This window comes from Eurosta solidaginis, chromosome 4 (assembly GCF_040869045.1).
Source record: "Eurosta solidaginis isolate ZX-2024a chromosome 4, ASM4086904v1, whole genome shotgun sequence".
NCBI classification, from domain to species: Eukaryota; Metazoa; Arthropoda; class Insecta; order Diptera; family Tephritidae; genus Eurosta; species Eurosta solidaginis.
In genome coordinates this window covers 70,928,584-71,216,941 of record NC_090322.1, presented here as the reverse complement: position 1 = coordinate 71,216,941, position 288,358 = coordinate 70,928,584, and the positions used below count along the sequence as shown (strand labels likewise).

General features: G+C 39.6%; 1 protein-coding gene, 1 long non-coding RNA gene and 1 pseudogene across 3 annotated transcripts; 2 read left to right on the top strand and 1 right to left on the bottom strand.

Annotated features, from left to right (window-relative positions):
- Positions 1–15,255: 15,255 nt before the first annotated feature.
- Positions 15,256–16,185, bottom strand: LOC137248553 (uncharacterized; annotated as a pseudogene).
- Positions 16,186–57,405: 41,220 nt separating this feature from the next.
- On the top strand, positions 57,406–258,080 carry LOC137249949 (sn-1-specific diacylglycerol lipase ABHD11). Of its 2 annotated transcripts, none has more exons than XM_067782050.1 (5): positions 57,406–57,807; positions 239,911–240,084; positions 240,148–240,377; positions 257,262–257,399; positions 257,467–258,080. In XM_067782050.1, the coding sequence occupies exons 1-5, from the start codon at positions 57,565–57,567 to the stop codon at positions 257,597–257,599; spliced, it is 918 nt and encodes a 305-aa protein (XP_067638151.1). In that variant the 5' UTR covers positions 57,406–57,564; the 3' UTR covers positions 257,600–258,080. The 2 variants fall into 2 exon arrangements, with proteins under 2 accessions (XP_067638151.1, XP_067638150.1); XM_067782049.1 differs by lacking the exon at positions 57,406–57,807 and adding an exon at positions 103,925–110,069.
- Positions 258,081–282,276: 24,196 nt separating this feature from the next.
- LOC137247991 (uncharacterized) lies at positions 282,277–285,575 on the top strand. Its single transcript, XR_010951982.1, has 3 exons — positions 282,277–282,683; positions 282,752–284,896; positions 284,960–285,575. It is a non-coding gene; the product is annotated as an uncharacterized lncRNA (long non-coding RNA).
- The last annotated feature ends 2,783 nt before the right edge of the window (positions 285,576–288,358 follow it).

Here is a 288,358-nt window from a genome sequence, read left to right as displayed (position 1 = left end):
ATCCCACGCTTATGTAGATATTCCTTGAAGCCACCGTACCCGCTCAATATCTGTGTGAGATGGTAATTTAGTTCACCGTGTTTTCGCTCGTACCATTCCGCTATATTCCGGACTAGCATGAAGGTCCAGCGCTCTTTTCTCGAATCTTCAAACCGTTCTTGCCACCTAACTTTTGTTCGTGACCTTGCGCTTTTCTTAGCATCTTCAGATGGTCGGCTAAATCCAATGCCATACAGATTGGCCACTTCACCTGTGAGTAGATCTACTGGGATTTTCCTGGATAAAACATGGATCGCGTCGTGGGAACAGCACATGCTATACGTATAGCAGTAATGCGGTAGGCTGCTAGTATATATTTTTGGTGGACCATTTTAGATCTGTGCCATACTGTTGCTGCATTTAATATTATAGAGCTGGTTACGTTGGATAATAGCTGACGGGTAGCTTCGCTTGGGCCGCCGATGTTGGGCATTATTCGTGTTAGGGTTCCACTAACTCTAGAAACTTTCTCCCCCACCGCCCTGAAGTGCTCCTTAAAAGTTAGTTTGAGTCAATGATTACTCCTAGATATTTCAAGGAGGGCTTGGAATTTATTTGATAATTTCCTATGGTTAGGACCAACTCATCCACAGTCCGCTTTGAGCTCTTCAGAACCACTTCTGTCTTATTGCTAGCCATCTCCAGCCCCATGTTCGTCAACCATTCCTTTATTCTTCCCACGGCGTCATTACATAATGCTTGGAGCAGATCAAGTTTCTTGGCCACTGCTACTACTACAATATCATCTGCATAGACGACAATTTCCGTGTCTCCGGGAAGGTCGATTTGTAGCACCCCGTCATACATCGCATTCCAAAGAGTTGGACCTAGAACACATCCCTGAGGGACACCGTCCGTGGTGTTGTGCTTTCTTAGTCCCTCATCTGTATCAAAAGGTCGCTTAGATAGCTACAAATTATTCGGAGAAGGTACGGAACTTGTCTTGAGACACCCAAAGTGCACTCACGCTTCTCATGGCTCCAGCGGGTTAGCGGCTTCTTAGAACTTAAGCCACTTGCTGCTTCTAGATCTGACAGCTGTCAGCTGGAGTCTTAGCCTGGCAAGCGCAGGGATGAGCACAGAACGTAATCGATCGTTTCCTCCTCCAACCCGCACTTCCTACATCTGCTATCACTGACCAAGCCTAATTTAAAGGCATGTGACGCCAGAAGGCAATGTCCAGTAAGGATACCCGTCATGAGTCTAGTCTACAGTTTAATGATAATGAAAATATAAGAATCAGTGTTTATGAATAACATATTTTAATTAATCTCTTACAACAACCTGATCGGTGGCTACATCGCCATGTAGGTAGTGTGGTGTTCCACCTTGTATAAACGTAGGTACTGTATGTGCTCAACCGTGCAAATTGACATTAGCAGTAACATTAATTACATAAACATAGCTTGGTATTTGTGCAGGCCTCAGTATAGCATACATTGGTCCAGTTCGGTGTGCACCAGCCACTGGTACAAACACTTTTGAATGCATAGCTTTCATATAGGATGGATGTCCAGCAGTGCTCCGGTTGTGCCAATATGTAATGGGCTGCTCCGTCTCTTGGTACGGCTGTGTAGGTATATGCGGGTGCAATGTATTACTAGTCTGCTCAAGATCGTATGGTACATAGATGGCTCGAAGACTCCAGAGGGGATTGGAGCCAGAGTTTTCGGACCCAGAGCCAAATTATCAGTACCTCTAAAGGCACATCCGAGCATTTTCCAAGCGGAAGTATTCGCCATAAGTAGTGCGCTAAGCTGAACCTTCAGCGCTGATACCCCAAAGAAACAATTGCTATACTCAGTCAGACAGTCAGTCCCCACTTAAGGCATTTACGGCGTTCGAAATAAAGTCAGCACTGGCCCTTCAGTGCGTAGAAAAGCTGAATCAATTAGGAGCACACAACGTATTACTGTTGCCCTGGGTCCTAGGCCACAGGGAAGTGGAGGGTAATGAGCAGGCGGACTCAGTGTTTAATTTGTTGCGTCTCTCCCACAAATTGTCATCCTCCCAGCAGATCCTTGCAGCGGGTCTGCGCCATACTCTCCTCTTCCGGGAAGGTATCGACCCCAATCTGGGTCCTTCTCCTGATCCCGGTCCTGAGAAATGGGTTTGCTGCGTTTACCGGAAAAGAATCTTTTTAGGACGGTCATATATATAAAGGCCTGAAATATTTCAATGAACTTCCTAATCACATAAAAAGTAGTAATAACTTCAATACTTTTAAAAAAAGTTTATTGGAGCATTGTAAAACCCTTCCAATAAGATAAAGTTTTTCTCTTATTTTTTACATGATATATCCGATACTGGAGCGCGAGAAGGGAATGGTAATATTGGTAGCAGCAAAATACAATGCATCCGGCCCTATGGAAAAGAAAATAGATCTTCACCTGTAACTCCAAACAGTTCCAAAAACTAATTTTGCTAGAACTCGGTATTTTCAGCCGATATTTACTGTTGCTGATCGGAATCACTCGCATTACATTATGAGGAAATACGGCACCTGAAAACACAGCCATATGAAGCTAAAAAACACAAGCATGTCTTCAGTGAACTCCACAAAAAGGCGTCGGACCTGTATGCCGGTGATTCCTGTATTCAAAGAACAAAACTAGCAGAGGAGGAACGCACTCTCCCTAGGGAAACGCGAGTAGTCACTTTCAACTTCGATCTGGATACCGTAACAGGTTAAACTCTTACCTATGCAGAATGAACCCCGACATACAAAACATTGTCCTGCTTGTAATGTGTCCACACATGACACCAAACATCTCTTTAACTGTATTGTGGAACAAACATCTCTAACACTCCTCTCATTATGGTCCACCCCTGTTGAAACAGAAAGTTCTTTTGGACTCCCGTTAGAGGACATTGATGACAATTTGTGATCGATCGCACCTATTGGATGGGGCGAAGCACTGCTACAACAACAACAGCAGGCGGACAACACGGAAGGAGAGGCAGCAACTGCATGACCCATCGATCCCGAGCCGATCCTGCCAGTTAGCTCACAGGGGCATTTATTAGCAGAAGGGAGGGAAAAGAGAGAACACTGGCGCAATATGCCAGGCCTGAGTCAATCTAAGTTACTGTTAGGGGGTTACAGCACAACTCGATATAGGGCATTAATAGGCCTCTCTCAGTTAGACGAGTTGAGTTTGTAGCGAACGCATGTGGGTTTTTTGCTCTCCATTTAGAGGCAAATATTTATTAAACTTTGTTATCTATAAATTTCAAAATAATGTCAATTTGCTCTAATTGTGCTGCCCAGTGTTTAGGTTTTTCATTAAGTAAAGAGTCAATTACGGAAACTTTATCAAACTTAAATAATTTATGTGATTGTTTTAAATCATTGTCTGTGAGTGTGGGCGAGAGATGTTTGTCTAATGTAAATGCAAATAACAACAAAGAAACTATTGTTACTCGCTCGATGGTTAAAGGCAGTGAAAATTCTGCTAGTGTCTCAACGGGAAATTCTAATTTCTCACCTCAGCCAGCTACTGCTGCTGTTGATGGTGGTACTGCTGATGTTGGTGCTAATTTGAAAACATCAAAATCCAGTGTTGGTTCAAAAAAACCAAACAATGTTGATCGACAAAAGCATATTAGTGTGGATAGTGACATTTCTGTTGGTACAAATACGCAAAGTTTGCCTTCGCCGTCTGCAGCTGCTGTTAATACCGCTGTCGGCGTCGCTGCTCTAAACAATAATATGCAAACATTTGCTACTGTGGCCGGCTCTCTTGGTAATGCGCATTCGCTTTTGGCCCCTGCTTCGTCACAAGTGAAACTGACGTCGAAGCCGACTACCTCTGCTGCTGCCTCAGTTATGCCTGTCTCTCTTGATCCATCTGCTCAACTGAATACGGTGGAGAATGCTAACGTAGTGAATTCGGCTACATCTTCTGTTTCAAAAGTACCCAATAGGAAATCTGTGCATAGTTCACAAATAACCTTAAGTAAGCCAATTGTGATTGGATCTAGTGAAAATCAGGAATTACTTGTTGCCCCCAGATTGGCATGGCTGCACCTATCATCATTCTCTCCAAATGTGACCAGTGCAGAAATTGTAACATATATTTCAAATCACGCTGAAATTTACAAAAAATTTGTCGTGTGTTATGCACTTGTCAAAAAAGATACCAGCTTAAAAGAACTAATTAAAGTTAACTTTAAACTTGGCGTACCGCACTGCTACTATAATAAAGTAGTTAATGCTAGTATCTGGCCTACAAATGTCCAAATTCGGGGACACCTCGTCAACTGCCGTAGTTAGTGATGAGACGCATATTATTCCTCCTAAGGATCTTAAAATTTATTATTAAAATGTATCAGGCCTCAGGACGAAGACTTACGATCTTCATACTATGAGTTCCCACATGGATTACGACATCTTTATTCTTGTAGAGTCGTGGTTAAATGACAATTTCCTGGAAAGTGAGTTTTTTGATGAGAAATTATACTGCGTTTTTCGTAAAGATCGTGACTTTTCTAAAACTGGTCTCTCAAGAGGAGAGGGCGTCTTAATTGCTGTTCAGCGAAAATATCGTTCAACATTGATGCCACTACCCAATGACGATACTCTCTTGGATCAGCTGTGCATTACAGTACATGGATCTTCCAAACTATTAATTTGTGCTTCTTATATACCGCCAACTAGTGGGGATTTGCTTTACAAATATCATGTTTATAATATTGTAGCCTTAGCATCTGATCACGAAAACGTTTGCGTAATCGGAGATTTCAACCTTAGCAAATTAGAATGGTCTAATATAAAGGGTGGCCTTGGGCTCTATCCAAAATCTATTAATACTTTTGCTGAAACATACTTGATTGATAATTTTTCGAAATGTGACCTCAGTCAAGTCAACAGTTTTTATAATACTTTTCATAGAATTTTGGACCTTATCTTTTTAAGCGATATAAATTTTTCTATCCAGGAGTGCCTCGACCCTTTGTCTATTCCTGGTTTGCATCATGTACCGCTTGTTCTTCATTTGGAATTTTATGAATTTAATACTTATTGTGAGGACTCTTTTTCAAAATTTTGCTTTAAAAATTACGATGTCGATGTTGTCAATACGGCAATTGATTCTATTGACTGGGATATGCTGTTTACTGGGGTTGAAGTCTCAGGTTGTTTTGATATATTTAAGAATAATTTAAGCACTATCTGTAGTGACAACATCCCGAAAGCCAAAAAAAGGGCTTATAAAATTCCCTGGTTTACTAAGGAGTTGAAAAAACTTAAGAATTTAAGGAACAAGTTTTATAAAAAATTTAAAATCAAACTTGCCTTCTCATAAAGAAAAGTATTGGCAGTACTTAAAAGAGTTTAAGTCATTGAGCAAGGATTTGAAGAAGAAATATGTGCGTAACTTTGAGACAGATATAAAATTGAATCCCAAAGCTTTCTGGCGTTATGTTAAGTCTATAAAATCCTGTTCAAGTATTCCCTCCGTTGTGTTCTGATAAGCAAGCAGACTCTTCATCTGATGCTGCGAATCTTTTCGCTGATTTTTTTAGTTCAAATTTTGACCCAGACTCGGCCATGAGTAATAACTGGCTTCCTCCTGCTGATTCTATGTTAAATTTTGGTGGTCTCGAGCTCACTTTAGACGATGTTGAAAGGGGGATTCAACAAATAAAATTGTCATCACAGACTGATGTCGATGGATTGTCGTGTCTCCTTTTCAAAAACAGTTCTGCTATCGCCTACCCTCTATGGCTGCTTTTTAATAAATCCCTCGCGCAAGGGGAGTTCAGTGATGCATGGAAAATTACGTTTATCACTCCCATTTTCAAAACTGGCAATAAAAACAATATTGTTAATAACAAACCGATCTCTAAATTATCTACTGTCTCAAAAATTTTCGAATGTATTGTAAAAGAAAAAAATATTTTCTCAATAAGTCGTCTAATCTCTGTAGATCAGCATGGTTTCATGTCGGGAAGATCAACCACGTCTAACTTGGCAGTGTTTTCGGAATACTGCATCGACGCTTTTACTAATCGAGCCCAAGTAGATACCGTGTATACCGACTTTTCAAAAGCCTTCGATAAAGTTAATCATAGTATTCTACTATCGAAATTACATTGTTTTGGTTTTCATTCTGTTTTTTTTGGAAATGGATTAAATCATATCTCTCCAACCGTAGTTGTACCGTTGTAGTTGATGGTATGACCTCATATCCCTTCATAGCTTCTTCAGGCGTTCCTCAAGGAAGCATACTGGGCCCTATTCTTTTTGTGATTTTCATTAATGATATTGCCAGCTGTTTTGAATCTTCGCAATTCCTGCTATACGTAGATGATATGAAGATTTTCAACAAGATTACTTGCCCTCTTCCTTACTTCAATTAAACTTCAGAAGGACCTAGATAATGTAGTTACTTGGTGCAAAAATAATAAACTTGCGTTAAATATTAAAAAATTCTATCATGTCCCTTATTATAAATCCCGTTTACTCATTCCTACTTCCTACCACATTGGGGGCGCGCAACTAAGCACTGTGTCCTAGGTCACTGATCTTGGGGTGGTCTTTGATTCTAAGTTTTCTTTTCATAGTCATTTAAACTTTACAATAGATAAGGCTTACTCTATGTTGGCTTTTGTTCGACGATTCAGTTCTGATTTCACTGACCCATATACTTTAAAATCACTATATACTACTTTCGTACGTTCGAAATTGGAATATGCCGTATTTATTTGGCGGCCGTTTTATGCTTGTCATATTTATCGTCTAGAAAAAATTCAAAAAGTATTTATTAAGTACGCTCTACGTCCCCTTCATTTTGATCCTCCTTTTCCTTCCTATGAATACAGATGTTTGCTTATCAATCTTAAGACTTTGAACTGCAGGAGAACTTTTCTCTCTTTAATATTTGTTTTTAATTTAATCCGTGGGGCTGTTGATTGTCCGTACCTGTAAGAACGCATTTTCCTTGCTATTCCACATATATGCCCAAGAAATAATGCGTATTTTTTTGTGGGATTGGCAAGAACTAATTATGCTGCAAATGCTCCTCTTTCCAGAGCTCTTAAAGAGTTTAACTTGCTCTCAAATTCGTCAAGTTTGGACTTTTCCTACTCTGAAAATACTTTTAAATTGTTACTTAACCAAATACTAAATTAGTGGTTAAGACTTTATATATGTCATTAGTCTGTAAGAAATGTAACAATTTCAAGATGAGTAAATAAATAAATAAATAAAAAGATAACCTAAGAACCCTAACGGCTATTCTTACAAGATACTGTAGACTGAACAGTCACATGCAAAATCTGGGTATAATATCGAACAACCGATTTTGTGATGGATCAGCAGGCGGCGGACCATATCCTTCTAGATTACGGCGCAATTTCAAGACGTAGGGCTAAGTATATGGGCTCACCATGGCCAGAGCATTCCCACATTTAATCCCTCAAGCAAAGAACACTGCTGGGGTTCATCAAGGAAGTCGGCTGGGATGAAGTGCTGTGAAGGAGATGTGCAAGTCACTGTGCAATCCCCAATAAATTATCTATCTACGTTCCGGTAGCAAGCACCATTGTGGTACTAGCCCCACCATCTCGGGAACTATTGATATGAGTACATTAAACCTTCTAGGGATTGAATATTACTAATGACCGCAATGCGAAAATCTGCTAAAATGTACCATTCTCCATGGAATGCTCGATATATAACTTTCCACGTTTGTAAACAGTGATGAAAAGAGCAAAATTTACTAAAATTTTAACTGGCTGTGGGTAGTAAGGTGTTGATGTCCTCTCTTAACGCAATGTAATGACAACTGGGATGCAGGGAAAATTAAAAAAATCTTGTAAATCTACTGATAATAATTTATTAATTCCTCCCCTTCTATGCAGTGCTATGCATACATACATATGTATTTTTCTCTCCAAACGCTAATTAAAAAAATTAATTGGTTTTCACATGAACTTCGAACTCTGTCGTATTTGCATTCTTCAGTTGATTATCAACAAAAGCATGACAAATTATCACTAAAAAATTCATACATGTTGCTTATATATTTAATATGCCAATTTACTTACCCTTTCTGGTGCGATGATTCCTGCACAATCGGGCGTGACCAGACGCGTTTTTTTTGCCTTAAGAGAGCGTGCTTAACTCGAATCCTCCTTGAAATTTTTTTTGTCTGCGATTTCTAAAATATTTTAAGGGGTGACTTTTATAGGTCCAGTGGTCACTTAGGTACCATCCATATTTTAAGGCATCATTCCTAAGCCGACTTATGAGGTGTGACCATATGGTCACACTGGGCATGATATGATGTATTTTTTCCTATATGTTTTTTTAAGTAAAACAAAGATTTATGCTACATATTTCAACTAAACAAGTGTGAATTAGAAAAAAATTATTTTAAAAAGTTATTTAAATATATATTCAAAACTATTTTTTATTAAAAAAATATATATATTCAAAACTATTTTTATATAAAAACATTTTATACCGTACCGTATTTAATAACTAAGATGGCATGTGATATTTCTCAGAACATTTTACGCAAATTCCAACGTTACATTTCGAGCACTCGGTTCTACCAACCGAAACGCACAAATCGGCAACACAGCGTCTTCTTTTTTCGCATGGACGAACGAAATGATTGAGCCCATCATATCTCAATATCTCCTCTGCCGTTCCCTCTAAAGACCTTTTTCGAGGTCCTTTTGATTTGGGGTGGTCACCGAAGTGTTTGCAATAATAAATGGCTATTTGTCGCCGAAACTCGAGCTGAGGTATTTCAGGGTAGACTGATCTGTGTAGCTGCCAGCTATTTTGTACCGAAACGTCAACTAGCCACGTAAAGGTGCTATTCCACCATTTCTTTCCTCTTATACCTATTCGATACAAGCCCAAATTCTGATCCATACGATCTACGCCGCGCATATATTTATTGTACTCCCGGATAACTAATGGCCGTGGAACATCTATACACTTTTTTTGTTTCTGTGAGTATCGAACTGCATTTGTTACCGGGTTTGCCCCATACGTAGTCGTTTTGTGAGAAAAATATTAGCTTCCTTCAATTTTGTAGACTCAATATGACCACGCTCCTTATTTTTCAGTATTTTTTTATGTTCAATCGGGCAACTTTTTGGAAGCCGAATTTCCCCGATCGTACCTGTTGCGGAGCTTCCAAGTAAACTAACAAAGGGACACTGGTGAAAAGATTATCAAAATAGAAGGAAAACGGTAGATTCTGAACCGCTAGTGTAAAATCGTCTATCATGTTCAGCAGTGGAGCCGCGCATTTTCCAAATGTTTGTTCATAAGTGCTATTGGCGCGAGGATTATTTCCTTGGTAAATTTCAGAATTAACTAAATATCCCGATGGCGTACACAAGGACCAAACTTTATAACCGAACCGCAATGGGTTTTCTTTGTTGAACTGCTTGCATCCGTGACGTCCAAAATATGATATCATGCTCTCGTCAAATGAAAGGTGTTCGGTTGCTCGGTTAGGGGCCGCAGTTTCCACATCTTGTATCCGTCTGTTATTTTTTTACAATTATCCTCAAAGTGCAAGAATCTTAAAATGTCTTCGAATCGATTTCTTGGCATGGCTATGTATACCATCTCGTAGCGCATGTCATTGTCAACGCTCCAAAATGACCTGAACGTACTTCGACCATTAACTGACCAACAAGATTGCTATGAAAACCTTAAGCTCAGCACTGGTAATTTGAGGATTTGGTTTACCAGGAAAAATTGCATATCTGCGCGATTCGTTTATAATGTGCTCTATAAGTTCATCGTCAAAAAACTTTTAAAATTGTTCATGAGGCTTCATCTTACAGTCTTCAAAATTTGATGATGGGAAAATAGGGATCAATCCGTCCGAGTTATCTTCTACCCACGTAAAATGTGATTCCTTACGTGAGAGTGACGGTAGCACTGAAGGCGGTGTAGGTTTCACTTTTCGTAAGCCACTCACATACGTTTCAGGTTGTGATGGCGGCGGGTCTATTAAAATTTCACCCTGTTCCTCTAACAAATTCGTTTGCAAGTTCTTCGTAGAATTTTCTAATATGTCGATCAAGACAGAATCAGCAACTTCCAAGTCATCCTCCTCATCATCATGATCAATCGTTAAAACCCTTTTACCACTGCTCATCACTAACTCACAAGGTGCTTTCAATTGACGAACACATATATCCTCTGGCTTAAGTACGTCGTCTTCATCACCATCATCTTCTTGCACCATTTTCGTTGTCCGGGGGGAATATATATACAGCTACAGGCAAATATTCTTCATCGCTATCACAAAAGTCATTTAGACAGTCAATAACCTCTTGTGTGTTTAAACGTCTGAAAGTTTGGAAAGAACTCACCACGAATTACAAAGTTTTCAATTCACTTGAACGAAAATTATGTTACATAAAATGATACTTTAATCTAGCCCAGCGTGACCATATGGTCACACCAGGAAAAAATACCGTTAATCGTCAACAACAACATTTTATTTTTTTACCAAATATAACTGTCACTGTTAAGCTTCAATTATTATTCAAATTGAAGCTTAACTTCTTTTAAAAGCAACACACTTCAAAAAATATTAGCGTACTTACCTTTTGTTGCTATTAAAATTCGAATTTTTTGCTATCTTTTTTCTTACAACTTTTTCACACCTGCTCACTTCGAAACAAAGACACTTTATGAAAAATTTGAAACGCAGTTCCCTTCGCGCATGTGTAATTAAATGGAGAAAGCTAGTTCAAAAGGAATTATTTGAGTGAGCTCTGATTTTTTTTGAAATTCAACTACTACTTCTTGCGTGACCATATGGTCACGCTGGGGTTATCTGAGTTAACGCGAACCATATCATGTTATGGCATACCTTTGGTGATGTAAGCAATCAAAGACATTTCTGCTTCTAATGCTTCTAGGATAGCAGCAGCAGCTCCCGGTGGCACCACATAAATAACAGTTGCATGCCGATCAGTTGCCTTTTTTGCTCCGGCTACCTATTCATTTTTAATTCACATTACATTATCTACTATTACAATTTTTAATCAATACAAATATAAATTACCAAAGCAAATACTGGCAAACCAAGATGCGTAGTTCCACCCTTTTTTAGGGAAATACATCCAACCAGTTTGGTACCGTATTCCAAAGCATGTTGGTTGTAAAGTACCTTGTATCCTTGGCAAATGACACGTGAATATGCATTTAATTGTAGATTTCCTCTGATTTTGGCATATTCTGAGCTGAATCGCAACCCGGAGGAGATGCTATCTATTAGAATAATATAACATTTTTTTATTATTTAAAAATGCACATACGTATGAATGAAAATCAGAAAGTAAATAATGTTGTTGTTGTTGTAGCGATAAGGACACTTTCCGTTATGGACTTTGTTGGTCCTTTGCCGGATGCAGATCCGGTACGTTCCGGGAACCATTAAGGTACTAGCCCGACCATATCGGGAGCGATTTAGTATGACATGAAACCTTGTAGGCCATCCCGTCCATTCTATACAACTTAATATGGTAACGATTTAAAAGACGGTGCACCACCTAATTTTTATCAAAAATTATCAAACGTGGAATCAAAAGACGCGCCTCGAGCTCCGTTTTTATTATTATTTGATATTTTTAAATTAGGTGGTGCACCGTCTTGTAAAACGTTACCCTTAATATTCAAATCAATTCTAAATATTCTCTCGGAATTTTGTTCTCGCGGATTTTTTATTCCCGCGGAAAAATTCCTCCAATTCTTTTCTCCTAGGGAGAATAATAATTGGGGAATAGGAATTTCGAATTTTCGAAGTCAGCTGTTTTGTCAATTGAAAATTCGTTGTGCATTTCTTATTTTGTTTAAAAAATTTAAAAGTTTAATTATTGTTGCCAATTGGTTTGAAATTAAGAAATAAGGTATAAACAATGAACATTATTGCATTTCATGTGGTATTCACTGAAATGAGTAATGCATTGGTGTCACAGCAACATCAAAAGAGGAGCATAAGAAGAAGACCGGCGGGATAACACAAATCCGCCGGAGTTACCTGCATTCATTCCGCAAAGCAATTTTCTGGCGGCCAAGTCGAGTTGAGTTCGCCTTTCGCCATATGCCAAAATCTATTTAAGCCTTCTTAAAAAATCCTTGCGCAATTTATGGATGGCTGAATTAAATATGCGAAGAGCTCTTCCGTTGGTTATGATATACTTTTCGACTTAAAATAAAGAATATTGTGGTTGTTGTTGTTGTTGTTGTAGTTGTATTAACAGTGAGAATATTGTGGTAGAATGTAAATACATATTTTAGCACATATTTGTACAAATAAGTGTTCTTTCTTAAAATATCCAATTTCCTTTAACTATTTTGATGCATTCCATTTAATTTAACTAGTGAAAAAACTCCTATGAAATGGCAGAGAAATCTCCCTCTCCCTCACATTCATAATACTTACTTTTCTCCCATAACCGGTTTCCCCTTTTTCGAACATTGTTCAGAATAGGAGGAGAGGGAGAAGTGAAAAAACTCACAAGGAATTTTTATTTAGAATACGAGGAATGGGAGAAGGGAAAAAACTCGCACGGAATTTTCGTTTAGAATTGGGCTGATTATTTTGGGCGAAGGCCGCCAACGTAAAAAGATGGTCTCTGCAACAAAATTTTTAATTTCCGTCACATGTAACAACTAAAATTAACTTAATATTATTTTGGGCGAAGGTCGCCAACGAAAAAAGGTGTTCTCTGCAACAAAATTTTTAATTTTCGTCACATGTCACAACTAAAAGCACAAGATATTTTGCGTTGTAGACAATGATATTTTTTCTCCGTTTCAAAGTTTCCCGGAAAAATTAATGAACTGTCATTTCGATGACAGCATGAAACGTTGATGTGTTAGCGGAGAGCGAAAAAAGCTTTGAATATGTGGGTGAACTAGTTACCTCCGTCATAGATGAATGGATTTGCAACTCTTTGTTTCGAGAGAACGCTGTCAAAATGCACATTTTTTATAACATTGGTGATTGGAGCCACATCCAAGTAAAGTAAAATTGGGGATTATTTGATACATTTTGGGGATTTTGTAGTTCCTCATAGAATTCAACGGATATCGTAATAATGAAATTTTGTATGCCTTAGTTTTGAATAATGTAAGTAGAAAAGTAAATAAATAGATAAATATAAGAAAAATATAAAGATTTATTAGAATTATAGTAACAAACCAAACAGAAAATTTAATATATCAAAAAAGATAACGCCAATATATTTAAAAGGTAATAGTTTAGTTGAGGTGTCGACTGCAAATACGCTACCTATGGATCCCACCCCCGGTATCGGAGGTACCCGCGGGTCTTTTTTCGGTTTTTCGTTAATATCTTTTGAACGAGTTAAAATTTTTCTTTTCCGCCTTCGGATTATTGTTCTCGAGATAAATACGCGTCTTTTGACAGCTCTCTCGATATTTTTGGTAGCGTATTAGCAGTAGACCCCTCAACTAGACTATTACCATTTAAAATGATGTTTTAAAAGCAAAAATCATTCAAATCAACTCAAAAAAATTAAATAAAGCTTTACTTTGCACTTTCCACACCACCCCGGAGGTATGCATATGGCGCGTTACCGAAGTTAGTTTTGGGTGCTCTGTTCCCAAGTAGGCCTATATCACCCATATACGTAAATTTGTACAAAAATCATAAAAAAGCGAACATAAAATTATACAAAATAATGCACATAAAAAAAAACCAATTTATAAAATAAAAACAATTCAATGAATTATAATAAATAAAATAAAATTTAAATAAACAACATAAAATATCACAGAATTCATTCACATGAAATAACTTAAAATTATAAGTTTTATTTACATATTTACAAAGATTTTTGCCAAATCTGTCCCCAGTGCTTAAACAAAAACTGTAAACTACTGAAAGCTTAAAGGATAATAGTTCTCGGAAATTTTAAATCTAATCTTGGAAAAACAATTTTGATACTATTTGCCGAAAAAAAATTTAAAAGTACGAAACATACAATATTTTGTTTTTAAAATCTGGGTTGCTTAGATCTCTATTAAAAAATTTTAGATGGAAGAAAATTCTAATCCGAACAAATCAACCTAAAACTATGTCGCTTTTACAATTTACACAGCAGAGATAGGGTCGAACATGTTTCATTTTATCAAATAAAAGTTGGCCTACACTAATTCTGTGGCAAACCGAATCAAGTTCCCTAAGAAACATACTTTCTTGCTCTTTAATGTAGTACATGCATTCTTGCGGTGGCTTAACTAAATTACATCTATCGATTTGCCTTTGCTGAATGAAAAATAAATCATATGAAGCGTCATTTTCATCTAAAAACTGTAAGGATTGGGAGCACGTATGCGTTTTGAAAATTTTCAAATAGAGATAGCCGCAGAAGTAGGCAAGGGCATTTGATTTAAGGAACTCTACTTCCAAATCTCCTATATCAGAGTGCTCTTGAACTCTTAACCTGTGAAATTCATGCTCTGGTCGGGGAAGACCTTGAAACTCCTTCCATGACAAATCCTGAACTATATTGTCATTGCACACACTTTGCATTATATTATTGAGCTGTTCATTGAGAAACGGGCTCACAGTTACCACGAATGACTACATTTGTGTATCGCAAACCCCAAGACTTTTTAAATAAAATGCAAAACATGTAAGGTGTTATCCGAACACTTCTGCCACCTCCTCTTCTTATTTGGCCAAAATAGTTTTCCAAGCTGTCTTTACAAAGACGTCTAGTCTGTAGATAAGTGAAACCTGATTGTGATAAAAATCGCCACAGTCGGAGCAAGCTACTAATATTTATTATCCAACCCTTGATATACCTAAACTTATTGGTTATGTCCGTCCCATTTTCATCTAAAACTTTAATGGTTTTTAAGAGACCCACAGCTTTACGCAAAAATTCAATTTGTTCGGGGCTGGCCGAGAAAACTTTTTTCCAAGGCAAAATAGCATCACATTTTCTACTGTTGAAAAAATCAAATAATTTATTTATAAATAAAAGATATTCCGCGGTGTTGAAATAGCTTTTAGAGTGGAAAGCCAAACTACCGGAGCTAAACCTGGCCAGCTAACTTAACGCTCATCTTTTGAAAATTGTTGGGATTAATGTGTGCATCCGTCAGTTTTGGGGCACAGCGAATAGGGTTCTGGGAGTCTTTACCATAAAAGTGAACAATATCGGACCAATTTATAGGGCGAGACTTAAAACTTATCCGATTTTTGGAATTTTGTGGGGACAGTCGATGGAGAAATGTATATCCTTGCCATTTACTTGAAAATAGGGACGTTCTTCAGAGACACCTAAGGCATAAGCTAAATGTTTAAAATGTGATCCCTGATCACTAACAAAATGGCAAAGCATTAAACCGATATTTTGCAGTTGGGTAATGGCCTCAAAAATGTATTTCTTGGCAACATCCCCGTCGCAAGAGTTATGAGCAATAAAATAAGCTAAAGGATGAGACCAAGACTCTCCGCCAATACCTTGGACCATAAGAGCAAATACGCTATTTCCTATTCGACTGGTGCGATTCTCATCGCCATAGTCCTCTAAACCTACAATTTTATCAAATTTGGGAAGATATTGCATGTGGCTCTTTAGTGCCATTTCATCGGACAAAATTGACACGAACTTTTGGTTCTGAGTAAAGCCACGGGCTCTTAATTCTAAACATTTAAGGGTACTATTACTACAGCCTGGATCCCGTGGCCATTCCGAAATGAACTCTTCTAAAGTTCTTTCTGTTGGAAACCTGAGGGGAGGCTAAAGGTGCCTATAAGCTAATGGGGAAATAAAGAATACACCTAAAGCCAATGCTTTGAAATAACTGTCGTATCTACGACCTTTTGGGTTGCGACTGTCATTTTTAAAGGAATTTTGTACCACTGAACTTATAGCCGGAGGAAGATTGCTACACAAGTTACGGACGGAATCGAACCCTCCTCCAAATCCGATAACTCTTTTTTCAAATTGTTTACTTTGGTGGCCATCTCTGCTAATTGGTACTTTAAATATATGATATTCCTATCCTTTTCTTCAAGGGCGGCCTTTAATTTTAAATTCTGTTCCTCGAGTCTCTTCTCTGTCTGCTCCAGAGGTTAAGCTTAAATTTGTTTGACTTCCCCTCTGTACAACCATTGGCTCTATTGCTAAATAATCATTATCAAGCTATATTTCGATGTCCAATAAATCTATTTCCTCCTGGCTTTCTTCTGCCACGGCAGCAAGTAAATATAAGTTGCTTGCTTCATTAAATAATTTGAACTATCGAAAATTGGATCAAGATCCTCAGTTCCTAACTCGACAACAGAATTAGGATCTATATTTTCAGACAAAGCACTGGGATCAGGCACATTTGTTGGCAGATTTTGGTCCGGAACAGCTTCTGGAAATAGTTTTCGGTCCATTTTCATTTTTTTGGAGAAGTGATGATCACATACAAAGAGATTCTTTGTTTTGGTATGTCCCACACCCAAGCGATTCATCCAAAGCAAACATCTACAGGGATTATTAAAGCGAAAACGAAACCGTAAAAAATTTCCTGTACTAATTATAAGGGCAATAATCTCACTCTATGGTTTTTAGAGAGAGAATACCCTAATAGGTTTTTATTGTTAGCAAACCTAACGGCATTATTATTATTATTTTTGAATAAATTTTATTGTCGCATTGTTAAAAGGAATTATTTATTTTTATTATGTCGAATCTTATTTTTCGATTTGCTACTACACTGACTTTCAACCAATGGCATGAAATAGACATGCAGTAACACTGAATACTACTTATTTAACCTTATCTTCATGCAAAATACAATATGAAACCTCTCATGTACCGGGTTTCAAAACACCAAATTTAGATTCATCTTTTTGAAATTTCTAATATTTCCTACACTCAATTGAGAAAAAGAAGATGAGGACTAAAAATACAAAATTTCTACTTAGTAGGTACGAGATATTTCATAAAAATACTTATGCACCGAATATCTTCATATAATATATACATTAATTGCAATTTTAGTATATTCAATTGCCTAATATACTCGACGCAAAGAACGCACATATTATTTAATTTACTAATTTGAAATTAGTTTCTATACAAAATGCAATAAAAATGTACTCGGTACTCTGGCTATTTTAGATCTAGCAACACCATGCATGCAACAAAGTAATATTAAATGTTATATATTATTAAAACTGCTTTAATTGATTATTTTGACGGTCACAACTTCTGCTTTTAAAATTAATTTTCACTTCAACTTATCTCTCTTGATCCTTCTCCCAATTGGGAAACTTAAAGAAATGCTGCCCGTCCCAACATCCAATGACGCATTTTTGCTCTGGTTCCCGCTTTTTTGCATTTCAGCTCTTCAGAGGGATTTATCTGTGATTGTTGCCAGTAACAACTAGAAGATAAATCCCTCGTGAGAGCGAAAATATGAGAGCGTAAACAAAAGATTCGTATCAATCTAATCTATGCCTCCGTCTTGTAGGGCAGGAGGGTTGCATTTTCACTTCTGCTTCTACCTGGGCTCGAATCGTAACATCTGTGATCGTATAACTCGTCACGTAAAAACATGCAGACCAATTCTAAATATTCTCGCGGAAGTTTGTTCTCGCGGATTTTTTTATTCCCGCGGAAAAATTCCTCCAATTCTTTTCTCCTAGGGAGAACAATAATTGGGGAATAGGAATTTCGAATTTTCGAAGTCAGCAGTTTTGTCAATTGAAATTTCGTTGCGCATTTTGTAAGATACTGTGTCACAGGATTTTATAAAATACTGTATCACAGGCTATGAAGTAGACTACGAAATATGAATTCAGGTTTTGTCATAATTTTTCAGTTTAATTGATTTCAATTTTTATGTTCAAGCGAATTTACTGATTTCAATAAATAATTTTTATAAAACGATCGACGTTCATCCTTGACAGAATCAGAAGTGGTTCGAACGCTCGTGAAAAAGTATTATTAAAGGAAAACGGTTAATGGTTAACGTGTAACGTATAAAACGGCTACGATTGTACAACGAAGGTACATTCAGGCAAAAACGACCAACGGTGTTGCAAAACCAACAGCAATCATCGGGGAATTCGTTGGACGAAGCTCAGCGTGACAGAGAACATTCAGAGTATTCAAAAGAATAATTCGTGAGTTTCAAACATTGTGCACGTAACGCACATTAAACATTTATACAACGTAAACGGTATAGTATGATGGTGAAATTATCCAGCTTAAATGTAGCTCAATTAAACGTCAATTAAACGTACTATTGCGTCAAAACGATATCGCGATTAGTGGTACTAAAACACATAAAGTTGCGGCTTTTTTGGAAGTGTTGGGTTCAGATGAGGTAGAGATTGAGGAGATTTCTTCAGCGGAGCCATGGGAGCAGCCATAAAATCAGCTACAAGAGTTAGTATGCAGTTTGGCAAATTCGGTGAAGGCTATTGAAGCTGCAATTAAGCCAGCATCGCTAAGCAACGATGGAGTCGATTCGGTAGAAATGGCAAGTGCACAGGAAAGTGGACGAATTTCTGATCCTTTATCGCAGGGTAGTTTATCAACGCATGTAGTGCATACTCAGAATGTTCAGGAAGTGGTAGTTCTTCCTGAATTTGATCCAGTTCGGAAGACAATTTCAGCGCATCAGTTTGTGGTAAAAGCTGAGCAGTTACAAAATGTGTACATGTGGAAAAATGAAACTGTGCTCCTCGCTGTGCAGCAGAAGCTTAAAGGTGTCGCAAAAATGTGGTTGGATGCTCAACCAGTTTTCAAGTCTCGGACAGAGTTTGTCCAAATGTTGTTACGTGATTTTCCATATGCATTGACCTCAGCTGAAGTTCATCGCGAGTTAGCAGCACGGCGACGTAAGCCAAGTGAGTCCCTTACTGAGTATTATTATATAATGCTGACTATTGGAAGGCGCTTCCTAGAACGCCATTAGCGATGAGTTTACGAACCAGCAATGAGTTGAGATAATGTCTTGAAAGTTTACGGTCAACGGCAGAAAGAAGCGGACATCGAAACATACTATGTGGGAGTTCATCGGAGTACAGCCCGGTAACAGTCGACACCAAAGAGAAACAGGTGAAATGTTATAATTGTAATGTATATGGTCATGTGGCAGCGAAATGCCGGCAACATCAAAAGAAGCAGCGATGTACTAAGTGTTCAAAAGTTGGGCACGACGCAAAAAAGTGTTCAGCAGAATCTAAACATACTGTTGCAAAGATAGATGGAAATGAAAATATACGACAAATGTTTCCGCCAATTGTCGAAGAGGTCGAGTGTGAAGGACGGAAGTACCAAGCCCTTATAGATACTGGTAGTGATCATTCACTTATAAGGAAGTCAGCGGTGTGGTTTAGCGCAAATCGAATGCCAATATATCAACGATTGAAAGGTTTTGGTGGCTCTATAGTTGAGGTCACTTACGTTGTAAATACTAAGATTAAATTTGCAGACAAGGTTATCAGTGCCAAATTGTATGAGGTACCGGATAACATGCTCAATTATGACTTTCTGCTAGGAAGGGATGTGCTATGCGGTCAAGATCGTCGTTTGTGAATTGATTCTGGATCAATAGTATTGGAAATTAAAAGCGGAACACAGTTCAATGTAAACAAGAAATTAGTTCAGAAGCAACAGCAGGAAGTACTCAAATTATTAAATGATTATGACGAATGTTTTGCAGAAGGCATATCTACTCTGGGAAGATCCAAAACTACATTAATGGACATACGTGTTACTACTGAGAGCCCTATTGTGGGTAAACCGTACCAGGTACCATTTGCAAAACTATGTCAACTTTCAAGAATATTAAAAGAACTCTTAGACAATAACATTATTCGACGCAGTTCTTCTCCATATGCCGCGTCTGTAGTGATGGTAGCACATGCCAATGGGGAGAGCAGGATGTGCGTAGACTACCGTGCATTAAATACAGTTACTGTAAGGAAACATTTTCCCATGCCAGTGGTTGAGGAGCAATTGGCTAAGTTAAGTGGCGGACAATTTTTTACAACTTTGGATATGACTAGCGGATATTATCAAGTCCCGATTCAAGAAGATTGTAAGAAACTTACAGCGTTTCTGACGCATGAGGGATTGTATGAACACAATGTGATGCCTTTTGGGTTAGTCAATACACCGATGGTATTTCAAGAAATGGTAGTACGAGTAATGTCGTCATTGAAGCACAGAGACAATGTAATCAGTTATGTGGATGAAGTGATCATAGCTACCCCGTCATTCGAGGAAGGAATAATAGTTTTAAGAGAGGTGTTGGAAGCGATTAAGCAAGATGGTCTTACTTACGACCTTCAAAGTGCCAATTCTTGGCGAACGATGTTATTTTCCTGGGTCACGAGGTGTCTAAAGCAGGTATAGCTCCGGGGAAAAAGAAGACGATATGTGTTGAAGGGTTTCCTCAGCCGACAACTGTTACCCAGGTAAGGCAATTTCTTGGATTAACAAGTTTCTTTCGCAAATTTTTTGAAGGCTACAGTCATATCGCTATTCCGCTCACTATGTTGTTAAAGAAGGATGCCGGTTTTGAGTGGGGTTCTTCACAGCAACAAGCTTTTGATGAGTTGAAGGGTGCTATATCAAGCAAACCAGTGTTGGCGTTATACGATTCTCATAAGCAGCACGAGGTACACACTGATGCTAGTCATGTCGGCCTTTCTTGAAGTTTATTCCAATATGGAGATGAAGGTATAAAACCAGTTTTCTTTTATAGTAGGCAATGTAGTGAGCCTGAGTCGAGATTTCCGAGTCACGAGTTGGAAGTATGTATCTTTTGGGAAAAACATTCACAGTAGTAACTGATTGCAATGCTATTGTTACAGCGAAAGCTACAACACGACTTCTTTCTTTACTGCGAGATGGTGGTTGAGATTACAAGAATTTGACTTCAAAACGATTCATCGACAGGGTCATAAAATGCAGCATGTAGACTGTATGAGCAGATCACCTAGTTTACCACCAAGCGAATGCTAGACGGTTGCAGAGAATATTTTAGCTATCACAACAGAAGGAAGCCATGATTGGGTGTATACAATGCAAATGCAAGATAAGAAACTTCAGGATATCGTGGAAGCATTGAAATCTAGTTCAGTATCAGCAAAGCAAATTCAACAAGATTATGAATTACACAAGGGTAGGTTATACCGCAAAGTTGAAGGTGGACGACGTTTGGTAATTCCTCAGGCCGTAAGATGGCGTATCACGAAGACTTGTCATGATGATTCCGGGCATTTTGGTGTTGAGAAGACATTACAACGACTTCAACGAGATTTCTGGTTTCATCGTATGAGGCGTTATGTTAAAGGATACATAGCGGCATGTCCAGAATGTTGCATGTATAAGGTACGAGGATGCAAACTCGAGGGGCAAATGCATCTCACAGAGATAACACCAATACAGTTTCGGTCAATACATATAGACCATTTGGGGCCGTTTCCCAAGAGCAGGAAAGGGAATCAGCATTTAATTGTTTTGGTATGTGCGTTTTCAAAATATACAATTTTGAAGGCGGTGCGAAATTCAAAATCAGCTCCAGTTATTGGCATGCTACAAGAAGTGATGTCGACGTTTGGTCAACCAGCTCAGATAACTACGGATCGTGGTACAGCATTCACTTCAAAAGATTTGGAGACGTTCTTACAAACATATGGTATTCGACATATTAAGATTGCAGTACGGACTCCGCGAGGAAATGGTCAAGCCGAACGTGTAAACAAGACCATTTTGCCAGCCATACGCACTATGATGAAAACTACAAAAGAATGGGGCTCTATATTACCCTCTGTACAATGGAGTCTAAATTCACAGCTAAATGCAACGACAAAAGTGAGTCCAAATGATGTCATATTTAACTACGACATGCGGGACTATAGTTTGAATAGGCTTATACAGTCAATTCACGACGAAGAAAACCAGGAAACAAATACCATCGAGGTGACTTATATTTACAAACGAAAGAGCAAATTGAAAAAGAGAGAATAAAGTGGCAGAAGCGATTTAATCAACGCCATCAGCAGCCGACACGATATAACAAAGGCGACTTAGTTATGATTACCAATGTATCAGGAGAGTCACACAAGTTAGATGCAAAATACAAAGACCCATATATGGTTATAGAGGTGTTGGATTATGGCCGATATATTGTAGAAGATATTGCCGATGTACCTGTAACTCAAAGACGTTATTGCGGAATTATTTCAAGTGATCAAATGAAACGTTGGTGCCAGCTTAGTCCAGAACTTGAGATAGAGAACAGCGATGATAGTTCAACCGACGATTAATCGAGGCCGCTTAATTGAAGTCTAGAGAGGCCGAACTGTAAGATACTGTGTCACAGGATTTGATAAAATACTGTATCACAGGCTATGAAGTAGACTACGAAATATGAATTTAGGTTTTGTCATAATTTTTCAGTTTAATTGATTTCAATTGTTATGTTCAAGCGAATTTACTGATTTCAATAAATAATTTTTATAAAACGATCGACGTTCATCCTTGACAATTTCTTATTTTGTTTAAAAAATTGTAAAGTTTAGTTATTGTTGCCAATTTGTTTGAAATTAAGAAATAAGGTATAAACAATGGACATTATTGCATTTTATGTGGTATTCACTGAAATGAGTAATGAATTGGTGCCACAGCAACATCAACAGAGAAGCATAAGAAGACCGGCGGGATAACACAAATCCGCCGGAGTTGCCAGCATTCATTCTGCAAAGTAATTTTCTGGCGGCCAAGTCGAGTTGAGTTCGCCATATGCCAAAATCTATTTAAGCTTTCTTAAACAATCCTTGCGCAATTTCTGGATGCCTGCATCAAATATGCGAAGAGCTCTTCCGTTGCTTATGATATATTTTTCGATTTAAAGAATATTGTGGTTGTTGTTGTTGTATTAACAGTGAGAATATAGTGGTAGAATGTAAATATGTACATATTTTAGCACAAATTTGTACAAATAAGTGTTCTTTCTTAAAATAACCAATTTCCTTTATCTATTTTGATGCATTCCCTTTAATTTAACTAGTGAAAAAACTCCTATGAAATGGCAGAGAAATCTCCCTCTCCCTCACATTCATAATATCTACTATTCACCCATAACCGGTTCCCGCTTTTTCGAACATTGTTCAGAATAAGAGGAAAGAGGGAAGTGAAAAAACTCACAAGGAATTTTTATTTAGAATACGAGGAATGGGAGAAGGGTAAAACTCGCACGGAATTTTCGTTTAGAATGGGATGATGATTTTCGGATTATGACATACGTGAACGAACGACTTCGATCGTAATTTTGGATCGCAACATACGTGACGAGTGACTGAACGTACACGTTACGTTCCAATTTCATTCGATCACAAACCGGCATTCGTATACATACAAATTTCATAAAAAATGTAAGTAAATTGTTGAAATATATGAATAAATAAAATATAATAACACATTTCAAACTCGTATTATTAACAAAGGTCGAATTCAAACAAACTAAATCCAATCCGAAAGGAAATAATGGCGGATTTCATGGCGGGACACCCAGGGCTGGCGAAGAATAATCTTCCAAACTCTGGAAACGGCAGAATTACCTCCAATAGACTTTGGGAGGAACTTTATAATATCTACATATGTATTGATAGTTGATTGCCAATATTTGTAGGTGTGATCACATATCTGAGAATTTTTATAATCGTTTTAAAAATGTTTAATACAAATTTTTAATAGCAACTTACAATCATAGCGTTGATGCTGTGGTACCCTTTACGGTTGAAATACATGTGTTCGTTCGCTATAGGTTTTTGTGAACCAATATGTGTACCGTCCACACATCCAATCACTAAAAAATTAATAACTATATTCTGTAATTTCATAACAATTATTATTAAATTTTGTTATGATATCCATCGACTGAGTGTGCGATAGGCACACAGTAGCACAGAGCAGCAGTGCTTGTGGCAAAGTGCAATGACCACGGCGTGTGCACTGGCGTGTAGGCCCGGAGCTTCAGCTTCGTGGATTCTTTAAACGTGATCACGGCACAGCACTACTCTCCCCAGTCAATGGTCAAACAGAATAAATTGTTTTGCACACTGGGATACTCTACCATAAGAAGAATAAGAAAACGACAAACGCACTTGCATGCCACACTTCAGCCATATGACCCACCGTATACTCACCTTTATGCATGGCAGCTCATTGTTGCAATGGTGGGTGGCTGCCCCTGTACCCGCCCTGCCATTGGCCTCATGGATGTTATTGAGGCCCCGTTATTTTACCACTAACCTCCCATGTCACAAACCAAAGGAAAACAAACTTATGTACAGATTATTAGTTATTATTCACAAAATCAATGCATTATACAAGTTGGTTTAGTTTTAGCCTAGCTGACCTGAATTTAATTCACAAAATAGGTTTTGATTTTAAACAGTAGAAAGTAATATGAAAGAAAGTATAAAAAAAATTAAATGGTAGAACAATAATCATTACTGCGTGTACACTGAATTGTATCTTGCCATCGAAAATGAATATACATATGTATGTAAAAATGTATGCGCGCATATCATTACGCATATGCAAAAAAAAAAAAATAAAAAAAAAGGAAACTTCACTTGATATATTAATATCTATTCATGTACAAATGTACATGCATATGTATGTACAGGCGTGTGCGTAAATGTATATATGCATATATAATCAAAAATACAATATTAATAAATTGGTAAATTTACATTAGGTATATGGGACATTAGGTAATTACAAATAATTTCATCTTCATATATATATATATAGCATTTCTACCTAGCGTCGAAGATCTTCTTGCTTGGAGAGATGTGTTTCCATTCCTTAAATAAGAATTAAAACATTTCCTAAGCCAATTACAAAATATAATTGTTTAAATGGTTAAAAGAAAATGACTTAATAATATTAGCCAACCGCAAATGTTGGCAATCATGTTAAATATTAAAGTATTATGAAGAGAGCTCAGTTAGGAAAAATATCTATAATAAATGGTTGCTTCGAATGATGTCATATAACCTTTGTTAATGTTGCATCATGCAGCTCTCTCAAACATGTCCACTTCACTAACATGTGTTTGATCGTAAAATGCTGGAGAGTCTGCTGTGCAACAAAAACAACAAAAATATTATATTTTGCGTTTACCTAACTACACTTTGGTAAGTAATGCATTTTGACCAACTTTTCGAAGTTGGCTAACTTAAGCTATAGTGGATCGTAAAAATAAAGGGCCTAAATCTTCTTAAGGCTTTCTTTAAGTCTATCTGCTGGTATAACAATACTAGGTATTTCCTTAAATTTTATAAAATTAATTCCATTTCTCTGCAACATTCTATGTATCCAAATTTTATGTTTCTAAACCTAAACTAACGAAGAAGAAGAACTCGTTTCTTCGAGTTTGAGTTGGAACTCTTAAACAAATTTACATTATATATAAGTTATGTGTATGTACATTAAAAATCTAATTTTTAAATTTTCGTTGGATAATTTACATTTCCTTATTGATTTGGGGTTTTGAAGACTCCAACGATGATGAAACGTATGTTAAAACAAGATTTTATGTACGGCCTATGTGATGGTCAGGGGCATGTAGATTTTCAGGAACTGGTGATGACTTGATGCTTATCACCGTGTAAGCGGAATGCGGTGAAGTAAAGATGTATGATGAAAGTATGATGCAAAAATATGCTGGCAAGTAGATTTTCGGAAAAATGGGGTGTTTGTTTTCGTGTAGAAAGAATCTGCGGAAGAAACCGATACCGCTCTATTAGAAATTTTTCTTTCACTTTCAACACCACACAATTTAATATCAAACAAGGTATAAAGGGTTTAATTCTTTAAAGAAAAAGCATAAAGATTTACCACAGATATGTATGTACTCCTGCTCAAGGTGGCTTTGATATGCTGACGACAGGAACGTTAGTATAATTAAAAAATGTGTATTAAGTCGTACGGGCTTGCCGAATTTATCGATTCAATCGAACACAAAAATTTCAGCTTTTATATCTAATAAAACTTAGTGGATATTTATATATATCACACAACTTCACTTTTATTAGATATTTAGACTTTTATAAGTCTATTCATAAATTCACTCCGATTTGCTAATTGAACTTTAGCACGACCACGATGTTGATTCGATCAGATATCCACAGGAAAAGGAACGATGGTTGCTTCAGGAAGTTATATTAGACCCTCGAGTTTACCATATGTGTCGATAACTCAGTTTAAAAACATACCTAGAGAGTTGGTACGGTGTGATCTAAGTGCTATGTTGGATGTCTTTTCTGTGGTAAACTTCTTTTTTTGCCTGTATCCACGTCTTCCAACTCGTACATGCAGTTGCCTTTTATGGAAACCACCCTACATTTAACGAACTTTGGCGCTAGTTTTGCGGCAAATTTCTTTGAGGCATCGCTTAAGACAAAGTTACGACGAAAAACAAAATCACCAATTTCAAAGCGTTTATCAGTGCTACGAAGATTGTTACGCTTTGACGAGTTTTCAAAAGCTTTGGTGATGTTTTCGGTAATATTTCGTCTTATTAGTTTCAAAGTGTCGCTTCTGTCGAGTACGCTATCATCCAATGTTTTGAGCTTCCTTAGGAGTTCATAGTCACCAGCATGAGAAATCATTTGCTGTCCAAATAATGCAAAGTACGGAGATGCTCCGATCGTTTGATGATACGAACTCCTTAGGGCTTCAGCGATTCCGGAGATATTCCTGCCCAGTGTAACTGATCCTTCTTCAGGTAAACTCTGATACCAGCGGTTATTGAACGGTTGACACGTGCGCTTGCATTGGCCTGCGGACTGTACAAAGCGGTATAAACATGTCTAATTCCGCGGGCCGAAAACAACGTGTTAAATTGCGAGGATCTGAACTGTTTTCCATTGTCACTCATTATAATTTCGGGAGTTCCGAAAATACTGAAAACATTGTCACGCAAATAGTCGCAAATAGAGGAAGTATTGAACTTTTTAACAGTTTTTAAAATTATTTCGCAATCGCTCCAATGTTTTTGCGATACCACCATTGCATTTATTTGGCGGACAGTGGGCGTTTTCTATGACCCCCGGAACTAGAGATTTGGGGATCCAAAGCTTCCAATAAAACGATTCCCTTTCCGGATTGCCATCAGCATGTTCGGTCCTTTTATAAAGGAGGTTGTCGATTACCTGTAGGTCAGGCAATCTGCTTTCATTCTCACGGACATGACTTATCAATTTTTGATAATCTTAGGACAAAAACTCGGACGACTGTAAATCAACTAACGGACGGATCTCAATTTCACGGACTTCACCTACTTCCTCGAAATTTTGTCGCGACAGACAATCAGGTACTACATTGAGTGAACTTTTTCTATGCTCAATATTAAATTTAAAACCTTGCAGTTTGAGAGACCAACGCGCTAGTCGGCTGGATAAGTCAGTTTGTCGCATAAGCCACTGCAAGCTAGCGTGGTCAGTAACTATTGTGAACTCCTGCCCCTCGACATAAGCTCTAAATTTCTTTAAACTTAACTCGAGCTCTGTCACGCTATAGTTACTTTGCGCTTTGTTCAGCTTTTGCGGAAAATAGGCTATAGGAACTTCAACATCGTCGGCATTCATTTGGACCAACACCGCACCAACTCCTAACTTGCTCGCATCACATTGTACGACGAAAGGTTTTGTGTAGTCTGGACTAGCCAGTACTGGTGCTGTACAGAGTTTTTCTTTCATTGTTTCGAAAGCTAGTAGGGCGTCGTCGTTCCATTCAAAATTTTGGACTTCTTTAGTAAGTTAGTAAGAGGACTTGTCAATGCAGCGAAATTGTCAACGAATCGGCGATACCAGCCCGCCATTCCCAAAAACCGTCTAACTTGCTTGACGTTTGTTGGAACTGGATATTGCGTAACAGCCGAAATCTTTTCGGGGTCGGTACGAATAGTTCCGTTGCCCACAATATACCCCAGATATTTCACTTCCTTTATGCAAAATTTACTTTTGTTGACGTTTATGGTCAACCCCGCTTTCCTTAAATGTAGAGCAACTCCAACAAGGACGGACATGTGTGTGTCAAAATCTTCTGACAAAATTAATAAATCGTCTAAATAGACAAAAACTTGATCTCTTAAGTAGGGTGGAATTACGCGATCCATCAAGCGACAAAGTGCTTGTGTGGGCGTTGCAAAGACCGAAAGGCATGACACGGTATCGGTAAAGCGGACGATTAGGGACGGTAAAACAGGTGTAATCTCGGGATTGTTCGGCTAGGGGAATTTGCCAAAAGGCACGCCTTAAGTCTAGTGAACTTATAAATTTTGCCTTGGGTATTCTGCTAAGAATCCCACTAATATGAGGAAGGGGGTAAGCGTCCTTCACGGTAACGCTATTTACTTTTCTTGAATCAAGACACAGACGGACTTTACCTGGCTTTTTCACTAACACAACCGGACTGGACCATGGACTATTTGGAGCTTCCTCGATTACACCTAACTTTATCTTTTCATCAATTTCACATGTACGAGTTTCTCGACAGCTGGTGAAATTGGGAAATAACGCTGCTTTATCGGACGGACATTGGGCTCGAGCTGGATCTCGTACTCCAATAAAGAAGTCTTTCCTAAGCCTTCTTTTTCGAAGCTTGGAAATCGGTTTTTAACTAAACTTAATTGATGCTGTTGCTCAACATTCAACGAAAGCGAGTTTTCGTCTTTATAATTTTCATCAAGTGAAATTGCGCCGAATATTATTTCGGATATTCGGCGCAATTCGGAACTTATGCCAAAAGTCAATTCCTAAAATTATATCCTGGAACATGCTGGGAACAACAAAGAACGTTATCGTTTCGGTTTTGCCTTTATATTGGACACTAATATCTATTGTACCGAAAACTACTTGGCTTATGCCATCAGCTGTACAAATTGGAACCTGGTGTTTTCGCAATTGTTTTTTTAGAGATATCTTTTGCTAACAAACCTCCTAAGCAAGAGACTTGCGCTCCGCTGTCTAACAGTCCTAGGTGGTCGCTTTCCAACAACCTAACTTTCGCATATGGTCTTAAATCATTCGCCTTCAGCTGCAGTGAACAAATTACTCTCTTTAAATTTCTTTTATTGGTTTTGACTTTGCTCCAAAATTCTTTCATGCGCAGAGTGGAACGCTTTGGACTTTCATATTTGTTATAATCGCTACTAAATATCCTATTCCAGACCTCATTGTATCTTTTCAAGCGTTCATCGTACGGTATTATTTGCTTTCTTAAGGGTGTTGTCAAAAACTGGGCGTTATTATTGCTGTCTAGCGTTTGGTGTCGTTGCGAGTGATCTGTCGAGATTCCTCGCTCGCTTTGCAGTTTCCCGGACTACACTTTGGGCATTTTGGACGATACGTGTTTGGTGCGCCACAGCCGTAGCTCCTCAAGGCAATCGTAGTATCTATGCCCCTCTTTGTTGCAGTTCCAGCAACCAGGTTTTAATTTGGTAGCTGGCGGAGAAACAGCTTCTACTTGCGCAAATTCGCTTTGCGCTATTGCTTCCTCATCTAGGTCTAAGTCAAGGTAGGCTTCATTCACCTGCTTTCTTGGTAATGGTCGAGAGCTGTTCGTTTGAGAAAAGGGGGTGGTCTTAGCAATTTCGTTAGCAAGACTCTCACCTTTCAAACAGAGTCGGCGCAACTCTGCTACAGAATTAGTTGGTACAAAAAGAAGTTGGTGCCGAAGACGTGGCCGTAAATTATGTTTGAGAATTTCGAGTAACTCTACCTCTGAAAGTGGGGTTTCAAGAGGTTCCACGATTTTCAATATGGCGTTACGGAATTCATCAAAACATTCATTTTGACCTTGCTTACGCGCGCGAATTAACTCCTTAATCTCGAAGTCACTCCTATGCTTATGAAAATTAGTTCTCAAAGCTTGGCACAGGGCTGGCCAGGTAATTCGTTCTACCGACCTACCGTAACGCCAGTACCAATCTTTGGCCTCATTTACAAGGAGACATTGTACGTATTCGCACAAAATATTAAAATTACCATTAAGTGTGTCTATCACAAGTAACTCTATTCGGGACAAGAAATTATCGACTGAAAGGCGAGACGTGCCGTCAAATTTTGTATGTATGTATGTATGTATTTATTTGAAAATTTGTTCCTAGCACAACAATTTTGACAAATTATTTAACAGTGCTAGTCATGAATAGCATGAGCTATAAAAATTGAACATTTATAATAATAAATTAGATTAATCAAATTAAATTAAATATAACGAACAATAGTGAAATATTTATGTATGTAAATGTAAATCTTAAAACTAAAGAAAAGTAGTTAATAAATATTAAAAGAAAGCAGTAGTGATGACAACCTTTGGCTGGTTATAGATTGAATAGTATTTAACAAATAAAGAAAGAAGACACAGAGAAAGGAAAAGGACTTAGAAATGAACATTTTAACAACAACAATTTGAGATCCAGTTTAAGAGTCGTTAAAAAATGATGTTAGCTCTTTTCTGAAGTGCAGAGCACTACTTAAGAGTCGAAGACTAGTAGGTAGCGAGTTCCAAAGACGTATTGCAGTAACAAAGAATTGGCGCTCAGAGGTTAGCGAGCGGTATCTGATGTGCTTAAGAAGAAGCACCGATCTTGATGATTGCAGAAAAATAAGCTTACGATATAGATAGTCGGGTTCCTTCGTGTGTATCAATTTATGGAGGAAGGACAGTGTTTTGACTTTTAAAAGATTTTCGAAAGAAATGTTTAGCAACCTTTCAGCATGTTGAGATACGTGGTCAAATCTTTTCAACCCATAAACATATCTAGCAATGTTGTTGTAAACAACATTTAGTTTGTTCTTGCACAGATAGTCACAGTTTGAGTAAATCACACAACCATGGAGTAGCGTAGGTATTAAGTACGCTTTAGCCAGAAGTAGTCTTATGTGCAAAGGCGTGAAATACTGTGTTAACCATAGTGTACGAAGCATTCCATACACTTTCCCAACCGTTCTAAAAATATGGTCTTTCCATGTCAATGTTTTGTTAAAAATTACACCTAAGTTTTTCGCCGTATCTACGTATTCTATAACGGAATTGTCGAACACTACATTCTCTAAATCATTAGGGGGAAAAGACCTTCTATGAATAACAATACATTTTGACTTATTCGGGTTTATACATAAGCCATTCATAGCAGCCCATGAGAATATTTGATTCAAATCGTGGTTTAAGTTACTTATGCACAAGCTAGTTTGATCACGAGGACAACACGTAAATAACTGCACATCATCAGCGTAGATATGAACATTACAATACTTAAGGACATCGGGTAAGTCATTGGTGTACAGAACAAATAACAGAGAACCCAGGATAGAGCCTTGAGGGACGCCTCTTAAGACATGAAGGAAGTCAGACTTTTCACCATATATACATACTGCTTGAGTCCTATTGCCAAGATATGATCTTATAAGGGCAACTGCATGACCAGAGAAGTTAAATAGGTTTTCCAGCTTCCTACAGAGCAGAGCGTGGTCTACAGAATCGAAAGCTTTGGAGTGGTCAAGAAGTGTTAAGAAGGCAATGTAACTTTCATCCACTCGCTCACGAATTTCTTCTGTCACAGATAATAGTGCCGTTGTACAGCTCCGCTTTGACCTGAAACCGGACTGACTATCTGACAGGAGCTTGTATTCATGTACATATGATACGATTTGCCCATGTAGAATACGTTCAAATACCTTAGAGAGGAAAGGGAGTATGGCTATTGGTCGATACTCATTATTTTGTTTACGGATTGGAATAACTTTTGCAGCTTTCCAGTATATTGGGAAGAAACCGGTCGTCAAAATTGAGTTGACCAAGTAAGTAATGTGGGGAAGGATTTTGGGAAGAATGACTTTTAAAAACTTTGAACATATACCATCAAGCCCCATTGCGTTAGACTTCACAGAAAGTATGGCTTGGACAACATCACAATTATCGACACAAACAAACTCGAAAGGGCTAGTGTCAACATTAACACGCACGGAGTAGTTATCAATACACACATTGTCGGCTGAGTTTGGTAGTCTTACAAAAGTATTATTTATTTCTTTGATGTCGACATCAGGGGGATGAGACAGGTCACTTTTGGGCTTACCAATTCCTATTTGTTTGATTTTGTTCCACTTTTCTTTTGTATTCAAAGCAGAACTAAACTTATACTTAAAATAATTTGCCTTGGCCAGCCTTATGGCTTTGTTTGCAATAAGCCGAGCTGTTTTAAAGCAGCTATGCGCTTCGACTGTTTTGTACCTTTTCCACCGTGAGTAGGCTTGGTTACGAAGGTGGATAAGGTGTTTTAATGTAGCATTGAACCAAGGGCTATTCTTGTATTTAGGTGTTTTTATTTTTAGTGGAACGTGATCATGGAATAACTAATTTATATTATCCTGCAGAAACTTTGTCTGGTCATCAACCGATGTTAGCGTACGAATCAAGCTCCATTCAACCGACTCAACGGACACAGCAAGGGAATAATAATCTATACTTCTGTAATCGCGATACGCGAACGAACTTGGCCTACATGATGTTTGGAAGTTGTAGTTTAGGAATATCAGGTCGTGTTTTGAGAAGCAGGAAGCGGATAGTTGCGTGTAGTGAATCATTTTATGAAGATCATTGACAAAAAATAAATCTAATAGAGAAGAGTTAGTATTTGTGAAATGCGTTGGTATAGCACAGTTTGTGGGAAAAAGTCCCAGAGATTCCATGCTTTGTTTTAAAGGGGCATCCACCAGTAGGTTACTATTAAAATCTCCAGCGATGATAATATTGTCATAGTCTAATAGTAACGATTGAAGAAATTCAATAAACGCGGAAAAATCTACTAGTCGATTCGGTCTATATGCACAGCCGATAAGAAGCCTACTATTATTATCAGAAAACATATGAACAAACACATATTCCACAGGATCACCTGGACTAGAACAACAACACAATTTACAGGACATACTACTTTTTACATATATCGCAACACCACCACCATGACCACTTCTATCAACTCTGAAAAGTTGGTAGCCATTTATCTTCACCATATCATTTCTATGAAACGAAGAAAACCATGTTTCTGAAACACATATGACATCAATATCGGAGCCTTCTGACAGAAACCTCAACTCGTCAAGCTTTTTATAAAGGCTTTGCGCATTGATATGAATAACTTTCAGCCCGTTGGCTTTTTTGCTGACTATGCGCAACAAAGTAGATAGACAGTCTTTGGAACTCGGGGACTCATTATCGGAGACCAACATTATAAAAATAATTAAGTGAATGATTTACACTGAATTTGGCTAACAACATAATTAATGATTTTGTGATGTTGTAGGTGGAGAAAAAGACGGAGAAGGAATAGATTAGAAGAGGGCAAAGAGAAATATTTATTAGCAGGGGGCTGTTAGTTAAGCCTTTGGCGGCCCTCCAGGGCGTTGTTCGCAACCGGCGTGACGTCTTCACGAAAGGAAGTATTGTTTTCCGGGTCGAGACTCTCGAGAAAACTCAGGCTGGGGACTGCTTCGGGTCGGTCGCCGAATTTTCGCTTTATATGCACCACACCCCGCATTGGGAACACCGATGAAACCTTTTTCCTCTTCTTTAGACGGATCGCAGCCTTGAAGATCTCATAGTTGTTTTTGGTCAGCGATGCATTAACAAAGATAGGCTCATTGGAATTTATTCCCACATGCACGAGTCGCAGCCCTTTGGTGTTGTTGTGGCGCCTGAAGCTCGCAATCGTTTTCAACAGCGTATTTCGGTCCGTGGGTGTTTAAAATTTAATGATAACGACGGGATCAACCGTACCGTGGGGTAGTTTGCGTTTCGGCCGAAAAAAACTTTTTAGGGGGGGTGGCTGTAAGTTTAGCGTGAAGCAGAGGTGGTGGAAAATCTTTTGTAAGTTGTCCCCTTCCTCGAAGGGAATCCTATGAACTCGGACGTCGCATGCAGCAATTTGGAGTTCTTGCTTAGATATAAAGTTTTCCTGCTTACATAATCTCTGTTTTAGTGTGGCTATTTCATTTTCGAGGTGCCCAATCCTCTCAAACATACCCTCCATGCGATTAATTCTACCACTTAACTCGTTTAACTCCTTCTTCAGGCCTTCAAATTTATCTTCCAGTTTTCTGCATGTAAACTCCATCATACGCTTTTCTGCTTCCATTATTTTATTGGACAACGAGTCATTGTACTTTATGAGTCGTTGGTCGATTGTACGGATGAGGTTAGGAGATGTATCGCTTAGACGAGGAGCCTTTTTAATTGTTTCAGCTTCATTGCCCAAGGTCTCGCCACGAAGTTTTCCAGAATTTTGAGACATAGTGTTCCAAAAAAATACTCCAAAAAATAGATGAGTTGGAACCAGGTGGCAGCACAGGCTTAGATGGTATAATTTATTTTAGGCTATCAACCGATAGATGGCGCGAATGCGATTGTTGAATTACTGAAAGCTTTCTGCACAGGAATTGGCGGGAGATTTTCAGTTGTTGGTAGCTATGTATATTATCAAACTTTCTTTGTTGTACCACTGTTGTTATTGTATTATGACAATTGTGATTCTCATTAAATTCACTACAAATGATGAGTTTCAGCTGCACTCCGTGCTCCACACTTTGGGAGTTGCTAGAGATTTTGATACTTTTGAAAGTTTATCTTAAATTCTCGACAGAAATGATAAAATTTTTTAATTATTTGCGCGCTCACTTTAAAACAATACTTCACACGAACAGAGTTGCCAATAGTTTACATCCCAACTAGAAATTAGGTGCGCTATTCTACTCGTATACGGAACAGTGGACAATTCGCTCAATCGAATTTGGTCAATTTGGTTATGAAAATTAGTACTACTTTGATTTGGCAATGGAGGTGCATCTCTAGGCCACACTAGTGTAGACCTATTTGGTAGGTGTTGAGCAGCAGATAAGTTAGCTGGCTGACTTATATCATTGCTTACAGGGACTTGTGGAGCAGAGTTAATATTTAACCGCTCTAAGAAACTGGATAAGGTGTTTTCTATCCTCGCCTCTACTATTTGGGCTACGCGATTTTCCAAACCCTCAAAAACCGTTGCTGACCTCGCAGACACAATTGCTGAGACCATGTTTCTGATGCGCGCTTCATCGTCATTTACTGGTGGTATGTCCCCGCCATGCGCTCCTTCAGCTGACAAACTACTACCATTTGCTGCTCTTTGTTGCAGCACTTGTTGCTCTTCCCTATGGGACTTATGCAGATTCCCACTGCCACTGGTATTACCTGCGGTGCCCTGTGACAATGTCTTCAACAATCTAGTGTTATATATATTCTGATTAAATTCCCTACTGCGGCAAGGAGCTCTACAGAGTGGACAAGAAGAATTGTTCTTAAGTCACGGCAATAGGCAGTTTCGGTGGAAGCGGTGGTCACAGGCGGTAGTTAGTATGTTATCCCTATTCGTAAAAGCTTTCCTACATAGGAAACATACAGCCTGCAAAGGAGCGTGTTCGTCGCTGTGACGTAATGGCATGTTCCCAAAAAAAATTTAACAAAAGTATATGTATATTTGCACTCGCAAAAAAAGATATGACCCTTTAACGCAGTGTTAAAAAAAAAAAAGCTCAAACAGATTTTTTTTTTAAGAAAACCAATAAAAAAAATCACCAAAAATATTAGAAACTTATCCGCTTGTTATGTCCTTAAACGCAAAAAAAAACTTTCGTTTAAAGAAAACCCAACAAAAATCAAAATAATTATATCTTTTCCGCTTGTAATTAAACGCGAAAAAGTTATTTATCAAAGGACAAAAATCATGAAAAGAAACTTGGTTTGAGATCATGGTAGTCTCTGTAGTGGTAATGTGACACAAAGGTGTAAGCAAGGGCATAATATCATAGTGTGTTGTGGCATGCAACGTTTTGAGAAAGAAATATCGGTTGTAATTTATTTGATATAAAATCACAATTTCCGAAATATTCAATATGAATATATATATTCTTTCTCAAATGCTAAACAAAAATTTAAAAAAATGTATTAAATTGAGGTGGCATCTCGACAATGAGTTTGAGATGTACTTACTATTTTAAAACTTGCATATATTTTCTTCTGCATTGTAGCAAATGTGAATACCTGGTAAGTCAATTGGAATTTAGCCTTAATGACGAAAATTCCAGAAAGTGCATCGCGTATTTTTGCACAAAACCAAAAGAAGTGTCATGCTTAAACAGTTCCCTAAATACGAAGTCTTAACGCGGTACGCATCTCAAGGCATCTACCCTATAAGATGGTAAATTCCAGAAAAAATTCTTCGCATCCATACAAAACCGTTTGAACACAGCAATAATCGAAAAAAAATTCAAAAATTTATAAAATGTTAATCTAATAAAAAAAAATATTCCAAAAGCAGGCAGACTATTTGATTCAGGGAGTGAATCATGTATGTGGAGCCAATATTTAACAAAAGCACACAAAAGTTGCTTTCCTCTATCGGGCTACACGTTAAGCGCCATGTTATCTGTTATGATATCCATCGACTGAGTGTGCGATAGGCACATTTAGGGACAAAAGAGCAGCAGTGCTTGTGGCAAAGTGCAATGACCACGGCGTGTGCACTGGCGTGTAGGCCCGGAGCTTCAGCTTCGTGGATTCTTTAAACGTGATCACGGCACAGCACTACTCTCCCCAGTCAATGGTCAAACAGAATAAATTGTTTTGCACACTGGGATACTCTACCATAAGAAGAATAAGAAAACGACAAACGAACTTGCATGCCACACTTCAGCCATATGACACACCGTATACTCACCTTTATGCATGGCAGCTCATTGTTGCAACGATGGGTGGCTGCCCCTGTACCCGCCCTACCATTGGCCTCATGGATGTTATTGAGGCCCCGTTATTTTACCACTAACCTCCCATGTCACAAACCAAAGGAAAACAAACTTATGTTCAGATTATTAGTTGTTATTCACAAAATCAATGCATTATACAAGTTGGTTTAGTTTTAGCCTAGCTGACCTGAGTTTAATTCACAAAATATGTTTTGATTTTAAACAGTAGAAAGTGATATGAAAGAAAGTATAAAAAAAAATTAAATGATAGAACAATAATCATTACTGAGTGTACACTGAATTGTATCTTGCCATCGAAAATGAATATACATATGTATGTAAAAATGTATGCGCGCATATCATTACGCATATGCAAAAAAAAAAAAATAAAAAAAATATATTTCACACTAAGATTGTATGTTTGAAGAAAAGGAAACTTCACTTGATATATTAATATCTATTCATGTACAAATGTACATGCATATGTATGTACAGGCGTGTGCGTAAATGTATATATGTATATATAATCAAAAATACAATATTAATAAATTGGTAAATTTATATTAGGTATATGGGGCAATAGGTAATCACAAATAATTTCATCTTCATATATATATATATAGCATTTCTACCTAGCGTCGAAGATCTTCTTGCTTGGAGAGATGTGTTTCCATTCCTTAAATAAGAATTAAAACATTTCCTAAGCCAATTACAAAATATAATTGTTTAAATGGTTAAAAGAAAATGACTTAATAATATTAGCCAACCGCAAATGTTGGCAATCATGTTAAATATTAAAGTATTATGAAGAGAGCTCAGTTAGGAAAAATATCTATAATAAATGGTTGCTTCGAATGATGTCATATAACCTTTGTTAATATTGCATCATGCAGCTCTCTCAAACGTGTCCACTTCACTAACATGTGTTTGATCGTAAAATGCTGGAGAGTCTGTTGTGCAACAAAAACAACAAAAATATTATATTTTGCGTTTAGCTAACTACACTTTGGTAAGTAATGCATTTTGACCAACTTTTCGAAGTTGGCTAACTTAAGCTATAGTGGATCGTAAAGGGCCTAAATCTTCTTAAGCCTTTCTTTAAGTCTAGCTGCTAGTATAACAATACTAGTTATTTCCTTAAATTTTATAAAATTAATTCCATTTCTCTGCAACATTCTATGTATCCAAATTTTATGTTTCTAAACCTAAACTAACGAAGAAGAAGAACTCGTTTCTTCGAGTTTGAGTTGGAACTCTTAAACAAATTTACATTATATATATGTTATGTTTATGTATATTAAAAATCTAATATTTACATTTTAGTTGGATAATTTACATTTCCTTATTGATTTGGGGTTTTGAATACTCCAACGATGATGAAACGTATGTTAAAACAAGATTTTATGTACGGCCTAGGTGAAGGTCAGGGCCATGTAGATTTTCAGGAACTGGTGATGACTTGATGCTTATCACCGTGGAAGCGGAATGCGGGTGAAGTAAAGGGGAGGGTTGCTTGCGATTCGCACAAGCAACCCACATGCATATGATGCAAAAATATGCTTGCAAGTAGATTTTCGGAAAAATGTGGTGTTTGTTTTCGTGTAGAAAGAATCTGCGGAAGAAACCGATATCGCTCTATTAGAAATTTTTCTTTCACTTTCAACACAACACAATTTAATATCAAACAAGGGATAAAGGGTTTAATTCTTTAAAGAAAAAGCATAAAGACTTACACAGATATGTATGTACTCCTGCTCAAGGTGGCTTTGATATGCTGACGACAGGAACGTTAGTATAATTAGAAAAATATGTATTAATTCGTACGGGCTTGCCGAATTTATCGATTCAATCGAACACAAAAATTTCAGCTTTTATATCTAATAAAACTTAGTGGATATTTATATATATCACACAACTTCACTTTTATTAGATATTTAGACTTTTATAAGTCTATTCATAAATTCACTCCGATTTGCTAATTAAACTTTACCACGACCACGATGTTGATTCGATCAGATATCCACAGGAAAAGGAACGATGGTTGCTTCAGGAAGTTATATTAGACCCTCGAGTTTACCATATGTGTCGACAACTCAGTTTAAAAACATGTTTTTTTTTTGTTTGTTTTTTTTTGTCATTAACAGAGGTAGAATATTGAAGTTGAAACAGTGGTGGCCAAGCAAAAAAAATGGGAGACAATATCAATGAAAACTAAAAGCAGCTATAAATTAAGGTGAAGAAAAACAATGAAATTATATTTGCGGCTTAGTACTACGGTACAATTTACCTCCAGGTATTTTATATTTTTCCACGAACCATTCTTTACAGCTTTGGGAGTCATCTGGTTCAAAGCATATAAATTCCGCGCACAGCTTCCTCTCCATCTCGGCAACAACATGTGATGTCAACTTCCAGACAGTGCTCTGGCACATTCCTACTAAATAGTCACTACCGACATTGTGATGGTAGCCACCGCTAGCAAGAAGTGAAAGCGTAATTGCCAATTGCAAAATTTGAGGAACCGCTTTGGCATCGGCTTGCTTCAAATTTAATTTCTCCAGAAGGTGACTAAAAGCTTCTTTAGTTAAGCGAAATCTCTTCGAGAATCTGAAATAATTTTTTGTTACAAAGAAATAATACATAAATAATATGCTTACGCTTTGTTCGATAAGTCCAACGGGTTACTGCGTTGTCTTAGCCGCCTCCGGACAATTTTTTCATCGCCTTCGCTCTCACTTGTTACATTGCCTTCTTAACACTTCTTGACCACTCTAAAGTTTTTGATTCTGTAGACCACACTCTGCTCTGTAGGAAGCTGGTAAACTTATTTAACTTCTCTGGTCATGCAGTTGCCCTTATAAGATCATATCTTGGCGATAGGACTCAAGCAGTATGTATAGATGGTGAAAAGTCTGACTTCCTACATGTCTTAAGAGGCGTCCCTCAAGGCTCTATTCTGGGTCCTCTGTTATTTGTTCTGTATATCAATGACTTACCCGATGTCCTTAAGTATTGTAATGTTCATATCTACGCTGATGATGTGCAGTTGTTTACGTGTTGTCCTCGTGATCAAACTAGCTTGTGCATAAGTAACTTAAACCACGATTTGAATCAAATATTTTCATGGGCTAATATGAATGGCTTATGTATAAACCCGAAAAAGTCAAAATGTATTGTTATTCATAGAAGGTCTTTTCCCACTAATGATTTAGAGAATGTAGTGTTCGACAATTCCGTTATAGAATACGTAGATACGGCGAAAAACGTAGGTGTAATTTTTAACAAAACATTGACATGGAAAGACCATATTTTTAGAAAGGTTGGAAAAGTGTATGTTTGTGTATGTGTATTGTTTCTCATTATTATTTGAGAAAATGGGAAAAACTAAAAGAACACACTACTTTATCAAATAAACACTTTCAAACTTGCCTCGAATTCTGCTTGAGGGACAACAATTATTTTACATACCATGGCAAATTCTACCAACAAGTATACGGAATGCCTATGGGAAACCCCCTATCACCTACAGTAGCAGATATAGTGCTAGACAAAATACTTGACGACAGCATCACCGAGCTCAAATCCAGGGACATATATATCAAATACATAAATAAGTATGTAGACGATATATTTGCAATAATTAAAACAAAGGACATGGAAGAAATTTTAAAAACTTTTAACGCACAACACCCAAAAATCCAATTCACGGTAGAAAAAGAGAAAGAAAATAAATTGGCCTTCCTAGATATGGAAATAATAAAATCGAATAAAAAGTTGAAAACGAATTGGTATGCAAAAGCTGTAGCATCGTCGCGAATAATCAACTATCATTCTAATCAAGAAACACGGCAATCAACTTTATAAAGAAAGTACGCGACTTAAGTGATCAGGAGTTCATAACTGAAAATAACCGAAAAATTAAAAATATTTTATACAAAAATGCGTACCCTAATAAATTAATAGACACATGGCTGGCAACAACAAAAACAATCAGCACTAACAATGTAACCAACAGTGCAAATTTGAATAATGAAAATAATAAGAGACTATATACAGGTGTAACATAAGGGCCGTTCCATTGGTTTATCGAGCTCTGGCTCTGGCTCAAATCTCACTGGAACGATCTAGATCAACTTTATGAGAGCTGGCAGCACTAATATAAAACATCTGTTTTGTAGAAAAAAAGAAGAAGCGTACACAAAATTTTAAGATACTGATAGAATTATTACCATTTAAATAGTTTCGCACGTAAGCAAACTGTTTATTTTCCTTACATCATCTTCAAGTTGTTTACTCTTTCAGTGTTCTTGCTTTTAAATATGGCGAGATCTTTTATGTATACACAAATGTACACGTATTTAGTTCAGTGCTACAATGGCTCAACTATGTGGTTGGCTCATCTCACCAGCTGATTTTATTTTTTTCATTTCACTGGAGTAGGGATTGTCAGAAGGAGATGGCAAACTTAAAAAGAAACCAACGTATTTACAACATTTTCTTACTACTTGCAAATGCTGCTAAGTTTTATATTTTCATTCCATTCCATTCGTCTAACACCATCACGCTAATTTTGGCAATGTGAACAAAGGTATGTTATTGCTGTAGAGATGAGCCAACCATATAGTTGAGCCATGAGTGCTACCAACTCAAAAGTGGTTAGCTGTCAAAAAATCTACTACAGAAAACGAAACGAACAGAACTGCTATACGGATCAGAAATTGAACCAGATAAATATCAGGAACACAACGTTGTTGTTGCATTTGCATGATAAATTTCTATCCGTATCTCGCTGAAGTCTCAATGGAACGTAACTATACATACCAGGACTAACGGATAACAAATCAATGGAAAATTTTATGCGAAACAACAACATAACATTAGCACATAAACCAAACCAAACAATAAATAAAATATTTACACAAACAGAAGACAAAATTAACAAGGAACAACAACACTATGTAGTCTACGAAATAAAATGCAACGGAAAGGAAGGAGAAGTGTGCGAAAAAGTTTATATTGGTACAACGAAGAGATCATTGGGCATCCGAATTAGTGAGCACAAATCAGATGCGAAAAATATGAAAACGACTACTGCTATTGCTGAGCACCTAACCAGCAAATGCCATACAGCGAACTTCGATAATGTTAAGATTTTAGATATAGAGAGGAGAGAGAGGACGCGACTAACACTCGAAGGGTTACGCATACAACAAAAAATAGAGAAGACGGTGAACTTCAAAGAAGACGTAAATAATATAAACGGCGCATACACAACTGCCATCAAATGCAATGGACGAGGCAATGAACGCAGTCGAAAATTTTAATTGTGCTAGTTAGTATATGTATGTATGTTGTTGAATGAACGTTTTTGTTAATAAATGTTACATGTAAAAAGGAAACATTTTATGTTAAAGGTAAACGTTTTATGTTAAATGTTACGTCTAAAGACAAGATTGCAGTTCAAATGTTATTGTATTATGTTAAATTTAAGTGAACTGTTGGAAAATGTGTTATTGCTTGATGTTAGTTATTAATAACTTTTTAATGTTTGTTTTTTCGTTTTATGTTTTATTAGAATAAACCAGACTGCCTGATGAAAATGTTATAAAAAATATCGAAACGCGTAGGAGAATAAGAAAAAACAAAAGTTTTTGTATTTTTATTTATCGGCCGAAAAGCTACTTTTGGAAAAATTAATACAAACTAAATGTTGTTTACAACAACATTGCTAGATATGTTTATGGGTTGAAAAGGTTTGACTACGTATCACAACATGCTGAAAGGTTGCTAAACATTTCTTTCGAAAATCTTTTAAAAGTCAAAACACTGTCCTTCCTCGATAAATTGATACACACGAAGGAACCTGACTATCTATATCGTAAGCTTATTTTTCTGCAATCATCAAGATCTGTGCTTCTTCTTAAGCACATTAGATACCGCACGCTAACCTCTGAGCGCCAATTCTTTGTTACTGCAATACGTCTTTGGAACTCCCTACCTACAAGTCTTCGACTCTTAAGTAATGCTCTGCACTTCAAAAAAGAGCTAACATCATTTTTTTAACGACTCTTAAACTGGATCTCAAATTGTTGTTGTTAAAATGTTCATTTCTAAATCTTTTTTCCTTTCTCTGTGTCTTCTTCCTTTATTTGTTAAATACTATTCGATCTATAACCAGCCAAAAGTTATCATCACTACTGCTGTCTTTTAATATTTATCAATTACTTTTCTTCAGTTCTAAGATTTACATTTGCATACATAAATATTTCACTATTATCCGTTATGTTTAATTTAATTTGATTAATCTAAATTATTATTATTATAAATGTTCAATTTTTATAGCTCATGCTATTCATGACTAGCGCTGTTAAATAATTTGTCAAAATTGTTGTGCTAGGAACAAATTTTCAAATAAATACATACATACAAGTTATCACACCCATATTCCCAATACCCCCAATGGCGCGCCCTTTACTCACGTTGCCGTGCATGTGAATTTGTTGGCCAATATAGAACTTTCGCTGACGTAGTCCACGCGCAAGCGAATGGTAACACAACACGATCAACAACGCCTGAGAAATGCAGCATAGGCAATATTGACGTGCACACATAACTCATCGATTGCGAAATATTTGATGGTGGTGGGATCTGCAACGTTAACATAAGTGCCGTAGAGTTAAAGGTTTCATGGGAAGAAGTAATTATGTTTAGAGTTAGTTATGATAGTGAGTGCCACCAGTACACAATAAATTTGTCTTGCGAATTTCAATTGAATTCTTGTGTTTGATTTAACCATTGGCGAACTGCTGGTTCGCCACAACTTTAATTTTTTAAAGGTTCCTATCCTGGGAACCGTAAGTGGCGCCCGAGCAATCGGTGCGAAGTGATTGTTCTAAGTGAAAGAGGAAGTGAGCTAAAGCCCAGATAAAGAAAAAACTGGGTAAAAAACAATAAACAAATCTTCAACACGTTGAAAAAGTTCTAAGTGAAAAAGAGTGAACTAGCAAAGGGAAAATACAGATAAATACATTTTTTCCTTACGAAAATCTCAATAAGTTTCAACCAGAAAGTTCCAATGAGATATTGGATCTTGTGAGTATAAACTAATCCCTGCTGTATATTTCTTTTCTTATTTTTTCACAGAGATAAAACCATGGACGCAGACGAGGTGAAGAAATCGCTTACGGAACAGAATGGCGCCATTAACGCCATACTAGCCCAACTCAAAAAAATTGACCAACGACTCAAAGGTGTAGAATCAAAGAACAGCGATGAATCCTTGTCTGGATTGAGTGATAATTTGGAAAGGCTAGAGGCCCAAGTGCGGGAAGTGCGAAGGCAGTCTTCGGACACCATGGAAGAACTAATAGTAGAGCCATTAGTGAGTCCTCGGACAGAGAGTGAACTGGCGGAGGTCGCTAAGTTACCCGACTGTGTAAAAGAATTACAGGTATTCGATGGATTACGGGAGCACTACGGCTCCTGGGTCCATAGCGTCGAACAAGTTATACGTGATTATGAAATAGTGCGGCATAAGCCAATATACACTGCTATCTTAAGGCACATTAGAGGGAAGATTAGGGGCGCGGCAGATTCTGCGCTGCTGGCGCACAATATCCTAGATTCGGACTGGAGGAGGATAAAGGAAATCCTCTCTCTGCATTACACAGACATTAGGGACATAGAAACGTTAGAGCAACAACTGACACTAATGTCGCAAGGACGGCAAAAGATGTCCGATTTTTATGCTCAAGTGCAGAAACAGCTTTCTTTAATGATAAATACAATAAAGGTAGACAAATACGTACACGGAGAAACCATAGAGGCATTGGCCGAGGCTCACCACCGAAGGGCGTTAGACGTCTTCATAAGAGGGCTAAACGGAGATCTTCCTGCCCTGCTTCTTGTCCAAAACCTGAAAACCCTACCTGAGGCATACTCTGCATGCCTAAAAATTTTGAATGTTGATCGTAGGAATGCAATCTACCGCCCACCCGTCCACAGGGATAATAGAAATGACAATTATCAACCTTCAGCTCCAAAATTTTTTTCCCCCAATGGAAGAAATTATCCTAATTTAGACAATTCGGGCCGCAGCTGGAGAGATAACAGCCAAACAGGGCAACGGCCCTCTTACCCAAGCTCAGGTCAAACGAAATTGAGCAATCAGTCCACCCCAAGTTGGAGAAACAACACGGTAGTAAGAATGGATGCCGAACCATCTTCACAGAGCCGACAAAGAGGCAACAGCACATTCTCTAGATACGAAAATACAAAAAGTGGGGCAAGTTCTACAAGCTACCAAGGATATGCAAACAAAACCCCGAGTAAGCAACAGAAATTATTCCATCTGATTCCAGTAGACGAAGAAGAGAGCCCGAGCACCTCAACCAACAACAACAGCGAACAAACAACAGGCGATCAGGTAAATTTTACCATGGGAGCCTCGTGTCCGGCGTACCGTATTTAGAATACGCTACACAAGATTTGGGTATTCTAGAATTTTTAGTGGATACGGGGGCGAATAAAAATTATATAAGTTAACGAATAGCACAAAATGCTTCACCGGTAGAAAAGCCGTTTCATGTAATCTCCGCTGGTGGAAATATAAAGGGCGAAAGGAAAATATGTGGACACTTCTTTAAATTTGTAGGCAAAGACCTACTCACCATCTTTTTTGTTCTCCCAGGCCTCAAATCGTTCGACGGAATAAAAGGCGACAATACGTTGTCAGAAATCAAAGCAGTCTTAGACCGGGAACTGAATGTTCTCATTTTAAAACCAGACATTCTGCTGCCTCTTAAACGAAAAAAAGCGCAGCAGGTGAATGGTATCAGTACAAATATCCCCCTTGATAATAATATTACCCACTTTACAAGAAATAAGCTATACCAGATACTAGAAAAATATGAAATTTTGTTCGGACCGGTCGACCAAAGCATGGAAATCCACACCAATGTCCAGGCTACCCCTACCCCGTTAATATGCGCGAGGAGGTGGAAAAGCAAATCCGAGACTTACTATCAGAAGGCATCATTCGTCCTTCCAAGAGTCCCTACAATTCACCCATATGGATCGTACCAAAGAAATCTCAATCCGATGGAGAAAAGAAATATCGAATGGTCATTGACTTTAAGCGGCTAAACGCCGTAACAATCCCCGATACGTACCCTATCCCTGATATCAATGGCACTATCGCGAGTCTTGGTAATGCGAAATTTTTCACGACACTCGACCTTACTTCGGGATTCCACCAAATCCCAATGAAGGAGAGCGACATCGCAAAAACCGTATTTTCCACAATGAATGGAAAATATGAATTTTTGCGGCTTCCTTTCGGTCTGAAAAATGCACCCTCTATCTTCCAGCGCATGATAGACGACGTGCTAAAAAGATACGTATATTTACTGACCACCAACCGTTAACTTTCTCTCTAAGCAATCGTAATTACAATGCCAAGCTAAAACGTTGGAAGGCTAGGATTGAGGAATACAATTACGAGATAATCTACAAACCAGGGAAATCTAACGTCGCGGCTGACGCTCTGTCTAGACTCAAAACTCAAGCAAACCTACTCACAACATCAACATCCGAAGCCGCCAGTCGGAACGCAACCACAGGATCAACAGCGAACTCTGAAAGCGAGGACGATGATACGATCCACAGTGCAGAACAGGACAATTCTGACCTCATACCGTTCGTTGAAGTGCCCCTTAACGTATTTAGGAACCAGCTTGTATTTAGGGGCAGACTAGAAATATTTGAAGAACCTCATCCAGGTTACTCGAGACACTACCTAAAGATAGAAGGTATCACTGAAGAGGAGCTTATTAGGGTACTCAAAGAGAAGCTTAGGCCGAATGTTTTCAACGGCATTAAAATGCCAGAAGGTAATCTAGGGCTGCTCCAAAAAGTATACCTAGAGAATTTTATGCAATATAAAATCCGTGTAACTCAGTCTATTGTAGAGGATTTGAGAGATCCTGATAGGATTTGCGAGATAGTGTGGGCAGAGCACAAAAGAGCTCATCGCAACGCCACCGAAAATAAAAAGCAAATCTTAGAGAAATACTACTTCCCAAAAATGAACAGCATCATCAAGAAATACGTCTCGTCCTGCGAGACGTGTAAAATTAACAAATACGATAGACATCCAAATAAACCAGAATTACAAAACACACCTATCCCATCACGTCCTTGTGAAATTATTCACGTGGACATATTTGAAATACAAGGAGAGAAATTTCTCAGTTGTATTAACAAATTTTCAAAATTTGCGAAACTCTTTCACTTGAGAAACAAGTCTACTTTGCACCTTAAGGACAAAATAGTGAAACTCCTACACTATTTTACGACCCCAGATATCCTAGTGACAGACAACGAGCGCGGTCTGATTAGTCCAATTATACAGAACCTCTTGGAATCATTAGGGGTTAGGTTGTATCGCACACCGACCAAGAGAAGCGAAGTAAATGGTCAAGTGGAAAGACTACATTCCACTTTAATCGAAATCATCAGGTGCCTAAAGGCAGATAACGCAAACCTAAAAACAAAGCAGTTAGTAACCATAGCAGTAGATCGATATAACAATTCTATCCATTCTGTTACAAACCGGAAGCCCAGCGAAATATTTTTCAACCGCGCAAGAGCTTCCAACTACCAAGAACTTCTAGAAAAATATGAATATTTGAAAACTTTGTTGACAGAAAAGCAGCAAGCCCAGATTGAACGACATAATAGGAAAAGGTCTTTACCTGAGCGTTATGACGAAAATGATGTCATATACGTGAAGGACAACCAGATCAAGGGTAAACAAAAACCCTTATATAGAAAGGAAATTGTCGCAAAGGATAACAGGGTATCAGTAACCACAGTAAGTGGTAAAAAAATTCACAAAACCCACATTAAAAATGTCAAACGCAGGAACACACATCCTAGCACATAACTGAGAAAAAAAGCAAACATCGTTGCAAAAATAAAAAATATAGAGAAAAAATCACAGAAAAAGAAATGAAAAAATTATAATAACTCAAAAACAAAAACGAAAAGAAATCGAAACAAAAGGAAATGATCATTACTACAAGAGCGGGCTTGTTAGTGGGACAAATCGTGCCTTAGTAGGTTGTGACGCCATCGAATTTGACAAATGGCTACGCCACTCCCAAACTGGACTCCACGATCCCCCATAGCTGGTTCGAGAACAGTATGATCCTCTAGCCTATAAAAACATTGAAACTTAATCCTAGCGCCTAATCCGCAGGAAGAAAAATATGAGACTTTATACTCTTCGCCTAATCCGTTGAGTGAAAAAAAGAAAAAATTATCCTCTTCGCCTAATCCGTTGAGTGAAAAAAAAAAGAAAAAATTATCCTCTTCGCCTAATCCGTTGAGTGAAAAAAAAGAAAAAATTATCCTCTTCGCCTAATCCGTTGAGTGAAAAAAAGAAAAAATTATCCTCTTCGCCTAATCCGTTGAGTGAAAAAAAAGAAAAAATTATCCTCTTCGCCTAATCCGTTGAGTGAAAAAAAAGAAAAAATTATCCTCTTCGCCTAATCCGTTGAGTGAAAAAAAGAAAAAATTATCCTCTTCGCCTAATCCGTTGAGTGAAAAAAAGAAAAAATTATCCTCTTCGCCTAATCCGTTGAGTGAAAAAAAAGAAAAAATTATCCTCTTCGCCTAATCCGTTGAGTGAAAACTTTTTTAAATTTGCCTTTTCCTTTTTTCTTTAATTTTATTGCCAAAGGAAAAAAGGGAAATGAAAAATTATAGAACAAAGACGTATAAATAAAAACAATAAACCATTCTTTTTTATCCTTTCATATTTTTAAATTTTGTTTCCCTTTCCCCCACTAATCAAAATTACAACTTACAAATCTTTTAACCGCAATCTAGAGTCACATTTTTTGCTCACCGCACAAGAAATGGGGAATACACTTAAACAAGAAAACAAATTATTTTTTCCCATTTTAAAGACGTAATAAGGGAAAAAATAATAATTGAAGAAAAACTGCCACCCTTTTTTTTTATTCTTTTTTTTTTTCTCAACTAATCACATGACAATGAAAACTATTCCTATAGATATTGTACTAAACATGTATCAAAATTTTTACTAAACATTTATCGAAATTTTTAATTCTAAAAACATAAATAAATAAATAAAAGCTACTAACACACTAAAAAATATTTTATCTAAGCAAGAAGACCAAAGCTATGCATAATAATAAAATGTCAAAATAAAATCCCTTTCTGTAAACCTAGCACTAATAACTACATTTACAGCCCTAAAGGCAAAATTAAATTTTTCTTTTCTCACACTAGTTAGTAAAAACTACAAATCCCAACAAAATTTTTAAGTAACTTAGGAATTACTTTACTAACACACTAACAAGAATAACATCCTTGCAGATTCCCACTGCTGGCACCAGCCATCAGCGCCCTTCATATTTTCCACTATAAAGAACCCATCATAACCATCCAGGACGGAAATGGGTGGATCATTGGCGGATCATTCAAGCTGATTCACGCTATCAACCTCCAACAATATGCTAAAATTACCATGCAGATGGAAGAATTGACAAGCCGGCTAATGAAGCGAACCGACGACAAGATTTTGGCTCAACTCTACATTAACCAAACACTAGAGCGACTCCAGGAATTAACGGGCAACACAAGCAAAGTTAGGAAAACCCGCTCAATCGATTGGTTAGGCTCAGCATGGAAATGGTTGGCAGGGTCACCCGACGCAACCGACTGGAATAATATTCTCCGCAGCCAAAACGAAGTAATTGAGAGCAATAACCACCAATATAAAGTTAACAAGAAGCTTTTTACGGCCACCCAAGACATCGTGAAGAAAATTGAAGAGGTGATGGACCGCACAAACTATGTTACAAAGGAGAACGAGGCAACAGATCAAAATGCACTGCACAATATCCTGCTCATTCGCGAAGAGGTCAACGAAATAGTGCGGGCATGCCAGCTGGCAAAAAGTGGTATTGTCAACACAAACTTACTTGACAATGACGAGATCAATCAGGTGCTGTCGGAAATGGAGACCCTTCCGTACGAAAATATAATCGAAGCAATTGAGTACGGTCAACCGTCAGTATATACAAATGGGACACTGCTTCTCTATGTGCTCTCAATGCCGAAGGTAACAGCCAAAAAATATAATATGCTGATCACTCGCGCCGGCATATACGGACACAAACTGCTGGACCTACCGTTTGACAGGATGCTCGTAAACCAAGAGGAAACTTACGAGTTGACGGGTAATTGTATACTAATCAGTTCATCTACAGTATGCAGATCAGACTCCCTATCAAAATTGGATGAAGATAGCTGCATACCACGATTACTAAAAGGGGAAGACGCTAGCTGCCAATTCACCAGGAGAAATGGATCGACTATAGAATTGGTAAACGACAATACGATATTCCTCTCGAATTACCAAGGCGTGATCAGGAGCAATATATCCACAAACACCATCAACGGCACCTACGTCATCCAACTAAACAACGAAACTATCAAGATCGGTGACCAAGTTTTCTCCAGCAACCAAGCCATAACAGTGCAGGCTCTGCCTGTCATCCTTTCCAAAGTTAAAAATCATACAATGAAGATAAACCTGGAATATGTCCACGATATCACAATGGACAACGTAAGGTATCTGGGATACGTTAATGAAAAAATCAATTTGTCTATCATTACAGAAGCCCTAACAGTATGCGGAATAGTCGCGGCCGCTGCTATCCTATGGAGATGGTACACTAGAAAGCTAAACCTTCCAAAAATATTCGAACACGGGGCATATCGCACAAAGGCCAATACGATCACGAAGGACACATCTACATTTGAGCTTGATTACTCAGGAACTAGCCAACCAACAGGGAGCCTTGACCACTCCATACCTACCATAAACCTTTCACGTTTTTCGTTGGATCTGAGGGACGCAGATCTTTAAAGGGGGAGGAGTTATCACACCCATATTCCCAATACCCCCAATGGCGCACCCTTTACTCACGTTGCCGTGCATGTGAGTTTGTTGGCCAATATAGAACTTTCGCTGACGTAGTCCACGCGCAAGCGAATGGTAACACAACACGATCAACAACGCGTGAGAAATGCAGCATAGGCAATATTGACGTGCACACATAACTCATCGATTGCGAAATATTTGATGGTGGTGGGATCTGCAACGTTAACATAAGTAGCGTAGAGTTAAAGGTTTCATGGGAAGAAGTAATTATGTTTAGAGTTAGTTATGATAGTGAGTGCCACCAGTGCACAATAAATTTGTCTTGCGAATTTCAATTGAATTCTTGTGTTTGATTTAACTATTGGCGAACTGCTGGTTGGCCACAACTTTAATTTTTTAAAGGTTCCTATCCGGGGAACCGTAAGTTACATATAACTTGAGCTCAAACAAAACAATTGGATCCATCGTAATTATTTCCCTTCAAAAATTGTTATTTTACGTGTTCCATTTTCTTCATGTTGGAGTACTCTAACAATACTCCTTTGCAATGCGTTTGCGGACCACCATCAGCCGATCATTGCTCGCTTTTTAACGACAGTGATCACGACACAATGACGACCGAACAGAGTTGCCAAAAGTAAAATATTGCATGCAAATAACTAATAATACAATTTTACTTTGGCAACTCTGATAAAATGCAACAGCGCACTGGTTTTATGTATACATATTATATTAGTTTCTTTATTCACGTATGCGTATTATATTAGTTTCTTTATTCACGCAAATGCTAAATAACATAAGAATATTCGTAGTATAAAATATAAAAGTTGTATTGCCCATCTTCATTTAGTTTCATTTTAAATTAAATTCACTTCGATAATTCTTTCCGACACAAATCCTTTTTAGTACTTTGGCATATGATCCTCTGTGGGTGCTACATGGAGTACTACAGTGAAAGTACTTTGGAAAGTACTCTCACGTATGTACTCTATGGAATACTCACAAACAAAGCGAGAGTGGGATCACCTACTCCTCTCCTAGGACATCGCAATGTTAATTGGAGCACATTTTTTGTATGAATAGAGATTAGATTTGGAGCAGTCCTATACTCCCAAAGGGTATTCCTTACATTATTTATAGAGTACTCGCGTTTTTTGAAGGGTTACTTTATTTTTTATATTTTTTGCAACCAATTTGACAGTTCAAAATCTATTGTGAGCTAAAAATACAATCCAATCTAATGTGGATCGTAAAAATAATTGTGAATTGAAAATAAATTAAGTTCCGTTCGCTATCGTATCAAAGAGGATAAATACAATAAGAGCCGTCACTCGTTATTTTTTTGGCATTTACTCGATGTATACTGAGGGGTAGTCGCTACTTTTTTTTTTTGGCGAAATATATATATGTGTTTATTTTTCGACTGTATTTAATTAATTTATTTAATTCTCTTTCCAAAAATCACAGTTGCACAAGGGGCCTACACGGCATGGATAAATGCGAGACTATTAAAAATGTCCCTCTCATGTATTTATCCTCTTTGATCGTATGTTATAATCCCATTTTGTTTATACGTCTGACGTATCACGTAATTTTCTTTCGTATGGTTACCGATTCGTGATCGTATGTTACGATTCGAGCCCTGGTAATTGTTCCATGGTCTATCCACATGAACTTGATAACGTGGATTCCAAATTATCGATCTATATTCTAATATCGGCCTCACCAATTATGAAAAAGGGTTTTTGTAACGTAAGGATCACTAAACTCTTTTGCCCATATTTTCACAAATGCTAAAACTCCTCTCGCTTTATTGACTGTGGCATTAATATGAGGGTTGAAACTAAGTTTGCAATTCATTGTAACTCGCAAGTCGACAAAAACATCAACGCTTTCCAGAGTTTGACCATTAATTGTGTAGGAAGGTGGCTGTATGTTCCCACGTGAAAAACACATGGATTTACATTTTTCTATGTTGAGCGGAATAAAATTCGCATTACACCAAGTAACTAAACAATTTAAATCCGCCTGGAGTACAGAACTTTCTTCAACTGACGCGTATGACTTAAAAAGTTTTACGTCGTCGGCATACATTAAAATATTAGAATATTTTATAGTTGTGGAAACATCTTTTATAAAGAGCAAAAACAGAATAGGACCGAGATGGCTGCACTGAGGCACACCGGAGGGAACATCGATGACATTCGAACAACTATTTTTAAAAATGACTCTTTGAGTCCAACCGCAAAGATAGGAGGAGATCCAGCGAGTTAGGCCAGGCTGAAAACCAAGCAATATAACGTCGGTATGATGATTGTTTCTAAACCCATTAAAGACGTGAGTTGTAAATTCAAGCAAATTGGTTGTGGTTTATTTGGCTCTACAAAAGCCATGCTGAGAACTATCTATCAATGTAGAAATCGAAAATGTAAGGTGATTAGTAACGATTGCTTCGAAAAGCTTAGGGATTGTAACGTAACTGCTTGGTCCGGGCCAGAAGGGTGGCGGTTAGGTGGTAGCCCGGCTGAGGCTCGTCGGCATTGAGGCGCGGTTCTTGCCACCTTACTCGACCCACAGTAACAAAAACAAAATTTTAGATGTCATGCCTAGATGAGAAGAATATAGGGACCTGTGAAAGATAAAGAGAAAGAAAAGAAAGAGTAAGCGGGAGAAGACCGTCCGTGTCAGGTGGAGTAATCCCACTCCTCTTGTTCATGAGGCATGAACAACTTTGAACTCTACTTTGACTCCGATAACCGAGTGGAGTTCCTTTTTCCTGACGTTCGTCCGTCTGTAATGGTCTAGTCTAAATCATCGTCCGTCAGTAGGTTGCAAAACCTAACTCATTCCTAGTGTGCCACAAGGGCAACACCCACACTAACACAAAAGGTAACTTAGAGGGCCTGCATTTTTCCTAATATTGTTTCAACTAATAAAATCAACATAACTCATTTCCTCTTCATACAAGTTTATTTTCACAAATTCCAAGTTTACTTATATACTAGTGGTTTGCGTTGGTAATTCTAAATTCATTTATTTCTTATCCTGATCAAAATAATTATCAATTTATCAATCAGCATAACCAAAAAGAGTACTGCATATAATTTTCAAAGTTTAAAAGAAATTAAATAGATAACAAAAAAAAAAATAAATAAAATACCCTAGACGGGACCACCCTTTACTTACGATCTCTATTTCTTGCTTATGTTAAGAAATAGTTAAAGCGCTCACTTAAATATGTGCATACAATAACATGTTAGGCAAAGAATCAATAAAAAAAAGAGATTACAACGATGATGTAAAAACGTTACCATTCATCATATGTATATACTCATTCACTTACTCATCTCCTGACGCTCGTCTGCAGTCCAGGTACCGAGGCTGTAGCAGCGGGAGCTGAAAGAAAAGAGACATAAAGAGCAGAAAAAACCCTATTCCATGTACTTTTGTACTTTATATACTATTACCTCATGGAACTTTCAGTTCCGGTTTGTAATAGTAAAAATACGTACACGTTTTTCGCGATCGAGGTATTTAATAAAAGAAAACGTTAAAAAAAAATAAGATAAGAAGGTGAAATGACGCTTTTATGAAAACGTTTTAGTTTGTGAAAAAAAGTGATTAACAATAAAAATGATTTGCCGGAAAAAAATGCGTTACAAAAAGAAGAAAAAAAAGAAAAAGGAAAGTGCCACATGTGTATGGTGTGTGTTCAGGCAGATCCTCCTTTTTCTTTCTTGCAGAACAACAGAATCCTTATCCAAAAAAAGTAAAAGAGAATTCCCTATATCATCAAGAAAATTAAACATGAATAAGAAATTCTCTACATATCATATTACAAAACAAATCTTGTGTAAGAATCAGGGTGTGACAAGAAAATTTCATATAAAAAAAAAGGAAATGCAGCTCGCAAAAACAAATCAGGAAAGAAAATAGCTAAGCTAATCCTGAAATACTAAGTTAATTGTGCAAAAAGAAATATATATCCTTAGAGGTGATAAAAAAAATGTTTGTGAAATACGTGTATGTGTTTTTGGGTAAGTGTGTATAAAAAAAAAATGTATGTATAAAAATTAGGAAATCGAAAAAAATATTTTAAATTCAATTAAGAAAAATATTTCATACATCGGGATTAAAGGGAAATTCAAACAAAATTAAAAGGAAACTTATAATCTAAAAAAGTTATTTTAAACCAAAATGAAAACTAAGGCATATTCTCGGTCCCCTTCGTGGTGGTGTGATGTTGTCGTTGTTGCGGCGAATTGGACGAGGTGCCGAGAGTACTCTCTACCTTTGATATGTCTTCTCACCACAGCCCTGCTGATGTAGCAATCCATACCAGCGACCAGCTATATATAACTCACCGCTAATTGTAGTTTGTGATATGATGTGATACAACGTGAAGTGATCTGATGTGATGTGATATATTGCGTGCTCTTGTTCGGTGTGGTGTGATGTGATGTGCAGCCCTCTCTTTGCGTGTGTTTAAGTTGTGTTTTGGGAAAATAGCCTTTCACCTGCTAATAGCTTTGGTTGTGTTTGTGCTTACCGTGTATTTTGATGGATAGTTGGAATTGCTTGATGTTGGTTTTAGTATTTCCGTGTTTGAATGTTTTGTATCAGAAAGTATGTAAAAATGTGGTCGTGGTGTTTTTGAGTGTTGCGTGGTTATTGTTGGTGTGGTTGTGTGGTGGTTGCTGGTGTGTTTGTGATCGGCAGGTGTGGTTGCTGGTTGAATGTTTCGTGGTTAAGGTTATGCGTGTATTTCTGAGGTTGTGGTTTTGAATGTGGATCTGCGGTGTAGTAGCTTATCTATATATCGGTGGTTGGTTGCAAATGCGTGTGGTTGTGAATATGGATGTATGCAATCTTTTGGTGTGGATGCGATTTTTCTTACTTTTTTTTTTTTTGTGGTTTGAACGAATGAGAGTGTTTTATGTAGTACTGGTGGCTTACGTGTTCGGTGTGGTTTGTTGTAGCTTTTGGTGTTTGTTACTCGGTGTGGTGTCTGTTGGTGGCTGTTACGCGGTGTGGTTTGTAGTTGGTGGTTCGGGTGCCTCGCGCCGTTGCTTTAAGCGAGTCTTCTTGTGGTGATGGGGATTCTAAGAAAAGGAAGACCAAACAATAAAAATATGAAGCTGGGCATCACAATGTCGTGTATAGCATTTATAGGCCATTTCTCCGGCGAACTTTAATGTTTATCTGCCCAAAAATAAATCAATTTTCTCTCAAAATCATTTTCCTTTACGGAGCAGACAAACTATGAAGTTCACTTGAGAAAATGGCACTAAATTCAATATCACTTTTGGGCTAGTCACTAAGGTAGATGTGTTTACTTACCGTTGGTGGATTTTGGTGCCTAGCACCGACGGTGGTGATTGGTTTCCTTTGGGGATTCCTTCAACGTAAACTATGGATGACAAGATGGGAATGAGATAAATTATGCGGGCGTTAATGGAGGGTTATAGGCATGGGACTACTGTATGGGATTTAGATAAACGGGAATGGCGGTGGTACTTACCGTTGCTGGTGGTGCTGGATCTGGTGGTGGCAGGAATAATATTTCTCTTTTGGATGCGGCACTTTTCACCGAACCGGTAGCTTACGGTTTCGCACTTTGAAACTTTATCACTTTATACACTTTTTTATTATTTTTTTTTATAAAATTTTTTTTATTTCACTTTCACTGCACTCGCGTTGTGGCACCATATTCAAAACTTTGTGATAGAGAAGAACGGGATGGTGGCCCTTTTATAGACAACTTTTCCTGTTGCCACTACCGTTTTCGGTTTACTGTCAACCCACTTTAGCCCAAAGTCACTCAAAGTTCCTGGAAGGCTTCCAGCATGTTAGCTACAACGATTGGTTCTATATTCACACACATACACACCTAATACGCCGTTGCTTTGCAGACAATTGGCATTGTTATTTGCAGAGACAGTGGTGCGCGTGCGTGTAGGTCCACAGGGGCGTAGGTTTTTAAAAGGTTGTCGTTATAGGATAGCGGAGAGAGTTGCTATTTCACGATAGTTTTCAATAGACGACTTGCTTCCTTTTTTATGGAGTGGTATAAGAAAAGATTCCTTCCAAGCCGTCGGAAATATGCCATTTTTTAAGGAGAGGTTAAACAGATCACTAAGGGGCTGGTAAATATATTCCGCAAATTGTTTAAGAAAACATGTTGGATCAAATCGGGACCGTATTTGAAGGATTCTTTTATGGTCTTTAGATGGAGTAGAACATCCTCAGGCAACAAAAGTGGGGCATATATTCAGTTACTAGAATGGAGCTCATATGGATAATTTGTAGGTGATGAATCCACCACAGTAGAGTAATTAGAGTGAAAGAATTGAGCGAAGAAGTTTGCAATCTCTTGATTGTCGCTGGAAATGCTATATTTTTATTTACGACAAGGAATCTTCTTGAGCAGTTCTTGAGCATTTTTTATATGGAAGTTTTACTTTCTTGTGATCTGCGTACCGATCTTACATCATAAAAACAGCTGAACTAATATTTACATGCGCTTTGTCAAATCTTCTATTGTGATTTGTGCCTATTTTCCGACTAGTTTTTTGGACAAGTGATTTCGATATTTTAGTTTGGCATGCGATACAATACCACAAATATACAATACATCGATATGTTGATGTGGCTCACATCCCTACAAGACTTTGCACTGTTTACATTTTTCTTCATTACATAAATATGCAATACAAAAGTTACCAAAATATACTTGGACATCTTGCAAAGAGATGGAAAGTACAATATCCTGAAATAATGAACAACATTCGCGTGCTCTCAACAATTGGGCCTGTAAAAATGGCGTACACAATTTATGGAGAAAATAACAATAAAACATTGCCGCTTATTATAATGCATGGTCTTTTTGGATCACAGAGAAATTGGAGAACTGTTGCCCGAGTTTTGGAAAAGAAAGTCGATAAAATGGTAACTATAGAATGGTGAATGACAATAGCCCGGAACAGGGGTCGACTGCTAAAACGCGTCGGGAGAAGTTTCGGAGCAAGTGCAGAATACATTTGTCAAACAAAAAAAAAAAATTAAAAATTGGGATTTATAGAGGTTTTTATGTTGATTCCAACGGTATATCTCTTGGTAATAGTCTAGTTGAGGGGTCGACTGCTAATACGCTACCAAAAATATCGAGAGAGGTGCAAACGACGCGTCTTGACATCAATATTAATAATCCGATGGCGGAAAATAAAAATTTTAACGCGTTCAAAAGATATTAACGAAAAACCGAAAAAAGACCCACGGGTACCTCCGAAACCGGGGGTCGGATCCCTAGTATTTTTGCGCAGAACACCTTTCTGCGTTGGCGGCCTTCGGCCGCGCTTATAAAAATCACCCTGGGTGGGTCCAACACCGTTTTGGAGACCAAAGCTATAAACACTTACGTTCACAATTTTTTTTGTGGGTACCCAACACAACAACAACCACACGAAAATCTCCAACTTCATCTGCAAATATCTCCGGACGGAGATACAATTTTTTTTCCGCCTTATTATTATTCTCGAGATTAATATGCGCCTTTTGACACCTCACTCGATATTTTTTGACTCGTATTAGCAGTGTCATGCTGTCGTAAAGAATTACCAAATTTCCAATTTCCGCTTTCGGATTCGTGATCCTGGGATCAAAGCGCGTCTTTTGACACCTCTCCCGATATTTTTGGACGAGTTTTAGCAGTTGTACCCTAAAGTAAACAATTACCGGCCGCGCTTATAAAAAATTTACCTGGGTGAGTCCAACACCGGTTTGGAGACCACGCAAAACTCTTATATTCACAATTTTTTGCGCGTACATCAACATTACAACAACCACATGAAAATCACCAACTTCAACTGCAAATATCTCCGGACAGAGATAAAATTTTTCTTTTCCGCCTTCAGATTATTGTTGCCGGGGTCAATACGCGTCTTTTGACATCTCACTGGAAATTGGTAGCGTATTAGCAGTCGACCCCTCAACTAGACTTTTACCATAATCCGAAGGCGGAAAATAAAAATTGTATCTCTGTACGGAGATATTTGCAGTTGAAGTTGGCGATTTTCATGTGGTTGTTGTAATGTTGTACCCACAAAAAAATTGTGAATGTAAATATGACAACTATTAAACCACTAGCAGACCCGGCAGACGTTGTTCTGCCCTAAATTTGTTATATGTGCATACATTTTAATAAGCTTTTTCCGTCCCAGTCCCACTTCGAGTCTCAGTCCCAGTCCTATTCCTAATCCCAGTCCCAGTCCCAGTCCGTCTCTGGTCTACTTCTCGGAAAAAAGGATCGCAAATACTAATATAGGCAAATTTTTATACCAAATTTCAGGCAAATCGAATAGGACGTATGTAAATAGGTATGTGGGTATTATTAATTCATATATTTATTTCGGCTTCGCATGCACATTTATCAGTTTTGCCAGGTTGATGCAACAGCTTTCATTTGATATCCATATTACACACACACATTCTAGGGGTATCCGGGCCCACGTTTTGGCCTATATCTCGAGACCCTAGTCACCCAGCGGAATAAAACTCTGTACTAAAGCACATATCAACAGCTTCAACTTGATACCCATAATGTAAAAACACATCCTAGTGTTACCCTGATCCACGTTTTGGCCTATATATCGAGACCCTAGTTACCAATAGGTATGAAAACTACCCTGTACTAAAGCACTCATCAACAGCTTTCATTATTATTATTATTATTTATTATTACGGCGTTTTAAGCCTAAAACTTAGATTATTACAAATTATAAATACATTTTAATTATAATAGTATTTCTAGCGTTTGGGGTGTCGGAATGCATGAGATTCCGAACAGCACGGGAACTGGTGGTCCCAACGGGCGAGTCTTGGAGTCATCTCATTGGGAGGTTGGAAGGACGTCTTCACAATCCTGCCCTACTCCAAGACGTATTATTACATTTTTATTATGTATGCTGTCGGAATGCATTTGATTCCGGTCAACCCAAAAGCTAGCAGCTCAGCAGAATGAGCCACTTTTATCGGACGGTTGGAAAGGACGTGTTTCCAATCCTCCCTGTACCAGCTTTTTAATTAATTATAATATATCATTGTTGTAGGAGTATACGTGATTCACATGAACTGTTTGTCTGTGACGATATTTTCAGGAATTCTTTCCCAATTTGATTGCGAGCGATATATGTATTTTCCCTGATGCATAAGGTTCTTCTGTGTCTAATTGGATTGCCATGTACGCTCAAGGATCAGTAAGATGAAATACAGATACAAAATATTTTATCTTTTTGGAATGGTTTTGCAATATTCTAAAAAACTTTTTTTTGAACGTGTTTAAGTTTTCACAATTTTTAACATGATTAGGTAGTTCATTAAAACATTTCAGGCCTTTGTAAAATATATTTTGCTTGTCCATCTCTGTTTTGAGAAGAGTTAATCTAAAATTATTATTTTCCCTGATTATGTGAGAATGGGTTTCATTCACATAAACAAGTTTTTCACTTAGGTAGGCTGGTAATTTACCATGCTTGATATAAAATACAAATTTCATACTATGGTAAAATATCAACTGTTTCACACTCAACCAGCTTCTGCAGTTATTTGATGCAAAAACATTGTAAACTACTTTTATAATAAATTTTGTATATGTGTAAAGAAGAATGGAGAAAAAATGTGACAAATGCAAAAGTAATATACGAGGAGAAGTGTCAAAAATTCGGTGTGAAGGGGTGTGTGGTAAATATTACCACCTAACAACAAAATGCTCAGGCTTGGATCAATACAGCGTCACCAAACTTGAAGAATGTGAGATGCTTAGGTTTATGTGTACTGACTGTGTGCAGTATGTACATAACGTTGATGACATCCTTAAAGATATGCAAATGGTGGTAAAGCAGAATGGACAACAATTAGCAGAGTATAGAAGTGAGTTTGATAATTCACTAAAGAAAACTGAGCGAGAGATTAAACAAGTACTTAAAGCAGTGGAAGTTGCATTTAGTGAAAGAATCAAAGCAATGCAAAAAGCTCAAGAGTCTTGCGAAAGAAGTGTGAAAGAAGTAAACAAAATCCGTGAAATAGCAGAAGGGTTCAAGCGAAGCAGTGAGCAAGTATGCGAAGAGTTAAAAAGCAATAAAAATGACAATAAGAAAATGATTGAAACAATTAGTAATGAAAATAAAAAAATATGCACAGAAATAAAGAGAAACGGCAATGTTGAAGCCAAGGCATCGTATGCAGCTGTAACAAAAGCGTTGCCAGAGATTAGAAAAGTTGTTCCCTTAATAGTTAAGCCAAACACAAAGCAAGGTGCTGAAAAAACCAAAAATGATCTAAACTTGAATGTCGATCCAAAGCAGCTACAAATTACAAATATAGTAGCAAGACAAAGCGGTGTAGTGATTGTAGAGAGTGCAAATGACCATGATCGTGAGAAAATAAAAAATGCTATTGAGAACAGCCTCGGAAATAACTACAATGTGAAGATTCCTATGAAAGTGAAACCAACCGTTATTGTAACTGGTATAAATTTCAAGTATGATAATGATGAGCTTACCCAGAGAATTAAACGTCAGAATAATTGTCTATCCGAAACAGATATAAAAATTGTCAAGCAGTATGAAGTTAAAAAAAATGAGAAAATTTACTATAATGCCGTAATTGAAGTGGAGGTTGAAGCTTTTATGAATATACTAGACGGAGAAAGGCTCAATGTAGGCTGGGAGCGGTGCAGAGTATATGATGCAGTGCAAGTACTATGTTGTTTCAAATGCAAAGGCTTCAATCACAAAGCCAGTGACTGCAAAGAAAAAGAAGTATGCACAAAATGCTTGGGTGAGCATAAATATGTGGTATGCAATAAAGAAGCAATAAATAAATGCATCAACTGCATCAGGGCAAATAAAGAATTAAATTTGGGACTGGACGAAAATCACGATTCCATGGACAGAATGTGTCCTGTGTATCAACAAAAGCTCATAGCAAGGAAGAGGAAGATTGGCTATTAGCAACCAACGAGGGAATCTGTAACCACAAAGCACAAGTCAAAAACTAAAACAAACCTGCGTAACAAAGTGCTCAACTTGGACTGTATATATCTTAATATTAATAGTATTACAGCAAATAAGCTAGAGCTGGAACATCTTATAGAAATAAAAAAACCCAGCATTGTTTTATGCGCGGAAACATGTACAACAGATAAAATCATGGATTCTGAGCTATGCATTTCCACATATAAATTCATCCGCTGCGATTCCCACAGTAGACATACAGGTGGTGTTCTAATGTATGTATATGAAAATTTACAATATAGCATAGTGTGTAATAAAGCTATTGACAGGAATGTGTGGTGCATTGTCATAAAACTTAAAAAATATGCGTTAAAATGGCAAATTGGTGTACTCTATCACTCACCAAATAGCAGTGATGCTGACTTCATGACATACTTAAACAATGTCATCAATGAACACCTCAGGGAATCTGACAACATTATAATAGTTGGAGATTTTAACATTAATATGAATATATCATCAACATACTCAAACCAGCTTATAAGTTTATTTGCACAAATGGCTATGGTACAAAGAATAAATTTCAACACAAGAATAACTGAGCACTCCTCTACGAAAATAGACTTACTCTTCAGCAATAATGAGCAAGTTAAAACTGAACATGTAAGTGGATATAAAATTTCCGATATGAAACAATTCATTTCAAAGTACCAACAGCTAAATATTGCAAAATGAGAAAAGTTGCTACTGTCACCAACTGGGAGTACTATAGCGCAGAAAATCTTTTAAATCTGCTGCGAACGTGCGACTTTAGCTCTGTGTCTCATGTAGGAATAGAACGTAGAACTGAGATCCTGAACAATATTTTAACTGAAGCTATGCAAGCATTGACGTATGAGAAGAGGATCCAAATACAACTGAGGAATAAGTGGTATGACCGTGAGCTAAGGGAACTGCACAAAAGAAAATTTGAATTCTATAATACTGCTAGAAATACTGGCAACTGGGTGGATTATAATGGCATAAAAAAAAAAAATATAAAAAAACTGTTATGTATAAAAAGAAGAAATATATGGAAGATAAAGTGCTCGATAGTGCAGGAGACATGAAGCGGATGTGGAAGTCTTTAAAACATCTTGCTGAGCTCACCGATGACAGAAAGGTCGTTAGCAAAATAGTAATTAACGGTGAATGCCTCGAGAAGGAATAAGATATAGCCAATGCCCTAAATACATTTTTTGTACAGAGCATAGCTGAAATTAATGATAGCATTGAAATAATTCCAATTGCGGCAGAAACAAGTGTAAATAATGCAATTGAAACTTTTCAATTCACCGACGTAGAGTTAGATGATATAATGAACATTACTAAATCTTTTAGAAACAAATATGGGGTAAAAAAGCTTTTGCCGGAGGGGGTATTTAAAGATGCCATCTCAAGCAGCAGAATGAGCCACTTTTATCGGACGGTTGGAAAGGACGTGTTTCCAATCCTCCCTGTACCAGCTTTTTAATTAATTATAATATATCATTGTTGTAGGAGTATACGTGATTCACATGAACTGTCTGGGACGATATTTTCAGGAATTCTTTCCCAATTTGATTGCGAGCGATATATGTATTTTCCCTGATGCATAAGGTTCTTCTGTGTCTAATTGGATTGCCATGTACGCTCAAGGATCAGTAAGATGAAATACAGATACAAAATATTTTATCTTTTTGGAATGGTTTTGCAATATTCTAAAAAACTTTTTTTTGAACGTGTTTAAGTTTTCACAATTTTTAACATGATTAGGTAGTTCATTAAAACATTTCAGGCCTTTGTAAAATATATTTTGCTTGTCCATCTCTGTTTTGAGAAGAGTTAATCTAAAATTATTATTTTCCCTGATTATGTGAGAATGGGTTTCATTCACATAAACAAGTTTTTCACTTAGGTAGGCTGGTAATTTACCATGCTTGATATAAAATACAGATTTCATACTATGGTAAAATATCAACTGTTTCACACTCAACCAGCTTCTGCAGTTATTTGATGCAAAAACATTGTAAACTACTTTTATAATAAATTTTGTATATGTGTAAAGAAGAATGGAGAAAAAATGTGACAAATGCAAAAGTAATATACGAGGAGAAGTGTCAAAAATTCGGTGTGAAGGGGTGTGTGGTAAATATTACCACCTAACAACAAAATGCTCAGGCTTGGATCAATACAGCGTCACCAAACTTGAAGAATGTGAGATGCTTAGGTTTATGTGTACTGACTGTGTGCAGTATGTGCATAACGTTGATGACATCCTTAAAGATATGCAAATGGTGGTAAAGCAGAATGGACAACAATTAGCAGAGTATAGAAGTGAGTTTGATAATTCACTAAAGAAAAATGAGCGAGAGATTAAACAAGTACTTAAAGCAGTGGAAGTTGCATTTAGTGAAAGAATCAAAGCAATGCAAAAAGCTCAAGAGTCTTGCGAAAGAAGTGTGAAAGAAGTAAACAAAATCCGTGAAATAGCGGAAGGGTTCAAGCGAAGCAGTGAGCAAGTATGCGAAGAGTTAAAAAGCAATAAAAATGAAAATAAGAAAATGATTGCAACAATTAGTAATGAAAATAAAAAAATATGCACAGAAATAAAGAGAAACGGCAATGTTGAAGCCAAGGCATCGTATGCAGCTGTAACAAAAGCGTTGCCAGAGATTAGAAAAGTTGTTCCCTTAATAGTTAAGCCAAATACAAAGCAAGGTGCTGAAAAAACCAAAAATGATCTAAACTTGAATGTCGATCCAAAGGAGCTACAAATTACAAATATAGTAGCAAGACAAAGCGGTGTAGTGATTGTAGAGAGTGCAAATGACCATGATCGTGAGAAAATAAAAAATGCTATTGAGAACAGCCTCGGAAATAACTACAATGTGAAGATTCCTATGAAAGTGAAACCAACCGTTATTGTAACTGGTATAAATTTCAAGTATGATAATGATGAGCTTACCCAGAGAATTAAACGTCAGAATAATTGTCTATCCGAAACAGATATAAAAATTGTCAAGCAGTATGAAGTTAAAAAAAATGAGAAAATTTACTATAATGCCGTAATTGAAGTGGAGGTTGAAGCTTTTATGAATATACTAGCCGGAGAAAGGCTCAATGTAGGCTGGGAGCGGTGCAGAGTATATGATGCAGTGCAAGTACTATGTTGTTTCAAATGCAAAGGCTTCAATCACAAAGCCAGTGACTGCAAAGAAAAAGAAGTATGCACAAAATGCTTGGGTGAGCATAAATATGTGGTATGCAATAAAGAAGCAATAAATAAATGCATCAACTGCATCAGGGCAAATAAAGAATTAAATTTGGGACTGGACGAAAATCACGATTCCATGGACAGAATGTGTCCTGTGTATCAACAAAAGCTCATAGCAAGGAAGAGGAAGATTGGCTATTAGCAACCAACGAGGGAATCTGTAACCACAAAGCACAAGTCAAAAACTAAAACAAACCTGCGTAACAAAGTGCTCAACTTGGACTGTATATATCTTAATATTAATAGTATTACAGCAAATAAGCTAGAGCTGGAACATCTTATAGAAATAAAAAAACCCAGCATTGTTTTATGCGCGGAAACATGTACAACAGATAAAATCATGGATTCTGAGCTATGCATTTCCACATATAAATTCATCCGCTGCGATTCCCACAGTAGACATACAGGTGGTGTTCTAATGTATGTATATGAAAATTTACAATATAGCATAGTGTGTAATAAAGCTATTGACAGGAATGTGTGGTGCATTGTCATAAAACTTAAAAAATATGCGTTAAAATGGCAAATTGGTGTACTCTATCACTCACCAAATAGCAGTGATGCTGACTTCATGACATACTTAAACAATGTCATCAATGAACACCTCAGGGAATCTGACAACATTATAATAGTTGGAGATTTTAACATTAATATGAATATATCATCAACATACTCAAACCAGCTTATAAGTTTATTTGCACAAATGGCTATGGTACAAAGAATAAATTTCAACACAAGAATAACTGAGCACTCCTCTACGAAAATAGACTTACTCTTCAGCAATAATGAGCAAGTTAAAACTGAACATGTAAGTGGATATAAAATTTCCGATATGAAACAATTCATTTCAAAGTACCAACAGCTAAATATTGCAAAATGAGAAAAGTTGCTACTGTCACCAACTGGGAGTACTATAGCGCAGAAAATCTTTTAAATCTGCTGCGAACGTGCGACTTTAGCTCTGTGTCTCATGTAGGAATAGAACGTAGAACTGAGATCCTGAACAATATTTTAACTGAAGCTATGCAAGCATTGACGTATGAGAAGAGGATCCAAATACAACTGAGGAATAAGTGGTATGACCGTGAGCTAAGGGAACTGCACAAAAGAAAATTTGAATTCTATAATACTGCTAGAAATACTGGCAACTGGGTGGATTATAATGGCATAAAAAAAAAAATATAAAAAAACTGTTATGTATAAAAAGAAGAAATATATGGAAGATAAAGTGCTCGATAGTGCAGGAGACATGAAGCGGATGTGGAAGTCTTTAAAACATCTTGCTGAGCTCACCGATGACAGAAAGGTCGTTAGCAAAATAGTAATTAACGGTGAATGCCTCGAGAAGGAATAAGATATAGCCAATGCCCTAAATACATTTTTTGTACAGAGCATAGCTGAAATTAATGATAGCATTGAAATAATTCCAATTGCGGCAGAAACAAGTGTAAATAATGCAATTGAAACTTTTCAATTCACCGACGTAGAGTTAGATGATATAATGAACATTACTAAATCTTTTAGAAACAAATATGGGGTAAAAAAGCTTTTGCCGGAGGGGGTATTTAAAGATGCCATCTCAAGCAGCAGAATGAGCCACTTTTATCGGACGGTTGGAAAGGACGTGTTTCCAATCCTCCCTGTACCAGCTTTTTAATTAATTATAATATATCATTGTTGTAGGAGTATACGTGATTCACATGAACTGTCTGGGACGATATTTTCAGGAATTCTTTCCCAATTTGATTGCGAGCGATATATGTATTTTCCCTGATGCATAAGGTTCTTCTGTGTCTAATTGGATTGCCATGTACGCTCAAGGATCAGTAAGATGAAATACAGATACAAAATATTTTATCTTTTTGGAATGGTTTTGCAATATTCTAAAAAACTTTTTTTTGAACGTGTTTAAGTTTTCACAATTTTTAACATGATTAGGTAGTTCATTAAAACATTTCAGGCCTTTGTAAAATATATTTTGCTTGTCCATCTCTGTTTTGAGAAGAGTTAATCTAAAATTATTATTTTCCCTGATTATGTGAGAATGGGTTTCATTCACATAAACAAGTTTTTCACTTAGGTAGGCTGGTAATTTACCATGCTTGATATAAAATACAGATTTCATACTATGGTAAAATATCAACTGTTTCACACTCAACCAGCTTCTGCAGTTATTTGATGCAAAAACATTGTAAACTACTTTTATAATAAATTTTGTATATGTGTAAAGAAGAATGGAGAAAAAATGTGACAAATGCAAAAGTAATATACGAGGAGAAGTGTCAAAAATTCGGTGTGAAGGGGTGTGTGGTAAATATTACCACCTAACAACAAAATGCTCAGGCTTGGATCAATACAGCGTCACCAAACTTGAAGAATGTGAGATGCTTAGGTTTATGTGTACTGACTGTGTGCAGTATGTGCATAACGTTGATGACATCCTTAAAGATATGCAAATGGTGGTAAAGCAGAATGGACAACAATTAGCAGAGTATAGAAGTGAGTTTGATAATTCACTAAAGAAAAATGAGCGAGAGATTAAACAAGTACTTAAAGCAGTGGAAGTTGCATTTAGTGAAAGAATCAAAGCAATGCAAAAAGCTCAAGAGTCTTGCGAAAGAAGTGTGAAAGAAGTAAACAAAATCCGTGAAATAGCGGAAGGGTTCAAGCGAAGCAGTGAGCAAGTATGCGAAGAGTTAAAAAGCAATAAAAATGAAAATAAGAAAATGATTGCAACAATTAGTAATGAAAATAAAAAAATATGCACAGAAATAAAGAGAAACGGCAATGTTGAAGCCAAGGCATCGTATGCAGCTGTAACAAAAGCGTTGCCAGAGATTAGAAAAGTTGTTCCCTTAATAGTTAAGCCAAATACAAAGCAAGGTGCTGAAAAAACCAAAAATGATCTAAACTTGAATGTCGATCCAAAGGAGCTACAAATTACAAATATAGTAGCAAGACAAAGCGGTGTAGTGATTGTAGAGAGTGCAAATGACCATGATCGTGAGAAAATAAAAAATGCTATTGAGAACAGCCTCGGAAATAACTACAATGTGAAGATTCCTATGAAAGTGAAACCAACCGTTATTGTAACTGGTATAAATTTCAAGTATGATAATGATGAGCTTACCCAGAGAATTAAACGTCAGAATAATTGTCTATCCGAAACAGATATAAAAATTGTCAAGCAGTATGAAGTTAAAAAAAATGAGAAAATTTACTATAATGCCGTAATTGAAGTGGAGGTTGAAGCTTTTATGAATATACTAGCCGGAGAAAGGCTCAATGTAGGCTGGGAGCGGTGCAGAGTATATGATGCAGTGCAAGTACTATGTTGTTTCAAATGCAAAGGCTTCAATCACAAAGCCAGTGACTGCAAAGAAAAAGAAGTATGCACAAAATGCTTGGGTGAGCATAAATATGTGGTATGCAATAAAGAAGCAATAAATAAATGCATCAACTGCATCAGGGCAAATAAAGAATTAAATTTGGGACTGGACGAAAATCACGATTCCATGGACAGAATGTGTCCTGTGTATCAACAAAAGCTCATAGCAAGGAAGAGGAAGATTGGCTATTAGCAACCAACGAGGGAATCTGTAACCACAAAGCACAAGTCAAAAACTAAAACAAACCTGCGTAACAAAGTGCTCAACTTGGACTGTATATATCTTAATATTAATAGTATTACAGCAAATAAGCTAGAGCTGGAACATCTTATAGAAATAAAAAAACCCAGCATTGTTTTATGCGCGGAAACATGTACAACAGATAAAATCATGGATTCTGAGCTATGCATTTCCACATATAAATTCATCCGCTGCGATTCCCACAGTAGACATACAGGTGGTGTTCTAATGTATGTATATGAAAATTTACAATATAGCATAGTGTGTAATAAAGCTATTGACAGGAATGTGTGGTGCATTGTCATAAAACTTAAAAAATATGCGTTAAAATGGCAAATTGGTGTACTCTATCACTCACCAAATAGCAGTGATGCTGACTTCATGACATACTTAAACAATGTCATCAATGAACACCTCAGGGAATCTGACAACATTATAATAGTTGGAGATTTTAACATTAATATGAATATATCATCAACATACTCAAACCAGCTTATAAGTTTATTTGCACAAATGGCTATGGTACAAAGAATAAATTTCAACACAAGAATAACTGAGCACTCCTCTACGAAAATAGACTTACTCTTCAGCAATAATGAGCAAGTTAAAACTGAACATGTAAGTGGATATAAAATTTCCGATATGAAACAATTCATTTCAAAGTACCAACAGCTAAATATTGCAAAATGAGAAAAGTTGCTACTGTCACCAACTGGGAGTACTATAGCGCAGAAAATCTTTTAAATCTGCTGCGAACGTGCGACTTTAGCTCTGTGTCTCATGTAGGAATAGAACGTAGAACTGAGATCCTGAACAATATTTTAACTGAAGCTATGCAAGCATTGACGTATGAGAAGAGGATCCAAATACAACTGAGGAATAAGTGGTATGACCGTGAGCTAAGGGAACTGCACAAAAGAAAATTTGAATTCTATAATACTGCTAGAAATACTGGCAACTGGGTGGATTATAATGACATAAAAAAAAAATATAAAAAAACTGTTATGTATAAAAAGAAGAAATATATGGAAGATAAAGTGCTCGATAGTGCAGGAGACATGAAGCGGATGTGGAAGTCTTTAAAACATCTTGCTGAGCTCACCGATGACAGAAAGGTCGTTAGCAAAATAGTAATTAACGGTGAATGCCTCGAGAAGGAATAAGATATAGCCAATGCCCTAAATACATTTTTTGTACAGAGCATAGCTGAAATTAATGATAGCATTGAAATAATTCCAATTGCGGCAGAAACAAGTGTAAATAATGCAATTGAAACTTTTCAATTCACCGACGTAGAGTTAGATGATATAATGAACATTACTAAATCTTTTAGAAACAAATATGGGGGAAAAAAGCTTTTGTCGGAGGGGGTATTTAAAGATGCCATCTCAAGCAGCAGAATGAGCCACTTTTATCGGACGGTTGGAAAGGACGTGTTTCCAATCCTCCCTGTACCAGCTTTTTAATTAATTATAATATATCATTGTTGTAGGAGTATACGTGATTCACATGAACTGTCTGGGACGATATTTTCAGGAATTCTTTCCCAATTTGATTGCGAGCGATATATGTATTTTCCCTGATGCATAAGGTTCTTCTGTGTCTAATTGGATTGCCATGTACGCTCAAGGATCAGTAAGATGAAATACAGATACAAAATATTTTATCTTTTTGGAATGGTTTTGCAATATTCTAAAAAACTTTTTTTCGAACGTGTTTAAGTTTTCACAATTTTTAACATGATTAGGTAGTTCATTAAAACATTTCAGGCCTTTGTAAAATATATTTTGCTTGTCCATCTCTGTTTTGAGAAGAGTTAATCTAAAATTATTATTTTCCCTGATTATGTGAGAATGGGTTTCATTCACATAAACAAGTTTTTCACTTAGGTAGGCTGGTAATTTACCATGCTTGATATAAAATACAGATTTCATACTATGGTAAAATATCAACTGTTTCACACTCAACCAGCTTCTGCAGTTATTTGATGCAAAAACATTGTAAACTACTTTTATAATAAATTTTGTATATGTGTAAAGAAGAATGGAGAAAAAATGTGACAAATGCAAAAGTAATATACGAGGAGAAGTGTCAAAAATTCGGTGTGAAGGGGTGTGTGGTAAATATTACCACCTAACAACAAAATGCTCAGGCTTGGATCAATACAGCGTCACCAAACTTGAAGAATGTGAGATGCTTAGGTTTATGTGTACTGACTGTGTGCAGTATGTGCATAACGTTGATGACATCCTTAAAGATATGCAAATGGTGGTAAAGCAGAATGGACAACAATTAGCAGAGTATAGAAGTGAGTTTGATAATTCACTAAAGAAAAATGAGCGAGAGATTAAACAAGTACTTAAAGCAGTGGAAGTTGCATTTAGTGAAAGAATCAAAGCAATGCAAAAAGCTCAAGAGTCTTGCGAAAGAAGTGTGAAAGAAGTAAACAAAATCCGTGAAATAGCGAAAGGGTTCAAGCGAAGCAGTGAGCAAGTATGCGAAGAGTTAAAAAGCAATAAAAATGAAAATAAGAAAATGATTGCAACAATTAGTAATGAAAATAAAAAAATATGCACAGAAATAAAGAGAAACGGCAATGTTGAAGCCAAGGCATCGTATGCAGCTGTAACAAAAGCGTTGCCAGAGATTAGAAAAGTTGTTCCCTTAATAGTTAAGCCAAATACAAAGCAAGGTGCTGAAAAAACCAAAAATGATCTAAACTTGAATGTCGATCCAAAGGAGCTACAAATTACAAATATAGTAGCAAGACAAAGCGGTGTAGTGATTGTAGAGAGTGCAAATGACCATGATCGTGAGAAAATAAAAAATGCTATTGAGAACAGCCTCGGAAATAACTACAATGTGAAGATTCCTATGAAAGTGAAACCAACCGTTATTGTAACTGGTATAAATTTCAAGTATGATAATGATGAGCTTACCCAGAGAATTAAACGTCAGAATAATTGTCTATCCGAAACAGATATAAAAATTGTCAAGCAGTATGAAGTTAAAAAAAATGAGAAAATTTACTATAATGCCGTAATTGAAGTGGAGGTTGAAGCTTTTATGAATATACTAGCCGGAGAAAGGCTCAATGTAGGCTGGGAGCGGTGCAGAGTATATGATGCAGTGCAAGTACTATGTTGTTTCAAATGCAAAGGCTTCAATCACAAAGCCAGTGACTGCAAAGAAAAAGAAGTATGCACAAAATGCTTGGGTGAGCATAAATATGTGGTATGCAATAAAGAAGCAATAAATAAATGCATCAACTGCATCAGGGCAAATAAAGAATTAAATTTGGGACTGGACGAAAATCACGATTCCATGGACAGAATGTGTCCTGTGTATCAACAAAAGCTCATAGCAAGGAAGAGGAAGATTGGCTATTAGCAACCAACGAGGGAATCTGTAACCACAAAGCACAAGTCAAAAACTAAAACAAACCTGCGTAACAAAGTGCTCAACTTGGACTGTATATATCTTAATATTAATAGTATTACAGCAAATAAGCTAGAGCTGGAACATCTTATAGAAATAAAAAAACCCAGCATTGTTTTATGCGCGGAAACATGTACAACAGATAAAATCATGGATTCTGAGCTATGCATTTCCACATATAAATTCATCCGCTGCGATTCCCACAGTAGACATACAGGTGGTGTTCTAATGTATGTACATGAAAATTTACAATATAGCATAGTGTGTAATAAAGCTATTGACAGGAATGTGTGGTGCATTGTCATAAAACTTAAAAAATATGCGTTAAAATGGCAAATTGGTGTACTCTATCACTCACCAAATAGCAGTGATGCTGACTTCATGACATACTTAAACAATGTCATCAATGAACACCTCAGGGAATCTGACAACATTATAATAGTTGGAGATTTTAACATTAATATGAATATATCATCAACATACTCAAACCAGCTTATAAGTTTATTTGCACAAATGGCTATGGTACAAAGAATAAATTTCAACACAAGAATAACTGAGCACTCCTCTACGAAAATAGACTTACTCTTCAGCAATAATGAGCAAGTTAAAACTGAACATGTAAGTGGATATAAAATTTCCGATCATGAAACAATTCATTTCAAAGTACCAACAGCTAAATATTGCAAAATGAGAAAAGTTGCTACTGTCACCAACTGGGGGTACTATAGCGCAGAAAATCTTTTAAATCTGCTGCGAACGTGCGACTTTAGCTCTGTGTCTCATGTAGGAATAGAACGTAGAACTGAGATCCTGAACAATATTTTAACTGAAGCTATGCAAGCATTGACGTATGAGAAGAGGATCCAAATACAACTGATGAATAAGTGGTATGACCGTGAGCTAAGGGAACTGCACAAAAGAAAATTTGAATTCTATAATACTGCTAGAAATACTGGCAACTGGGTGGATTATAATGGCATAAAAAAAAAATATAAAAAAACTGTTATGTATAAAAAGAAGAAATATATGGAAGATAAAGTGCTCGATAGTGCAGGAGACATGAAGCGGATGTGGAAGTCTTTAAAACATCTTGCTGAGCTCACCGATGACAGAAAGGTCGTTAGCAAAATAGTAATTAACGGTGAATGCCTCGAGAAGGAATAAGATATAGCCAATGCCCTAAATACATTTTTTGTACAGAGCATAGCTGAAATTAATGATAGCATTGAAATAATTCCAATTGCGGCAGAAACAAGTGTAAATAATGCAATTGAAACTTTTCAATTCACCGACGTAGAGTTAGATGATATAATGAACATTACTAAATCTTTTAGAAACAAATATGGGGGAAAAAAGCTTTTGTCGGAGGGGGTATTTAAAGATGCCATGATTTACATTGCTCACTTCTACAAAGATATAATAAATGAATCAATAAACAGTAGCATTGTTCCAAATTGCTGGAAAGTATCAACTATAGTACCTGCGGAAAAAGTCAAAAATACAGTAAGGCCAGAGGAACTGCGCCCAATTAATACGCTACCCGCAGATGAAAAAATTATGGAAACGGTGGTTAAAAATCAATTAGTGGCATATCTAGATAAATACCAAATTATTATACCTGAACAATCTGGGTTTAGGAAAAGCCATTCTTGCGAAACCGCACTGAATATGGTTATTGCGGAATGGAAAGAGGATATAACTGATAAGAAAGTTGTGATCTCAGTCTTTTTAGACTTAAAACGTGCTTTTGAAACTGTGGATAGAGAGGAACTGCTGAATGTTATGTTTAATAATGGGATAAGAGGAAAATCCTTGGAATGGTTCAGAAGCTATTTGAGTAATAGAAAACAGAAGACGATAATTGGAAGTGCAGTTTCACCGGTTGCTGATGTACATATTGGGCTACCACAAGGTTCAGTATTGGCACCGCTATTGTTTACAATATATATTAACGATATTAAAGAATGCTTGAAATATTGCAATATTCGACTATTTGCGGATGATGCATTGATAACCATTAGTGAAAGAAGTGCGGGCTTTGCGGTATCGAAAATGCAAGAAGACTTAGACTCCCTTTACAAATGGCTATGCCATAGAAAGTTGAAAGTGAACGTGGATAAAACCAAAAGTATGATATTTTGCAAAAATCAAAGCATTATGGGTGCCAATAACCTTAGCAATATTACTCTGAAGATAAGAAATGTTGAAATTCAGCAAGTAGACAAGATCAAATACCTAGGAGTCTGGATCGACAAAAACCTTAGATTTGGAGAACACATAAGTTATTTAGAAAACAAAATTGCAAAAAAAATTGGTTTTATGTACAGAACTTGTAAATATATTAGTCAACGACACAAATTATTAGTGTATCGATCAATTATTGAACCGCACTTTATCTATTGTCCAACAATCCTGCTATTAGCAAATGACACACAAATAAAAAAACTGCAGATACAATAAAACAAGGCAATGCGATTAATTTTAAAATGTTCGCTTAGAACACCAAAAACTACAATGCTAAATATGTTAAACTGGCTCAGTGTAAAACAGTCGATATATTATTTCACATTGAAATTTATACATCATATGAAATTAGGAATAACACCGAATTATCTGAACGGGAGAATACATTTTAATCATGAAATACATAACTATGGAACTAGAAGCAGCGGAAATATAAGACTGCCTAGAGTAAGAACGGAGTTCGCGAAGAAGACTTTAGAATATATAGGTTATAAAATGTACAATGAATTACCAAATGCGATAAAAGACTGTGAAAATATTAATAAGTTTAAAGCAAAATTATTTTTATACTGTAAGTCATTAAGCATGTAATGTATACAATTTATTTATATATATATATATATTTTTTTTTTTTTTACCTTGAGCTAGGTCTTAAAGACCGTAAATAAATAAATTATTATTATTATTATTAGTGCATCAAGCATACTCTTTACATACTTTCAATATAAATCTCATAGCTTTGTTTTGCATAATTTGTAACCTGTCTACTTGTGTTTCATTGGCAATAAAGAATATTGTAGGGCAATATAAGAAGTGTGGTTCTATGATATAAACTTTCAACTTATATTTCTTACTAATAAGTTTACACGATCTCTTCCAAAATCCAATTTTTTTGCCCATTTTTGCAACAATATAATCAATATGATCCGTAAACCTCAGTTTATTGTCAATCAGGATCCCTAAGTACTTAAATATTTTGACATCCTCAATGCTCGTATTCATTATTTTTAGATCTAAATTAAGTGATTCTTTATTGGTCGTCCTAGATAAAACCATGAAGTTAGTTTTGTTAACGTTAAGCTTGAGTTTATTAATGCAAAGCCATCTACACAATGAGTCTAAATCTTCTTGCATTATGCTCCTTGCTATTGAAATGCCCGTTTCGTTTACTTCAAGTAGCGCATCATCTGCAAACAACCTGATTTTAGTAAATTTCAGTGCTGATGTAATATCGTTTATGTAAATGTTGAACAGGATTGGTGCTAATACCGACCCTTGTGGTAAGCCTATGACCACTTGTGCCTCGGATGAGACTACTGACTCGATGGCTGTTCTTTGTTTCCGGTCTGATAAGAAGCTTCTAAACCACTGCAATTCATTTTCCCTAATACCAATTTTTTGTAGTTTATCGAGCATTATATTCCTATCAATTGTTTCGAACGCTCTTTTCAGGTCAATGAAAACTGCTACTATATGTTTTTTTAGGCTCAGCTCTTCCTTCCAGCTAGATATGACGTAATTTAACGCCGTCTCGCAAGAGTGCCTTTCTCGCGCTTCCCAAGGCAGTCGGTTCTATGTACCGGAGCGACTCGGGATTTTTCCCGACCAAGGACTGTCATTTCAGTGTGACCCCATCTAATTTGTTTCGTCCCTCCCACAAATTGTCATCCTCCCAGCAGCTCCTTGCAGCAGGACTGCTCCATATTCTCTTACTCCGGGAAGGCATCGAATCCAATCCGGGTCCGTCTCCTGACCCCGGTCCTGAGAAATGTTTTTGCTGCATCTGCCGGAAAAGAATCTTTTTAGGACGGTCATACTCTGTTCAGTGTGTCTCGTGCAAGGGATGGTTGCATCGGACAGGTTGTTCTGGGCTTGATCCCAAAACCCGACGTCCACGTAACTTTTATAAATCTTTTGTGGCTCCTTGCTGTTCATGCCCAAGGGCGTCCCGTAGTATATGCCTTAGCGCCCCCCCCCCCCCCCCCCCCCCCTACTACCTTCCAGCAGCCCCGCTGCTCGGCAAGCCACAACAAGTACCCGCTGCTGCTCGCGACCCACGGCGCCAACAACTCAAACAGCTGATACCACTCATAACTACTACATTCGTAGTAGAGTTGGTAGCAATGCTGAGCATCAGCCCCTGCCCCCGTCTTCTCCCCCCTCTTTTCCGGCAGCAATAGTGCAGGTCAGGGAAACAGACTCTTAGTGTGCCAGCACAGAATATATAGGTTTGCGACATCCGCCCAATGCAGCTCCTGCCTTGGGTGGTGCCACTTTCCTAGATGTTCTGGTCTCCGCGACGACAACCCCCCGACGGGTTTCATCGCGCCATGTTGCCAGGTCGCAAACCCAAATCATCCGGGTACCCCAATGCTTGCCCAAGGACACCCAGTCCCAGGGCCACAACAGCAATTGCGTCCTGGCCTTCCACAACCCAGGCGTAGTCACCCGTCACTTACCCCCAGAGTGGCGACGTCTCTTATGCACTTCAGAATCCTGCAGTTAAACTGTAATGGACTAACTGGGAAGATTACGGAGATAGTCGATTTCATGAAGCGGCACAACATACGCATTGCTGCGATTCAAGAGACTAAACTCACAGCAAGATCTGCATTGCAGACCTGCTCTGGGTATAACGTCCACAGGAAAGACCGCGAGAGCGGAAATGGAGGCGGTCTCGCGTTTATCATACACCACTCTGTGCAATATTATATATTTGATCCTGGCATCGACCGCAGGGACAATGTCTTAGAACGTCAAGGCCTATCTGTCCGGTCAGGCGATGCAAACCTAGAAATCATCAACATCTACATCCCTCCTGCCACCTGTTGCCCCAGTGGATACCGCCCTAATATTAGGGCCTTACTCACTGGCAACAATCGCATTATCTTAAGTGATTTCAATGCCCATCATGATCTATGGCATTCAAACTTGCAGGCGGACAGTAGGGGTGAGATGTTGGCGGATCAAATAGAAGAAACGACGTTCTGCACAATAAACGGAGACGCCCAACACGTATGGTAGGAAGCTGTCACAGCTCGCCAGATATCTCAATCGTGAGCGCAGAACTCGTAAACTGCGTCAACTGGCAGCCGATGGTAACATTGGCATCCGACAACCGGCCCATACATATTTCGCTTGAGCGTACCGCCGACTTCATCGTCACTGAAAAACGCATTTTCATAAACTTCAAAAAAGGAAAGTGGGAAGAATATAAATCCTTTACAGACAGCCGCTTTGCTGCCCTCCCTATCCCGACTGATGCCCGCCAAAGGGAGCGTGCCTTCCGTAAGGTCATTAAATCCTCGGCACATTTCATTCCCGCCGGGAGAATTACCGAAATCCGGCCCCACTTACCGGCGGAGACCGCAAACTTAGCGAGAGAACGTGACCTTATAAGACAGCTTGATCCAGGCGACCCCCAAATAAGGGATATAAACCAACGCATCAGATTGCTTGTGGATGAACACAAGCGGGCGAAATGGGAGGAGCACCTAAGAGGTTGTAACCTCTCTACCGGTGTGGGTAAACTTTGGTCCACCGTAAAGTCCCTATCAAATCCGACTAAGCACAAAGGCAAAGTTTCCATCGCCTTTGGCGACAAAGTGCTGTCGGACGCGAAAAAATGCGCGAGCGCTTTCTGCCGACAATATATAATGCATCCTACGGTCGACAAAGATAGACGGAGAGCCAATAGACACGCACATAAACACAAATTCAGCGCGTCACCAATCACCATCACCGCTAAAGAGGTTGAGTACGCCATTGGTCGTGCTAAACCATCCAAAGCAGTGGGCCCAGACGGCATAGCCATGCCGATGCTTAAAAGCCTAGGTAAAGAGGGTTTCAAATATTTAGCGCATGTCTTCAATCTGTCTCTTTCCACCTTTGTCATACCTGAGAAATGGAAAATGGCCAAGGTGGTCCCGCTACTAAAGCCTGGGAAACCAGCTAACATAGGTGAGTCGTATCGTCCGATATCTCTCCTATCGCCAATGGCAAAGACGCTTGAAGCCATTTTGCTCCCTTATTCCCAAGCAAATTTGCAGCTAGCCCCTCATCAGCATGGCTTCAGAAAACTCTATAGCACTACCACCGCGCTAAATGCCATTAGCACCCAGATAAATTGCGGTTTAAATCAATACCCCCACCATAGAACAGTACTCGTAGCGCTAGACCTATCAAAATCTTTCGATACGGTCAACCATGGCTCGTTACTGCAGGACCTGGAAGGGTCTACCCTTCCCCCATGTCTTAAAAGGTGGACCGCAAATTATCTGGCAGGCATCGGTGCAATTTAGAAATGAAACATCAAAACCAAGGAGAATTAAACAAGGGGTGCCACAGGGTGGTGTCCTATCCCCACTTTTGTTTAATTTCTACATATCTAAGCTACCTTCACCACCGGAAGGAGTCACAATCGTTTCCTACGCCGATGACTGCACAGTAATGGCCACAGGCCCAGGCCCACAGATCGATGAGCTATGCAACAAAATAAACGGCTACCTCCCTGATCTCTCCAGTTTTTTCGCCTCGCGAAACCTGGCATTATCACCGACTAAATCTTCCGCGACCTTATTTACAACATGGACGTCCCAAATGTCGACCATTTTGAACATCCACGTCGATGGCTCTACGCTACCGACTGTCCTACACCCCAAAATCTTGGGTGTGACGTTTGATCAGGATCTACATTTTGGTGAGCTCGCAGCCGCAATTGTTCCGAGAATTCAGAGCCGTAACAAAATCCTCAAATCCCTTGCTGGCAGTACCTGGGGAAAAGATAAAGAAACGCTCATGACTACATACAAATCAATTAGCCAGCCGATTACGTGCTACGCGTCACCCATATGGTCGCCAAGCCTAAAAATCACCCACTGGAAGAAACTACAGGCCTGCCAAAATACTGCTCTCAGAATCGCCACGGGCTGTCTCTTCTTATGTCCCCAGAACACCATCTGCATAATGAGGCGAGAATACTCCCCATCAGGGAGAGAAATGAGATGCTGACCAAACAGTTCCTGTTGAATGCCCAGAAACCTGGGCATCCCAACAGACATCTGATTGATGAACCAGCACCGCCTAGGGGCTTAAGGAGTCATCTCCGTAAGCATTTTGAGGAAATACGGCACCTGAGACCCAGCCGTATGAAGTGAAAAAACACAAGCAGGTCCTTGGTGAACTACATAAACAGGCGTCGGACCTTTATGCCGGGAATTGCCCGGTGAATCCAGTTCTTAACGAAAATTATCCAAAACTTACGGAAGAGGAACGCATGCTCCCCAGGGAAACGCGTGTCACTCTTGCTCAACTTCGTTCAACAATTTCCAGAATTTTTTCTATGTTCGGCAATTTGATCATTTGATACCCATAATGTAAAAACACTGTCCAGGCGTTCACGGGCCCACGTTTTGGCCTATATCTCGAGACCCTAGTCACCCAGGGGTATGAAAATTGCCCTCTACTAAAGCACTCATCAGCAGCTTTAATTCGTTATCCATATTCTATAAACACATTCTAGGAGTATACGGGTCCATGTTTTGGCCTATATCTCGAGCCCTAGTCACCTAGCGGCATAAAACTTACTCTGTACTAAAACACGCATCAACAGCTTCAATTCGATCCCCATAATGTAAAAACACATCCTAGGGTTACCCTGATCTAAGTTTTGGCCTATATCTCGAGACCCTAGTCACCAATAGGTATGAAAACTACCCTGTACTAAAGCACACACCAACAGCTTCAATTTGATACCCATAATGTAAAAACACATTCTAGGCGTATCCGGGTCCATGTTTTGGCCTATATCTCGAGACCCTAGTCACCCAGAGGTGTAAAACTTACTCTACTAAAGCATACATCAACAGCTTTAATCTGATACCCATAATGTAAAAACACATTCTAGGTGTATCCGGGTCCACATTTTAGCTTATATCTCGAGACCCTAGTCACCCAGCGGCATAAAACTTACTCTGTACTAAAGCACACATCAAAAGCTTCAATTTGATACCCATAATGTAAAAACACATCCCAGTGTTACCCTTATCCACGTTTTGGCCTCTATTTCGAGACCCTAGTTACTAATAGGTATGAAAACTAGCCTGTACTAAAGCACTCATCAACAGCTTCAATTTGATACCCGTAATGTAAAAACACTGTCTAGGCGTTCACGAGTCCACGTTTTGGCCTATATCTCGAGACCCCAGTCACCCAGGGGTATGAAAATTATCCTCTACTAAAGCACTCATCAACAGCTTTCATTTGTTATCCATATTCTATAAACATATTCTAGGGGTACCCGGGTCCACGTTTTGAGCTATATCTCGAGACCCTAGTCACCCAGGGGTATGAAAATTACCCTCTACTAAGGCACTCATCAACAGCTTTCATTTGTTATCCATATTCTATAAACACATTCTCGGGGTACCCGGGTCCACGTTTTGACCTATATCTCGAGACCCTGTGCGTCGATCGCAACCAAACCTATGGGCAAACCACCGCGTGAGGTATACGCAACTTATGTGAAAGTTTGAACAAAATCGACCCTATAGTTTTTGATTCTATAAGCCTCACACAAACGGATATTCATTTTAAAAGCTTTTATTTACTTTAACTTGGCTGTTGTATGTAATGAAATCTTGCAAGTTAAATTTGATACACTTCCCGCTGTCCGATTGTGCTGAAATTTTGCACACATGTATAACTCCAATGACAATGCAATATTACGTTGCGAGAATTCGATAAATTAATCGATAACAGCGTTATCGGTAAAGATTTGTATTCACATGGGGAATAACAGCCTAAGTCGTCAAGGACGCAGGTAACTTCACTTTGTTTGTGTATGCAACAAACGTAGAAGTTAGGCTGTTATTCCTCAATGTTGCATACTTTTTGTTGCAAACTTTTCTGCGCACTTGATTTTGGTTTACAGATTTTTGGCTATCACGGTTGCCACTTTGGGTCCATTTGGACCAAAAATGGTCCTTCCAACCCCATTTGGTCCACTGGTCCACTGGTCCACTGGTCCACTTTCTTCAATTTTGGCCCTTTTTAAGCAGTTGCGTTGTGTTTTGGTACTTTTCTTTCTTTTTCACTCAGGTAAAAATTCACAATATGGCCCAAAAAATTTGCAGCACATTCGTTAATCCACATATAATTTTGAATTTACTTGAATGGATTTCTCACCACAAAAAATTGCTCAGTCAATAAAAATGTACGAGAACAGAGACATTTCACCTAGGAAATAATTTAGGCGAGGCATTAAAAAAAAAGTGTTGGCAAACACACTGTCGTTAATTGTTGATGAAATAGCCGACTTATGAAAACAACTCTTGTTCAATATTTATAATAATAATGACTAGATATTTCCATCGGTTATTAAACATTTAGTGAAAGATTTCTGTCACTAGAAGAGCTAAAAGTATGTATTTCCAATGCACTTGCGCCTCTAAGAAATTTGACAAGGCTTGCAACTGATGAAGCGTGGAGTTTAATGAATTGAAAACTAAGTAAAAGAATGAAACTAATTTATTTTGTATTAAGCGTACTTGCCACTTACTTAATTCAAGCCTACCGAGAGATATTGAGAGTTTGTGAAGGCACGTCGATATTTAAATCTTTTTCCCTCAGCACAAGAAATATTTTAACTGGAAGGCAGAAATACTTCTTGAAAGCGATAACTTTATATATGTACAACGAATGTGATTAAAAATTTTTATTTTTATATTCAGCTTTTGAAGCAAATGCAAAAGTGATTTGATTTTGGAAGAAATATAGAGCAGAGATCTGCAATGAGTAGTTGTAAACTGAACGCGACATAGGCAAAGTCACAATAAAATTGGATTTTAAGTTAGTTAACACTCGAATAGAAGAACTTGACTGTTCAAAGTTGACTTCGAAGACACATTGTAATGTTGATGCATTAAAAGAAATGGATAGGATGAGAAACGTTACAAATAACTAAGTAAAGATTACATAACTAATTTAAACAATATTTTACCCTAATAAAAATTAAAAAAAATCATATTTAAATTAAATTTAACAAAAAAGTTTTCTAAGAACAAGCTTCTATTACTTGTTAATAAAACGAACTAAAAAGTAAAAATTAAATTAAAGAATAAAAACTTTTTTAAAAATAAGCTTTTATTATTGGTTAATAAAATTAACTAAAAAGTAAAAATTAAATTGACTGTAAGAAAATATAACACTTTATAAGTTCATTGTTTTGTTTGCAAGTTTCACATCGGCTGACGAAGTTCTTGACATTAACCGTCATATTTGGCCAATACAAATTATTTCGCAATCGCTCCAATGTTTTTGCGATACCACCATTGCATTTATTTGGCGGACAGTGGGCGTTTTCTATGACCCCCGGAACTAATCCAATTAAACGATTCCCTTTCCGGATTGCCATCAGCATGTTCGGTCCTTTTATAAAGGAGGTTGTCGATTACCTGTAGGTCAGGCAATCTGCTTTCATTCTCACGGACATGACTTATCAATTTTTGATAATCTTAGGACAAAAACTCGGACGACTGTAAATCAACTAACGGGCGGATCTCAATTTCACGGACTTCACCTACTTCCTCGAAATTTTGTCGCGACAGACAATCAGGTACTACATTGAGTGAACCTTTTCTATGCTCAATATTAAATTTAAAACCTTGCAGTTTGAGAGACCAACGCGCTAGTCGGCTGGATAAGTCAGTTTGTCGCATAAGCCACTGCAAGCTAGCGTGGTCAGTAACTATTGTGAACTCCTGCCCCTCGACATAAGCTCTAAATTTCTTTAAACTTAACAGAGCTGCTAAACACTCGAGCTCTGTCACGCTATAGTTACTTTGCGCTTTGTTCAGCTTTTGCGAAAAATAGGCTATAGGAACTTCAACATCGTCGGCATTCTTTTGGACCAACACCGCACCAACTCCTAACTTGCTCGCATCACATTGTACGACGAAAGGTTTTGTGTAGTCTGGACTAGCCAGTACTGGTGCTGTACAGAGTTTTTCTTTCAGTGTTTCGAAAGCTAGTAGGGCGTCGTCGTTCCATTCAAAATTTTGGACTTCTTTAGTAAGTTAGTAAGAGGACTTGTCAATGCAGCGAAATCGTCAACGAATCGGCGATACCAGCCCGCCTTTCCCAAAAACCGTCTAACTTGCTTGACGTTTGTTGGAACTGGATATTGCGTAACAGCCGAAATCTTTTCGGGGTCGGTACGAATAGTTCCGTTGCCCACGATATACCCCAGATATTTCACTTTCTTTATGCAAAATTTACTTTTGTTGACGTTTATGGCCAACCCCGCTTTCCTTAAATGTAGAGCAACTTCAACAAGGACGGACATGTGTGTGTCAAAATCTTCTGACAAAATTAATAAATCGTCTAAATAGACAAAAGCTTGATCTCTTAAGTAGGGTGGAATTACGCGATCCATCAAGCGACAAAGTGCTTGTGTGGGCGTTGCAAAGACCGAAAGGCATGACACGGTATCGGTAAAGCGGACGATTAGGGACGGTAAAATAGGTGTAATCTCGGGATTGTTCGGCTAGGGGAATTTGCCAAAAGGCACGCCTTAAGTCTAGTGGACTTATAAATTTTGCCTTGGGTATTCTGCTAAGAATCCCATTAATATGAGGAAGGGGGTAAGCGTCCTTCACGGTAACGCTATTTACTTTTCTTGAATCAAGACACAGACGGACTTTACCTGGCTTTTTCACTAACACAACCGGACTGGACCATGGACTATTTGGAGCTTCCTCGATTACACCTAACTTTATCTTTTCATCAATTTCGGCATGTACGAGTTTCTCGACAGCTGGTGAAATTGGGAAATAACGCTGCTTTATCGGACGGACATTGGGCTCGAGCTGGATCTCGTACTCCAATAAAGAAGTCTTTCCTAAGCTTCTTTTTCGAAGCTTGGAAATCGGTTTTTAACTAAACTTAACTGATGCTGTTGCTCAACATTCAACGAAAGCGAGTTTTCGTCTTTATAATTTTCATCAAGTGAAATTGCGCCGAATATTATTTCGGATATTCGGCGCAATTCGGAACTTATGCCAAAAGTCAATTCCTAAAATTATATCCTGGAACATGCTGGGAACAACAAAGAACGTTATCGTTTCGGTTTTGCCTTTATATTGGACACTAAGATCTATTGTACCGAAAACTACTTGGCTTATGCCATCAGCTGTACAAATTGGAACCTGGTGTTTTCGCAATTGTTTTTTTAGAGATATCTTTTGCTAACAAACCTCCTAAGCAAGAGACTTGCGCTCCGCTGTCTAACAGGCCTAGGTGGTCGCTTTCCAACAACCTAACTTTCGCATATGCTCTTAAATCATTCGCCTTCAGCTGCAGTGAACAAATTACTCTCTTTAAATTTCTTTTATTGGTTTTGACTTTGCTCCAAAATTCTTTCATGCGCAGATTGGAACGCTTTGGACTTTCATATTTATTATAATCGCTACTAAATATCCTATTCCAGACCTCATTGTATCTTTTCAAGCGTTCATCGTACGGTATTATTTGCTTTCTTAAGGGTGTTGTCAAAAACTGGGCGTTATTATTGCTGTCTAGCGTTTGGTGTCGTTGCGAGTGATCTGTCGAGATTCCTCGCTTGCTTTGCAGTTTCCCGGACTACACTTTGGGCATTTTGGACGATACGTGTTTAGTGCGCCACAGCCGTAGCTCCTCAAGGCAATCGTAGTATCTATGCCCCTCTTTGTTGCAGTTCCAGCAACCAGGTTTTAATTTGGTAGCTGGCTGAGAAACAGCTTCTACTTGCGCAAATTCGCTTTGCGCTATTGCTTCCTCATCTAGGTCTAAGTCAAGGTAGGCTTCATTCACCTGCTTTCTTGGTAATGGTCGAGAGCTGTTCGTTTGAGAAAAGGGGGTGGTCTTAGCAATTTCGTTAGCAAGACTCTCACCTTTCAAACAGAGTCGGCGCAACTCTGCTACAGAATTAGTTGGTACAAAAAGAAGTTGGTGCCGAAGACGTGGCCGTAAATTATGTTTGAGAATTTCGAGTAACTCTACCTCTGAAAGTGGGGTTTCAAGAGGTTCCACGATTTTCAATATGGCGTTACGGAATTCATCAAAACATTCATTTTGACCTTGCTTACGCGCGCGAATTAACTCCTTAATCTCGAAATCACTCCTATGCTTCTGAAAATTAGTCCTCAAAGCTTGGCACAGGGCTGGCCAGGTAATTCGTTCTACCGACCTACCGTAACGCCAGTACCAATCTTTGGCCTCATTTACAAGGAGACATTGTACGTATTCGCACAAAATATTAAAATTACCATTAAGTGTGTCTATCACAAGTACCTCTATTCGGGACAAGAAACTATCGACTGAAAGGCGAGACGTGCCGTCAAACTTTGTATGTATGTATGTATGTATTTATTTGAAAATTTGTTCCTAGCACAACAATTTTGACAAATTTTTTAACAGTGCTAGTCATGAATAGCATGAGCTATAAAAATTGAACATTTATAATAATAAATTAGATTAATCAAATTAAATTAAATATAACGGACAATAGTGAAATATTTATGTATGTAAATGTAAATCTTAAAACTAAAGAAAAGTAGTTAATAAATATTAAAAGAAAGCAGTAGTGATGACAACCTTTGGCTGGTTATAGATTGAATAGTATTTAACAAATAAAGAAAGAAGACACAGAGAAAGGAAAAGGACTTAGAAATGAACCTTTTAACAACAACAATTTGAGATCCGGTTTAAGAGTCGTTAAAAAATGATGTTAGCTCTTTTCTGAAGTGCAGAGCACTACTTAAGAGTCGAAGACTAGTAGGTAGCGAGTTCCAAAGACGTATTGCAGTAACAAAGAATTGGCGCTCAGAGGTTAGCGAGCGGTATCTGATGTGCTTAAGAAGAAGCACCGATCTTGATGATTGCAGAAAAATAAGCTTACGATATAGATAGTCGGGTTCCTTCGTGTGTATCAATTTATGGAGGAAGGACAGTGTTTTGACTTTTAAAAGATTTTCGAAAGAGATGTTTAGCAACCTTTCAGCATGTTGAGATACGTGGTCAAATCTTTTCAACCCATAAACATATCTAGCAATGTTGTTGTAAACAACATTTAGTTTGTTCTTGCACAGATAGTCACAGTTTGAGTAAATCACACAACCATGGAGTAGCGTAGGTATTAAGTACGCTTTAGCCAGAAGTAGTCTTATGTGCAAAGGCGTGAAATACTGTGTTAACCATAGTGTACGAAGCATTCCATACACTTTCCCAACCGTTCTAAAAATATGGTCTTTCCATGTCAATGTTTTGTTAAAAATTACACCTAAGTTTTTCGCCGTATCTACGTATTCTATAACGGAATTGTCGAACACTACATTCTCTAAATCATTAGTGGGAAAAGACCTTCTATGAATAACAATACATTTTGACTTATTCGAGTTTATACATAAGCCATTCATAGCAGCCCATGAAAATATTTGATTCAAATCGTGGTTTAAGTTACTTATGCACAAGCTAGTTTGATCACGAGGACAACACGTAAATAACTGCACATCATCAGCGTAGATATGAACATTACAATACTTAAGGACATCGGGTAAGTCATTGATGTACAGAACAAATAACAGAGGACCCAGGATAGAGCCTTGAGGGACGCCTCTTAAGACATGAAGGAAGTCAGACTTTTCACCATATATACATACTGCTTGAGTCCTATCGCCAAGATATGATCTTATAAGGGCAACTGCATGACCAGAGAAGTTAAATAGGTTTTCCAGCTTCCTACAGAGCAGAGTGTGATCTACAGAATCGAAAGCTTTGGAGTGGTCAAGAAGTGTTAAGAAGGCAATGTAACTTTCATCCACTCGCTCACGAATTTCTTCTGTCACAGATAATAGTGCCGTTGTACAGCTCCGCTTTGACCTGAAACCGGACTGACTATCTGACAGGAGCTTGTATTCATGTACATATGATACGATTTGCCCATGTAGAATACGTTCAACGACCTTAGAGAGGAAAGGGAGTATGGCTATTGGTCGATACTCATTATTTTGTTTACGGATTGGAATAACTTTTGCAGCTTTCCAGTATATTGGGAAGACACCGGTCGTCAAAATTGAGTTGACCAAGTAAGTAATGTGGGGAAGGATTTTGGGAAGAATGACTTTTAAAAACTTTGAACATATACCATCAAGCCCCATTGCGTTAGACTTCACAGAAAGTATGGCTTGGACAACATCACAATTATCGACGCAAACAAACTCGAAAGGGCTAGTGTCAACATTAACACGCACGGAGTAGTTATCAATACACACATTGTCGGCTGAGTTTGGTAGTCTTACAAAAGTATTATTTATTTCGTTGATGTCGACATCAGGGGGATGAGACAGGTCACTTTTGGGCTTACCAATTCCTATTTGTTTGATTTTGTTCCACTTTTCTTTTGTATTCAAAGCAGAACTAAACTTATACTTAAAATAATTTACCTTGGCCAGCATTATGGCTTTGTTTGCAATAAGCCGAGCTGTTTTAAAGCAGCTATGCGCTTCGACTGTTTTGTACCTTTGCCACCGTGAGTAGGCTTGGTTACGAAGGTGGATAAGGTGTTTTAATGTAGCATTGAACCAAGGGCTATTCTTGTATTTAGGTGTTTTTATTTTTAGTGGAACGTGATCATGGAATAACTAATTTATATTATCCTGCAGAAACTTTGTCTGGTCATCAACCGATGTTAACGTACGAATCAAGCTCCATTCAACCGACTCAACGGACACAGCAAGGGAATAATAATCTATACTTCTGTAATCGCGATACGCGAACGAACTTGGCCTACATGATGTTTGGAAGTTGTAGTTTAGGAATATCAGGTCGTGTTTTGAGAAGCAGGAGGCGGATAGTTGCGTGTAGTGAATCATTTTATGAAGATCATTGACAAAAAATAAATCTAATAGAGAAGAGTTAGTATTTGTGAAATGCGTTGGTATAGCACAGTTTGTGGGAAAAAGTCCCAGAGATTCCATGCTTTGTTTTAAAGGGGCATTCACCAGTAGGTTACTATTAAAATCTCCAGCGATGATAATATTGTCATAGTCTAATAGTAACGATTGAAGAAATTCAATAAACGCGGAAAAATCTACTAGTCGATTCGGTCTATATGCACAGCCGATAAGAAGCCTACTATTATTATCAGAAAACATATGAACAAACACATATTCCACAGGATCACCTGGACTAGAACAACAACACAATTTACAGGACATACTACTTTTTACATATATCGCAACGCCACCACCATGACCACTTCTATCAACTCTGAAAAGTTGGTAGCCATTTATCTTCACCATATCATTTCTATGAAACGAAGAAAACCATGTTTCTGAAACACATATGACATCAATATCGGAGCCTTCTGACAGAAACCTCAACTCGTCAAGCTTTTTATAAAGGCTTTGCGCATTGATATGAATAACTTTCAGCCCGTTGGCTTTTTTGCTGACTATGCGCAACAAAGTAGATAGACAGTCTTTGGAACTCGGGGACTCATTATCGGAGACCAACATTATAAAAATAATTAAGGGAATGATTTACACTGAATTTGGCTAACAACATAATTAATGATTTTGTGATGTTGTAGGTGGAGAAAAAGACGGAGAAGGAATAGATTAGAAGAGGGCAAAGAGAAATATTTATTAGCAGGGGCTGTTAGTTAAGCCTTTGGTGGCCCAAAGCGTTGTTCGCAACCGGCGTGACGTCTTCACGAAAGGAAGTATTGTTTTCCGGGTCGAGACTCTCGAGAAAACTCAGGCTGGGGACTGCTTCGGGTCGGTCGCCGAATTTTCGCTTTATATGCACCACACCCCGCATTGTGAACACCGATGAAACCTTTTTCCTCTTCTTTAGATGGATCGCAGCCTTGAAGATCTCATAGTTGTTTTTGGTCAGCGATGCATTAACAAAGATAGGCTCATTGGAATTTATTCCCACATGCACGAGTCGCAGCCCTTTGGTGTTGTTGTGGCGCCTGAAGCTCGCAATCGTTTTCAACAGCGTATTTCGGTCCTTGGGTGTGTAAAATTTAATGATAACGGCGGGATCAACCGTACCGTGGGGTAGTTTGCGTTTCGGCCGAAAAACACTTTTAAGGGGGGGGGGGGGGTGGCTGTAAGTTTAGCGTGAAGCAGAGGTGGTGGAAAATCTTTTGTAAGTTGTCCCCTTCCTCGAAGGGAATCCTATGAACTCGGACGTCGCATGCAGCAATTTGGAGTTCTTGCTTAGATTAGATATAAAGTTTTCCTGCTTACATAATCTCTATTTTAGTGTGGCTATTTCATTTTCGAGGTGCCCAATCCTCTCAAACATACCCTCCATGCGATTAATTCTACCACTTAACTCGTTTAACTCCTTCTTCAGGCCTTCAAATTTATCTTCCAGTTTTCTGCATGTAACCTCCATCATACGCTTTTCTGCTTCCATTATTTTATTGGACAACGAGTCATTGTACTTTATGAGTCGTTGGTCGATTGTACGGATGAGGTTAGGAGATGTATCGCTTAGACGAGGAGCCTTTTTAATTGTTTCAGCTTCATTGCCCAAGGTCTCGCCACGACGTTTTCCAGAATTTTGAGACATAGTGTTCCAAAAAAATACTCCAAAAAAATAGATGAGTTGGAACCAGGTGGCAGCACAGGCTTAGATGGTATAATTTATTTTAGGCTATCAACCGATAGATGGCGCGAATGCGATTGTTGAATTACTGAAAGCTTTCTGCACAGGAATTGGCGGGAGATTTTCAGTTGTTGGTAGCTATGTATATTATCAAACTTTCTTTGTTGTACCACTGTTGTTATTGTATTATGACAATTGTGATTCTCATTAAATTCACTACAAATGATGAGTTTCAGCTGCACTCCGTGCTCCACACTTTGGGAGTTGCTAGAGATTTTGATACTTTTGAAAGTTTATCTTAAATTCTCGACAGAAATGATAAAATTTTTTAATTATTTGCGCGCTCACTTTAAAACAATACTTCACACGAACAGAGTTGCCAATAGTTTACATCCCAACTAGAAATTAGGTGCGCTATTCTACTCGTATACGGAACAGTGGACAATTCGCTCAATCGAATTTGGTCAATTTGGTTATGAAAATTAGTACTACTTTGATTGGGCAATGGAGGTGCATCTCTAGGCCACACTAGTGTAGACCTATTTGGTAGGTGTTGAGCAGCAGATAAGTTAGCTGGCTGACTTATATCATTGCCTACAGGGACTTGTGGAGCAGGGTTAATATTTAACCGCTCTAAGAAACTGGATAAGGTGTTTTCTATCCTCGCCTCTACTATTTGGGCTACGCGATTTTCCAAACCCTCAAAAACCGTTGCTGACCTCGCAGACACAATTGCTGAGACCATGTTTCTGATGCGCGCTTCATCGTCATTTACTGGTGGTATGTCCCCGCCATGCGCTCCTTCAGCTGACAAACTACTACCATTTGCTGCTCCTTGTTGCAGCTCTTGTTGCTCTTCCCTATGGGACTTATGCAGATTCCCACTGCCACTGGTATTACTTGCGGTGCCCTGAGACAATGTCTTCAACAATCTAGTGTTATATATATTCTGATTAAATTCCCTACTGCGGCAAGGAGCTCTACAGAGTGGACAAGAAGAATTGTTCTTAAGCCACGGCAATAGGCAGTTTCGGTGGAAGCGGTGGTCACACGCGGTAGTTAGTATGTTATCCCTATTCGTAAAAGCTTTCCTACATAGGAAACATACAGCCTGCAAAGGAGCGTGTTCGTCGCTGTGACGTAATGGCATGTTCCCAAAAAAAATTAAACAAAAGTATATGTATATTTGCACTCGCAAAAAAAGATATGACCCTTTAACGCAGTGTTAAAAAAAAAAAAAAAAGCTCAAACAGATTTTTTTTTTAAGAAAACCAATAAAAAAAATCACCAAAAATATTAGAAACTTATCCGCTTGTTATGTCCTTAAACGCAAAAAAAAACTTTCGTTTAAAGAAAACCCAACAAAAATCAAAATAATTATATCTTTTCCGCTTGTAATTAAACGCGAAAAAGTTATTTATCAAAGGACAAAAATCATGAAAAGAAACTTGGTTTGAGATCATGGTAGTCTCTGTAGTGGTAATGTGACACAAAGGTGTAAGCAAGGGCATAATATCATAGTGTGTTGTGGCATGCAACGTTTTGAGAAAGAAATATCGGTTGTGATTTATTTGATATAAAATCACAATTTCCGAAATATTCAATATGAATATATATATTCTTTCTCAAATGCTAAACAAAAATTTAAAAAATGTATTAAATTGAGGTGGCATCTCGACAATGAGTTTGAGATGTACTTACTATTTTAAAACTTGCATATATTTTCTTCTGCATTGTAGCAAATGTGAACACCTGGTAAGTCAATTGGCATTTAGCCTTAATGACGAAAATTCCAGAAAGTGCATCGCGTATTTTTGCACAAAACCAAAAGAAGTGTCATGCTTAAATAGTTCCCTAAATACGAAGTCTTAACGCGGTACGCATCTCAAGGCATCTAGCCTATAAGATGGTAAATTCCAGAAAAAATTCTTCGCATCCATACAAAACCGTTTGAACACAGCAATAATCGAAAAAAAATTCAAAAATTTATAAAATGTTAATCTAATAAAAAAAAATATTCCAAAAGCAGACAGACTATTTGATTCAGGGAGTGAATCATGTATGTGGAGCCAATATTTAACAAAAGCACACAAAAGTTGCTTTCCTCTATCGGGCTACACGTTGGGCGCCATGTTATCTGTTATGATATCCATCGACTGAGTGTGCGATAGGCACATTTAGGGACAAAAGAGCAGCAGTGCTTGTGGCAAAGTGCAATGACCACGGCGTGTGCACTGGCGTGTAGGCCCGGAGCTTCAGCTTCGTGGATTCTTTAAACGTGATCACGGCACAGCACTACTCTCCCCAGTCAATGGTCAAACAGAATAAATTGTTTTGCACACTGGGATACTCTACCATAAGAAGAATAAGAAAACGACAAACGAACTTGCATGCCACACTTCAGCCATATGACACACCGTATACTCACCTTTATGCATGGCAGCTCATTGTTGCAACGATGGGTGGTTGCCCCTGTACCCGCCCTACCATTGGCCTCATGGATGTTATTGAGGCCCCGTTATTTTACCACTAACCTCCCATGTCACAAACCAAAGGAAAACAAACTTATGTTCAGATTATTAGTTGTTATTCACAAAATCAATGCATTATACAAGTTGGTTTAGTTTTAGCCTAGCTGACCTGAATTTAATTCACAAAATATGTTTTGATTTTAAACAGTAGAAAGTGATATGAAAGAAAGTATAAAAAAAATTAAATGATAGAACAATAATCATTACTGAGTGTACACTGAATTGTATCTTGCCATCGAAAATGAATATACATATGTATGTAAAAATGTATGCGCGCATATCATTACGCATATGCAGAAAAAAAATAAAAAAAATGTATTTCACACTAAGATTGTATGTTTGAAGAAAAGGAAACTTCACTTGATATATTAATATCTATTCATGTACAAATGTACATGCATATGTATGTACAGGCGTGTGCGTAAATGTATATATGCATATATAATCAAAAATACAATATTAATAAATTGGTAAATTTACATTAGGTATATGGGGCAATAGGTAATCACAAATAATTTAATCTTCATATATATATATAGCATTTCTACCTAGCATCGAAGATCTTCTTGCTTGGAGAGATGTGTTTCCATTCCTTAAAAAAGAATTAAAACATTTCCTAAGCCAATTACAAAATATAATTGTTTAAATGGTTAAAAGAAAATGACTTAATAATATTAGCCAACCGCAAATGTTGGCAATCATGTTAAATATTAAAGTATTATGAAGAGAGCTCAGGCTCAGTTAGGAAAAATATCTATAATAAATGGTTGCTTCGAATGATGTCATATAACCTTTGTTAATATTGCATCATGCAGCTCTCTCAAACGTGTCCACTTCACTAACATGTGTTTGATCGTAAAATGCTGGAGAGCCTGCTGTGCAACAAAAACAACAAAAATATTATATTTTGCGTTTAGCTAACTACACTTTGGTAAGTAATGCATTTTGACCAACTTTTCGAAGTTGGCTAACTTAAGCTATAGTGGATCGTAAAGGGCCTAAATCTTCTTAAGCCTTTCTTTAAGTCTAGCTGCTAGTATAACAATACTAGTTATTTCCTTAAATTTTATAAAATTAATTCCAATTTCTCTGCAACATTCTATGTATCCAAATTTTATGTTTCTAAACCTAAACTAACGAAGAAGAAGAACTCGTTTCTTCGAGTTTGAGTTGGAACTCTTAAACAAATTTACATTATATATATGTTATGTGTATGTATATTAAAAATCTAATATTTACATTTTCGTTGGATAATTTACATTTCCTTATTGATTTGGGGTTTTGAATACTCCAACGATGATGAAACGTATGTTAAAACAAGATTTTATGTACGGCCTAGGTGAAGGTCAGGGGCATGTAGATTTTCAGGAACTGGTGATGACTTGATGCTTATCACCGTGGAAGCGGAATGCGGGTGAAGTAAAGGGGAGGGTTGCTTGCGATTCGCACAAGCAACCCACATGCATATGATGCAAAAATATGCTTGCAAGTAGATTTTCGGAAAATGTGGTGTTTTTTTTCGTGTAGAAAGAATCTGCGGAAGAAACCGATATCGCTCTATTAGAAATTTTTCTTTCACTTTCAACACAACAATTTAATATCAAACAAGGTAAGCATAAAGACTTACAGATATGTATGTACTCCTGCTCAAGGTGGCTTTGATATGCTGACGACAGGAACGTTAGTATAATTAAAAAAATATGTATTAAGTCGTACGGGCTTGCCGAATTTATCGATTCAATCGAACACAAAAATTTCAGCTTTTATATCTAATGTTATCATGTTATCATGTTAATCATGTTAGAACTTGAACTGTCGTCAAGAGTAGACGTGTTTGCAGTGTGTGTGGGGTGCGCGCAATTGAAATCGCTTTTTACACTATTATTATAATCAAGTTTTATTAAAATTTACGCTAAGTTTTCACTTCAAATAATGAATTGTAAAATCTGCAATCAAAAAGTGGACCGCGCAGACGGTGGTAAAGTCACCTGTGCCGACTGCAAATATATTTTTCATTGTGTGTGCGTCAATTTAAATAAATCCGATATCGATTTTATGAGAAGCAACAACACCAAATTTAGATGTGATGGATGTGGTGTCGCTCGTCGTAAATCGTTGCACATCCAGCCTCTGCCACCACCAGCGACTGCATCTGGGCTTGCAAATGCCTCCAAAGCTGCTCCGACGCTGGAAAAAAATTTGGCATCTACAAGTTTGGATCAAGCCAAAAAACAACAACAACTGTCCGCGAAAGCAACTTCAGGTAATGCAAATGGGCAAGGCAATGCTAAAGAAAACATTGCGTCTAATACCAACACAAACAATCAAAAACAGCAGATAGACAAATACACGGTTCAACAACCTAACGAAAACTCCGACAGCAGTAACAAAGCAATCACTCTTCAGTTGCTATATGAAGAGATAATTGCGCTAAGAGAAGTCAACACCAATGTTCTTAATGCACTCGGCGTGCTGAAAGAGGAGAATGAAGCACTTAAGAAAAAGGTGACAGTATTGGAGAGCAAACTCATTTGGAGAGAGCAGGGAGATTATGGGAATGCAATTGAAATTACTGGCATCCTACAACAGTACAGCAGCAGTGCGGAAGATTGTGTACAAAAAATTATTATGGACACATTAGGAGTCACAATCGCGCCTACAGATATCGACAAATGCGTGGTAAAAAGCATTAAACGTAATAATGACTCTCCGTGTGCCCGTGACGTAGTCTGCATGCATTTCTCATCTAATTCAATCAAGAAGAGAGTGATGACCGCAAAAAAAGCAAAAGCGCGCTCGCTGTCAGCAAAGCTATTTGATGACTCCAACAATAATAAAATATATATAAACGATGCTCTCTCACGATCAACTCGAGCTTTGTTTACTGCGGCATATAAATTAAAACAAGAGAAACGATATAAATATTTATGGTTAGGGAAATCTAGCTTCCTAATGAAAAAAGGCAACAATGAGAAGGTTATCAGTATCAGAACATTTGATGATTTGCATTTAATAGTTAACTAGCTAATTTTAGCTCTTCTCTTAATTTTTATATTTACTTTTAAAGATGTTCTCAGATGTTCTGCCTAATGATAACCCAATCGTTGCTAGCAATAATGTTTTGAATAACTCGCCCTCAACTGATTCTAACAAATTATTAGTTATCCATCAAAATATACGTAGTCTTACACAAAATTTCGATGTATTCGTTGGTAATATAGAAGCGTTAGGTATAAAGCCAGATATTATATTTTTGTCTGAAATATGGATTTTTTCGTATGAAGTAGGAGATTATAAAATCCCCAATTATAACTTTTATACAAATACCAATGACAGCTACAGTGCAGGAGGTGTTGCAGCTTTTGTACGCGATACTTTTGACTGCTCGTCAGTTAGTAATAGCTTACAAAGTGCAGATACGTTACAGCTTTCCATCAATATCAAAGGCGAACTATTTGTTTTCTTGGGGGTATACAGACTTCAGTCTGTACCTATCTCGTTATTCCTTGAAGAATATTCCTCTTTAGTGGTAAATGCGAAATCGGTTAATTTTTTTATTCTTGGTGACATCAATTTGGATATTTTGCATCGTTCCAGTATTACCGACGAATATTTGGCTTTAATGTCGGTAAATGGTTTGGAATCTTACATAAATGAACCAACGCGAACAAGTTCAGGCACTTGCATTGACCACGCGTTTTGTCGTTTCAACTCGCTCCCTAATAGAAATTGTACAAGTCTTAATATGGACTTGCAAGTAACCGATCACACGATGACTGGTATACAGCTTACTGGTATTACGTCAGGCAAACCAAGTATCAACCGCGCTCGTAAATCGATTTGTAAGGTAAACTTTACGATGCAGAATAACAAGCTTCTTCTCGAAAATTGGTCAGACGTGTACGCGGAAAGTAACGTATCGGCGGCTTATGGTGTATTTTTAAACACATTAAAAGTGCATGTCAATAACTGCACTCTTAATGTGAGTCAGCGTAAACAAGCTCTGCGGCTTAAACCTTGGATTACCCGAGATCTATTAAGGAAAATAAAGTTCAAAAATAAGTTAGGCAAAAAATGTGCTAAGCATCCCAATTGTAGGAAGCTTCGCTCTCGCTACAATAAAATTAGCAAGCAGTCCAATAAAGCAATACGCACTACGCGCGATACATTTTTTAAAAACAAGTTTAACTCAGCTTTGGGCAATACCAGAAAAGAATGGGGCGTCATCCACAGTTTCCTAAACCGGGACAGTGTAGGGAGCCACGAGCCAGTTACCCTACGTGCTGACAGCCAGCTGACTACAGACCCAGAAGAAGTTGCTAACAAATTTAATACATACTTTACCTCGATTGGTAATTCAAGTGCAACCCTTTGTGATTGTCAGTTTGCAGCCAATCTACCCTTATGCCAAGTTGCAACTAATAGTTTCTTTTTTAACCCCATATCCAGCTTCGAAATCGCTAAAATTATAAAAACATTGACCAACTCTAGCTCTTGCGGCGATGACGGTATTTCAAATAGTTTATTAAAAAAAATATCGCTCAATATAGTAGATATACTGAAACATTTATTCAATAAAAGTATAACTCAGGGTGTTTTTCCTGATGATCTTAAATGTGCCATTGTAATCCTGATCTTCAAAAAAGGGGATAAGAGGGACGCACGTAACTACAGGCCCATATCTCTACTCCCATCGATTTCCAAAGTATTTGAAAAGGCGGTTAAAAATAGAGTTGTGAACTTTCTAGATAAATCGAACTTTTTCAGCCCCATGCAATTCGGATTTCGATCCAGACTCTCAACAGAGGACGCTCTACTAGATTTCTGTTCAAAGGTGTACAAAGCTCTAGATAGTAAAAGTAACTGTGCTGGTTTATTTGTCGACATAACAAAAGCTTTTGATATGGTAGACAGGAATATACTTCTGGAAAAAATACATAGTGCAGGTTTTCGTGGCTTTATGTACAAATGGTTTACATCTTATCTGTCTAATAGAATACAAAAAGTTAAAGTGGGTAGTTACTACAGTAGCCTGCAGGAAGTTAATCTGGGCGTACCCCAAGGCTCTGTCCTTGGCCCGGTACTGTTCCTCATTTATATTAATTCAATTTTTTCAATTCCATTGAAGGGCAAAACGACTGCCTTTGCAGATGATCTTGCCATTGCGTATAGTACAACGAGTTACTTCGAACTAATATGTGATATTAGCCACGATGTACATATGCTGAGGACTTGGTTTGCTTTACACAAGCTACTGGTTAGTAACAAAACGAAGTTGATGTATTTTATCATTGCTCCCAAAGAATTTGAGGTTTGTGATCTTTTTTTTTCATTCAGCAGAATGCGCACGTTTTAACATGCATCATATGGCGTGCACTTTGAATGGCACGAAAAGTTCATTTGCAACCAACGTTAAATGCAGTGATAACTGCTTCAGGATTGATGTTGTTGAAAATTTCAAATACCTAGGCATTATAATCGATAATCATTTAAATTGGTCTGCACACATTCAGAAACTAAAACATTACTTTCTGTACACTACCCGTCACTTCTATCGTCTCAAAAAGTGTTGCACTATGTCCACTCTAAAAGCTGTTTACTATGGTCTAGTCCAACCGAAACTTCAATATGGGATTACCTGCTGGGGTGGCGCCTCGGCTAGTAAGTTGTCACCCATTGTAACACTCCAAAAGGGAATTATAAGACGCATATGTGGCGCAAACTACAGGTCTCACGCTATGATATCCTTTAGGAGACTAGATATACTACCATGTCGTCATCTATATTTATTTAAAGTCCTAAAAACGTTCTTTATTAGATCGGGGTACTTAGAAAGTTATCCGTCTGAAGTCTACAACCTTAGGAGCAATCTGCTTCCATCGGTACAAATCCCGCATGCTAGGACATCTCACTTCAGAAGTTTTTATACATACACGTCGTGCAAAATGTTCAACACTCTCCCTACTTCTGTACAAGTTATAAGAAATCTTAACCTATTTCAAAATAAAATAAAAATATATCTGATTAGTTTTAGCCACTACGATCTAGAAGCCTTGCTGAGGACGTTGTTGTAAGTCATATGTAACTTTTTTAACTATATCAACTGTTTCTCTATCGGAACCTTAACTAATTAACGAATTATCAATTGTTTCTCTATCGTAATCTTAACTAATTATCTGAATTATTATGAGTTTATTCTATAATATTATTAAAAACTATACACCCACACTGAAAAAGAATTTTAATATGTGAACTGGCATTTAATACTATTTTAAAAATTTAATATAAAAAATGCCATGTACCTTTCTTATGCTATAGAGTAATGGAATGTGCTCTTTCAATATTGTAATTTATTTAAAATATGCATTAAGAAATGTTTAATAAATAAATAAAAAAAAAATAAAAAACTTAGTGGATATTTATATATATCACACAACTTCACTTTTATTAGATATTTAGACTTTTATAAGTCTATTCATAAATTCACTCCGATTTGCTAATTAAACTTTACCACGACCACGATGTTGATTCGATCAGATATCCACAGGAAAAGGAACGATGGTTGCTTCAGGAAGTTATATTAGACCCTCGAGTTTACCATATGTGTCGACAACTCAGTTTATTTTTTTTTTTTGTTTTTTTTTTGTTTTTTTTTGTCATTAACAGAGGTAGAATATTGAAGTTGAAACAGTGGTGGCCAAGCAAAAAAAATGGGAGACAATATCAATGAAAACTAAAAGCAGCAATAAATTAAGGTGAAGAAAAACAATGAAATTATATTTGCGGCTTAGTACTACGGTACAATTTACCTCCAGGTATTTTATATTTTTCCACGAACCATTCTTTACAGCTTTGGGAGTCATCTGGTTCAAAGCATATAAATTCCGCGCACAGCTTCCTCTCCATCTCGGCAACAAAATGTGATGTCAACTTCCAGACAGTGCTCTGGCACATTCCTACTAAATAGTCACTACCGACATTGTGCTGGTAGCCACCGCTAGCAAGAAGTGAAAGCGTAACTGCCAATTGCAAAATTTGAGGAACCGCTTTGGCATCGGCTTGCTTCAAATTTAATTTCTCCAGAAGGTGACTAAAAGCTTCTTTAGTTAAGCGAAATCTCTTCGAGAATCTGAAATAATTTTTTGTTACAAAGAAATAATACATAAATAATATGCTTACGCTTTGTTCGATAAGTCCAACGGGTTACTGCGTTGTCTTAGCCGCCTCCGAACAATTTTTTCATCGCCTTCGCTCTCACTTGTTACATTGCCTTCTTAACACTTCTTGACCACTCTAAAGTTTTTGATTCTGTAGACCACACTCTGCTCTGTAGGAAGCTGGTAAACTTATTTAACTTCTCTGGTCATGCAGTTGCCCTTATAAGATCATATCTTGGGCGATAGGACTCAAGCAGTATGTATAGATGGTGAAAAGTCTGACTTCCTACATGTCTTAAGAGGCGTCCCTCAAGGCTCTATTCTGGGTCCTCTGTTATTTATTCTGTATATCAATGACTTACCCGATGTCCTTAAGTATTGTAATGTTCATATCTACGCTGATGATGTGCAGTTGTTTACGTGTTGTCCTCGTGATCAAACTAGCTTGTGCATAAGTAACTTAAACCACGATTTGAATCAAATATTTTCATGGGCTAATATGAATGGCTTATGTATAAACCCGAAATAGTCAAAATGTATTGTTATTCATAGAAGGTCTTTTCCCACTAATGATTTAGAGAATGTAGTGTTCGACAATTCCGTTATAGAATACGTAGATACGGCGAAAAACGTAGGTGTAATTTTTAACAAAACATTGACATGGAAAGACCATATTTTTAGAACGGTTGGAAAAATGTATGTTTGTGTATGTGTATTGTTTCTCATTATTATTTGAGAAAATGGGAAAAACTAAAAGAACACACTACTTTATCAAATAAACACTTTCAAACTTGCCTCGAATTCTGCTTGAGGGACAACAATTATTTTACATACCATGGCAAATTCTACCAACAAGTATACGGAATGCCTATGGGAAACCCCCTATCACCTACAGTAGCAGATATAGTGCTAGACAAAATACTTGACGACAGCATCACCGAGCTCAAATCCAGGGACATATATATCAAATACATAAATAAGTATGTAGACGATATATTTGCAATAATTAAAACAAAGGACATGGAAGAAATTTTAAAAACTTTTAACGCACAACACCCAAAAATCCAATTCACGGTAGAAAAAGAGAAAGAAAATAAATTGGCCTTCCTAGATATGGAAATAATAAAATCGAATAAAAAGTTGAAAACGAATTGGTATGCAAAAGCTGTAGCATCGTCGCGAATAATCAACTATCATTCTAATCAAGAAACACGGCAATCAACTTTATAAAGAAAGTACGCGACTTAAGTGATCAGGAGTTCATAACTGAAAATAACCGAAAAATTAAAAATATTTTATACAAAAATGCGTACCCTAATAAATTAATAGACACATGGCTGGCAACAACAAAAACAATCAGCACTAACAATGTAACCAACAGTGCAAATTTGAATAATGAAAATAATAAGAGACTATATACAGGTGTAACATAAGGGCCGTTCCATTGGTTTATCGAGCTCTGGCTCTGGCTCTGGCTCAAATCTCATTGGAACGATCTAGATCAATTTTATGAGAGCTGGCAGCACTAATATAAAACATCTGTTTTGTAGAAAATAAGAAGAAGCGTACACAAAATTTTAAGATACTGATAGAATTATTACCATTTAAATAGTTTCGCACGTAAGCAAACTGTTTATTTTCCTTACATCATCTTCAAGTTGTTTACTCTTTCAGTGTTCTTGCTTTTAAATATGGCGAGATCTTTTATGTATACACAAATGTACACGTATTTAGTTCAGTGCTACAATGGCTCAACTATATGGTTGGCTCATCTCACCAGCTGATTTTATTTTTTTCATTTCACTGGAGTAGGGATTGTCAGAAGGAGATGGCAAACTTAAAAAGAAACCAACGAATTTACAACATTTTCTTACTACTTGCAAATGCTGCTAAGTTTTATATTTTCATTCCATTCCATTCGTCTAACACCATCACGCTAATTTTGGCAATGTGAACAAAGGTATGTTATTGCTGTAGAGATTAGCCAACCATATAGTTGAGCCATGAGTGCTACCAACTCAAAAGTGGTTAGCTGTCAAAAAATCTACTACAGAAAACGAAACGAACAGAACTGCTATACGGATCAGAAATTGAACCAGATAAATATCAGGAACACAACGTTGTTGTTGCATTTGCATGATAAATTTCTATCCGTATCTCGCTGAAGTCTCAATGGTACGTAACTATACATACCAGGACTAACGGACAACAAATCAATGGAAAATTTTATGCGAAACAACATAACATTAGCACATAAACCAAACCAAACAATAAATAAAATATTTACACAAACAAAAGACAAAATTAACAAGGAACAACAACACGATGTAGTCTACGAAATAAAATGCAACGGAAAGGAAGGAGAAGTGTGCGAAAAAGTTTATATTGGTACAACGAAGAGATCATTGGGCATCCGAATTAGTGAGCACAAATCAGATGCGAAAAATATGAAAACGACTACTGCTATTGCTGAGCACCTAACCAGCAAATGCCATACAGCGAACTTCGATAATGTTAAGATTTTAGATATAGAGAGGAGAGAGAGGACACGACTAACACTCGAAGGGTTACGCATACAACAAAAAATAGAGAAGACGGTGAACTTCAAAGAAGACGTAAATAATATAAACGGCGCATACACAACTGCCATCAAATGCAATGGACGAGGCAATGGACGCCGTCGAAAATTTTAATTGTGCTAGTTAGTATATGTATGTATGTTGTTGAATGAACGTTTTTGTTAATAAATGTTACATGTAAAAAGGAAACATTTTATGTTAAAGGTAAACGTTTTATGTTAAATGTTACGTCTAAAGACAAGATTGCAGTTCAAATGTTATTGTATTATGTTAAATTTAAGTGAACTGTTGGAAAATGTGTTATTGCTTGATGTTAGTTATTAATAACTTTTTAATGTTTGTTTTTTCGTTTTATGTTTTATTAGAATAAACCAGACTCCCTGATGAAAATGTTATAAAAAACATCGAAACGCGTAGGAGAATAAGAAAAAACAAAAGTTTTTGTATTTTTATTTATCGGCCGAAAAGCTACTTTTGGAAAAATTAATACAAACTAAATGTTGTTTACAACAACATTGCTAGATATGTTTATGGGTTGAAAAGGTTTGACTACGTATCACAACATGCTGAAAGGTTGCTAAACATTTCTTTCGAAAATCTTTTAAAAGTCAAAACACTGTCCTTCCTCCATAAATTGATACACACGAAGAAACCTGACTATCTATATCGTAAGCTTATTTTTCTGCAATCATCAAGATCTGTGCTTCTTCTTAAGCACATTAGATACCGCACGCTAACCTCTGAGCGCCAATTCTTTGTTACTGCAATACGTCTTTGGAACTCCCTACCTACAAGTCTTCGACTCTTAAGTAATGCTCTGCACTTCAAAAAAGAGCTAACATCATTTTTTTAACGACTCTTAAACTGGATCTCAAATTGTTGTTAAAATGTTCATTTCTAAATCTTTTTTCCTTTCTCTGTGTCTTCTTCCTTTATTTGTTAAATACTATTCGATCTATAACCAGCCAAAGGTTATCATCACTACTGCTGTCTTTTAATATTTATCAATTACTTTTCTTCAGTTTTAAGATTTACATTTGCATACATAAATATTTCACTATTATCCGTTATGTTTAATTTAATTTGATTAATCTAAATTATTATTATTATAAATGTTCAATTTTTATAGCTCATGCTATTCATGACTAGCGCTGTTAAATAATTTGTCAAAATTGTTGTGCTAGGAACAAATTTTCAAATAAATACATACATACATATAACTTGAGCTCAAACAAAACAATTGGATCCATCGTAATTATTTCCCTTCAAAAATTGTTGGATTACGTGTTCCATTTTCTTCATGTTGGAGTACTCTAACAATACTCCTTTGCAATGTGTTTGCGGACCACCATCAGCCGATCATTGCTCGCTTTTTAACGACAGTGATCACGACACAATGACGACCGAACAGAGTTGCCAAAAGTAAAATATTAGTTTCTTTATTCACGTATGCGTATTATATTAGTTTCTTTATTCACGCAAATGCTAAATAACATAAGAATATTCGTAGTATAAAATATAAAAGTTTTATTGCCCATCTTCATTTAGTTTCATTTTAAATTATATTCACTTCGATAATTCTTTCCGACACAATTCCTTTTTAGTACTTTGGCATATGATCCTCTGTGGGTGCTCCATGGAGTACTACAGTGAAAGTACTTTGGAAAGTACTCTCACGTATGTACTCTATGGAATACTCACAAACAAAGCGAGAGTGGGATCACCTACTCCTCTCCTAGGACATCGCAATGTTAATTGGAGCACATTTTTTGTATGAATAGAGATTAGATTTGGAGCAGTCCTATACTCCCAAAGGAGTATTCCTTACATTATTTATAGAGTACTCGCGTTTTTTGAAGGGTTACTTTATTTTTTATATTTTTTGCAACCAATTTGACAGTTCAAAATCTATTGTGAGCTAAAAATACAATCCAATTTAATGTGGACCGTAAAAATAATTGTGAATTGAAAATAAATTAAGTTCCGTTCGCTATCGTATCAAAGAGGATAAATACAATAAGAGCCGTCACTCGTTATTTTTTTGGCATTTACTCGATGTATACTGAGAGGTAGTCGCTACTTTTTTTTTTTGGCGAAATATATATATGTGTTTATTTTTCGACTGCATTTAATTAATTTATTTAATTCTCTTTCCAAAAATCACAGTTGCACAAGGGGCCTACACGGCATGGATAAATGCGAGACTATTAAAAATGTCCCTCTCATGTATTTATCCTCTTTGATCGTATGTTATAATCCCATTTTGTTTATACGTCTGACGTATCACGTAATTTTCTTTCGCATGGTTACCGATTCGTGATCGTATGTTACGATTCGAGCCCTGGTAATTGTTCCATGGTCTATCCACATGAACTTGATAACGTGGATTCCAAATTATCGATCCATATTCTAATATCGGCCTCACCAATTATGAAAAAGGGTTTTTGTAACGTAAGGATCACTAAACTCTTTTGCCCATATTTTCACAAATGCTAAAACTCCTCTCGCTTTATTGACTGTGGCATTAATATGAGGGTTGAAACTAAGTTTGCAATTCATTGTAACTCGCAAGTCGACAAAAACATCAACGCTTTCCAGAGTTTGACCATTAATTGTGTAGGAAGGTGGCTGTATGTTCCCACGTGAAAAACACATGGATTTACATTTTTCTATGTTGAGTGGCATAAAATTCGCATTACACCAAGTAACTAAACAATTTAAATCCGCCTGGAGTACAGAACTTTCTTCAACTGACGCGTATGACTTAAAAAGTTTTACGTCGTCGGCATACATTAAAATATTAGAATATTTTATAGTTGTGGAAACATCGTTTATAAAGAGCAAAAACAGAATAGGACCGAGATGGCTGCCCTGAGGCACACCGGAGGGAACATCGATGACATTCGAACAAATATTTTTAAAAATGACTCTTTGAGTCCAACCGCAAAGATAGGAGGAGATCCAGCGAGTTAGGCCAGGCTGAAAACCAAGCAATATAACGTCGGTATGATGATTGTTTCTAAACCCATTAAAGACGTGAGTTGTAAATTCAAGCAAATTGGTTGTGGTTTATTTGGCTCTACAAAAGCCATGCTGAGAACTATCTATCAATGTAGAAATCGAAAATGTAAGGTGATTAGTAACGATTGCTTCGAAAAGCTTAGGGATTGTAACGTAACTGCTTGGTCCGGGCCAGAAGGGTGGCGGTTAGGTGGTAGCCCGGCTGAGGCTCGTCGGCGTTGAGGCGCGGTTCTTGCCACCTTACTCGACCCACAGTCACAAAAACAAAATTTTAGATGTCATGCCTAGATGAGAAGAATATAGGGACCTGTGAAAGATAAAGAGAAAGAAAAGAAAGAGTAAGCGGGAGAAGACCGTCCGTGTCAGGTGGAGTCATCCCACTCCTCTTGTTCATGAGGCATGAACAACTTTGAACTCTACTTTGACTCCGATAACCGAGTGGAGTTCCTTTTTCCTGACGTTCGTCCGTCTGTAATGGTCTACTCTAAATCATCGTCCGTCAGTAGGTTGCAACACCTAACTCATTCCTAGTGTGCCACAAGGGCAACACCCACACTAACACAAAAGGTAACTTAGAGGGCCTGCATTTTTCCTAATATTGTTTCAACTAATAAAATCAACATAACTCATTTCCTCTTCATACAAGTTTATTTTCACAAATTCCAAGTTTACTTATATACTAGTGGTTTGCGTTGGTAATTCTAAATTCATTTATTTCTTATCCTGATCAAAATAATTATCAATTTATCAATCAGCATAACCAAAAAGAGTACTGCATATAATTTTCAAAGTTTAAAAGAAATTAAATAGATAACAAAAAAAAAAAAAATAAAATACCCTAGACGGGAACACCCTTTACTTACGATCTCTATTTCTTGCTTATGTTAAGAAATAGTTAAAGCGCTCACTTAAATATGTGCATACAATAACATGTTAGGCAAAGAATCAATAAAAAAAAGAGATTACAACGATGATGTAAAAACATTACCATTCATCATATGTATATACTCATTCACTTACTCATCTCCTGACGCTCGTCTGCAGTCCAGGTACCTAGGCTGTAGCAGCGGGAGCTGAAAGAAAAGAGACATAAAGAGCAGAAAAAACCCTATTCCATGTACTTTTGTACTTTATATACTATTACCTCATGGAACTTTCAGTTCCGGTTTGTAATAGTAAAAATACGTACACGTTTTTCGCGATCGAGGTATTTAATAAAAGAAAACGTTAAAAAAAATAAGATAAGAAGGTGAAATGAATCGCGAGCTAAGTGAGAAGTACGCTTTTATGAAAACGTTTTAGTTTGTGAAAAAAAGTGATTAACAATAAAAATGATTTGCCGGAAAAAAATGCGTTACAAAAAGAAGAAAAAAAGAAAAAGGAAAGTGCCACATGTGTATGGTGTGTGTTCAGGCATATCCTCCTTTTTCTTTCTTGCAGAACAACAGAATCCTTATCCGAGAAAAGTAAAAGAGAATTCCCTATATCATCAAGAAAATTAAACATGAATAAGAAATTCTTTACATATCATATTACAAAACAAATCTTGTGTAAGAATCAGGGTGTGACAAGAAAATTTCATATAAAAAAAAAAGGAAATGCAGCTCGCAAAAACAAATCAGGAAAGAAAATAGCTAAGCTAATCCTGAAATACTAAGTTAATTGTGCAAAAAGAAATATATATCCTTAGAGGTGATAAAAAAATGTTTGTGAAATACGTGTATGTGTTTTTGGGTAAGTGTGTATAAAAAAAATGTATGTATAAAAATTAGGAAATCGAAAAAAATATTTTAAATTCAATTAAGAAAAATATTTCATACATCGGGATTAAAGGGAAATTCAAAAAAAAAAAATTAAAAGGAAACTTATAATCTAAAAAAGTTATTTTAAACCAAAATGAAAACTAAGGCATATTCTCGGTCCCCTTCGTGGTGGTGTGATGTTGTCGTTGTTGCGGCGAATTGGACGAGGTGCCGAGTGTACTCTCTACCTTTGATATGTCTTCTCACCACAGCCCTGCTGATGTAGCAATCCACACCAGCGACCAGCTATATATAACTCACCGCTAATTGTAGTTTGTGATATGATGTGATACAACGTGAAGTGATCTGATGTGATGTGATATATTGCGTGCTCTTGTTCGGTGTGGTGTGATGTGATGTGCAACCCTCTCTTTGCGTGTGTTTAAGTTGTGTTTTGGGAAAATAGCCTTTCACCTGCTAATAGCTTTGGTTGTGTTTGTGCTTACCGTGTATTTTGATGGATAGTTGGAATTGCTTGATGTTGGTTTTAGTATTTCCGTGTTTGAATGTTTTGTATCAGAAAGTATGTAAAAATGTGGTCGTGGTGTTTTTGAGTGTTGCGTGGTTATTGTTGGTGTGGTTGGGTGGTGGTCGCTGGTGTGTTTGTGATCGGCAGGTGTGGTTGCTGGTTGAATGTTTCGTGGTTAAGGTTATGCGTGTATTTCTGAGGTTGTGGTTTTGAATGTGGATCTGCGGTGTAGTAGCTTATCTATGTATCGGTGGTTGGTTGCAAATGCGTGTGGTTGTGAATATGGATGTATGCAATCTTTTGGTGTGGATGCGATTTTTCTTACTTTTTTTTTTTTGTGGTTTGAACGAATGAGAGTGTTTTATGTAGTACTGGTGGCTTACGTGTTCGGTGTGGTTTGTTGTAGCTTTTGGTGTTTGTTACTCGGTGTGGTGTCTGTTGGTGGCTGTTACGCGGTGTGGTTTGTAGTTGGTGGTTCGGGTGCCTCGCGCCGTTGCTTTAAGCGAGTTCTCTTGTGGTGATGGGGATTCTAAGAAAAGGAAGACCAAACAATAAAAATATGAAGCTGGGTATCACAATGTCGTGTTTAGCATTTATAGGCCATTTCTCCGGCGAACTTTAATGTTTATCTGCCCAAAAATAAATCAGTTTTCTCTCAAAATCATTTGCCTTTACGGAGCAGACAAACTATGAAGTTCACTTGAGAAAATGGCACTAAATTCAATATCACTTTTGGGCTAGTCACTAAGGTAGATGTGTTTACTTACCGTTGGTGGATTTTGGTGCCTAGCACCGACGGTGGTGATTGGTTTCCTTTGGGGATTCCTTCAACGTAAACTATGGATGACAAGATGGGAATGAGATAAATTATGCGGGCGTTAATGGAGGGTTATAGGCATGGGACTACTGTAGGGGATTTAGATAAACGGGAATGGCGGTGGTACTTACCGTTGCTGGTGGTGCTGGATCTGGTGGTGGCAGGAATAATATTTCTCTTTTGGATGCGGCACTTTTCACCGAACCGGTAGCTTACGGTTTCGTACTTTGAAACTTTATCACTTTATACACTTTTTTATTATTTTTTTTTATAAAATTTTTTTTTATTTCACTTTCACTGCACTCGCGTTGTGGCACCATATTCAAAACTTTGTGATAGAGAAGAACGGGATGGTGGCCCTTTTATAGACAACTTTTCCTGTTGCCACTACCGTTTTCGGTTTACTGTCAACCCACTTTAGCCCAAAGTCACTCAAAGTTCCTGGAAGGCTTCCAGCATGTTAGCTACAACGATTGATTCTATACTCACACACATACACACCTAATACGCCGTTGCTTTGCAGACAATTGGCATTGTTATTTGCAGAGACAGTGGTGCGCGTGCGTGTAGGCCCACAGGGGCGTAGGTTGTTAAAAGGTTGTCGTTACAGGATAGCGGAGAGAGTTGCTATATCACGATAGTTTTCAATAGACGACTTGCTTCCTTTTTTATGGAGTGGTATAAGAAAAGATTCCTTCCAAGCCGTCGGAAATATGCCATTTTTTAAGGAGAGGTTAAACAGATCACTAAGGGGCTGGTAAATATATTCCGCAAATTGTTTAAGAAAACATGTTGGATCAAATGGGGACCGTATTTGAAGGATTCTTTTATGGTCTTTAGATGGAGTAGAACATCCTTAGGCAACAAAAGTGGGGCATATATTCAGTTACTAGAATGGAGCTCATATGGATAATTTGTAGGTGATGAATCCACCACAGTAGAGTAATTAGAGTGAAAGAATTGAGCGAAGAAGTTTGCAATCTCTTGATTGTCGCTGGAAATGCTATATTTTTATTTACGACAAGGAATCTTCTTGAGCAGTTCTTGAGCATTTTTTATATGGAATTTTTACTTTCTTGTGATCTGCGTACCGATCTTACGTCATAAAAACAGCTGAACTAATATTTACATGCGCTTTGTCAAATCTTCTATTGTGATTTGTGCCTATTTTCCGACTAGTTTTTTGGACAAGTGATTTCGATATTTTAGTTTGGCATGCGATACAATACCACAAATATACAATACATCGATATGTTGATGTGGCTCACATCCCTACAAGAGTTTGCACTGTTTACATTTTTCTTCATTACATAAATATGCAATACAAAAGTTACCAAAATATACTTGGACATCTTGCAAAGAGATGGAAAGTACAATACCCTGAAATAATGAACAACATTCGCGTGCTCTCAAATATTGGGCCTGTAAAAATGGCGTACACAATTTATGGAGAAAATAACAATAAAACATTGCCGCTTATTATAATGCATGGTCTTTTTGGATCACAGAGAAATTGGAGAACTGTTGCCCGAGTTTTGGAAAAGAAAGTCTATAAAATGGTAACTATAGAATGGTGAATGACAATAGCCCGGAACAGTGGTCGACTGCTAAAACGCGTCGGGAGAAGTTTCGGAGCAAGTGCAGAATTTATACATTTGTCAAACAAAAAAAAAATTTAAAATTGGAATTTATAGAGGTTTTTATGTTGATTCCAACGGTATATCTCTTGGTAATAGTCTAGTTGAGGGGTCGACTGCTAATACGCTACCAACAATATCGAGAGAGGTGTCAAACGACGCGTCTTGACATCAGTATTAATAATCCGATGGCGGAAAATAAAAATTTTAACGCGTTCAAAAGATATTAACGAAAAACCGAAAAAAGACCCACGGGTACCTCCGAAACCGGGGGTCGGATCCCTAGTATTTTTGCGCAGAACACCTTTCTGCGTTGGCGGCCTTCGGCCGCGCTTATAAAAATCACCCTGGGTGGGTCCAACACCGTTTTGGAGACCAAAGCTATAAACACTTACGTTCACAATTTTTTTTGTGGGTACGCAACACAACAACAACCACACGAAAATCTCCAACTTCATCTGCAAATATCTCCGGACGGAGATACAATTTTTTTTCCGTTTAGCAGTTGTACCCTAAAGTAAACAATTACCGGCCGCGCTTATAAAAAATTTACCTGGGTGAGTCCAACACCGGTTTGGAGACCACGCAAAACTCTTATATTCACAATTTTTTGTGCGTACATCAACATTACAACAACCACATGAAAATCACCAACTTCAACTGCAAATATCTCCGGACAGAGATAAAATTTTTCTTTTCCGCCTTCGGATTATTGTTGCCGGGTCAATACGCGTCTTTTGACACCTCACTGGATATTTTTGGTAGCGTATTAGCAGTCGACCCCTCAACTAGACTTTTACCATAATCCGAAGGCGGAAAATAAAAATTGTATCTTTGTACGGAGATATTTGCAGTTGAAGTTGGCGATTTTCATGTGGTTGTTGTAATGTTGTACCCACAAAAAAATTGTGAATGTAAATATGACAACTATTAAACCACTAGCAGACCCGGCAGACGTTGTTCTGCCCTAAATTTGTTATATGTGCATACATTTTAATAAGCTTTTTCCGTCCCAGTCCCACTTCGAGTCTCAGTCCCAGTCCTATTCCTAATCCCAGTCCCAGTCCGTCTCTGGTCTACTTCTCGGAAAAAAGGATCGTAAATACTAATATAGGCAAATTTTTATACCAAATTTCAGGCAAATCGAATAGGACGTATGTAAATAGGTATGTGGGTATTATTAATTCATATATTTATTTCGGCTTCGCATGCACATTTATCAGTTTTGCCAGGTTGATGCAACAGCTTTCATTTGATATCCATATTACACACACATTCTAGGGGTATCCGGGCCCACGTTTTGGCCTATATCTCGAGACCCTAGTCACCCAGCGGAATAAAACTCTGTACTAAAGCACATATCAACAGCTTCAACTTGATACCCATAATGTAAAAACACATCCTAGTGTTACCCTGATCCACGTTTTGGCCTATATATCGAGACCCTAGTTACCAATAGGTATGAAAACTACCCTGTACTAAAGCACTCATCAACAGCTTTCATTATTATTATTATTATTATTTATTATTACGGCGTTTTAAGCCTAAAACTTAGATTATTACAAATTACAAATACATTTTAATTATAATAGTATTTCTAGCGTTTGGGGTGTCGGAATGCATGAGATTCCGAACAGCACGGGAACTGGTGGTCCCAACGGGCGAGTCTTGGAGTCATCTCATTGGGAGGTTGGAAGGACGTCTTCACAATCCTGCCCTACTCCAAGACGTATGATTACAGTTTTATTATGTATGCTGTCGGAATGCATTTGATTCCGGTCAACCCAAAAGCTAGCAGCTCAGCAGAATGAGCCACTTTTATCGGACGGTTGTAAAGGACGTGTTTCCAATCCTCCCTGTACCAGCTTTTTAATTAATTATAATATATCATTGTTGTAGGAGTATACGTGATTCACATGAACTGTTTGTCTGGGACGATATTTTCAGGAATTCTTTCCCAATTTGATTGCGAGCGATATATGTATTTTCCCTGATGCATAAGGTTCTTCTGTGTCTAATTGGATTGCCATGTACGCTCAAGGATCAGTAAGATGAAATACAGATACAAAATATTTTATCTTTTTGGAATGGTTTTGCAATATTCTAAAAAACTTTTTTTTGAACGTGTTTAAGTTTTCACAATTTTTAACATGATTAGGTAGTTCATTAAAACATTTCAGGCCTTTGTAAAATATATTTTGCTTGTCCATCTCTGTTTTGAGAAGAGTTAATCTAAAATTATTATTTTCCCTGATTATGTGAGAATGGGTTTCATTCACATAAACAAGTTTTTCACTTAGGTAGGCTGGTAATTTACCATGCTTGATATAAAATACAAATTTCATACTATGGTAAAATATCAACTGTTTCACACTCAACCAGCTTAGTGCATCAAGCATACTCTTTATGGAAGTGTCGTACCTCACTTTCAATATAAATCTCATAGCTTTGTTTTGCATAATTTGTAACCTGTCTACTTGTGTTTCATTGGCAATAAAGAATATTGTAGGGCAATATAAGAAGTGTGGTTCTATGATGGATCTATAAACTTTCAACTTATATTTCTTACTAATAAGTTTACACGATCTCTTCCAAAATCCAATTTTTTGCCCATTTTTGCAACAATATAATCAATATGATCCGTAAACCTCAGTTTATTGTCAATCAGGATCCCTAAGTACTTAAATATTTTGACATCCTCAATGCTCGTATTCATTATTTTTAGATCTAAATTAAGTGATTCTTTATTGGTCGTCCTAGATAAAACCATGAAGTTAGTTTTGTTAACGTTAAGCTTGAGTTTATTAATGCAAAGCCATCTACACAATGAGTCTAAATCTTCTTGCATTTTGCTCCTTGCTATTGAAATGCCTGTTTCGTTTACTTCAAGTAGCGCATCATCTGCAAACAACCTGATTTTACTATATTTCAGTGCTGATGTAATATCGTTTATGTAAATGTTGAACAGGATTGGTGCTAATACCGACCCTTGTGGTAAGCCTATGACCACTTGTGCCTCGGATGAGACTACTGACTCGATGGCTGTTCTTTGTTTCCGGTCTGATAAGAAGCTTCTAAACCACTGCAATTCATTTTCCCTAATACCAATTTTTTGTAGTTTATCGAGCATTATATTCCTATCAATTGTTTCGAACGCTCTTTTCAGGTCAATGAAAACTGCTACTATATGTTTTTTTAGGCTCAGCTCTTCCTTCCAGCTAGATATGACGTAATTTAACGCCGTCTCGCAAGAGTGCCTTTCTCGCGCTTCCCAAGGCAGTCGGTTCTATGTACCGGAGCGACTCGGGATTTTTCCCGACCAAGGACTGTCATTTCAGTGTGACCCCATCTAATTTGTTTCGTCCCTCCCACAAATTGTCATCCTCCCAGCAGCTCCTTGCAGCAGGACCGCTCCATATTCTCTTACTCCGGGAAGGAATCGAATCCAATCCGGGTCCGTCTCCTGACCCCGGTCCTGAGAAATGGTTTTGCTGCATCTGCCGGAAAAGAATCTTTTTAGGACGGTCATACTCTGTTCAGTGTGTCTCGTGCAAGGGATGGTTGCATCGGACAGGTTGTTCTGGGCTTGATCCCAAAACCCGACGTCCACGTAACTTTTATAAATCTTTTGTGGCTCCTTGCTGTTCACGCCCAAGGGCGTCCCGTAGTCTATGCCTTAGCGCCCCTGCCCCCGTCTTCTCCCCCCTCTTTTCCGGCAGCAATAGTGCAAGTCAGGGAAACAGACTCTTAGTGTGCCAGCACAGAATATATAGGTTTGCGACATCCGCCCAATGCAGCTCCTGCCTTGGGTGGTGCCACTTTCCTAGATGTTCTGGTCTCCGCGACGACAACCCCTCGACGGGTTTCATCGCGCCATGTTGCCAGGTCGCAAACCCAAATCATCCGGGTACCCCAATGCTTGCCCAAGGACACCCAGTCCCAGGGCCACAACAGCAATTGCATCCTGGCCTTCCACAACCCAGGCGTAGTCACCCGTCACTTACCCCCAGAGTGGCGACGTCTCTTATGCACTTCAGCATCCTGCAGTTAAACTGTAATGGACTAACTGGGAAGATTACGGAGATAGTCGATTTCATGAAGCGGCAGAACATCCGCATTGCTGCGATTCAAGAGACTAAACTCACAGCAAGATCTGCATTGCAGACCTGCTCTGGGTATAACGTCCACAGGAAAGACCGCGAGAGCGGAAATGGAGGCGGTCTCGCGTTTATCATACACCACTCTGTGCAATATTATATATTTGATCCTGGCATCGACCGCAGGGACAATGTCTTAGAACGTCAAGGCCTATCTGTCCGGTCAGGCGATGCAAACCTAGAAATCATCAACATCTACATCCCTCCTGCCACCTGTTGCCCCAGTGGATACCGCCCTAATATTAGGGCCTTACTCACTGGCAACAATCGCATTATCTTAGGTGATTTCAATGCCCATCATGATCTATGGCATTCAAACTTGCGGGCGGACAGTAGGGGTGAGATGTTGGCGGATCAAATAGAAGAAACGACGTTCTGCACAATAAACGGAGACGCCTCCACACGTATGGTAGGAAGCTGTCACAGCTCGCCAGATATCTCAATCGTGAGCGCAGAACTCGTAAACTGCGTCAACTGGCAGCCGATGGTAACATTGGCATCCGACCACCGGCCCATACTTATTTCGCTTGAGCGTACCGCCGACTTCATCGTCACTGAAAAACGCACTTTCATAAACTTCAAAAAAGGAAAGTGGGAAGAATATAAATCCTTTACAGACAGCCGCTTTGCTGCCCTCCCTATCCCGACTGATGGCCGCCAAGGGGAGCGTGCCTTCCGTAAGGTCATTAAATCCTCGGCACATTTCATTCCCGCCGGGAGAATTCCCGAAATCCGGCCCCACTTACCGGCGGAGACCGCAAACTTAGCGAGAGAACGTGACCTTATAAGACAGCTTGATCCAGGCGACCCCAAAATAAGGGATATAAACCAACGCATCAGATTGCTTGTGGATGAACACAAGCGGGCGAAATGGGAGGAGCACCTAAGAGGTTGTAACCTCTCTACCGGTGTGGGTAAACTTTGGTCCACCGTAAAGTCCCTATCGAATCCGACCAAGCACAAAGACAAAGTTTCCATCGCCTTTGGCGACAAAGTGCTGTCGGATGCGAAAAAATGCGCGAGCGCTTTCTGCCGACAATATATAATGCATCCTACGGTCGACAAAGATAGACGGAGAGCCAATACACACGCACATAAACACAAATTCAGCGCGTCACCAATCACCATCACCGCTAAAGAGGTTGAGGACGCCATTGGTCGTGCTAAACCATCCAAAGCAGTGGGCCCAGACGGCATAGCCATGCCTATGCTTAAAAGCCTAGGTAAAGAGGTTTTCAAATATTTAGCGCATGTCTTCAATCTGTCTCTTTCCACCTTTGTCATACCTGAGAAATGGAAAATGGCCAAGGTGGTCCCGCTACTAAAGCCTGGGAAACCAGCTAACATAGGTGAGTCGTATCGCCCGATATCTCTCCTATCGCCAATGGCAAATACGCTTGAAGCCATTTTGCTCCCTTATTTCCAAGCAAATTTGCAGCTAGCCCCTCATCAGCATGGCTTCAGAAAACTCCATAGCACTACCACCGCGCTAAATGCCATTAGCACCCAGATAAATTGCGGTTTAAATCAATACCCCCACCATAGAACAGTACTCGTAGCGCTAGACCTATCAAAATCTTTCGATACGGTCAACCATGGCTCGTTACTGCAGGACCTGGAAGGGTCTACCCTTCCCCCATGTCTTAAAAGGTGGACCGCAAATTATCTGGCAGGCATCGGTGCAATTTAGAAATGAAACATCAAAATCAAGGAGAATTAAACAAGGGGTGCCACAGGGTGGTGTCCTATCCCCACTTTTGTTTAATTTCTACATATCTAAGCTACCTTCACCACTGGAAGGAGTCACAATCGTTTCCTACGCCGATGACTGCACAATAATGGCCACAGGCCCAGGCCCAAAGATCGATGCGCTATGCAATAAAATAAACGGCTACCTCCCTGATCTCTCCAGTTTTTTCGCCTCGCGAAACCTGGCATTATCACCGAATAAATCTTCCGCGACCTTATTTACAACATGGACGCCCCAAATGTCGACCATTTTGAACATCCACGTCGATGGCACTACGCTACCGACTGTCCTACACCCCAAAATCTTGGGTGTGACGTTTGATCAGGATCTACATTTTGGTGAGCACGCAGCCGCAATTGTTCCGAGAATTCAGAGCCGTAACAAAATCCTCAAATCCCTCGCTTGCAGTACTTGGGGAAAGGATAAGGAAACGCTCATGACTACATACAAAGCAATTAGCCAGCCGATTACGTGCTACGCGTCACCCATATGGTCGCCAAGCCTAAAAATCACCCACTGGAAGAAACTACAGGCCTGCCAAAATACTGCTCTCAGAATCGCCACGGGCTGTCTTCTTATGTCCCCAGAACACCATCTGCATAATGAGGCGAGAATACTCCCCATCAGGGAGAGAAATGAGATGCTGACCAAACAGTTCCTGTTGAATGCTCAGAAACCTGGGCATCCCAACAGACATCTGATTGATGAACCAGCACCGCCTAGGGGCTTAAGGAGTCATCTCCGTAAGCATTTTGAGGAAATACGGCACCTGAGAACCCAGCCGTATGAAGTGAAAAAACACAAGCAGGTCCTTGGTGAACTCCATAAACAGGCGTCGGACCTTTATGCCGGGAATTGCCCGGTGAATCCAGTGCTTAACGAAAATTATCCAAAACTTGAGGAAGAGGAACGCATGCTCCCCAGGGAAACGCGTGTCACTCTTGCTCAACTTCGTTCTGGATACTGTAACAGGTTAAACTCTTACCTATCCAGAATCAACCCCGACATACAAAATGTATGCCCCGCTTGCAACGTGTCCCCACATGACACCAACCATCTCTTCAATTGTAATGTGGAACCAACGCCTCTAACACCCCTTTCCTTATGGTCCACCCCTGTTGAAACGGCAAGTTTCCTTGGACTCCCGTTAGAGGATATTGATGACAATTTGTGATCGGTCGCGGCTATTAGGTGGGGCGAGCATTGCTACAACAACAACAGTGCCTTTCTCGGAAACCGGATTGTTCCTTTATAAGGATTTTATTATTTTCTAAGTAATTAAGCAGTTGATTTTTTATTACAATTTCCAGAATTTTTTCTATGTTCGGGAATTTGATCATTTGATACCCATAATGTAAAAACACTGTCAAGGCGTTCACGGGCCCACGTTTTGGCCTATATCTCGAGACCCTAGTCACCCAGGGGTATGAAAATTGCCCTCTACTAAAGCACTCATCAGCAGCTTTCATTCGTTATCCATATTCTATAAACACATTCTAGGACTATACGGGTCCATGTTTTGCCTATATCTCGAGCCCTAGTCACCTAGCGGCATAAAACTTACTCTGTACTAAAACACACATCAACAGCTTCAATTCGATTCCCATAATGTAAAAACACATCCTAGGGTTACCCTGATCCAAGTTTTGGCCTATATCTCGAGACCCTAGTCACCAATAGGTATGAAAACTACCCTGTACTAAAGCACACACCAACAGCTTCAATTTGATACCCATAATGTAAAAACACATTCTAGGCGTACCCGGGTCCATGTTTTGGCCTATATCTCGAGACCCTAGTCACCCAGAGGTGTAAAACTTACTCTACTAAAGCATACATCAACAGCTTTAATCTGATACCCATAATGTAAAAACACATTCTAGGTGTATCCGGGTCCACATTTTAGCTTATATCTCGAGACCCTAGTCACCCAGCGGCATAAAACTTACTCTGTACTAAAGCACACATCAAAAGCTTCAATTTGATACCCATACCCAGTGTTACCCTTATCCACGTTTTGGCCTCTATTTCGAGACCCTAGTTACTAATAGGTACGAAAACTACCCTGTACTAAAGAACTCATCAACAGCTTCAATTTGATACCCGTAATGTAAAAACACTGTCTAGGCGTTCACGAGTCCACGTTTTGGCCTATATCTCGAGACCCCAGTCACCCAGGGGTATGAAAATTATCCTCTACTAAAGCACTCATCAACAGCTTTCATTTGTTATCCATATTCTATAAACATATTCTAGGGGTACCCGGGTCCAGGTTTTGAGCTATATCTCGAGACCCTAGTCACCCAGGGGTATGAAAATTACCCTCTACTAAGGCACTCATCAACAGGTTTCATTTGTTATCCATATTCTATAAACACATTCTAGGGGTACCCGGGTCCACGTTTTGACCTATATCTCGAGACCCTGTGCGTCGATCGCAACCAAACCTATGGGCAAACCACCGCGTGAGGTATACGCAACTTATGTGAAAGTTTGAACAAAATCGACCCTATAGTTTTTGATTCTATAAGCCTCACACAAACGGATATTCATTTTATAAGCTTTTATTTACTTTCACTTGGCTGTTGTATGTAATGAAATCTTGCAAGTTAAATTTGATACACTTCCCGGTGTCCGATTGTGCTGAAATTTTGCACACATGCATAACTCCAATGACAATGCAATATTACGTTGCGAGAATTCGATAAATTAATCGATAACAGCGTTATCGGTAAAGATTTGTATTCACATGGGGAATAACAGCCTAAGTCGTCAAGGACGCAGGTTGTTGTTGTTGTTGTTGTAGCAGTGCTTCGCCACCTAACAGACGCGACCGATCACAAACTGTCATCAATATCCTCTAACGGGAGTCCAAGGAAACTTGCTGTTTCAACAGGGGTGGACCATAGGGAAAGGGGTGTTAGAGGCGTTGGTTCCACATTACAATTAAAGAGATGGTTGGTGTCATGTGGGGACACATTGCAAGCGGGGCATACATTTTGTATGTCGGGGTTGATTCTGGATAGGTAAGAGTTTAACCTGTTACAGTATCCAGAACGAAGTTGAGCCAGAGTGACACGCGTTTCCCTGGGGAGTATGCGTTCCTCTTCCGCAAGTTTTGGATACTTTACTTTGAGTACTGGGTTCACCGGGCAATTCCCGGCATAAAGGTCCGACGCCTGTTTGTGGAGTTCACCAAGGACCTGCTTGTGTTTTTTCGCTTCATACGGCTGTGTTCTCAGATGCCGTATTTCCTCAAAATGCTTACGGAGATGACTCCTTAAGCCCCTAGGCGGTGCTGGCTCGTCAATCAGATGTCTGTTGGGATGCCCAGGTTTCTGGGTATTCAACAGGAACTGTTTGGTCAGCATCTCGTTTCTTTCCCTGATGGGGAGTATTCTCGCCTCATTATGTAGATGGTGTTCTGGGGACATAAGAAGACAGCCCGTGGCAATTCTGAGAGCAGTATTTTGGCAGGCCTGTAGCTTCTTCCAGTGGGTAATTTTTAGGCTTGGCGACCATATGGGTGACGCGTAGCACGTAATCGGCTGGCTAATTGCTTTGTATGTAGTCATGAGCGTTTCTTTATCTTTTCCCCAGGTACTGCCAGCAAGGGATTTGAGGATTTTGTTACGGCTCTGAATTCTCGGAACAATTGCGGCTGCGAGCTCACCAAAATGTAGATCCTGATCAAACGTCACACCCAAGATTTTGGGGTGTAGGACAGTCGGTAGCGTAGAGCCATCGACGTGGATGTTCAAAATGGTCGACATTTGGGACGTCCATGTTGTAAATAAGGTCGCGGAAGATTTAGTCGGTGATAATGCCAGGTTTCGCGAGGCGAAAAAACTGGAGAGATCAGGGAGGTAGCCGTTTATTTTGTTGCATAGCTCATCGATCTGTGGGCCTGGGCCTGTGGCCATTACTGTGCAGTCATCGGCGTAGGAAACGATTGTGACTCCTTCCGGTGGTGAAGGTAGCTTAGATATGTAGAAATTAAACAAAAGTGGGGATAGGACACCACCCTGTGGCACCCCTTGTTTAATTCTCCTTGGCTTTGATGTTTCGTTTCTAAATAGCACCGATGCCTGCCGACCACCCAGATAATTTGCGGTCCACCTTTTAAGACATGGGGGAAGGGTAGACCCTTCCAGGTCTTGCAGTAACGAGCCATGGTTGACCGTATCAAAAGCTTTTGATAGGTCTAGCGCTACGAGTACTGTTCTATGGTGGGGGTTTTGATTTAAACCGCAATTTATCTGGGTGCTAATGGCATTTAGCGCGGAGGTAGTGCTATGGAGTTTTCTGAAGCCATGCTGATGGGAGGCTAGTTGCAAATTTGCTTGGAAATAAGGGAGCAAAATGGCTTCGAGCGTCTTTGCTACTGGCGATAGGAGAGATATCGGACGATACGACTCTCCTATGTTAGCTGGTTTACCAGGCTTTAGTAGCGGGACCACCTTGGCCATTCTCCATTTCTCGGGTATGACAAAGGTGGAAAGAGACAGGTTGAAGACCTGCGCTAAATATTTGAAACCCTCTTTCCCTAGGCTTTTAAGCATCGGCATGGCTATGCCGTCTGGGCCCACTGCTTTGGATGGTTTAGCGCGACCAATGGCGTCCTCAACCTCTTTAGCGGTGATGGTGATTGGTGACGCGCTGAATTTGTGTTTATGTGCGTGTCTGTTGGCCCTCCGTCTAACTTTGTCGACCGTGGAATGCATTATATATTGTCGGCAGAAAGCGCTCGCGCATTTTTTCGCATCCGACAGCACTTTGTCGCCAAAGGCGATGGAAACTTTGTCTTTGTGCTTGGTCGGATTCGATAGGGACTTTACGGTGGACCAAAGTTTACCCACACCGGTAGAGAGGTTACAACCTCTTAGGTGCTCCTCCCATTTCGCCCGCTTGTGTTCATCCACAAGCAATCTGATGCGTTGGTTTATATCCCTTATTTGGGGGTCGCCTGGATCAAGCTGCCTTATAAGGTCACGTTCTCTCGCTAAGTTTGCGGCCTCCGCCGGGAAGTGGGCCGGATTTCGGGAATTCTCCCGGCGGGAATGAAACGTGCCGAGGCGGATTCAATGACCTTGCGGAAGGCACGCTCCCCTTGGCGGGCATCAGTCGGGATAGGGAGGGCAGCAAAGAGGTTGTCTGTAAAGGATTTGTATTCTTCCCACTTTCCTTTTTTAAAGTTTATGAAAGTGCGTTTTTCAGTGACGATGAAGTCGGCGGTACGCTCGAGCGAAACAAGTATAGGCAGGTGGTCGGATGCCAATGATACCATCGGCTGCCAGTTGACGCAGTTTACGAGTTCTGCGCTCACGATTGAGATATCTGGCGAACTGTGACAGCTTCCTACCATACGTGTGGGGGCGTCTCCGTTTATTGTGCAGAACGTCGTTTCTTCTATTTGATCCGCCAACATCCCGCCCCTACTGTCCGCCCGCAAATTTGAGTGCCATAGATCATGATGGGCATTGAAGTCGCCTAAAATAATGCGATTGTTTCCAGTGAGTAAGGCTCTGATATTAGGGCGGTATCCACCGGGACAACAGGTGGCAGGGGGGATGTAGATGTTGATGATTTCTAGGTTTGCATCGCCTGACCGGACAGATAGACCTTGACGTTCTAAGACGTTGTCCCTGCGGTCGATGCCAGGATCAAATATGTGATATTGCACAGAGTGGTGTATTATAAACGCGAGGCCGCCTCCATTTCCGCTCTCGCGATCTTTTCTGTGGACATTATACCCAGAGCAGGTCTGCAATGCAGATCGTGCTGTGAGTTTAGTCTCTTGAATCGCAGCAATGCGGATGTTGTGCCGCTTCATGAAATTGACTATCTCCGTAATCTTCCCAGTTAGTCCATTACAGTTTAACTGCAGAATTCTGAAGTGCATGAGGGGAGACGTCGCCACTCTGGGGGTAAGTGACGGGTGACTACGCCTGGGTTGAGGAAGGCCAGGACGCAATTGCTGTTGTGGCCCTGGGACTGGGTGTCCTTGGGCATTGGGGTACCCGGATGATTTGGGTTTGCGACCTGGCAACATGGCGCGATGAAACCCGTCGAGGGGTTGCCGTCGCGGAGACCAGAACATCTAGGAAAGTGGCACCACCCAAGGCAGGAGCTGCATTGGGCGGATGTCGCAAACATATATATTCTGTGCTGGCAAACGGTGCAAACGGAGGTAGGGACTAAGAGTCTGGTTCCCTGACCTACACGATTGCTGCCGGAAAAGAGGGGGGGAGAAGACGGGGGCAGGGGCTGTTGCTCAGCATTGCTTCCGACTCTACTACGAAGATTGTAGTTATGAGTGGTAGCAGCTGTTTGAGTTGTTGGCGCCGTAAGGCGCGAGCAACAGCGGGTACTTGTTGTGGCTTGCTGAGCAGCGGGGCTGCTGGAAGGTAATGGGGGGGCGCTTAGACGTAGACTACGGGGCGCCCTTGGGCGTGAACAGCAAGGAGCCACAAAAGATTTATAAAAGTTACGTGGACGTCGGGTTTTGGGATCAAGCCCAGAACAACCTGTCCGATGCAACCATCCCTTACACGAGACACACTGAACAGAGTATGACCGTCCTAAAAAGATTCTTTTCCGGCAGAAGCAGCAAAACCATTTCTCAGGACCGGGGTCAGGAGACGGACCCGGATTGGATTCGATACCTTTCCGGAGCAAGAGAATATGGAGCAGTCCTGCTGCAAGGAGCTGCTGGGAGGATGACAATTTGTGGGAGGGACGAAACAAATTAAATGGGGTTACACTGAAATGACAGTCCTTGGTCGGGAAAAATCCCGAGTCGCTCCGGTACATAGAACCGACTGCCTTGGGAAGCGAAGGACGCAGGTAACTTCGCTTTGTTTGTGTATGCAACAAACGTAGAAGTTAGGCTGTTATTCCTCAATGTTGCATACTTTTTGTTGCAAACTTTTTTGCGCACTTGATTTTGTTTTACAGATTTTTGGCGATCACGGTTGCCACTTTGGGTCCATTTGGACCAAAAATGGTCCCTTCCAACCCCATTTGGTCCACTGGTCCACTGGTCCACTTTCTTCAATTTTGGCCCTTTTTAAGCAGTTGCGTTGTGTTTTGGTACTTTTCTTTCTTTTTCACTCAGGTAAAAATTCACAATATGGCCCAAAAAATTTGCAGCACATTCGTTAATCCACATATAATTTTGAATTTACTTTAATGGATTTCTCACCACAAAAAGTGCTCAGTCAATAAAAATGTACGAGAACAGAGACATTTCACCTAGGAAATAATTTAGGCGAGGCATTAAAAAAAAAGTGTTGGCAAACACACTGTCGTTAATTGTTGATGAAATAGCCGACTTATGAAAACAACTCTTGTTCAATATTTATAATAATAATGACTAGATATTTCCATCGGTTATTAAACATTTAGTGAAAGATTTCTGTCACTAGAAGAGCTAAAAGTATGTATTTCAAATGCACTTGCGCCTCTAAGAAATTTGACAAGGCTTGCAACTGATGAAGCGTGGAGTTTAATGAATTGAAAACTAAGTAAAAGAATGAAACTAATTTATTTTGTATTAAGCGTACTTGCCACTTACTTAATTCAAGCCTACCGAGAGATATTGAGAGTTTGTGAAGGCACGTCGATATTTAAATCTTTTTCCCTCAGCACAAGAAATATTTTAACTGGAAGGCAGAAATACTTCTTGAAAGCGATAACTTTATATATGTACAACGAATGCGATTAAAAATTTTTATTTTTATATTCAGCTTTTGAAGCAAATGCAAAAGTGATTTGATTTTGGAAGAAATATAGAGCAGAGATCTGCAATGAGTAGTTGTAAACTGAACGCGACATAGGCAAAGTCACAATAAAATTGGATTTTAAGTTAGTTAACACTCGAATAGAAGAACTTGACTGTTCAAAGTTGACTTCGAAGAAACATTGTAATGTTGATGCATTAAAAGAAATGGATAGGATGAGAAACGTTACAAATAACTAAGTAAAGATTACATAACTAATTTAAACAATATTTTACCCTAATAAAAATTAAAAAAAATCATATTTAAATTAAATTTAACAAAAAAGTTTTCTAAGAACAAGCTTCTATTACTTGTTGATAAAACGAACTAAAAAGTAAGAATTAAATTAAACAATAAAAACTTTTTTAAAAATAAGCTTTTATTATTGGTTAATAAAATTAACTAAAAAGTAAAAATTAAATTGACTGTAAGAAAATATAACACTTTATAAGTTCATTGTAACCTTTAACGATAATTAGGCTTTTTCGTCTGCGACAAAAAAATCCCATTGTACATAATTATATATTTTTAACATTAAAACTTTACACCTAAATTATTAAATCTTACAGTTTATATCGCAGTCCTAATTGTTCTAATAAAAGCGTGTTCGGGCCCCGTATTTCGGACCCTCTCGGGGTAATTTTACGATTTTTTGTGAATAACTTTCGACAGAAAAAATTTTTTCTACACTTTTTGACGATTGCCAATTTTTGGCAAAGACACTTGAAGCCATTTTGCTCCCTTATTTCCAAGCAAATTTGCAGCTAGCCCCTCATCAGCATGGCTTCAGAAAACTCCATAGCACTACCACCGCGCTAAATGCCATTAGCACCCAGATAAATTGCGGTTTAAATCAATACCCCCACCATAGAACAGTACTCGTAGCGCTAGACCTATCAAAAGCTTTCGATACGGTCAACCATGGCTCGTTACTGCAGGACCTGGAAGGGTCTACCCTTCCCCCATGTCTTAAAAGGTGGACCGCAAATTATCTGGCAGGCATCGGTGCAATTTAGAAATGAAACATCAAAACCAAGGAGAATTAAACAAGGGGTGCCACAGGGTGGTGTCCTATCCCCACTTTTATTTAATTTCTACATATCTAAGCTACCTTCACCACCGGAAGGAGTCACAATCGTTTCCTACGCCGATGACTGCACAATAATGGCCACAGGCCCAGGCCCAAAGATCGATGCGCTATGCAATAAAATAAACGGCTACCTCCCTGATCTCTCCAGTTTTTTCGCCTCGCGAAACCTGGCATTATCACCGACTAAATCTTCCGCGACCTTATTTACAACATGGACGCCCCAAATGTCGACCATTTTGAACATCCACGTCGATGGCACTACGCTACCGACTGTCCTACACCCCAAAATCTTGGGTGTGACGTTTGATCAGGATCTACATTTTGGTGAGCACGCAGCCGCAATTGTTCCGAGAATTCAGATCCGTAACAAAATCCTCAAATCCCTCGCTGGCAGTACTTGGGGAAAGGATAAAGAAACGCTCATGACTACATACAAAGCAATTAGCCAGCCGATTACGTGCTACGCGTCACCCATATGGTCGCCAAGCCTAAAAATCACCCACTGGAAGAAACTACAGGCCTGCCAAAATACTGCTCTCAGAATCGCCACGGGCTGTCTTCTTATGTCCCCAGAACACCATCTGCATAATGAGGCGAGAATACTCCCCATCAGGGAGAGAAATGAGATGCTGACCAAACAGTTCCTGTTGAATGCCCAGAAACCTGGGCATCCCAACAGACATCTGATTGATGAACCAGCACCGCCTAGGGGCTTAAGGAGTCATCTCCGTAAGCATTTTGAGGAAATACGGCACCTGAGAACCCAACCGTATGAAGTGAAAAAACACAAGCATGTCCTTGGTGAACTCCATAAACAGGCGTCGGACCTTTATGCCGGGAATTGCCCGGTGAATCCAGTGCTTAACGAAAATTATCCAAAACTTGCGGAAGAGGAACGCATGCTCCCCAGGGAAACGCGTGTCACTCTTGCTCAACTTCGTTCTGGATACTGTAACAGGTTAAACTCTTACCTATCCAGAATCAACCCCGACATACAAAATGTATGCCCCGCTTGCAACGTGTCCCCACATGACACCAACCATCTCTTCAATTGTAATGTGGAACCAACGCCTCTAACACCCCTTTCCTTATGGTCCACCCCTGTTGAAACGGCAAGTTTCCTTGGACTCTCGTTAGAGGATATTGATGACAATTTGTAATCGGTCGCGGCTATTAGGTGGGGCGAGCATTGCTACAACAACAACAGTGCCTTTCTCGGAAACCGGATTGTTCCTTTATAAGGATTTTATTATTTTCTAAGTAATTAAGCAGTTGATTTTTTATTACAATTTCCAGAATTTTTTCTATGTTCGGCAATTTGATCATTTGATACCCATAATGTAAAAACACTGTCCAGGCGTTCACGGGCCCACGTTTTGGCCTATATCTCGAGACCCTAGTCACCCAGGGGTATGAAAATTGCCCTCTACTAAAGCACTCATCAGCAGCTTTCATTCGTTATCCATATTCTATAAACACATTCTAGGAGTATCCGGGTTCATGTTTTGGCCTATATCTCGAGCGCTAGTCACCTAGCGGCATAAAACTTACTCTGTACTAAAACACACATCAACAGCTTCAATTCGATTCCCATAATGTAAAAACACATCCTAGGGTTACCCTGATCCAAGTTTTGGCCTATATCTCGAGACCCTAGTTACCAATAGGTATGAAAACTACCCTGTACTAAAGCACACACCAACAGCTTCAATTTAATACCCATAATGTAAAAACACATTCTAGGCGTATCCGGGTCCATGTTTTGGCCTATATCTCGAGACCCTAGTCACCCAGAGGTGTAAAACTTACTCTACTAAAGCATACATCAACAGCTTTAATCTGATACCCATAATGTAAAAACACATTCTAGGTGTATCCGGGTCCACATTTTAGCTTATATCTCGAGACCCTAGTTACCCAGCGGCATAAAACTTACTCTGTACTAAAGCACACATCAAAAGCTTCAATTTGATGTCCATAATGTAAAAACACATCCCAGTGTTACCCTTATCCACGTTTTGGCCTCTATTTCGAGACCCTAGTTACTAATAGGTATGAAAACTACCCTGTACTAAAGCACTCATCAACAGCTTCAATTTGATACCCGTAATGTAAAAACACTGTCTAGGCGTTCACGAGTCCACGTTTTGGCCTATATCTCGAGACCCCAGTCACCCAGGGGTATGAAAATTATCTTCTACTAAAGCACTCATCAACAGCTTTCATTTGTTATCCATATTCTATAAACATATTCTAGGGGTACCCGGGTCCACGTTTTGAGCTATATCTCGAGACCCTAGTATATCAACATTCAAATTGATATTTTAAAAGAATCTTTTATTTTGATTTTAAGTATAAAAATTTATTTTTGTTGATTTTTGAGTTTAGATATTTTCAAACTAATTAGAACTTTCTTTTTTTGAAGTTATTCAAAATTTTAAGTTAACACGAAAACTCAATTAAAATTATTTTAAAAATTAAAGTAAAGAGTACAAAGTAGTTAACACTATATTTACTCCCCCCATTTATATTTGGTGGTTAACCAAATATTTAAATATTTATTTTTTAATTTTGAATTTAGAAAATATTTAACTTTATTTTTTTAAAAGATGTTTTTTTGATACTTCCAATATTTTCATTTTGAAATATTATACAAAATAAAATGATTTAAAAATAATTTATAAAAACAAAGTATATATAACTAAAGTAGATAACCTTATATTTACTCCCCCTCCAGTGAAACGAAAATTTTATTTTTTAAATATTAATTTACAATGTATATTACTTACTGTAACAATTTTGTGTTGTAATTTGAGAAACATTTGAATTGTGTGTTAATTGCGTTAAAAGTTTATGTTAGTATTGATGTAAGTACCCAATCTTTTGATTATTTGATGTACTTGATAACTGATTTTTAGTTGTTGTTATTGTTTACTTGTTGTATTAATATTTTATGATATTAATATTTGGTTGTGTTATTTCTATGTTGTTTGAGAAATATTGTTTTTTATGGTGATGTGATTGAAGAACCTAGGATGAGGTTGAATAATAGTAGATTGTAACTGTGTGTGCACAATTACTCAAAAATTAAAACTTGTATTATGCAGAATATATGTTCAATATATAATTGTACTCTGCATAATGTATGTCCAAGTTGTTGATAAGGAATGAAAAGTTGATTCCTTTAATTGTTTGAGGGTGAAATTGTCATTGATTTATATTATGTTAGTGAGCATAAATTGAGTTTTTTATATGATTTTAATTTCAATATGAAAGAATTGATATGTCAATAAAAATTATTTTAAGAAATCTTTTGAGATTTTTTAAAATTGATTACAGTAATTAATTTGATTTAAAAAGTTTAAAGTTGTTTGTTATTTTTAATTGGAAATGAGATTGGTAAAATATGAATTTGAGTTTATATGTCTGTTCTGTAAATTTACTTACATGTGTAAATGATATATATTTTTGAACTGGAGGAAAAGTATATATAATTAAAATATATTTAATGTAATTATAAAGTAGAACAATCTAATAAGCTCGATTCGAACCCGCGATCTTGTAATATTTTTAAATAAAATTTTTTATCTAAAGTTATAGAATCAATTAGAAATATATATATTTTTGTAGATGATAAATTCATAAAAAGCAAATGGTTGACTAGTAGTGAAAATATTGATCTTTCATTGGTTTTATTTTAAAAATTAAAGTAAAGAGTACAAAGTAGTTAACACTATACCTAGTCACCCAGGGGTATGAAAATTACCCTCTACTAAGGCACTCATCAACAGCTTTCATTTGTTATCCATATTCTATAAACACATTCTAGGGGTACCCGGGTCCACGTTTTGACCTATATCTCGAGACCCTGTGCGTCGATCGCAACCAAACCTATGGGCAAACCACCGCGTGAGGTATACGCAACTTATGTGAAAGTTTGAACAAAATCGACCCTATAGTTTTTGATTCTATAAGCCTCACACAAACGGATATTCATTTTATAAGCTTTTATTTACTTTCACTTGGCTGTTGTATGTAATGAAATCTTGCAAGTTAAATTTGATACACTTCCCGGTGTCCGATTGTGCTGAAATTTTGCACACATGTATAACTCCGATGACAATGCAATATTACTTTGCGAGAATTCGATAAATTAATCGATAACAGCGTTATCGGTAAAGATTTGTATTCACATGGGGAATAACAGCCTAAGTCGTCAAGGACGCAGGTAACTTCGCTTTGTTTGTGTATGCAACAAACGTAGAAGTTAGGCTGTTATTCCTCAATGTTGCATACTTTTTGTTGCAAACTTTTCTGCGCACTTGATTTTGTTTTACAGATTTTTGGCGATCACGGTTGCCACTTTGGGTCCATTTGGACCAAAAATGGTCCCTTCCAACCCCATTTGGTCCACTGGTCCACTGGTCCACTTTCTTCAATTTTGGCCCTTTTTAAGCAGTTGCGTTGTGTTTTGGTACTTTTCTTTCTTTTTCACTCAGGTAAAAATTCACAATATGGCCCAAAAAATTTGCAGCACATTCGTTAATCCACATATAATTTTGAATTTACTTGAATGGATTTCTCACCACAAAAATTGCTCAGTCAATAAAAATGTACGAGAACAGAGACATTTCACCTAGGAAATAATTTAGGCGAGGCATTAAAAAAAAGTGTTGGCAAACACACTGTCGTTAATTGTTGATGAAATAGCCGACTTATGAAAACAACTCTTGTTCAATATTTATAATAATAATGACTAGATATTTCCATCGGTTATTAAACATTTAGTGAAAGATTTCTGTCACTAGAAGAGCTAAAAGTATGTATTTCAAATGCACTTGCGCCTCTAAGAAATTTGACAAGGCTTGCAACTGACGAAGCGTGGAGTTTAATGAATTGAAAACTAAGTAAAAGAATGAAACTAATTTATTTTGTATTAAGCGTACTTGCCACTTACTTAATTCAAGCCTACCGAGAGATATTGAGAGTTTGTGAAGGCACGTCGATATTTAAATCTTTTTCCCTCAGCACAAGAAATATTTTAACTGGAAGGCAGAAATACTTCTTGAAAGCGATAACTTTATATATGTACAACGAATGCAATTAAAAATTTTTATTTTTATATTCAGCTTTTGAAGCAAATGCAAAAGTGATTTGATTTTGGAAGAAATATAGAGCAGAGATCTGCAATGAGTAGTTGTAAACTGAACGCGACATAGGCAAAGTCACAATAAAATTGGATTTTAAATTAGTTAACACTCGAATAGAAGAACTTGACTGTTCAAAGTCGACTTCGAAGAAACATTGTAATGTTGATGCATTAAAAGAAATGGATAGGATGAGAAACGTTACAAATAACTAAGTAAAGATTTAAACAATATTTTACCCTAATAAAAATTAAAAAAAATCATATTTAAATTAAATTTAACAAAAAAGGTTTCTAAGAACAAGCTTCTATTACTTGTTAATAAAACGAACTAAAAAGTAAAAATTAAATTAAAGAATAAAAACTTTTTTAAAAATAAGCTTTTATTATTGGTTAATAAAATTAACTAAAAAGTAAAAATTAAATTGACTGTAAGAAAATATAACACTTTATAAGTTCATTGTAACCTTTAACGATAATTAGGCTTTTTCGTCTGCGACAAAAAAATCCCATTGTACATAATTATATATTTTTAACATTAAAACTTTACACCTAAATTATTAAATCTTACAGTTTATATCACAGTCCTAATTCTTCTAATAAAAGCGTGTTCGGGCCCCATATTTCGGACCCTCTCGGGGTAATTTTACGATTTTTTGTGAATAACTTTCGACAGAAAAAATTTTTTCTACACTTTTTGACGATTGCCAATTTTTGGCAAAGACGCTTGAAGCCATTTTGCTCCCTTATTTCCAAGCAAATTTGCAGCTAGCCCCTCATCAGCATGGCTTCAGAAAACTCCATAGCACTACCACCGCGCTAAATGCCATTAGCACCCAGATAAATTGCGGTTTAAATCAATACCCCCACCATAGAACAGTACTCGTAGCGCTAGACCTATCAAAAGCTTTCGATACGGTCAACCATGGCTCGTTACTGCAGGACCTGGAAGGGTCTACCCTTCCCCCATGTCTTAAAAGGTGGACCGCAAATTATCTCGCAGGCATCGGTGCAATTTAGAAATGAAACATCAAAACCAAGGAGAATTAAACAAGGGGTGCCACAGGGTGGTGTCCTATCCCCACTTTTGTTTAATTTCTACATATCTAAGCTACCTTCACCACCGGAAGGAGTCACAATCGTTTCCTACGCCGATGACTGCACAATAATGGCCACAGGCCCAGGCCCAAAGATCGATGCGCTATGCAATAAAATAAACGGCTACCTCCCTGATCTCTCCAGTTTTTTCGCCTCGCGAAACCTGGCATTATCACCGACTAAATCTTCCGCGACCTTATTTACAACATGGACGCCCCAAATGTCGACCATTTTGAACATCCACGTCGATGGCACTACGCTACCGACTGTCCTACACCCCAAAATCTTGGGTGTGACGTTTGATCAGGATCTACATTTTGGTGAGCACGCAGCCGCAATTGTTCCGAGAATTCAGAGCCGTAACAAAATCCTCAAATCCCTCGCTGGCAGTACTTGGGGAAAGGATAAAGAAACGCTCATGACTACATACAAAGCAATTAGCCAGCCGATTACGTGCTACGCGTCACCCATATGGTCGCCAAGCCTAAAAATCACCCACTGGAAGAAACTACAGGCCTGCCAAAATACTGCTCTCAGAATCGCCACGGGCTGTCTTCTTATGTCCCCAGAACACCATCTGCATAATGAGGCGAGAATACTCCCCATCAGGGAGAGAAATGAGATGCTGACCAAACAGTTCCTGTTGAATGCCCAGAAACCTGGGCATCCCAACAGACATCTGATTGATGAACCAGCACCGCCTAGGGGCTTAAGGAGTCATCTCCGTAAGCATTTTGAGGAAATACGGCACCTGAGAACCCAGCCGTATGAAGTGAAAAAACACAAGCAGGTCCTTGGTGAACTCCATAAACAGGCGTCGGACCTTTATGCCGGGAATTGCCCGGTGAATCCAGTGCTTAACGAAAATTATCCAAAACTTGCGGAAGAGGAACGCATGCTCCCCAGGGAAACGCGTGTCACTCTTGCTCAACTTCGTTCTGGATACTGTAACAGGTTAAACTCTTACCTATCCAGAATCAACCCCGACATACAAAATGTATGCCCCGCTTGCAACGTGTCCCCACATGACACCAACCATCTCTTCAATTGCAATGTGGAACCAACGCCTCTAACACCCCTTTCCTTATGGTCCACCCCTGTTGAAACGGCAAGTTTCCTTGGACTCTCGTTAGAGGATATTGATGACAATTTGTGATCGGTCGCGGCTATTAGGTGGGGCGAGCATTGCTACAACAACAACAGTGCCTTTCTCGGAAACCGGATTGTTCCTTTATAAGGATTTTATTATTTTCTAAGTAATTAAGCAGTTGATTTTTTATTACAATTTCCAGAATTTTTTCTATGTTCGGCAATTTGATCATTTGATACCCATAATTTAAAAACACTGTCCAGGCGTTCACGGGCCCACGTTTTGGCCTATATCTCGAGACCCTAGTCACCCAGGGGTATGAAAATTGCCCTCTACTAAAGCACTCATCAGCAGCTTTCATTCGTTATCCATATTCTATAAACACATTCTAGGAGTATCCGGGTCCATGTTTTGGCCTATATCTCGAGCCCTAGTCACCTAGCGGCATAAAACTTACTCTGTACTAAAACACACATCAACAGCTTCAATTCGATTCCCATAATGTAAAAACACATCCTAGGGTTACCCTGATCCAAGGTGTGGCCTATATCTCGAGACCCTAGTCACCAATAGGTATGAAAACTACCCTGTACTAAAGCACACACCAACAGCTTCAATTTGATACCCATAATGTAAAAACACATTCTAGGCGTATCCGGGTCCATATTTTGGCCTATATCTCGAGACCCTAGTCACCCAGAGGTGTAAAACTTACTCTACTAAAGCATACATCAACAGCTTTAATCTGATACCCATAATGTAAAAACACATTCTAGGTGTATCCGGGTCCACATTTTAGCTTATATCTCGAGACCCTAGTCACCCAGCGGCATAAAACTTACTCTGTACTAAAGCACACATCAAAAGCTTCAATTTGATACCCATAATGTAAAAACACATCCCAGTGTTACCCTTATCCACGTTTTGGCCTCTATTTCGAGACCCTAGTTACTAATAGGTATGAAAACTACCCTGTACTAAAGCACTCATCAACAGCTTCAATTTGATACCCGTAATGTAAAAACACTGTCTAGGCGTTCACGAGTCCACGTTTTGGCCTATATCTCGAGACCCCAGTCACCCAGGGGTATGAAAATTATCCTCTACTAAAGCACTCATCAACAGCTTTCATTTGTTATCCATATTCTATAAACATATTCTAGGGGTACCCGGGTCCACGTTTTGAGCTATATCTCGAGACCCTAGTATATCAACATTCAAATTGATATTTTAAAAGAATCTTTTATTTTGATTTTAAGTATAAAAATTTATTTTTGTTGATTTTTGAGTTTAGATATTTTCAAACTAATTAGAATTTTCTTTTTTTGAAGTTATTCAAAATTTTAAGTTAACACGAAAACTCAATTAAAATTATTTTAAAAATTAAAGTAAAGAGTACAAAGTAGTTAACACTATATTTACTCCCCCCATTTATATTTGGTAGGTAGGTAGGTTGAACTGGCCGGTCCATGAGGACCTCACATAGACTGATTGCGTCCGTAGTGTTTCCAGAAGTTTGTTTTAACGACCAAACTGAAAAACCCTATCAAAAACCAGGACCTATGTTATAAAATAACTCCGTCCTCTTGGCAAATACTAGAAGCTTCCTAGGACTTAAGCCACTTGCTGCTTCTAGATCTGACAGCTGTATCACTCCTAATAGCTGGAGTCTTAGCCTGGCAAGTGCAGGGCACGAGCACAGAACGTGCTCGATCGTTTCCTCCTCCAACCCGCACTTCCTACACCTGCTATCACTGACCAAGCCTAATTGAAAGGCATGTGACGCCAGAAGGCAGTGTCCAGTCAGAATACCCGTCATGAGTCTACAGTCCTCTCTTTTTAATGATAGAAGCAACTGTGTTAGTCTAAGGTTGTAAGACCTACACATAATCTTCGCCACTTTACAGCCCCGCGCTTGAACCCACGCCTTTTCTGCTTGGTCGATCATGTGCACCTCTCGCATTCGCTTAATCTCGCCCAATCTAATTGGGACGTCTACGGAGCAAGCTTCAAGGGATGCGCCCTTTTTAGCTAATTCGTCCGCTTTTTCATTCCCATCTATTCCCATATGCCCTGGGACCCAATATAGATGTATGCTTCTCCCTGTCCCGATTCTCTCCAGAGACTGCTTACACTCTAACACGCATTTAGATGCTGTGCTATGCGAGATTATTGCCTTAATTGCTGCTTGACTGTCAATATAAAAGTTAACACGGTTGCAGCTTATGCTATTCTCTTCCAGGGTTTCTACTGCTTTGGTTACGGCTAATATTTCCGCTTGGAAAACGCTACAGTAATCCGGCAGCCTGTAGGATCTGCTTAATTCCGGATCAGCGCAGTATACCGCAGACCCTACTCCTTCCACTATTTTGGAACCATCGGTGTACACATGTATCGCCTCGTCCGCCATTTGCGCACCCTTGCGCCAACCGTCCACCTCTATTGTGGCCTTAAGATCTCCCTCAAAGTGCAGGTAGGGAATCATGTAGTCTGTTTGTCTTGTGACTGAGGACGCTATACTACTATGGCCATATGGTCGGCGCTCAAGCTGCCCCGAAGCATCGAGCCTGGTTGCGGTCGTTAACGCTTTGTTCTTTGCTACCAGGTCTACAGGTGGAATGTGCAGAATGGCATACAGTGCAGCCGTCGGGGTTGTTTTCAGGGCTCCCGTAATGCAAAGCATCGATAGTCTGCATACCCCCTCTAATTTTTTGAGGTATGTTGTTTTTTGTGTGGCTTTCCACCAAACAAGAACTCCATAGTATAGAATAGGGCTTACAATCGCTGTAAAAACCCAATGAGAAAGAGAGGGCGATAGGCCCCACGTACACCCCAGCATTCTTTTACATGCATAGAGTGCCGTTGAGGCCTTCTTGACCCTCTCCTCCAAGTTGAGCTTCCATGACAGCTTACTGTCTAGGATGATTCCTAGGTTTCTCCTGTAAGGTCACCGCTCCTAACTTAGGCCTGGTCCAATTTGGGACCTTGTACCTCTTTGTAAACAAGACCATATCCGTCTTCTCCGCATTGACTTTCAGCCCGACATTAGATGCCCAGGTATGAATATCCCGAAGCGCCCGATCCATCAAAGAACTAATCGTTGGAAGGCATTTTCCACTTATGACAATTGCAACGTCATCTGCGTAAGCCGTAAGTTTTACGGGTCCCTCATCGAATTGCCTGAGCAGTTGGTTGATGACCAGTGTCCACAGCAGAGGTGATAGCACCCCTCCCTGCGGCGTGCCCCTGTCCACTGATTTCGTGGCCTCGTACAATCCCCATTGTGATGTAATCTTTCTGCAATTTAACATGCAGCCGATCCATCTGATTAAGGCAGGATGTACTTTAATGTAATTAAGACCATCCATAATCGCCCATTTTGCAACATTATTGAAAGCCCCGGCAATGTCCAAGAAGACTCCTAGAGCATACTCCTTATATTCCAGGGATTTCTCTATGCTTATTACCACCCTATGCAATGCGGTGTCTACCGACTTGCCTTTGGTGTACGCATGCTGTGTTGTGGAGAGCAGCTTTTCATCCACGTTGGACTTTATGTACACATCTATCAGCCTCTCAAAGGTTTTGAGCAGAAATGATGTTAAGCTAATGGGTCTATAGTCTTTGGGATACACGTGACCGATCTTCCCCGCCTTTGGTAGAAAAGCTACACGAGCAGTTCTCCAAGAGTGCGGTACATGATTCAGTCTTATGCACCCATCGAATATTATTTTAAGCCATTCCACGACCGCCCTACTTGAGACTTGTAGCATGGCCGGGAATATACCATCTGGGCCCGGCGATTTAAACTTAGAAAACGTCTTCACTGCCCACTCGATCTTGGTATCGGTCACCAAGCCCGGCACCACTAGCTCCGTGATCGAAGTGTGAGTGATGTCTGCTGGTTCTTCTAAACCGTCTCCCGATGGGAAATGTGTATCGAGAAGCACCTCAAGGGATTCCTCACTATCACGTGACCATTCCCCGTTCTCTTTCTTTATTAGTCCCTGGACTATGTTTCCCTTTGCTAGGACTTTTTTCAACCGTGCTGTTTCACTGGAGCACTCTATGTCCGTACAGAAACTTCTCCATGAGTTTCTCTTCGCCCTGGTAATTTCACGCTTGTAGATCCTCAGTAGATCCCTGTACTCGTCCCGACACGCTTCGCTTTCCGCGGTCTTTGCGAGTTTAAACATTTCTTTTACCTGTCTTCTTAGAAGACTCAGCTCATTGCTCCACCATGGCGGCTTTGCTTTTCCTCTGAATCTTCTTAGAGGGCAAGCTTTGTTATACGCAGTCATAAGCGTCCTTGTTAGGAATTCATTCGACTCCTCCAGTTCCTCTACATTAGCAACCTCTTTGGGTTGTCCCAGTTTCGTTTCTACATGTTTCTGGAATTTAGTCCAATTCGTTGCCCTAGGGTTTCTAAAGGTTCCTCCCTTCTCTACCCTCTTTAGTGGGATGCTGAAGCTTATATACGCATGGTCGGAGAAGGATGGTCTATCGAGAACCATCCAATCATACCTTGATATATCACGCTCGGAGCTCAATGTAATATCCAGAACATTGCTGGATGTTGGACCAATGTATGTAGGAACATTTCCCCTGTTGGCTATCTGCAAATTGGTTTGCAGGATGTAACAAAATAGAGATTCGCCTCTCTCGTTCGTATCTGCTCCTCCCCACGCATTGTGGTGCGCATTTGCATCCGCGCCTATGACCAACCGCCCTTTGCGCCCTTCCTCCTGTACTAGCCTTTTGCACTCCATCGGTGGAACCTCCGCAGCATGGGCCATGTAGCAGGACGCCAGGATAAATGCCTGCTTATTCTTTTGCTCAACGGCCACCGCTACGAGATCCTCGGTGGTGTAATTAGGCAGCATATATGAATGCAGCTGTTTCCTTACCATTACTACAGCTCGCACCCGTCCTTCCGTTTGTGCGTAGTAAACGCCAAACCCGCGCGCGCTAAGTCCAGAAACCTTTCCTCCCGATGAGAGCCACGGCTCCTGGATCAGCGCCACGTCAAACGAACCCTCCTCAAGGGTTAGGAGGAGTTCGCTCGACGCCACTTTACTGTGTTGGAGGTTTATCTGTAGGACTCGCAGCACCATTGGGCTGTTTGTCCCCCTCCAGCACCTTCGTCATGACGTCGTCGTCCTCCTCTTGCCCTTTTGGTTTAGAGTATTCGAGGCCCCCTTCAGCCCCTCGTGAATGTTGTGCCGTGTGTTCCTCTGTGCGAGTCACAGCACCATTTAGCGGTTGGTCCTCTTCTAGCACGTTCGTGGTGACGTCGGGGACCTCCACCTGTCTTTTTTCCCTTAGGCTTCTGAGGTCCTTTTCGACTTCGCCCACTTCCAGCGTGTTAGGATTTTTATCCTCGGGACTTCTTTTCCTGAGTCGCATGTAAATTTTGCCAGTGCCAAAGGACATTTTGCCAAGCTGCGTGTACAAAATATCCTCCGCCTGCTTGTTTATTTGGAAGATGTAGAACTGACCATCCTCGGTAGGCCGAGATACAGTAAGTACCTTCCAATCCTGTGTCGGTATGTTCGGATTCTGATTCTGCAGAAGTCGCAGTGTATCCTCCGACTTCATCACGCATGGTATCCATACCTTAACTTTTGGTACCGTGGGGATTTGCGCTTTATCCACCACCTCAAACCGCGCGTTCGTGCCTTGCCTTTGGAGGTTTGGAACGACTTCCTCCAGCCACCGCAAGCTCGCGATGTTGTCGCACGCTATCATCTTCACACCATTATACCATCCCCCCGAATCAAAGGTTGGAAGGGGCTTACTTGGTTGTTCCCGCATCATCTTAAGCATTAAGCTAATAAGCTCCCTTTCCACAGATCAGATTCAGATTGGTGGTTAACCAAATATTTAAATATTTATTTTTTAATTTTGAATTTAGAAAATATTTAACTTTATTTTTTTAAAAGATGTTTTTTTGATACTTCCAATATTTTCATTTTGAAATATTATACAAAATAAAATGATTTAAAAATAATAAATTTATAAAAACAAAGTATATATAACTAAAGTAGATAACCTTATATTTACTCCCCCTCCAGTGAAACGAAAATTTTATTTTTTAAATATTAATTTACAGTGTATATTACTTACTGTAACAATTTTGTGTTGTAATTTGAGAAACATTTGAATTGTGTGTTAATTGCGTTAAAAGTTTATGTTAGTATTGATGTAAGTACCCAATCTTTTGATTATTTGATGTACTTGATAACTGATTTTTAGTTGTTGTTATTGTTTACTTGTTGTATTAATATTTTATGATATTAATATTTGGTTGTGTTATTTCTATGTTGTTTGAGAAATATTGTTTTTTATGGTGATGTGATTGAAGAACCTAGGATGAGGTTGAATAATAGTAGATTGTAACTGTGTGTGCACAATTACTCAAAAATTAAAACTTGTATTATGCAGAATATATGTTCAATATATAATTGTACTCTGCATAATGTATGTCCAAGTTGTTGATAAGGAATGAAAAGTTGATTCCTTTAATTGTTTGAGGGTGAAATTGTCATTGATTTATATTATGTTAGTGCGCATAAATTGAGTTTTTATATTATTTTAATTTCAATATGAAAGAATTGATATGTCAATAAAAATTATTTTAAGAAATCTTTTGAGATTTTTTAAAATTGATTACAGTAATTAATTTGATTTAAAAAGTTTAAAGTTGTTTGTTATTTTTAATTGGAAATGAGATTGGTAAAATATGAATTTGAGTTTATATGGCTGTTGCTGTAAATTTACTTACATGTGTAAATGATATATATTTTTGAACTGGAGGAAAAGTATATATAATTAAAATATATTTAATGTAATTATAAAGTAGAACAATCTAATAATTAAACTATTTTATTATTTCACGATTTTGTGAAATGTAATATTTTTAAATAAAATTTTTTATCTAAAGTTATAGAATCAATTACAAATATATATATTTTTGTAGATGATAAATTCATAAAAAGCAAATGGTTGACTAGTAGTGAAAATATTGATCTTTCGTTGGTTTTATTTTAAAAATTAAAGTAAAGAGTACAAAGTAGTTAACACTATACCTAGTCACCCAGGGGTATGAAAATTACCCTCTACTAAGGCACTCATCAACAGCTTTCATTTGTTATCCATATTCTATAAACACATTCTAGGGGTACCCGGGTCCACGTTTTGACCTATATCTCGAGACCCTGTGCGTCGATCGCAACCAAACCTATGGGCAAACCACCTCGTGAGGTATACGCAACTTATGTGAAAGTTTGAACAAAATCGACCCTATAGTTTTTGATTCTATAAGCCTCACACAAACGGATATTCATTTTATAAGCTTTTATTTACTTTCACTTGGCTGTTGTATGTAATGAAATCTTGCAAGTTAAATTTGATACACTTCCCGGTGTCCGATTGTGCTGAAATTTTGCACACATGTATAACTCCGATGACAATGCAATATTACTTTACGAGAATTCGATAAATTAATCGATAACAGCGTTATCGGTAAAGATTTGTATTCACATGGGGAATAACAGCCTAAGTCGTCAAGGACGCAGGTAACTTCGCTTTGTTTGTGTATGCAACAAACGTAGAAGTTAGGCTGTTATTCCTCAATGTTCCATACTTTTTGTTGCAAACTTTTCTGCGCACTTGATTTTGTTTTACAGATTTTTGGCGATCACGGTTGCCACTTTGGGTCCATTTGGACCAAAAATGGTCCCTTCCAACCCCATTTGGTCCACTGGTCCACTGGTCCACTTTCTTCAATTTTGGCCCTTTTTAAGCAGTTGCGTTGTGTTTTGGTACATTCGTTAATCCACATATAATTTTGAATTTACTTGAATGGATTTCTCACCACAAAAAATTGCTCAGTCAATAAAAATGTACGAGAACAGAGACATTTCACCTAGGAAATAATTTAGGCGAGGCATTAAAAAAAAAGTGTTGGCAAACACACTGTCGTTAATTGTTGATGAAATAGCCGACTTATGAAAACAACTCTTGTTCAATATTTATAATAATAATGACTAGATATTTCCATCGGTTATTAAACATTTAGTGAAAGATTTCTGTCACTAGAAGAGCTAAAAGTATGTATTTCAAATGCACTTGCGCCTCTAAGAAATTTGACAAGGCTTGCAACTGATGAAGCGTGGAGTTTAATGAATTGAAAACTAAGTAAAAGAATGAAACTAATTTATTTTGTATTAAGCGTACTTGCCACTTACTTAATTCAAGCCTACCGAGAGATATTGAGAGTTTGTGAAGGCACGTCGATATTTAAATCTTTTTCCCTCAGCACAAGAAATATTTTAACTGGAAGGCAGAAATACTTCTTGAAAGCGATAACTTTATATATGTACAACGAATGCGATTAAAAATTTTTATTTTTATATTCAGCTTTTGAAGCAAATGCAAAAGTGATTTGATTTTGGAAGAAATATAGAGCAGAGATCTGCAATGAGTAGTTGTAAACTGAACGCGACATAGGCAAAGTCACAATAAAATTGGATTTTAAGTTAGTTAACACTCGAATAGAAGAACTTGACTGTTCAAAGTTGACTTCGAAGAAACATTGTAATGTTGATGCATTAAAAGAAATGGATAGGATGAGAAACGTTACAAATAACTAAGTAAAGATTACATAACTAATTTAAACAATATTTTACCCTAATAAAAATTAAAAAAAATCATATTTAAATTAAATTTAACAAAAAAGTTTTCTAAGAACAAGCTTCTATTACTTGTTAATAAAACGAACTAAAAAGTAAAAATTAAATTAAAGAATAAAAACTTTTTTAAAAATAAGCTTTTATTATTGGTTAATAAAATTAACTAAAAAGTAAAAATTAAATTGACTGTAAGAAAATATAACACTTTATAAGTTCATTGTAACCTTTAACGATAATTAGGCTTTTTCGTCTGCGACAAAAAATCCCATATTGTACATAATTATATATTTTTAACATTAAAACTTTACACCTAAATTATTAAATCTTACAGTTTATATCACAGTCCTAATTGTTCTAATAAAAGCGTGTTCGGGCCCCATATTTCGGACCCTCTCGGGGTAATTTTACGATTTTTTGTGAATAACTTTCGACAGAAAAAATTTTGTCTACACTTTTTGACGATTGCCAATTTTTGTCGGAAATTTCGTATATTTGCGCCATGTACAAACATCAATAACTTTCTTTGCGTGAATATTCCAAGATGAAGCGATTGATGGTATACCACTGTGGTGTAGAGAAAAAATTAACAAACGGGTATGAAGTGATAAAAGTAAAATTGTAGCTGCAAAAAAACATGCTCCTGAATAAAATTTACGCAACCAAGTGCTTCCACTTTTCTGCCTCTACCTTTAAAACTGAAAGGGGCACAACGAATTTGAAGCCCCGTATTTTTAGTCCCTGATAGGCTATTATCGTGCATAATCCAAATTTCAATACTCAGTTGCCTCAAAAATCTATAAGCAAAAAACTGTCAATATTGAAAATGACAAAAAAAAAAAGTATCGCTACTTTGATTGATGATAGTTGTGATTATTGGAGGAGCACATTAATTTTGCTCATAATTTTAGAATCTCCGTCTCAAAAACAACATTCAGTTTAAACTCCATAGCGTTTCAGTGATGCCTCAAAATTTTATCGAAAAAATTCAAAAAAAAAAAAAAAAAATCAAGGGTATCGCTTGAAAAAGTGTAAAAATCGACGTTTTTCACGTTTCGAAGTTCTGCAAAAACTTACTATCAACTTTCTTGATTTTTAAAATCATCAGATCGGATAGTCAAAAGGTCAATCTTAATGTCCTTGTACTTTTTTCTAGCCTTAAGTTTTTTGCTCGTGTGTAAAACCCGAGTATCCAAAAAAGTAAAAGTTTTTGGGATTTGCCCATATAGCAGGAAAATCTTATAAAATGCCGTAGTGCGTTCTAAGCTAGAGTATGCTTCAGTCAACTGGAATTCAATATACTCTTCACACTCTTTAAGAATTGAAAGAATTCAGCGCAAGTTCATACGATTTGTTCTTCAACCTCTAAACTTTGTTAATCCCCTGCCTCCCTACAATGCTAGATGCATGCTTATCAATGTCTTGCTGCTTGAAGTTAGACGTTTTGTTTAAAACGTAATGTTTATTTTTGACATAATATCCGGTGCCATTGACTGCTCAGAAATACTTGGGCAGTTGACTTTCAATGTCCCTACTTCAGTTTCGCACCTTTTCTACGAGGCCTTGTAGAATTTAATCGCCTATCCAGAAGCCTTTGCCATGCCAAGGTCTCTGTTTAAGGCACGCATTGAGTCTTCTTACTTATCTCAGTAAATCTCACTTTAAAATTGTTAAACTAGTACTAAGCTAACCGGTAATCTAGTCAGTAAGGTTGTTATCGTTTGACTTAATAAAGATATGTGAAATGTATGTATATTGTTAAAAAAAAGTCTGGATAACAAAAGCAGAAAAATGTTGAAAATATTCACCCTTATCGCGAAGTTCACGCGGAAAAGTGTTCGCATTCACTTCTTTTGTTCGGGTGAACTTTTTCCGCCTATCGGCAATTTCGGGCGAACAAAAGTTCACTTCGAAACTGTAATATATTAAGATATATTAAAATGAAAAAGGACAAACTTCGTTTTCGTATAAATTGCAACCCGGAAGAGAGCGCTTTTTTTGTTTCTTTATTTGACATTTGTTATAGCATTGCCACATCGGCATATACAAGAACTCAACCTAATGGCATGTTTACATAGTTCAACTTAACGCTATGATTTCTGTATTAGCTTATCTCTCACAATACCCCCTTCTTAATTGGTAACATATACATGATTTTAATACAGACTTTCGCGCTTAGGATACATAAATTTGTTTGACAAGAAATTGTTATTTTCTCGGTCTTAAATTATAATGAGTAGTGGGTTCCCGTGACTTCGTTTTCTCATTACAAATAATATCGTTGGGTACGTTATTACTTGTATGTGTAGTTGTTGTTGTATTTTTGTCTGTACTTGTATCATCGGGACCACAATTATTAGTTAATATGTTTTGATTTTCATTACTTAAATTTGTTAAAGGTTGTAGTGGATCATCTAGTGATGAGTGCGATGATTCTTTTTGCGTTAAGATAATTTGATTTGCGTGTCTTTTCCAAGATTTATTATGGTAAGTTTTTACAATTCTTTTGCAAATCACAGCTTTACTTTCCCAGGAACCGAATAATCTTTAACTATCACCGCGTCATACACGTTAAAGTTGTTGTTTTGCTTTGCTTTAAAATATCTCTTTTGTTCATTTTTATTTTTTTTCAACAAATGCTGTGATTTCAGTATTGGTTAGATTAACAACATTTCGCTTTCCATTGAGTAAGTCTAATCGACATCTTAATTTCCTTTTATTAAACATAATGTAGGCTGGAGATACGCCCATACTAGCATGTACAGTATTTCGATAATCTAACAAAAAATTACTCAGAACTTTGTTGAAGTCAGACAACGGTGTATTAAGTAAATTCCGTTTTAAGGCGGTCTTAACTGTTTAACCGCATTTTCCGCCTGACCATTAGTGGGTGGGTGACCTAAAAAAATTTCAAAAAATTGGTAAACTCATTCGATGTGAACGACGTACCATTGTCCGAAACCACGCATTTTGGTAACCCAAAACGTGCAAACATTTCTCTCAACACTGCTATAAGAGCTCGGCTAGTTATATTCGTTCCCATGTCTATGCATTCCACCCATTTACTTGTGCTGTCTACAACGATTAAGCACCAGCGGTTTTTAAAAGGTCCAAAGAAATCTAAATGGATTCTCGACCATACTTCCTGGGGTCTCTTCCATGGGAGAAGCTCTTGCTTTGGTGGGTTCGGACGATTAAGTAAACAGGGCTCGCAACTTTTTACTACCTTCTCCAAATCTTTTCCCTGGTTCGGCCACCAACAACACTCACGAGCCATGCATTTCATTTTCACAATTCCCATGTGTGTCGCATGTAAAAATTCGACAACTTTATTTTGCAATGCTTTTGGAACCACAACCCGAAAACCCCAAAATAAGCAACCTGATTCTTCGCCCAATTCCAATCTTTTATTAAAATATGGTAACAACTCTGGATCCCGACATTTCTCTGGCCATCCCTCATGGTGAAATTTCTTTACTCGTTGTAGCGTACTATCCTGTGCAGTTTCTGTTTTAATGCTTTCTAGGTTAATCATTTCGCTTCGTCCACCAAGCTCTTGAAAATAATTTACATAAACATCATCAGGCAAAACGCATTGATCCTCGGCACTTCTGTCGGGGTTTCGCGAGAAATAATCTGCTATATTGTTTTTAGACTTGACGTGTTCAATGTCGAAACGATAACCTGATAGCGTTTGAGCAATACGCTGCAATCTATTTGACGCCATTTCTGGATTTCATTTTTTCGGACTAAAAATGTGTTGTAACGGCTTGTTGTCAGTAACCAAGGTGAAATGCCTACCGAAAATATACTGATGAAACTTTTTTACACCAAACAGTATAGCCAATGCTTCTCGGTCAAGTTGCGAATACCTTTTTTCAGTATCCGACAATGTTCTTGAAGCAAACTCTATTGGTTTCTCTATTTCACCAGTCTCTATTTGCATTAGAACCGCACCTACTCCCGTGGGACTAGCATCCACCGTTAATTTAATTCTTTTTTCGGGACAAAAATGGGCTAGGCATTTCTCTGATGCCAATAAGTCTTTAAGTTTTGAAAATGTTTCCGAACATTCTTTTGACCATTCGAATTTTGTATTCGCCTGCAACAACTGATAAAGTGGGTGAAGCAAAGTAGATAAATTAGGTAAAAATCTTCTATAGAAATTTATCACCCCTAACAAAGATTGAAGCTCTTTTACGTTTGATGGCTCTTTAGCGCCTCTAATATCTTTTACTTTATCAGGATCCATATGCAAGCCCTCTTTATTTATAATATGCCCTAAATATTTAATTTCGTCAACAAACAACTCACACTTCGATTTAGACAACTTTAACCCTGCCTCACTTAACAGGGCTAACACTTTTTCAAGTCTTCGAGTAAGAAGTCTGACGTTGGTTGCTGTTATTAGTATATCGTCGAGAAATACTACCACGCCCTCAATGCCTACTAATAGTGTGTCCATAATTTTTTGAAAAATGGCGGGTTCGGATGCCAACCCGTATATCAGTCTTGTATACTGAAAAAGGCCTTTTGACGTCGAAATTGTTGTGAATTTGCGAGATTGTTCATCCAATTCGATTTGCTGGTACGCTGTACTTAAATCCAGTTTTACAAACTTCACCCCGCCGTGCATCTTGGCAAAAATCTCTTCAATACGTGGTAAGGGATACTTTTCCACATGCATATGTGGGTTTAATGTCACTTTAAAATCACCGCATATGCGAATTCCCCCATCTTTTTTTTTGCACTGGAACAATCGGTGTCCCCCACTCGCAATAATCCACTGGTTCCAAAACTTTCAGTTCTACTAACTTGTCTATCTCCTTTTCAACTTTTTCTTTAATCGCTAAAGGTAATGGTCGAGGCCTAAAAAATTTCGGTTCGGTGCCTTCCTTTACATGTAAATGGGCTTTACTCTTCTTAAATAATCCCAAAGACCCATCAAATAGTTCGGAAAATTTATGTAAGACATTGACGTCGCATCTGATTTGTTTAGAAAAATGTAAGCTAGATAATTCAATACCAAAACTGTTTAAGAATTTTCGACCTAACAACGGCGGACCGCCGGCCTTAATAACCAAAAATGAAATGCATTTGCGTTGCTCTTTAAAGTGTACATCCACCTCAAACTCACCAAGCGGCACAATACTGCCACCGTTGTATGTCTTCAACAAAATTGATATCTCATTTAGTTTATTTTTTCTAAAATGGCTTTTGTATGTCTCTTCCGACATCACATTGTTTTCTGACCCTGTGTCGAGCTGCATATCAATAGCCTTGCCTTCAACAAAAATGGTTACAACAATCGGTTTATCTTTCGCACTATTAAGTGAGAATAAACTTAACTCGTCTGCATTATTCAAAAAATTTAAACTTTTCTCTTTGCACATTTTTTTTAGGTGCCCCCTTTTTTTTACAATTAATACATTTATAATTCTTAAACTTACATTCACTTTTGCTATGGTTAGTGTAGCCGCACACTTCGCATGGTTGCTGTTTCGGCTGGCCTTGATTTGACTTGTTTTTCCAATTTTGCTGTTTCTTTTGCTCTGCTTGCGACTTCTGATTTTTCTTCAAAAAATTTAGATCTTCCTGTTTTACTTGTATAATATCCTCTTGTTGTTGCTTAATGTACTCTGCTGTATTTGCTATCGCTACCACTTTCTCGAAAGTTGCGCCTACATTTTCCAAAAAAATTTTGTCCCTGGCTGGACCCTTTTCCAGACCCATTATAAATTTGTCCCTTAGCGCCATATTTAAACTTTGGCCAAACTCACACTTTACAGCTAACGCTCTCACTCTAGCTGCCCAATCATTTATTGATTCTGACGCTGTTTTTGTAGCATTGTAAAATTTGTAACGCTCCACAAACGCAGATGTTGTTGGCCTATAATGGCTTCGCAGACAATCGAGACACTTTTCCAAAGTTACGCTGTTATCTTCCAACGCCTCCGGACGTACTAAGTTGTCCAACAGAGTATACGCACTTTCGGATAACGAAGTTAACAATATTGCCTTCTTTTTTACCTCCTCAATGTTAGCAGCAATGAAGAATTGCAACAACTGCTTCTCAAAGACAAACCATGAGTTTTTTTCGTGGTCAAAAAATGGAATATTAAAATTGTTGGTTGCCATTTTGCCAAAATATTATTAGCCGCTGATCACCAAGCACTTGCTACGCGTTTATAAATCAGTTTGAATTGTTTTCTGCTCGTCGCCACTGTGATATATTAAGATATATTAAAATGAAAAAGGACAAACTTCGTTTTCGTAAAAATTGCAACCCGGAAGAGAGCGCTTTTTTTGTTTCTTTATTTGACATTTGTTATAGCATTGCCACATCGGCATATACAAGAACTCAACCTAATGGCATGTTTACATAGTTCAACTTAACGCTACGATTTATGTATTAGCTTATCTCTCACAGAAACAACTGATGCTCTATTGCGAATTGGTAGTAAACAAATAATTTACTTACAATTGTGTAAATTTTGTAACCAACCATATATTTCCTTAAAATACAACAAAAATAGAAATAAAAAATTTTAAAAATAATGTTTAGTATTGCACTTAGGTTGGTATTGATTGAGCGTGAGGAGAATATACATAAATGTGAAAGCGGTTCGGAGGCAATTAAGGGACAGTTCTAACCCTTTGGAGCTAATGATTCTCTGTAAGCTAAAAATTACTATTTTCAACACATTTGAATAACAAGTTCATTTTTTTCAATTATTTTTCGCGAATATTACAGGCTAAACAAGTCGGCATTAATAATATAATATATTTGCTAGTTATTCTTACCACTCCTTGCCACCACTGAAGCAAACATTTAGACTTCCACCAATTGTAAAATTCTGCACATGTCTTCGTTTTTTCGCATAGGGAAAATTCGTCGGAAAGGACCATGAAGAGGCATGCTTAACCAACGAACCCATATCATTTCGTTACGATAATCAACGTTAATAAACGAAACAAAGTCATTTCGTTTCGTTTATTAACGTTAAGAACGTCAAATTAACGTTAATTTGACGTTCTAACGTTAATAAACGAAACGAAATGACTTTGTTACGTTGATTATCGTAACGAAATGATAGCGGTTCGTTGGTTAAGCATGCCTGGTCTTAGCCAATCTTGTTTCAGTGAGGTGCTCAACGTTTTGGAACCGTTGCTTTGTCCACAATGGAAAACTTGGCCGACTGATACGTTGTCATAAAAAATAGAATTTACAGCAATACAGAAATTTCACTTCTTCCACTCAGCTTCCGATTGTGCATTATGTATTGATATATTTCTAATAATAAAAGAACATATAATTATAAGAGTATCAAATTTCAAAACAAAAAATTACTTAAATTTTGTTTTCCTCTCGTTCGCCTGTAAAATATAAGTAAACAAATTTGGGTTTCCCCGCTGTTCATTTCGCCCGAACAAAGAGTTGCCGATAAGGTGAAATCTTTTTCGAACACGAAAAATTTTTTCGCCACCCTCTGCGATAGGGTGAACAAAAACTGTGAATATTTTCGGGTGAAAATAAAACTCGCGATAAGGGTGATTATATTTAAGAAAGTTGTCTACACCCTATAAAAATAGCGACAACAAATTCGATACTTTATTTTTGTAAATTCAACTTAACTCAAGGCACCGTTTCTTCTATTCAAGCAGTTGTGAGCTAAAAAATTTGCAATCACAATAACAAATCGTCGCTGCGCTAACGAAAACAGTTATGTGTTTTTTTTTTCAAATTTATTTTTATTGCATATTTTATTATCACTATATAGAGCCCACATTTCTGCATGTCATTTTTTTTTTTCTCTTTTTTCTCTCTTGGTTTAGAAGTGATCGAAACAGCTACATATATGCTCACAGTTGTTGTTGTTGTTGTAGCGATTAGGTTACTCCCCGAAGGCTTTGGGGAGTGTTATCGATGTGATAGTCCTTTGTCGGATACAGATCCGATACGCTCCGGTAACACAGCACCCGGCCACAGTTCCCGACCATCTCGGGAACGAGTTATATGGCCACATTAAACCTTCAGGTCATCCCTCCCTCCCCACCCCCAAGTTCCATGAGGAGCTTGGGGTCGCCAGAGCCTCTTCTGTTAGTGAAATGGGATTCGCCGCTCGAAGGTGAGGTTGACAATTGGGTTGGAGAAGCTATATATTGCGCTACACAACCCCTTGAATCCCTATGCTCACAGTACTAGAAGTACTCTGAAAAACGGTTATGTACTTACTTGCTTATATTTTTTTAATCGCTGGCGAAAGTGCTTTCATTTCAATGTAAAAATAATTAAAAATCATCTCGCTTCCCAAGGCAGCCGGTTCTATGAACCGGAGCGACTCGGGATTTTTCCTGACCAAGGGCTGTCATTTCAGTGTAACCCCATTTAATTTGTTGCGTCCATCCCAGCAGATCCTTGCAGCGGGACTGCACCATATTCTCCTGCTCCGGGAGGGTATCGAACCCAACCCGGGACCTCTACCTGACCCCGGTCCAGAGAAATGGTTTTGCTGCGTTTGCCGGAAAATAATCTTTTTAGGACGGTCACACTCTTGTCCGTGTGTCACGTGCAAGAGGTGGTTGCATCGGACAGGATGTTCTGGGCTAGACCCCAAAAACCGACGTACTCGTAACTTTTATAAATAGTTTGTGGCTTCTTGCTGTTCACGCCCAAGGGCGTCCCGTAGTCTGCTCCTTAGCGCCCCCACTACCTTGTAGAAGCCCCACTGCAGAGCAAGCCATCGACCAGATTTTCACAATGCGCCAAATCTTGGAAAAAACCCGTGAAAAGAGAATCGACACACATCACCTCTTCGTCGACTTTAAAGCCGCCTTAGCCAGCACGAAAAGGAGCTGCCTATATGCCGCTATGTCTGAATTTGGTTTCCCCGCAAAACTTATACGGCTGTGCAAAATGACGTTGAGCAACACCATCAGCTCAGTCAGAATTGGGAAGGACCTCTCCGAGCCGTTCGAAACTAAACGAGGTTTCAGACAGGGTGACCCCCTATCGTGCGATTTCATTAATTTGATGCTGGAGAAAATTATACTAGCTGCAGAACTTAACCGCACTAAAACAATATACTATAAAAGCGTGCAATTACTGGCATATGCTGATAACATTGATATCATCGGCCTAAATACCCGCGCTGTTAGTTCTGCTTACTCCAAACTGGAAAAAGAAGCGGTAAAGATGAGTTCGACGGTGAATGAGGACAAAACGAAGTACCTGCTGTCATCGAGCAAAGAGTTAGCGCATACGCGCCTTGGCAACCACGCTACTGTTGGCAGCCATAATTTCGAAATAGTAAAAAACTTCCTTTGTTTGGGAACCAGCATCAATACTAGCAACAACATCAGCACTGAAATCCAGCGAAGAATCAATCTTGCCAATAAATGCTACTTTGGACTAGGTAGGCAATTGAAAAGTAAAGTCCTCTCTCGGCGAACGAAAATCATACTCTACAAGTCACTTATCGTACCCGTCCTGCTATATGGGGCTGAAGCATGGTCCATGACAACAGCAGATGAAGCGGCTTTGGGAGTGTTCGAGAGAAAAGTTCTTCGAAAGATTTATGGACCTCTACGCGTTGGCGATGGCGAGTACCGAAGAAGATTTAATGATGAGCTGTACGAGCTATACGCAGACATCAACATAGTCCAGCGAATTAAAACGCAGCGGCTGCGCTGGCTAGGCCATGTTATGCGAATGAATGATGATGCTTCGGCTAAGAAAGTGTTTCCATCGGAACCCGCCTATGGAAGCAGAGGTAGAGGGCGGCCCCCACTCCGTTGGAAGGACCAGGCGGAAAACGATTTAAACTCCATTGTTGTGACCAATTGGCGCCGGTTGGCGGAGCGAAGGAGCGACTGGCGCGCCTTGTTGGACGGCCATAATCGTTTAGACGGTTAAGCGCCAATTAAGTAAGTAAGTAAGTAAGCTTACGGAGGTGACTCCTTAAGCCCCTGGGCGGTGTTGGCTCATCAATCAGATGTCTTTTGGGATGCCCAGGTTTCTGGGTATGCAACAGAAACTGTTTGGTTAGCATTTCATTTCTTTCCTTTGTTGGGAGCATTCTCGCCTCATTATGTAGATGGTGTTCTGGGGACAACCCGTGGCGGTTCTGAGGGCAGTATTTTGGCAGGCCTGTAGCTTCTTCCAGTGGGTAATCTTTAAGCTTGGCGACCTTATCGGGGACGCGTAGCATGCAATCGGCTGGCCAATTGCTTTGTAAGTGGTAATGAGAGTTTCTTCATCTTTTCTCCAAGTACTGCCAGCAAGAGATTTGAGGATTTTATTACGGCTCTGGATTTTCGGTACAATTGCTGCTGCATGCTCACCAAAATGTAGATCCTGATCGAACGTCACACCTAAGATTTTGGGGTGTAAGACAGTCGGTGGCGTAGTGCCATTGACGTCGCTGATGATTTAATCGGTGATAATGTCAGGTTTCGCGAGGTGAAAAAACTGGAGAGATCAGGGAGGTAGCCGTTTATTTTGTTACATAGCTCATCGATCTGTGGGCCTAGGCCTGTGGCCATTATTGTGCAGTCATCGGCGTAGGAAACGATAGTAACTCATTCTGGTGGCGAAGGTAGCTTTGATATGTAGAAGTTAAACAAAAGTGGGGATAGGACACCACCCTGTGGCACCCCTTGTTTAACTCTTCTTGGTTTAGATGTTTCGTTTCGAAATTGCACCGATGCCTGCCGACCACCCAGATAATTTGCGGTCCACCTTTTAAGACATGGGGGAAGGGTAGACCCTTCCAGATCTTGCAGTAACGTGCCATGGTTGACCGTATCAAAAGCTTTTGATAGGTCTAGCGCAACGAGTACTGTTCTATGGTGGGGGTTTTGACTTAAACCGCAATTTATGTGGGTGCTAATGGCATTTAGCGCGGTGGTAGTGCTGTGTAGTTTTCTAAAGCCATGCTGATGAGAGGCTAGTGGCAAATTTTCCTTGAAATGGGGCAGTAAAATGGTTTCAAGCTTCGTAGCTACTGGCGATAGGAGAGATATAGGGTGTTATAACTCTCCTATGTTAGCTGGTTTCCCAGGCTTTAGTAGCGGGACCACCTTGGCCATTTTCCATTTTTCGGGAATGACAAAGGTGGAAAGAGACAGGTTGAAGACATGTGCTAAATATTTAAAACCCTCATTTCCTAGGGTTTAAGCATCGGCATGGCTATGCCGTCAGGGCCCACCGCTTTAGATGGTTTAGCTTGACCGATGGAATTCCCAACCTTTTTGGCGGTGATGGTAGTTGGGGAGGCGCTGAATTTATGTTTGTGTGCGTGTCTGTTGGCCCCCGTCTAGCTTTGTCAACCGTCGAATGCATTATATATTGTCGGCAAAAGGCGCTCGCGCATTTTTTCGCATCCGACAGCATCTTATCGCCGAAGGCGATGGAAATTTTGTGGTTGTGCTTGGACGGATTCGATAGGGACTTTACGGTGGACCAAAGCTTACCCACACCGGCAGAGAGGTCACAGCTTCTTAGATGCCTCTCCCAATTCGCCCGCTTGTGCTCATCCACAAGCAATCTGATGTGTTGGTTTATGTCCCTTATTTGGGGGTCGCCGGATCGAGCTGTCTTATAAGGTCACGTTTTCTCACTAAATTTGCGGCTTCCGCCGGAAAGTAAGCCCGAATTTCGGGAATTCTTCAGGCGGAAATAAAGCGAGCCGCGGCGGATTCAATGACCTTGCGGAAAGCACATCCCCTTGGCGAGCATCAGTCGGGATAGGGAAGGCAGCAAAGCGGCTGTCTGTAAAGGATTTATATTCTTCCCACCTTCCTTTTTTAAGGTTTATGAATGTATGGCAGGGGGTCGGAAGCCAATGTTACCATCGGCTGCCAGTTGACGGAGTTTACGAGAGTGCGTTCCTCTTCTGAGAGTTGGGGGTATTCTTCTTTAAGAACTGGATTCGTCGGGTAATTCCTGGCATAGAGGACCGACGCCTGTTTGTGGATATCACTGAGATCACTGCTTGTGCTTTTTTGCTTCATACGGCTGTGTTCTCAGGTCCCGTATTTCCTCATAATGCAAGCTCCCTTGACGGGTATCAGGCGGTATAAGGAGGGCAGCAAAACGATTGTCACGATAAGATTGGATGGGGCGAAGTACTGGTACAACAACAACAACAACACACAAAACATATGTACTGCTTGTAATGTGTCCCCACATGACACCAACCATCTCTTTAACTATATTGAGGAACAACCAACGCCTCTAACACCCCTCTCATTATGGGTAACCCCTTTTGAAACAGCCAGTTTCCTTGGACTCCCGTTAGAGGATATTAATGACAATGTGTGATCGAAGCACTGCTATAACAACAACAACAACAACTTTGTGTGTTTAGTAATGGAGATGACTGTTATGCCTGGTTAATGCGGTATCCAACTGCATCAACAAATCATTTTTGGAAAAAACGGTACTTAGCAGGTTTACACTCCAAGCGACGATATGATAATATAGTTCTTTCAGAGCACACCTTCTTCTGTAAGACTTCATATTATTAGCAATATACAGAGAATACCCATAATGCAGATTCCGTGGCCACGGATACACAAAAATGGAGATTTCAATCTACCCCAACTTTCGATAACACTTTGATATTATCAATATTGACAGCTATGTATGCCAAGTTTCAGGATTATAAAATAATAATCGATTTTACAACATCCGCATTGCTGCGATCCCAGATACTAAATCCACGGCAAGATCTGCTTTGCAGACCTGCTCTGGGTATAACGTGCACAGAAAAGGTTGTGCGAGTGGAAATGTAGGCGGACTCGTATTTATCACCACCCGAAGGCCTCGGGGAGTGTTACCGATGTTGACGGTCCTTTTCCGGATGCAAATCCGGTACGTTCCGGTACCAAGCCCGACCATTTCGGGAACGATTTGTTATGGCCACATGCGACCTTCTAGGTCATTCCGCTTTCCCATCCCCTAGATTCTTGAGGAGCTCGGGGTCGCCATAGCCTAGGCTGTAAATGAAATAGGATTCGCCACGGATAGATGACGTTAACAATTGGGTTTGGAGAAGCTATATATTGCGCTGGCAACCCCTTGAAAGTGTTGATCTACACAACCGCATGAATCTATTTCGTATTTTAGTCGCCTATTACGAGAGGCATACCTACCGCGACCGATCACAAATTGTCATCAATATCCTCTAACGGGAATCCAAGGAAACTTGCTGTTTCAACAGGGGTGGACCATAATGTGAGGGGTGTTAGAGGCGTTGGTTCCACATTACAATTAAAGAGATGGTTGGTGCCATGTGGGGACACATTGCAAGCAGGGCGTACATTTTGTATGTCGTGGTTGGTTCTGGATAGGTAAGAGTTTAACCTGTTACAGTACCCAGATCGAAGTTGAGCTAAACTAGCGTTTCCCTAGGGAGAGTGCGTTCCTTCTCTGTTAGTTTTGGATATTGTTATTTGAGTACAGTATTCACCGGGCAATTTGGCATAGAGGTCCGACGCATGTCTGTGGAGTTCACTGAGGACCTGCTTGTGTTTTTTAGCTTCATACGGCTGTATTCTTAGCTGCCGTATTTCCTCATAATGCTCACGGAGATGACTCCTTAAGCCCCTGGGCGGTGTTGGCTCATCAATCAGATGCCCAGGTTTCTGGGTATTCATCAGGAACTGTTTGGTTAGCATTTCATTTCTTTCCCTAATGGGGAGTATTCTCGCCTCATTATGTAGATGGTGTTCTGGGGATATAAGAAGACAACCCGTTGCGGTTCTGAGGGCGGTATTTTGGCAGGCCTGGCTGCTTGCAGTGAGTAGTCTTTAGGCTTGGCGACCATATCGCTTCCCACGGCAGCCGGTTTTTCGTACCGAAACGACTCGGAATTTTTTTCCCGACCAAGGGCTGTCATTTCACTGTAACCCCATTTAATTTGTTAGGTCCTTCCCACAAATTGTAATCCTCGGAGCAGCTCCTTGCATCTGGACTGCTCCATACCCTCCTGCTCCGGGAAGGTATTGAACCTAACCCCGGTCCCAAGCTGTGGTTCTGCTGCATATGTCGGAAAAGGATTTATCTTAGACGGTCATACTCTTGTCACTGTGTCACGTGTAAGAGATGGTTGCATTGTTCGGGCTCCTCTGGGTTAGAACCCAACGTTCGTCGTCCCCGAAATATCTATAAATCTTTGTGGCTCCCTGCTGTTCACGTCCAAGGACGTCCCGCGGCTCACTCTCAAACATACCTCCTCCACCTTCTAGCAGCGACGCTGCTCAGTAGTCCACATCAACCGTACGCGGCTGCTCGCGCCAAATGGCGCTTCCACCTAACGCGGCCGCTACAACACACCACTACAATCTACGTAGCATGGATAGAAGCAATGCCGAGCACCAGCTTTTACCCCCGTCCCTGCCCTCCCTTGCCGACACTCGTACTCGCGTAAGAAGGAGTCATCAACTCCTCGTCCCCCACACCGTGTGTTCCGTATGCCAGCTGAGAGTATTTATGATCTCGGCATCGGTCCAATGCAGTTCATGCCTTGGCATATGTCACCTTTATAGCTGATCTGGGCTTACAAGCGGAAATCGTCCGACCGGCACATTCGTTGCACCTTGCTGCCAAAACATTAGTACCAACTCATTGACACTAGGTACACCAGCAGCAATCGGATAGCACACTCGACAAAGCCTATATCCTTCAAGGCGCCTTCATCCATCTCTGACTCCCAGAGAGACGACTGCCCTCCCTATGCACTTCATTCTGCAACTTAGTTGTAACGGTTTAACTAACAAGATGTTGTTGTTGTAGCGATAAGGTTGCTCCCCGAAGGCTTTGGGGAGTGATCGATGTGATCGTCCTTTGCCGGATACAGATCCGATACGCTCCGGTAACACAGCACCATTAAGGTGCTAGCCCGACCATCTCGCGAACGATTTCTATGGCCACATTAAACCTTCAGGCCATCCCTCCCTCCCCACCTCTAAGTTCCATGAGGAGCTTGGGGTCGCCAGAGCCTCGTCTGTTAGTGAAACAGGATTGGCCGCGGATAGGTGAGGTTGACAATTTGGTTTGGAGCAGCTTATATTGCGCTGGCAACCTGAAGGGTTGCGCTACACAGCCCCTTGAATCTGGTATTTTAGTCGCCTCTTTCGACAGGCATACCTACCGCGGGTATATTCTGACCCCCTAACCCGCTGGGGGATTAACTGGCAAGATCGCGGAGATAGTTGATTACATGAATAAAAATAATATACGTATTGCCGCAATTCAAGAAACAAAGCTAACTGCCAGATCGGACCTCCGAATTTGCGATAGCTACAACATTCATAGGCAAGATCGCACAAGGGGTAATGGTGGCGGTCTTGCCTTTATCACTCATCACACCGTGCAATGTAGTCTATTTCAACCTAACATGAACCGTAGGGATAATACCTTGAAAAGTCAAGGCATCACCATCCGGTCAGGCGATGCTGACCTAGAAATAATTAACATCTATATTCCCCCTACCACCTGCTGTCCAAGTGGCTATCGCCCTGATATCAGTACGCTACTCTGTGCCGAAAACCATCTTATCCTTGGCGATTTGAACGCTCACCACGATCTCTGACATTTCAGCTTGCCAGACGACAGTAGAGACAGGCAGCTAGCAGAGCAAATAGACACTACGACATTCACCCCAGCGGGTTAGGAGGTCATAATATACCACCGGTAGGTATGTCTGTCGTAAGAGGCGACTAAAATACTAGATTCAAGGGTCTGTGTAGCGCAACCCTTTAGGTTGCCAGCGCAATATGTATTTTCTCCAAATCCAATTGTTAACCTCACCTGTCCGCGGCGAATCCTGTTTCACTAACAGACGAGGCTCTGGCAACCCCAAGCTCCTCATGGAACTTGGGGGTTGGGAGGGAGGGATGACCTGAAGGTTTAACGTGACCATAGAAATCGTTCCCGAGATGTTCGGGCTAGCACCTTAATGGTGCTGTGTTACCGGAGCGTACCGGATCTGTATCCGGCAAAGGACCATCACATCGATAACACTCCCCAAAGCCTTCGGGGAGCAACCGTGTCGCTACAACAACAACAACAACAACAACGTACAAAGCAATTGGCCGGCCGCTCATGAGCTACGTGTCACCAGTCTGGTCTCCTCGTCTTAAAAATACACACTGGAAAAGGCTACAGGCCTGTCAAAATGCTGCAATCAGAACTGCCACCGGAAAGAGCTCAATATTAAAGCGTACAACGAAATGCTGAACAAGCAGTTTTTGCTTAATTAAGGGAACATCTCCTAAATCACTATGACGAGATCCAGCACCTGCCAACACAGCCGTTTGATCCAGGCAAGCATAAGCAGGCCCTTAGCCGAATCCACACAGAATCGGTAAACGCCTTTGTCAGGACGCACCCGGTGAACCCCGTTATTAATATGCAATATCCCACCCTTGCAGAAGAAGAAAGCACAGTACCAAGGGAAACACGAGTCACCCTGGCCCAACTTCGCCCGGGATACTGTAACAGGTTAAACTCATACTTGTCCAGAATCAACCCCGACATACGTAATGTATGTCTTACATGTGATATGTCCCCACATAACACCAACCATCTTTTCAATTGTAATGTGGAACCTACGCCTCTAACACCCATCTCCCTTTGGCCCGCCCCTGTTGAAACAGCCAGTTTCCTTGGTCTCCCGCTAGAGGATATTGATGACAATTTGTGAGTGTTAAATGGGGCGAAGCACTGTTAATACAACAACAACAACAACCATATCGGGGACGCGTAGCATGCAATCGGCTGGCCAATTTTTTGTAATGAGCGTTTTTTTTTTCTTTACCCCAAGTACTGCCAGCAAGAGATTTGAGGATTTTATTACGACCCTGGATTTTCGGTACAATTGCGGCTGCATGCTCACCAAAATGTAGATCCTGATCAAACTTCACACCCAAGATTTTGGAGTGTAAGACAGTCGGTAGCGTAGTGCCATTGACACGGATGTTCAAAATGGTCGACATTTGGGACGTCCGTGTTGTAAATAAGGTGGCCGATTATTTAGTCGGTGATAATGTCAGGTTTCGCGAGACGAAAAAACTGGAGGGATCCTTTATTTTCTTGCAAAGCTCATCGATCTGTGGCCATTATTGTGCAGTCATCGGCGTAGGAAACGATAGTGACTCCTTCTGGTGGCGAAGGTAGCTTTGATATGTAGAAGTTAAACAAAAATGGGGATAGGACACCAACCTGTGGCACCCCTTGTTTAATTCTTCTTTGTCTGGATGTTGCGTTCCTAAATTGCACCGATGCCTGCCGACCACCTTTTGGGGAAGGGAAGATGTGATCTCCCCGAATGGTTACCTCAATGCCGGCAAGTCGATGGCAGCCAGATGTCGTCGTGGATGACGCCGCCTCCATATATGTGCCTTCTTAATAATGCCCGAAATGGTTGGTTTGCGGGTTTTACTTTTTATTTACCCGAATTGCAAGGAATTAAAAACACTTTTATTTTACAATTTTAAATTCAAGAATACTTTTTATTTAAGATAAAGGTTGAAGAAAGATGTCCTCGCTAGGCACTGCCAAAATTATATGTCTGTATCTGGCGTTTTTATTGCGTGACGTGGGCCGCAGCTGTATTTGACATGCGCGTTGCCAACTGCCCGCGCCTGTCAAATACAGCTAAAGCTCCACGCACATAAACTACATTATAACTTATGATTATTTTCCTTATATCACCCTTCCTTTGAAAAGAAGAATTTGGCAAGTTGATCATGTTTGCCATATTCTCCTTTTGCATTCATTGGTTCGGATGAACGAAGATGCTATTTTAGGGTGTACCTTGCTTTTTGAAATTCGTTCATCCGGATCAATTTTACATTTTTTGTCAAATAAATTAGGGAATGTTAAAATTACATTAGTATTTTTTTTGGCTTTGTTGCTTTTATTTTTTGTATAATAAATTGAAATTTTATATAGTTCAATTATAAATTTTCTTTTTCCTAAATTTATATTAAGATATATATATATATGGGGTATTCCATCCCATTTCGACCAATTTTGAACCCGACACCTTTAGAATTGGCTGAAAGTTTTCTTCTTTTTCTAGCTTACGAAAGACGTTTTTCAAATTTTTTCATCCAACTCAAAAAAAGTTATGAATTTTTAAAAAAAACACCGCTTTTGTTTTCAAAATGCTATAACTTTTTCAAAAACTGACCGTTTGGGATCTTTTTTTCTAAATTTGTTTTTAAATTTACTTTTCGGAAAAAAATCAAAAACAATTTTAAAGTTTTTTTTGTAATTTTTCAGTTTTTCGAGATTTTTCGAATTTCGCCCTTTTTTTCTCATAAAAAACTTCAATCAATTCTGCAACCATCCCCACTAATCCCGGAGTGGCCCGAGAATTTTTTTTTTATTTAATTGAAAAAAAAAAAACTTTAAAATTTTTTTTGTATTTTTTCCGAAAAGTACATTTAAAAACATATTTAAAAAAAAAATGATCCCAAACGGTCAATTTTTGAAAAAGTTATAGCATTTTGAACAAAACACCTTTTTTTCAAAATATTTAAAACTTATTTTGAGTTGGAAAACGGTGTTTTTTTTTTCAAAATGCTATAACTTTTTCAAAAATTGACCGTTTGGGATCATTTTTTTTTAAATATGTTTTTAAATGTACTTTTTGGAAAAAATACAAAAAAAATTTTAAATTTTTTTTTTCAATTAAATAAAAAAAAAAATTCTCGGGCCACTCCGGGATTAGTGGGGATGGTTGCAGAATTGATTGAAGTTTTTTATGAGAAAAAAAGGGCGAAATTCGAAAAATCTCGAAAAACTGAAAAATTACAAAAAAAAAACTTTAAACATTTTTTTGAATTTTTTCCGAAAAGTACATTTAAAAACATATTTAAAAAAAAAAAAATGATCCCAAACGGTCAATTTTTGAAAAAGTTATAGCATTTTGAAAAATAGGAAAATAATCATTTTTTTTTTTTTTTGTATAATGTAGTTTATGTGCGTGGAGCTTTAGCTGTATTTGACAGGCGCGGGCAGTTGGCCGTTTTTTCCAAAAGTGATTTGTTGATGCAGTTGGATACCGTATTAACCAGGCATAACTGTCACCTCCATTACTAAACAGATACAAATTTGTTGTTGTTGTTGTTATAGCAGTGCTTCGCCCCATCCAATAGGTGCGGCCGATCACAAATTGTCATTAATATCCTCTAACGGGAGTCCAAGGAAACTGGCTGTTTCAAAAGGGGTTGCCCATAATGAGAGGGGTGTTAGAGGCGTTGGTTGTTCCACAATATAGTAAAAGAGATGGTTGGTGTCATGTGGGGACACATTACAAGCAGGACATATGTTTTGTGTGTTGGTGTTGTTGTTGTAGCAGTGCTTCGCCCTATCCAATCTTATCGTGACAATCGTTTTGCTGCCCTCCTTATACCGCCTGATACCCGTCAAGAGAGCGTGCATTATGAGGAAATATGGGACCTGAGAACACAGCCGTATGAAGCAAAAAAGCACAAGCAGGTTCTCAGTGATATCCACAAACAGGCGTCGGACCCCAGTTCTTAAAGAAGAATACCCCCAACTCTCAGAAGAGGAACGCACTCTCGTAAACTGCGTCAACTGGCAGCCGATGGTAACATAGGCTTCCGACCCCCTGCCAATACTCATCTCGCTCGAGCGTACCGCCGTCTTCATCGTCTCTGAAATAAACCTTAAAAAGGAAAGTGGGAAGAATATAAATCCTTTACAGACAGCCGCTTTGCTGCCCTCCCGTTCCCGACTGATGCTCGTCAAGGGGAATGTGCCTTCCGCAAGGTCATTGAATCCGCCGCGGCTGGCTTTATTTCCGCCTGAAGAATTTCCGAAATTCGGGCTCACTTTCCGGCGGTAGCATAAACGGCGGGACATAAACCAACACATCAGATTGCTTGTGGATGAACACAAGCGGGCGAAATGGGAGGAGCAACTAAGAAGCTGTGACCTCTCTGCCGGTGTGGGTAAGCTTTGGTCCACCGTAAAGTCCCTATCGAATCCGTCCAAGCACAACGACAAAATTTCCATCGCCTTCGGCGATAAAGTGCTGTCGGATGCGAAAAAAATACGCGAGCGCCTTTTGCCGACAATATATAATGCATTCTACGGTTGACAAAGCTAGACGGAGGGCCAACAGACACACACACAAACATAAATTCAGCGCGTCCCCAATTACCATCACCGCCAAAAAGGTTGGGGATTCCATCGGTCCAGCTAAACCATCTAAAGCGGTGGGCCCTGACGGCATAGCCATGTCGATGCTTAAACCCTAGGAAATGAGGGTTTTAAATATTTAGCACATGTCTTCAACCTGTCTCTTTCCACCTTTGTCATTCCCGAAAAATGGAAAATGGCCAAGGTGGTTCCGCTACTAAGGCCTGGGAAACCAGCTAACATAGGAGAGTCATATCGCCCGATATCTCTCCTATCGCCAGTAGCTAAGACGCTTGAAACCATTTTACTGCCCCATTTCAAGGAAAATTTGCCACTAGCCTCTCATCAGCATGGCTTTAGAAAACTACACAGCACTACCACCGCTCTAAATGCCATTAGCACCCACATAAATTGCGGTTTAAGTCAAAACCCCCACCATAGAACAGTACTCGTTGCGCTAGACTTATCAAAAGCTTTTGATACGGTCAACCATGGCACGTTACTGCAAGATCTGGAAGGGTCTACCCTTCCCCCATGTCTTAAAAGGTGGACCGCAAATTATCTGGGTGGTCGGCAGGCATCGGTGCAATTTCGAAACGAAACATCTAAACCAAGAAGAGTAAACAAGGGGTGCCACAGGGTGGTGTGCTATCCCCACTTTTGTTTAACTTCTACATATCAATGCTACCTTCGCCACCAGAATGAGTTACTATCGTTTCCTACGCCGATGACTGCACAATAATGGCCACAGGCCCAGGCCCACAGGTCGATGAGCTATGTAACAAAATAAACAGCTACCTTCCTGATCTCTCCAGTTTCTTCACCTCGCGAAACCTGACATTATCACCGACTAAATCATCGACGACTTTATTTACAACAAATGTCGACCATTTTGAACGTCCACGTCAATGGCACTACGCTACCGACTGTCTTGCACCCCAAAATCTTAGGTGTGACGTTCGATCAGGATCTACATTTTGGTGAGCATGCAGCAGCAATTGTACCGAAAATCCAGAGCCGTAATAAAATCCTCAAATCTCTTGCTGGCAGTACTTGGAGAAAAGATGAAGAAACTCTCATTACCACTTATAAAGCAATTGACCATCCGATTGCATGCTACGCGTCCCCGATAAGGTCGCCAAGTTTAAAGATTACCCACTGGAAGAAGCTACAGGCCTGCCAAAATACTGACCTCAGAACCGCCACGGGTTGTCCCCAGAACACCATCTACATAATGAGGCGAGAATACTCCCAATAAGGGAAAGAAATGAAATGCTAACCAAACAGTTTCTGTTGAATACCCATAAACCTGGGCATCCCAACATGCATCTGGTTGATGAGCCAACACCGCCCAGGGCTTTAGGAGTCACCTCCGTAAGCTTACTTACTTACTTGCTTAATTGACGCTTAACCGTCTAAACGATTATGGTCGTCCAACAAGGCGCGCCAGTCGCTCCTTCGCTCCGCCAACCGGCGCCAATTGGTCACACCAAGGGAGTTTAAATCGTTTTCCACCTGGTGCTTCCAACGGAGTGGGGCCGTCCTCTAACTCTGCTTCCATAGGCGGGTTCCGATAGAAACACTTTCTTGGCGCATTCTCAGCGCAGCCGCTGCGTTTTAATTCGCTGGACTATGTTGATGTCTGCGTATAGCTCGTACAGCTCATCATTAAATCTTCTTCGGTACTCGCCATCGCCAACGCGTAGAGGTCCATAAATCTTTCGAAGAACTTTTCTCTCGAACACTCCCAAAGCCGCTTCATCTGCTGTTGTCATGGTCCATGCTTCTGCTCCATATAGCAGGACGGGTACGATAAGTGACTTGTAGAGTATTTAGGCCGACGATATCAATGTCATCAGCATATGCCAGTAATTGCACGCTTTTATAGTATATTGATCCAGTGCGGTTAAGTTCTGCAGCTAGTATAATTTTCTCCAGCATGAAATTAATGAAGTCGCACGATAGGGGGTCACCCTGTCTGAAACCACCGTTTTTTCAAAATATTTAAAACTTATTTTGAGTTGGAAAACGGTGTTTTATTCAAAATGCTATAACTTTTTCAAAAATTGTCCATTTGGGATCATTTTTTTTTTAAATATGTTTTTAAATGTACTTTTCTGAAAAAATACAAAAAAAAATTTTAAGTTTTTTTTTCAATAAAATAAAAAAAAAAAAAATCTCGCCCCACTCCGGGATTAGTGGGGATGGTTGCAGAATTGATTCAAGTTTTTTATGAGAAAAAAAAGGGCGAAATTCGAAAAATCTCGAAAAACTGAAAAATTACAAAAAAAAACTTAAAAAATTTTTTTGAATTTTTTCCGAAAAGTACATTTAAAAACATATTTAAAAAAAAAGATCCCAAACGGTCAATTTGTGAAAAAGTTGTAGCATTTTGAAAACAAAAACGGTGTTTTTTTAAAAATTCGTAACTTTTTTTGAGTTGGATGAAAAAATTTGAAAAACTTCTGAAAAACGTCTTTCGTAAGCTAGAAAAAGAAGAAAAACTTTCAGCCAATTCTAAACGGGTCGGGTTCAAAATTGGTCGAAATGGGATGGTATACCCCATATATATAAGTACATATAGAAAAATATATTTTGTGTTTTGCATTTTGCATTAATTACATGCTAATTTCGATGTTTAAATTTGTGTCTTTTTTCTGTTCGACATTTAAATTTGTGTTTGTCTTTTTTTTGTTTTAATAATTTTTGTGCCTTCGTGGCTGTTACAAAATGCTAGTACTAACATTTTTTTTTGGATTTTGTGTTTTTTTTGTTGCATTTGTTTTGTTAACTGATTTTAAGGTTCAATCAAAGTATTAAAGTAATGTTAATTTACTTTACTAATTCTATTTTTATTTACCACTTTCTCTTTATTTTTAACTTCATCGAAAATAGTAAACGGACCTTGATAAATATTTTCATGTTTGTGATGTGGTTCTTTCCGTAAAAGTACTTTATCTCCGATGTTGACAATTAACGGACGAGCCGTTTTATCATAAAGATTTTTGCTTTGTAACTTATTTTTATTTATTAGGTTTTGTTCCATTTTGTGCACTTTCTGCATTCTAAACTTAACTTCTTTAGCATAGTTTTCGACATTATAAATTGGGTAAATTTTTTTCTTTTCTTAATTCATTAAGTAAAGTTGCCTTCCATTCCATTCCATTCCATTCATTTCATTTCATTTCATTTATTTATTGACAGTATTTGTACAATAAGATCTTGTATGATCTTTTATAGTGCAACAATGGTAACATAATAATGAGTATAATTTTTTAAAACTTAAAAATGTATATATTATTCCATAAAGTAACAAAAGTGAAAATATATAAGTTTAACAAGAATTGTGACAAAGACATTTAGCAACAATGGTTGACTAGATTAATAAGTAGCTAAACTCAGATTCTAATTTCTATAAACTTTACCAAAGAAAGAAAATATAACATTCTTAAGGTTGCTTCTACTTAAGCTATTGCGAACCGAGTTGGTGATAGAGTTCCAAATGCGGATAGCATTGACAAAGAAAAGTCTTGCAGAGTTTAGATAATTGTAGCTGGGCACGATCAAGTTATTTATGCGAGCAGATCTAGAGAATGTTAGCTTGCTATATAAATAAGTAGGCATTTTATCAGCAATCACACGACACAAAAATATACAGCTCCTTGCCTTAAGATACTCAGATATTTCACAACCCAAGAGATTCGTTCGCCACGCTGATATATGATCATACTTAGCCAACCCGAAGACATACCGCGTGATATGATTAAAGGCGACATCCATCTTATGTGCCGATTTTGAATCTAATTTGCTGTATATACAATCCGAATAGCAGATAATTGGTAGTATTAATTGTATAGCAAGCCGCTTCCTAATTCCAAGTGGGGTGAAGGGGCAGATATTCGTAGATTACGTAGAGTGTAGTAAACTTTACTGATAACAGCGTTAATATGATCATCACAAGAGAGACTAGAGTTAATAACAACCCCCAGATTCTTTACTTTAGACACGTACTTAAGGCACTTATTATTCATATATAAAGCTGGTAGATTTGATGAGTTAATTTGCCTTTTAGATATAGGTAGCACATACGATTTGTCACTATTAAGGGAGAGATAATTTTTTTGCGCCCAAGACGAAATAGCTGATAAATCACTATTAAACTTGGCGCAAAGTTCAGAAACTTGCACATGTGTTCCAGACATATAAAGTTGAACATCATCTGCATAAGCATGCATTTGAGCATATCTGCAGGTGGTAAATAAAAAAAAAAAAAAATAAATAAATGTATGCGTCGTGCTCCTCTTGATTTTCCCTACAAATCGGCCGGACGGGACCTACATGTTTTATGCCGACTCCAAACGGCATCTGCAACGCAGATGAGTTTTCACTGTTTTCACAATTTTATCTTCATCTGTAACTGTGCCGATCGATTTATATTTCGTCACTTCACATGGAAATTGATTTTGAATGCGATCATTGATTTTGTTAACATGATCATTTTTGGCAGCTAAGATAGTTCTTTCGCATAGCCAAAAAACAAAAACATTTAAATTTAAAATTCTTAATTCTGAAATATGAAAAACTTTCGTCTTGATCGAGCCAAAATTTGGTGATGATCGAAGTATAGCAAACACGTTTTCATAGGGAACACACACACAGAATTTGATTTTTATAGAATATGTAGATAGACTGAAGCTAAACAATTTTTTTAACAGCGGCAGATTACTAAACGTCCAAAAGGCATAACAGCTAAACTCAACAATGCAGTCAAACTTTAGGTGTTAAAATAACTTAAGTTTGTACGGCAGCCATAGTTTTTCCCCATGTCACATTTTACTGGAGGTTTTAGGACTTAACGTCACATAGCTCCTTACCAATTTTAATTATCCTACCATTACGACATCCAGATATATGCAGTATAATATATTCCATTTGTATGGGAGGTGCTACGCCCCCTTTTTCCCAATTCCATATTTTCTTGGTGGTGTTAAGGATTGACCTCAAATAACTCCTTACTAAATTTCAACGTTCTGGCATGTATACCTTCAAAGTTATGCAGTACCAAAGATTCCATGGGAGATTGAATGGGAGGTTCCACGCCCCCTTTTTCCCAATTCCGCATTTTCTTGGTGGTGTTAGGGATTGACCTCATAAAACTCCTTACTGAATTTCAATGTTCTGGCATGTATACCTTCAAAGTTATGCAGTACCAAAGATTCCATTTGAATGGGAGGTTCCACGCTCCCTTTTTCCCAATTCCGCCTTTTCTTGTTAGGGATTGACCTCATATAACTCCTTACTGAATTTCAATGTTCTGGCATGTATACCTTCAAAGTTATGCATTACAAAAGATTCCATTTGTATGGGAGATGCCACGCCCCCTTTCTCCAAATTCCGCATTTTCTTGGTGGTGTTAGGGATTGACCTCATATAACTCCTTACTGAATTTCAATGTTCTGGCATGTATACCTTCAAAGTTATGCATTACAAAAGATTCCATTTGTATGGGAGGTGCCACGCACCCTTTATCCAAATTCCGCATTTTCTTGGTGGTGTTAGGGATTGACCTCATATAACTCGTCATTGAATTTCAATGTTCTGGTATGTATACCTTCAAAGGTATGCAGTACCAAAGATTCCATTTGTATGGGAGGTGCCACGCCCCTTTTATATATCGAAATTATTTTTAGCCTAAAACCTTCCCGTTGATCGAAGGAACCCATAACCAAAATTTGGTGATGACTGATGTGTGGGAAATACATTTCCATAGCGAACACACACACACAGAATTTAATTTTTATATATATATAGCTAAACCGATTTGGGATTTCAAAATCAACTAACCATCACCTCTCCTTCCTGTATCTTTCCTAAAAATTGCATGGCAATCTGTCGAGCCGTTCTCGAGTTATGGAGTGACAATCAAAATGTACACTTCTTTTTATATATATACTAGCCTTTACCCGCGGCCCCGTCCGCAAGGAGAAAATGAAATATATGGGCTATTGACTTTAGCCTGCTTATCAAGTTATCTCTTTAAAATTTTGTTTCTGGGTAATGAATTTTATATTTGTAATTGAGTAAAAAAAGAACTAAATGAGCTGATAACCTGATCGGATCACCAAATGATCCTGAAATTATTCATAAAAAGCCACGATATTACCCCGACGCTATCGCGGACGGATCCCTAAAACCATCCCGAAATGCCGCCGAAGGGTCTTCAAAAGTTCCGGAATAGACCAAAAAAATCCGAAATGACAACGACACGATTCTAGAATTATCCAGAGAACCACTCAGAAATGATCGCTGAAGGGTACCAAAATGATCCCGAAATAGTCCCGAAAAAGTTCCGAAATGACCATGACGGGCTCCCCAACGGATCTCAAAAACCATCCATAAAATATCCAGGAAGGATCCTAAATTATCCCGACATATTCCAGAAAAAGTTCCGAAATTACCCCGAGGGGATCCCGGACGGATCCCGAAAACCATCCAGAAGTGATGCCGGTAGGTACCCCAAATGATCCCGATATTGTCCCGAAATGACCCCGACGGCATCCCGGACGGATCCCCTAAACCATCCAGAAATGATGCCGGTAGGTACCCCAAATGATCCCGAAATAGTCCCAAAATGACCCCGTCGGGATCCCGGGCGGATCCCTAAAGCTATCCAGAAATGATGCCGAAAGGTCCCCAAATGATCCCGTATTAGTCGCGAAAAAGTCCCGAAATGACCCCGACTGGATCCCGGACGGATACCCAAAACCATACAGAAATGATTCAGGAAGGTCCCAAAATGATCCTGAAATAGTCCGGAAATGACCCAGATGGGATCCCGCACGGATCCAGAAATGATCCCAGAAGGGTCCCAAAACTATCCCGAAAAAGTAACAAAAAAATCTCGAAATTACTCCTACGGCATCCAGGACGGATCCAGAAATGACCACGGAAGGGTCCCCAAATTACCCTGGTGGATCCGGCAAACCATCAAGAATTGATGACGGAAGGCTCCCTAAATGATCCCGAAATAATACAGAAAAAGTTATTAAATGACCCCTAAAGGGTCTCCAAATGATACCGAAATAGTCCAGAAAAAGTCCTGAAATTACCCTGGTGGGTTCCCGTACAGATCCCGAAATCAATCCAGAAGTGATGCCGGAAGGGTCCCCAAATGATCCCGTATTAGCCCTGAAAAAGTTCCGAAGTGACCCAGAAGGGCTCCCGAACGGATCCCGAAAATTATCCAAAAATGATGCCGGTAGGTACCCCAAATGATCCCGAAATTGTTCCGAAATGACCCCGACGGGATCCCGGACGGATCCCTAAATGACCCTGACGGGATCACGGACAGATCCCGAAATCCATTCAGGAATGATCGTGGAATGGTCCCAAAATGATCCTGAAACAGACTCAGAAAATTCCAGAAATTACCCTATTGGGATCTCGGACGGATCCTGAAAACCATGCTTAAATAATCCCGACAAAGTCCCGAAATGACCCCGACGGGATTCCGGACGGATCCCGAAAACCATCTAGAAATGATGACGGTAGGTACCCCAAATGATCCCGAAATTACCCCGACGGGATACCGGACGGATCTCGAAAACCATCCAGAAATGTTGCCGGTAGGTACCCAAATGATGCCGAAATAGTCCCGAAATGACCCCGACGGGATCCCGCACGGATCCCGATAAATGCCGGTAGGTACCCCAAATGATCCCGAAATAGTCCCGAAATGACCCCGTCGGGATCCCGGACGGATCCCTAAAACTATCCAGAAATGATGCCGAAAGGGTCCCCGAATGATCCCGTATTAGTCGCGAAAAAGTCCCGAAATGACCGCGACTGGATCCTGGACGGATACCCAAAACCATCTAGAAATGACGCCGGAAGGTACCCAAATGATCCCGAAAAAGTCCTGAAATGACCCCGACGAGATCCAGGACGGATCCCGAAAACCTTCAGAAATGATGCCGGAAGGGACCCCAAATGATCCCGAAAAAGTCCCGAAATTACCTCGATGGGATCCCGAAAACCAACCAGAAATGATGCCGGTAGGTACCCCAAATGATCGCGAAATAGCCCCGAAATGATCCCGTCGGGATCCCGGACGGATCCCTAAAACTATCCAGAAATGATGCCGAAAGGGTCCCCGAATGATCCCGTATTAGTCGCGAAAAAGTCCCGAAATGACCGCGACTGGATCCTGGACGGATACCCAAAACCATCTCGAAATGATGCCGGAAGGTACCCAAATGCTCCCGAAAAAGTCCTGAAATGACCCCGACGAGATCCAGGACGGATCCCGAAAACCTGCCAGAAATGATGCCGGAAGGGACCCCCAAATGATCCCGAAATTACCCCGATGGGATCCCGAAAACCAACCAGAAATGATGCCGGTAGGTACCCCAAATGATCCCGAAATAGTCCCGAAATGACCCCGTCGGGATCACGGACGGATCCCGAGAAAGTCCTGAAATGACCCCGACGGGATCCCGGACGAATACCGAAAACCATCTAGAAATGATGCCGGAAGGTACCCCAAATGATCCCGAAAAAGTCCTGAAATGACCCCGACGAGATCCCGGACGGATCCCAAGAACCTTCCAGAAATGATGCCGGAAGGGACCCCAAATAATCCCGAAAAAGTCCCGAAATGGGCCCCATGGGATTCCGGACGGATTCCGAAAACTATCCAAAAATTATCCCGAAATAGTCCCGAAGAAGTCCCGAAATTACCCTGACGGGATCTCGAACGGATCCCTAAATGGCCCTAACGGGATCACGGACAGATCCCGAAATCCATCCAGGAATGACATTGGAAGGGTCCCGAAATGAACCTGAAACAGTCTCGGCAAAGTCCAGAAATTACACTGACGGGATCTCGGCCGGATCCTGAAAACCATGCTTAAATGATCTCGAAAAAGTCCCGAAATGAACCTGACGGTATTCCGTACGGATCCCGAAAAGCATTCAGAAATGATGCAGGTACCTACCCCAAATGATCCCGAAATAGGACCGAAATGACCCCGACGGGATCCCGGACGGACCCCGAAAACCAACCAGAAATGATGCCGGTAGGTACCCAAAATGATCCCGAAATATCCTTGTCGTGATCCCGAACGGATCCCTAAAACTATCCAGAAATGATGCCAGAAATAATCCCCTAATAGTCCCGAAATTACGCTGACGGAATCCCAGAAGGAACCCGAAAACCATCCAGAAATGATGCCGAAAGGGTCCCCAAATGATCCCGTATTAGTCGCGAAAAAGTTCTGAAATTACCCCGACGGGATCCCGGACAGATATCCAAAACCATTTAGAAATGATGCCGGAAGGTACCCCAAATGATCCCGAAAAAGCCCTGAAATGATAACGACGCGATCCCGGACGGATCAAGAAAACCATGCAGAAATGATGCCGGCAGATACCCCAAATGATCCCGATATAGTCCCGAAATGACCCCGTCGAATTACCCCGAATGACCCCGGGATTACGGACGAATAACGAAAACCATCCAGAAATGGTGCCGGTGGGTACCCCAAATGATGCCGAAATAGTCCCGAAATGACATCGACGGGATCCCGGACGGATCCCGAAAACCATCCAGAAATGATGCCGGAAGAGACCACAAATGATCCCGCAAAAGTCCCGAAATGACCCCGACGGATACCGAAAACCATCCAGAAATGATGCTGGAAGGGACCCCAAATGGTCCCGGAAAAGTCCCGAAATGACCCCGACGGGATGCCGGACGGATCCCGAAACCCATACAGAAATTATGCCGGAAGGGTCCCCAAATGATCGCGAAATAGTTCTGAAATTATCCCGGAATAGTCCCGACAATGTCCCAAAATAACCCAGACGGGATCCCGGACGGATCCCGAAAACAATACAGAAATTATCCCGGAAGGGTCCCAAAATGATCCCGAAATAGTCTCGGAAAAGACCAGAAATGACCCCGGCGGGATCCCGGACGGATCCCGAAACCCATCCAGAAATTATTCCGGAAGGGGCTCGATATGACCCTAACGGGATTACAAATAAGGTGAGGCTAATTATAAAACCATGTTAATAAGGCAGCAGGCGCGTTGGAGCGAATGAAGAGTTACATAGAAACATACAGGTAAAGCTAATAAAAGCGTGCTAATAAAAACAATTGCAGGAGGGTGGATGGCGGGAGGAGAAGGAGAGGACCACTGATCGTTTTTCCAAAATTGTTTAGATCTCGATCTGTATGTGCCAGATACCAAAAACTCTTGATTTTGGAGAAAATTTATTTTGAGTTATAACAATTTATAGATTTTACACCAGAGGTGGAGAGAAGGGGGCAGGGAGACGGAGGGTGTCACTGCTCACTTTGTAAGCCCTCGACTTATTTGACCCCTTGAGTCTGTGATATTGGTCAGTATACGTAAAGTTATAATGTGTAAAAATTATTAAAAAGTAATTGCTCGAAGGGGTCGTGGGACCCCCACCCCTCTTTCCATGTTCGAAAAAAATTTCGCTAGTAGACTACTGTCTGTGTCCCAAATTTCATCAAAATCCGTGTAGCCGTTCTGGCGTGATTCAGTCGCAAAGACTAAAAAATATAATAATTAAATTATAACTGTTCCCTGGGCGGGGGGAGCCCTTTTGAAAAATATATAGCTAGTAGATCCTTCTAGACTATTGGCTATATGTGTGCAAAATTTCATCCAAATCGGTCCAGCCGTTCTTGCGTGATTGAGTCACAAAGACAAACGTCTGGACAAACATCCAAACATCTTCACATCCAAACTTTGCCATTTATAATATATATTAGATTAGATTAGATATGTAGATAGACTAAAGCTAAACAATTTTTTTAACAGCGGCAGATTACTAAACGTCCAAAAGGCATAACAGCTAAACTCAACAATGCAGTCAAACTTTAGGTGTTCAAATAACTTAAGTTTGTACGGCAGCCATAGTTTTTCCCCATTCCACATTTTACTGGAGGTTTTAGGACTTAACGTTACATAGCTCCTTACCAATTTTAATTATCCTACCATTACGACATCCTGATATATGCAGTATAATATATTCCATTTGTATGGGAGGTGCCACGCCCCCTTTTTCCCAATTCCATATTTTCTTGGTGGTGTTAAGGATTGACCTCAAATAACTCCTTACTGAATTTCAATGTTCTGACATGTATACCTTCAAAGTTATGCAGTACCAAAGATTCCATTTGAATGGGAGGTTCCACGCCCCCTTTTTCCCAATTCCGCCTTTTCTTGTTGGTGTTAGGGATTGACCTCACATAACTCCTTACTGAATTTCAATGTTCTGGCATGTATACCTTCAAAGTTATGCATTACAAAAGATTCCATTTGTATGGGAGGTGCCACGCCCCCTTTCTCCAAATTCCGCATTTTCTTGGTGGTGTTAGGGATTGACCTCATATAACTCCTCATTGAATTTCAATTTTCTGGCATGTATACCTTCAAAGGTATGCAGTACCAAAGACTCCATTTGTATGGGAGGTGACACGCCCCTTTTATATATCGAAATTATTTTTAGCCTAAAACTTTCCCGTTGATCGAAGGAACCCATAACCAAAATTTGGTGATGATTGATGTGTGGGAAATACATTTCCATAGCGAACACACACACACAGAATTAGATTTTTATATATATATGGCTAAACCGATTTGGGATTTAAAAATTAATTAACCATTATCTCTCCTTCCTGTATCTTTCCTAAAAATTTCATGGCAATCTGTCGAGCCGTTATGGAGTGACAATCAAAATGTACACTTCTTTTTATATATATAGACTAGCCTTTACCCGCGGCCCCGTCCGCAAGGAGAAAATGAAATATATGGGCTATTCACTTTAGCCTGCTTATCAAGTTATCTCTTTAAAATTTTGTTTCTGGGTAATGAATTTTATATTTGTAATTGAGTAAAAAAAGAACTAAATGAGCTGATAACCTGATAGGATCACCAAATGATCCTGAAATTATTCATAAAAAGCCACGATATGACCCCGACGCTATCGCGGACAAAATTACCCCGAGGGGATCCCGGACGCATCCCGAAAACTATCCAGAAATGATGCCGGTAGGTACCCCAAATGATCCCGATATTGTCCCGAAATGACCCCGACGGCATCCCGGACGGATCCCCAAAACCATCCAGAAATGATGCCGGTAGGTACCCCCAAATGACCCCGAAATAGTCCCGAAATGACCCCGTCGGGATCCCGGGCGGATGCCTAAAACTATCCAGAAATGATGCCGAAAGGTCCCCAAATATTCCCGTATTAGTCGCGAAAAAGTCCCGAAATGATCCCGACTGGATCCCGGAGGGATACCCAAAACCATACAGAAATGATTCAGGAAGGTCCCAAAATGATCCTGAAATAGTCCGGAAATGACCCAGATGGGATCCCGCACGGATCTAGAAATGATCCCAGAAGGGTCCCAAAACTATCCCGAAAAAGTAACATAAAAAATCTCGAAATTACTCCTACGGCATCCCGGACGGATCCAGAAATGACCACGGAAGGGTTCCCAAATTACCCTGGTGGATCCGGCAAACCGTCAAGAATTGATGACGGAAGGCTCCCCAAATGATCCCGAAATAATACAGAAAAAGTTATGAAATGACCCCTAAAGGGTCTCCAAATGATCCCGAAATAGTCCAGAAAAAGTCCCGTAATTACCCTGGTGGGTTCCCGTATAGATCCCGAAATCAATCCAGAAGTGATGCCGGAAGGGTCCCCAAATGATCCCGTATTAGCCCTGAAAAAGTTCCGAAGTGACCCAGAAGGGCTCCCGGACGGATCCCGAAAATCATCCAAAAATGATGCCGTTAGGTACCCCAAATGATCCCGAAATTGTTCCGAAATGACCCCGACGGGATCCCGGACGGATCCCTAAATGACCCTGACAGGATCACGGACAGATCCCGAAATCCATTCAGGAATGATCTTGGAATGGTCCCAAAATGATCCTGAAACAGTCTCGGAAAATTCCAGAAATTACCCTATTGGGATCTCGGACGGATCCTGAAAACCATGCTTAAATAATCCCGACAAAGTCCCGAAATGAACCTGACGGGATCCCGTACGGATCCCGAAAACCATCCAGAAATGATGCCGGTAGGTACCCCAAATGATCCCGAAATAGTCCCGAAATGACCCCGACGGGATTCCGGACGGATCCCGAAAACCATCCAGAAATGATGCCGGTAGGTACCCCAAATGATCCCGAAATGACCCCGACGGGATACCGGACGGATCTCGAAAACTATCCAGAAATGTTGCCGGTGGGTACCCCAAATGATGCCGAAATAGTCCCGAAATGACCCCGACGGGATCCCGGACGGATCCCGATAACCATCCAGAAATGATGCCGGTAGGTACCCCAAATGATCCCGAAATAGTCCCGAAATGATCCCGTCGGGATCCCGGACGGATCCCTAAAACTATCCAGAAATTATGCCGAAAGGGTCCCCGAATGATCCCGTATTAGTCGCGAAAAAGTCCCGAAATGACCGCGACTGGATCCTGGACGGATACCCAAAACCATCTCGAAATGACGCCGGAAGGTACCCCAAATGATCCCGAAAAAGTCCTGAAATGACCCCGACGAGATCCAGGACGGATCCCGAAAACCTTCCAGAAATGATGCCGGAAGGGACCCCCAAATGATCCCGAAAAAGTCCCGAAATTACCCCGATCGGATCCCGCAAACCAACCAGAAATGATGCCGGTAGGTACCCCAAATGATCCCGAAACTATCCAAAAATTATCCCGAAATAGTCCCGAAGAAGTCCCGAAATTACACTGACGGGATCTCGAACGGATCCCTAAATGGCCCTAACGGGATCACGGACAGATCCCGAAATCCATCCAGGAATGATTTTGGAAGGGTCCCGAAATGAACCTGAAACAGTCTCGGCAAAGTCCAGAAATTACCCTGACGGGATCTCGGACGGATCCTGAAAACCATGCTTAAATGATCCCGAAAAAGTCCCGAAATGAACCTGACGGTATTCCGTACGGATCCCGAAAACCGTTCAGAAATGATGCCGGTACCTACCCCAAATGATCCCGAAATAGGACCGAAATGACCCCGACGGGATCCCGGACGGACCCCGAAAACCAACCAGAAATGATGCCGGTAGGTACCCAAAATGATCCCGAAATATCCCCGTCGGGATCCCGAACGGATCTCTAAAACTATCCAGAAATGATGCCAGAAATAATCCCCTAATAGTCCCGAAATTACGCTGACGGAATCCCAGAAGGAACCCGAAAACCATCCAGAAATGATGTCGAAAGGGTCCCCAAATGATCCCGTATTAGTCGCGAAAAAGTTCCGAAATGACCCCGACGGGATCCCGGACAGATACCCAAAACCATTTAGAAATGATGCCGGAAGGTACCCCAAATGATCCCGAAAAAGCCCTAAAATGACAACGACGGGATCCCGGACGGATCCAGAAAACCATGCAGAAATGATGCCGGCAGATACCCCAAATGATCCCGATATAGTCCCGAAATGACCCCGTCGGGATCACGGACGAATACCGAAAACCATCCAGAAATGGTGCCGGTGGGTACCCCAAATGATGCCGAAATAGTCCCGAAATGACATCGACGGGATCCCGGACGGAACCCGAAAACCATCCAGAAATGATGCCGTAAGAGACCACAAATGATCCCGCAAAAGTCCCGAAATGACCCCGACGGATACCGAAAACCATCCAGAAATGATGCTGGAAGGGACCCCAAATGGTCCCGGAAAAGTCCCGAAATGACCCCGACGGGATGCCGGACGGATCCCGAAACCCATCCAGAAATTATGCCGGAAGGGTCCCCAAATGATCGCGAAATAGTTCTGAAATTATCCCGGAATAGTCCCGACAATGTCCCAAAATAACCCAGACGGGATCCCGGACGGATCCCGAAAACAATACAGAAATTATCCCGGAAGGGTCCCAAAATGATCCCGAAATAGTCTCGGAAAAGATCAGAAATGACCCCGGCGGGATCCCGGACGGATCCCGAAACCCATCCAGAAATTATTCCGGAAGGGGCTTGATATGACCCTAACGGGATTACAAATAAGGTGAGGCTAATTATAAAACCATGATAATAAGGCAGCAGGCGCGTTGGAGCGAATGAAGAGTTACATATAAACATACAGGTAAAGCTAATAAAAGCGTGCTAATAAAAACAATTGCAGGAGGGTGGATGGCAGGAGGAGAAGGAGAGGACCACTGATCGTTTTTCCAAAATTGTTTAGATCTCGATCTGTATGTGCCATATACCAAAAACTCTTGATTTTGGAGAAAATTTATTTTGAGTTATAACAATTTATAGATTTTACACCAGAGGTGGAGAGAAGGGGGGAGGGAGACGGAGGGTGTCACTGCTCACTTTGTAAGCCCTCGACTTATTTGACCCCTTGAGTCTGTGATATTGGTCAGTATACGTAAAGTTATAATGTGTAAAAATTATTAAAAAGTAATTGCTCGAAGGGGTCGTGGGACCCCCACCCCTCTTTCAATGTTCGAAAAAAATTTCGCTAGTAGACTACTGTCTGTGTCCCAAATTTCATCAAAATCCGTGTAGCCGTTCTGGCGTGACTCAGTCGCAAAGACTAAAAAATATAATAATTAAATTATAACTGTTCCCAGGGCGGGGGGAGCCCTTTTGAAAAATATATAGCTAGTAGATCCTTCTAGACCATTGGCTATATGTGTGCAAAATTTCATCCAAATCGGTCCAGCCGATCTTGCGTGATTGAGTCACATAGACAAACGTCTGGACAAACGTCCAAACATCTTCACATCCAAACTTTGCCATTTATAATATACTAGCCTTTACCCGCGGCCCCGTCCGCAAGGAAAATTTTAAATATATGGGCTATTCGCGTTAGCCTGCTTATTATCTGTTTAAAATTTTGTTTTCTGTCTAATGCATTTTATTTTTGTAATTGAGTAAAAAAAAGAACTAAATGAGCTGATAACCTGATAGGATCCCAAATGATCCCGAAATTATCCAGAACGCTATCGCGGACGGATCCCGAAAACCATCCAGAAATGCCCCGAAAGGGTCTCCAAAAGTTCCCCGAATAGTCCCAAAAAAACCCGAAATGAGAGCGACACGATTCTAGACGTATCCAGAGAACCACACAGAAATGATCCCTGAAGGTGTTCCAAAATGATCCCGAAAAGGTTCCAAAATGACCCTGACGGGCTCCCGGGCGGATCCCAAAAACCATCCAGAAAATATCCAGGAAGGGTCCCTAAATTATCCCGACTAACTCCAGAAAAAGTTCCGAAATGGCTCCGAGGGGATCCACGATGGGTCGCGAAAACCATACAGAAATGATTCCGGAAGGATTCCAAAATGATCCCGAAATAGTCCGGAATTGACCCAGATGGGATCCCGCACAGATCCAGAAATGATCCCGGAAGGGTGCAAAAACTATCCCGGAAAAGTAACAAAAAATCCCGAAATGGCTCCTACGGCATCCCGGACGGATCCAGATATGATCTCGGAAGGGTCCCCGAATGATCCCAAAATGGTCCCGAAATGACCCTGATGGATCCGGCAAACCATCAAGAAATTATGCCGAAAGGGTCCCAAAATGATCCCGAAATAATACAGAAAAAGTCACGAAACGACCCCTAGAGGATCCCCAAATGATCCCATATTAGCCCCGAAAAGGTCCCGAAATAACCCCGACAGGATCCCGGACAAATCCCGAAAACCATCCAGAAATGATGCCGGAAGAGCCCCAAATGATCCCGAAAAAGTCCCCAAATGACCCCGACATACTCCAGAAAAGGTTCCGAAATGGCTCCGAGGGAATCAACGACGGATCGCGAAAACCATACAGAAATGATTCCAGAAGGATCCCAAAATGATCCCGAAATAGTCCGGAAATGACCCAGATGGGATCCCGCACAGATCCAGAAATGATCCCGGAAGGGTCCAAAAACTATCCCGGAAAAGTAAAAAAAATCCCGAAATGGCTCCTACGGCAATCCGGACGGATCCAGAAATGATCTCGGAAGGGTCCCCAAATGATCCCAAAATGGTCCCGAAATGACCCTGATGGATCCGGCAAACCATCAAGAAATTATGCCGGAAGGGTCCCCAAATGATCCCGAAATAAAACAGAAAAAGTCACGAAACGATCCCTAGAGGATCCCCAAATGATCCCGTATTAGCCCCGAAAAAGTCCCAACATGACCCTGACGGGATCCCGAAAGGATTCCGAAAACAATACAGAAATGATGCCGGAAAGGTCCTCAAATGATCCCCTAATAGTCCCGAAATGACCGTGACGGGATCCCGACAACTATCCAGAAATGATGCCGAAAGGGTCCGCAAATGATCCCGTATTAGTCGAAAACAAAAGTCCCGAAAGGACCACGACGGGATCCCGGACGAATCCCAAAAACCATCCAGAAATGATGCCGGTAGGTATCCCAAATTATCCCGTAATAGTCCCGAAATGACCTCGTTGGCATCCCGGACGGATCCCGAAAATTATCCAGAAATGATGCCGGAAAGGTTCCCAAATGATCCCCTAATAGTCTCGAAATTACCCTAATGGGATCCCGGACGGATCCCGAAAACCATCCAGAAATGATGCCGAAAGGGTTCCCAAATGATCCCGTATTAGTCGCGAAAAAGTCCCGAAATGACCCCGACGGGATCCCGGACGGATCCCGAAAACCATCCAGAAATTTTGCCGAAAGGGTTCCCAAATGATCCCGTATTAGTCGCGAAAAAGTCCCGAAATGACCCCGACGGGATCCTGGACGGATCCCGAAAACCATCCAGAAATGATGCCGGATGAGCCCCAAAATGATCCCGAAAAAGTCCCCAAATGACCACGAAGAGATCCCGGACGGATCCCGAATACCATCCAGAAATGATGCCGGAAGAGCCCCCAAATGATCCCGAAAAAGTCCCCAAATGACCCCGACGATATCCCGGACGGATCCCGAAAACCATCCAGAAATGATGCCGGAAGAGCCCCCAAATGATCCCGAAAAAGTCCCCATATGACCCCGACGACATCGCGCACGGATCCCGAAAACCATCCAGAAATGATGCCGGAAGGGTCCCCAAATGATCGCGAAATAGTCCCGAAATGATTCCGGAATAGTCCCGAATATGTTCCAAAATAACCCCGACGGGATCCCGGACGGATCCCGTAAACTATACAGAAATGATCCCGGAAGGGTCCCAAAATGATCCCGAAATAGTCCCGAAAAAGTCCCGAAATTACCCCGACGTAATCCCGGACCGATCCCGAAAACCATCCAGAAATGATCCCGGAAGGGTCTCGATATGACCCTTACGGGATTACAAATAAGGTGAAGCTAATTATAAAACCATGTTAATAAGGCAGCAGGCGCATTGGAGCGAATAAAAAGTTAGATAGAAACATACAGGTAAAGCTAATAAAAGCGTGCTAATAAAAACAATTGATGGAGGGTGGATGGCGGGAGTAGAGGAGAGGACCACTAATCGTTCCTCCAAAAATGTCTAGATCTCGTTCTGTATGTACCAGATACCAAAAACTATTGATTTAGGAGAAAATTTAGATTGAGTTATAACAATTTATGGATTTTACACCAGAGGGGGAGATAAAGGGGGCGGGCGGAGGGTGTCACTGCTTACTTTGTAAGCCCTCGACTTATTTGACCCCTTGAGTCTGTGATATTGGTGAAGGCCAGTATACGTAAAGTTATAATGTGTAAAAATTATGAAAAATAATTTCTCGAAGGGGTCGTGGGACCCCGACCCCTCTTTCCATGTTCGAAAAAATTTCGCTAGTAGACTACTGTCTGTGTCCCAAATTTCATCAAAATCCGTGTAGCCATTCTGGCGTGATTCAGTCGCAAAGACGAAAAAATATAATAACTAAATTATAACTGTTCCTAGGGGGCGGGGACCACGCCCCTTTTGAAAAATATATAGCTAGTAGATCCTTCTAGACTATTGGCTATATGTGTGCAAAATTTCATCCAAATCGGTCCAGCCGTTCTTGCGTTATTGAGTCACAAAGACAAACGTCTGGACAAACATCCAAACATCCAAACATCCAAACATCCAACATCTTAACATCCAAACTTTCCCATTTATAATATATACTAGCCTTTACCCGCGGCCCCGTCCGCAAGGAGAAAATGAAATATGTGGGCTATTCACGTTAGCCTGCTTATAAAGTTATCTGTTTAAAATTTTTTTTCTGTCTAATGCATTTTATTTTTGTAATTGAGTAAAAAAAAGAACTTTATGAGCTGATAACCTGATAGGATCCCAAAATGATAACGAAATTATCCAGAAAAACCCACGAAATGACCCCGACGCTATCGCGGACGGATCCCGAAAACCATCCAGAAACCCCGGAAGTGCTTCCAAAAGTTCCCGAAGTAGTCCCAAAAAAACCCGAAATGACAACGACACGATTCTAGACTTATCCAGATAACCACACAGAAATGATGCCTGAAGGGTACCAAATTGATCCCGAAATAGTCCCGAAAAAGTTCCGAAATTACCCTGACGGGCTCCCGGACGGATCTCAGAAACCATCCAGAAAATATCCAGGAAGAGTCCCTAAATTATCCCGACTAACTCCAGAAAAAGTTCCGAAATGGCTCCGAGGGGATCCACGATGGATCGCGAAAACCATACAGAAATGATTCCGGAAGGATTCCAAAATGATCCCGAAATAGTCCGGAATTGACCCAGATGGGATCCCGCACAGATCCAGAAATGATACCGGAAGGGTGCAAAAACTATCCCGGAAAAGTAACAAAAAATCCCGAAATGGCTCCTACGGCATCCCGGACGGATCCAGAAATGATCTCGGAAGGGTCCCCAAATGATTCCAAAATGGTCCCGAAATGACCCTCATAGATCCGGCAAACCATCAAGAAATTATGCCGAAAGGGTCCTAAAATGATCCCGAAATAATACAGAAAAAGTCACGAAACGACCCCTAGAGGATCCCCAAATGATCCCGTATTAACCCCGAAAAGGTCACGAAATAACCCCGACGGGATCCCGGACAAATCCCGAAAACCATCCAGAAATGATGCCGGAAGGAATCCCAAATGATTCCGTAAAAGTCCCGCATTGATTCCGACGGGATCCCGAACGGATACCGAAAATCATCCAGAAGTGACGCCGGAAAGGTCCTCAAATGATCACCTAATAGTCCCGAAATGACCCTTAAGGGGTCATGGACGGATCCCATAAACCATCCAGAAATGATCCTGATATATTCCCGAAGAAGTCCCGAAATGACCCTGACGGGATCTCGAACGCACCCCTAAATGACCCTGACGGGATCCCGGACAGATCCCGAAATCCATGGAGAAATGATCTTGGGAGGGACCCCAAATGATCCCGAAAAAGTCCCGCAATGATTCCGGGGGGATCCTGATCGGATACCGATAACCATCCAGAAGTGATGCCGGAAAGGTCCTCAAATGATCACCTAATACCAAAATGACCCTGACGGCATCCCGGACTGATCCCAAAATCCATCCAGAAATGATCTTGGGAAGGTCCCAAACTTATCCCGAAATAGTCTCGGAAAAGTTCAGAAATTATCCTGACGGGTTCCCGGACGAATCCTGAAAGCCATCTCTAAATGATCCCGAAAAAGTCCCGAAATGGCCCTGACTGGACCCCGAAAGGATCCCGAAAACTATCCAGAAATGATGCCGGAAATGTCCTCTAATGATCACCTAATAGTTCCGAAAAGACCCTGACGGGATCCCGAACGGATCCCGACAACTATCTAGAAATGATGCCGAAAGGGCCCGCAAATGATCCCGTATTAGTCGAGAAAAAGTCCCGAAATGAACCCGACGGGATGCCGGACGAATCCCAAAAACCAGCCAGAAATGATGCCGGAAGGGACACCAAATGATCCCGAAAAAGTCCCGCAATAATTCCGACGGGATCCTGAGCGGATACCGAAAACCATCCAGAAGTGATGCCGAAAAGGTCCTCAAATGATCACCTAATAGTCCCAAAATGACCCTGACGGCATCCCGGACAGATCCCGATATCCATCCAGAAATGATCTTGGGAGGGTCCCAAAATTATCCCGAAATAGTCTGGGAAAAGTCCAGAAATTACCCTGACGGATACCGGACGAATCCTGAAAACCAATCTTAAGTGATGCCGAAAAAGTCCCGAAATGATCCTGATGGGACCCGGAAAGGATCCCGAAAACTAACCAGAAATGATGCCGGAAAGGTCCTCAAATGATCTCCCAATAGTTCCGAAAAGACCCTGACGGGATCCCGATCGGATCCCGACAACTATCCAGAAATGATACCGAAAGGGCCCGCAAATGATCCGGTATTAGTCGAGAAAAAGTCCCGAAATGACCCCGACGGAATGCCGGACGAATCCCAAAAACCATCCAGAAATGATTTTGGAAGGGACCCCAATGATCCCGAAAAAGTCCCGCAATTATTCCGACGGGAATCTGAACGGATACCGAAAACCATCCAGAAGTGATGCCGGAACGGTCCTCAAATGCTCACCTAATAGTCCCAAAATGACCCTGAGGGCATCCCGGACAAATCCCGAAATCCATCCAGAAATGATCTTGGGAAGGTCCCAAAATAATCCCGAAATAGTCTCGGAAAAGTCCAGAAATTACCGTGACGGGTTCCCGGACGAATCCTGAAAGCCATCCTTAAATGATCCCGAAAAAGCCCCGAAATGACCCTGACGGGATCTCGAAAGGATTCCAAAAACTATCCAGAAATGATGCCGGAAAGGTCCTCAAATGATCCCCTAATAGTTCCGAAATGACCGTGACGGGATCCCGAACGGATCCCGAAAAATATCCAGAAATTATGCCGAAAGGGTCCGCAAATGATCCCGTATTATTCGAGAAAAAGTCCCGAAATGACCCCGACGGGATCCCGGACGAATCCCAAAAACCATCCAGAAATGATGCCGGTAGGTATCCCAAATGAACCCGAAATAATCCCGAAATGACCTCGTCGGCATCCCGGACGGATACCGAAAATTATCCAGAAATGATGCCGGAAAGGTCCACAAATGATCCCCTAATAGGTCCGAAATTACCCTGATGGGATCCCGGACGGATCCCGAAAACCATCCAGAAATGATGCCGGAAGAGCCCCCAAATGATCCCGAAAAAGTCCCCAAATGACCCCGACGATATCCCGGACGGATCCCGAAAACCATCCAGAAATGATGCCGGAAGGGTCCCCAAATTATCGCGAAATAGTCCCGAAATGATTCCGGAATAGTCCCGAAAATGTTCCAAAATAACCCCGACGGGATCCCGGACGGATCCCGTAAACTATACAGAAATGATCCTAGAAGGGTCCCAAAATGATCCCGAAATAGTCCCGAAAAAGTCCTGAAATTACCCCGGCGTAATCCCGGACCGATCCCGAAAACCATCCAGAAATGATCCCGGAAGGGTCTCGATATGACCCTTACGGGATTACAAATAAGGTGAAGCTAATTATAAAACCATGTTAATAAGGCAGCAGGCGCATTGGAGCGAATAAAAAGTTAGATAGAAACATACAGGTAAAGCTAATAAAAGCGTGCTAATAAAAACAATTGATGGAGGGCGGATGGCGGGAGTAGAGGAGAGGACCACTGATCGTTCCTCCAAAATTGTCTAGATCTCGTTCTGTATGTACCAGATACCAAAAACTATTGATTTAGGAGAAAATTTAGATTGAGTTATAACAATTTATGGATTTTACACCAGAGAGGCAGATAAAGGGGGCGGGCGGAGGGTGTCACTGCTTACTTTGTAAGCACTCGACTTATTTGACCCCTTGAGTCTGTGATATTGGTGAAGGCCAGTATACGTAAAGTTATAATGTGTAAAAATTATGAAAAATAATTTCTCGAAGGGTCGTGGGACCCCCACCCCTCTTTCCATGTTCGAAAAAAATTTCGCTAGTAGACTACTGTCTGTGTCCCAAATTTCATCAAAATCCGTGTAGCCATTCTGGCGTCATTCAGTCGCAAAGACGAAAAATATAATAATTAAATTATAACTGTTCCTAGGGGGCGTGGACCACGCCCCTTTTGAAAAATATATAGCTAGTAGATCCTTCTAGACTATTGGCTATATGTGTGCAAAATTTCATCCCAATCGGTCCAGCCGTTCTTGCGTTATTGAGTCACAAAGACAAACGTCTGGACAAACATCCAAACATCCAAACATCCAAACATCCAAACATCCAAACATCCAAACATCCAAACATCTAAACATCCAAACATCCAAACATCTTAACATCCAAACTTTCCCATTTATAATATATATTAGATTAGATATATATATTAGATATTAGATTAAATAATTTGGGAAAATTTTTTTTTCGACTCCCACTCCCGGGAGAAAAGGCTTTGAAGAGATTTACAAGGTATAATCGAAACAGCTGTCGCCTTGTCCGTCCTGATGTCACGTTGTTTAAATTTTTCCCAAATTATTAAATAAATTATAAAATTAAATATTGCTTGAAATAAATGTTTTCATACATTTAAAGCGATACAGGCAATTCCCGGTTAACTCATATAAGTAGACAACATTTGGTTAATTCGTTGTAGTTCTATAAATAGAACAAAAACAGCAACAATACCAAGTTTCTCTGAAAACCGCCTTACATGCATAACTTCAACACATAACTACATACGAAGTATGTGATGTGTAGAAGATAATATATGCGAAAGAAGGCAATTGGGAAAAACTTTACAACAACTAAGGCATGCCGTAGCTGAATGCGGTTGTAACCATTTCAACTATCGTAGGAGTGCGGGTTCGACTCCCACTCCCGGGAGAAAAGGCTTTGAAGAGATTTACAAGGTATAATCGAAACATCTGTCGCATTGTCCGTCCTGATGTCACGTTGTTTAAATTTTTCCCAAATTATTAAATAAATTATAAAATTAAAAATTGCTTAAAATATATGTTTTCATACATTTAAAGCGAAAAACTTTACAACTAAGGCATGACGTAGCTGAATGCGTTTGTAACCATTTCAACTATCGTAGGAGTGCGGGTTCGACTCCCACTCCCGGGAGAAAAGGCTTTGAAGAGATTTACAAGGTATAATCGAAACAGCTGTCGCCTTGTCCGTCCTGATGTCACGTTGTTTAAAATTTTCCAAAATTATTAAATAAATTATAAAATTAAAAATTGCTTGAAATAAATGTTTTCATACATTTAAAGCGATACGGGCAATTCCCGGTTAACTAATATAAGTAGACAACATTTGGTTAATTCTTTGTAGTTCTATTAATAGAACAAAAACAGCAACAATACCAAGTTTCTCTGAAAACCGCCTTACAAACATGCATAACTTCAACACATAACTACATACGAAGTATGTGATGTGTAGAAGACAATATATGCGAAAGAAGGCAATTGGGAAAAACTTTACAACAACTAAGGAATGACGTAGCTGAATGCGTTTGTAACCATTTCAACTATCGTAGGAGTGCGGGTTCGACTCCCACTCCCGGGAGAAAAGGCTTTAAAGAGATTTACAAGGTATGATCGAAACATCTGTGGCATTGTCCGTCCTGATGTCACGTTGTTTAAATTTTTCCCAAATTATTAAATAAATTATAAAATTAAAAATTGCTTGAAATAAATGTTTTCATACATTTAAAGCGATTCCAGGTTAACTCTTAAAAGTTTAGTTAATTCTTCAAGTAATTCATTTTTAAATTCTGTACCTAAATATCATTTTATGGTATTCATTGTGCCGTATGTTAAAATAAATCCTCCAAAAAGTGCGGATGCAATTGTTTTTGCTGATTTATCTGGTACAGCTATTGTTACCAAATATTTAGTCATGTCACAAATCATGGTAAGTGCGAACTTGTTACCATATTTGGACTCAGGTAGGGGTCCTATTGCCAACAAAATTTTGTTCGCAGTTTTGCGTATAATTTTTTCACTCCGCAATGTCCACCAGAAATGGGATCATTATGGTAAATTTTCATTAGCTTTAATTTTGTATCTTCATCTGTTACTGTCTCCACTGGATCTGTTAAAATAATTTCTAGATATTTTAAAATTTTATTTCCTCGATCTTTTAATTTTGTAATTGAAAAATTATTGAAAAAAATATCATCCTTAGGCCATTTTATTTGCTTAATTTTTCGTTTGCTGGCTTCTGATTCAAGCCTCGAAAGTAATTTCTCTAAAGTAATTATTTCGTTAACAAGCTCAAAACTAAGTAACTCGAGTTTCTTATGTATAAAAATTTCAACTTTGTTTATTTATTATTTTTATCGTAAGTAATTTCAGATCTTATTCGCGGAATCTTTTTTGAAAAATTAAATGAAAATTTGTCGTAAACGTGTAAGGTAAGTTGTTTTTCGTCGTTTTTGTCTAGGAAGGTTTTCATCGTTTTGCCGTTTTGTCATTGATCTTGTCTGTACTGCTAAAATTTGTTCGATTCCTTAATCTCATCGATTGTAATGCGCGATAGTGCATCAGCACCAACGTTTGATTTACCCTTAATATATACAATAGTGAAATTATATTCAGCTAGTTCTAGCCTTATTCTTAAAAGTTTTGAAGATGGGTCTTTCATATTGAAAATGTATACTAGAGGTCTATGATCTGACTTTACAATAAAATGTGTGCCATAAACGTATGGTCGAAATTGCTTGATTGCAAAGTAAATAGTTAAAAGTCTAATTCTATAATGGGTTTTTCCTGTTCGGCTTTATTAAATGCTTTAGAAGCGAAACAAATTGGTAAATCACTGCCTTGCTGTTCTTGACTCAAAATAGCGCCACATCCATTTGTGGAAGCATCAACGGTAATAATGAATTGTTTATTTAAATCTGGATATTGTAGTAATTTTGGTGAAAATAATGCTGCTTTCAAAGATAAAAATGCCCTTTCGCACTCTGTAATAGTTTGCCTACTGTAATAGTTTGCAAACGCGACGAATCGTCATACCGCATCTTTATCAGTCGGTTTTGTATACTTCTTAATTGCGTTTATTTTGGAGTCGTCTGGCAACAAACTTTTGGCTGAACATTTGTGACCTAAAAATTTAATTTCTGGTCGTAAAAAGTTGCATTTATTTGGGTTAAGTTTGAGATTAAAAGACCTACAAGTATTGAAAACTTTGGAAAGATTTTTAATATGGTGTGCTTCACTAAAACCTATGACGATAATATCGTCGACGTACAAAAATACGACATTGGTTGGTATACCCGAAAAAGCGATTGTCATCATTCGTGAGAATGAATTTGGTGCTATATTTAAGCCGAATGGAAGAACTTTCCCTCTAAATGCTCCTCGCTCAGTGCTGAAAGACGTAATGTTACGTGAGTCAGGATGCAAGGGGATTGATGAAATCCCGAAAAAGGATCTTATGTCGAAAAATACTTTGCCCTACCGAGATTATCTAAAATATCGTCAACTCTTGCTAGTGGAAATTTACCAGCAATGAGTATTTTTTTTACTGCGCGAAAATCTACGCACATACGATAAGCTTTTTGATCGTTAGTATCCTTCTTTGGAACTACAATCAAAGGACTATTGTAATTAGAGTAGCTAGGTTCAATCAAATCGTTGTCTAACAGTTTATTTACTTGGCAGTTTATTTCTTCGCGTTGAGATAGTTTTTAACATATACCGGCTCGTTGTTTGTCAATCTTAATTTTTGCTCGTAGAAGTTGTTTAAAGTCATTTTGCCCGTGTCAAGAGCGAAAATTTCGGCTTAATCTATGCAAAGGTCAATTAATTTACTTTGAGCATGTTGAGGTATTTGATTTTTTTAAATTGAAATTACTTTTTTCGTACGTTTGTCTTCTGTTTCTGTGTTGTTAATTGTATAAACCAGGCATGCTTAACCAACGAAACGATATCATTTCGTTACGATAATCAACGTTAATAAACGAAACGAAGTCATTTCGTTTCGTTTATTAACGTTAAGATCGTCAAATTAACGAAATGATTTCGTTTCGTTTTCTGCCATATCAAAACGAAATCAAATCGTTTATGTTGATTATTAATTTCAAACTATGCTGGCAAAGCTGATTGATGGCGGAGTCATTAAAGGTGAAAGCATTATCCAAGCTGATTGCAACTTTTCTCATGAATTTTGACAGTACGAACATTTCTCAGAGTATTTTTGACATTACCACCAACGAATTACACAAACAAATTACATAGAGTTTGTGTGTGTATGTGCGCTCGTTGTTGCCACCTTACGGCTTCACCATGGCTATAGCATTGCCAGCACAATTCAAACATAAAGTATCACGTTTTCGTTAACGTTTTTAACGTTAACGAAAGCTTTTCGTTTCGGTTAAAAACGAGATACAATTTATCTTGATAATTTCTTTATCGATAATATTTCGAAGTGTTTCAACGGAAACGGTGGAAATTTTTTGATAAACGATTAGCTTAACGTTAAGGTGCATCCCTGGTATAAACATTGTAGTTTGAAAGGTTTTCTGTCCGAATACTGTTTCCTTTTACATACTTTGCATCATCCGTGGTGTTTACGACTTTAATTATGGGGTTACTGGAATTAACAATGCACCTAGTTGTGAAAACACCCTTTTCGATTTCCTGCGAGTCCACGAAACGTGGCTCGGGTGAATCTCCTAAATCAAAAAGTCTGAAGATTTCGCATCTGGGAGGGATGATACAACTGTCGCTTTCTGTTCCGTGCAGGATTGGTGTCGCGACTTTTTCATTACCTACCCCGAAGGAAATTCTGTCCTTCATAATTAATAATGCATTTGTTAATTTTCAGGAAATCTTTACCCAGTATGCCATCGGATGGAATATTAAAGTCTCCATTTACTACATGTAAAGTATGTTTAAGAGAAAAGTTTGAAAAATTTAAATTTACTGTAATTTTACCTAACGTGGAAACTAAATTGGAAGTGACATCGGTAATGTTAATAATGTCGGTTGTATTTAAGGAAATATTACTGTCTGTACATGATATTTTTATTAAAGAAATGTCTGCTTGAGTGTCTACTAAGAAAGAACAAAATTTTTGTGACCCGTTAAGTTGTAATTCTATGAAATCTGAATAATTTAAATTTAAACAGTAGATGCCTATTGGTGAGGGAAATTCGCTTACTCACTTAGTTCGTCCTCCCCCAGTGTTCGCTCCTGAGGAGCACTCGCGTTTAAAGCGCGGATGTTTGCATTTCTACCTCTACCGTTTGACGATCTTGAATTGTTACCTCTATTGTTACTATTATTTCTATTTGAATTTGAGTTTGAACATGTATTGCTATTGTTACTATTTTGGTATCTATTTCTGTTATCATATCGATATCCTCGACTATTGTTACCGCTACGGTTGCTATTGTATGAAAATGACCTATTATTTCTATAACAATTGTAGGTGTGATTTGGGTAAAAACCACGATAACTACCACGTGAATTTCTGAATGTATTGTTACCAAGCGATCGAAAAGCTAGAACATGACGCTCTGTTACTTCGTTGTTTTGTTCTACTATTAGTTTTGCTACTACTTCTTTCGGATCAGTAAATGCCGTTGAGTCTATAATAGTTTTGACTAAATTGGATATTGCATTTAAACGACACACGTTAACCGTTTGTTCGACTGCCATTTCATGAGCTTTCGCTTGATTGATCTCTTCAATAATAACAGACCGCTCAAGTGAGTCAGTTAAATCTTCAACTTTTTTGGCAAAATCTTTATAATCGTTATTGTTAACGTGCAACGCTGCAATTTTCCCTGCTACAAGTTTCGAGTTGTCTGGTTGGATCCTACTACGTAGAGCTACTTTAATTTCATTAACTGAAGTTACTTGCGTTGGTATTGCTTCAAGGGCTTTACCCTCAAGTTTTGATTTTAAAAATGCTATAAAAGTATTAGTTAAATTTTCTTTAGCGAACTCTTCAAGTAGTTCAATTTTGTCTATAAAGGTCTCAAGTGCTAGAGGATCACCGCTGTAGTTTTCTCTAATAGCATTATTAGCCCACATGTTAATGAAGGTTTTATTTTTCTCAAGTGTTGCCATGATTTGATCGTTAAGATCTGAAGCTGAATTAGGAGAAGGTGAGGCAACGCTTGTACTAATTGGATCGCTAAGATCTGGGTTTAAGTTAGAAGAATCGGAAACTAAGTTTGGACTATTTGAGTCGTTAAGATTTAATTCTAAATTAGAAGAAGTCGAAGTTAATTTTTTGCTGGAAGAATCTTTGAAGCCTGGGAAATCTATCGACAAAGATAATTTATTTTCCTGGTTTGTGACTTTTTCGGTCGAAGATGAAGTTAAACTTTCGGAGCTTGAAGCTAGTTTATCGGAATCTGGTTCTGAATCTGAAGTTTTGTTAACTCGCTTCCTATCTCTAAGGTTGTCGATATGTAGTTATAAGAACAGCAAAAGAATTTAGTTTAAACTACTATGAAATTAATGAAGCGCTCATTTGAATGTAGGCATTTATAATTGAAGCTGAAATATTGAGGAAAAAGAAAAAAAGTTTTTAGAAAAGGAAACTGATTTACAGTGAATTGTCGCTAACGAAATATTTAAAAATTTATTGGAAGAATTAATTGCAACTGGAATATAATTGTATGAAAAATCTGTAAGAAGTAATTGAATTTAAAATGGCACAAAAATATATAAGTATGAATTGGTAAAAATCTCAAAAATGTGGTAATCACGGACGCACCGCTTTATTCAAAAAATCTTAATTGGTTTTTCACGGAACAACCGTTTTATTTAAAAAAATGTCGTTTGGTTTTTCACGGAAGCACCGTTTATAATGAAAAAAATGTATCAAATTTATAGGTTATCTGCATTTTTCAAATTTACATTCTACTTCAGTTTTTTTAATACGTACATTTTCCAACAAAATATCACCATATAAGACTGAGTGAACTAGATAAGAAGTAGAATGTAAATTTGAAAAATGGAAATTCAGACATGTGAAACTTCAAATGGAAGATTTGTGTAATAATTTGAAAAATGGAAGCTTGAAAGTATGAGGATTTGTAAAATGGATTGAGTTCTTAAATTAGAAATTTGAAAATATGAAAAAATTGAAGAAAATGTAAATTTGTAAATTGAGTTGAAACTTGACAAAAAAATATTTAAATGAATATCTGAAAATGTTGGAATTTATAAAATGGTTCGAAAAATTTTAAATTTGAAAACTGAGGTAGTTAAATTTAGACGGACGCACCGTTTTAGTGAAAAATCCATGTGTTTTATATAAACGGACGCACCGTTGTAATAAAAAAAAAAATCTATTTGGTTGTTCTACAGTACCACCGTTTTATTAAAAAAATACAAAATTTATAAGTTATATGCAAACGGGCGCACCGCTGATATTCAAAAATGTGAAAAAAAAATCTTAAGTATTTATACGTATACGTAGACGCTGCCGCTGTCGTCGCCAATGCTGCTGCTGGCGGAGTTGTTTCTGGTGGTCTTCGCTGGCGCTGCCACTGCTGGTCTTCGGTGTTAATGCTGGTGGTGGTGGTGGTTAAAAAATGGCGATGATATACCGTTGGCTAGTGGCGTGGGTTTATATCCCGTTATTTAATGGCATATTATACGAACATTTTCTATATTTTTTATACTCAGTTGAGCAGAGCTCACAGAGTATATTAACTTTGATTGGATAACGGTTGGTTGTACAGGTATAAAGGAATCGAGATAGATATAGACTTCCATATATCAAAATCATCAGTATCGAAAAAAAATTTGATTGAGCCATGTCCGTTCGTCCGTCCGTTAACACGATAACTTGAGTAAATTTTGAGGTATCTTGACGAAATTTGGTATGTAGGTTCCTGGGTGCTCATCTCAGATCGCTATTTAAAATGAACCATATCGGACTATAACCACGCCCGCTTTTTCGATATCGAAAATTTCGAAAAATCGAAAAAGTGCGATAATTCATTACCAAAGACGGATATTGCGATGAAACTTGGAAGGTGGGTTGAACTTATGACGCAGAATAGAAAATAAGTAAAATTTTGGACAATGGGCGTGGCACCGCCCACTTTTAAGAGAAGGTAATTTAGAAGTTTTGCAAGCTGTAATTTGGCAGTCGTTGAAGATATCATGATGAAATTTGGCAGGAACGTTACTCCTATAACTATATGTATGCTTAATAAAAATTAGCAAAATCGGAGAACGAAGTGAAATTTTTACAAAAAATTTAATATCTTTACAGTATATAAGTAAATATGTCACCATTCAACTCCAGTAATGATATGGTGCAACAAAATACAAAAATAAAAGAAAATTTCAAAATGGGCGTGGCTCCGCCCTTTTTCATTTGATTTGTCTAGGATACATTTAATGCCATAAGTCGAACAAAAATTTACCAATCCTTGTTAAATTTGGTAGGGGCTTAGATTCTAGGACGGTAACTGTTTTCTGTGAAAAAGGGCGAAATCGGTTGAAGCCACGCCCAGTTTTTATACACAGTCGACCGTCTGTCCTTCCGCTCGGCCGTTAACACGATAACTTGAGCAAAAATCGATATATCTTTACTAAACTCAGTTCACATAATTATCTGAACTAACTTTGTATTGGTATAAAAAATGGCCGAAATCCGACTATGACCACGCCCAATTTTTCGATATCGAAAATTACGAAAAATGAAAAAATGCCATTATTCTATACCAAATACGAAAAAAGGGATGAAACATGGTAATTGGATTGGCTTATTGGCGCAAAATATAACTTTAGAAAAAACTTTGTAAAACGGGTGTGACACCTACCATATTGAGTAGAAGAAAATGAAAAAGTTCTGCAGGGCGAAATCAAAAGCCCTTGGAATCATGGCAGGAATACTGTTCGTTACATATATAAATAAATTAGCGGTACCCGACAGATGATGTTCTGGGTCACCCTGGTCCACATTTTGGTCGATATCTCGAAAACGCCTTTACATATACAACTACCACCACTCCCTTTTAAAATTCTTATTAATACCTTTAATTTGACACCCATATTGTACAAACACATTATAGAGTCACCCCTGGTAGAGATATACGCCGCCGCCGCCGCCGATTAGGGTCGTTTTTCGCACGCCGCCGCCGAATGTCAAAAATATCGGCGCGGTGCCCGGCGGCGGCGGCGTCCGGCGCGTTACTATATTTTCTACTCGTTTAAGACTGTTTAGGCCATTTATTGTTCATGTCGAAAATTGGTCGGATATGGTCGAAAGTGGTGTCAACGGATGCGCATCACTGCCAGTTATAAGAAACTAATTGCGAAATTTAACTCTTTCAAACTGTTCAAAAGTTATTTAAAAAAACAGGCGCTTTCGATGTCAGCTTAACACGGACTTTGCAACATCCAATTAACCAAGTTATTAAAACAAAAGACTAATAGAAAAGTTATATATCTAATAAATTTATATGCTCACTTTGCATATTTTTTTCAAAAAATTAATAATGAATTCAAATAAAATCACCCAAGGCGAACATGTTTTCCAATTGTCCTCAAGTTGTTAAAAAAAGCAAATTAACCAAAAAAGGTGCCGATTTAAAAAAAAATTTATATTGCGATTGGCTGAAAGAATAAGCGAAATCAGCGACGCAAAATCCTTTAGTAGGTTCTAGGGGCATACACACTTCTTTGAAATGATTCTTACCTCATACTTAAGGTCAGGATATATGTACGTATAAGGGTTTGAAAAATCACTTGGGCTTACATTCAAACATCTGTTGTCTATTTGCGAAACTATACAATAGGGTCTGAAATGTTAATTTTGATTTTCACACTTAATCCTTCAACACCCAAGTCTCCCGGTTTGAGGTTTCCAAAACTAGTCCCTTGGAGTGAATCACATTGATTATAGCCTATCAACCAAGTTTAAATATCACCTACACGTTACGGCTCCTTTTACAAATGTGAATATGTAGGCACATATATTTACCAGGTGAGGCTTTGTCCTTCTCAAGAACACTCAAAGTGGTGAAGGAAAAGCTTTCCCAAGACAGTCAAACTAAGGACCGTGTGTTCTACTACCCTAACGTAGTGGACAGTCGAACTAGTCTGAAAACTGAAGCTACGCGGTCATCCATAATGAGCTCTTATATCATAAGGCCGGAAAACAAAAGTTAACATCTTTCAACTTAAAATCGGTCGACTTTCATTCTAAAATATCGTTTTGATATAACGAAGACTATTGAAATCATTGTTGTGAACACAAACGTCTGCAAACTTTGGTCTACATTTTAAAAATTTTATCCAGGGTCCTTGTAAAATTTTAATTATGTAGATGCGCCGAAGATTATACGATTTTCACCCATTACGCAATGACATCCACTTAGACTGCTTATGATTTCGAGGGCGGCGACCCCGGATCTTTCCGAAATAGCCAACACGTTGATTTCCTCAAATACATACAAACAAAACCTTTCCTAAATATTATTTTTTTAAATAGAAAAATCAAGCTTTTTAAAATAAGAACACCGGTGTGGGCCGGCGCGCCGCCCACGCCGCCGCCGGTATATAATAGAGCCTACACCGCCGCCGCCGATAAGGTGATCGGCGTAAACCTCTAACCCCTGGTCGACCTTTATGGCGATATATCGAAAAGGCGTCCACCTATAGAACGAAGGCCCACTCCCTTTTAAAATACTCATTATCACCTTTCGTTTGATACCCATAATGTACAAACGCATTCTAGAGTCAACCCTGGTCCACCTTTTATAACGATATCCCGAAAAGGCGTCCACCTATAGAACTAAGGCCCACTCCCTTTTAAAATACTCATTAACACCTTTCATTTGATACCCATATCGTAAACAAATTCTAAAGTCACCCCTGGTCCACCTTTATATCGATATCTCGAAAAGGCATCCACCCATAGAACTAAGGCCCACTCCCTTTTAAAATACTCATTAACACCTTTCGTTTGATACCCATATTGTACAAACGCATTCTAGAGTCATCCCTGGTCCACCTTTATGGCGATATCTCGAAAAGGCGTCCACCTATAAAACTAGGGCCCACTCCCTTTTAAAATACTCATTAACACCTTTCATTTGATACCCATATCGTACAAACAAATTCCAGAGTCACCCCTGGTCCACCTTTATGGCGATATCTCGAAAAGGCGTCCACCTATAGAAATGAGGCCAATGCCTCATTAACACCTTTCTTTTGATACCCATATCGTACAAACAAATTCTAGAGTCAGCCCTGGTCCACCTTTATGGCGATATCTCGAAAAGGGGTCCACCTATAGAACTAAGACCCACTCCCTTTTAAAATACTCATTAACACCTTTCATTTTATACCCATATCGTACAAACAAATTCTAGAGTGACCCCTGGTACACCTTTATGGCGATATCTCGAAAAGGCGTCCACCTGTAGAACTAAGGCCCACGCCCTTTTAAAATATTCATTAACACCTTTCATTTGATACCCATATCGTACAAACAAATTCCAGAGTCACCCCTGGTCCACCTTTATGGCGATATCTCGAAAAGGTGTCCACCTATAGAACTATGGCCCACTCCCTCATAAAATACTCTTTAATACCTTCCATTAGATACACATGTCATACAAACACATTCCAGGGTTACCCTCGGTTCATTTTCCTACATGGTGATTTTCCCTTATTTTGTCTCCATAGCTCTCAACTGAGTATGTAATGTTCGGTTACACCCTAACTTAGCCTTCCTTACTTGTTTCTCTTTCAATTACTTCCGTTGTATTTATGTATAGTTTTTAGTTAATTTTATTATGTTAAAGATTTTGTGTTACCTCTGTTAAATTTAGTCGTAGTATTAGTTTCGTTGTATTAAAATTTTTATTTTCTACAAGTAGATATTTAGTTTTGTATTATTTCTGTATCGTTTATTTGTAGGTTTAGTATATTTTGTTATTCAAAGGTTTTTTTTTGTGTTATTTCTGTATAATTTAGTTGTAGTTTTTAGACAATTTTTATTATTTAACGCTTTCTTTACTTTATTTTATTTCTCCTCCATTTAACGTAGGATTAGTTTTGTTGTATTAAAAATTTCCTTTTTATTTCAATTTATTTGTTATTATTATGTATTTTCACTGCCACTGCCACTGCCACTTAGAACTGCCTTTGAACAAAAAAAATTTAACACCACCACCTATCTTCGTCACGGTCGCCATGTGATCTCCCCGAATGGTTACCTCAATGCCGGCAAGTCGATGGCAGCCAGATGTCGTCGTAGGGCGCCGCCTCCATATATGTGCCTTCTTAATAATGCCCAAAATAGTTGGTTTGCGGGTTTTACTTTTTATTTACCCGAATTGCAAGGAACTAAAAACACTTGTATTTTACAATTTTAAATTCAAGAATACTTTTTATTTAAGATAAAGGTTGAAGAAAGATGTCCACGCTAGGCACTGCCAAAATTATAATGTTTTTATTGCGTGACGTTGGCCGCAGCTAAAAGTTCCACGCGCATAAACTACATTATAACTTATAATTATTTTCCTTATAAAGACTCTTCCAGGTCTTGCATTAACCAGGCCCAACGAGAGGGAGGGTGAATGGGGGATACCCCCGGGCCGAAGTTTCTGAGGTGAACCGCGATTTAGAGGTACTAAGACATTTTTTTTAATTCAGGAGTCTTTAGTTGTTCCATGTGCAATTTTTAAGCCGAATTTCAAAAGCAACGAATATCTGCATTTCGTTTTAATATCATAGTGAAGTGTGAAAAATAATTTGAAAAGTCCCTTTCCTTAAATTTTAAGAATAAATGCATATTTCATTTGGCAGCTGGTTCAAAACGCTGTTTATAAAACACACTTTCTATTACTCAACTGACGTAAACATGTTTTCAACGTATCACTACTCAGTTGAAACTCTAATTCAAAAGGAGGCTACAATTGATACACTCATCAATGAACGGCTAATCACTGAAACTCAAAATTAGAACGAAATTTTATATAGAATTATGGACACTATTTTATTTTTGAGTGAAAGAGGCCTAGCTTTAAGAGGCGAAAGTAAATATCTTGGTGAACGAAACAATGGAAATTTTGTGGGCATCTTATAACTCATAAGCCGTTATGATCCGATACTAAGAAATCATTTGGAGAAAGTTAGGATTTCAAAACAGTAGCACAAACGTTTACAGGTTCACTATCTTTCCCCAGACATTCAGAACAAGTTTTTAGAAATTTGTGCAAAACACGTGAGGGAAGCAATATTAGATCAACGAAAGAAAGCCAAGTATTTTGCTATTATCGTTGATGCTACGCCTGATACTAGTCACGTTGAACAGACTACGTTCATTTATATATTATGGATTGTAACCAAAAAACTGCTCAGGAAGTCGCTGATTTAATTTACCATACTCTAGGTAAACATGAAATTCCATTAAAAGATTGTCGTGCACAAGGGTACGATAACAGCGCCAATATGAAAGGAGCTAACAACGGAGCACAACGTCACGTTCTCGACAAAAACTCGAATGCTGATTACTCAGTTTGTGCAAGCCACAGTCTCAATTTATGCGGTGTTGACGCTGCAGAATGTTGTATGGCTGCAACTACTTTCTTCGGAGTTGTACAAAGATGTTTTACTATTTTCAGCAGCAGTCCACAACGATTGGACATCCTCAAAAAAAAAAATGTACCGAGCTCTATTCACAGTCTTTCAGACACCAGGTGGTCGGCTAGAATTGAGGCCATCAGACCATTCGCAAACAATGTTCCCGGATTAACACAAGCACTAAACGGATTACTTAAGCTAAATTTGACTGCACAGGCATACGGAGATGTTACCGGCATTCTCAAGTGCACCAACAAGTTCGAATGTATCGTGCTGTCCTGAATTTGGTTCAAAATACTGACTACCATTAATGAAAGAAACGTCATACTCCAAGCTAGAGACGCCACCATAGATGTTGAGGTCCGACATCTAGATGCCTTATTAGCTGATTTGAAGATGATCAGGAACCAATGGGAACAATTTTAAACGAATGCAAAACAGTTGCTATTCAATTGAACATCTCGCCAAAGTTTCCGGACATTCGAAAGAGAAAACCCAAAATACGTTTTGAAGATAATGTAAATGAGATGATTACGGATGATCCAGATTCTGATTTTAAAAACAATAGATTATTGGTGATCGTTGATTCGGCAATCACTGGCATTACTGAACGATTTGCAGCTATGAGAAATTTGAACGAGAAGTTTTCCTTTTTGTGGCAATTTGAAGACATGGATGAAACTGCGGTTCGGGCGAGCGCAGCAAAATTTGTCGAAAAATACAAGTCGGACGTTTCTCAAAGCTTAGAATGCGAAATAATTCACTTGAAACACATTTACGAAGCAAATTTTGATAAAGGTCTGTCACCAATGGAATTGCTAAATGCCATCTATGCTCCAAATCTGTATCCAATTTTCTCCAACATTTATGTTGCTTTACGTATCTTTTGCACTGTACTTGTCTGTAGCTAGAGCAGAAGGTTCTTTCAGCGTCATTGCAAGAATCAAAAACTTTCATAGATCGTGTTCATCTCAGGAGCGAGTTTCAGGACTTGCCATGCTTTGTGTTGAATCCGTTTTGGCAAGACAGTTAAATTTTGATATTATTATAAAAAAATGTGCACCAAAAAAGCAAGAAAAGCCACTCTTTCATATCCGAACCTTCTATATTGAATAATTAAAATTTATAATCATCATTATATTTATCAGAAATGTAATAATAATAATAATAATACCCAACGGATTAATACCCTCCAAAGCCCGCCCGACCGGCGCGAGGGGCGCATCCGCATGACGCACGGATTTGTTATTTCGAGTCGTTGATAGGCGGAGGTTTGTTAAGCGTCGAGATCTAAAACTGCTCAGCTACAGAATAAAAATCATCAGCTGAGTACTATACATAACAGTTAGAAATTACATAACAGTTAGAAATTATACATATACATAAAACATTGTTAAATAAGTGAACATTTTTAATTTATTTGATTTGTTTTTTTTTTTTTTTTTGTTAAGAGTTAAGATAGGATAAGACAGTTTTCTTTATGGTAAAAAGTGAATCCGTTATATCAAATGAATTAGAATGTGTGTTAAAATCATGACACAAACACCGAAAAGGTTCATTTGATTCGAAATTAGTTCTACACTGCCTCAAAAGAAGAGGTTTGTAATGTCTTGACGCTCGTGATGGGATATTGAAGTTTACTTCGTTCAAAAGAAAGGGGCTAGAAATTAGTCCATTCAGTAGTTTAGCCATAAATAATACTCCTAGCATTTCTCTACGGCTAGCGAGAGTTGGAAGATTGATAAGCCTTAACCGACTAGTATAAGGTGGAAGATTATATGCAGATTCCCAATGAAAATTCCTTAAAGAAAAAAGTAAAAATTGCTTCTGTATTGACTCAAGCCTATCTGCATGAACTTGATATCGCGGATTCCAGACTACTGATCCGTATTCTAGTATCGGCCTAACCAATGTGGTAAAAAGGGCTTTGGTTACATAAGGGTCACTAAATTCTTTAGACCATCTCTTCACGAATGATAGAACACCTCTAGCCTTATTGGCAGTAGTCATAATATGAAGGTTGAAACTAAGTTTAGCATCCATCGTAACTCCCAAGTCAACAAAATAATTTACTGATGCAAGACAAAAATTATCAATTACGTAAGAGGCTGCTGGCAAAGATCTCCGAGAGAAGCACATGAACTTACATTTATTGATGTTCAGCGGCATTGAATTCGCGTTGCACCAAGCAACTAAGCAGTTTAAATCCGCTTGAAGCAATGGACGTTCTTCAATAGACTCATAAGACCTAAAAAGTTTTACATCATCAGCATACATTAAAATTTTGGAATATTTTATTATGGTACAAATATCATTAATAAATAGCAAGAACAGAATTGGACCAAGGTGGCTACCTTGTGGGACGCCAGAGGGAACATCGATGACTTTTGAAAAAGTATTTTTAAAAATAACTTTTTGCGTTCGACCGCAGAGATACGACGAGATCCACTGGGTGAGACCAGGTTGGAAGCCAAGCCGATCCAGCTTGTAGATAAGTAAGGAGTGGAATACTTTGTCAAATGCTTTACTGAAATCAGTATAAATAACATCTGTGTGAAGATTTTCTCTAAATCCCTTAGAAACATGAGTTGTGAATTAAAGTAGATTAGTAATGGTAGATTTGCCTTTACAGAATCCGTGTTGCGGTTCTGCAATCAAAGTAGAAATGGAAAATGTTCGCTGATTGGTAACGATAGCTTCAAACAACTTTGGGATGGCCGACAACTTTGCTATTCCTCGATAGTTCTCTACACACGACCTACTACCACTTTTGTGAAGAGGTATGAGAAAAGATTCCTTCCAAGCAGAAGGAAAGACTCCACTTTTTAGCCACATATTGAATAAATCAGTTAGAGGCTGATAAATGTGTTCAGCGCATTTTTTAAGAAAACAAGTGGGAATTAAATCAGGACCGGACTTGTAAGATTCTTTCAAAGACGTTAAATGTGAAAAAACTTCATCCGGATATATTTCTGGAATATTAATTTTGTTAAGTGAGTTAAGCTGAAATGGATATTCATTTGAAAAAGTATTAAATTCAGTGGAATAGTTGGACTTGAAAAATTGTGCAAAGAAGTTAGCAATATCTTGATCGTCGCTAGACAAATCACCCTGGTATTTTAAAGCAGAGGGAAACCCTTTAACCCTACGTTTAGAGTTCACGAAGTCATAGAAAGCTTTCGGATTGCAAGTTATTTTCCTTTTCATCTTACAGATGTACGTATTATAGCACTTTTTGTTTAATTCAAAATATTTATGACGCAAAATAGAGTAATGCAAGTAATCGGAGTGAAAGGATTATTTGAAACAATATGTGGCTGTTAAAAGAGAATTTTATTTCTACGTTACAATAAAACAGTATAAATAGTAAATATTCTGTGTTAATTTTATTTTCAGCTCTTAGTCCAAAAATCATTTAGTTGATGTGGCAAAAATTATTTTTGAAGTAATCCATCAATAACGATTCATGAATGAGACGTCATTAATTCAAATTAATCAAATGTATTACTGGATTTAAGGGGCCCGTAAATTCTTTAGTCCCGGGCCCGTATTTTCTTTCTACGGTCCTGGTAGTAACGTGCCATGGTTGACCTTATCAAAAGCGTTTAATAGGTCTAGCGCAACTAGTACTGTTCTATGGTGGGGGTTTTGATTTAAACCGCAATTGATCTGGGTGCCAATGGCATTTAACGTGGTGGTTGTGCTATGTAGTTTTCTAAAGCCATGCTGCACTTCCTTTTGTAACGTCGTCGCGTCAAGTTCGTTTTTCCCCACAACTCAACCGCGTGCTATAAAAGGACGCTATTCATGTGGTTGAGAATAAAATGGCGGATAGTGCGGGAATCGAAATGATAAAGGATTGCATTAAATACATCTGGGAAAATAAAAAATTTGTCGTACTTGGAGTAAACCATTAAATAATTAAAGAAACCAAGCTAGACATCTGAAAGATTTCACAAAATAAGAATTAGTTATGGTGTTATAACTTCTAAGTAAGCCGGGCCAAGGTAGTCTTTCATTCAAATAAATGAATGGAAGCAACTTAAAACTACAAACAAATTTGCTTTAAAGTATTTGTATTTGTATTTTTTTGAAAATTTGTTCCTAGCACAGGTTAGGTTAGGTTAGGTTGAACTGGCCGGTCCATGGGGGCCTCACATAGACTGATTGAGTCCGTAGTGTTACCAAAATTTTGTTTTAACGACCAAACTGAAAAACCCTATCAAAAACCAGGACCTATGTTATAAAATAACTCCGTCCTCTTGGGAAATACTAGAAGCTTCCTAGGACTTAAACCACTTGCTGCTTTTAGATCTGACAGCTGTATCACTCCTAATAGCTGGAGCCTTAGCCTGGCAAGTGCAGGGCACGAGCACAGAACGTGCTCGATCGTTTCCTCCTCCAACCCGCACTTCCTATATCTGCTATCACTGACCAAGCCTAATTTAAAGGCATGTGACGCCAGAAGGCAGTGTCCAGTCAGAATACCCGTCATGAGCCTACAGTCCTCTCTTTTTATACTCAGTTGAGCAGAGCTCACAGAGTATATTAAGTTTGATTGGATAACGGTTGGTTGTACAGATATAAAGGAATCGAGATAGATATAGACTTCCATATATCAAAATCATCAGGATCGAAAAGAAATTTGATTGAGTCATGTCCGTCCGGCCGTCCGTTAACACGATATCTTGAGTAAATTTTGAGGTATCTTGATGAAATTTGGTATGTAGATTCCTGAGCACTCATCTCAGATCGCTATTTAAAATGAACGATATCGGACTATAACCATGCCCACTTTTTCGATATCGAAAATTTCGAAAAACCGAAAAAGTGCGATAATTCATTACCAAAGACAGATAAAGCGATGAAACTTGGTAGGTGGGTTGAACTTATTGCGCAGAATAGAAAGTTAGTAACATTTTGGACAATGGGCGTGGCACCGCCCACTTTTAAAGGAAGGTAATTTAAAACTTTTGCAAGCTGTAATTTGGCAGTCGTTGAAGATATCATGATGAAATTTGGCAGGAACGTTACTCCTATTACTATATGTACGCTTAATAGAAATTAGCAAACTCGGAGAAGGACCACACCCACTTTTAAAAAAAAAAATTTTGTAAAGTAAAATTTTAACAAAAAATTTAATATCTTTACAGTATATAAGTAAATTATGTCAATATTAAACTCCAGTAATGACACGGTGCAACAAAATACAAAAATAAAAGAAAATTTCAAAATGGGCGTGGCTCCGCCCTTTTTCATTTAATTTTTCTAGGATACCTTTAATGCCATAAGTCGAACCAAAATTTACCAATCCTTTTGAAATTTGGTAGGGGCATAGATTTTATGACGTTAACTGTTTTCTGTAAAAATGGGCGAAATCGGTTGAAGCCACGCCCAGTTTTTATACACAGTCGTCCGTCTGTCCTTCCGCATGGCCCTTAACACGATAACTTGAGCAAAAATCGACATATCTTTACTGAACTTAGTTCACGTACTTATCTGAACTCACTTTATCTTGGTATAAAAAATGAACGAAATTCGACTATGACCACGCCCACTTTTTCGATATCGAAAATTACGAAAAATGAAAAAAATGCCATAATTCTATACCAAATACGAAAAAAGGGATGAAACATGGTTATTGGATAGGTTTATTGACGCGAAATATAACTTTAGAAAAAACTTTGTAAAATGGTTCTGACACCTACCATATTAAGTAGAAGAAAATGAAAAAGTTCTGCAGTGCGAAATAAAAAACCCTTGAAATCTTGGCAGGTATTACATATATAAATAAATTAGCGGTATCCAACAGATGATGTTCTGGGTCACCCTGGTCCACATTTTGGTCGATATCTGGAAAACGCCTTCACATATACAACTACCACCGCTCCCTTTTAAAACTCTCATTAATACCTTTAATTTTATACCCATATCGTACAAACACATTCTAGAGTCACCCCTGGTCCACCTTTATGGTGATATCTCGAAAAGGCGTCCACCTATAGAACTAAGCCCCACGCCCTTTTAAAATACTCATTACCACCTTTCATTTGATACCCATATCGTACAAAGTCTAAGTTGCGATACCTCGAAAAGGCGTCCACCTATAGAACTAAGGCCCACTACCTTTTAAAATACTCATTAACACCTTTCTTTTGATACCCATATTGTACAAACGCATTCTACAGTCACCCCTGGTCCACCTTTATGGCGATATCTCGAAAAGGCGACCACCTATACAACTACCACCACTCTCTTTTAAACCCCTCATTAATACCTTTAATTTTATACCCATATCGTACAAACACATTCTAGAGTCACCCCTGGTCGACCTTTATGGCGATATCTCGAAAATCCATCCACCTATAGAACTAAGCCCCACGCCCTTTTAAAATACTCATTAACACCTTTCATTTGATACCCATATCGTACAAAGTCTAAGTTGCGATACCTCGAAAAGGCGTCCACCTATAGAACTAAGGTCCACTCCCTTTTAAAATACTCATTAACACCTTTCATTTGATACCCATGTCGTGCAAACAAATTCTAGAGTCAACCCTGATCCACCTTTATGGCGATATCCCTAAATGGCGTCCACCTATAGAACTATGGCACACTCTCTCATAAAATACTCTTTAGTGCCTTTCATTTGATAGACATGTCATACAAACACATTCCAGGGTTTCCCTCGGTTCATTTTCCTACATGGTTATTTTCCCTTATGTTGTCACCATAGCTCTCAACTGAGTATGTAATGTTCGGTTACACCCGAACTTAACCTTCCTTACATGTTAATGATAGAAGCAACTGTGTTAGTCTAAGGTTGTAAGACCTACACATAATCTTCGACACTTTACAGCCCCGAGCTTGAACCCACGCCTTTCCCGCTTGGTCGATCTTGTGCACCTCTCGCCTTCGCTTAATCTCGCCCAATCTAGTTGGGACGTCTATGGAGAAAGGTTCAAGGGATGCGCCCTTTTTAGCTAGTTCGTCCGCTTTTTCATTCCCATCTATTCCCATATGCCCTGGGACCCAATATAGATGTATGCTTCTCCCTGTCCCGATTCTCTCCAGAGACTGCTTACACTCTACACGCATTTAGATGCTGTGCTATGCGAGACTATTGCCTTAATTGCTGCTTGACTGTCAATATAAAAGTTAACACGGTTGCATCTTAAGCTATTCTCTTCCAGGGTTTCTACTGCTTTGGTTACGGCTAATATTTCCGCTTGGAAAACGCTACAGTAATCCGGAAGCCTGTAGGATCTGATTATTTCCGGATCAGCGCAGTATACCGCAGACCCTACTCCTTCCACTACTTTGGAACCATCGGTGTACACATGTATCGCCTCGTCCGCCATTTCCGCACCCTTGCGCCAACCGTCCACCTCTATTGTGGCCTTAAGATCTCCCTCGAAGCGCAGATAGGGAATCAGGTAGTCTGTTCGTCTTGTGATTTATGACGCTATACTACTATGGCCATATGGTCGGCGCTCAAGCTGCCCCGAAGCACCGAGCCTGGTTGCGGTCGTTAATGCTTTGTTCTTTGCTACCAGGTCTACAGGTGGAATGTGCAGAATGGCACGCAGTGCAGCCGTCGGGGTTGTTTTCGGGGCTCCCGTAATGCTAAGCATCGAAAGTCTGCACAGACCCCCCCCCCCCCCCCTAATTTTTTGAGGTATGTTGTTTTTTGCGTGGCTTTCCACCAAACAAGAACTCCATAGTATAGAATAGGGCTTACAATCGCTGTAAAAACCCAATGAGAAAGAGAGGGCGATAGGCCCCACGTACACCACAGCATTCTTTTACATGCATAGAATGCCGTTGAGGCCTTCTTGACCCTCTCCTCCACGTTGAGCTTCCATGACACCTTACTGTCTAGGATGATTCCTAGATATTTTGTGCAAGGTTTCTCCTGTAAGGTCACCCCTCCTAACTTAGGCCTGGTCCAATTTGAGACCTTGTACCTCTTTGTAAACAAGACAATATCCGTCTTCTCCGCATTGACTTTCAACCCGACATTAGATGCCCAGATATGAATATCCCGAAGCGCCCGATTCATCAAAGAACTAATCGTTGGAAGGCACTTTCCACTAATGAAAATTGCAACGTCATCTGCGTAAGCCGTAAGTTTTACGGGTCCCTCATCGAATTGCCTGAGCAGTTGGTTGATGACCAGCGTCCACAGCAGTGTTGATAGCACCCCTCCCTTCGGCGTGCCCCTGTCCACTGATTTCGTGGCCTCGTACAATCCCCATTGTGATGTGCTCTTTCTGCAATTTAACATGCAGCCGATCCATCTGATTAAGGCAGGATGTACTTTAATGTAATTAAGACCATCCATAATCGCCCATTTTGCAACATTATTGAAAGCCCCGGCAATGTCCAAGAAGACTCCTAGAGCATACTGCTTATATTCCAGGGATTTCTCTATGCTTTTACCACCCTATGCAATGCGGTGTCTACCGACTTGCCTTTGGTGTACGCATGCTGTGTTGTGGAGAGCAGCTTTTCATCCACGTTGGACTTTATGTACACATCTATGAGCTTCTCAAAGATTTTGAGCAGAAATGATGTTAAGCTAATGGGTCTATAGTCTTTGGGATACACGTGACCGATCTTCCCCGCCTTTGGTAGAAAAGCTACACGAGCAGTTCTCCAAGAGTGCGGTACATGATTCACTCTTATGCACCCATCGAATATTATTTTAAGCCATTCCACGACCGCCCTACTTGAGACTTGTAGCATGGCCGGGAATATACCATCTGGGCCCGGCGATTTAAACTTAGAAAACGTCTTCACTGCCCACTAGATCTTGGTATCGGTCACCAAGCCCGGCACTACTAGCTCCGTGATCGAAGTGTGTTTCGTACAGGGGCATTTTCTCACTGTGCGTCATAAATGTCGCGCAGGGGAGAATGCGCCTGCCCGAATAAGTTTACCGTTTTAAAATATACGTTGGAGTGGAACATGTCATGGATTGCCATGATCGAAACTATTGCGCATTAGAATTAAAATAACGATTCGAGTTGAGCGAATCAATCAGTTTAGTTAGTTAGGAATTGAACGCGGTGCCAGCAAGTTGCTAGAACGGTTGTGTATAGAATAGTAGTGTGGTGCGCGAATACATTGTAATATAATTATATATATATAACAGAAATAACAATACGTGCTGAGTGCTAGATTTGTGCATAAATAAAAAGGGTTTTTTTGGCCTTTGGCCTTTTTCCCTGTAGCTATGTGCGTTTTATTTCATATGGTATGAGTGCAGTTGCACACACTTACACATGCGATAGTAAGTACAAAACAAAGTGTGAGTGATGTCTGCTGGCTTTCTAAACCGTATCCCGATGGGAAATGTGTATCGAGAAGCACCTCAAGGGATTCCTCACTATTACGTGACCATTCCCCGTTCTCTTTCTTTATTAGTCCCTGGACTATGCTTCCCTTTGATAGGACTTTTTTCAACCGTGCTGTTTCGCTGGACCACTCTATGTCCGTACAGAAACTTTTCCATGAGTTTCTCTTCGCCCTGGTAATTTCGCTTTCCACGGTCCTTGCGAGCTTAAACATTTCTTTTACCTGTCTTCTTAGAAAACTCAGCTTATTGCTCCACCATGGCGGCTTTGCTTTTCCTCTGAATCTTCTAAGAGGGCAAGCTTTATTATACGCAGTCATAAGCGTCCTTGTTAGGGACTCATTCGACTCCTCCAGTTCCTCTAATTAGCAACCTCTTTGGGTTGTCCCAGTTTTATTTCTACATGTTTCTGGAATTTAGTCCAGTTCGTTGACCTAGGGTTTCTAAAGCTTCCTCCCTTCTCTACCCTCTTAAGGGGGATGCTGAAGCTGATATACGCATGTTCGGAGAAGGATGGTCTATCAAGAACCGTCCAATCATACCTTGATATATCACGCTCGGAGCTCAATGTATGTAGGGACATTTCCCCTGTTGGCTATATGCAACTTGGTTTGCAGGATGTAACAAAATAGAGATTCGCCTCTCTCGTTCGTATCTGCTCCTCCCACGCATTGTGGTGCGCATTTGCATCTCCGCCTATGACCAACCGCCCTTTTCTCCCGATGAGAGCTACGGCTCCTGGATCAGCGGCACGTCAAACGAGGAGGAGTTCACTCGACGCCACTTTACTGTGTTGGAGGTTTATCTGTAGGACTCGCAGCACCATTGGGCTGTTTGCCCCCCTCCAGAACCTTCGTCTTGACGTCGTCGTCCTCCCCTTGCCCTTTTGGTTTAGAGTATTCGAGGCCCCATTCAGCCTCTCGTGACTGTTGTGCCGGGTGTTCCTCTGTGCGAGTCACAGCACCATTTAGCGTTGGTCCACTTCTAGCACGTTCGTGGTGACGTCGGGGACCTCCACCTGTCTTTTTTCCCTTAGGCCTTTGAGGTCCTTTTCGACTTCGCCCACCTCTAGCGTGTTAGGGTTTCTATCCTCGGGACTTCTTTTCCTGAGTCGCATGTAAATTTTGCCAGTGCCAAAGGATGTTTTGCCAAGCTGCGTGTACAAAATATCCTCCGCCTGCTTGTTTATCTGGAAGATGTAGAACTGACCATCCTCGCTAGGCCGAGATACAGTAAGTACCTTCCAATCCTGTGTCGGTATGTTCGGATTCTGACTACAGAAGTCGCAGTGTATCCTCCGACTTCATCACGCATGGTATCCATACCTTAACTTTTGGTACCGTGGGGATTTGCGCTTTATCCACCACCTCAAACCGCGCGTTCGTGCCTTGCCTTTGGAGGTTTGGAATCACTTCCTCCAGCCACCGCAAGCTCGCGATGTTGTCGCATGCTATCATCTTCACACCATTATACCATCCCCCCGAATCAAAGGTTGGAAGGGCTTACTTGGTTGTTCCCGCATCATCTTAGCATTACGCTAATAAGCTCCCTTTCCACAGATCTCCACCTTTCAGTAGTCATTTGTCCGAAAGGACTGCTACGATCAACCAGCGCCACAGTCAGTGACTGCTTTGCCACATCACTCATTGTCTCGAGAAAAGCAGGAGTCTTAGTGTTATCTCCCTTTGGCACCTCCGAGAAAGCCGGAGTCTTAGCGTTAACTCCCTTTAGCCCCTCCGAGAAAGCCGGAGTCTTAGCGTTATCTCCCTTTGGCTTATCTCCTACTTCCGTAGTTGGAACTTCCCTCTGAATCGCAGCTTTCGAGGTAGTTGCTACCTCGCTATTGGAGCCCATCTGTCTTACAGCTTTGGGCCTACTTGTCTTGTCTATGCGACTGCCATGCCTTCCGGCGCTAGGACTGGGTCCTTTCTGCCCCTTGAAAGCAGGCTTGTCACCTTCCGCCGAACGTTGCCTCTTCATTCTGGCATTCGACGCTTCTTCCTCCTCGTACCGGTTGCAGAACCGATGGTTTCTCGCAGCAAACCTTTTGAACTGCCTTCGACCTACTTCTACCGCTTCATGGGCCCATTCCAAGCGCTCGATCTCCACTTCCGTTGGGTCGACCACTGCTCCCAACCGTTGTACAATTCTTAGTGCTGCACGGCACTGCGAGAGAGCTCTTTTACTTCCTCTGCTCCGTACCCTTCTCCACTCTTCTACTCCGATTTCATTTGTGTGCTTCCCCAACACGGAGTTCATTGAATCAGCACTACTCTCGCTCCCCTAGTCCGACGCATCGCTTAATTCGTATTTGTCGTACTTGCATTGCGACTCAGTCCTCCTCTTTACATCGTCCTTATTACAATCATTTGGCCACCGTGGTGTGATGGTAGCGTGCTCCGCCTACCACACCGTATGCCCTGGGTTCACACCCCGGGCAAAAGCAACATCAAAATTTTAGAAATAAGGTTTTTCAATTAGAAGAAAATTTTTCTAAGCGGGGTCGCCCCTCGGCAGTGTTTGGCAAGCGCTCCGAGTGTATTTCTGCCATGAAAAGCTCTCAGTGAAAACTCATCTGCCTTGCAAATGCCGTTCGGAGTCGGCATAAAACATGTAGGTCCCGTCCGACCAATTTGTAGGGAAAATCAAGAGGAGCACGACGCAAATTGGAAGAGAATCTCGCCCTTAGATCTCTTCGGAGGTTATCGCGCCTTACATTTATTTTTTATTTTATTACAATCAGGTAATGAGTCGTTCATCTTGGTCGTACGACCACCTGCCCGACAAGGCGGACTCAGCGGTCCAGTATTATATACGGGGAAAGAACCGTCTGCCACAGCAGCGCCCCTTACTGTGGTAAGGCCATAAATACTTCCCGATGTGGCCCGGTATCGGGAAGGCTCCGTTCGAATACAGCCGAATTTATCCCCTGGCTGCAAATCGTCAAATAGGCACGGTCCGCATAACCTGGATTAGGGGGTTGGCAGTTCTTGGTCACCGACATCCCGCCGCCCTCCTATGAGGCGAAACGGCGTAGATGTCAGTCCTAAACAGCTCCGCCTCATAGTTGGGCGCTATGGAGTTCGGCTAAGCCCTCACACCAACGACAAGGTGCCTACCTTAGTGAGGGGTTCCTAGCACAACAATTTGACAAATCTCTTTCCAGGTTAATAAGGAGGGACCTAGTGACAAATCAAAATTGTCTCCAACTTACACAGTAAAACTAGGCTTTGAAGGTAGCAAACTACCAGAATCGGTTGAGCTTCTCAATAAAATTTTAAATCTCACCCTTTATCCCAAGATAATAATTTTCTATTTAATTTGGATTAATATATTTAACCATTATTTTTTAAGATATTTTTGACGACTTCAAATATTTTCATTTTTTGATAATTAAAAATAAATTGTACCGTAGTACAAAGCCGCAAATATAATTTCATTTTTTTCACTTTGAATTATAGCTACTTTTAGTTTTATTAATATAGTTTGCATTTGGATATCTAAGAGCGTCAACATCGTTTGGTGAAGTGAAGTGATAAATTACTAAGTTATTAAGCTAATAGAGAAAAACAAAAATTTACTTAACTCTAAAGCCTAACTATAGAAGCTAAAAATCAAAGTTTGCTTATGCCCAAAGTTGAAATCGACCACCAAGACTGTTGAGTAGGTCTATCTACACAATAAAAATCTAGGATTAAAAACAAATACATATATGGTAAGTGTGCATATTGTTCTAAAACGGATACCCTTTTTTTTTTTATTTAGTATGTATGCGAAGTTTTCAAAACTAAATCCCTAACAGTGTGGTGTATGTTTCCTCCGCAGATATTTCCACAAATATACACCAAATTTTTCGATAAATTCACTATTTGCGAAATTTTTAACGTTTGCATGTGGGTTGCTTGTGGTTCGCACACCTCTACCTGGCCTCTCCGCGTTTCGCGTCACCACAAAAATCTTCACAACTATCTACAAAACGCCCACCTAGGAGTACCTAAATTCCGACTCCAAGCAGATTTCCCAAGCGTTGAAATCTTCAAAAATTATTTTGCAATCTTAAATTATGTTGATTATAAAATAGTCTATACTATATGTACATACATAAAATGAAGGTATAGGAAGAAGAAGACATAGGTTAAGAAAAATATAATAAAGTAAATATTAGTATACTAAAATGTAAAAGCAACAAAGCATCAGAAGATTTTGCTGGAACCAATGTATAGAACTTATATAACCCCAATGTTGCGGAATTAAAATCATTATCACTACCAAATAAGAAAGAAAGTAATAAATAAATTTAATTTATATTTTCTCATAACATCTATAATGTATTACAATAATTATGGTTCCAATACATTTTGTAAGCACTGTAGGTTAGACTAAAAACCTAAAAGATTTTCATAATCCCTTCAAATATAATTATTACTTAAAATATGTAACTAGCTATTATCAACATATTCTTGTGTTGTTGTTGGTGCACAGCTGTCTCTCAAACCTGTGCCAAATTGAAATTGGATGAAATGAGAGGCATTGGACATGTTTGAGAGAGAGTTGTAAGACGTGGTCTGAACCAAACTTACAGCTTTGATAATTTTTATTTATTGCGAGCTCTCAATGATATATTTCTATTTATATTTATGGTTACCAACTGTTTATATATTTTTTTTATTGAATAATTTTTCATTGACAAACTTTAAACATTTTTTTCATGGGCTGGTACAAGCCAAGATTAGGGAATCTTTATTAAAGCAACTACAAGCGAGGAGGCCTTCGACGCATCATAGGAATGCAATACAAACGCATATATATATTTACATATCTACTTTTTTTTTGATTCCCTAATTATTTAATCACACCACGTATATATGCATATTTAGTTATATGCTTTTATTAATATTACTTATATAAATTTTTTTTGCTAACACCTCTAATTTGTTTCTTTTGCTGTACATACATACTGTATGTACATATGTGTACACATGAAGATATACATACATAAGGCCGATTAAATCGAAGTCGGATGACATTTCCTAGTAAATCCTTTCTTTTGTGTAAATTGATTATTTTATTATATACGCTCGCGCATACATATTTACATACATATGTATAATACTTTTTGTTAAAGTTTAAAGATACGAAATAAGCGTTGATAGGAGTAATTATAGTTCTACTTTTAATACAAATATATTATATTTAATGAGAAATGTTTTCTTTAATTGAAATTTAAAACTTCATACATAAAGAGGTCCACTAGACTTTTAAGAAGTATCTCTTATGGATTGAATTTTGTTTCAATAATAATAATTGTTATAATGGGTAGGTAGTTTGTTTTACTTTGGTTTGAGACACAGGAGTTAGTAGTAATGTATCGGGGCCTCAAAACCATCTATGAGGCTAATGGTAGGGCGGGTACAGAGGCAGCCACCAATCGTTGCAACAATGAGCTGCCATGCGTAAAGGTAGGTATACGGTGTGTCATATTGATGAAGTGTGGCATGCAAGTGCGTTTGTTGTTTTTTTTTTTATATTGTTATGCTAGTGTATCCCAGTGTGCAAACTAAATTTTTCTGTTCGACCATTGACTGGGGAGAGTAGTGAGGTGCAGTGATCACGTTAAGGAATCCACGAAGCTGAAGCTCCGGGCCTAAACGCCAGTGCACACGCCGTGGTCAATTCACCTTGGCACAAGCACTGTTGCTCTTTTGTCCTTGAATGTGCCTATCGCACACTCAGTCAATGGATATCATAACAGATAAAATGGCGCCCAACGTGGGGCCCGATAGAGGAAAGCAACTTTTGTGTGCTTTTGTTAAATATTGGCTCCACATACATGATTCACTCCTTGAATCACATAGTCTGTCTGCTTTTCGAATTTTTTTTATTAGATTAACATTTTATAAATTTTTGAATTTTTTTCGATTGGTTTTGTGTTCAAACAGTTTTGTATAGATGCGAGGAATTTTCGCTGGAATTGACCATCCTATAGGCTAGATGCCTTGAGATGCGTGCCGCGTTAAAACTTCGTGTTTAGGGAATTATTTGAGCATAGCACTTCTTTTGGTTTTGTTGCAAAAATACGTTATACGCTTTTTGGAAATTTTTGTCATTAAGGCTAAGTGCCAATTGACTTACCTGGTGTTCACCTTTGCTACAATCCAATAGAAAAAGTATACAAGTTTTCCAATAGTAAGTATATCTCAAACCCATTGTCGAGATGCCACCTCAATTTAATACCTTGTTTTTATTTTCGTTTAGTATTTGGGAAAGACAGAATATTTCGGAAATTGTGATCGTAAATCAAATAAGTCACAACCGATCTTTCTTTCTCAAAATGCTGCATGTCACAGCACAATATGACTATATGCCGAATTTAACATTTATGCCAACATTACCACTACACAGACTCCCATGGTCTCAAACCAAGTTTATTTTTGATGATTTTTTGTTTTTTTGATAAAGAACCTTTTTTGCGTTGATTACCGAGCGAAAAAGCTTCTAATATTTTTGGTGATTTTTTTTAGTTTTCTTAAAAACAATTTTGTTTGCGCAAATATACATATACCTTTTTTTTACTTTTTTGGGAACATGCCATTGCGTCACAGCGACGAACACGCTCCTTTGCAGGCTGGATGTTTTCTATGTAGGAAGGCTTTTACGAATAGGGATAACATACAAACTACCACGTGTGACCACCGCTTCCACCGAAACTGCCTATTGCCGTGGCTTAAGAACAATTCTTCTTGTCCACTTTGTAGAGCTCCTTGTCGCAGTAGGGACTTTAATCAGAATATATATAACACAAGATTATTGAAGACGATGTCTCAGGGCAACGCAGGTATTTGGGAGTGGAAACCTGCAAAAGTCCCATAGGGAAGAGCAGCAAAAGCTGCAACAAAGATCCGAAAATGCCAATAATTTGTCAGTTGAAGGAGCACATGGTGGTGACGTACCACCAGTAAATGATGACGAAGCTCGTGTTAGGAATATGGTCTCGGCTATTGTATCAGCGAGGTCAGCAACCGTTTTTTTTTTTTTTTTTGAAGATTTAGAGAATCGCGTAGCGCAAATGGTAGAACAGCGGATAGAAAATACTTTATCCCGTTTTTTAGAACGATTAAATATTAACCCTACACAAGCAGTCTCTGTAGGCAATAACATAAGTCAGCCAGCTAATTTGTCCACAACTCAACACCCACCAAATAGATCTACTCCAGTGTGGCCTAGAGATGTACCTCCATTGCCAAATAATACCAATACAAATTTTCATAACCAGATTGACCAAATACGGCTAAGTGATATGTCGACCGTGCCGTACATGGGTAGAATAAAAGTAAGGCGCGATAACCTCCGAAGAGATCTAAGGCCGAGCTTCTCTTCCAATTTGCGTCGTGCTCCTCTTGATTGTCCCTACAAATTGGCCGGACGGGACCTACATGTTTTATGCCGACTCCGAACGGCATCTGCAAGGCAGATGAGTTTTCACTGAGAGCTTTTCATGGCAGAAATACACCCGGAGCGCTTGCCAAACACTGCCGAGGGGCGACCCCGCTTAGAAAAATTTTCTTCTAATTGAAAACCTTATTTCTAAAATTTTGATGTTGCTTTGCCCGGGGTGCGAACCCAGGGCATACGGTGAGATACGCTACCGTCACACCGAGTACGCTACCATCACACCACGGTGGCCGTAGCCACATGGGTAGAATAGCCCAATTAATTTCAAGTTGGGACGTAAAGATTGACGGTACGTCTCGTTTATCTGTAGATAGTTTCGTTAAGAACAAACTTTCAACAACATAAGAGTGACTTCGAAATTAAAGAATCGATTCGTGCTCGAAAGCAGGGTCAAAATGAATGTTTTGACGAATTCCGTAACGCCATATTGAAAATCGCGGAACCTCTTGAAACTCCACTTTCAGAGGTAGAGTTACTTGAAATTTTAAAACAATTTGCGACCACGTCTTCGGCAACAACTTTTTTTTGTACCAATTCATTCTGCGGCGGAATTACGTAGGCTCTGTTTAAAAGGTGAGAGTCTTGCCAATGAAACTGCGAAGACAACGCCATCTTCACAAGCAAACAGCTCTCGACTATTGCCTAGGAGACAAGTTAACGAAGCCTACCTTGACTTGGAAGTAGATGATGATGCGATAGTGCAAAGTGAATTTGCTGAGGTAGACGCTGTTTCTCAGCAAGCTTCCAAACTAAAACCTGGCTGCTGGAGGGACATAGATATTATGACTGCCTTGAAGAGCGAACGGTGTTTTGCTACGGTTGTGGCGCACCAAATACTTATCGTCCCAAACGCCCGAAGTGTAGCCCGGGAAACTGCAGAACGAGCGAGGAATCTCGACAAACCAGTTGTGTACAGTCAAGTATACACACTGGTGATTCTCAGACTTTTACAACTCCGCCAAGAAAAGAACTTATTCCATACGGTTGAAGAGATACAATGAAGTTAGAAGAAGAATATTTAGTCCTGATGATAATACCTCAGAATTTCCAAAACGTTCCTCAACTCGTATAAAAGACTTTTGGAAAAAAGTTAAAACAAATAGAAAAAACTTAAAGAAAGTTATTTGTTCGTTGCAGCGAACTGAAAGTGATTTGAGGCCCTATGCCAAAGTTAGGTTATTGGAAAGTGACCACTTAGGCCTACTAGACAGCGGAGCTCAAGTGTCTTGACTAGGAGGTTTGTTAGCAAAGGAGGTTTGTTAGCAAAGGAGGTTTCTAAACGTCCTTTACGAAAACACCAAACTCCAATCTGCACAGCTGATATCAAGAACCAAATAGTTTTCGGTACTATAGACCTTACTGTAAAATATAAAAATAAAACAGAAATCATAACCTTTTTTTTTGTGCCTAGCATGTCGCAAGAGTTAATTTTAGGAATTGACTTTTGGCATAAATTCCAAATTGCGCCGAATATTATTTCGGAAATCTCACTTGATGAAAATTATAATGACGAAAACTCGCTTTCGTTGAATGTTGAGCAACAGCATCAGTTAAGTTTAGTTAAAAATAGATTTCCAAGCTTCGAAAAAGAAGGCTTAGGAAACACTTCTTTATTGGAGTATGAGATACAGCTCGAACCCAATGTCCGTCCGATTAAGAAGCGTTACTTTCCAATTTCACCAGCTGTCGAGAAACTCGCACATGCCGAAATTGATGAAATGATTAAGTTAGGTGTAATCGGGGAAGCTCCAAATAGGCCATGGTCCAGTCCGGTTGTGTTAGTGAAAAATCCATGTAAAGTCCGTCTGTGTCTTGATTCAAGAAAAGTAAATAGCGTTACCGTGAAGGACGCTTACCCCCTTCCTCATATTGATGGGATTCTTAGCAGAATACCCAAAGCAAAATTTATAAGTTCGCTAGACTTAAGGCGTGCCTTTTGGCAAATTCCCCTAGCCAAACAGTCCCGAGATTACACCTGTTTTACCGTCCCTAATCGTCCGCTTTACCGATACCGTGTCATGCCTTTCGGTCTTTGTAACGCCCCACAAGCACTTTGTCGCTTGATGAATCGCGTAATCCCGCCCAATTTACGAAACCAAGTCTTCGTCTATTTAGACGATTTGTTAATTGTGTCAGAAGATTTTTACACACATATGTCCGTCCTTGCTGAAGTTGCTCTACATTTAAGGAAAGCGGGGTTGACCATAAACGTCAACAAAATAAAATTTTGTATTAAAGAAGTGAAATATTTGGGGTATATTGTGGTCAACGGAACTATACGTACCGACCCCGAGAATATTTCTGCCGTAACCCAATACCCAGTTCCAACGAATGTCAAGCAGGTTAGACGGAATGGCGGGTTGGTATCGCCGATTCGTGGACAACTTTGCTGCGTTGACAAGTCCTCTCACTAATTTGTTAAAGAAGGGAAAAGGTTTTGACTGTAACGACGACGCTCAGCAAGATTTCTGCGCTTTAAAAGAAAAACTTTGTACATCACCAGTTTTGGCCAGTCCCGATTATAGCAAACCTTTCATCATCCAGTGTGATGCAAGTTAGCTAGGAGTTGGTGCGGTATTACTCCAAAAGAATGGTGATAATATTGAGGTCCCTATAGCATACTTTTCCCAGAAGTTGAACAAAGCGCAAAGTAACTATAGTGTAACAGAGCTCGAATGTCTAGCAGCTTTGCTTAGCTTGAAGAAATTCCGAGCCTATGTAGAGGGACAAGAGTTCACTATAGCTACTGACCACGCTAGCTTGCAGTGGCTTATGCGACAAACTGACTTATCCAGCCGACTAGCGCGTTGGTCTCTCAAATTGCAAGGATTCAGATTTAATTTAGAACATAGGAAAGGTTCCCTTAATGTAGTGCCTGATTGTCTGTCACGACAAAATTTTGAGAAAGTAGCTGAAGTCCGTGAGATCGAGGTCCGTCCGTTAGTTGATTTACAGTCGTCCGAATTTTTGTCCGATGATTATCAAAAGTTGATAAATCATGTCCATCAAAATGGGAACCGCTTGCCTGATCTTGAGGTAATCGACAACCTGGTTTATAAAAGAACCGAACACCCCGATGGCAACCTGGAAAGGGAATCATTTAATTGGAAGCTTTGGATTCCCACCTCTCTAGTTCCGAGTGTCATAGAAAACGCGCACTGCCCTCCAACTAAATGTCATGGTGGGATAGCGAAAACTTTGGAGCGATTGCGCAACAATTTGTATTGGCCTAATATGACAGTTGATGTCAAGAATTACGTTAGCCGATGCGAAACCTGTAAGCAAAACAAATCGCCCAATGCTACGCTAAGACCACCAATGTCCGTACAGTACACGGTACAACGACCGTTTCAAAAGTTATATGTTAACTTCCTTGGACCTTACCCTAGAGCCAAGCAAGGAAACATAGGAATATTCATTGTGTTAGACCATTTGACAAAGTTTCCCCTTTTAAAAACTGTTAAAAAGTTCAACACTTCAGTTGTATGCGACTTCCTCCAAGATAACGTCTTTAGTATTTTCGGAACTCCCGAAATTGTAATGAGTGACAATGGCAATCAATTTAGATCCACACAATTTAATACTTTATTGTCGGTCCGTGGGATAAGATATGTTTACACGGCCCTATATAGTCCTCAGGCCAATGCAAGCGAGCGTGTGAATCGCTCAATCATTGAAGGTATAAGAGCTTACGTTAAAAAGGATCAATCACACTGGGACAGGAACATCTCTGAAATTGCTGAAGCACGTCGAAGTTCATATCACCAAACGATCGGTGTAACACCATACTTTGCATTGTTTGGACAGCAGATGATGTCACATGCAGGTGATTATGAACTATTAAGGAAGCTCAAGACCCTGGACGACACCGTTTTGGAACGAAGTGACAACCTGAAACTCATAAGAAAGAAAATCTCTGAAAACATCTCAACAGCCTTTGAAAATTCCTCAAAACGATACAAACTTGGAAGCTCCGACAAACGCTTTGAGATTGGTGATTTCGTCTTCCGTCGTAACTTCGTCTTGAGCGATGCCTCAATGAAATTTTCAGCAAAACTAGCCCCAAAATTTGTGAAGAGTAGAGTGCTTGCTATTAAAGGAAATTGCATGTACGAGTTGGAAGACGTAGATACAGGAAGAAAAGAAATCTATCACAGCAAAGACATTCAAAACAGCAATTAGGTACAACCGCGCCAACTCTCTAGGTGGGGAGATGTGTACCGTAGTACAAAGCCGCAAATATAATTTCATTTTTTTTTTCACTTTGAATTATAGCTACTTTTAGTTTTATTAATATAGTTTGCATTTTTTTTTTTGGCCACCACTGTTTCAACTTCAATATTCTATCTCTGTTAATGTCAAAAACATATGTTTTTGAACTGAGTTATCGATACATATGGGAAAATCGTGGGTCTAATATAACTTCCTGAAGCAACCATCTTTCTTTTCCTGTGGATATCTAAGAGCGTTAACATCGTTTGGTGAAGTGAAGTGGTAAAGTATTAAGTTATTAAAAATTTAGTTAACTCTAAAGCCTAACTATAGAAGCTAAAAATTAAAGTTTGCTTATGCCTAAAGTTGAAATCGACCAACAAGACTGTTGTGTAGGTCTATCTACACAATAAAAATCTAGGACTAAAAACAAATACATATATGGTAAGTGTGCATATTGTTCTAAAACGGATCCCCTTTTTTTATTTAGTATGTATGCGAAGTTTTCAAAACTAAATCCCTAACAGCGTGGTGTCTGTTTCTTCCGCAGATATTTCCACAAATATACACCAAATTTTTCGATAAATTCACTATTTGCAAAATTTTTAACGTTTGCATGTGGGTTGCTTGTGCGAACCACACGCAACCCTCTACCTGGCCTCTCCGCGTTTCGACGCCACCACAAAAATATTCATAAAATGCTTCCGAAGTTGCTGTAAACCAACTATCTACAAAACGCCCACCTAGGAGTACCTAAATTCCGACTCCAAGCAGATTTCCCAAGCGTTGGAATCTTCAAAAATGCCGTAAAATCATTTTGCAATCTTAAATTATGTTGACTATAAAATAGTCTATACTATATGTACATACATAAAATGAAGGTATAGGAAGAAGACATAGGTTAAGCAAAATATAATAAAGTAAATATTAGTATACTAAAATGTAAAAGCAACAAAGCATCAGAAGATGTTGCTGGAACCAGTGTATAGAACTTATATAGACACAATATTGCGGAATTAAAATCATTACCTCTACCAAATAAGAAAGGAAGTAATAAATAAATGTATTTTATATTTTCTCATAACATCTATAATATATTACAATAATTATGGTTCCTATACATTTTGTAAGCACTGTAGGTTAGACTAAAAACCTAAAAGATTTTCATAATCCTTCAAATATAATTATTACTTAAAATATGTAACTAGCTATTATCAACATATTCTTGTGTTTTTGTTGGTGTACAGCTGTCTCTCGAACCTGTGCCAAATAGAAGTTGTATGAAATTAGAGGCATTGGACATGTTTGATAGAGAGTTGTATGACGTGGTCTGAACCAAACTTACAGCTTTGATAATTTTTATTTATTGCGAGCTCTCAATGATATATTTCTATTTATATTTATGGTTACCAAATGTTTAAATATTTTTGTTATTGAATAATTTTTCATTGACAAACTTTAAACATTTTTTTCACGGGCTGGTACAGTCCAAGATTAGGGAATCTTTTTTAAGCAAATACAAGCGAGGAGGCCTTCAACGCATCGTAGGAATGCAATACATACGCATATATATACATACATTTCTACTTTTTTTGATTCCCTAATTATTTAATCACACCACATATATATGCATATTTAGTTATATGCTTTTATTAATATTACTTATATACATTTTTTTTTGTTAACACCTGTAATTTGTTTCTTTTGCTGTACATACATACTGTATGTACATATGTGTATACATGTAGATATACATACATAAGGCTCATTAAATCGAAGTCGGATGACATTTCCTAGTAAATCCTTTCTTTTGTGTAAATTGATTATTTTATTATATACGCTCGCGCATACATATTTACATACATATGTATAATACTTTTTGTTAAAGTTTAAAGATACGAACTAAGCGCTGATAGGAGTAATTATAGTTCTACTTTTAATACAAATATATGATATTTAATGAGAAATGTTTTCTTTAATTGAAATTTAAAACTTCATACTGTAACGAATGTTAGCAGCACTGAGCGATGCTATTGCCTCTAAGCCGATGCTAAGCAGTGACGTGAATTCACATCCATAGATCAATCATTATGTATCTACATAAACGAAACAATAATTGCGTCTACACATATGTACCATGTACGTAAACGAGCAGCGGAGAGTCAATGCACAAACACATGCATATATCTGAGATACTCCTATAAGTATGCAATGAGAAAAACTATAAAATTGTGCAATTGTAGTTACAGCTGAGAAGTTTGAGAGCTGCTGGACTAGTAGATTCTGGAAGCGCCTAGAAGATGCGACGGTTGAAATCAAAGAGTATAAAATGCGGAAATTGTAGAGGCGCTAAAATTCAGTTTGATTTGAGTTGTCAAGCAGTTTCGACTAAGACGCTATCTAGCGAGCAAGAGAAGTATTATTTTGAATAGTAGAGTTTCATTTGAGCTATCAATCAGTTTGGTTATTAAGCAAGCTATTCGTTGCACAGTTTGAGTGTTATTGTGAAGTACTTTAATAAAGGCCATTTTGCATTATTACAAATTGGAGTTATTTATTCAACAGTTTAGTGATTCGAACTTAGCAGAAGATTGCAAATAAGAGGATTTGCAAGTATATTCGTTACAATACATAAATAGGTCCACTAGACTTTTAAGAAGTAACTCCTATGGATTGAATTTTGTTTCAATAATAATAATTGTTATAATGGGTAATTAGTTTGTTTTACTTTGGTTTGAGGCACAGAAGTTAGTGGTAATGTATCGGGGCCTCAATAACATCTATGAGGCTAATGGTAGGGCGGGTACAGAGGCAGCCACCAATCGTTGCAACAATGAGCTGACATGCGTAAAGGTAGGTATACGGTGTGTCATATTGATGAAGTGTGGCATGCAAGTGCGTTTGTTGTTTTTTTTTTTTATATTCTTATGCTAGTGTATCCCAGTGTGCAAACTAAATTATTCTGTTTGACCATTGACTGGGGAGAGTAGTGCTGTGCAGTGATCACGTTAAGGAATCCACGAAGCTGAAGCTCCGGGCCTAAACGCCAGTGCACACGCCGTGGTCATTGCACCTTGCCACAAACACTGCTGCTCTTTTGTCCTTGAATGTGCCTATCGCACACTCAGTCAATGGATATAACAAAATAATCTAATAATAATAAATTTAAAATGTAACATGTATATTTGTTACAAGCAGATAACTCTACATATACTCCCCCTCCAGTGAAACGAAAAAATTATTAAACGGTTTTATTTTTTTTTTAATGTTATATTGATTACTGTAAGAATTTTGTGTTGTACTTTAAAAAATGTTTGAATTTTGTGTTTTAAATATATTGTAATTATTTAGTTCTTAAATTGTCAGAATTTTGAGAAAGTGTTAATGTATTTGTGTTAAGGTTACGTCTGTATTTAAGTAAGTACTAAATCTTTTGACGATTCGATATACTTGAAACTTTATTTTAATTTTTGGTAGGTGTTGTTATTATTTATTTATTGTGGTCAAATGAGCAATTATTCAATTATTCCCGCAGAGGTCGCGTCACACAGAACACAGAACACGTTACCCAACACTCCACACTGGCCACAAGCAGACAAATACATACATACACATAGACACTTATTGTAACACAACACACCACACCTGTCAAATTGTTTAATTGTTTTTTAACACAACTTTGCGAGCATCAACGCGACAACACATCGATCTATTTGTGCCGCCAATAAAATGCTTCCTTCGCCTCAAACTCGTGCGTTACTATTTATTCAAATTGCAAGCGACGTAAGTAGTGCCGTGCAAGTGCCCCTTGGTCTCTCTTGAGTGAGTTAAGCGCCCCAAAGTCCCCTAGCCCTTAGAACCCGGAAACCCCGCGCGAGTGCGAATTCCCCTGAGCCCATACCCAATTGTTTATGGTCCATCTGAACCACTAGGAAAGGCACCTGTGGGTATTTGAAAAAAAAAACAAACACAAGCTACAGTCCAAAACAAAAAGAAAAAAACGTAAACTGAAAGTGAACAATATACATTTTAAAATAAAATATAATAATTTCGCGCACATAACAAAAAAAAAAGTGCTGTGAAGACAAATTTCCATACATACATACTCAAAAAACCAAAAAGAAAAGAACGGTGAAAGACGAAATAACATATATACAGTAGGGTGATTAAAAAACCAAAAAATAAAAAGTTTAAGAAAATCAAAAATTAAAGGATACTGAACTATTGAAAAAGACACATAAACTTACAAAAAAAAAAAATACAAAAATCACCTGTAAACAACAAGAAACAAAATCAACATCGATACGCCAACAAGAAAAACAAAGGCAACAATAACAACAACAACAACAGCAACACCATCATAAGAAGGAACAAGAACGTAGATAGACGGACAGCGAGGGAATCAACTACAAAGGAAGTTTGGATCCAACCCACCCCCTAAAAGAAACATTTTAACCCCCTAAAAAATCGCAGTGAGTTGTATCGTCACCAATTTCCATATATTTACATATATTTACATATATTGATATTATACGGGCTTTCTTCTAAAACCGTATAGGCAGCGAGAATTTGTTTCTCCTGCAAACACTCTAATTTCTCTGGAAAATTCAAAAAAAAAAAAGAAAAAAATCACCTGGTTACGTACGGTATAAATACGTATAAGATATCCCCCGTTGGTTTCAAACCCCCTTCCAATTTCATATTACTGTACCGCAGAACACAAAAAAATAAAAACCCAATATTAAATACATTTATGTATATAGGCATACATACATACATATATACCTAGTTAAAAATAAAATATCGAACTCGGCTCTGCTGCTTATTTTTTCATGTTGTTAAACACCAATAATCCTCCAACAACAACTTCAAATTCAAGTATCCACTTATATTCAAAAGTCTATCAAAGGCAGGATTGTATAAAGAAAATAAGCAGCAACAAAAAAAAAAAGTCTAACTGCTTTAAATCCCAACAAATCATCATTCAGCGTACGTATATATTAAATATACACGCCATCAAACGCTTACAAGCTACAAAGCGGCAGTCCATAACTGCATAGGAAATTAAGTTCCTTGCACCCAACATAAGGTAATTTAGCGAAAAGAAAATCGAACCAAAACAGAGAATTGAAACATTTTGATCTGTTGCTTATTATTGTATACCTATAACAATAGGCATACACACAAACGTGTATACAGCCCACCCTCGCTAGCTAACAAACCTACATATATACATTTCGGTAAACGGCAACCCACCAAAAAATAGTAAAAGTACTTACACAGTAAATTACATACAAAAATACTGTAAGTATTTAAAAAAAAATATAAGGTAAAAATAAGCAGTAGTAATTCAAATTAGCCTTAGCATATATTTAGGATAAAAAGCCAAATTAGAAATAACACTTGCGAGCAAAATATAAGCAGCGCATACAGATAAAACCCCATACCCCAAAAAATACACCTAAAATTATACATTTACTTACATACATAATAATACCTTATTTGTTAAAAAACAAAAACCAACGTAAGTTCAAAAAATGACCCCACCACCGAAATTAATTGTATCAAAGACGGTTGATGAGGAAAAGGCCCAAAGTAGCCCTGCCGACAATACCCGCTCAAAACAAGGGGCAACACCAAAAAACAAAGAATTTTCGGCCGCAAAATTCATTGCGGAAGGTGACAGACTTATAAAGTACTGCACAAAGTTTTCACAGTCCGCAGTCGAAGACAATACAGAATCAGTTCTGATAATAAAAAATAATAGTCTCGATGATTTTTGGGCTCGCTTGCAGCCCATATACGATAATATCTTGGAAGCTGAGGATTCCGATTTACCCGATGGCTTCGAAGCTTCCGCAGAATCTAAATACGAACACTGCCTTGACTTATATGAAGAAACCAAAGCCAAGATCTCCGATCAGCTCAACATATTAAAGCCAAGTAGCGCACCTGCTCCACCCCCGAGAGTCGACGAGCCTCAAATAAAATAGGTCAACTCAGGCATTTACCTCAAAGTGCCAGCTTGTGATACGGAGGAGTTTCACGGAGGGTATGAACAATGGCCGTCCTTCCGGGACATGTTCACCGCCGTTTACATAAACCATCCGAAACTATCACCAGCACAAAAATTGTACCACCTCAGGAACAAAACCAAAGGGCAGGCAGGCACTATAGTTAAGCAATTCGCTCTAAGCGATGATAATTTTAATCTGGCTTGGCAAGCTCTTAAAGAGAGATACGAAAACACTCGAGCACTGGTAGATAAACAAATAGGAATTTTAATGAGTTTACCAAAAATTCAGAGGGAAACAAGCGAAGAGTTTATTAAATTACAGTCCACCGTAAGCAACTGTCTATCAGTTCTATCCACCCAGAATATCCCAACGGATAACTGGCATCCGATTCTGGTACACATATGCGCCTCAACATTACCAGAAAAGTCGCTATTATTATGGGAACAGTAGTTAACGTCCCGTAAAAAAGTCCCTACATGGCAACAAATGAAAGACTTCCTAACCACCCAATATGAAATCGCAGAGAGGGTAGATACAAAAACACTCAATCCCAAAAATGCACAAAATGATAGTTATAGAAGTTTCACAAAACCCCAAGCCAGCAATCAGAATAACACAAATCGAAGCTACAATCGATCGCAAACGTATATGTCTGAAAATAGATATGGTTCGTGCGAAGCCTGCGGAGAGTCATGCCCTAAGATCTTGCGAGAAATTCAAAAGGATGTCAATAAATGACAGATACAACGTCGTAAAAACCAAAGGCCTATGCATCAATTGTCTTTCACACTCCCACCTTTTGAAAGATTGTGACAATAATTTTGACTGTGTGTATTGTCAAAGGAGACATCATTCAATGCTCCACATGAATGGCAATACAAATACCCCCAAAATAGTTCTCACCCCAGAAGAACAACAGGTCTAGTTGCAACAGCTAGAACCGAAAGTACAGAGACGCAAAATCCCGAAATGCACCCTGAGCAGGGGGCTTGCTGCTCACATGCATCGAATGTACAAGCACTTCATTCGAATAATGAAAGCAGAATATTATTGCCCACTGCCATAGTCTCCATCGAACACCGTGGAGAACTATTCAAACTGAGAGCTCTAATCGATCAAGGCTCACAAAAATAGTTTATCTCTTCTAAAGTACAGAACCGGTTGAGACTTCCCACTGAAACCTCTAGCTTTGAAATTTCAGGAATGGGCGGACGAGTTGTACAAAACTCTAATAAAATCTGCTCATTAACTCTAGTTTCCACCGATACGGATATAAGAATACGGGCACAAGCCATTGTATTACCGCAACTAACGAATATGCTCCCCAACTATAAATTAAACAACAAAGATAGGCAAAAATTTGCACATCTGAAGCTGGCAGACCCCAACTGCCATACACCTGCTCAAATAGATATGCTCTTAGGCAGTGACCTTATACCCCAGATAATGCTAAGTGGTATTGAGAAAATCTCAAATTCATTATTAGCTCAAAATACCATCTTTGGATGGATTCTGAGTGGTCAAGTGACGGAACAAATCTCCTCGTTTACAACTCAAGTGACAGATATATCAAATGAATATCTGAACTCTCAGCTCAAAAAATTTTGGGAGCTGGAAGAACTTCCCCCCGTGCAAGTCACTACACCAGAAGACAAAGCTTGCGAAGACTACTACACAGCCACCACAACGCGTGCCGAAAACGGTCGATACATCGTACGACTCCCCTTCAAACCCGAATTCCCCGACACACTCGCATTAGGTCGCTCCCGAATCGCTGCGCTTCAGCAATGTTTAAGTATTGAAAACAACCTGCTTAAAAAAGGCGAGCTAAAATCAGTATATGATGGTGTCCTGGAAGAGTATATCGAATTGGATCATATGGAAAAGGTAAATCCATATGAGAAAAGAACCCAAGGTAAATACACCTCATTTTACCTTCCCCATCACGCGGTGGTAAAACCAGATAAAAAAACCACTAAAGTCAGAGTAGTCTTCAATGCCTCCAAATCAACAAGCTCAGGTAATTTCCTCAATGATGTTTTATACACTGGCCCCACATTACAGCCCGATTTAATGCTTCTCATTTTAAATTGGCGTATGTACAAGTACGTATTTAATGGTGACGTCGAAAAAATGTACAGGCAAATACTGATGCATAAAGACGACCAAGATTACCAGCGCATCATATTCAGAAATTCCCCAAATAGTAAAATACTTCACTATAAACTAAAGACGGTAACATTCGGCGTCAATTGCGCCCCCTTCTTAGCCATTCGTACCCTGCACGAACTAGCAGAGGAAATAAGGTACAAATTCCCCAAGGCAACCCCGGTGTTAAAAACACAAACATATGTAGACGACATCCTGTCTGGAAGCCACAGTTTACCACTTGCATGCGAATCACTATCCCAAGTGATAAAAGCGCTCAACTCAGCAGGATTCCCGCTGAAAAAGATTACAGCGAATCACCCCGAAATTCTCAAGGATATAGATTCAGACCATATACTGGACTCGAATTTCCTAATGTTTGAAAAAGAGAGTACCACTAAAACTCTTGGTATTCAATGGAATGCGATTACAGATTCATTCTCCTATACCCTCGAAGCAATATCTGCTATATCGGCAAAGACAAAACGGCAAATTCTGTCGTCTGTGGCAAAACTTTTTGACCCCGCAGGATGGCTATCGCCAGTAATGATACAGGCCAAAATGCTTATTCAAGAGCTATGGCTAGACGGAACCGATTGGGATGAGTCCGTAAAACCACTCCGCTTACTAAAATGGTCCCAATTCGCGAACAATTTGCCCTCAATTTCAGAGATACAGATACCTCGATGGGTCAACTTCCCCCCCCCCCCCCCCCCCCCCCCCCCCGACCATCAAGTCGAAATACACGGTTTCTGCGACGCTTCCGAAAAGGCATACTGCGCAGTTATATATGTGCGAACACAGCTAGCCGATGGCAAAACGACCAGCCAGTTGTTAGTCTCAAAAGGTAAGGTCGCTCCTCTGAAAACTGTGAGCCTGCCACGGCTAGAGCTATGCGGCGCACTCCTCTTAGCCAAGTTAGTTTCAACCGTACGAGCTCATTTAAGTCTCAACGATCGGAAACTGTATCTGTGGTCTGACTCCGAAATCGTCTTAGCCTGGCTGGAAAAACCACCCCATACATGGAAAACGTACGTTTCCAATCGCACAGCCCAAATCCTTGATTTAGTCGGACCAGCCATTTGGTGACATGTAGCCAGTGGTGATAATCCCGCTGATCTTGGTACAAGAGGCTGCAATCCCCCACAACTAACCAGCAGCGCTTTATGGTGGAATGGCCCAAATTGGCTAGTAGAATCACCAGAATCCTGGCCATATGCTCCAGCGCGGAGCATAATACCCCCCGAAGGTCGAAAATTTGAATGCTTTGCCCCCGAGCCATGCGAGTCGTTGCGTATGATTCAATTTATACAACGCCTTACTTCTCTGTACTTAAATTTCCTCCACCTGTTAATGTTACACGCTGAACATCGCCTGATGCAACAAATGGTCCGTCAAGAGTTCTACATCCCACGCTTAAAGCCGCAAATCAAAAAATGCATATTTACGTGTAAAACTTGCACTATGCATAAACAAAGGATGTGCACTCAGATCATGGCAGCTCTTCCCCCGGAACGCTGTAACTTCGCTCCGCCCTTCACCACCACTGGTGTTGACTTTGCCGGGCCTTTTCAGATAAAAGCCTCCATGTTAAGGTCTTCCACCTATACAAAGGGCTATGTTGCCGTCTTTGTTTGTTTCACAACAAAAGCGGTACACCTCGAGTTATGTTCTGATCTGACCACAGCGGCTTTCCTCGCGGCATTTGCTCGCTTCGTCGCACGGCGAGGATTTCCCTCTAAAATGATGAGCGATAATGGAAAAACTTTTGTCGGAGCTAAAAGAGCAACCGAAAGACAATTTGTCAAATTCGCGGAAAAAGTCTCCCCAGAAATCATAGCAAAATACGCACCCCAAGGTGTCGATTGGCAATTCATCCCACCTAGGGCCCCACATATGGGCGGCTTATGGGAATCAGCTGTAAAAAGCTTCAAAATGCATTTCAAAAAAATCGCTGGACCTCACAAGTTCAATTTCGAGGAATTTACCACGTTACTCACTCGAATCGAAGCCGTTCTTAACTCAAGGCCACTATCTGCACTCTCGCAAGATCCCTCCGATTTCACAGCCCTCACCCCTGGGCATTTTCTTAGAGGAGCACCGCTTTTGGCCGCCCCTGAACCAAGTGTTGACTCTCTTTCCCTTCTAAATCGATGGGAACGAATAAAGGTTCTACATCACGAATTTAGCCACCGATGGAAGGAGGAATATCTCAAAGACCTCCATAAACGATACCGGTGGAAAGACACCCAAGGGGCCCCAAATGTTGGAGAATGCGTCCTAATAAGCGACGAATGTCTCACCCCCCCCCCCCCCCCCCTGAGTGGCGACTTGGCCGTATAGAAAAGGTTCATCATGGACCTGACGGTCATATCAGAGTCGTCGACCTCCGAACACAAAATGGCAGGCTAACTAGACCGCTAGTTAAGTTATGCTTCCTGCCGACTGCCAATAGTGATTAAGATAGTAACCCCTTCAATCTGAAACCTACGAAACGATACCCCTACCTCAAACCTCACTACCATATTGAACAAGTTGCCTACCCCTAACATGCAACCTCGTATAAAACACGAACTTTCTTTCTCTCCCGATAGAGATCATGGACACCGAGATGATTGCCACCACCGAATCCAATGTCACGCAGTCTGGGAATGTAGTAGGACGACGCAACGAAACCCCAGTAGCTCCGCCGCGTCGCAGCAACGCACAGCCCATGGCGATCCCAGCCGGCTCCACTGGAGCGGCCTGCCCCGACCGAAACGATGCGCGACGCCAACAGCACCCGTTTACGATGTGGACTTTGTAGTCGTCCTCACGCACTCCGCCTGTGTCCCATATTCCGGGGCATGACACCACCGCAACGTCGACAAGTGGCAGCCGCGCACGGGTACTGCCTTAATTGCCTGGCGCACACGCATGTCGCAACGGAGTGCACATCAGCCAACGTGTGCCAAATTTGTTACCAACCCCACCACACGATGTTCCATCGAGGCCCACAAGGGAATCCGATCGCCATGGGGAACCGTCGCCGTCGCCAACCTGCAACGTCGAGAGAAACGCAACGCGCCGGAAGTTACGCACCCGTCGCAGCCTCACGAAGCCGCCGTCCCGTAGTACGTCAAACTTCTCAGCAGCCGCAGCATCGTCGACTATCTCGGCCTCTCCCAGCTACTCATCATCGTCAGCAGCCCCGGTCGGATCACCGACGCGCCACCGGGCCAAACAACGTCGTGGAGACGTTGCGACAGTTACAACGTTTGCTAGGCTAAGTATACGCCTAGGGGGGCCGGGATGGTCAAATGAGCAATTATTCAATTATTCCCACAGAGGTCGCGTCACACAGAACACAGAACACGTTACCCAACACTCCACACTGGACACAAGCAGGCAAATACATGCATACACATAGACACTTATTGTAACACAACACACCACACCTGTCAACTTGTTTAATTGTTTTTTAACACAACTTTGCGAGCATCAACGCGACAACACATCGATCTATTTGTGCCGCCAATAAAGTGCTTCCTTCGCCTCAAACTCGTGCGTTACTATTTATTCAAATTGCAAGCGACTTAAGTAGTGCCGTGCAAGTGCCCCTTGGTCTCTCTTGAGTGAGTTAAGCGCCCCAAAGTCCCCTAGCCCTTAGAACCCGGAAACCCCGCGCGAGTGCGAATTCCCCTGAGTCCATACCCAATTGTTTATATTGTATTAATATTTTACGTACATTAGTATTTGGTTGTATTATTGGAAGAACCTAGAATGAGGTTGAAAGTAGATGGAAATTTTGTGTGCACAATCACTCAAAAATTAAAAACTTGTATTATGCAGAATATATGTTCAATATGTAATTGTACTCTGCATAATTGATGTCCAAGTTGTTGATAAGGAATGATTATAGTAATTAGTTTAATTTTAAAAATTTTAAGTTATTTCTTTTTTTTGTAGTGTATTGTGTTACTTTCGAATTGAAAATGAATTTATTTGTATTGCGGAGGATGTATGTCTGCTGTAAAATATTTTATATGTGTAAATGATAAATATTCTTGAATATAAACTGGAGAAGAAGTGTACATAATTCAAATGTACTTAATTAAACTATAATTTAGAAAAATTAATTACATTTTTGTATATATTTAATAATTTTATCATTCATTTGTATTAAAATATAAATTTAATAAATTGTTTGTAAATTGGTTCAACGAAAGATTTAGACAACAAACTTTCATTGAAAAAATACGTACTATTTAAAACAAAAAAATGTGAAATTTTGAACAAAATAGCTCACCAAAAGTTGAGGGTAGGTACATGGTATAAAAAAGAAGGTAGTTCCACTCAACATTTTTTGACGTATTTGGGGATTTTTGAAAATTCGTAAAGTTTGTTTTTTTTTGTTAGAAGCGTTGCCATACCGTTACTGTTTAAGGCGAAATTGTGGTTATTCGGGATGGAAATTTCCTTCAGGAAGAAAACGCATTGGTCAGCTGAGACAATAATAATATGCTTTAGCATGATTTATGTGCATATATATCGATTTAGAATATTTCATATTTCATATCTTTATTAAATGAAATGGTAAGAACCTTACTGACTAGATTACAGGTTAACTTAGTACTAGTTTAACAATTTTAAAGTAAGATTTACTGAGATAAGTAATAGGACTCAATGCGTGCCTTAAACAGAGACCTTGGCATGGCAAAGTCCAGGTCAAGGCTTCTGGATAGGCGATTAAATTCTACAAGACCTCTTAGAAGAGGTGCGAAACTGAAGTAATTCGAACGCAGCACTTCAACGCGGAATGTACTGTGAAAGCGGAGAGCTCTGTTAGGGACATTGAAAGTCAACTGCCCAAGTAGTTCTGACCATCAACGGCACCGGATATTATGTCAAAAATAAACATTACGTTTTGAACAAGACATTGATAAGCATGCATCTTGCATTGTAGAGTGGCAGGGGATTAACAAAGTGCAGAGGTTGAAGAGCAAATCGTATGAACTTGCGCTGAATTCTTTCAATTCTTAAAGATTGTGAAGAGTATATGGGATTCCAGATGACTGATGCATACTCTAACTTGGAACGCACTAAGGTATTGTATAAGATTTTCCTGGTATATGGGTCCTTGAAATCCTTGGCATATCGTCGCAAGAAAAGTAAAAGATGAGTCAAAAGTTACGCCAAGATCGCGAAACTCATTAATTGACGCAAGAGTTACATTTGAAATTGAGTACGCGAATGAAACCACATTCGTAGGCTTAGTATACGTCATGTGACAGCATTTACTAATATTGAGTCGCAGATTATTTTCACAGGCCCAATTAATTATAGCATTCAGGTCTTCTTGCAGACGCAATGCATCAGAAGTATAGGAGATTCTCCGAAAGAGTTTTAAGTCGTCAGCATAAAGCAAATAATTCGAATAGTTTATGCTTGAGCCAACATCATTAATAAACATTAAGAACAAAATAGGACCAAGGATGCTACCTTGTGGTACACCCGAAGTTGCTGAGAATTCATAAGACTTAGTTCTATCGATTTCAACAAAAGATATTCTATTTTCCAAATAGGACTTCAGCCACGACAGAAAGCTTGAGTGAAAGCCCATGTTTTCAAGTTTCCACAGAAGTAATTTATGCGAAACTGTGTCAAAAGCCTTGGAAAAATCCGTATATATGGTGTCTACTTGACATCCATCCTTAAACGCAGAGACACAAAACTGAGAGAAAACAGCCAGATTTGTAGTAGTCGAACGTCCCGCAATGAAACCATGCTGACATGGATCGACTATTTTCTTTATAGCGAATGATATTTCGTTTTTAGCTACCTTTTCAAAAAGTTTTGAACATGTTGACAGTTTGGATATTGGCTTGTAATTCTTTACTTCATTTTTATTGCCTGACTTGAAGATAGGGGTGATAGACACCAGCTTCCAGCGATCAACAAAAACTCCAGACGATAGCGAAATATTGAAAATGTGGCACAGTGGCACACAAAGAGAAGTACTACACTTCTTAAATAAAAAAGAGGACAATCCATCAATATCAATTTTGATTGAGGTCTGTAAGGAGGATATACCCAAGATAATATCGGTTTCAGACAAGGACAGAGACCCAAAGTCTAAAGGTTTGGGGCTATCAGTAAGATACCTGTTATCAAAGTTGTCGGCCTCAACAACAAACGTAGATTTGAAAAAATCAGCAAAATGATTTGCCGAATCGACCAAACTGTTGGAGCAAATGTCATTAAATTTGACACAGGTAGGTATATTAGAACAACCTTTCTTTGAACGAACATAGTTCCAAAAAGATTTAGGATTAACTTTCAACTCATCTTCAACTCTAGAAACGTATTTATTGTACAAAAACTTATCAAGAACATTGAACTGCGTCATATAGGAAGTATACTGATCTTTAAAAACAGAAAATCGCTGGTATCCTTGTATAATTTAAAGTACTTATTTCTTTGATTTTTCAACTTTTTCAACCTAGTATTGTACCAGGGTAGTTTGTGAACTTTAACTGGTAGGAGAGAGAGATTCCTACTGAATATGTCAGCCATCTTTAGCAGAAAAATGTCGAAACATTCAGTTGTATTTTTAGCAAAGAAAATAGATGTCCAGTCTATTTCAGATATGAAGTAGTTTAAAGATTCATAATTTGCATCCTTAAAGTTATAGGCCCGCTCATTATTATTTATATTGTTTTTCGGCACTAGGTCGAAGAATTCAATAGATAAATATAGTGTTACATGATGCATTTCTGATTTATATATAGGAAACACACATTCACAAGTGAGTTATGAGGTTCTCATCGACAAAAATTAGGTCCAAAATATTGTTTAACTGGTTCACGAAACTGTTAATCTGAATTAGATTGGCACTAAAAAGTGTGTCTAAGAAATTAATCTCATGGGGATGATGAACATTAGTAGGTGTTAAGATATCATCTTCTAGTAATTTCGACCAAACAACCTTGCTGAGATTAAAATCTTCCAGAACGCAAAAATTACTATCAACATTATATTCATATAGGTCAAATATATTATTAACATGGGCAAAGTACAGCAAATCTGTGCTGAAAGGCGGAATGTAAGAAACGCAGATAAATAAATTGCCAGAAGGCCCAGTAATACAGACACAAAGCTGGTCAAAGAGAGATTCATCGTTAGAAAGCGGCACAAAAGAAGAGAGAAGAGAACGCCTTACAGCAATTAACACCCCACCGCCTCTGAGACGCCCTGTTTTGATAGGGTCTCTATCCTTTCGATAAGTTTGAAACAGACTTTGATCAAAAAATTCTGAGTCAGAGAAGTCATTATTAAGCCAAGTCTCAACAATGACGTAGACATCATAGTTGTTGTTGTTGTAGCGATTAGGTTACTCCCCGAAGGCTTTGGGGAGTGTTATCGATGTGATGGTCCTTTGTCGGATACAGATCCGATACGCTCCGGTAACACAGCACCGTTAAGGTGCTGGCCCGACCATCTCGGGAACGATTTATATGGCCACATTGAACCTTCAGGCCATCTCTCCCTCCCCACCCCCAAGTTCCATGAGGAGCTTGGGGTCGCCAAAGCCTCGTCTGTTAGTGAAACGGGATTCGCCGCTCGAAGGTGAGGTTGACAATTGGGTTGGAGAAGCTATATATTGCGCTACACAACCCCTTGAATCCCTAGACATCATAGTCGCACCGTGAAGTGGCTAAAAATATATCTTTAGATTGTAGAGCCAGCCAACTCCATGCCTTTGCCTTTGCCCTTTTTTTTTGTTGTAGGCTGTTTTGTTATTGCAGATTTTGTTTGCTTATTGCTGTCCGCAGCACTAGTGAGAATGGATTTGATATCACTAGCAACTGTAGAGATTATACAATTTTTATCTTCTATAACTGAGTATAATGAGCGGATTTCAGCTGATAAAGAATCACACTTTAGTGATAATTGAGAGTTTTCACATTTTAGAGCATCCATGGTCGATAGTATACGAGCGTTATCACAACGTAGGTCGGCAATGCTTTTAACAATACCACTTAAATTATCATTGCGCTCAACATTGTTAACGATAGTGGGAGAGCAGTAGGTGGCGGCGTACGAATAGACGCGCGTAGCTCAACCGAACGCACTTTGCAGAAATAATGTTTGTTTGGCGAAATGAGAAAATCAAGATCATCCGACGACATGTTGGCACACTTCAAATGAAAGAAGTCATTGCACTTAGCACACAACACTTTCAGTTGGCCTCTTTCAACCTTTTGTCCACAATCGCACGGCATAATGATATATTAATGATAACACTTTGCCACTATTAATTTAATTTTATTTATATCATGTTCATTTGTAACATTTAAAATTACTTTCAGGATTGAAATCCAAAACAAGAGTCACTATCTCAATGTGGCAGTAAGCACAAATTATTAACATTTGTTAAGTGAACTATTAAAAATTGCACATAAATACGGAGCGAAAATAAACACGTCCGTATCGCTTGACGCCTTGTGTCAGGAAAAAAACATGCAATTTTATTGAAAAATAGTGGATAATGAATCATACATTGGTTAATGACTAATATCTTTATGGCAGCTTGACCCCTAGACAGAAATAAATACACGAAGAAAAATCCAGTTATTCTAGCATATTATCATACCTCTACAGTGGATATTTCATGACATGTTGGAAAAAGTGTATCTCCAAAGTCTGCAGTGAGCGGTAGGTGGTTAATTTGTTACGTTTGTAGAACGCTACATCCATGTCAATGCTAAGGGGCACATGTGCATAGGCGGGGCTTGCCCCAAGGTGACCACTGGTACAACGGGCAAAAGAACTCTGATAACTAGTAGCTAACCTGCAGAGCTACAGGGCAATGTTCTCCCTAAAATATGGTTTAACAATTCCCTCCTCAAGCGCTACACAAATATAATAACAAATTAATGTTTTCAATAATAAATGTGATATTTTAATTTCTGTTAAGCATTTTAAGCATCGCCTTGTATGTTGATATGTAATGCATCAATATATGGGGAAAAAAAGGTTAATATTCAAAAATTCATATTTCGAAAACAACGAGCGTTGGCCAATTGATATTTACCCAAGTTGAAGCATAAACTGCTCACTCGATATAAAAAAAGTTTAAACAAAGAACAATAACCGTTATTTGAAATATTAATTTTTGAAAAAAAGTCATACATTTTTACTAAATACTAAAAAATACTAAATACATTTTTACTAAATACTAAGAATATTATTTTTGTGTAACTATATGCAATTGTTTATAAATTTATATAAAATTAAAAGTAATAACGAACATTTCAAAGAAAAAATCATGAGTTAATTTTCGGTTAATTTTCGACAAAGTTATTGTATGCTGTAATGCATTGCATCAATAAATGGGGGGAAAACTGTTTAATATTCAAAAATTCATATCTCGAAATCAACAAGTTTCGGCTAATAGGCATTTAGCCAAGTTGAAATATGAACTGTTCACTCAATACAGAAAAAGTTTAAACAAAAAAGATAACGTTTTTTTGAGAAATTATTTTTACTAAATACTAAACAAAAATTTTTTTAAACTATATGCTATTGTTTATAAATTTATATAAAAGTAAATATAATAACGATCTTTTCAAAGAAAAAATCATGGGAATCGGTTAATTTTTGACAAAGTTATTGACAGTTGAAAAAATAGGTGAATAAAATACCGACTGCATTTTATGGAATTCGATTGCCGATAAATCCGAAAAAAATTTTTTTGAGGCAAAAAAAATACACGTGTTTCATTATTTTGACCAAAGAACAACATATTAAAATTTCATCGAAATCAAAAATCATGTCCTGCGCGGACCGGGTGTCTTGAAATGGAATGAGCCAAGTTCATTTGTTACAAGCAGATAACTCTACAGTGAAAATTGCGCTGTTGTTGTTGTTGCAGCAGTGCTTCGGCCCATCCAATAGGTGCGACCGATCACAAATTTTCATCAACGGGAGTCCCAGGAAACTTGCTGTTTCAACAGGGGTGGACTATAATGAGAGGGGTGTAAGAGACTTTGGCTCCACATTACAATTAAAGAGATGGTTGGGGTCATGTGGGGACACATTGCAAGCGGGGCATACGTTTTTTATGACGGGGCTGATTCTGGATAGGTAAGAGTTTAACCTGTTACAGTATCCAGATCGAAGTTGAGCTAGAGTGACTCGCGTTTCCCTGGGGAGTATGCGTTCCTCTTCCGCAAGTTTTGGGTATTGTTCTTTGAGTACAGCCGGGCAATTCCTGGCATAGATGTCCGACGCCTGTTTGTGGAGTTCACTGAGGACCTGCTTGTGTTCTTTGGCTTCATACGGCTGTGTTCTCAGGTGCCGTATTTCCTCATAATGCTTAAGGAGATGACTCCTTAAGCCCCTAGGCGGTGTTGGCTCATTAATCAGATGTCTGTTGGGATGTACAGGTTTATGGGTATTCAACACGAACTGTTTGGTTAGCATTTCATTTCTCTCCCTAATGAGGAGTATTCTCGCCTCATTATTTAGATGGTGTTCTGGGGACATAAGAAGACAACCCGTGGCGGTTCGAAGGGCAGTATTTTGACAGGCCTGTAGCTGCTTCCAGTGAGTAGTCTTTAGGCTTGGCAACCATATCCGGGACGCGTAGCATGCAATCGGCTGGCCAATTGCTTTGTATGTGGTAATGAGCGTTTCTTTAACTTTACCCCAATTACTGCCAGCAAGAGATTTGGGGATTTTATTGCGGCTGCATGCTCACCAAAATGTAGATCCTGTGGAAAATTAATAACAATAATTGTCTTGCTATGTCGAATAGATTGAGAAGATGTTTTATTGAATATCATTGTGAGATAGTAATTAAACTTCGGAGAGTATTGCTCACGGAGGTGACTTTTTCAGAGTGCCACTCAATTTTCTGTGCACATCTTTTTTTTTGTACTACCGTCCTTAATCTTCTTGCTTATCAAAAAGTTATTCGAGCTCTAGGCCACACAAAGTCAAAGAAAAAAGCTCAGCATTGCTCATGGCTAAATTATATGGTTGCCTCATTTCATCGGCTGATTTTATTTTGTTCACTGGTGTAGGTATTGTCAAAAACAGATGGAAAATGCAAAATGTAACCAAGATTTGGATAATTATTTACTGCCGTGGGGGTAAATTTTTGTATTAATAAGTAATTGCACATCGCTTTAGTTATTCTATTAGTAAATGTATCCAACCTAACCTAACCTTCGTTATTCGAATAAATTTTGCCCAACTCTGCGTATATGTCACTTATTGTTGTCTGAAAAAAATCATACAGATCGGTCGTATATATGTATGTATAGTACAACCTATTCAGATATGAGGTTCATAGTCATGGCTATCTCAAGTAGACAACAAGAAACATGAAAATTTGTGTGATGTCTGGATCTATTATTTATTTCATATTTACCGAAAATTTCACTTATGGGCATACATATCGTTAGCTTAATTCACAAAGGTCACAGATTTGGTGTGATATATTAAAATACACCCCCAGTAAGAATTTTATAGATTTAGAACCAATAACAATGGAGTTATGTCACTTTTAGAAAGCCATTTCTGCATGCAGTGAATGTGAAAACAAAAATGCTGAATTGTTCTCTTGTAAAATTTTAAATTTGTTGGTTGTCACAACTAACGATATGTATGTTCCCTATATATTTTATATCTTATACAGACGATTATTCGGATATTACGAATGACATAAGATTATTACTAAGTTCCATTCATGAAAGGTGTGAAGTCTTCGGCACAGTGCCAACCTACTGACTTAAGAAGGAAAACAAGTACATATGTACAGTCATGACTTTCTTAGAACAAACGATCCCATTGACGGTCTGTCACCTCCCAGTGGTAATCTAAATTGCTTCTAATAAATTCTAAAGAACTAATGAATAACTTATTTATTCATCAGATGATGAAGAACACTGTGATATTGAAATATTTACTGAAATAGTTGTAGTAGTATGAAATTGTTTAAACTTCAAAGTTTTTTATGCAAAAAAATTGATAAAACGCTTAAAAACCTTTCTTGAACTTTGAGTTTGTTTTTAGCCCTAAACGTTTTTTTGCCATCGATCTTTTTCTTTTTTTTTGAAAAATTGCAATACTGATTGTGAGCCGTGTAGAATAGTGCCAGTATAAGGCGAATAACAATACAGGGGGTAAATTCCCTAACTGAAAAACGGAAAAATGTACAGTTATTGAAAACTCATTTGCACACAAAATTTACACCTTAAATTTGTATGCGATTCTATAAATTATTGTGCACATTGTTTTGCTGAATGTAAAAATCATATGTCAGTGAGAAAATGTTTATGAAATGCCATGAAAACAAAAAATTTATTCTGCAATAGTGCGTATGAGTTTTGAATGTCACAATAGTGTATACTTACTGTCAAGAAAACTCACGAAATTTTTATCAGTGAGTTTTCTTGTTCACAATTTTGGGTAAAAGTCTAGTTGAGGGGTCGACTGCTAATACGCTACCAAAAATATCGATAGAGTTGTCAAAATACGCGTATTGACCTCTACAACAATAATCCGAAGGCGGAAAAGAAACATTTTATCTCTGTCCAGAGATATTTGCAGTTGAAGTTGGCGATTTTCATGTGGTTGCTTTACAGAATCAGAATTTCAAAGTTTACACAATTTCTTGTGAACACTTTAAAACTCACAGATAGTGAATTGACCCCCTGGGAAGATCCTGGGTTCACGCCCCGGGCAAAGCAACCTCAAAACTTAAGAAACAAGGTTTTTCAATTGGAAGGATGTTTCTACAAGAACAAACAAATAAAATAAACATAAAATAACATAAAAAAAAATTAAATAACGAATAATATAATTATAAAAAAACTATTCGCCCGCCGAATCACCAAAGCTTAGACAGTTTGTATTTATTTTATTTGCAAGTTTCCTCCTGTTCTAGGTTCCTAACAAATTTCTTCCCGCATTTCTGTAAAAACGCCCTCCATCTGCTAAAGAAGTTAATTAATTTACCTTGGATTTTTCATTTTTACAGATATTCACTGTTGATGCCAGAAATCACGGCGATAGCCCTCATACAACAGATCACGATTCAGTTCATATGGCAAAAGATGTTATCGAATTGATGAAGAACAAAGGTATTGCGAAATCATGCGTAATGGGTCATAGTATGGGAGGCAGAGCTATGATGCATCTAGCTCTTAAACATGTAGGTATTTTAAAGTTTGTCGAAGGAATTTTCCGCAATATAGTTATTTTACTTGTTTCACAGCCTGAGCTAGTGGATAGGGCAGTAATTGTAGATATATCTCCAATCGCTGTCCCACGCGATTTCAGTCACATGGACGAGATATTTACAGCTATGAAAAACGTTCATATACCTGCCGATACTTCTTTAGCTCAAGGGCGAAAAATTGCTGAAAACCAAATAAAAGATGCAGTGCGAAGCCAAGCAACTGTAGAATTCATATTAATGAATTTGCAAAAACAAAAAAGTGGAGAGTATGTATACCATATAAATGTAAATATCAGTTAATCGTGTTCGTTAGGAAATTCATTTCATCAAAAGGTGTTTTTTGAAACTCATGTACATAATACCACCCTTGGATTTTACCCCTAAAACACATGTGCAACCCCTAAACAACATGTGAAAATCTTTCACCAATGTTGTCCCCGAAAAAGTGTTCCTTTTTGCATTTTTCAGGAGTAAAATATGCCACATTTAGTATTTTTTTCACATAAGCTATTAGGTTAATATCAATGGACCTTTGCTGGGTTTAATTACAGAGATTCATCATTTGGGTATCTTTAGTGTTGGCTTCCATAAGCAAGGCCGTGCTAAAGTATGTTTAATTTGTTCCCAAAAAAATTGAAACTTATTTAATTGGCGCTTAATCGCTTTAACGGTTATGACCATCCAACAAGGCGCGCCAGTCACTTCTTCGCTCTGCCAACTCTCTCTGGTCCTTCGAGCGGAATGGGGACCCCCCTCTTCCTTTGCGTCCATAGGCGGGTTCCGATAAAAAGCTTTCTTAACTGGAGCGCCATCTTTCATTCGTATAACATGACCTAGCCAGCGTAGCCACCGCCTTTTAATCCGCTGGACTATGTTGATGTCTGTGTAAAGCTCGTACAGCTGATCATTAAATCTTCTTCGATACTCGCCATCGACAACGCGTAGAGGGCCATAGATCTTTCGAAGAACTTTTCTCTCGAACACTCCCAGAACCGAAGAGGTCTTCGTTAGAACAAAATATTTGTATTCACGTAATATCCCACCAAGGATTTTCCCCTGTGCAGCGCTACCTTAAGACTTCCGAAGATTGTTTTTGTCATTCCTACAACAAGAACAACAAAATTGTCGTATTATACCTTATTTATGTAAAAACTTCGCTAAAACAATAGTATTCTAAATATACAAGAACTGTTGCTGTTTTCCATAAAAATCAGAACACTAAGATGAGAGGAATGTTACAGTTATGGATTATAATTTAGAATATATGAATCCGGCTCGCTTTGGATCAGCATCTTCTGGTTTTAGGTCGACTGCCGCGGGGCTTGTCTATCCCCTAACATACTTTGGTAAATAATAACCTGGTAACATTAGTAATATATCGTCCGTTTGCCAGAAGCATGAATGTGCCAAAATGAAAATGTTGGGAAATCGAGTTTTAAAGTTTATTGCTCCCTTAAAATTAGAAGTATTATTTTTTAATGTAAAAATGTATCAATAAATGATACTCACAATATGCTCTTTCAACTGAGATAACTCTTTCGCTCGCATCCCTTTTATTCTCCGAGATTTAGCACATTCGTTTTCTGGCACAACAAAAGTTTTAAAAACTGATCTAATTTTTTGTTAACACAGCTATACAAAAAAATTCAAAGTAGTCGGATCACGTAATGCGTCTCATGTTTTTGTGCCTTTTAATGCGCTGAGTCCGAATACGCTATAAGAATTGGCCCAACTGGTCATGGTATGGCCTTAACTTCAAAAGACGTAAAAAAATTCCTACTGACCAATTCCGTTGGCGGATTCGGGTTCAGAGCATCACAATATTTGGGGAAACATCCGTGGCGGTGACTCATAGAAAGTATGTAAATGATAAAAGTTACACATTAAATTAACCTTTATATACACTAATGTGTTTTTATCTAAGATATTATCGCAAACTTAGAACAAGTTCTCATTTTCGGAATCAGAATCTTCTGAAATGTTGGGTTCGGGTAAAGCGTCACGAACCTCACTGTTGCCCTTTAGATTTTTATAAACAGAATGATATTCTCTTAGTATAACCAGTTTTTCTACCATTTTTCTGAAGTCTTTTAGTTTTGCCTCGGCGGTAGGCAACGGCTGCGAATAAACCGGTTTGCCTTCAATTAAACAACGACGACCTTTTTTTCGGATAGCGTGGTTATAGCACAGTAATTATCAGCAAAGTAGTGCCGAACACCATTTTTTTAATTATTATAGAAATAATTAAATATTTAAAATAATAATTTATTAAATTTTGATGAGCTCAAGGCAGTTTAAAAAATTGAAACACAGTTTCGACCAAATAAATAAAATTAGAAATACAAACATTTAAACAGTGTTTCAATTTTTTAAACTGCCTTGAGCTCATCAAAATTTAATAAATTATAATATTTGAAGGTAAATAAAAATATTTAAAATAATTAAAATTATTAGTAAATATTAGTACTAACGTGTGCTATTCTTACTTTTTTTTTTCAAAAATTGTTGAGCCATACAACGAATATGTCATACAAACAGGAACAGCATTACTTTGTTGCCAGCCAGAAACATGAATGTGCCACATTAATTTTTCTGGCCCATCTTTTTGTGATTGAATTATACATTCATGAAAACGGCATTGCAAATTATTTGGGTTTCCATGTAAGGTAGGAAGCTGTAGGTTTAAGTAGAACCTAAAGAATATAAAGGGTAATCCATCGAAGCTTCTAACACAAAATCGGATAATTTGCACATTCATGCTTCTGTCTAGCGAGCGACGACATCATGAATTCAATTGTCAAGAAATTTTGGGGGATCTTCTGATCAAGTTTGTGTAATATATTAGAAGGGCATATGTTTTACTTCTAACTCCCAACGACAAATCAACGGAGCAGATGGATACTTTAATGGTTTTTTGGGGATGGAAACACATTTAAGAATATTACGATCACTTCCAGTTGTGACTGTTAAAATTTCAACTGCAGTTAAGTTGAAGTCAGTTTACTTTGGCCGCATCCATTGAATTTTACTGCTCATCACAGTTTAAGTGGGAAAATAAAATTTTTATTTTTATTCGAGGCATTGGCTTAAGGTGGCATTGATATGTTAAAAAAAAAAAAAACAGTTTCTGTAAAGGCTTTCGTAGCACGATATTTTTTTTTCTACTCCTACTTTTTCACAGCGGGTAAACATTTTACCCTCTTTCGACCGTTGAAAATACATCCCTACCGTCTCAGATAGCGTACATAATCTGTCTTTTTTATTTACTTCACCTGGTGGTTTGGGGTTTTTTGTTACTCAACACCAATTCTATGCAGCAAATTTTGTTTTAATAGATGTTTCTTAGCATGTAGTGACACATGATTCAATCACAAGAGGTTTGCTCGACAGACACATTTTGTGACAATTGCAGCCATTTTGCTCCCAAATCGAATTGACATCCGTTAACTGTGTTGTTTCTTTGCCAATTTTCGGAAAATATTAGTAGTAGAAATAGGCATCAATCAGTTTACAAATACCCGATAAGTACTTAACTGCATAATTCCTTACAACATTTATTTTAATTTTATGATGAATTTATTAACTAAGGGCATGGATTTATTAGTGTGGCTGAACATAGGTTTTATGAAAAGTACGGACAGCAAGGAATCGTGCACTTTCATAAACCTATGAACATACGAAAACTAAACCAATTCAAAATTCATCGTTCAACGTCAAAACCTCGACTATTAAATCGATTCACGTAAAAATGTCATTAGTAAATAATGGAGATGCCATAACGAAATGTACTCATTGGGCATGTTAACTTATTCAGGTAAAAGTCTAGAACAGGAGTCTACTGCTAATACGTGTCCAAAACTATCGAGAGAGGTGACCAAGACAACAATAATCCTAAGGCGGAAAAGAAAAATTGTATCTCTGTCCGGAGATATTTGGAGTTGAAGTTGGCAATTTTCATGTGGTTGTTGTAATGTTTTTGTGCACTGAAAAAGATTTTGTGTACAAAGGGATTTTGCACGAATTTCATTTTGATCCCACCGCATTGGTGGACCGGCCAGAGTATTTTTTATAAGCTCGTCTGAAGGTCGCTAATGCAACCCGGGCCATTTTTCGTTTTTTCTACAATATCTTTTGAACGAGCTAAAATTTTTATTTGCGCCTTCGAATTATTGTTATCGAGGTCAAAACGCGTTTTTGACACTTCTCTCGATATTTTTGGGGCGTATTAAAAGTTCCAATAATTCCGTATGTTCGGAACATTCGTCTCCATTTAAGAATTTGGAGAGTCGGTTTATATTTGGAATACTATGCATATTCGGACCTCGTGAGGTAGTATCAAATGAACGTATTCCGAATATTCTAAATTAAGGGTTAATCCGGAACGCTTCCATGAATGCTTAACGGAAAAGAGCTTTCCGAAATTTCCCTGTGTAGCAGGACCGCACAAAAGCTTAACTCTTCTGTCAAAATCAAGGTAGGAATATGAAGTTCTAAGAAAATAAGCCATTTTCTTTATTTTTGTTTTTGTCGGCTGCCTCTTCAAAATCATGCTATCTCAAAATATTTTTCAAAAATTTCCCAATTCAGGATTTGTCACAAAACCGCCCTATATTAGAGTTAGATTGAAGAACGCTTCATCTCAGATTGCTTTTCGTTAACTCCCTCTTATAACAAAATGCATTGAACTTATGATCATGTAAGGAGTTTTGGAACAAATTTTGAGATAGTGCATTTTTGAATAAAATTCTAACGTACGGCATTCTTCAAACAATTTCTGAAAGAATGACCAAACCAATCAGTTCAATCAGTTCACGAAATATTTAGTAGAAAATGAATTATTTCCCCAAAAACTTTTGGCATTTACAAATTTATTTTCACTACTAATGTACTACCAAAGATACTTGTCTACTACAATTTCACTCAAGGGGATTGAATTATTCCCCGTTTTCCTTACTTCGTAAAAGCAACCCGTCCAGATTTTTCAATATGAGAGTGTCAAAGATCTGTCATCATTGAAGAGCAAACCTAGTAATTGAATCATGGTAGTGACACATGTGTTTTGCGTAGCGTAAACCAGTGTGTTTGAAATCCAACTGCGCAACAGTTCTGCGGTTATGTTTTTGGGTTTAAGCATTTTGTTTTCATTTTTGATCGGTCTATACATGATCATTTCATCATGGGCCTATGTTTTTTGTGAAGAAATCTGATTCGAACACTGAATTGGAAAATTTTAAATTTATTTGGTTTTTTATTATTTTGTGGTGTAAAGTTTCAAGTATCTATTGTAATACTGTTGCTGTATTAGCGATGAATATACTCGCCGAAGATTTGGAGGTTGTTGTTGTGTTAAGTGTTTCGGCCATTCAATGGATGCGATCACTCACAAATTGTCATCAAAGTCCTCTAACGGAAGTCCAAGGAAAACTAGTTTCAACAGGGGTGGACCATATGGAAGTTGGTGTTAGGGGCGTAGGTTCCACATTACAGTTGAAAAGATAGTTGGTGTCAAATGGGGACACATCGCATGCAGGACATGCATTACGTATGTCGGGGTTGATTCTGGACAAATAACGAGTTAAACTGTTACAGTATGCAGAACAAAGTTAGGCCAGGGTGACTCGTGTCCACTTGTAGTGTGCTCTCTTCTTCTGCAAGAGTAGGATATTGTATATTGATAAGGGGTTCACCGGGCGCATCCTGGAAAAGGCGTTTACCGATTCTTTGCCTAGGGCTTCCTGGGTTGGCAGGTGCCGGATTTCATCATAGTGCTTATGGAGATGTTCTCTTAACCCCCTTGGCTATATCAAGCAGTTGTTTGCTAGGGTGTCCAGGTTTTGTAACAATTAAGCAAAAACTGTCCTTTCAGCATTTCGTTATGCTCTTAGGCCTCACTATTTTGGTGAAGTTCAGGGGTCACAAGAAGACATCCTGACGCAGTTCTGATTTCCCATTTTGACAGGCATACAGCCTTGACCGCCGCCGTGGTGTGATGGTCGCGTGCTCCGCCTACCACACCGAAGATCCTGTGTTCACGCCCTGGGCAAAGCAACATGAAAATTTTAGAAACAAGGTTTTTTAATTAGAAGAAACATTTTCTAAACGGGGTCGCCCCTCGGCAGTGTTTGGCAAATACTCCGAGTGTATTTCTGCCATGAAAAGCTCTCAGTGAAAGCTCATCTGCCATGCAGATGCCCTTCGAAGTCGGCATAAAACAAGAAGGGCCCGTCCCGCCAATTTGTAGGAAAAATTAAAAGGAGCACGACGCAAATTGGAAGAGAAGCTCGGCCTAAAATATCTTCGGAGGTTATCGCGCCTTACATTTATTTATTTATTTGCAGCCTTTTCCAGTGTATGTTTTTAAGACCAGGTGACCAAACTGGAGACGCATAGTCAATTGCGTTGTACGTGGTTAGCAACGTCTCTTTATCTTTATCACGTTTAGAAGTGAACTTCCAATATTTGCGTCATCTGTTCCTTCCAGTTGCAGTTCTTTAGATGCTGTTCCCGTTTGTGTTCATTTACAAGTGGCATAATATCCAAGTTGAGGCTCCTGACATGGGGGAATAAAGCGTGCAGAAGCTGAAGCGACGACCTTGCCGAACGCACGCTCGCCTTGTCGGACATCAGTCGGAATGGGAAGAGCAGCAAAAGATTGATTTGTGAAGATGTGTAATCTTTTTTGAAATGAATAGAAGTCAGCTTTTCAAACGCCAAAGTAAGCTGGCAGGCTGAAATGGCAGAGATGGTGGTGTGCTTTGGAATCTTCAAGAATAATACGGTTTTCGCCACTAAGTGCTGATATCAGGGCCACTTGGACGGCAGGTGGCAGGAGAAACATAGAATTTAATTATTCTAGGTAAACATCACTTAACCGGATGGTTATGCCTTGACTTTCTAATGTTTTGTGTTGAAATAGACTTTGTTGAACGGTGTTGTGGGCAATTGAAGGATTTAGGCCTGGTCGTGTGTGCTGTCCGACTGGAGTACCTGGTGTTGATGGGATGGCACTTGTGTTATGGCAGCACGGTGCAACGAATGCGCCGGTCGGATGGTTGCTAGTGCTAAACCCGGAACATCTATGACGGAGGCATCGGCTAAGGCATTAACTGCATTGGCCCGATGTTGCGATCATAAATATTCTTAGCTGGCTTACGAAGGACATGGTGTGGAGGCGAGTGCGTGTGTCGGAATAGGACGGGTGAGACGGGCCTGCCAAAATACTGCCCTCAGAACCGCCATGGGTTGCCTTATGTCCCCAGAACTAGAGATATACGCCGCCGATAAACGCCGCCGCCGCCGATTTTAGTCGTTTCTTGCACGCCGCCGCCGAATGTCAAAAATATCGGCGCGGCGGCGTCCGGCGCGGTACTATATTTTCTACTCATTTAAGACTGTCTAGGCCATTTATTGTTCATGTCGAAAATTGGACGGATATGGTCGAAAGGGGTATCAACGGATGCGCATCACTGCCAGTTATAAGAATCCAATTGCGTAATATAACTCTTTCTACCCGTTCAAAAGTAATTTAAAAAAACAACCGCTTTAAATGCCAGCTTAACACGGACGTTGCATCACCCAATTCACCAAGTTATTAAAACAAAACACTAAAAGAAAAATTATATAAAAATTTTAAATGCTCACTTTGCATAATTTAAAAAAAAAATTAAGAAGGAACAATGAATTTAAATAAAATGACCCAAGTCGAACTTGTTTTCAAATTGTCCTTATGTTGTTGAAAAAGCAAGTTACCCAAAAAAAATGCTGATTTTTTCAAAAATTCTATATTGCGATTGGCGTAAGTAATAAGTGAAATCAGTTATGCAAAATCCTTTAGTAAGTAGGTCCCAGGGGTTTAAACTCTCCTTTGAAATGATTCTCACCTCATACTTAAGTTGAATATAGAAGGGTTTGAAAAAACACTTGGCCTTATATTCAAATATCTGTTGTTTATTTGCAAAACTTTAAAATAGCGTCTGATGTGTTAATTTTGATTTTCACACTTCATCATTCAACACCCAAGTCTCCCGTTTTAACATTTCCTAAAGTTGGCGGCCCTATACCAATTAGTCCCTTAGAGTGAATCACAGTGATTCTAGCCTATCAACCAAGTTTAAATATCACCTACACGTTTCGGCTCCTGGTACATATGTGAATACGTGGGCACATATATTTACCAGGTGAGGCTTTGTCCTTCGCAATAACACTAAAAGTGGTGAAGCAAAAGTTTTCCCCAGACAGTCGAACAAATGACCGGGTGTGCTACTACTCTAACGTAGTGGACAGTCGAACAAGTTTGAAAACTGAAGCTACGCGGTTATTCATAATGAATACTTGTATCGAAAGGCCGGAAAACAACAGTTTGAACTGAGCGTATAACCTTAACATCTTTCAACTTAAAAATGGTCGACTATCATTCTAAAATATCGTTTTGGTTTAGCGATGACTATTGAAATCAATGTTACGTCTGCAAATTTTGGTCTACATTTAAAAAAGAAAGGTATCCAAGGTCCTTGTAAAATTTAAATTATGTAGGATTATACTATTTTCACCGATGAATTACGCAATAATATCCACTTGTACTGCTTATGATTTCGAGGGTGGCATCCTTGGCCGAATAGTTACTCCCTAACGTTTCAAGGTGTTTATCTGGTAGTGCTCGGCAGTATAGGGCAACAAAAAAATCCGTTAGAAAGCCTTCGGAGCTATACCTAGAGCTTCTAGTGTCGTTCACGAATATATAGCTTCTGTGCTGGCATGTTGTATGAGGGCCAGGAGGCGTGGTACCGACTGGTTTTGGACAGGATTGCTACTGTTTGCATTTCGGGAATTATAGCTCTTAAAACAGGCGAAAAAACTAGATGCCCCCTTTGGCGTGATTAACAATAGGCCAGCGTTGGTGCTCATCGTTAAAACTGTGCCATGAGAGCCATGAGTATTAAAAGACCATTAATAGCAACCATAAATCGCCTTTGTCCGTGACCAACAAGGGGTCCCAAATGATTTAAAGAAATAGTGTCGATAACGAATATTAGAAGTTAGACCAGAACATCTCCTTCGGTGAAACTACGCTTTGTATGAGACATACAGACAAAAGTGTGACCATTTTAAGTACTTCAATTTTTTTCGGCACACGCAGCAGTACCAGTCACTTAGACCGGGGCTAGGTTCGAAGCTTCCCTGGAGTAAGTGAATGAAGGACAGCCCTCTGCAAGGAGCTGCTCTTGAAATTTTTTGAACGATCCGCGAAACTTTTCGTCAAAAACACCGGATCTTTTCGAAATCGCCAATACGTTGATTCCCTTAAATACATACAAACAAAACCTTTCCTAAATATTATTTTTTTAAATAGAAAAAAGCTTTTTAAAGCAAGAACACCGGCGCGCCGCCGGCGCCGGTATATAATCGTGCCTACGCCGCCGCCGCCGATATAGTGATCGGCGTAAACCTCTACCCAGAACACCATCTACATAATGAAGCGAGAATACTCCCCATCAGGGAGAGAAATGAAATGCTAACCAAACAGTTCCTGTTGAATACCCAGAAATCTGGGCATCCCAACAGATATCTGATTGATGAGCCAACACCGCCCAGGGGCTTCAGGAGGCATCTCCGTAAGCATTATGGGGAAATACGGCACCTGAGAACACAGCCGTATGAGGCCAAAAGAAACAAGCAGGTCCTCAGTGAACTCCACAAACAGGCGTCGGACCTCTATGTCAGGAATTGCCTGGTGAATCCTGTACTCAAAAAACAATACCCTAAACATGCAGAAGAGGAGCGCACACTTCCTAGGGAAACGCGAGTCACTCTAGCTCAACTTCGATCGGGATATTGTAACAGGTTAAACTCTTACCTATCCAGAATCAACCCCGACATACAAAATGTATGGCCTGCTTGCAATGTGTCCCCACATGGCACCAACCATTTCTTCAATTGTAATGTGGAACCAACGCCTCTAACACCCCTCTCATTATGGCCCACCCCTGTTGAAACAGCGAGTTTCCTTGGACTCCCGTTAGAGGATATTGATGAAAATTTCTGATCGGTCACACCTATTGGATGGGGCGAAGCACTGCTACAAGAACAACAACAACGGGCGTAAAGGCTGGTGCTCGGCTTTGCTTCTGTCCCTGCTACGCAGGCGACGTTAGGCGCGAGCAACAACATACGGTTGATGTGGTCTGTTGGGCAGCGTTGCTGCTAGAAGGCGGCTGAGGTACCCTTGAATGTTATCGCGGGACGTCAGTGGACGCGAACAGCAGGGAGCAACAAATGTTTTGTTGGAATTTCGGGGACGACGAACGTTGGATTGTAACCCACAACAACCCGAAAAACGCAACCATCTTTTGTCACCTGTACTGACTAGAGTGTGGCCGTCTGAGGTAGAGCCTTTTCCGGCATATGCAGCAGAACCACTTTCTGGGACCCGTGTTAGGTTCAATACTTTCACAGAGCAGAAGGGAATGGCACAGTCCAGCTGCAAGGAGCTGCTCCGAGGATGACAATTTGTGAAAGGGACGCAACAAATTAAGTGGGGTTACATTGAAATGACATCCCTTAGGATAGGATAGGTTAGGTGGTAGCTGCCCTGATAAGGATAGCTCACTTGGACAACACGAAGGTCCGTTGTGATACCACATACACCAAAAATAACGGTGACCTAGATCCAGCTACTTAGAGAATCGTTGGGTAGCAACGATAAAGCTCCGAATGATACCGATCTCAACTTTGGATATATCCTCGGGAGATCCAAGTGAGTCGCGACCGAAGTACTTTCGCCTAATTCTGGCAAAAGCTGGACAATCAAGCATAAAGTGATTTGGTGATTCCACCTCATCATCCTCCATACAGCTGCAGCAGGATGGAGTTTCCAGTATATTGAGACGTACCGCATGGATACCCATGGGACAGTGCCCTGTCAAAACCCCAATGACCATTGATAGGTGAGCCTTAGTGAACCCAATTATTTCAGCAGACCTCCTGCCATCCACTTTCGGCCAGAAAGATCTTGCTACCCTGCAAGACGTGGTATCCGCCCAACGTTTGCTGAGCTGATTCGAGGCCCAGCTATGGAGGAGCAATCCACAGGTGGCCAGCGGGATCCCGAAGTCCCTACAGCCATCTTCATCCGGTTCAGTTGTACCGATGCGGGCTAAGAGATCCGCTTGACAGTTACCCGGGATATCACTATGGCCCGGGACCCAGATAATCTTAATTGTAAAATAATTCGATGCAATCGCAAGCGAGGTCAGGCACTCCCAGACCACCCTCGATCGCACTGTAGTTGAGCTCAAGGCCTTGATAGCCGATTGGCTATCAGAGTAGATGTTAAATTCCCTAACCGTGGTAGCACTGGATAGCATTCCATCCACCGCATCCTTAATCGCAGCAATTTCCGCTTGGAATACACTGCAGTGATCAGCCAACTTAAACTTGCGGCTTAAATTTAGCTCTTGACAAAAGACCCCCCCACCAACCTTTCCATCCAGCTTTGACCCATCCGTGAACAAGTTAACCGGTCCCATGCCCCAGATAATTCCTCTTCCCCAATCCTCTCTCTCTGGAATAACTGGGGTGAAGGTTGTATAGGGAGCTGTTATCGGCATACAGTAGTCCGTTCTGTCCGGGATGAAGTCGAAACTGGTAAGAAGGCTAGAGTGTCCGCGGTCAGAAAGTCTATATCCCATATCACGAAGCCTGACCAACGACCTTGCCGCGGCCGCCTTTCCCGCAATATCTACTGGGTATATGTTCAGCATGACGTTCAGTGCCAAGGTAGGCGTTGTTCTGAGAGCGCCACTGATACCGATCAGCGCCGTCCGTTGCACTGACACTAACATTTTGGAGGTGCTCGCCGTGTCCAGTGCTTTCCACCAGACCAGCACCCCATATAGCAGAATCGGTTTGACCACCATCTCATAAAGCCAGTGTACTATTCTTGGCGAGAGTCCCCATCTCTTTCCGATAGCTCCTCTGCAGCAGTACAAGGCAATGGCGGCCTTCCTGGCCCGATCTTCCGCATTGGGTCTCCAGGACAGTTTCTTGTCCAAAACAATCCCCAAATATTTAACCCTATCAGAAAGTACCAACGGTACCCCTGCAATCGAGGGAGTTCTGAAATCGGGCACCTTATATCTTCTTGTGAAAAGGACCAATTCCGTTTTTCCCGGGTTGACCGCCAATCCACATGATTCAGCCCACCTAGCCACAGTATCCAGGTAGCCCTGAAGAACATCGCGCAGGGCGCCCAGAAATTTGCCTCTGACTAGGATAGCGAGGTCATCTGCATAGGCAACCACCCGACAACCATTGGCTTCCAGCTCCACAAGAAGCTCGTTGACTACCACAACCCAGAGGAGAGGAGATAGGACACCCCCCTGTGGCGTGCCCCTGCACACCTTCCTCTTAATTATGGCCCCTCCCCACTCCGCTGCGACAATTCTGCCGCATAGAAGTTTGCTAATAAATTCAACCAGAGCCGCCTCGACTCCTAAAGCCACATGACATCCCTTGGTCGGGGAAAAAATCCCCAGTCGCTCCGATACATAGAACCGGCGGCAAAAATTCCATTTGTATGAGCCACGACCCTCTTACGTATCGAAATTATTTTTAGCCCATGACCATCCTTGAAAGATTTCTAGTGGGTGTTTCAAATTTGGTTCTGATCGATCGATCCGTTTAGGACGCAACGCAATCTGTCCCTCCAATATAAATAGATACATGACTTGAATTTTATACAGGCAGTGTCAAAAGAAAGTATATGAAATTATAATTTTTTTTTTAATAATTTTATTAAGGGCCTTATTCTCTATTACGAAACGGACGTTCGTTTTGCCTCAAAGACGTATTTGCGCTATATTAAACGATGGCAACATACACACTTGCTTCCTTCCTGTTGACATGAAGTAAGAAACGTAAAGGCCGAACGAAAATGATAGAAAATACCATTGCTAAACGGAATCGTTTGGATACGAGTCGTTCGTATGAGCTATCGTTCGCAATACAGAATGAAACCCTAAAACAAAATACGTATAAAAAAACTACGGACTCACGAATTAACGAGCCATTTGGAAACCGCTGTTGATAAAAATAAAACAAAAATGAAATTGAAGTGCTGGGCTTGCCGTTCTAAGATTGATCTGGCAAAGCTACAACTTTTTTTTTGTTGTAGTAGCATCCTCATCTACTCTTTCAAACGGAGCTGTCCTGTAAATAAATAAATAAATTTCAGACATCAATTTTACAAGGACGTGTTTTTTAAAAGTATACAATTTGCAAAGTATGAAGGATGCGACGACTGATACGTTGTCTATCTGTTGTTTACCATTAAAATAAACACGGCCAATTCGGTTTTCAGTTTCTTCATCGTCCGCCAAGTAAGTGACTTATTATATCTGCGCCCATTGGTTTACAGCGAACACAATTTTTGTTTATACGTTGCAAGCATATTTCCGTCAGTTGAGTGATAGAAATTTGTTCTGTGCATTGTTAAAAATCTGAGCGTACATTCTAAACCATTAATCGGCTTAGGCACTTTTTGAAACATTTAACTTCAAGAAAATTTCTAGTCGTCTTCAAGGGCTACATCAAATATGGCATACAATAATTTTCTTATTATTAAAATAATTAAAATTATATATAAACAAAGATATACATATGCGTATATGGGTTCAAATTTGCTTTCTCTTGTTTGTAAACAACAGCTAAGTTAGCCATGCAACGAAAAGAAAAGTAAAGGAAATGAAAGGAAAGGAAAGAAAAGGTAATATAAAGAAAGGTAAATATGAAAAGAAAGGAAAGAATAGGAAAAAAGGAAAGTAATCGAAAGGAAAGGAAAGCATCATTTTGCCGTTCATAGCTGTCTTTATGCAGAAAGTTTTCTTAACAACGTTCTTAGTATACAAAGCAACAGAAACGTCAAAGCAAATTTTATACAAAATGTGTAAATTTATATTTTTTTGATTATGAAAACTATTACTCACAGTATACTTTTAATATTAAAAATTTACCACTTTACTATATAGAAACTGTGAGCATCCCTTTATATGCTAGCATTTTATTGTTGACAATCGGATATAATTTTCAGATTTTTCAAGTTTTTTTTAAGATCGCGTGTTCGAATCGAGCTCAAGGCCTATCAATAATTATTCTATCATTATTATTGTTATGATACATTTTTTCTTAATTGAAAAAAATTTAATTATAATAGAAGAAAGAAAAAATTTAGACAACTGCCAAAGCTCGTTGTATAGATCCATTTCGCGAACTGCTAAATTCCTTCACCGGCAACGTTTAGGCGACGCTGCTATAACCATTCAGCTGTCACAGCGGTTGTTTGTTTGTCTTCATTATTTCTACTTCTATCCTGTTTCTTGCCAATTGATATTCATAGCACTGCAACATCTGTTGCAGAATGGATGTGAAAATTGGACTTGTTTCATGGCAATGATGCCATAGTGTCATATTTATTGACACTTTTTCTCCAAGGTCTGCGATGTTTTAACAATTTTTGTTGTTAGATCGGCCTATTGATATGTAAGATCGCGTGTTCGAATCGAGCTCAAGGCCTAACAATAATTATTTTATCATTATTATTGTACTGCCAGTATTTATAGGCCAGCATGACGATGCTGATCGTAAGTGATGTATTTTTTAGGTACTACCATGCTTCGCACAGTGTTGTATTTTTACAGGACATTACAATGAGTGCACAAGTAAAATGTTAAACATTTCAGTTTTGTAATACTACATAGCCAAATGGAACAATTATAATTAATGAAAACAAATGTTGTTGTTACAAAATTGATTTAACGTTAACATGCGGCCCTTGGCATATTTTCAGTACACTCAGAGAAAACGCCGTTCTAAAATCCAGCACCATCGGACTCAACTCAAGCTTTTCATGTTCTTACTTTTTTGTTCTTGAAAAACGAACGACCTGTTCTTAAAACAACAACCTTGTTCTTGAACTGACATTTTCTTGAAAAAAGAACGGCCGGTCTTAAAATATGAACAAATGTTCTATTAATGAGAACGATGTTCTTAAATCAAGCCCAAGAAAAAAAAAAACGATACAATTCGTGTGCACTACAATGTTAAATACACCATTTGGCACCAGCTATCAAGCAGTTGTAGTGGCCCAGCGGCTATGATGTTGCGCTTGCGATCGTGTTGCGCGAGTTCGATCACCGCCAAACTCTGAATTTTTTAAAACAATTTTTTTTGTTCTATTTTTTTAACTCTTATTTTTCGTTCAGTTACATTCACATATCCACAGGTAGTTCTCAAACTTGTTATGAAATGTTTTAAGTATATATGCAGATTACATCTTTAAATAAAAATAATTTCTCAATAAGAGAAATGTATGAGAAAATGCTTATTATGCATTTTTTCTTAAACTTTTGAATTTTAATAACAATTTTTTTGTTGTAAATATTCTTTATTTATGACAAAAATATTATTATTAATAAAAATTAAATAAATATATTTAAAAAAATACTTTCCCTCCCACCAAAGATCAAGCACGAACCGTTCTTAAATTGAGACCGAAAAATGTTAAATCGGCCCCAAATCGTTCTCGAAGCGTGAGAACGAAAAATCCTAAATCAAGCCCAAGTAGTGCTTGAAATGAGCACAGAAGGTTCACACATCAATACCAAAGTGTTCATAAAATACGAACGGTGTGCTTGGAAAAACTTCTTAAAACAAGCCCATCGGTCACAAGTTAAGAAAAACGTACTTAACAGACTTTTGTCAACGAATGTTCTTAATTTTGAACTTGTTTCGTTCGTTTTAGAACGATTTTTTCTCTGAGTGTACATTTTTAAGTCGCTGTCAAATAGAACTTTACGTCCGACTTCAACTTTGACAAAGTCAAGGCAAAAGAATTTTGTGAAAGTTAACATAATGAATGTTTTGACTTAGATACGCAACGAAAAGTTAGGCAACTTCTAACTTGATCAGCCGAACTTTCATTTCCATCATATATGTAATATTCCTATATTGCTACAAAAGGCTAGGCACATTCCCAAACATCAGAGTGCCGATATATTACTGTTTAAACGTTTTTGTTTTTGTATTCAATCATCGAATGATGATGAAATAATAAAGGTGATGTCAACAACATAACCTCACTTTTTCTGCAGTCTATTTGCCAGTATTTACTTGTACTACAAAAGTACCAAATTTTATTGCTAAATTTTTCCTACAAATTTCCTCAAAAAATTAAGTTTCCTGCAAAATTTTGTCTATAATCTTTTGGGGAATATAAAGTTATGTTTATGTCTACATAGTTATTATATTTCTAAACGTATAATAAAATCTACGCCGGTCGTAGTAGAATTCAAAAGCAGTTATGTATGATAGACAGCCCTCTAAATTATGCATGCCCAACTTGTCAGAATAAGGGAAAACGTCATCGGGATGAGAAAACCTGAATATTAATTTCATCATGGAATATACCTAAATTTAAATTTTTTCTTGCCTCACTTATGCTGCTCACAAAAATTCTTCTTGTTTTGATTTCGAATTCAAAACACATTGCGAGCATTTTCTATTAACAATATAGGAGTATATATTACATATATGAATATTCGCAGCACTTTTCAAGTTTTAGAATAAATTAACATCAACTGATCAACGTAAAAATATTTCTCATAACTAAAATTATTCTAAAACATGTCTCAATAAAATTTTTAACATTGTACTTGGTGCTTCATTGTGACAGCTTTGCGCTCCTCGCTTTGAAGCTCTCAATTCTCAAAGCTAAAACTCTGACGCGGCCCTTATTCTTCAATTCAATTCTGCTGGGGTTCTCCTTCGTACTTTCTATTCCCGTTTAATTTTATTTATTTTTTCATGAAAGCAAGTGTGAAACTAAAAATGGCATACAAACAGAGAGGGGAAGATATCTCTCAAGAAAAAATTGAAATGACTTGACGGTGCGGATGCTTTTGTACTCTTCCCCTCTCTTCTCATCCCTTCGCCTATGTCGCGGAAGACTTGAATTCAAGAATTGTATGGTGTAAAAGGGGACTAAGTGTATGTTCATTTCAAAACTCACATTTAAGAAATCTGTCTGTTCTAATACACATATTTGGAATAAATGACTACATATTCATAAACTTTTTCTCAATTTTTGTTTTTCTCAGATTCTACTGGGTTGCAAATATTGGAGTCCTCCAGAAAAACTTGAGATTATTTGACAAATTCAAGGATAATGTGCAACATTTACCTCCTTTCAACGGACCAGTAATGTTCATCTGTGGAAATCAATCAAATTTTGTCGAGTAAATGAATAGTAAAGTAATGATGTTTATAAATTATATTAAAGCTTATATTTCCTCTTTTTTACAGTCCAGACAGTTGGCCAGCGATTCAACAGTTGTTTCCAAACGCAGAGCTGCATTGGTTAGATGCCGGCCATTTGGTCCATTTCGAAGAACCAGACAAATTTATAAATTTGGTAACACAATTCTTAAAACGTTAACCCTACATTCGCTACATGTAGACGTTGTGGACAAGCAAGTGTGATATGTAGATCATAAACGTTTATTATAAACCGACATACTCACCTGATTTTTGAAGTTACTGTTATGGTGCTAGTGAAATGAATGAATGTACCAAGGCGAATCCATACCAGGTGATGGCAAAGCGAATTCAGCCCAATTCGCTGTGAAGAAGAATGTCAAGTAAAACTTTGACCCGCTTTGAAAAGTAGTGGGTTAAAAATGGCCATTACAAAAACTTTACTTTGCATCTTAACAGTGCCACTTTACACCGAAATAAGGGATAATTAAGGTCTAGTGGTAGTTTTACTAATTTTACTCAAAAATTTCAAAACACAATAAATAACTGAAATAAAACATTTAAAAAGTTCACATATATTTGTCAATATATATCTTGAGAAAGAAACTTTAAATTAAAAATAGATAAATAATAAATGTAAGTAAACTATAAAAATGAACAAACTGATTTTATTCAAAACTCCGCCGCCTTATGACCATCCGGCCCTTTTCCCCTCCGCCCCGGCTCCGGCCGTAGACTGGTCCAGCAGCTAAAGGGGCTACCGCTGTGCTGTAAGGTGCACTTACCCTCAGTCCACGGATCGGCCTACGGAGTTTCGGCTGGTACAACTCCCCGTCCAGCCCTGCCATCGTGCGGGTATGGAGGCGGTGGTGTCCAGCTAGCGGACCGGCACTAACCACAATTCTGTTCATTCCTCGCAGGTCCCTCCGCCGCTGCCATTGGGACAGCGTCATCACGGGAAGCCGCCACCCGCAACCGCCGCTACTGGTAACCCCCCGAAAAGGTAATCAAGTAGAAAGCTTGCACCGCCACCTCGCCTTGGCCACGCCACTGGTATGCGCCCCGTCGCCCTGTTGTTGCCGTCGCTATCCTACCGCCGTTGCGCCGCTGCTCCGACGACCGTTGGCTTCCGATATCCCACCGCCGTTGCGCCGCTGCTCCGACGATCGTTGGCTACCCGCTATCCCACCGCCGTTGCGCCGCTGCTCCGACGACCGTTGGCTGCCCGCTATCCTACCGCCGTTGCGCCGTTGCGCCGCTGCTACGACGACCGTTAGCCACGGCTACCTCACCACCGTCCAACCAGCTCGCTGGTACCGTCACTGTGTCCATACCACTACATCCATCCGTCCGCTAATACTGTCCGCCGTCCAGCCGCCATGCTAATCCCGCCACTGCATACCGCTGCACCAATCTGTCCGCCGTCCGGCCGCCGTACCGACCCCTCTGCTATTACAACGACCGTTAGCCGCCGCTCGCCTCCCTCCCCGCCATCTTTGTACGGAAAGCTGCTGCGTTCACTACCCGTCAAGCCGTGTGTGTGTGCGTGTATTCGTCATTAACACATAACAACTGTGTTCTTATTAAGTGGGCGGTTTGTGAGACCTCTACTTGACCCTGGATTGACTGAGTGCTACCTCAGCCTTCGACAAAACCCACATCATAAATGGCGCCCGAGCAGGGAGCCTCCGCAGACGAACGTGGAAAACCAAATACAACAACCACCAACACCGCCGGGGCGGGTTCGACGAACACACCATCAGAAACAACAAACACACCGGCCCCGAAGGTACAACGCTGACCACCGACTCGCTCAATTTGATCTGCTGAAAAGGGAGAGGCTGATAGAGAAGTGTGAAGAACACCGAATCCCCGTTGAAGGCCAAACCGTAGCCGAGCTGCGCCGCGCACTGAGCATTTACGTACGAGCGAAACGCGTGAGAAAATCAAGTGAAGACCTGCTAAAGGAGCTAGAAAGGGAAGTGAATGAAGAAGAGGGGAAATCCGTTATGCTACCCCAGCCAACAACAACGCCGAGCCCTTCGATCCAGATTCATAGTCCCCAACCGCATGCGCATGAGAGAGAACGCGCACCACCGAAGCGAGACGAAATCAGCGACGGAGAGCTGATGAACACCGTTTGCCGCTGGGATTTGCATTTTTCGGGTGAAGAGTCGCTGCACGAATTTCTGGAGAGGATAGAGGAGCTTGCCGAATGTTACCGCATCCCCGTCGACCGGCTCCTTCCAACGCTGCCGGAACTTCTACGTGGCAAGGCACTCCAATGGTACCGCCTCCGTAAACAACAAATCAACCAATAGAGCGATTTTCGAACGGAGGTGCAAAATTTTTTCCTGCCCAAGCGTCATTTTCCACATTTGGAAGAGGCCATCCGACAACGCAAACAACACGGCCGTGAACAAGTCAAAGACTACATCCTTGCATTAGAAACGCTGATCCGCGAGCACCCGACAATGTTTAAGGAAAACCACATCGAACGAATATACGATGGCCTACGCGTTGAATACCGCCTCTTCGTCAAGCGCAGCAAGTTTAAGACGATCGATGAGCTCCAGGAAATAACGGAAGAATATGAGCTGCTAAAAATCGAGGAAGCGAAACAGGGCAAAGCGGCGATCCACAGCCTGTATCATCTTCAAACGGAGTACGATAGCAAGGAGTGCTGCTGGCGCTGCAAGGAACGCGGACACCGCCGCTTCCAATGCAGGGGCCGCTGGAGAATGTTCTGCTCCAGGTGTGGACAAGACAATATCCTCTCCAGGGACTGCCTGTGCCCTTCGACCAACCAATCCACCGACAACAATACATCCAGGATGCCGTCAAGTTATGTGAGAGGAAGCCGCCAAGCATTATTTGTGCGGCCATAGAAGTATATGGAACCACCAGCCTGCAATCCCGCTGCCGAAATGCCAGTAGATGACCGTCTCTAAATACCGATAACCATCGAGGGCATGAGCGGCGCGCGCTAGTAGACACCGGCGCCACCCTCTCATACGTCGACGAGTCAATACGAAACCACCTGGAGAGGAACAACATCAAACCACATCTTCACAGGCGGAGCGTCCAATTGGTAGACCAGACGTGTGTCTATAGCTCGAATTCGTACCCAGCAAGGATTACGTACCAAGGACGAACGACCAAAATAATGATGTCCATCATCCCGAACCTGGCAGAACGGATGATCTTAGGAATGGACTTTCTACGGGAAAGGGGAATCACCCTCACGCTAGATGGCAAGCCGTTAGAAGTCACCTTGACCAGGAGATCTGCCGAGGTAGACACACTACGTGCAATGACCAGCCGGGATCACGTGAACAATGGTCAAAAACCGGAGCACCACCAGAAGCGATTGAGCAAAACCGGTAGCCCAATTACCGCAGCCGACCATTCGACCATCCGTAAACATAACCGACCGCTGAAGCAAGGCTTCTACCCCCGTTACTCGGCTATACAAACACACAATGTCAATTAAGATTACCGAAAAAGGGCGCCGAACGCGATATGCAATGCGCTCCCCCGCCGCCCTTTACAAAACACCGAACCAGACATATTTTACACAATAAAAGGCGACAGAGAAGAGCCCGGTGAGATTATTGGCAACCATACAATATCCGCAGCCATGAGAAATAGTAACCGCCAACTTCGTGCCACTACTAACCCGTTTCAAGCAAAGAAGCACTTACCTCGCCATGATCTACAAATTCTACAAGTGGGTGCAGTTAATTCCGGCGCGCCAAGCAACAACGGCAAGCGTGCTCAAAGCGCTACAAGAAAAGGTCTTATACCGACTTGGTGGCACGAAAACCTTCCCCACCGACAATGGGAAGCAGTTCGGCGGAAAAGCGTTATCACCGTTCCTGAGCAACCACCGCACATGGGAGTAGGAGACTCCACAAATGGTATTTGAAGTAAATGCAGTCAGCAAAGAGGGTACAAAAGCATATTCAGCAGACATAAACTTCGGCGAAATAAACCGACGTTAGAGCGGGTGCACACGGAGGGAGCAGTGCCAGTGGCCAGTCAACCGAGTCAAAATACAAAGGGTACCACATTTTTTTTTCCGGCCCATATATTACCGAATACCGAATGGCCATAATGCAATCACAACACGAGGTAGATGAGAACAACGCCAATATGTCAAGGATGGAAGAAGAAGAAGAAGGACGGCAACTTATTTATAATATTCATGAATTGCGCATTATTTTAAAATTAAATATTGTGTTAGTTTTAAGAACAATGAAATTGTAATTAAACCTGATATGTAAACATTTTTTTTTCTGAATCAACTTTGTTAGGTATAAGTGGAATGACTGTATATTTTATGGAAAAAAAATGTTAATAAAACGATGCACGCACACACACCGGCAAAGCCGGCATAACGGCACACATACAAACGCCAGGCCAGGCCTGGCGTGATGCTCCTGTTCCTCACAGCCGCTTTCTGTCAACCGAAGTGGGAGGGGGACTGTAACGTAGCGTTACAATAGTTTGACCCCCACTGTAACCCTTTCCTCCTACGCCTGAGACCCCCACTCTAACCCTTTTTCACCTACGCCTGAGAGTATACATACATAGTACATTAACAGGTAGCCAACAGCAGCAGCTACATACCAATGCATGCGAATAGCATTTGGCGATAACAATAATATGCACACAGTACGCCAACTCACAGTAAATGACAAACTGAAGTACCCAATTAGCGGTTCATTTCTCACTCGCATCATAGCAGAAGCAGTATAAAAGAGAATGAATTTGCTGTTGTCACTTCATTCCTCGCAGGTCAGTCAGAGGAAGTGGTTGCTTTATTAAGCAACCCAGTCACTCCTCCTGACTAGCTGAGTGTGTGTCAAGCCGTGTGTGTGTGCGTGTATTCGTCATTAACACATAACAACTGTGTTCTTATTAAGTGGGGGTTTGTGGGACCTCTACTTGACCCTGGATTAACAGAGTGCTACCTCAGCCTTCGACAAAACCCACCTCATAAATGGCGCCGCGACCCTCCTCCGCAGATGAACGTGGAAAACCAAACACAACAACTACCAACACCGCCGGGGCGGGTTCGACGAACACACCATCAGAAATAACAAACACACCGGCCCCCGAAGGTACAACGCTGAACACCGACTCGCTCAATTGGATCTACTTGCTGAAAAGGGAGAGGCTGATAGAGGAGTGTAAGGAACACCGAATCCCCGTGGAAGGCCAAACCGTAGCCGAGCTGCGCCGCGCACTGAGCATTTACGTACGAGCGAAACGTGTGAGAAAATCAAGTGAAGACCTGCTAAAGGAGCTGGAAAGGGAAGCGAATGAAGAAGAGGGGAAATCCGTTATGCTACCCCAGCCAACAACAACGCCGAGCCCTTCGATCCAGATTCATAGTCCCCAACCGCATGCGCATGAGAGAGAACGCGCACCACCGAAGCGAGACGAAATCAGCGACGGTGAGCTGATGAACACCGTTTGCCGCTGGGATTTGCATTTTTCGGGTGAAGAGTCGCTGCACGAATTTCTTGAGAGGATAGAGGAGCTTGCCGAATGTTACCGCATCCCCATCGGCCGGCTCCTTCCAACGCTGCCGGAATTTCTACGTGGCAAGGCACTCCCATGGTACCGCCTCCGTAAACAACAAATCAGCCAATAGAGCGATTTTCGAACGGAGGTGCAAAATTTTTTCCTGCCCAAGCGTCATTTTCCACATTTGTAAGAGGCCATCCGACAACGCAAGCAACACGGCCGTGAACAAGTCAAAGACTACATCCTCGCATTAGAAACGCTGATCCGCCAGCACCCGACAATGTTTAAGGAAAACCACATCGAACGAATATACGATGGCCTACGCGTTGAATACCAGCTCTTCGTCAAGCGCAGCGAGTTTAAGACGATCGATGAGCTCCAGGAAATAACGGAAGAATATGAGCTGCTAAAAATCGAGGAAGCGAAACAGGGCAAAGTGGCGATCCACAGCCTGTATCATTTTCAAACGGATTACGATAGCAAGGAGTGCTGCTGGCGCTGCAAGGGAACGCGGACACCGCCGTTTCCAATGCAGGGGCCGCTGGAGAATGTTCTGCTCCAGGTGTGGACAAGACAACATCCTCTCCAGGGACTGCCTGTGCCCTTCGACCAACTAATCCACCGACAACAATACATCCAGGATGCCGTCAAGTTATGTGGGAGGAAGCCGCCAAGCATTATTTGTGCGGCCATAGAAGTATATGGAACCACCAGCCTGCAATCCCACTGCCGAAATGCAAGTAGATGACCGTCTCTACATACCGATAACCATCGAGGGCATGAGCGGCGCGCGCTAGTAGACACCGGCGCCACCCTCTCATACGTCGACGAGTCAATACGAAACCACCTGGAGAGGAACAACATCAAACCACATCTTCACAGGCGGAGCGTCCAATTGGTAGACCAGACGTGTGTCTATAGCTCGAATTCGTACCCAGCAAGCATTACGTACCAAGGACGAACGACTAAAATAATGATGTCCATCATCCCGAACCTGGCAGAACGGATGATCTTAGGAATGGACTTTCTACGGGAAAGGGGAATCACCCTCACGCTAGATGGCCAGCCGTTAGAAGTCACCTTGACCAGGAGATCTGCCGAGGTGGACACACTACGTGCAATGACCTGCCGGGATCACGTGAACAATGGTCAAAAACCGGAGCACCACCAGAAGCGATTGAGCAAAACCGGTAGCCCAATTACCGCAGCCGACCATTCGACCATCCGTAAACATAACCGACCGCTGAAGCAAGGCTTCTACCCCCGTTACTCGGCTATACAAACACACAATGTCAAAGATTACCGAGAAAGAGCGCCGAACGAGATATGCAATGCGCTCCCCCGCCGCCCGTTACAAAACACCGAACCAGACATATTTTACACAATAAAAGGCGACAGAGAAGAGCCCGGTGAGATTATTGGCAACCATACAATATCCGCAGCCATGGGAAATAGTAACCGCCAACTTCGTGCCACTACTAACCCGTTTCAAGCAAAGAAGCACTTACCTCGCCATGATCTACAAATTCTACAAGTGGGTGCAGTTAATTCCGGCGCGCCAAGCAACAACGGCAAGCGTGCTCAAAGCGCTACAAGAAAAGGTCTTATACCGACTTGGTGGCACGAAAACCTTCCCCACCGACAATGGGAAGCAGTTCGGCGGAAAAGCGTTATCCCCGTTCCTGAGCAACCACCGCACATGGGAGTAGGGGACTCCACAAATGGCATTTGCAGTAAATGCAGTCAGCAAAGAGGGTACAAAAGCATCTTCAGCAGACATAAACTTCGGCGAAATAAACCGACGTTAGAGCGGGTGCACACGGAGGGAGCAGTACCAGTGGCCAGTCAACCGAGTCAAAATACAAAGGGTACCACGTTATTTTTTCCGGCCCATATATTACCAAATACCGAATGGCCATAATGCAATCACAACACGAGGTAGATGAGAACAACGCCAATATGTCAAGGATGGAAGAAGAAGAAGAAGGACGGCAACTTATTTATAATATTCATGAATTGCGCATTATTTTAAAATTAAATATTGTGTTAGTTTTAAGAACAATGAAATTGTAATTAAACCTGATATGTAAACATTTTTTTTTCTGAATCAACTTTGTTAGGTATAAGTGGAATGACTCTGTATACTTTATGGAAAAAAATGTTAATAAAACGATGCACGCACACACACCGGCAAAGCCGGCATAACGGCACACATACAACCACTAGGCCAGGCCTGGCGTGATACTCCTGTTCCTCACAGCCGCTTTCCATCAACCGAAGTGGGAGGGGGACTGTAACATAGCGTTACAATAGTATGACCCCCACTTTCCTCCTACGCCTGAGACCCCCACTCTAACCCTTTTTCACCTACGCCTGAGAGTATACATACATAGTACATTAACAGGTAGCCAACAGCAGCAGCTACATACCAATGCATGCGAATAGCATTTGGCGATAACAATAATATGCACACAGTACGCCAACTCACAGTAAATGACAAACTGAAGTACCCAATTAGCGGTTCATTTCTCACTCGCATCATAGCAGAAGCAGTATAAAAGAGAATGAATTTGCTGTTGTCACTTCATTCCTCGCAGGTTAGTCAGAGGAAGTGGTTGCTTTATTAAGCAACCCAGTCACTCCTCCTGACTAGCTGAGTTGAAGGTGTGCTGCCTTGGCACTGGTCACCCTTTGCTTGCGGGGACAACGGGTTGTTGCCTTTATGGTTTTCTCACCCATGTCCCAGCTAAGTAAGGGGGGGCTCGCCGCCTTAGGGCTACCCCGCCCCTTCCTCTCAGCTAAGGCTCCAGCCGACCCGGTTCTACAGCTGCGTAGCGTGGTGCTTTCGGGCCCAATTCCTCCTCGCAGGCTACGAACCGGCAAGGACAGAGCTGGTGCACCGCCCCCGGCAACTTACCTTAGTGTGCGACCACGGGGTGAGCGATGTCCAGCGAACGAGCCAATCCCACTTCCAGAGGGAAAGAGGGTGCCGCCACGGCACTGGTCACCCTTTGCTTGCGGGGACAACGGGTTGTCGCCTTTATAGCTTTCTCGCCCGTATCTCAGCTAAGTAAAGGGGGGCTCGCCGCCGTTCGGCCAACAGATCCCTTCTCCTCAGTCCTGGCTCAGGCAGTAGAGCGACTCGTCGGCTAAAGGGGCTACCGCTGTGCCGTCAAGGCGCACTTCCCCTCAGCCCACGGATCGACCTACAAAGTTACGGATGGTACAACTCCGCGTCCAGCCCTGCCATCGTGCAAGCATGGAGGCGGTGTTGTCCAGCTAGCGAGCGCGCACTAAAAGCGAGTGAGCCAACCACACCACGGAGTGGAAGGGGGCGCTGTCAGGGAACGGGTCACCCTTGCTTGCGGGGACAACGGGTTGTTGCCTTTATGGTTTTCTCTCCCGTATCCCAGCTAAGTGGGGGGGGGGGGGGGGGGGCTCGCCGCCTTATGACCATCCGGCCCTTTTCCCCTCCGCCCCGGCTCCGGCCGTAGACCGGTCCAGCAGCTAAAGGGGCTACCGCTGTGCCGTAAGGTGCACTTCCCCTCAGTCCATGGGATCGGCCTACGGAGTTCCGGCTGGTACAACTCCGCGTCCAGCCCTGCCATCGTGCGGGTATGGAGGCGGTGGTGTCCAGCTAGCGGACCGGCTCTAACCACAATTCTGTTCATTCCTCGCAGGTGCCCCCGCCGCCGCCACTGGGACAGCGTCATCACGGGAAGCCGCCACCCGCAACGCCGCTGCTGGTAACCCCCCGAAAAAGTAATCAAGTAGAACGTTTACATCACCACCTCGCCTTGGCCACGCCATTGTTATGCGCTCCGTCGCCCTGTTGTTGCCGTCGCTATCCTACCGCCGTTGCGCCGCTGCTCCGATGACCATTGGCTTCCGATATCCTACCGCCGTTGCGCCGCGGCTCCGACGATCGTTGGCTGCCCGCAATCCTACCGCTGTTGCGCCGCTGCTCCAACGACCGTTGGCTGCCCGCTATCCTACCGCCGTTGCGCCGCTGCTACGACGACCGTTAGCCGCGGCTACCTCACCACCGTCCAACCAGCTCGCTGGTACCGTCACTGTGTCCATACCACTACATCCATCCGTCCGCTAATACTGTCCGCCGTCCAGCCGCCATGCTAATCCCGCCACTGCATACCGCTGTACCAATCTGTCCGCTAATACTGTCCGCCGTCCGGGCGCCGTACCGACCCCTCTGCTATTACAACGACCGTTAGCCGCCGCTCGCCTCCCTCCCCCGCCATCTTTGTACGGAAAGCTGCTGCGTTCACTACCCGTCAAGCCGTGTGTGTGTGCGTGTATTCGTCATTAACACATAACAACTGTGTTCTTATTAAGTGGGGGTTTGTGGGACCTCTACTTGACCCTGGATTGACTGAGTGCTACCTCAGCCTTCGACAAAACCCACCTCATACGCTGCACTGCATAGGGTGGTAATAAACATTGAGAAGCCCTGGAATATATGGAGTATGTCACAGGAGTCCTCTTAGACATTGACGGGGCTTTCAACAATGTTTCTAAATGGGCGATCATGGATGGTCTTAATTACATTGAAGTATATCCAGCCATAACTAGATGGATCGGCTGCATGTTAGATTGCAGGAAGATTACTTCACAATGGGGATTGTATGAGGCCACGAAATAAGTGGACAGGGGCACGCCGCAGGGCGGGATGTTATCACCTCTACTATGGACGCTGGTCATCAACCAACTGCTCAGTCGGTTCGTTGAGGGACGGGTCAAACTTACGGCCTACGCAGATGACATTGAAATTGTCACAAGTGGAAAGCGCCTTCCAACGGTTATCTAATTGGTGGATCGAGAGCTTCGGGATATAAGTGTCGTGGATGCTCAACGTGGAAGAGAAAGTGAAGAAGGCCTCAACGGCATTTTATGCATGTAAAATAATACTGGGTTGTACGTGGGGTTTATCGCGCTCTCTCTCTCTCTCATTGCATTTTTACAATGATTGTAAAGCCTATTCTCTACTGTGGAGTCCTTGCTTGGTGTGCAGCCACACAAAAAAGAACCTACCTCAAAAAATTAGATGAGGTATGCAGGCTATCAATGCTTAGCATTAAGCCCTGAAAATAACCACAACGGCTGCACTGTATGCCATTCTGCGTATTCCACCTTGGTGACAAAGAATATAGCGTTAACAACTGCAACGATGCTCAGTGCCTCGGAGCAGCTTAAGCGCAGACCATACGACCATCCATTACAGCGAACGCATTACCTGATTCCGTATCTGCAATTCGAAGGGTCTCTTAGAGCCACAATAGAGATGGATGGTTGGCGCAAGGGTGCCCAAATGGCAGACGAGGGAATACACGTGTACACCGATGGTTCCAAAGTAGTTGAAGGAGTGGGCCTGCTGTTTACTGTGCTGATCCGGAAAAAAACAGATCATAGAAGCTGCCAGATCACTGTAGCGTTTTCCAGGAGTGAGTAATAGCCGTAACCAAAGCAGTAAAAACACTAAGAGAAAATAGCTTAAACTGCAACCGCGTCAACTTTTATATTGACAGTCAAACAGCAATTAAAGCAACATTCTAGCATAGCACAACATCTAAAAAACGCGGAATCCAAACATCTGCCAGAGTCCAACTTCGATAATCACATGATCGAAAAGGAATGTTCCCCAGCAAACATCAATAAAACAGTTAAGGCCCCTCACATGCAAGCAAAAGGTCGATGTCTCAACGTAATCGAAAACATGGAAATCTACAAACAAAACATTCGAAGGCAGAATAATAATAATAATAAACGAACACACAAACAACGCTTCCCAAGGCAGTCGGTTCTATGTACCGGAGCGACTCGGGATTTTTCCCGACCAAGGACTGTCATATCAGTGTAACCCCATTTAATTTGTTGTGTCCCTCCCAAAAATTGTCATCCTCCCAGCAGCTCCTTGCAGCAGGAATGCGTCATACTCTCCTGCTCCGGGAAGGTATCGAACCCGATCCGGGTCCGTCTCCTGACCCCGGTCCTGAGAAATGGTTTTGCTGCGTTTGCCGGAAAAGAATCCTTTTAGGACGGTCATACTCTTGTCAGTGCTTCACGTACAAGGGATGGTTGCATCGGACAGGTTGTTCTGGGCTAGATCCCAAAACCAGTCGTCCTCGTAAATTTTATAAATCTTTTGTGGCTCCTTGCTGTTTACGTCCAAGGGCGTCCCGTAGTCTACGCCTCAGCGCCCCCACTACCTTCCAGCAGCTCTGCTGCTCAGCAAGCCACAACAAGTACCCGCTGCTGCTCGCGCCCTACGGCGTCACCAGCTCATACGGCCGCTCCCACTCACAGCTGCAATATCCGTAGTAGAGTGGGCAGCAATTCCGAGCATCAATTCCCGCCCCGTCTTATTCCCCCTCTTTTCCGGCAGCAATCGTGTAGGTCAGGGAAACAGACTCTTAATCCCTACCACCTTTTGCACCGTTTGGCAACACAGAATATATATGTTTGCGACATCCGTACAATGCAGCTCCTGCCTTGGACGTTGCCACTTTCGTAGATGTTCTGGTCACCGCGACGGAAACCCCCGACGGGCTTCATTGTGCCATATTGCCAGGTCGTAAACCCAAATACACCGGGTACCCCAATGCATCCGCATTTCTGCGATTCAAGAGACTAAACTCACCTTGCTGTGCAGACCTGTTCTGGGTATAATGTCCACAGAAAAGATCTTGAGAGCGGAAATGGAGGCGTTTATCATACACCACTCAGTGCAATATCATATATTCGATCCCGACATCGCCCGCAGGGACAATGTCCTAGAACGCCATGGCTTATCTGTCCGGTCAGGCGATTTAAACCTAGAAATCATCAACATCTACATCCCTCCTGCCACCTGCTGCCCCAGTGGATACCGCCCTAACATTAGCACCTTACTCACTGGCGATAATCGTATTATCTTAGGCGATTTCAATGCCCATCACGATCTGTGACCTTCAAACTTGCAGGCGGACAGCAGGGGTGAGATGTTGGCGGATCAAATAGAAAAAACGACGTTCTGCATAATAAACGGAGACGCTCCACTCGTATGGTAGGAAGCTGTCACAGATCGCCAGATATATCAATCGTGAGCGCAGCGCTCGTAAACTGCGTCAACTGGCAGCCGATGGCAACATTGGCATCCGACCACCTGCCAATACTTATTTCGCTCGAGTGTACCGCTGACTGTATTGTCACCGAAAAACGCACTTTCATAAACTTTAAAAAGGAAAGTGGGATGAATACAAATCCTCTACAGACAGCCGCTTTGCTGCCCTCCCTATCCCGACTGATGCTCGCAAAAGGGAGCGTGCTTTCCGCAAGGTCATTGAATCCGCCTTGGCTCGCTTTATTCCCGCCTGAAGAATTCCCGAAATTCGGCCTCATTTGCCGGCGGAGGCCGCATATTTACCGAGAGAACGTGACCTTATAAGACAGCTCGATCCCGGCGACCCCCAAATAAGGGATATAAACCAACGCATCAGATTGCTTGTGGATGAACACAAGCGGGCGAAATGGGAGAAGCATCTAAATAGTTGTAACCTCTCTGCCGGTGTGGGTAATCTTTGGTTCACCGTAAAGTCCATATCGAATCCGCCCAAGCACGAAGAGAAAATTTCCATCGCCTTTGGCGATAAAGTGCTGTCGGATGCGAAAAAATGCGCGAGCGCTTTTTGCCGACAATATATAATGCCTTCTACCTTTGACAAAGATAGACGGAGGGCCAACACACACTCACATAAGCATAAATTCAGCGTGTCCCCAATTACCATCACCGCCAAAGAGGTTGAGGATGCCATCGGTCATGCTAAACCGTCCAAAGCAGTGGGCCCAGACGGCATAACCATGCCGATGCTTAAAAGCCTAGGGAAAGAGGGTTTCAAATATTTAGCACATGTCTTCAACCTGTCTCTTTCCACCTTTGCCATTCCCGAAAAATGGAAAATGGCCAAGGTGGTCCCGCTACTAAAGCCTGGGAAACCAGTTAACATAGGAGAGTCATATCGCCCGATATCTCTCATATCGCCTGTAACCAAGACGCTTGAAGCCATTTTGCTCCCCTACTTCAAAGCAAATTTGCAGCTAGCCTTTCATCAGGTTTTAGAAAACTCCATAGCACCACCACCGCGCTAAAAGCCATTAGCACCCAGATATATTGCGGGAGAGAAATGAAATGCTAACCAAACAGTTCCTGTTGAATACCCAGAAACCTGGGCATCCCAACAGGCATCTTTTTGATGAGCCAACACCGCCCAGGGGCTTAAGGAGTCATTTCCGTAAGCATTATTAGGAAATACGGCACCTGAGAACTCAGCCATATGAAGCCAAAAAACACAAGCAGGTCGTCAGCGAACTCCACAAACAGGCGTCGGACCTTTATGCCAGGAATTGGCCGGGGATTCCAGTACTCAAAAAACAGTACCCAAAACTTGCGGAAGAGGAACGTATAATCCACAGGGAAACGCGAGAACTCTAGCTCAACTTCGCTCTGGATACTGTAAGAGGTTATACTCATACCTATCCAGAATCAACTCCGACATACAAAATGTATGCCCCGCTTGCAATGTGTCCTCACATGACACCAACCATCTCTTTAATTATAATGTGGAACCAACGCCTCTAACACCTCTCTCATTATGGTCCACCCCTGTTGAAACTGCAAGTTTCCTTGGACTCCTGTTAGAGGACATTGATGAAAATTTGTGATTGGTCGCACCTATTAGATGGGGTGAAGCACTGTTACAACAACAATAACAACAATACATATACCTACATAAACCTCCATTTCGACAATACCAAAAGACAAACGACAACAACAGAACGGAAATTGACACTGATGATGGCACAACGCCGAAACCGGGTTGTCTCGAAACCAAATCTGTCCAGGGACGACGGAAAATCGTTCCAATATACATCAAAATAAAATAAAGTAAAATAATATAAATTAAAAAAAAATAAATTAAAACAATCTAAAATAAAATAGAGTAAAATAAAATAAAGAAAAATAAAATAAAGTAAAATAAAACTAATTAAAATAACGTAAAATAAAATAAAATAAAGTGAATGAAATAAAATTATATGTTTGTATATTTAATGGCGTGTTAAATTTCAGTCAATAGTTTTAAGAATTAATGAGCTTAACACCGGTAAATAATAATTGTTTTTTAATTATTATTTTTGTTTATTGGGAAAAACTGAAAAGAACGTTTGCCGGTTCAGAAGAGTTCTTCTGTATGTCGAAAAATTTTCCATTCTAATTCGGATACTGCACTGCCTGCAATAAATGAATCCACATAATTGTCTGGTTTCTTGTGTCCATCAGCGTCTTTACTTCGCTGTCCGATTTCCAATATATTCCACGCATTTGCAAAATTCAATGTTCGACATTAGAACTAACCACTCCTAATTCTAAGCAAATTTATAACAAGAAATTAAAATTAAATTTATTTACGAAGGGCTGGCAGGCTGGGTGGAATTTAATTTATTGTCCAGGACCTTACCCCAACCTTCTTACACCTGACTTATGTAGATAACGCAGTTTTATTTGCTGCAGCCCTGCAAAGGAAAAAGTAGAAATGAATGTGTAAAAATTTCTCGTCATCTAAAATCCAATTATCCTCTTCAGTCATTTTAGAGCTGAGCAAAAGCAAAATCTATGCTTTTTCGAATACTTTTAATCAAGCATACCTGAAGAATACAAAAACAACTACCATTGTCGGAATAAATATTATAAGATAACAAGACTAATAAATAATTTGACACCATTTTTTAACGTTTTTCCTCCGATTTGATAATTAAGAATTCATTTTTACCAGCTGTTTTGCATAGTTTTACCAGCTAGAAATTGTGTTGGTTAAAATAAATTTTTGGTAAAAAAACGAATTTTTTCGCTTAAACAGGGGTTTTGCCAAATTTTTCTTTAAAAATATGCATATCAAAATAAAGGCCATTTAACCACCTTCACAGCAATACTAAGATTTTTTATATGTGTAGCGAAAATTCGGAAATATCAGGTTTTTCATATTTTCGAAGTTCTGACTTTACATCTCGTATAACAGCTGTTATAGTAAATTTCTCAAAAAAGAATTCAACCCTTCAAATAAGGGAAAAGAGCGGACCACGACCACATTTTTACTTTTTTAATTTGCTGAACGCGTTAACAAAAAAAAAAAAAAATCCAAATGTTGAATTTCGAACATCGAATGCCGGTATCTATTTTTTGGAGGCTAACTTAGGAAAACGGAGATAAAACTTTTTATACTTAAGCCTCAATCTCCTCAAAAAAATTGGTTTGGTCCAATACCCAGAGAAAAAGTTGATTTTGTCGCATAGTGTAAATGAAATGAAATGTTGTTTCATTTGCACTCATTGTAGAAAGAGCAACATATTTTTGCTTTAGAAATAACAAAAAAAGTTTTCATAATGTGCGTTGCTGTTGGTATTCGTGGTGAAATGACTGAAAGGGGGTAGCAATGGTTGACAAGGAATATGCGCTGTTTATTGCTGTGTACATGTATGTGTGGCAGTTTCATCTTTCAGCGGTATAGTGACGTATCGAAACTGCTAATATTCGCCCCACTGCCCTCCACCGGTCAACCAAATTTCCCGACGTTACTGCCTCGGGAAGTAATGATGCCCTTAATATATTTAATATTAGACCGCTGAGCCCACCTTTGTTGGTAAGGAAGCCGTACAACAAAGATGAACTCAAAAACTTGTAACGTACACCTAGTGTGGATCCGCCCCTTTGCGCAATCAAGGTGGATTGCCCCCAGCTAGCTCAGTGTGAGGGGTCGGGGCCCTTAACCCTTGTCCACCTTGATGCGGGGCGGATGTTACAATCACCTCTATCTTCTGACTTCCATGCGTACCCCTCGCAGAAAGCCCTCCCTACCTTGGACCGCTCGATTTGTTTCGCCTGGCAGCGAGTCCCCTTTTTCTTCTGCTCCAAATGACCCCACTCACTTACCCTTACGTCATTCTTCCCCACCCCCATCGATTAAGTATAGCGCGCCATTCTATCTTTATTTTATACTTCAATCTAACATTCTATTTATTTGAAAAATCTTAATTCTATACAAAGAAATCGATAAAAAAAACATATCTTATGGCTATTGAGCCAAATACCAATGCTTATGAAAAATAATGATTTAGATCAGGACAAAAAAAAATTTATATCACACTTGAACCAATATATGTATATATATGTGAATATTCACAGGTACCACAAAAAAAATGTATAATTGTTCACAGGTTCAACAAAAACCACAAAAAAAAAGACACACGGAATAAAAATTTTAACCGTTTTCCAAAAAAAAAAAATAGGTTGCTGAACGGTATATGTATACATATATATATATATATATATAGATTCACATACGTACTTTCAAAACTTAAAACGGTATATATATATATATATTCTGAAAAATGTTCGATTTACGACACTGTACCAAAAAATAAGAAATATGTACATGTAACGGAATTATTAAAAATACAATATTACAAAAAAATCAGTCTTTCGATTATTCTCGAATTTTGGCAAAAAAAAAAAATATTATTCATTCGCATGTATATAATTCAAACAAGAATAGTTTTATGTTATAACAATTTCCATCATGGGATATATCCCTACACATGTTTTCCAATCACAGATTGGCAATTTGTTCAAGGTTCAAATTTACATGAAATTTACTAAATACAGGAACAAAATATACATATAAAACACCTAAACTAGACTATTATTATCCATGCAAACGCTTTCCTCCTATTACTTCCGCTCCTCGTCGATCTCGAGTTGGTGTTGTTGTTAAAGGTATATATTGCATGCAGTCTTGACAGCCGGAACCAGATAACATATGGGGGTATTATTTTTTCAAATATAGGTGATTGGTATAGGTGACCAGTTTAAATGCGTACATGAAAAGTATAAATGTCCGGTAAAATATAATAACTAATTTCCCTGGCGCTGTTGGAGCTTTCGTCATCCGCGGTGACCAGATGGCATTTCCACTAGAGGAATAGAAAAATACCATTCAGCTCGACTTAAATGGGCTAATGAGGTATTTCACGCCAATTTTGGCGTTCACGCGTTTTTATTAGGGTGTTTCTGACACCACCAAAATAGCAAAATTTATAGCACCAAAACAAAACTCTGACAAAAAAAAAAAAAAAAATACCTGCTCAATATTATGAGAATTACTTTTATTGAAAATATGTTTAGCTTTTAACTAGGGATATGAAGCCAGAAAGGCAAACAAAAAACGTTTTTCCGACCAACTTAAAATGTATCAAGAAAAATTTTGCAACACAAAAAAAAAGGATACTTATTTCAAAAAAAAAGAAGATAATTAAACTTTAAAAAGGGGGATTAAAACCCGAAAATTGTATGACCGATGTCGACAATGGGGTTGCGTGAACCCCAAAATGGCGCAAAAGAAAGGGGATTAACAAAAAAAACCTTTACAAACATTTTTTTTTTAATCTGGCACTTACCCTCATACAATTTATTCCAAATCCATATGCAGCAGTTGGGTTAATTAGTTTAGCGACGGACCCGATATGTGTTTTTAAGGACACAAGCCTTATAAAACAAACTTTTATAAAACAATTTTAAACTTAAAAAATTCGATTCCTCACTCCGCGCACAGGGAACTACTTTTAAAATCAAAATTTTAGATATTTATTTTACACCACAACGAACCGCGCAGCACAAGCGAATTGGTGCAATATACTTTTGGACTGATCTCCTTTCTACAGTCACACCCCCTTATATAGATACCCCTCCAACAGATACACCGTTTTCTTGTGCCGTTTACCTATTGTCATCCTTAATCTCAACGCAACCATAATAACCTATATCCATCCCTTTCCGTACTCACCACGCTCGGAGCTACCCTATGGCTACCATCTGGCAACCCTTGGAATAGAGCTTTTTTTTTAATTTCCCATTGTTGCGAATTTTGATGGTTTTCTTTATTTTGACGTTTCTATTTGTTTATGTTCGTTAATCGCGAGATTAATTGTAATGTTTTATACAAATATTTCAGCAGTAATTTAGTGCCAGTAAGCAAAAAAAACAGAAACGAGGTTTTGTGCTTCCATCAGCAAATTGCTATCTGCCTCAGGACTGGCTGTGGAAAAGCCACCTTCGTGCTTTTGGCAGCCAGGCGTAGGCGCCCCAAAATATTGGCCAAGACTAAAAGTCTAGGGCTACTGGCGTCCAAAAATTTCGGTGAGGGTGTCAAAAGACGTGCTTTTGGCCCAGGATCACGATTCCGACAGCCGAATTCAAAAATTTTTGTATCCGCCAAGAGATATTTGCAAAGAAATATGTTCATGCGGCTGCTGTAATTTCGATGGTTTAAATACCCACCAAAAAAAATTGTGCTCTCATATAAGTGATATACCCTTTTAGACCCACATTAATTAAAGTTTCTTTTTTTTTCTCTTACAGTGCGGACCTTATAAACTCCGGCTTTGATCCCTTTACTCCCTGCTTCCGCATTCGAGCGGGACAAGATGCGCTTTCGACCCAACGCGGGGAACACCCACACCCTGACAACGTCTCCTGCCTCGAGAACTTAGCCGGGCATATGTTACGGGAAGTAACAAAAATTTTAATATGTGTATATATGAAGTCTTACTTTTTGGTTTCTTCTTTCTAGGCAAACTGCGTACGAGTACTTATTGGAGACGTCTTTCCCGCCGACTTGACCCTCATCGGCGGGGGTATTACGCAAGTATTGAATATATCATTTTATGTAGTTAATTAAATTTTTTTTCAGGTGAACAATTTCGGCTGTTTAGTATTAAGATATTATGTAGTTTTAGATTACTTAGCCTTAAGCTATTTAGCTTTAAGTCATTTAGTTATTTAGCATAAAGTTATTTAGTTTTAAGTTATTTACCACTTAGTTATTTGGGGTCAGGCTACCTAGTATTAGGTTAATTAGTAATAAGTTATTTAACATTACGTCCTTCAGTATTAGGTTCTTTAGCATTAGGCGCTCTAACATTAGATCTTTTACTACCCAGTTCTTTAGGTTTCGGTTATTGTTTGAGGTCCTTCGCGTGCCAGGCCCCTAAACTCTTCCCTGCCAATGACTCTAATAGGTACATGTTGTTTCCTAATGCCCTTGTAATACGACACTTTGTGAATTTGCGACAAAATTTCGAATTTACATTCTGTTTAAAGTCGCTAAGTACAAAGTTACGTTTATAGATTTCTGGACCGGGTTTGAACTGTATTTCATGGATTCTTTTATTGTAGCGAACCGCGTTATTTTCAAACGCTTCATGTAAATTGTCTTGTATTTTCTCCCGCATTAATCTAAGCTTGTCACTATGATAAAGTACAAACATTTCGTTGTCATTCAAACCCTCTAATTTCCGTGCCAGTGCGTAATCAGCCCCATTTGTAAACATATTAAAACCGAATAGCGCGAAGTATGGTGACACCCCCGTTGCGGAATGTATTGCACTTCGAAGTGAACATTCTATCTCGGTTAAGTATAAATCCCAATCCCGATGGTCGTTCTCTAGATAAGATCAAATAGCAGCTAACACAGACTGATTCGCCCGTTCAGCAACATTCGACTGCGGTGAATAAAAAGCTGTTTTTAAATGTTTAACTCCATAGGCTTCCAAGAGTCAGAGAATTGTTTGGACACAAATTGTTTTCCATTATCGGAATGTACTATTTCCGGAACCCCAAATTTGTGAAAGATTTCATCGGTTATAAATTTAACCACATTGCTTGCGGTAGCTTCACGCATCGCCTTTAAAAAAATAAACTTCGAAAAGTGATCAACGATGGTAAAAATAAAACAGTTGAAGCGTTTCGACCTTGGGTATTTGCCGAGAAAATCAATATATATTTTCTAAAATGGCCGAACTGTTACCACTTCTTTTCCGATACCTGGCTTCATAACGGCATTGCAGGGTTTTGTCTCTTTACAAGTTTGACATTCCCGCACGAAGTTGCGAACCTGTACAACCACGTTAGGCCAATAATACAACCTCCTTAGCCGATGCAAGGTTTTCGCCATACCCCCATGGGCAGCTATTTCTGGGCAATGTGCATTTTCAATGAGAGTTGAGGTCAAAGCCTCAGGGACCCACAACTTCCATTCATTTTCTTCTAATTCTACGTTTTTGGACAAAAACCTTTTAAACACCATCCCGTCTTCTACCTTTAAATCAGGAAGCCTTTCTTTGTTGTTTTCTATAGTATCCATTAGGTCTTTGTATTCTTTCGATTCAAATTCGATTGTATCCATGTTGCCTATCGGGGATTCTGTAATCTCTTCTATGCAGCGCGATAGCGTGTCAGCCACTATATTGTCCGAACCTTTACGATGTTCTATCTCAAAATTGAAAGATTGTAGCTGTAGTGACCACCTAGCAAGCCTCCCATTCAAATCTTTTAACGACATCAGCCATTTAAGACTAGCATGGTCAGTCACAATTGTAAATGGCATTAGATCTATATAGGGTCGAAATTTCTTGACGGCCTCACCGCCGCAAGACACTCTTTCTCCGTAGTGCTATATTTCCTCTGGCAATCATTAAATTTTTGTGAACATTATGCAATTGGTTTCTCTGCCCCATCGATTTCTTTTTGATATAGACTGCTCCCAGATCGTAGTCAGACGCATCGCACGGTACCCAAAATCTTTTTGCAAAATCGAGATGCCTAAGTACCGGAGCGCTCGTAATGCTTCAATAGCTTCTGTAGACAATTCAAATTTCTTACCTTTCTTCAACGAATCGGTCAAAGGTGCAGCCATTGTGGCGAAATCCCTGATAAATCGTCTATACCATCCGGCAGTTCCAAGGAAACTGCGCACCTGTTTGACCGTTTTCGGTATAGGAATATTTTGTATGGCTTGGATTTTCTCCGGGTCTGTCTTCAACATCCCGCCTCCTACTATATAACGCAAGTACGGCAACTCTTTAAAACAAAATTTCGATTTTTTCAACCCTATTGTAAGGTTCGCATCTCTTAGGCAGATGACGACCTCCTGCAAGATCCGAAGATGTGAGTCGAATTCAGGGGCGATGATTACTAAATCATCCAAGTAAATAAAAACGTTAGATTTCAATCGTTGTGGAATGACCCAATCCATCAGGCGACATAGTCTTTGTGCAGCGTTGCACAGTCCAAACGGCACAGTTACGAATTGATAGAGTGGGCGTCCAGGCACAGTGAAAGCGGTATAGGATTTGCTCTCGTCGTCTAGTTCGATTTGCCAAAAAGCTAATTTTAATTCGACGCTACTTATAAAGTGCGTGTCATCAATGTTTTGTAACGGATAGGCATCTTTTACGGTGACAGCAATTAGCTTGCGAGCATCCAAACAGAAAAGATTATTCCCCAGTTTTCGTACGACTGTCGTCCGGTTGCTCCACGGGCTTTCACTCTCCTCTATCACACCCAACTCTAACATCTTGTCCACTTCTTCATATACGATAGCTTGCATTGCGGGCGAAAAGGAATAGTGTCGCTCCTTGATGGGCACTGCCTCGTCGACAAGCTTGATCGTATGCTTTTCCAAGCTAGTGCGTCCTAAACTGTGTTCTTCGTATGTTTTAAAACTTTTGACTACCTTTTCCAACCGCTCTTTTTTCTCTGGCGGTAGAATATGTAGGACGCGGCGTTCATTCTTGTCTTCTTCAGTCACCATCTCTTTTTCTATTTTGGTCAAATCAATTTCATCAACGGCGATAACTACCGGTGCCAGCTCAAAAACTCTCCAAAAGTCCACCCCAAGATAAATATTTTGTTCTAAATATGGACATACAAAAAATGTGATTTCATGTTCTACCGAGTTGAATTTTACTGGTATAGTAATTTTGCCTAAGACGTTATGTCTGCGGCCGCCTGCAGTCTTGACAGAAGACACATAGCGTTTGATTGGAACCCCTAATTCCTCTACAAACTCCCTACAGCAACGGCCTAGAATGCTGACTGAAGCGCCAGTGTCTAGCAACGTGTTTGTATGCCCTTTATATCTATATCCGCATACACACGCGGGTTTGTTGTACTTATTTTCTAATAGATGCCACTACCCTCTGTCGGAGTTTTTTCCTTCTTTGAAATCGTTCCCTAGCCTTCTGAACTTAACGCGAAACTGCACGGCGTCCCATAATAATACTTTCTGCAAAAGTTCTTTCCCGAGATTCACGGTATTTTCTAAATCGTTCTTCATAGGTTACCGTATTTTCCTTCCTGGTATTTGACGGCTTTATGTTTTCCGTATTTTTATTAAAAATGCAAATATTAGTTGTAGTTTCGGGTTCCATATACGGTTCCGTATTGGTTGACGCGTCTACTTTGACGAGGTTTGGGTGGAGCGCGATTCCCCCGTCACAACCGCGTTCCGTGAAGCGTTTCCCGCTGGGTTACACATTGGGCATTTAGGAGTGATGACATCCTGTTTGCCACATTTTTAACAAAAAATGCGTCGCTGAAGCGACATAAATTCGGTGAAAAAGTGGCCGTCAGCGCCACAATTCCAGCATGAAACGTTTCTACGAACGCCCGACTGCTTATTTGAAGACTGATCACGTATTTCCTCCACGGTGACTTGACCCTCATCACCGGGAGTAAAACGATCATCATCTTCAGATTGGTAAACTTCATTCACATATTGTGTGCGTGGCGTAAAACTATTCAACGGCGAGCGGTCCCGGCGCGGAAAGCATCGCTCGAGCTCCTTGCATTCCATTCTTAATTGGTCTAGAGAATATGCCGAAATAGGGTAGACCATTTTAGCTAACGATTCACGCAAGTTCCCTTTTACCAATCGTACTATCTCGTATTCGGGTATCGGATTTTTGAGTCGCGAACGTAAAATACCAACTGCGTGGAAATACTCATCTATATTTTCCCCTGGTCTTTGCTTCCTCTCCGTCAGTTCTCTCAAAATTTCGAAATGCTCCGTTTGGAGTGCCTTTTTAGTGCCCTATAGGTGCATTTACATTTTGCAAGGTTCAAATTTACATGAAATTTACTAAATACAGGAACAAAATATACATATAAAACACCTAAACTAGACTATTATTATTATCCATGCAAACGCCTTCCTCCTTTTACTTCCGCTCCTCGTCGATCTCGAGTTGTTGTTGTTAAAGGTATATATTGCATGCAGTCTCGACTGCCGGAACCAGATAACATATGGGGGTATTTTTTTTCAAATATAGGTGATTGGTATAGGTGACCAGTTTAAATGCGTACATGAAAAGTATAAATGTCCGGTAAAATGTAATAAGTAATTTCCCTGGCGCTGTTGGAGCTTTCGTCATCCGCGGTGACCAGATGGCATTCCCACTAGAGGAATAGAAAAATACCATTCAGCTCGACTTAAATGGGCTAATGAGGTATTTCACGCCAATTTTGGCGTTCACGCGTTTTTATTAGGGTGTTTCTGATACCACCAAAGTAGCAAAATTTATAGCGCCAAAACAAAACTCTAACAAAAAAAAATACGTGCTCAATATTATGAGAATTACTTTTATTGAAAATATGTTTAGCTTTTAACTAGGGATATGAACCCAGAAAGACAAACAAAAAATGCGGTTAAGTTTTTCCGACCAACTTAAAATGTATCAAGAAAATTTTTGCAACACAAAAAAAAAGGATACTTATTTCAAAAAAAAAAAGAAGATAATTAAACTTTAAAAAGGGGGGATTAAAACCCGGAAATTGTATGACCGAAGTCGACAATGGGGTTGCGTGAACTCCAAAATGGCGCAAAAGAAAGGGGATTAACAAAAAAAACCTTTACAAAATTTTTTTTTTCAATCTGGCACATACCCTCATAAAATTTATTCCACATCCATATGCAGCAGTTGGGTTAATTAGTTTACCGACGGACCCGATATGTGTTTTTACGGACACAAGCCTTATAAAACAAACTTTTATAAAACAATTGTAAACTTAAAAAATTCGATTTCTCACTCCGCGCACAGGGAACTACTTTTAAAATCAAAATTTTAGATATTTATTTTACACCACAACGAACAGCCACAAGGGAATTGGTGCAATATACTTTTGGACTGATCTCCTTTCTACAGTCACACCCCCTTGTATAGATACCCCTCCAGCAGATACACCGTTTTCTTGTGCCGTTTACCTATTGTCATCCTTAATCTCAACGCAACCATAATAACCTATATCCATCCCTTTCCTGTACTCACCACGCTCGGAGCTACCCTATGGATACCATCTGGCAACCCTTGGAATAGAGCTTTTTTTTTTAATTTCCCATTGTTGGGAATTTTGATGGTTTTCTTTATTTTAACGTTTCTATTTGTTTATGTTTTTATGCGTGCGCTTATTTATTCGAGAGATTAACTGTAATGTTTTATACAAATATTTCAGCAGTGATTTAGTGCCAGTAAGCAAAAAAAAACAGAAACGAGGTTTTGTGCTTCCATCAGCAAATTGCTATCTGCCTCAGGACTGGCTGTGGAAAAGCCAGCTTCGTGCTTTTGGCAGCCAGGCGTAGGCGCCCCAAAATATTGGCCAAGACTTAAGGTCTAGGGCTACTGGCGTCTAAAAATTTCGGTGAGGGTGTCAAAAGACGTGCTTTGGGCCCAGGATCACGATTCCGAGAGCCGAATTCAAAAATTTTGTATCCGCCAAGAGATATTTGCAAAGAAATATGTTCATGCGGCTGCTGTAATTTCGATGGTTTAAATACCCACCAAAAAAAATTGTGCACTCATATAAGTGATATACCCTTTTAGACCCACATTAATTAAAGTTTCTTTTTTTATCTTACAGTGCGGACCTTATATACTCCGGCTTTGATCCCTTTACTCCCCACTTCCGCATTCGAGCGGGACAAGATGCGCTTTCGACCCAACGCGGGGACCACCCACACCCTGACAAACTTCAGAAGTAATTAATGATGATAAGGAAAACGCTATAGTAGGAAGAAGGAAGTTGCTATCAGCAATGAATTAAACGGGGATAACGACGATAGTGTGCAGTTGTTCTTGTAGCAGTGCTTCACCCCATCCAATAGGCGCTACCGATAACAATTTTTCTTGAACTTGCAGTTTTAATAGGGGTGGACCAGAGTGAGAGGGAAGGATGGCTCGCAATCTCCGCTGGGAAGAATGTCCTGGCAGCATTCATATGCGCCTTAAAAAGAGGATTCGTAGAAGTAGCGTCAAACTACAAGATTAGCCGTAGAGACGGAAATCGTGGAAGTGCTGCGAGTCTTAAAAATAACCATAAGATGCTACTAGCAGGGGAGGTAGAAACGGACCTCCTGAACCTGAAATCAGCGGCGAAAGTTTATTGCGCGTGCGCAGTGGCGGAAAATTTGGAGAGAAACAAACAGCTCGCTGGCGCTGCCAGTATTACAGATAAATCTCCAACACAGTAAAGTGGCGTCGAGCGTGCTCGTTTTATCTTTTGATGAGGGTTTGTTTGATTTGGCGCTGGTACAGGAGCTATGGCTCCTATTCCGGATGCAGAGTGCGTGAATGCAGTCCTGGTAAGGAAACAACTATACTCGTGTATGCCATCTGACTTCAGCCCTGAAGACTAAGAGGTGGTTTTAACAGAGGGGAAGAAAGAACCGTCCCTTATCCTAGCATCCTGCTACATGGCCCATAAAGCTGAAGAGCACCACCAGAAGAATGATGAGCTGTACGAGCTTTACACAAACATCAACATAGTCAGCCGAATTAAAACACAGCGGCTACGATGCGAACGAAAGATGATGCTCCGGCTATCTTTTTGAAAAAAGCTAAAACGGTAACACCGCTGCTGTGGTCAATGATCAGGAACAATATCATGAAGTTGTGGATGAGTATCTGGGCGGCTTGTAATACGCGGGATTGGTGGTATACGGTCCCAAGACCCAACATTTATCTAGGTAAACCAAGCGTTTATTCAACAAATCAGAGCTTATAGATTTTCTTCGTGGCAAAAAAAAAACATTTGGCTTATCTGAACTTTATTCAATAAAGACTTCACATTGATCGAATGTGTCCATAGTGTTACCAGAATTTGTTTGACGGCCAAACCTAAGAACCCCAAATAGGTACCAGGACTTATGTTATAGAATAATTTGGTCCTCTTGCCAAATACTACACCATTTAAAGTTGGATTTTAGAAAGGGTTAAGTGGATTTTAGAAAGCGTCAGTTGGATTTTGGAAAACTTAAATTGGATTTTAGAAAACTGGAAATTCTTCCGTTGGACTTTACAAAGCGTAAATTGGATTTTAGAAAACGTAAACTGGATTTTAGAAAGCGTCAATTGTATTCTAGAATAGTCAGGTGGAATTTAGAAAGCTTCAATTGGATTTTAGAATAGTCAATTGGAAATTAGAAAGCGTCAAAACTGTAAACTGGATTTTAGAAAGCATCAATTGTATTTTAGAACAGTCAATTGGAAATTAGAAAGCGTAAATTGGATTTTAGATAATTTTCACTTTACATTATGAATCACTTTTCTATGAGCGGTATTTGTAAATGCAAAATTTTTTTATATGTAAAATAATTATTTTCAAGCGAAGATTGTATCGGTCTGTGCTAAATTCATACAGTTTGTCATGGCGGAACGATACAAGGTGGCAGCATGGAACAGCTGATTATAAACTTTTTTTATTTGATTTGATACATCAACTTCCGGCGCATTACGATTTTTTATTTTACGACATTTGTCCATCGAATTTACAAAAACAAAGTACATGGAATTTTTATTTATGTTTGTAGGTATGTCACCATGCTGCCACCTTGTATCGTTCCGCCATGCATTTTGTTATCAAATTAAAAAAAAAAAAAATGAAGAAATGCAAATGAAAGTAGACTGTGGCATTTGTTTAAGCTGTATGCGTCGCGGCAAAGAGGTCAGTACAGTTTCGCCGTGTGGGCATTTCTTTCACACAACCTGTGTCGCAGAGATATAACGGGTAACTGTATAATTTTTATAATTTGCACAGCTTTCTTTATATTGACTCTGTGTACCTTCTCAGGAATGAATGCGCGCAGTAGAAAAGTGCACATGAGAACCTCATCGCATGAGCGGGAGAGGATTGTTAACGTAGATGCAAGGGCGAAAATTGGGTGGCTCTGGCTCAGACTTTGGGTGTCGCGTACAAAACGGCATGGTCATGGGTGAACGCCGGTGAAAAGATATTCAAACCAAGAGGCGGAAATAGGCCGAAATTGCTCACGAATAATCAGGTTGACGTTATGTTGTGGCTGTATGTCAAGTAAATTGCCTACACGAGTTCAACTGACGAAGGCATTGCATTGGCGCCTATGCCTTTTCCCTTTTCTTTTCGTTGGCCGCGTTGAACAAAGAGGACAATCAGCACAAGTATTTTAGCAACGACGCTTACAATCAATCAGAATTACAATTAATTAATCGTAGCATTATAATATAAGTTAACCATTTCCTTTGTATAAAATACACCTGAATTAAATGAATTTTACCAGTTAATACAGCTTAAAATACGTGTTATTTTCCCACCCGTCAACACTAAAGGGCGGTCAAAGGTCGGCAGTCGTGCTGTGCAGTAGGTTCCTGCAGCCAGAGGGCCAAACGTCCACTTAATAGGAGCAATCGCAGTATCAGGGGTTGTGACTGTCGACAGACAACGAGGATCTTTTAATTCATCTGCCTGCGCTTTATGGGCAAGCAATATGTTGGATTTGCGGGAGCAACAGGGAAACAGCTTTAGCGACTTGTTCCCCAGCGGGTTAGGGGGTCAGAATATACCCGCTGTAGGTATGCCTATCGTAAAAGGCGACTAAAATACCAGATTCATGGGGCTGTGTAGCGCAAGCCTTCAGGTTGTCAGCGCAACATACAGCTTCTCCAAACCCAATTATCAACCTCACCTATCCGCGGCGAATTCTGTTTCACTAACAGAGGAGGCTCTGGCGACCCCAAGCTCCTCATGGAACTTTGGGTGGGGAGGGAGGGATGGCCTGAAGGTTTAATGTGGCCATATAAATCGTCCCCGAGATGGTCGGGCTAGCACCCTAATGGTGCTGTGTTACCGGAGGGTACGGGATCTGTATCCGGCAAAGACCATCACATCGATAACACTCCCCAAAGCCTTAGGGGAGCAACCTTATCGCTACAACAACAACAACTTGGTCGTTGTATGCGACAACGCGCCATGTCATGCAAGCATAGGAGCTGTCATAGAGGAGCATACGGGTGGAAGGTGCAAACTTCTACGGCTGGGACAATATAGCCCTATGCTAAACCCAATAGAAACTAGGCAAAAGTGAAGAGCTACGTGAAAAGCCCAATGGAAGTTCCCATTACAGTAGGCTCCGGGGTATGCGAGCAAAGGTTACAATACGTGGAAACGCCTTTAGCGCCACTAAGGGCACGATAACTGGGAGAGATTGCGCCAGGGCAGTGCAGCACAGCTCCATTTTCTACGCGGCTGCAATGGCAAGAGAAGACATGCCGGTTGGTGAATGAACTTTTATTTTTCTTTGTTACATGAGCTGTTTGTATGCTTTTTCTTATAACTCTTACTTACTTAAAATATTCGTATTAACCGCCTGTTATAACTCGTTCTTATACTTATTTAACCTATTCATATTCACATTTTAAATGTATGTAAATATACATACATATTTATACTGCTATTCCTTCTTCATTATCATCTTGTTGCTATTATATGCATACGTAGCGTGTGAATTAATAAAAGTTTACTACTTCCAAAGTACTATTGACGTTTTCTAAAATCCAATTTACACTTTCTGAAATCCAATTTACGTTTTCTAAAATCCAATTGACGTTTTCTAAATTCCAATTGACTATTCTAAAGTACAATTGACGCTTTTTAAAATCCAGTTTACGTTTTCTAAAATCCAATTGACGCTTTTCAAAACCCATTGATGTTTTCTAACATCCAATTGACGCTTTCTAAAGGCCAACTGAACAATTTACGTTTTCTAAAATACAATTGGCACTTTCTAATTTCCAATTGACTATTCTAAAATCTATTTGACGCCTTCTAAATTCCAACTGACTATTCTAAAATACAATGGACGCTTTCTAAAATCCAGTTAACGTTTTCTAAAATCAAATTGACGTTTTTTAAAGTCCAATGGAAGAATCCAGTTTTCTAAAATCCAATTTACGTTTTCTAAAATCCATTTGACGCTTTCTAATTTCCAAATGTCTATTTTAAAATCCAATTGACGCTTTTTAAAATCCAATTGACAATTCTAAAATTCAATTGACGCTTTCTAAAATACAATTGACAATTCTAAAATCCAATTAACGCTTTCTAAAATCCAACTTGAATTGGTTTAGAAGTTTTCTAGGACCTTATTTAATTGCTGCATCTAGATCTGGCAACTCACCCGCCAATAGCTGGAGCCTTGACCTGGCGAATGCTGGACACGAACACAGAATGTGGTCAACCGTTTGGTGGTGCCACGCCAATATTCCAATTTTTTTTGGAAATTATGTTTTACGTCATAAAACCTATCCACCTACCAAATTTCATTAGCTTGGCCGTATTCGTTTTTAACGGCTTTTGATTTACGGCTTGTTAAACTTTCACATTTTCTTCTTCTAAATGTTGGTGGTGCCACGCCAATATTCCAATTTTTTTTTGTAAATTATGTTTTACGTCATAAAACCTATCCACGTACCAAATTTCATTAGCTTGGCCGTATTCGTTTTTGAGTTATCTACTTTTTCCATTTTTCAAAAATTTCGATAGTGGGCGTGGTTATCGTCCGCTCATTTTCAATACCAATCTATTCTGGGTCCAGATAAGCGCGTATACCAAATTTGGTGAAGATATCTCAATATTTGCTCAGGTTATCGTGTTAACGGACGGACAGACGGACGGGCTGACATGGCTTATCAAATTTGTTTTCGATACTGATGATTCCTGTACAACCAACCGTTATCCAATCAAAGTTAATATACTCTGTGTGCAAAGTATGCTGAGTGGTAAAGCAAAAGCTTTCCCAAGACAGTCGAACAAATGAGTTACCCAAACGTAGTGGACAGTCGAACTAGTAGGAAAACTGAAGCTACCCGGGAGAAAATAGTTTGGACCGAGCATATAACCATTAACATCTTTCAACTTAAAATTGTTCGACTTTCATTTTAAAATATTGTTTTGATTTAACGAGGACTATTGAAATCAATGTTTCGGGCAGGGCGTAAACGTATGCAAATTTTAGCCTACATACATTTAAAAAATTTTATCCAGGGTCCTTGTAAAATTTAAATTATGTAGATGCGCAGAGAATAAGACGATTTTCACCCATGAGTTGTGGTGATATCCACGTAAACAGCTTATGACTTCGAGGGCAGCATCCGTGGCAGAACAGTTACAACCTAACGTTTCAAGATGTTTCTATTGTAATTCGCATGGTCTCCT

What these genes read in the sequence shown, in the direction of transcription:
- LOC137249949 (XM_067782050.1), top strand. Translation starts at nt 57,565, where the DNA reads ATGCAATACAAAAGTTACCAAAATATACTTGGACATCTTGCAAAGAGA. An exon ending in TGCATCTAGCTCTTAAACAT is followed by an intron (nt 240,085 to 240,147) that starts GTAGGTATTTTA and finishes CTTGTTTCACAG; the next exon opens with CCTGAGCTAGTGGATAGGGC. An exon ending in CAAAAACAAAAAAGTGGAGA is followed by an intron (nt 240,378 to 257,261) that starts GTATGTATACCA and finishes TGTTTTTCTCAG; the next exon opens with ATTCTACTGGGTTGCAAATA.